General features: G+C 41.5%; 25 protein-coding genes and 1 long non-coding RNA gene across 38 annotated transcripts; 14 read left to right on the top strand and 12 right to left on the bottom strand.

Moving 5' to 3' along the window:
• Window positions 1-3,346: 3,346 nt before the first annotated feature.
• On the bottom strand, window positions 3,347-4,169 carry LOC132257832 (uncharacterized). Its single transcript, XM_059754871.1, has 3 exons — window positions 4,019-4,169; window positions 3,838-3,947; window positions 3,347-3,778 (listed from the first exon to the last, which is right to left on the bottom strand). Exons 1-3 carry the CDS (start codon window positions 4,049-4,051, stop codon window positions 3,607-3,609), a joined length of 315 nt encoding a protein of 104 aa, XP_059610854.1. The 5' UTR covers window positions 4,052-4,169; the 3' UTR covers window positions 3,347-3,606.
• Window positions 4,170-4,871: 702 nt separating this feature from the next.
• On the top strand, window positions 4,872-6,874 carry LOC132257889 (protein FAM161A). The gene is made up of 4 exons (XM_059754934.1): window positions 4,872-5,109; window positions 5,169-6,190; window positions 6,252-6,484; window positions 6,543-6,874. The coding sequence occupies exons 1-4, from the start codon at window positions 4,872-4,874 to the stop codon at window positions 6,859-6,861; spliced, it is 1,812 nt and encodes a 603-aa protein (XP_059610917.1). The 3' UTR covers window positions 6,862-6,874.
• Window positions 6,875-6,891: 17 nt separating this feature from the next.
• LOC132257463 (transmembrane protein 192) lies at window positions 6,892-8,263 on the bottom strand. The gene is made up of 4 exons (XM_059754374.1): window positions 8,105-8,263; window positions 7,872-7,974; window positions 7,680-7,812; window positions 6,892-7,490 (listed from the first exon to the last, which is right to left on the bottom strand). Exons 2-4 carry the CDS (start codon window positions 7,946-7,948, stop codon window positions 6,987-6,989), a joined length of 714 nt encoding a protein of 237 aa, XP_059610357.1. The 5' UTR covers window positions 7,949-7,974; window positions 8,105-8,263; the 3' UTR covers window positions 6,892-6,986.
• A 41-nt stretch (window positions 8,264-8,304) lies between these two features.
• On the top strand, window positions 8,305-9,027 carry LOC132258666 (ADP-ribosylation factor-like protein 2). The gene is made up of 2 exons (XM_059756070.1): window positions 8,305-8,450; window positions 8,524-9,027. The coding sequence occupies exons 1-2, from the start codon at window positions 8,386-8,388 to the stop codon at window positions 9,011-9,013; spliced, it is 555 nt and encodes a 184-aa protein (XP_059612053.1). The 5' UTR covers window positions 8,305-8,385; the 3' UTR covers window positions 9,014-9,027.
• Window positions 9,028-9,183: 156 nt separating this feature from the next.
• On the bottom strand, window positions 9,184-13,055 carry LOC132258663 (serine protease grass-like). Its single transcript, XM_059756066.1, has 4 exons — window positions 12,856-13,055; window positions 12,458-12,618; window positions 10,086-10,877; window positions 9,184-9,348 (listed from the first exon to the last, which is right to left on the bottom strand). The coding sequence occupies exons 1-4, from the start codon at window positions 12,905-12,907 to the stop codon at window positions 9,187-9,189; spliced, it is 1,167 nt and encodes a 388-aa protein (XP_059612049.1). The 5' UTR covers window positions 12,908-13,055; the 3' UTR covers window positions 9,184-9,186.
• A 2,064-nt stretch (window positions 13,056-15,119) lies between these two features.
• On the bottom strand, window positions 15,120-23,323 carry LOC132258661 (equilibrative nucleoside transporter 1). Of its 6 annotated transcripts, none has more exons than XM_059756060.1 (10): window positions 22,921-23,323; window positions 20,528-20,730; window positions 18,271-18,381; window positions 17,956-18,086; window positions 17,746-17,885; window positions 16,455-16,600; window positions 16,153-16,385; window positions 15,768-16,070; window positions 15,507-15,682; window positions 15,120-15,439 (listed from the first exon to the last, which is right to left on the bottom strand). In XM_059756060.1, the coding sequence occupies exons 2-10, from the start codon at window positions 20,604-20,606 to the stop codon at window positions 15,286-15,288; spliced, it is 1,473 nt and encodes a 490-aa protein (XP_059612043.1). In that variant the 5' UTR covers window positions 20,607-20,730; window positions 22,921-23,323; the 3' UTR covers window positions 15,120-15,285. The 6 variants fall into 6 exon arrangements, with proteins under 6 accessions (XP_059612043.1, XP_059612046.1, XP_059612045.1 ...); XM_059756063.1 differs by having other exon boundaries at window positions 20,528-20,756; XM_059756062.1 differs by having other exon boundaries at window positions 22,902-23,323.
• LOC132258664 (THO complex subunit 3) lies at window positions 22,653-24,835 on the top strand. Its single transcript, XM_059756068.1, has 3 exons — window positions 22,653-22,756; window positions 23,752-23,999; window positions 24,056-24,835. Exons 2-3 carry the CDS (start codon window positions 23,820-23,822, stop codon window positions 24,833-24,835), a joined length of 960 nt encoding a protein of 319 aa, XP_059612051.1. The 5' UTR covers window positions 22,653-22,756; window positions 23,752-23,819.
• Window positions 24,836-24,892: 57 nt separating this feature from the next.
• On the bottom strand, window positions 24,893-27,968 carry LOC132258660 (NADPH-dependent diflavin oxidoreductase 1). The gene is made up of 3 exons (XM_059756059.1): window positions 27,068-27,968; window positions 25,151-25,868; window positions 24,893-25,091 (listed from the first exon to the last, which is right to left on the bottom strand). The coding sequence occupies exons 1-3, from the start codon at window positions 27,927-27,929 to the stop codon at window positions 24,893-24,895; spliced, it is 1,779 nt and encodes a 592-aa protein (XP_059612042.1). The 5' UTR covers window positions 27,930-27,968.
• Window positions 25,959-27,023, bottom strand: LOC132258665 (U3 small nucleolar ribonucleoprotein protein IMP4). The gene has a single exon (XM_059756069.1). The coding sequence runs from the start codon at window positions 26,937-26,939 to the stop codon at window positions 25,986-25,988; it is 954 nt and encodes a 317-aa protein (XP_059612052.1). The 5' UTR covers window positions 26,940-27,023; the 3' UTR covers window positions 25,959-25,985.
• A 207-nt stretch (window positions 27,969-28,175) lies between the features above and the next one.
• On the bottom strand, window positions 28,176-37,108 carry LOC132257565 (nucleolysin TIAR). Of its 2 annotated transcripts, none has more exons than XM_059754534.1 (3): window positions 35,721-37,108; window positions 33,137-33,224; window positions 28,176-31,109 (listed from the first exon to the last, which is right to left on the bottom strand). In XM_059754534.1, the coding sequence occupies exons 1-3, from the start codon at window positions 36,666-36,668 to the stop codon at window positions 30,970-30,972; spliced, it is 1,176 nt and encodes a 391-aa protein (XP_059610517.1). In that variant the 5' UTR covers window positions 36,669-37,108; the 3' UTR covers window positions 28,176-30,969. The 2 variants fall into 2 exon arrangements, with proteins under 2 accessions (XP_059610517.1, XP_059610516.1); XM_059754533.1 differs by having other exon boundaries at window positions 28,176-31,121.
• A 326-nt stretch (window positions 37,109-37,434) lies between these two features.
• On the top strand, window positions 37,435-40,749 carry LOC132257544 (DNA polymerase iota). 3 transcript variants are annotated; one of them, XM_059754507.1, is made up of 4 exons: window positions 37,435-37,667; window positions 37,797-39,439; window positions 39,893-40,049; window positions 40,633-40,749. In XM_059754507.1, exons 1-3 carry the CDS (start codon window positions 37,646-37,648, stop codon window positions 40,037-40,039), a joined length of 1,812 nt encoding a protein of 603 aa, XP_059610490.1. In that variant the 5' UTR covers window positions 37,435-37,645; the 3' UTR covers window positions 40,040-40,049; window positions 40,633-40,749. The 3 variants fall into 3 exon arrangements, with proteins under 3 accessions (XP_059610490.1, XP_059610491.1, XP_059610492.1); XM_059754508.1 differs by having other exon boundaries at window positions 40,551-40,654; XM_059754509.1 differs by lacking the exon at window positions 39,893-40,049 and having other exon boundaries at window positions 40,633-40,713.
• Window positions 40,647-42,604, bottom strand: LOC132257561 (WD repeat-containing protein 37). The gene is made up of 3 exons (XM_059754529.1): window positions 42,350-42,604; window positions 41,178-42,286; window positions 40,647-40,778 (listed from the first exon to the last, which is right to left on the bottom strand). Exons 1-3 carry the CDS (start codon window positions 42,522-42,524, stop codon window positions 40,647-40,649), a joined length of 1,416 nt encoding a protein of 471 aa, XP_059610512.1. The 5' UTR covers window positions 42,525-42,604.
• A 41-nt stretch (window positions 42,605-42,645) lies between these two features.
• Window positions 42,646-45,644, top strand: LOC132257559 (transcriptional adapter 2B). Of its 2 annotated transcripts, none has more exons than XM_059754524.1 (5): window positions 42,646-42,920; window positions 42,998-43,095; window positions 43,196-44,062; window positions 44,781-44,845; window positions 44,919-45,644. In XM_059754524.1, exons 1-5 carry the CDS (start codon window positions 42,914-42,916, stop codon window positions 45,316-45,318), a joined length of 1,437 nt encoding a protein of 478 aa, XP_059610507.1. In that variant the 5' UTR covers window positions 42,646-42,913; the 3' UTR covers window positions 45,319-45,644. The 2 variants fall into 2 exon arrangements, with proteins under 2 accessions (XP_059610507.1, XP_059610508.1); XM_059754525.1 differs by having other exon boundaries at window positions 44,717-44,845; window positions 44,919-45,133.
• A 133-nt stretch (window positions 45,645-45,777) lies between these two features.
• LOC132258848 (vesicle transport through interaction with t-SNAREs homolog 1B) lies at window positions 45,778-46,454 on the top strand. Its single transcript, XM_059756355.1, has 2 exons — window positions 45,778-46,018; window positions 46,071-46,454. Exons 1-2 carry the CDS (start codon window positions 45,887-45,889, stop codon window positions 46,281-46,283), a joined length of 345 nt encoding a protein of 114 aa, XP_059612338.1. The 5' UTR covers window positions 45,778-45,886; the 3' UTR covers window positions 46,284-46,454.
• A 65-nt stretch (window positions 46,455-46,519) lies between these two features.
• On the top strand, window positions 46,520-50,101 carry LOC132258845 (zinc finger protein ZFP2). Its single transcript, XM_059756351.1, has 6 exons — window positions 46,520-46,600; window positions 47,011-47,552; window positions 47,613-48,170; window positions 48,235-48,431; window positions 48,660-48,784; window positions 48,930-50,101. The coding sequence occupies exons 2-6, from the start codon at window positions 47,031-47,033 to the stop codon at window positions 49,751-49,753; spliced, it is 2,226 nt and encodes a 741-aa protein (XP_059612334.1). The 5' UTR covers window positions 46,520-46,600; window positions 47,011-47,030; the 3' UTR covers window positions 49,754-50,101.
• A 114-nt stretch (window positions 50,102-50,215) lies between these two features.
• Window positions 50,216-52,768, top strand: LOC132257891 (TRAF3-interacting protein 1). The gene is made up of 3 exons (XM_059754935.1): window positions 50,216-50,811; window positions 51,004-51,121; window positions 51,191-52,768. The coding sequence occupies exons 1-3, from the start codon at window positions 50,680-50,682 to the stop codon at window positions 52,732-52,734; spliced, it is 1,794 nt and encodes a 597-aa protein (XP_059610918.1). The 5' UTR covers window positions 50,216-50,679; the 3' UTR covers window positions 52,735-52,768.
• Window positions 52,769-52,876: 108 nt separating this feature from the next.
• Window positions 52,877-57,695, bottom strand: LOC132258846 (lysM and putative peptidoglycan-binding domain-containing protein 1). The gene is made up of 4 exons (XM_059756352.1): window positions 57,310-57,695; window positions 55,935-56,126; window positions 55,557-55,873; window positions 52,877-54,711 (listed from the first exon to the last, which is right to left on the bottom strand). The coding sequence occupies exons 1-4, from the start codon at window positions 57,361-57,363 to the stop codon at window positions 54,492-54,494; spliced, it is 783 nt and encodes a 260-aa protein (XP_059612335.1). The 5' UTR covers window positions 57,364-57,695; the 3' UTR covers window positions 52,877-54,491.
• A 403-nt stretch (window positions 57,696-58,098) lies between these two features.
• On the top strand, window positions 58,099-59,774 carry LOC132258847 (transcription initiation factor IIA subunit 2). Of its 2 annotated transcripts, none has more exons than XM_059756354.1 (3): window positions 58,099-58,265; window positions 58,864-59,098; window positions 59,164-59,774. In XM_059756354.1, exons 1-3 carry the CDS (start codon window positions 58,194-58,196, stop codon window positions 59,199-59,201), a joined length of 345 nt encoding a protein of 114 aa, XP_059612337.1. In that variant the 5' UTR covers window positions 58,099-58,193; the 3' UTR covers window positions 59,202-59,774. The 2 variants fall into 2 exon arrangements, with proteins under 2 accessions (XP_059612337.1, XP_059612336.1); XM_059756353.1 differs by lacking the exon at window positions 58,099-58,265 and adding an exon at window positions 58,445-58,646.
• A 1,299-nt stretch (window positions 59,775-61,073) lies between these two features.
• LOC132257949 (uncharacterized) lies at window positions 61,074-121,390 on the top strand. 2 transcript variants are annotated; one of them, XM_059755020.1, is made up of 7 exons: window positions 61,074-61,214; window positions 65,260-66,788; window positions 75,963-76,177; window positions 76,479-76,614; window positions 83,900-84,033; window positions 119,137-119,356; window positions 119,476-119,665. In XM_059755020.1, exons 2-7 carry the CDS (start codon window positions 66,704-66,706, stop codon window positions 119,592-119,594), a joined length of 909 nt encoding a protein of 302 aa, XP_059611003.1. In that variant the 5' UTR covers window positions 61,074-61,214; window positions 65,260-66,703; the 3' UTR covers window positions 119,595-119,665. The 2 variants fall into 2 exon arrangements, with proteins under 2 accessions (XP_059611003.1, XP_059611004.1); XM_059755021.1 differs by lacking the exon at window positions 119,476-119,665 and adding an exon at window positions 120,329-121,390 and having other exon boundaries at window positions 61,077-61,214.
• LOC132257947 (nose resistant to fluoxetine protein 6-like) lies at window positions 76,610-79,377 on the bottom strand. 2 transcript variants are annotated; one of them, XM_059755019.1, is made up of 8 exons: window positions 79,096-79,376; window positions 78,594-79,023; window positions 77,963-78,529; window positions 77,838-77,898; window positions 77,596-77,666; window positions 77,437-77,532; window positions 76,928-77,372; window positions 76,610-76,863 (listed from the first exon to the last, which is right to left on the bottom strand). In XM_059755019.1, exons 1-8 carry the CDS (start codon window positions 79,307-79,309, stop codon window positions 76,684-76,686), a joined length of 2,064 nt encoding a protein of 687 aa, XP_059611002.1. In that variant the 5' UTR covers window positions 79,310-79,376; the 3' UTR covers window positions 76,610-76,683. The 2 variants fall into 2 exon arrangements, with proteins under 2 accessions (XP_059611002.1, XP_059611001.1); XM_059755018.1 differs by having other exon boundaries at window positions 77,437-77,666; window positions 79,096-79,377.
• A 27,957-nt stretch (window positions 121,391-149,347) lies between the features above and the next one.
• Window positions 149,348-161,747, top strand: LOC132257904 (serine-rich adhesin for platelets). Its single transcript, XM_059754960.1, has 6 exons — window positions 149,348-149,426; window positions 153,014-153,050; window positions 153,339-153,642; window positions 153,836-154,028; window positions 156,592-160,916; window positions 160,976-161,747. Exons 1-6 carry the CDS (start codon window positions 149,348-149,350, stop codon window positions 161,258-161,260), a joined length of 5,223 nt encoding a protein of 1,740 aa, XP_059610943.1. The 3' UTR covers window positions 161,261-161,747.
• Window positions 161,748-161,867: 120 nt separating this feature from the next.
• LOC132257636 (single-strand selective monofunctional uracil DNA glycosylase) lies at window positions 161,868-163,043 on the top strand. The gene is made up of 3 exons (XM_059754624.1): window positions 161,868-162,389; window positions 162,449-162,712; window positions 162,771-163,043. Exons 1-3 carry the CDS (start codon window positions 162,042-162,044, stop codon window positions 163,041-163,043), a joined length of 885 nt encoding a protein of 294 aa, XP_059610607.1. The 5' UTR covers window positions 161,868-162,041.
• An 18-nt stretch (window positions 163,044-163,061) lies between these two features.
• On the top strand, window positions 163,062-163,899 carry LOC132257635 (tRNA-specific adenosine deaminase 2). Its single transcript, XM_059754623.1, has 2 exons — window positions 163,062-163,260; window positions 163,596-163,899. The coding sequence occupies exons 1-2, from the start codon at window positions 163,062-163,064 to the stop codon at window positions 163,889-163,891; spliced, it is 495 nt and encodes a 164-aa protein (XP_059610606.1). The 3' UTR covers window positions 163,892-163,899.
• Window positions 163,893-166,255, bottom strand: LOC132257634 (protein HEXIM1). The gene is made up of 2 exons (XM_059754621.1): window positions 165,365-166,255; window positions 163,893-164,406 (listed from the first exon to the last, which is right to left on the bottom strand). The coding sequence occupies exons 1-2, from the start codon at window positions 166,077-166,079 to the stop codon at window positions 164,090-164,092; spliced, it is 1,032 nt and encodes a 343-aa protein (XP_059610604.1). The 5' UTR covers window positions 166,080-166,255; the 3' UTR covers window positions 163,893-164,089.
• Window positions 166,256-174,208: 7,953 nt separating this feature from the next.
• On the top strand, window positions 174,209-181,194 carry LOC132258735 (uncharacterized). The gene is made up of 7 exons (XM_059756187.1): window positions 174,209-174,235; window positions 174,460-174,611; window positions 176,012-176,844; window positions 178,017-178,224; window positions 178,290-178,728; window positions 178,892-178,990; window positions 179,314-181,194. The coding sequence occupies exons 2-7, from the start codon at window positions 174,528-174,530 to the stop codon at window positions 179,511-179,513; spliced, it is 1,863 nt and encodes a 620-aa protein (XP_059612170.1). The 5' UTR covers window positions 174,209-174,235; window positions 174,460-174,527; the 3' UTR covers window positions 179,514-181,194.
• A 1,817-nt stretch (window positions 181,195-183,011) lies between these two features.
• Window positions 183,012-188,454, bottom strand: LOC132258736 (uncharacterized). Its single transcript, XR_009468289.1, has 2 exons — window positions 183,207-188,454; window positions 183,012-183,144 (listed from the first exon to the last, which is right to left on the bottom strand). It is a non-coding gene; the product is annotated as an uncharacterized LOC132258736 (long non-coding RNA).
• Between the last annotated feature and the right edge of the window lie 26,590 nt (window positions 188,455-215,044).

Consider the following 215,044-nt stretch of genomic DNA (forward strand, 5'->3'; position numbering starts at 1 on the left):
TGCGAAAAAGAAATATGATTTTACCCTCCAAGTACATTTTCACACCTTCTCAGACACACTGCTGAGTTGTTGCGAAAAGTAAATATTTTCCGTGCGTGCTCCTCAATTTTCCTTCCCTTCGCCTTGTTCTCCCATTGTCATGTCACAGCTTTATTGGCTCGTTTCTCTGTTTCGCTGGAAAAACGCGCCTTTGAGTGGTGCACGAAATAATCATTTTTAATTCATCCCATGACTTCTACCTGAGACGTCGACAATTCAAGGTCTGAAGACGGAAACCTTCAGAGAGATAAAGTGGATTTGTTCGGAGAAATTGAGGCCTCATTTCTTTGGAATGCCGGTGACTTTATTGATTTGCTTTTAATTGAAGTATAAGATATCTCAACTCAATAAATCAAATTCGTCAAGTCGAAAAAAAAACTCGTGTGCGGATTACAATCTTGTTAATGACACCGTGAATATTTGAGAATTCGCACTTTTTGAAAAGAAAATAAACAGAATTAAGATGTTTGTGAACATTATTAGGTACATAACAAGCGAAAGTTTAGGAACACTTCATCGTTAGCGTTCCCTTGGAGTACCTTTAATAGAATTATTAATAAATAACACAATTTTTTCTTACTCTATTTAAATGCGAAACATGAAGGAACAGTTCCTGTTTACGTGAATCACACATGGCCAAGAAGTCTTTGATAAAATAAGAAAAACTTCCAAAAATGTCTACGTAATTGATGGCCTAAACGTTAATCATTCATTGCAAAGTTTCTCAACTAAAATTAGATTTGTTGCCTGTACAAAAAGCTTCGTCTCGTTCGCCTCCCCCCAAAAAGTGGCTTAAGTGAATAACATGCTAATTGTCGGAAGATTGTAGGATTTTGCAAGAGATCTCTGTAACCTGTCTCGCGTGCAGCAATCCGCAATGGGCCCTGAATTGTGCTTTTGTTACTCGATGGACTCTATTAATTTCATTGTCGCATTGTTGCGGAGCACTATCTTGATCGTGGTGTGGCTAAATTAAATCAATTAATCAAAATAACGCGGCTACACAAAAGCACGGCGAATGGCGCGAAACGGAAAAGCCACGCGGTGAGCTGACATGGCTGAGTGTGGCGCTGAAAACGTGACAATGCGACAACCAACCCCATCGAAGGTGCGTGTGGCCCTGCAAGGAGTCGATGGCGCGAAACCTTCGGCAGAATCAACTTTTATGATGACACAACTTTAATATGTGTGAGCGAAAGCAATTTGCGCGCTGCTGTGCCTGCGTTAATTAGTCGTTTCAATTGGCCCTTTTTAATGGAGCCCTTTTGCCACCGATGTGCGCGCCAGTCAATAAAGAAAGTAACGAGTTTTGGAGGTAGTAAAGTAACCCAAAAACTTCACCTCCAGCCAATGGATTGGGGTGTCTAAAGCGCAGCTCAAACGGCCCTTGAGGCCATTCACACGGTTTAATTTATCCGGTGATTAAGTTATTTCGAGATTTAATACTATTTAGCATATATTAGGCTTTATTATTAAAAGCAATTAAGAGCAAGAAGGTAATTACTCTCGCTCATTACATTAGCGCTGATATGGTTCCACCTAGAGTAATAAAATTACACCAAATTGCCAGCCCCAGAACTGGTCCATCCCAAAGTCGAGGGCCAGCATTCGAAAAGCTCTCTGACAAACTGATCATAGACTGCTCTTGAAGTACGTGGATATGACTTGTCACCTCCTCTTCCGGGAGATTGGCAAGATCTCTATCGAGGCATTCTCTAAGGTATGCGCAGCCGCCAAGATCACTGCTGAAAATCGCCTCCGGGTGCGAAGGAATCAAGTGCTTGATCGCGTTGTGAAATCTATTTTCATACACGAATCAATTCATGTTCAGCCGCTCATGTAATTTCTACATAATTAATTACACACTGTTGAATAGTCAAATTTCTCGAGGGAAAGACAATAAAAGAATGGATTGCGGAGCAAAACGGTGTGAGTTATTTGTCTGGAATGTCGAACAAGAATTAGAATCAAGGTTGAAATTCTTCTAGGAGACTTTCAAATTTTTTTTTAATGAGAATTTATTAAGTGTCGTTGTAAAAAATCAACTGAAAAATTACGCATTGCAATCACTCAACAGAATTGTGAAATATTGCAGAATTAGAGCTGATATTTGAATTTGCGAAAAAATAGTGTTATGATTAATTTGCAATAATTGAGAATGAATGAAGCAAATCTCGTTTCCCACTGCGCTTTGCAAAGTTCAAAACATGTATTAGGTGAATTTATGTATATAATAAAAGAGAGGAATAAGCTTTATCAACAGGTTTACCGTATGTTTTTTTTACATACGTATCTTCTTGGAAATTTACTCCCTCTTAAAACACCCCGAGCATAGTAAAATATTTGCTCAAGCAATCAATATCATAATAAAAAGCAGAAGAAATATTAAATTCTACTCCATAACTTCAGTTCGGAAGATTTTATATCAACAATATACAACGAGAGAAATTCGAGGAAAGACTTAATAAATGCTTTTTCCTCTGCATTGTGCAACAATTCAATACACTTTTTTTATGTTCATTGCAAATTGACAAATTTTTCACTAAATTCATCACAAATGACAATTAATAATAATTTGCCAGAGCGTCGATGTGCAATTTGTGCGGGCGAAATTTAATAAAACGAGACACTTTTCCACTCCGTCAATCTACGGATATTTTCGAAATGCACCGTAGGCGCGAAATTGGCCCTTTATTCCTCTGGTTAATTGAAAATTGTTCGACTTAACTCGATTGGGAGTGAATCCATGCAACAATGGGCTGCGGATGCAGCATAGCGCCATAGCAATGCGAGTTAAATGGAAAATTAATGAAATCGATAATTTCAAATGCAATTGTCTCTACTTCACATTAAACAATTTGCGTGAAATTATTCTATTGCTCCAAAATCGACAAGGAATTAAAGTGAATTTTCACAGAATTTTTGGTTGCGTCGGTTGCATGCAATCGTCAGAAGCTTCCTCATTGCACTCGCGCCAAAACAACCTCACAAATAATCTTGACAATCTAGAAAGAACATTGTCCTTGGCCTTTACCCACTTTGCTACCTGTCTTCAGTGGCAACAAGAGACGCGCATAATCGTTGAATCGATGGACGCAAGGAAGAAGAATCACGGCATTGCTCTTGAGCCTCGAACACGAACACAATTTCCCAGGTAGGACAAATGGAGCCTTGAGTGGTGAATCCCATTCCCACGATGGCGACAAGGGGGCTCGCGAGATGACGCGTGCACACAAAATAATTGCCGTCAACCCAGCGGAAAACCCTGTAATTCAGTTGCGGTGGTATTATATTCGATTGCCAAGGGTGCATTTATGCGTGATTTATTAAAAGAGAAATGCCTCCAGAACTATAACACGTAGATATTACAGCAGAATAATCGATTGGCTAACTAATATGCAAATGCGGTAAATGCAACAAGTTGCACTCATTTGCCTTTTAATTTTTAAAGGCCCCACACTTTAGCCAAGACACACTCTGCCAGGAAACCTTACAAATGCAATCGCCTTCACTGGCTTTTATTGAATTGTCATCAAAACATTATCAAAAATCGCTGAAAAAATGCAATTATTCAACACGCTGATGGTCAAAGACACGCTCCTGAGGCTGATCCCACGGCCTATCGATCAACTTGAAGGAGAATTTGGCACTTTGGCTGTTATCATCCTCGAAATCCGCCGTGACGTGATAGAGAATGCCAGCAACAACTTGCTTCGTCGCATGAACAACCTTCTTCAACCTGCAAAAACGCACAATTCAGTACAGAATTCTTCATTTATGACTCAACTGCAATCTCACTTCAAATTCCCTCCAACGAGATTGTTGATATTTTCTCTTTGTTCCTCAATCAAGGCCAAGAATGTTTCATTAGATTCGTGGGCAAAATGCTTATGACCACCAGGGATTCCCTGAAGGAAAAATGCACAATTTTCGTCACTGAAAACATTCACAGGATAGTGTAAATTATGGAAATGCTTACTTGATCACTTGAGGGAGGATTTGCAGACGACATTCTCGAGATTCAAGTTATTCGATACCACAAAAACTTATCACAAAGAGAGACAATCAAACACTGATTCACTCCGTTGTTATTTTCCTCTTCCACTGCATTGCTGGCATGCAAGAAATTACACTGTTAGCAACAGACTGGAAAGATGAGCATTTTGAGGATTTTGAGTGTGATTGGAAGCAAGTTCCAACGATCTTTGGCCAAAAGAATTGGAAATTTTCCCACCCCTTTTTTTCCTTTAAGATTTGTTTCTGGATCCCAATATGTATTGGTAATCAAAGATTTCTGTTTTACCATATCCTGACTGTACAAATAATTTACTCTTATTTAAAGACCTCTTCTATTCCATTCTTCCTGCATGGTAAGCCGCGAAGTCAAGCGCGAAATAGGATAATAACATAAAAAACAGCTTTTACATGTCGCGTGCCTAGAAAAATCGTCATTGTGCGCCCCAATCGCCCTTTTGGCGCTATCGAGCGCGCCAAAGATGTTACAAAAAGTGGCAGTGAGATGAAATCGATTGGGGGAAAACCACAAAAATTAACGAGTTGGTAAATTGGCTGGAAGCGTGAAATCGGCACCCCCTATTGTTCTGCACAAATTGAAAAATACTTTCATAGCCAGCAACACGTTCCCATGCACAGGCCTCGCGTCCTCGCGTCCTCGCGAAGGGGTGAAGGCGCAAACAAAGACTTGGGTGCCCCACGGAGGCGCGATGTTTGGCTTTTCTTATCACCATGACAATGTTCTTAGCAACACTGCCAATAAACGCACAAATATTTTCCTCATCGATGTGAGAAAATCTGATTTGTCGTGACGAAAAATGTCTCACAAGTGTTCCGTGTACAGAAATTCCTGCATTCGCCCGCCCGTGAATCCGGCCAGTCGAAGACCAACGCCACACTATGAGCGATCGTCCAGTGCAGAGACGGCCACTGAGGACAGGAAGATTGAGGAGCTCCATGGCGGTGGCAGGAGTGAAAAGGCTGCGCTGTGTGAGGAGATTATCAAGGAAAACAGTGCCTTTCAGTCCCTCATGGATTTCTACACAAACATTCCAGGTGAGGGCATTTCAAGTGAATTCCAGGGGAAGACATTAAAGTTGTCTTTTTGTTCACAGACTACGGAGACTTGAATCACTTACCCGAAGCGGAATTCTATCGACAAATCGAGAGGCTGAAACTTCGTCAGGATGAACTGAAGAAGAGCTGTGGCGTAGATTCTCTGGTGGAAGAAAAATGTCAAAAGCCCAGCGATCCTCCAGAGGCAGTTTATGAGCAGAACCCAAGGGACTGCGACAGTGACTCCTTCTACTCCTCCATCCAGCGTCCTTCTAGTCAAAACCGCAGCAAAAAGTCCGGGAAATCCGTGAGAATCAACAGCGGCTTGAGCACTTTGCGATCTGACACAACTCACGGAAATCTCTCTGAGGAGGAGAAGAGTGGCAGAAGATCCAAAATGAGGAGCAAATCTGCGAGTCCCTTTCGCAACCAAGTCACTGTGCCGCGACCTTTTAGGATGACCCAGCGCGAGGAGGAAGAGAGAATGCTGGAAGACCTTATGATGTCCACAAAGTGCTTCACTCCGCGTGAAGAGAAGAAATCCGATCCCAAAACCTTCAAGGCCAATCCAGTTCCTCTAACATCACGCATTCCACTGTACAACTCCATCAGAGCCGATCAGGAGCACAAGAGCCAGCTGGCCAAATTGAACTCCTCCATAGAACTGCAATCGCAAATGAAGCCCTTCCATTTCACCGACAAGGAGGAACGCCCAAGGAGTCGATGCCTCAGCAGGAGTGTTTCTTCGACGAATCTAACCACTCCCGACACATCCAAGTCGTCCAAGAACTTCCGCGCCAAGCCCTGTCCCAAGAATCTCTTCAGCAACTACTTCTATAACAAAATGTGGGAGGATGAGTACTTCCGGAATCTCAACAAGAAAATCAGGGCTGAGGAGCTGCTCAAGATTGCCTCTTTGCCGCCTTCGATGGCGCGCAGGGAGTCAAAAACGCGGGGGGATAATCAGAGAAACGGACACACGCGGAGAAGCAGGAGACGGACAAAGAAGAGAGCAGCGAATAGGGAGAAAAGCCAGCCCATCTGTGATCAAGGAAAGGAACCCAAAGGGAATCCCGGGAAAGTAAGACTCAATGTGCTAATTATTTTAGGTGGAAAATTATATTTCGTTTCGTTTCTTCCAGTGCGCTGTATCGCATTCTGGCCATAGTTCAAATAGCTCATCATCATTCAGCTCCCCGATGCCAATCTATCCTATCAATCGCCCCAATCTGGCGGCCACCCTTCGATTCCAGCACTCGCGACAGAAATTGCGAGAGCTCAACAAGCCCGAGAGTCCACCGGAACACTTATCGAGGCAGCGCCACATGGACTGGGGTATTCGAAGGAATCCCGCGTGGAAAGCCATTTACTACGAGTAAGTTATCGGCATAATCAGTGTAAATGCCTCATTAAGCAATTATTTCAAATAACAGTGGCACAAATCTGGAAGATATCGCAGTGCGCGTCGCAACGAGAAGGGCTGAACAGAAGCTCTTGGTGGAGGATCACAAGATCAACATGGAGCTGATGAAGCAGCGTGTCCGAGCGGCTCCGCTGCTTCTCGAAGGCTCTACGTATTGGGGCCCAAAGGTCGGTCAGCTCAGTCACACCTGCGCCATAAAAGAGGATCCAGCGCCGCGACGGCGCCGACCAAACTCCACTGGACCCCAATCGCGCAACACTAGCAAAATGAGCTACTACTCAGACATGCGGAAGCCTTCGCGAAAGTGTCCCCACGAGGACTTGCTGTAGAGCCTTCGGAAGGGCAATAAAACACTCCTCTTGGTCATTTAGGAATCAAATGGTTGTGTGTATGTGTGATTATTACAAAAGATACGAAGTGCGCTTTCGAGGAGTTGAAATGTGTGTTAGATACCTTATGAAGGCGGAAGAGTGATGGTTCTCACTTCGGAGTTCATCTGCATGAGTCGCTGGTTGAGGCGCAGATTGTGATCTTGGAGGAAACTTATGAGATCTGCCTGCTTCTCCAGCAGCTCTGCCACATCAGCGTTTCGTTGTGTCAATCCCACCGAACTGCCACTGTCGAAGGAGCCTCGCATGGCGTCCGGCAGCGGCCTGGCGCGGTTGAAGCGCATCACCCGGGAGATGTAGGTGCCATGGATGACCGCCAGGACGCCAGTCTCCACCGCCGAGAAGATGCTCACGTAGACAATGGGCGAGAAGAGGCTCTGGATGCAGTGCTCGCCGAAATCATCGCCGTAATATTGCTGGATGAGCGTCTGAATCGCCATGATTGCCGTGTTCCACAAGGATACCAAGTAGAAGGGCACGGATTTGTGTACCGCAGTGGCTCTGTGAAAGTCGTGGAAGCCATTCATTCGCAATTTATCGTGATGATACTTTATCATGTGGTCGAAGAGCTGCAAAAGAACAACAAAGAAAGTGATTATGATTGATTCTGAAATGGGAATTTGGGACAAACTAAAATTCGAGCTCAGGAATGAAATTTCGTTGAGAAAGTATGAGTCAATTTTGTTAATTGTGTCAATGAACACCTGGAAAACCGGGAAAATCCAGAATAATCTCAAGCATCTGCAAACATTCCTTACCAAAGTCACAACCCAGAATATTGCTCTTAAGTACAGCATCAAGAAATAGGCTTCGCATCGCTGACTTTCCGGGAAGACAACAGCCATGCCCACGCCAATGAAGGAGATCAACGTAGAGACCAAAAGGTGGAAGCTGAGGAAGGTAAAATACGTGAAAATCTAGGAAAACTCATTCAAATGCTAAGAGCTAACCTAAAAACCGGGATTGTCTTGAGTGGCCTGAAATTATCATTGCCATTCTCCTCCCCAAGCACAGGTTCCAAGTCCATTGCTCTCTCTCTCTCTGTGTTTGTCCCTGAAATAGAGTAATAAAGAAAGTTCTGGTGAGGAAAATTCCCAGAAAATGCTCTGTTTACGTGACACTTCAGCAGCTTCTCTCTTTCGCTTATGTGATTCCCCGAATTTTAAGAGCTAAAGTAACTCACCTAACTTCTGACAACGCCTGATTTGTAGTTTATTGAAGAAAGCAACTCTTTACCACCCAAAATCTCGCCTCTGGGTTGTCTTTTGCGATGCGATAAAAAATTATGAATCACTTTCGTGAGCAAAAATAAAATTCCACTCGTCTCATCGAAGCCCGTCAAAACATTGAATTGGCATGATAGTTGCACTGGAAAGTGCATTTGTTGTGACAGTTTTCCAGCGGTTTTTGGCTGTTCAGCAGCTGCTCGGTTTCTCGGTGAAAACTCAATGATTTCCTGAGAAAATGGGCTTTCTCACGGTACTGAAGAAGATGCGACAGAAGGAGAAGGAGATGCGAATACTTCTGCTGTGAGTTTTGATGTGGAAAGTGGCTAAAGCATGTTGTTCTAACCTTTCTCTCTTGCTTTCCGGTCGCTCACAGAGGACTGGACAATGCCGGAAAGACCACAATTCTCAAGAGATTCAACGGGGAGCCAATCGACACGATATCCCCAACTCTGGGCTTCAACATCAAGACACTGGAGCACAATGGCTACACCCTTAACATGTGGGACGTGGGTGGGCAGAAGAGCCTCCGATCGTATTGGCGGAACTACTTCGAGTGCACGGACGGACTTGTGTGGGTGGTGGACAGCGCCGACCGGATGCGCCTGGAGACGTGTCGTGAGGAATTGAATGTGCTTCTCACTGAGGAGCGTCTCGCAGGCGCCACGTTGTTGGTTCTCGCGAACAAGCAAGATCTTCCCGGAGCTCTCTCTGCGCAGGAAATCAAGGAGATCCTCCAGCTGGACAGCATCGTGACGCATCACTGGAGTGTGGTCGGCGTGAGCGCTGTAACGGGTGATAAACTCCTGGGAGCTGTCGATTGGCTGATCGGAGACATTGCGAAGCGAATATTCACGCTGGAGTAAAATCGCTCTTGCTTCTTTTATCATATTTATTTTTATATAAAAAATAATACATAATACACTCCTAGAGACGAAAGAAATGCACAAAAGCGCAAAAAACTCAGCTTTTGCCGTTTATGTCACTAATTGTAATATCACAAGAGGTAGTTTTGTGAAGATGTAAAAGAAAAGACTGCTTAGACGCGCATTGTGTCCAGAATCCACTTCATGTAATTCGCCACGCGCACGTAAACGGCTGGTCTGCCATTGGAGACTCCACAGCTCTTCAGACCAGCCGACACGATGCCAAATTGGACATAGCGCTGACCACGGACGTTGCCTGGATACACGAGAGGACCCTGCAATTGATAAATGATAATGTCAGTGGACTGCCTTGAATTGCATTGCAAAACACGCGCGTGATTCTCCTTCTTGTCATCCATGAGAATAGAGAGACACACGATAAATTGAGCAAAAAAACACTGCGCAGTGACTGAAAAACAGTTAATTCCTGAGTCTTAAAATCTTTTTCCATGTGATAATTCAATTGACATTTGCTTCACTTAACTACTCTGACTATTTTTACAATTTGCCAACGCGGATGACTTAGTTTAGTTTACAACATTAAGGCCCACATTATCATGTGACTCAGAATACCGCCCATGGTTTATTCTTGCGGTTTGCAGCAGAATTTTTTAATGGTGAATTAATTCACAGTCTGTTTACACGATATCGTTGAGTCACATAAAGTCACCTTTTCAAGAGTGAAAGTGTTTTAGTAAATTTTTGTATTTTTCAATCGATATTGAACCACAAAGAAATCACAAATGAAAAATGTATCTTCAACATGCGGGCATTAATTGAAAATGTGTGATCAAGAAACCTTGTGACTCAATACACAACTTTTGCTGTGAATAAAACATCAATTTTGCATAAATTAAGTCTTGAATTAAGTGCTATTCTCTGATGATACTGGTTACAAGACTTGAAGATAGGTATTAAAACTCAGGGGAACAACCGATGGAATACCACGCCAAGTTGTGAATCACACACATTGCAAAAGTGGGCAAATATTGCGAAATTATAGCCAACTCACCCCAGAATCTCCCTTGCAAGTGTCCACGTTGTTCTCTCCGCCGGCGCAAAACTGATTGGGCGTCCACTGGAGGCTGAGAAAGACACTCTGGCACATGGAGTTGTCCACCACGGGCAGTCTAGCCATCAGCAGTTCACTGGACGTTGTCTGATTCTCCGTGGTGCCCCAGCCCATGGCCACGAGGCGATTCAGCGGCTTCCTCTGCAGCTCTCGCGTGAACGGCAGACACACTGGTTTGATATTCTCCCTGTTCACATCCGCACGATCCTGCAGGCGAATCAGGCCGATGTCATTGGCGAACTTGGGAGTGTTGTACTTGGGATGCGGCAGCAGCAAGTCCTTCAGGATCTCCTGAATTGGCGGTGCGCAGATCTCCTCATCTCCAATAAGCTGGCAATCCGGATCAGAGCGATCGTCGTAGTCTCCCAAGACCACCGAGTACACATCCACTCCGCTGCGCAGACGAGTGATGCAGTGCGCGGCGGTCAGGACGTAGCGATCGTTGATGAGAGAGCCTCCGCACCTGAAGCTCAAGCCACCGGCGTCCTCATACCTGATCCGCGCCATCCAGGGATACTCGAAGAGAGCGGCCTTCTCTCCAAAGGCCAGTTTATCGCCCAAAATCGGGCCGCAAATGGTGTTTTGCAGGAGAGAGAGATTCGGATGACTGGTGACGTCTGGTGGCCCAGTGGGAACCTCATTCGACACCGTATTCTGCGTGGTCGTCACTGTTTGGATTGGAGACGTTGGAGGAGAGGAACTTGTACTGGGACGGCGACAGCAAACCGCAGGCTAAAAGAACCAAAAAAAAAACAACATATAATTGAATGAAAAATTGACCTTTCCCCGATTTTGAATACACGCAGTAATAAATTAAGCGGCACACACGTGTTTTCAATTTTTCAAAACACCGAAAACACCTCAAAGGCAGAGAAAGAGAAACGTGTGGAAACGCATCAATGAAAAAATATAAAAGCTTCTCCCAAAAACACATCTTCTCTGCACGTTTAGTGGAGTGACGAAAAAAAGGTGACGACCGCAGGCGCGAATCCAAGATGTAATAAACATCTTTGTCGTCATCAATGGCCACATGTGGCTCAGAAAAATTACTTGGACAATGCCAAATGGCGTTTTTCGTTTATTTTTCCGCCACGCGAAAGTCAATTTTGGCACGTAGCGCGATAATTTTTGGCTGCAGAGTAAACAAACCCATGGCAAGAGTGGCCAATGCAAGAGATTATCAGAACAATTAAGGTCAAAGAGGAGAATTTGCCAGATTCTTCCTTTCCTCGTGTGATAATTTCTGGAGGCGTTTTTGTGCACGAGTTTGCCAAAAATATTATCAAGCTATTAAAGATACATTAATGTCTTCTCGGAAAAAAGGCCCCAATTTACAGCCCAAAATGAGATACTTTACTAAAACAACTAAAAATGTTCAACGCTTTACATGCCACAGAATATAGTGTAATTACTCACGCAAGAGACAGATTTCCCAAAAACACATACAACTGATCTTGAAAAAAATTTAACTACCCTTTTTAAGTGTTCTTGTATTCTACATTGATGAAAAAAAAAATATCTCTAGGAAGATAGAATTCACAGAAAAGTAGTGAGAAAAATACTTCCTGAGATTTTAGATTGAAATCTCTTGAAAACAAGTGCAAATTGGTTTTATTCTTCAAAGAAAAAATCCCACATATATGAATAAAAATTAATAATGCCCGTTTAGAAAATTACTGCAGCGCATTCTCACTTGGGTGTGCCAAATGCAGAAGTAGTGAGTTGATAAATAAGCAGAATGGAGGATTCATTAGAAAATGCGCTGCATTTTAAAGTCAATTAAAGACCAAAAATTATTATTTTTCTATGTGTGTAGAAGGAAATATTAAGATGCAGATCTCTACAGTTCAAATATTTGACTCTTCAAGCAAAGACAAAACATCTCTTTTTTTTTCGAGATTGTCTCGCAAACAAAGACAGAATGGCATTTCTTGGAATTTCATTAACACATTTCGCAAAGAGGGAAAAAATCTTTAATGCATCGGACAGATAAGTTCATTCACTTTCTATCTCTCCACTTTCTGGGCATTTCTTGATCGTGTGCGTGTAACATTTTCTCACTCTCTCAAGCATGCTCTAAATATAGATACACTGGGAAATCTCCAGCAACGTTCTGGTCTTTCCCAACATGCGCGGATCGAGAGAGAAAAAACTCTGATAAAACTGTCCTATCTCACTAAAGAGGTAATTGTAGGTCTTCACACAACACACATGAGGTCGCGAGGAGGGAGAAAAACGTATTGAGTCGCGCGACGAAATGTGGCCAACCTTGAGCTATCTTCACGCATCGGATCTGCGATGGAGGGACTCACCTGGCCAGTGGAGTGGAAGCACTGGAGTCTCTGCAGGTATGTGACAATGTTGGGCGGCAGCGGACGTGGGGCATTGTTGAAGATGCCCAGGATCGCCGGGCACTCCTTCACGGGCGTGCAAGCGGCCTGATAGCCCTCTGGAGTGGTGCACACGTCGCTTTCTAAAATGAAAAAAAAATTGAATAGAAGAACATGGGGGATTAGATGCGTGTCAATCTCCAGGTCACCATCGCAGAAATCGTCAAATTAGCAATGCGATGGGGGCAAAAAATTTTTGAGAGGAACACAATAAAACCAGTTTGGAAATTGGATGGTCTGAAACATCGCTCGGACAACCAGTTGCTGAGGTCAGGAAAGGTGTGAAAACAGTGTGTGATTGGAGGAAAAAGCGCACTTACGAGAGCGAACAGCAGCGAGAATTGGGAGGATCACGATAAGTTTTAGCAACATTTTCACGCACTTTTATCTATCTCGTCAGGGTGAGCTTCTTGGCAGCGGCAAACGAAGCGATTGAATGTCTCGCGACGATTGAATGTTATAGACTGACTCGGACGCTGGACTGTTGACGAAGTGACTCCATCCCGAAGTGGTGAGCACACTTTTAAGCTGGCTGGCAGTCTCGGTGGGGATCCAGCGGAGTCCACAGCGGAGTGAGACAGAGAGTGTGCCTTCGGTTGCGCCGAGAATCTGGAAGAGATGACACGAGAAGAGATTACAGCAAATGAATATGGTAAAATCTGACCGAGGCATGTGGGTAATCCCCGATTCAATTGAAAGAGCCCAGAGGTGCATATCGATTTCCCTCTCTCTCTCACTCACTCTCTCTCTCTCTCTCTCTCTGTCTGATTGGTGGCGAGGGAAGAACTCCCCATTGACCTGGAAGGAAAAGAATTCGCATTAAGGCACTTACAAGTGGCACATCATTTACACACCTTTTTGCGTTGTGAGGAAAAAACACTAGTAAATTCCCCATTAAAAAAAAAACACTCTGCACAATTAAGTGAGGAGATTCCCAACGAAGAACGACGGGGACAGCAGAAAAAATATCACAAGTCCACTGATTTTACTCCTCATTGTGTATTTTCTCTCATCATATCTTTTAGTAATAAATTATGCTCCTCTGTCGTATTTTTCTCTTCACTTCTCACATGTATAATATAAAACTACAAATGTTAAAAAATTAATCAAAAATCAATATTCTTTCTCCTCTTTCGTCAATCGAAAAGGTGCTCAAAGAGAAATCAACTCTATTGTAATACATAAAGATATTGAAAGAAAAAAACATTCAACTAATCCTACAGTTAATGTTAACTTATACGTACAATTTCCTCTCCACTGCAATTATATTCTATATACTATCAATTTATCTCCGACAAAACACTTTAAGCAACTTTTCACGTGAATATTCTTATATCTTCATCTCATGTTCAGTTAAATTTTGAAGCTAAATCTGATGTGAGTACAAAATTAAACAATTCCTCATCTCTGCCACGCTTCACTTATCTCCATTCTCGAATACAAATATTATTGTTTTACAATTATTGTCGATATACAAATTTCCATGCAATCTTTTCTTCTCACTCTGCATTTTAAATGTTTTCTCTTCTACAGCTTTAAACTTTGCCATCTATCCAATGATTAAATGCAGATTAAAAAGTTCGAGTCGAAAAATTTTGGTAGAAAAATTCAATTGTTCAGCAGTATAAAGGGAGAGGTATTCATTGATATTTCTTGGAATTACACTTTGGATTAACAAGTGACCAACTAGAGTCTACTTTCTGGTATAAAAAGAACGAAAAAACTAGTAAGAGAAGCTAAAAATGTATGTGTGAAAACTCTTATTCACTTCCCCACTCATTATTTCTATCTATCTATCAATATATTTTGAACGCGTGATTCACTCAAAAACCACACGCGTAGTAACAAGATAATAAGTATATTTCTATTTTATTCATAAGAAGAAATGTATTCTTTCCGATATAATATTGAAGCTTTTTGAAATAGTCATCTGTCTATATGCGGACACAGTGAAGGGCTGAAGTTGAAGACTTGGCAGTGCATAAGATTTCGGTTTTTTTTCTCGGATATAAAACTTCGCTAATACTCTTTTTCAAGATGAATGAAGTTGGATAAAAACTGTATTTTATGATTATTTCCTATTTTTTGTTTGCCTATCACTGTATCTCAAGATTATTGTTATTCTTCGAAATTGATCTTATTTACAAGATAAATATGATTGTATAGTTTGCATAAACTCCTTTGTTTTTTTTATGTAGCAACTATTGTTTGATAAATATTGGTCAACTTATGTCCATCTCGTCACAATATTTTCCTTCATTGCTATGTTACTTTATAGAAAATTGTACTGATTTTCGAGCCTTTGTTCTGCACAGTCCGTAAAAAAATCATATTACAATTTTAGAAACCATCATTCTTAAGACAATAAAAAAAACACAATTAATCAAACTCTACAATATTATCTTCTTATAGCATATTGGTAAAATGTGTAAAACAAAACTAAGATCTGGATTATTTCATACAAATTTGTAGATTTTGCGCATGTTTTAGAGATAAAAAATTTGTCTATCTAAAATGTAGTCAAATATTGGATTTGTTTCTTTTCTTTCTTAAGGAGAAAATTTTCTGTACTTCACCATTAAAATTGTTCATCATTGCACAATCTTACTTTCTATATAACTTTAAAATTGTAGCGCAAATGTTCCTCACTTTAGATTTAGCATTCTCGAAACTATGAACAATTTATGTGAAAAAATTTCCTTATCCTCTCCCTCAATTGAAGGACTTTCTCATAGCATGCATTAATATGTTTACCATGTGAATTGCTCTACAAGAATAGGAAATACCATTGAGAAGAGAATCCCCGAGAAAATTCCTGTTATCAACATAGCAGCGGCAAACATTCCAGCTGTTACCGCATATCGTGGCTCTACATATTTGGATGTGTACATCATCGCCAAGGAGCTGAAACACCACCGGCAAGTGTTATCAATTTTGGGTCAAGCGTTTAGCATATTTTATTCACTCTCACCTCAAGTATCCCGAGCTGAAAGACATGACAATGGCAATGCCCCAGTAAACATAGTCGTTTGTAATGTAGACAGGCAGAATTCTGTCAATTTTCAACGGATGATAGTTGCAGAAGAGGAAGAGGGGCAGGAAGACAGCTCGCAAGATCACCGGCAACACGAGATACTTTGGGCTTGGCTGAAAGATAGACAATCACATTTATTTGTACGTCATTTACGGTCAGTTAAAAATCCCGACCTTCACACACTATCAAAAAACTCACCCAATTAATCCAAGAGGTTATCAGACTGCCCAACATGGCGCACACATTAAATGTGAGGAAACATGTCACGCTCACAAAATACTTTTCGGGAAGGATAAATCCATCGTCACTCATCTTGATATCAGAGTGAACAGCCGGAAAGACGGACAGCGTGATGAAGAAGACGAAAAAGACATTGAAGAGCTGTGGGAAGCATTGTCTGAAGATCTTAAAGTACGGCGGTCGTGCATTCACATCCACACCAGACGACTTGCTCTTCTCAAACTCCTTCTCCTTCAGCATCTCGTGATATCTGTAGAATTTCTGCAATAACAATTGTCACACACACACATTAGTTGCATTCTCCGCGCCCACACTCAATGGCATCAGCAAAGAAAAAACTCACATTGAGCGGCAGAGCGAAATACGTGTCGAAGCATATCAAGAGTACAAACATTGCGGCGATAAAGTAATAAATTGCTGCAGTTCGCACGGATGATGCAAAATTTTCACTCAATATTGAGATGATGGCGGTAAAAGTGCCACTGATATTTGATCCGAGAACTACAGCTCCAGTGTACTTTATCGGCAATTTCGCCGCTATGCCATAAATGGTATTCTGATACACACCACCAGCCACTGAAAGAAGGAAAGAAGCAGTGAAATTTTAGCCGCGCATCCACCAAATGCACACCGAAGGAGACTCACTGTTCAGAATAACGACAGACACCATTGTTATCCAGAAGAAGGCACCGGGCCATGCCGATGAGTCAATCATGGCGAGGGCAACAGTTAGAACAAATATGATCACTTCAATGAAGAGACTCCAAACGATGCGACTCGTCAAATTGCCCCTGGAAATAGTAAGGAAAAATCAACATTATTCACAGTAAACAGACAAAACGGACAGAATGTCAGTCAACATCAAAGAAAATCTTGTTCAGCACATTGAAAGTGTCTAAATTAATAAGGTCGTGATAGTAAACAAAGGCTCTTATCAGTGATTAAAGTACAACTATATTTTGCTTGCAGTTTAGAAGCAAAAATTGCAAGATTACATCGTGAAATATATTGCCATATTATGTGAAGTAGAAATTCCCATTGTATTTCCTGACAAAACCAATCATCATCTCATCGCAACGCATCTCGCAGTTTCGTCTCTAACATTTAGCATCGCAAAATAGGTTGAAACAATACGTCTTATACATATTTGCCGACACGCTTCTAAAGATAATCTCCCGTGATGTAACGCAATTTTCAGCCAAGTCATCTGCATTAGACCTATTTTGATAAGCTTTGCGCCTCTTTGGCGATGTTTTTTTTTTAATTCGCAGCATCTCTACAAGACACGCAATGTTCTTGGCATTCTTGCAGATGACAAATCATGGAAATATTCTAGCGAAACCATTTAAGCAACATGTTGAAATGCCTTGGGAAAGCCGTTCGTAGGAATTCCAGAATCTAAAAGCCATTGCGTTAGGAATTTCCCTCGCTTCTCGGATAAAAAAAATTAAGTTTTCTATGTTGTCAACACGTGATAATAAAAGTCTATCATCTGATAAATCCGGAATATTTGGTCAGTTTTTTTTGGTGAGGAAAATTCAAAAATCAGTTGTAAAACTCTCGGGGTTTTTTCACTTCTGAGAAGATCCAAAACCACAAGTTGGATTAAATCGCCGATGTCGGGAGTCTCTTGAACCCATGATTCATGATATTACGATTTATAAACGAACAGGGTATCATTAATATGATATTAATGATTGCTGACTCAATATTTATGAATTATTTACAAATGTCGCAAGTGTTATAATTTGTTCTTTCGTCTGAAGATTTCCCAATTAATTGTTCTCAGAATTAAGATGCAGCTTCTCTCATTTATCTTTCTTGTGTCGATGTTTAGGAATAAATTTCAGATAAACAAGTTCTGAGAAATTCTGATAACGCGAAGTGATACATTTGCAGAAATCATCCACACATTGTGTGTTCTGTTGAAACTCACCCAACTTTTATGAAAATGTTAATCCAGTTGAAGAGCAAATTGGGAATTTGCGCTGCAAATCCTAAATATGCTAAGAAGTTTGAAGCATAGTCTGACTGCATTCCAGTGTAGCTCTCTGACATCTTATAAGACACAAAATACTGCAACGAGAGAGGCGCGTGATTGTTATCATCATTGAAATTGTAGAGCATGTTTGTGGGATCAATTTACCGATTTGGCAGTGATAAACATATTCCAAGGCATTAAGGTACCAATACCATGAAGAACGAGTGTTAGAAATACTAAATAACATCTGTCATTTGGCGGATTTATCTCCATTGTGGCGCGTTCCATAGTCATGCCTGTTTGCAAAATAAATAAATCAAATTGGTCCTAGTTTGATGAACGTCACTCACATTTTAAACCATTTCATCACACATTCTCTCTCTCTCACTCTCGCTCAACAAATTTGATTACACAGCGCAGCTTCTTGTGGCGCACATAAATCAAGTTATTACTTTTTCGGCACTGTCGCCCCTCACTTACCTTTGAAATTCAATTCATCGTTTGGCAAATTGCTCTCCTCCCAGGCGGGCGTTAGACGAACTGGCTCATTATGCGTGATAAATGGTGTTCTCTCGACTTCTGAACTGCCGTCTAGAGGAGACATTTGTTCGCCCCCCAGAAAAGAAATAGAAGGAATGTGATCAGAATTGAGGCAAAAGGCACGTGAATATGGCAGATGATTCACTATTAATTGCAAAGACAAATAAATTTGATCAGCGAAACATGAGGTAAAAAGAGAGTTTCTCTACACTTCTTCTCGTCTCTCCTCTACACACACGTGAGATGGAAGAAAAGAAAAAACATAAGAGAAGAGAGACCATCGAACAGAGAGACATCCACAGTAGAAAAAAAATGTTTACAAAATAATTAAACATTCTTTGTCGATATTTCGTGAAAGTGTTATTTATAGAATTCACTATTATAACGTAATTTTTACGGCTTCCCATCTTCTCTCACTTGTGAGATATACAAAACAATCTCATCTTGATTGATTTTCACTTTCATAATATCGTCAACTTCCCCAAAAAAGTTACAAATCACAGTCTTTTAATTATTCTTTCTTCTCTAAACAATTTACCAATTACGAAAACACAGCTTAAAATCCTACAAAAAAAAATTCCTTCTTTAACTACACTCCACCCGAAGAGGCGCTAGATGAATGGAAAATGGTGCTTCTCGTGCTTCTGCACGTTAGTGTGCATCTGAGAAATTTCCAGGGGAGAAAATCCACACCAATACATCATCTCCTTATACATAATTTCACGTTAATAATCATTTCAATCAAAAACACTCGCAACGGTAATTAATGTCTGAATAATGAATACAGATAATTTTAGTAATAACTACCAACGATTTTCATGTTAGACAGCATCTTACCACCACCATTAGTTCATGTCAGACAGATTGCTATTAATAATAAATAAATCGTCACGTTCAATAAAAATCGTTACAACAAATTGATAACAACTAAGAGCGTGTGCAATAATAGAACGCTTAATTAAGGAGATTACAAAAATATCGCAAATTCATAATTCACCCTTCTTGATAAGGTATTATAATGTGTTTTTTAGTACCACTCGTAAAACATTTTACTTTGATAAGTATTAAATAGACTTATGAAGCTATATTTAGCTCTGTGAAGCTTCTGAGAGCTTAAAAGTGTATTAAGAGCATTAAGAATATGATTTTTATATCAAAATAATGCACATTATCTCTTCAAATCGCGCTATCGAGTGTTTTTATAAATGATTCAATATGTTATAAATTTTTTCAATGTCTGACAGAGTATTTAAATACGAGACGTAGATTTTTTTTCTTCTATTCTCATCACACAAAAACACCAATAAAGAAGTTGAAGCGTTGTATTTCCGCAAAAACATGACGAATTTGACTATAATGGATTTCATGGCGTTGAAATAAGAAGATAATTCTCGTTCGAACTTTTGTTTGCAACTATTTGCACGTTTTGGTAATCATCAATGGAACAATTTATGGTTTCCAAACAAATTTCAATTGAGCATTTTCACCAAAAATACTCACAATTCCCGAGAAACCACATATAAATTTAGAATAATATAAACTGCAAACTACAATGATTCAACAAATGTTCAAGAATAAACATAGAAATAAGAGTTCTTTAGATGAAAACTAAATAATAAACAGTCTAGGAAAAGACATAGAAATTTAAGACAATGTTCCTTACTTAATTCGCGTACAATAAAATATCCAATTTCCCTGACGGTTTGGTCTGCAATCAAAGAAATACGAATAGAGACAAACGGTGTAATGGAAAAGTTCAAATCTGTATTGATGAGTGGCCGTTTTTTTTCTTTTCCTTCTTCTTTCACAAAAATCCAGTGACTTCAGTTGCAATTGCTGGAAGGAATTCGTGAAATGCGTCTAAATGTCTCCGTCTCAAGACCCTAAAAGCTTAAGTCACACTGCTTTCAACACACATTCTTTTCTCCAGTATTCAGCACTTTTCCCGATGCCTAGACATTTTTTCTCCTTGAATGCTTCCAAGCAGTGGCAAATGCTGATACAAATTCTTTCCGCCATGCCCAGCATTTTGCCATTATCACTGAACAAACATTGCTTTCGATAAATGGCTTCTCTCTCTTCAATTTCACTAATGTGCCCTTATGCTTGAATACCATTGTATGCCATAAGATTGACTCGCTGAGAAGAGAGAGGAAGTCCACACAGAGATAGAGAAAAATGCAACTTTTCTACTCACTTGGAACAATTGTTGCGCCTCCATTTGTTCTCTGTCCCGCCAACAGGGACTGCTCCTCTTTTCGCGGCATTTTCTGCATTCTAATGGACTGCTTCTCCCCCCTTCTTGGATAACTCTTATACTTTTGCGTTCCGTTCACGCCAACAACGTCTCCTGATGCTCAGCCTTTCTTCGTGCTTCGAAGATGTGCAATTTGTCTGTCTCTGTGAAGAGAGGAAAGAAATTTCTACTGCAAAATTATATTAGATAGGAAAAACCAGATGAAATTATTCACTTCACGCAATATTACTAAAACTCGTGCAAAGCCATTTATAGTAGGATAATTAATATTTGCGCTTTTTATAGCTTGACACTGTGTGTGTGTGTGAAGAAAATTACTTGTTCGCAGAAGATGCGCGCTGAGTAAATTAACATTTGCCTTTTAATTGAATGAAATTAGAGGAAAAATCCAAACGTCTCTTAGTCACACGGAAAAGCTCTCCTATTGACACTTTCAGTGGCAAGAAGAGACTATTGCAAATTGCGATTTTAACAACATGCCCGAGTTTCTCTCGCAACCTAAAGATAGAGATTCTCCCATACTTTGACACACAATCATTCCAGAGAGGGTGAATTATTGCTCAGCGCACACACAAACTCTTCCCTCGCGACAGAGTGAAGCTCCTTTTGAGAAATTGAGAGCGAAATTCACTCACATTTTCACACAAACACCCGCCAAAATGCCCCACAATTCAGCGGAGTTCAGCAAATCTCTGTTTAGTATCACTACAAATTGATTGATGGCAATTCATACACAACTTGAGACCTTTCATCAATTCACTGACTGTAATTCAATTGATCGCGTCGAGACACTGTTTTGTCAAAAGATCCACGGAGAGAGAGCACTGCCCGACAATTTGCATAAATGCTGTGCCAATTAATTTGCATTTTGTCTCACGCCACACTGTCTGATGTGGTGATATTTTCGTTTGCGCCTTTCTCAGCGTTCAATTCAACACCCTCCCATATATTGTCCCATCGCCTCAGAATACATCTCACCATCAAACAATATTCCCCATCGACAAGACACCAAACGTCACGACACTTCAGGATTGCCCCTGAAAAAAGTGCTTCGAAATAAATCACAGCTTACGTCCAGATAAGATAAACTCTTGGCTGACCAATGGAAAAGTCGCTCCTGAATTAAGCAATGAAGGAAGGTTGCGGTGTAACTGGTTAAATAACCACGCGAATATTATCAAATTGATACTTTATATAGCCAGATAAGATTATCAATATGAACTCTACTCTCCACACAATATTACACAATAAGGCAATTATAAATGAAGCACGTGAAATGCGCCGAAAGATTGTCAATTTCGAGAAATATTATGCTAATTCTGCATAATAAAGTGCTAACAGGGAAATTTTACTCTCAATATTAATAGCACGAAATACACATTAAAAATATATATTGGCTTTAAACACGTTAATTTACTAGTGATTCCATTCAGTTCAACGACAAGGGATGCTTGAATTTCATCTCTACGCACTTAATGTGTTAAATTGAAGCGCAACCAGAAGGTTCAAGAGATTAACTAAAACGTGGATCATAAGATAAATCAACTGCGCAAGAAAAATCCAGCACAGAAACAAGCAAGGTCGTAAAATGTGAGCTATCAAATGTTTTGTGAAGAGCAATTCGAGTATGACTTCAATCAGTTGGGAAATCGGAAAAAATGCCCCACTTGATATCACACTATTTTGCACTGAACGCAGTGAACTCGCTGCGCCGGAATTAAACTTCCAAGGAGGCTCTTGAGAAACACCTCAAATCTTAAACAATCCTGAAGTGATAGCGGAGTCCTGGCACTCTGGAGCACACTGAGAGGGTGGCACAGTGTTGTGCGGCATAACGATGAAAATCCATTAGAGATATTTTCCCCACTTGTCCGGGGCTTATTTAAACAGCTGTCCCAGCACTTTTCCCCACACTTCCGCCAACTGGGAATATCAATAGCATTTGCGGCTCAGGGAAAAAAAAATCCATTGCGTGATTTAAATCACAATAAACGTGGATGCACAATGAAAAGAAAAAGGTCAACGATTGTGGACAATTACTGCTGCTACTCTTTCTGCCACTGCACCATTGCGACTGCGAGTAATTTTCTTGTGAATGGAGCGCCCTTCTGGAGCACCATTTAAGCCAGCCGGAAAGAGGAAAAGGAGGAAAAAATGACTGCTTTTGAGGTTAGAGACCCCTTAAGTAAGACTTTTCTTGCACTTGCAGGAGCATTTTTCACCATTTCACACCACCATCTTCTCTTCTCTTACGTGTTAAGCGCAAATAGAGATTTTTTACGCATTAATTAGGAACTTTTCTCACGGAAATTACCACTTTTTCTCCGCCTCACCTAAGAACGAGCGACGTCGGGAAATCCGGCTCCACTGATAAAACTAAACTGCTTCAACCACGTTTTCTGGCCAAAGCCCGAAGCACATGTTTCAATTCCTCTAATTCGAGTTATTTTGGATCACACATTGAACTCCTCGAACGTCTTTTCGCGACTTTTCATTTCATCATTGTAAAATCTTCCCTACACACACAGAAAGCCAACACAACACACTTTTCTCATTGGCCAATTCACAAGGAAAAACACAAATTTACATGCAATGTAAATAAACCGTAGCAAACTTTGTTCAGGCACACCCACAAACACTTATGAATTGATTTACTATTTACTAGATATTTATCAATAAATTGATAAACTAATGGAGCTGCATTCTGGTGTGTATGTGAATGAAAGTCGACATTTATGCAGTGTCTCTGCGCGTAGCGACGAACTGATATTGTAAGCGAGCGGAAATAGTTTTAAACAAACTACTTTTAATGCGCTTTTACATTAGTTGTTTATTGAAAATTTCCAAAAATAATTACTTTTCTTCTAACTTTAGAAATCTAATTTAGGAATAAAATATGAGTGCATTGAAATCTTCATATTTTTAAGAAAAAAAATTTCTTCTAACAACTGTGAAGAGAATTTTTAATTATGTGTTATCCGATAATCTTCATACAACGTGTACACATTCGAATACCAAAATTTATTTTAATACTCAAATTAAGTGTAAAATTGATAAGATTACATGTAATTTTCATGTGGTTTTCACAAGAATCATAATTCCAAGAAATCTCCAAAAATTATCGCACAATTTTCCCAATTATAACTCCAATCAATTCCCACCAGAGGCGCTCGTGACGGGGAAGAGGTGTCAAAATTTCTGGAAAGCGGCCGGTTTGTTTACATTCGACACGATGGTGACCACAAAACTAGACGAATTGCAGGAATTCTTCAAGACCCACAACAAAGTTCGCGAGCAGAAAGCCCACACGTCAAAAGTTCATTCCGTGGGATGGAATTGCGATGGAAAGAAGCTCGCTTCCGGCTCCTTTGACAAATGCGTGGCGATTTTCAGCCTCGACCGAGATCGTCTGGTAAGCAAGAAAGCAACAAATCCATTGCGAATCCTCATGATTTGTCTCTTTTGCAGAGCAAGGACACCACGTACCGTGGGCACACGGGATCTGTGGATCAGCTGTGTTGGCATGCAGTCCATCCTGAGCTTCTGAGCACCGCGAGTGGAGACAAAACAGTGCGAATCTGGGATGTCCGGGCAAGTAAGTGTGCCACAATAGTGAACACAAAGGGAGAGAACATCAATATCACCTGGTCACCGGATGGGAACACCATTGCCGTGGGAAATAAGGAGGATCTGGTGACCTTCATCGACACACGCACTCACAAAATCCGTGCCGAAGAGCAATTTGGCTTCGAGGTGAATGAAATCGCCTGGAACAATCGCAGTGATCTGTTCTTCCTCACCAACGGCCAGGGATGCGTTCACATACTCAACTATCCCAATCTGGATGTGAAGGACATCCTCAAGGCTCATCCAGGCACCTGCATTTGCATAGAATTCGATCCGACCGGAAAGTATTTTGCCACAGGAAGTGCAGACGCGCTCGTCTCTCTCTGGGACGCTGAGGAATTGTCGTGCATTCGGGTGTTCTCGCGACTCGACTGGCCCGTGCGCACCATCTCGTTCAGTCACGACGGCAGACTCCTGGCCTCCGCCAGTGAGGACCTTCTAATTGACATTGGAGACACGGAAACTGGGGAGAAAGTAGCCGACATCTCCGTGGACGCAGCCACTTTCACAGTAGCTTGGCACCCCAAGCAGTACCTCTTGGCTTTTGCGTGCGACGACAAAGACTCCTGCGACAGGAGACGCGATGCCGGAAGCCTCAAAGTCTGGGGATTTACTGAGTGAGAGGAATTTATCAAATTTCGCTTACCATCTCCTTCTAATAAACTTCCATGAAAGACACTATGACCACGTTTCTTCCTGGTATCGTCCAGACGTCAGCATCTGTTGCACATTGTCTTCCCCAATTACCTCACTCAGGGCTTCCTTGACCGACTGAGGCATGTTTTTGGAGCTTCCAGCCACGAAAAAGTACCCTTGTTGATTAATCAGCAGATTCCTGAGCAGTTCCCCGCTCTCTTTGATCCTGTGCTGGACATATCTGGAAAAACACAGCGTCAAGTCAGTAATTGTGATCATTAGAACATTCTTGAGACTCACATCTTCTCCTCCTGATCCCTGGAGAATGCTGTTATGAGCTTCAGTAGACCAACTCCTTCCATCCTCTTCAGTTCCTCCTCACAATGGAAGTCTCCCTGGCGATTACGGCAACCGAAGAAGAGAACACTCATCGCAGTCAATTCTCTCGCCAACTTTACCTCCTTCTGCAGCAGGACACTTCGGAATGGAGCCAATCCCGTGCCTGGGCCCACCATAACCAGTGGTTTTGAGGCGTCAGCCGGCAATTTCAGTGTGCCCTTCTTCAGCCAGCCCACAATCTTGGTACCAATGGGCAGATTTTTAAGCCATGTTGAGCACAAACCTTGTCTAGGAGTCGCCAGGATGCTCCGATACTCAACCACAGCCACGAGTAACTGCAGTCTTCCCACCTCTGAACAGGAAGCGATGGAAAACGATCGGGGTTTGATGGGCTGGAATACTTCCATGAGAATCTCTAGAGTGAGACGAGAAGTCGCATGAGGAAAATCCTGTAGAACTTCTACAATTGTCCTTCTGGGTCTATTCGCGTAGGAGAAGAGATCCTCCTGGCCCGCTGGAGAGGAAAACTCAAGCAGTCTCTCGCGTTCCAAATCATTGAGGCAGTTTTTGGCCAAAAGAGCGAAGGCACGAGGGCGCGGAATGGCATTTAAATCCCAATACTGTGTGGCCAGAGATCTCAAGGAGATTGGAGCTCGTAAGCAGTCAGGAACTGGCATTTCTGGAAGAAGCAGACAAATTTCCGTTAAGATATTTACTAGGCAGAAACTCTTATTGATTGTCAAGACAAGAAAACTCGCTCTTTCGTAGGAAAATACTTTATTTATTCCCATTCTCTTCACATTCTGTCCTGCAGGATGTCATCGTCATCCTGTTCCCAGCCATCGTCATCCGAGAGGAACCTCCTCTTGGCCGTGGTGTTCATGTATCTGTGCAGCGTCCACTCAGTCTCCGTGGCATCGAGCTCATCCACAGTTCCCAACTGGACTCTGTAGAGACTCAGCTGGAATCTCGGCCCGCACTCTGTCAGCTCAATCTTCCCATTCACGCGCTGGTAGGTGTGATGCCGGAAGCAGATGAAATCGTCGTGATTGGCGAACGTCATGATTCGCCGGGAGTCTTCCTTGGGCACCGGAAAGAGATACTTGAGAATAGACATTGTCCGAAGCCCGAGAGTCGTCTTGAAGTTGTGGAAGATCAGCTGTGGCTTCTGCTCACTCATGGGCCCAATGTCCGGGATGTCGTGGCGCATGACAACTCCTGAGATGTTGAAGAAGGCCGTGGGCCCATGAGGAAGATGACAAACCACCAGATTGTCCGGAACTCCTCTCGTTTCGTGCACCACTATGAAATCCGTCACGTCATTCGCTCTGCAAGCGTGCACCATTTGCTTCATATCGTAATTGCCACGATTCATGCGCTGGGCGTTGGGAAAGACCAACCGGAGCTCCTTCACGAACATCTTCAGCCTCGGCGAAGGATCGCGAGAAGTTGTTATCATTATTTTGGGATCCTCACAGCCGGCATAGCGATATTCGTCATCCTGGGAGTTTGCTGTATTGGCTCCACCACTGACGCCTCCAATTTCAGCCGCGGCTGCTGGTCCAGAGTCACTCCACTTCAGCTTCTCCTGCAGCGAGAGAGCCTCTCTCTGAAGATCACCATGAATTGGGATATTTCCCTCGAGACTACGCTTCAAGCGCTCCTTCTTCTCCTGCAGCGCCTTGTGTTTCCCCTCCACAGACTTCCTGTACAGGTACTCCCGTCTCAATCGAGCCTGTCTCCTCAGCATTTTGAGAAATATCCCACAAAACTTTGTTGTTTTTGATCACAAAACACGTGCAGTCAATTGACAATGAACGATATCAAGAAATCCCGCGAGAGGCGCTGACAATAAATAAAAGGAAATTTCGAACTCACCGAAATCCACTTCCCGAATCTCAATCACAGTTTCTGGATGAAGAGGAAGATTGTGCTCCTGGAAGAGTCCGAAGAGCTGTCTCACACGATCCTCCCCGTTGCAGGGACGCAGAACTAGCACGTCGCCAGGTTGCCAAGCAATGGGATTGATCATTTTGAAGCTGATAAAGCGAACATCTTGGAAATGCTCTTCGTGAGTTATCCTCCTGTTTTCCTCTAGCACCAGTCTCACTGTAGGATTCTGTGAGTTCAGGAGGCTCTGAGAGGTGGCATATATATTGTCAGTCTCCTTCCGGACACTTGAATTGTTCTCCTTGTCTTCATCTATCGGCTCAACATTCCAACGAAATTGCCGTGGACTTTCTTCAAGTGGATTCTGACCTTCCGGGAGCGGCTGAATGGCCAGGATCTTCTCCCACAGCTGCTCCAACCATGGCATGTATGTTGCGCTTGGTCCCAAATCGTGTTGATCATCACAGAGCCCCACTGCCATGAGAGCCATTCCGCCGAGCTGCAACAGCCTCTTGTGCAGCTTCTTCGCCGCAAAATTGTACTTGACGTATCCGGAGTCCCCGAATCCCATAACGGCAAACTTCACTCCTTGCAGGGAGTCGCTGGGTAGTTTCTTTCGCAGCAGAAACCTCCAGAAACTCCGCATATTGTCAGGCTCATCGCCCTGGCCAGTGGTGGAGCAAACGAAGATAACGAGGCTCTCATCAACAAGATTTCTCACGTCGTACGAGTCCATCGGAAGTACTGGTCCATTGAAATAGAATCTCTTAGACTCCCTCCACACTTGCTCGGCGAAATCCTGGGCAGTCCCTGTCTCACTACCGTACAAAATCAGCAATTTCCTGGACATTGTGGAGCCTGACAATTTCAATGGTAAACACTAACCTAACTTTCATGGGCTGACTTTCGAATGTCAAATTTTCGAACTTCTGCATTTGAAAATGAACGGAAATATTGATGAAAATTTTTCTTGGGCTTTTCCAAATTTTATTTATTCTTTCTTATATCAATGTGCTCTTATTACATTTCATATTTGTATCCTATCTAAAATGTAACTATCATTAATATTCTTACAGTTACTTCATCATCTTTCATCTTCTTACAATCTATTTTTCCATCATCTTTTCTCCCCAAACTTCCTTCCCAAACCTCTTAAAAACCTACACAAATCCTCACCAAATATTCCATCTCCTTCGCTCAAACTCAATTCTCTGCTCTCAGAATTCTCAACTTCGCGTCAGCGGCAAATTTCACCCATTCATATTAATTAAGGTTGTATATTGTTTATTATATAAAACATACTCGACTTACTAACCACTTCTCATCAAACTATATTCACTTGCAAAAAGAGGAGTCGCAAATTGAACATTTCATGGTTTTATTCTTCCACTTTTGCTCATCTTTTCTCCTATAAAATAAATATTTCTCTCTACTCTTTTTTTTCACTTTCCGTTGATCGATATTCAATGTTCAGGATGATTTCTTCATAATATTCTTCTCCAAACACTTGAGTGATGATAATTCAAAGGACACATTTTGTCTGGCAAATTAAATTTTTATAATAAAAGTTATCTTCGATATCTCAATTATCCAAATAAACAATCCCAAAAAACCATGTTTCTAATGAGAAACACACGGAAAAACATTTTCAAAAAATATCTTTTCGTTGTCTGCTGCTGATATGCTATTGGAATGTAGAATAATTTGCCTTGAATATTTTCCATGCGTGAAATGAATTTCAATAGCGAAAGTGCGTGCGTGTGTCCTTTCTCTTCGATATTGGCTGGACCCTCGAAAATGATCATCGAGAAAATACAATGCCATCAAAAATCATCAAGTCCAAACCCCTTTTTTTTCGTCACTGCCAATGCAAGAAAAATCCTGCATTTTTCCTCAAAATCTCCCTTCGTTTCAACGGGATCAAAAGCACATATCGTATAAAAATATATCTTCATCCACAACGTATTTTTTTGTCCTTAAATTTCTGCAGTCTGATCTGATCTGCGCGCTAAACTCCGTCAAATCATACTCTCTTCCTCGTCGTAGTAATAAATTATGCAGCGTTTTTTTTTAGTGATAATATTTCTCCCCTTCATCGACTTTCCGCCCACAATTACTCACTCTTCATAGACTTCTTCTTCACTTTGCTCATGTACTTTTGTACAGATTTATATTTCCCCACAACAATCACCCCCAAATAATCCTTTTTCAGCGGCTTATTTTACACATTATAACTCTCTCTCTTGACCGTCCATTTTTAGCTTTGTTATCCTTGTATTTACATATTCCGTGATCTTTTTGGGAAACAGGTAATGCTTTATACTTCTTTTCTCTTCAGTAATGAAATGGATAATAATATTATACTTTGATTTGTTGATCTCCTTTCACACTTATTCACGGTTTTCCTCCGCATCTTTTTCTCACTTCTCAATCCACTCACTTTTATTTACAAAAGATTTTCAGACACAATCTTGTCTGCAGGTTACATTTTCTTTTATTACTTTGTCCTAATCTAATCTCTTCTCATCCTCGTTCGCAAATCTTGTCTTTAACAATATTGTGATTTCCAATATAGTTTTCTTTACTCTTTTTGAGGGGGAAATTACCGAATTTCTTTTTTCTCCATTTCTTATGAATTCTCAGGTCTTTTGTGAAAAAAATTTCGTTTCTCTTTGTTATTCAAAATTTCAGATATGATTAATTTTGGCATGACTGTATTTTCTTCAGCATGTTAAATACGTAACCGAAGACAAAATGACATTGATTTAAGTTATTCCGACCAACCAAAATACTCACACACAAAAAAAATCTAAGAGTTATTTTATAAGAAGCTAAGGGAAAAATAAATTAAAATATTAGCATTGCTGTATTGCCAAAGTTTGTCAATATTATGTATAAATGTTTTTTTTTAGAAATGTTAAAATAGGAAAAATTTTGTTTCTTTGCTTAATTTATAGCAGAAAGTGCGTGAAAATGTTTCAAAAAAGAAAACCACACACAAAAAATATTCGAAAAATATTGATATTTTGACGATAAAAGGAGTCTCGTGTGTATTTTTTCTATTTACCGTACTTTTTTCTTTTATCTTTTTTTTCTTTAACATATATCACACATTTCTCAATACCCATTTTCTCTTAAAAATCAATGCGCATTTCCCCCCGCATCGCAGCTTCTCCTCCTCTTCCTTTTTTTTGTTAAAACCTACAGTTTTGCTCCATTTCACTTCACGTATGCAAAGAAGATATTCCTTAAATTGATTAAATCCAAATTTTCTTACACAATACAAAGGGAATATTTTCAGTTTATTTTACATATACATTTTTTGTCCTTTTTCTCCAACCCTGCAAAATCTAACATTTCGCATTTCTCTTTACCCACGATTTTGGATAATCTTTCCAAAAAAGAAAAGCACAAAAACAATTCACTAAATAGAGAATTTCATAGAGATTATTCTATGGAATTTTCTTTACTTCTCACGAGACAAGAGTGTTTTTCTTCCCTTCTTTACTTTGATATACCGCGATCGTCACAAACAACCCGGAGAAGAGACTTTTCTCGAAAGGAAATGATGTTTTTTTCTTCTCTCTTGTTCTTTCTTCAGAAAATCATGCTTGAAAAACAAAAAAAAATCAAAGAATGTCTTCTCGTAAACTAATTAAAAAAAAATACCCTTGAACTCAAATCATTCTTTCGTCACTTTTGCATGTTTTTCTGGAAGGATTCCTTCGTGAGCGCGTGAGATTTATATATATAAAGGTATGTATAGCAAATTCTTACAAGTTATACAAGTTTCTTCTCATCTTCCCCGCATGTGGACAATGCCTGTCAAATTCCTATCTCTTGATCCTCTTGGTTGTTTGTGCTGCTGTGTCCTCAGTGTTGGGTTCGTCTCATTGTGTCTGATACTGTGGCATCGCCGTATACATAATCTGTGGCTGACTCGCGGTGGCCCCATTCGTGGCCGCCGTAACAGTCTGTACCGTGGGCACTCCCATGTACATCGTATTGGCCGGCTGGACCATGCGATATGCTGAAAACATATCTGCAAGTGTTAGCACATTATCACCATGCAATCTACAAAGGCACATTCCTATATCATTCGCCACTCTGCGCGTCCTCTTTCTCCCCCTATTTCCACCTCAAATATCATCACTTTCCTCCCTCTCTCTCTCTCTCTTTTTCTTTCTTTCTCCACGGCTCAAGAGCCATCGCGGCAGTGATTCTCAAACCTCTCTTCTCCCCACCTCAATGTGGGTCACAAGGTCAAGCACACATCTTTCAGTTTCTACATATCACTTCGCTCTCTTCACTCCAAATTCTATACACACAGCAGCAGCAACATTGGTGTGCCTTCCATCGCAATTTATCGCTCACCACACACACTCCAGCATTATTTATTTGGTCAATAAAATACTAATTCACTTTTATTCGCCTGTGATTTTCACGAAGGAGCACCCAAAAACCTACAAGGGTTCAACGCACAACTCGCATCAAAGTGCTGCATCGACACTACAAAAACTGGGCAAAAGTGATACAAATACAATGTTGCCTCGCTGTAACACAATCCCAAATGTTATTGCTCATATTCACAAAACTCCATTAGAATAGACTAAACATTGATAAATGTGCATAATTGTGATACTTTTTGAAATTGACCCCAATCTAGGCATTGCAATGTCGACACTATTTTGCCACTATTTCTGATGCGAATCACATTTTCACAAGTGTAAATACGATATGAAAAGGTATTTTTTTTTCATTGTACACTCCAGAATATAGTACTTTTCATTGGGTTGTGCGACAGAAGCGAAGTAATTCAATAATAATTTACCAACTGTCGTAAACAAAAATGCCAATTTCGCCAAATTAATCAATATCGATATAGAGAAAAGTAAAAGGGTTCAAAAATATCTGCATTATTGAACTCACTTCTGCACGGCATAATATCAGTCCTTTTCTTTCTTTCTTTTTTTTTAATATGAATATCTGCAGATGCATATAAAATTTGCTATTATACTACATTACGAAATGGCACGAAAGGAGGGAAGAAAATCAATTATTACATTTGAAATGCAATATGCAATGCTGCTAAAAATAATGAAGACTTGCGAAGTGAATGCAAATGACTTCCTCAGTCTGACAATGAGCTATGAGAGAGAATAAGAAGAGAGGTGTGAGAATCCCAGATGCGACTCCTACATACATTTTCTATAAATACATAGGCATAATAATATTTTAATTTTACTTTTTTTTTCTCGTTCACCGCCAAAACTTTTCCTCTCTATTGAAACGGCGCGTTTTGTCTAAGTTCAATTTTCTCCACTCAAATGAAGAATTTCATTATGAGCCAGTGTGTGAAAGTATTTTCGTGGAATTTTCCTTCTTTGTGTCTCGCTAAAATTATCTCAACCTTGGCACAAGGGGTTCACCAATCAACTCACAAAGTGTATCAAATATTAATCACAAATTCAAAATTCAATTAACAAGCTGAAATTGAAAGCAAAAGTATAAAAATGATGGGAAAAATGATGAAAAATATGAGTGTGAGAGCAAAAATTCACTTTTCTGACAAACCCCTCGGCTCATATTATTAACTATCTATACATCTTGACCTGCCGAGCCAACTCAACAATGTTACACTGCACAAATTGCAATTAAATATGAATTTCTCGGCTTTTCCATCAAATTTCTGCTATTCAACTCGCATGTTTGATCGACAAGCTACCAATGTTTTTTTCTTCTTCTTTCTCTTCTTCCACCTTTTCGCTCAAATTGATAAATTTTCTGTAAATTCTTCACCATAAGTTCATCATGCAAATATAATAAAAAAAAAGAAGAAATAAAACAACTCAAAACATTGTTAGGAACATGCAAAAGTGTGAAGAATTTCTCATAGTAACATCACTGAAAATTCACATTTTCCATACGCATTCTTCACTTTGCCTCTTCTCGTCTTCTCCTCTGAGCAAACTACCAAAAAGATCTACGAAATCAGGGACAAATTCTGAGCAAAACTTGACAAAGTAAGACACTACTGAGGTGGATAGTAATATGTACCTCCGGCTCCTTGCTGCGGACTCGTGTAGGCGTAGGGATAGTAGCCCTGTTGCATGTACTGCGCCGGCATCTGTGCCGCTGGATATCCCTGAAAAAGCAGTGAGAAGAAAGCATTAAAATCAATGTGTTTGTGTTTTTTACCAATTTTACGACCATCTTAAAAGCCTCATTTATCAATTAGTCCAAATTAGAAGGAAAAAGTTGATCATATCTCTTCTGTTTGCCACAAAGTTTCCTTCACCAGTTATTTATCAAGCAGAACAAGAAAGTTTCCCTCCGAGAGATGAGAAACAGAAACCAGCAAACTTTATAATATTTTTCCTATGCTTCCTCTCTCTCTCTCTACTCCAAAACATCTTTCAAGATGCTTTCTCCCCCCTTTCTCTCTCTCTCTCTCTCTGTGTCTCTGAGGGTAGTTTTGCTCCACTTTATCTCTCAAACATTAAACGTGCAATTATCATTTAATTAGAAAATATCGCATCTTCAGCACAGCCTCAATTATCTGCCATCTCATTCTCCGAAAGAAAGTAAATCCGGCACTCTTCGTATTAAACTATGCGATTCCAAAGAAGTAACTCGATAGACGAGAAAATTACAACAAGTGACGCTTACACTTCTCCTTATACGACATAATTGTGGTGAAGACAGCGAAAGACCCTTAATAAGAAGTCTTATCAGCTGTGGCCATTCAAACACACACACACACACACACACAGTCTTGATCACACTCATACACACACACATTCATTGACCAGAGACGCAGTGCGACTTGCTATTCCGCCATCAAACGGCAAATTAATCTAAAACATGGCTAATCGCATTCTCATGAACGTTCAGCGATGGAGAAAACGTCTCCAACTGAATTACTGTATTTTCGGCATAACAACATTCTAAGGTCATTCGCGTGCATGAATAAATTCCCTGTCACCGTATGATTTTACCAAAAAGATATCGACCAGCGGATGAGAAGTCATTCCGCGGACGAGTTTCTGCCCAAATGCCCTCTTCTCTCCCTCCGCCCCCTCAAACTCTCTCCCTCCCTCTCTCCCTCTCTCTCTCTCTCTCTCTCTCTCTCTCTATGTGGAGCAAAATACAAGTTCTGTGAATTGATTTATATCCGACAGGTAGAAGAAGAGGAGAAAAAGATATAAACACGCAATTATACATAATTAAAGAATATATGTTTCAAAATTCTCACTGAGTAGCAAGCAAACCCACAAATTTATCTCTTTTCCCTCATATGTACCTCTTCTCTTGCTCACTTGACCTCTTCAATGCGACCATCAACTGAACACACACACACGAAGTGATAAATTTTTCCATTGTGACACTTTCCCCCCAAAAAGGAATAATTTTCAAATTTCTCACATCGCCACAACTATGTAGCAAAAATGTCTGCAACACACAAGTGCTAATTCGCAATGAACTTGATGCGTTTCGCAAGAAGAGACCATCTCTTCAGCGTGATTTGCACTTTGCAGTGATTAGGTTTTCAAATTTCCTTGTTTTCACACCCATTCAGCATGAGTCAGTGGGATGGAAAGTAACAACAAATTAAACGGCAAGATTATTTGTAGATACAAATCTGCCATAAAGACTGTCTGATAAAGTGTTTAAAAAGAATACAGTCATTATAAAGACTATGAAGAGATTTCAATTAGTATTTTGTGCATTTTTCAAATGCCAAATTACAACAAGTGCCTAAAGTGCGAATTGCATTTCAAAATCATGTGGTTCAATCGCACAGGGAAATAGAAAAAGAACCAACACAGCTTAAAGTCTTAAGGAGTAGTCAAGATAAGACCACCATGTAAACATTCCGCGTTTCACAAGAGCACACAGTTTATTGTTGGAAATTTCGATATGAAATGAGAAAAAGCAATAAAAGTGGAGGAATTATTAAGTACTCTTCTCGCAACTCTTTCACAGCATTAGAATCGTGAATTTCATGATTCACACAGATCGCCAAACATCGTTTTTTTCTTTCTTTCTTATGAATCATCTTTCAATAATATTTCGTGAAAATTTAAAAATTTCCATTCCACTCACGTCATCAACAAAACATTTTTATTGGTCTTTAAGAGAATCTAAAAAGCGAAGTCATTTAGTTTTTTTTCCACAGAAAACACAATTTTAGTGTCATCGCGGAAAACCGTATGTTTTGAAACTTTATCTGAAACTTTCGATCACACCCTGGGAAAGTTTCAATGCTTCACATTCACTGTTTATCGCGATGGTCTTCATCTGCAGAAATAAAATCATGAGCAATGGGATAAACAATAAGCAAGGCATCGGATGGTGTCCGAGAGGCCCGAATAAACACAATCATGCATCAAAAGTGGGGTTCTTAATCATCGACGCGCGAGCTTTTTTTTCGGCAAAAAAGAAAACACACCATTACTGGACCATTGGCGGTCCGAGAGCGCGCTCGAGAGAGCGGGAGGAGAGCAAGAGTTGGAGTTCGATGACACCTTTTCCTCTAATATACACAGCATAATGTGTGTATATATTTATTGGGGATATTCAGGCAACGGTAAATTGGTCCAATTTGGACGCTCTCGCGCCGAGTCGGGATGCAACTTACCGGCTGGTACCAGTAGCCCATTTGCTGATACGAGTAGGGGTACTGGGCGCCCTGCGGTTGCACCGGCTGCGCCTGACTGGATGGCTGGGCGTTGCTGGTGGCGTCGCCGCCGTTCTCCTTGCCCCAGAAGCACTTCACCGCCTGTCCGTTGATCTCGGTGTTGTGGGTCGCCTCGATGGCATGCGTGGCAGCTTCCTTGCTGGTGAACTTGATGAAGGCGTAGCCCTTGTCCTTGAACACCCGCACATCCTGTATGGCGCCGAACTGACCGAAGTGCTTGTGCACCAGATCCTCCGTGATCATGTTCGCCGCAAAGCCGCCACAGTACACGGTGGTGTTCGTGGGGCTCGTCTGATTGTAAATCTCCTCGTACGAGGGCTTCCCACCCTTCACGCCCTTGCTGTTCTCGCGCGGCGGCGGCGGCTTGCGGGTGCTCCAGTTGGTGCGAATGGACCTGGACCCCAGCCACTGTCCATTCATCGACTGTATGGCATTCTCCGCCTCAGCCTTCTTCACGAACGACACGAATGCGTAGCCCTTGGACTTGAGCGTTTGTGGGTCACGCACGATGCGACAGTTGGAAATTTCACCGAACGGCGCGAACGCCTCCCTCAGCGTCTCCGTCTCAATCTCCGGGCTCAGGTCGCCCACGAAGATGTGGTGGTGCGAACTGGTGTCCGCCTTGGGCTGATTACCCGGACTCGTGGCCCAATTCACCTTCATCTCCTTGTCCAGGAAGTGGCGCTTATTCATCGCTGTCAGCGCCGTGCTGGCCGACTGGTGATTAATGAACTCAATGAAGGCATAAGGATCGTTGCCCGGCTCACGGATGATCTTGCAGTTCTTCACGGGACCAATCTGACCGAAGAGCGACCACAGCAGGTCCTCAGAGACCGAATTGTCCAGGTTGCCCACGTACAGGGTCTTGGGCTGCGACTCGTCGCCCATCTTTGTCAACCTGAATGTCTCCGCCCCGCCAAGCTCAGGACTCTATCGCAAGTCTACCGCAGCTCCTGGCGCACTGCACACGACTGGGATGACACGGGTGGGCGGTTGGGGGGTGGGTGGTGTGCAAATGTGGAACAAAAATGCGTGAAAAAAGGTCCGTACGCCCCTGCTTTCGCCGACCCAACACTCCCGACTCCACTGGAGAAGCGCACCCAAAGTGTCCGGAAAGATCCTCTCTCAGCGCACTGGGATTCGTCTCTACCATACAAATACCTACACCACGCACTTTGTCGACACCTTTGCCACGCGTTTCAGCACTTTTCTTCACCTATTTTCACTTATTTTGCAGGAAAATCACGAATAAAGTCACTAGGCGTCTATGACATGACATCTGACATTGCCAATATGGCGGACACAGGAGTCATCCTCTCTTTCCCGATGCCAGCGACGCCATCGACCGGAGACATTTTCAGCGCGTCACCCGGCAGACCGCGCCCTCCATTCAGCACTTTCCAGTCCGAGGCGCGAACTCAAATTGCTACCCAAAGATGATTTCATCTTTTGCCAATTTATTGCCGATTTCAGATAAATTCCGAGGGAAACACCAAAGAAAATGTAGAGCATCAAGTGAGAAAACGGAAAATGTTCAAATGCAACAGAGATTTATTGTCAAATAGCCTTTTGGGGAGGATAAATTTCCCGGCACATCATCAGATACCATTTGCGTACTGCTTATGAGTGGGCTAACGGTTTCCGCCTAGGCTGACTCAACCGGGTTGTTATTCAGCGCGTCACTCCAAATGGCTGTGGGCGCCAGAGCGAGAGAGAGCAAGCAGTTTGTGTGTCATCAGAAAGAGAGCCAGAGGGCAGTTCTGCCGTAATTTCATCATAGCCGAAATATCTTCCCCTCTTGCGTGCACTTTTCCTCGCCAGTTGGCAAGTGGAAAGCCAGTCATGTTGATCTTCTTGGCGTCCCAATGGTGATATCCCACTCTCGAGGTAAGGTAAGATGTGTCGTCATGTGGGAATTTCCTCCACACATACGCACACACACTCGCGTGGTGAACAAAAGAAAGTTTCGCCGTGCACTTCCTGCACTCCATCTCTGATGTATTATTGTGTGTTCAGCCATGGACAGGATGGAAGTGAGCGAGACGCACGCCAGAGTCATCATTCACATCGACATCGACTGCTTCTACGCCCAGGTGGAGGAGCTGCGGGATCCGGAGCTGCGTGGGAAGCCTCTTGGCATCCAGCAGAAGAACTTAGTGGTGACGTGCAATTACCCGGCCCGCGAGCGCGGCGTGGACAAGCTGATGCCCATGCAGGAAGCGCTGCGACGCTGTCCTGAGCTGGTGTTGGTGCGCGGCGAGGATCTCACGCCGTACAGACAGATGAGCGCCCGCATCTTTGAAGTGCTGCAGAAGTTCACGCCCTGCGTGGAGAAATTGGGCATGGACGAGAACTGGATGGACGTGACACGCCAGGTGGAGTACCGCCTCGGCACCCTGACCATGACAGACGACCCGGAGGTGGTGGGCTGTGTGTGCCCCGAGGGCGAGTCGCTCTCGTGTGCCTGTGGCTGTGATAGACGCCTGGCGGCGGGCAGTGCGCTAGCGCGCGAGATCCGCGACGCGCTGCACTCGGAGTTGGGCATCACCAGCTGCGCCGGGGTGGCGCACAACAAACTCCTGGCCAAGTTGGTGGGCAGTGTGAACAAGCCCAACAACCAGACAGTATTGGTGCCTCACTGCGCCGCCACGTTCCTCGCGGATCTCGAGAAGGTGCGCCGCGTGACTGGCGTAGGTCAGAAGACAGAAGCCCTACTGGCTGACATTGGCATCCGGACGGTCAGGGAGCTGCAAGACGTGGATCTGGAGCGGTTGCAGCGAAAGTTTGGCCACGAGACGGCGACAAAGCTGAAAGATTTGAGTCTCGGGCGGGACAACATGCCCGTGAGACCGTCCGGGCGGCCCAAGACCATTGGCTTGGAGGACTCCTGCCGCACGATTTCGGTGAAGCAGGACGTCGAGGAGAAGTTCAATGTGTTGCTGGTGCGACTAGTGAATCAGGTGGTTGACGACGGACGGATTCCCATTGCGATCAAGATGACACTGAGAAAGTTCGATCCAACCAAGAAGACTAGCCACCGCGAGACGAAGCAGGCCAACATTTTGCCGTCGCTCTTCAGATTGCGCCCGGAAGGGAAGGTGAATCTCGTGCAGGGTGGACACGAGAAGCTCCTTAAGATCGTCATGCGCCTGTTCGAGCGCATCATTGACCTCAAGCAGCCTTTCAACATCACCCTTCTGGGGCTGGCCTTCTCCAAGTTCCAAGAGCGCAAGTTCGGCTCCTGCTCCATTGCCAACTTCCTCATCAAGAAGTCCGACCTCGAGGTGCAGTCCATCACGAGTCTGACCAGCGACGGACTCACCATTCCGGCGGCGCCAAGTCGCGAAACATTCCGACGCTACGTCAACGCATCGCCCGTGGCGATGGAGAATGACACATTCTCAGACGCCTCCGTGGCGTCGGATGTGTCATCGGAGCCCGAGCTGGAGCCCTCGCCCAAGAAGACGCGCATCGGGCTGTTGATACCCAAGAGGCCCTGCCACCCGCGCCACGAGTCCATGGACACGTCCTCGCCCAGCAAGCTGAGAGTGGCCGACCTGAGGCTGAACTCCCTCGACTCACCGCCGGCCAGCTCACTCGCGGACGCTCCGCCGGCCAGCCAGAGCGCCGAGTCGCTGCCCAACTGCGTGGATCCACAGGTAATCTCTCACGCGATGCGCCATTTGAAGGGATTAATCATTTAGCAGGTCGTGTTCTGCAGTAACTGTCGCGCGTTCGTCCCCAAGAAGGGACTAATTAGTCCATGTTATCTATTTATTAAACCACGTGAATTGTCTTACTCCAAATTACTCTGTAGATTAACATTTTTTGTATAATTCGACTAAACCAAGAAATTCCCTAGAATTTATCGGTTGTACAAACGAAGAATAAAACAAAAAAAACGTTATTTTACGTGTTTCCTCGACTTAAAAATCGGGAATGTAAAATCGTAACACCTTGAAATTGAATTTATTAGTATTATTTTACGGGGGATCCTGTGTGAAAGGATAAACTGTGAATATTGATGGGAGAATTCCTTTGAGTCTCACAGAGTGTGCGAAAATTGCTAATTCTCACATGAATTCCACTCACGCACTTTCCTGCCACTGTAGGTCTTCAAAGCACTGCCGCCAGACGTTCAGGGTGAACTGATAGCGACATGGACGAATCCTGCCCACGCTCCAGCCACGTCCTCCTCCACCAAGAGCACCTGCACCACCGGAAACACCCTCCACAGATACTTCATCACCAACAAATAGAGTCTCGCACGTAGGACAAATTGCTCTTATTCTATAGACCACATTTCTATGTATTTCATTCGAGCATCTCTCTACACATCTTGCGCCCCTCCTTGCACTGACCCTTGTCAATCACATCGAGGTCCTACTTTCACACTACTTCTCATTCTTCTGTTTTATACTTTAGACATTAATTTCTTGGTGTGTTTTATTTTTTCTTTCATGTTTTGTAGAATACTTCAAATTTTTTTTTTGTAAAGAGGATTTTTTCAACAGTAATTTATACATTTAAATATATCCATAAAGGAGTTAACAACAATAAAAACAAAAAAAAAACCACTTCTTTTAGAAAGGCTATAAAGGTAGAAAAGGAAGGAAAAAAAACAAAAATTTACATTGAAAACATCCCCTTTCTCTACTCTCCACCCGTTCACCAACCCCCCTCATCAATCGCCCTCTTACGCTACATTTGACCCTCTTCTTTCACGTTTCTTCACTAAAATTTACGCTACACTGTGTGTTCAATATTTAGTTTGTTGAGACGAGAAAAGGACATGAAGGCAGAAAAAGTGAGATTTCTCTTGTTCTGTTCACCCTGGGCTATTTTTCTATAGAGCTGGAGCTGAGCCTACGCACTCTCCTTGGGCAGACTGATGGCCCAGCCGAGGACGCGCCGGTCGAAGCCACAGGAGTAGAGATTGCAGCTCGTATTTGGTTCCTCAGGCGCCCAGCAAACGGACGACACCATCCGCCGGTGACCCTGTGCAGAGAGAGAGGAGACAGAAGCACACGCATTTTTAATGTCTTTCGCATCCCTTTTTCCTCCATTGTTACAAAATCTTTTTTGATATTTGATTTTTCCACGAGTTTTTTTTTACATTGTAGAACAAAATGAAACGAATTGTAATTTAATAAAGGCAAAAGGTATTGGTTTTCGAAGCATTATGTCTCTGTGATTTCTCAACTCGCTCTTCTCTTTCTCTCTCTCTTCAATAAAACACACGCGACCTGAGATGCTCAGCAATCAATCACCAAATTCCGCAAAGGTCATCACAGAAAATCGATTGCACGAGCGAGTTCGTGAAGGTCAGCGCACTATCAATTTCACTGGCAATTCCTGAGAATCAAGTTTAGCAAAGGATTTATCAGTTAAACTCACCTGTCGACTAGTTCTTGGCAATCTGGCCACGCGCTGTCCATTGAGATCGAAGAGGCGAATGTGACGATTGTCATGCGGGATGGCGATGACTCCGTTGGGCGAAACGGCCAGTCTGTTCACCGCCGAGTCCGTCCGGATGGTGGTCAAGGCGGATCGCATGTTGCGCAATTCCCACACCTTCACTGTGCGATCATCAGAGCCGGACACCACCTTGTCATCGCGCGTGAACACCGTGGACGTGACACTCTCCGTGTGGCCCTGGAACACAGACACTGCCGGGATTTGCTCCCTGAAGTCCCACAGGCGGAATGTGCTGTCCCTGGACGCCGTGACCACGAGTCGCTGTGTCTGATGAGCACACGCGTGCGTCAGCTCGTGATCGTGCCCCGTGAGCGGCTGCAGCGGCTCCTTCGTCTCCACATCCCAGAGAATGGCGCTCCTGTCCCAGCTCGCCGTGATGATCTGATCGCCGCCGGGCAGCCAGTCAGCCGCCACGATAACTGAAGTGTGACCGCCGGGCCCGGAGAACTCACACACGGGCGTTCTAAGTACATCAACACGATCCCTCTCCTCCACGGGCTCCTCGTCCTCATCCAACTCCTCCTCGGACGAGTGACCCTTGCGCGTGGGCACCTCCCAGTTCACGGCCGCCTGCCAGATGTGCGCTGTGCCGTCGCCGCTGCCCGTGAGCACGAGATCGCGGCTCTGGTGGAACTTCAGGCTGTTCACTGAGCCGCCATGGCCCTGATACTGCAGCAGACAGCGTCCGCTGTCCACGCCCCAGATGCACGCCGTGTGGTCAGCGGAGGCTGTGCCGATGATGGGCTGTCCACCTTTGGCCGCCACCTGCCACACCCCATCCTTGTGACCACAGTAATCCCTCACTATGCTGCACACAACGCTCTGCGCCTTGAAGCTGGACACGATCTTGCTGGTCTGCGCCCTCAGCTTGTGACTCGCCTTCACCTTGCTCCCCGCCACGGCGCCGAACTTCGCCTTCAAGCTCTTCCCCGTGGCCAGATCGCTGTCCAGCAACTCTCCGCCTGGACTCCTCTCAGCACCTGCGCCTTCGCCTCCTCTCGCCCCCATAGCGTCCAGCTTTTCCTGCACTGCAAAGCAATCGACAAAATTAATCTCGTCCTTCACATAGCGCCCAAGGACGCGCGACTCACGGCTCAGGTTCTCCAGGTAGAGCGCCTCGAACTCCTTCTCAATCTGCGAGAAGAGCTGGTGAAGGCGCGCCCGAAACGGTGCATCGTCCGTGGGTAGAATGTCCTCCGCGAGACTGGACAGCCGAGGGCTCCGCTTTGACTTCACGCCCGTCTTACTTGAGTTCTCAAAGGGCATTTTCCACAAATTTTCTCATTTGCCAGAAAATCCCTGTCTTCGCTGTTTTCTTGCTCGCACTGACAACTGACGGCGGCGCCACAGGCGAGAGGTACCAGAAACTTCAATGCAGCATATGCTTCTCTGCCTTCTCCCCAGCGAAGCGTCAGCTGGCGGCGGTGTGTTTGTTTGTGGTGTCAATTTTGCAAAATTTAGCCAAAAAGAAAGTCTAGAAATGATCTAAGATGATGGAACAACATAACTAGAAGTGAAATACCGTGGAAATTCATCACTCATTGTGCGTAGAGAGTGGATTTAGGGACGGAAGCCATTCGTAGAGTGCATCCACCCTGTGACGTGTGCTTTCCAGTGACGTGATTGGAAGGGCACACGCACGTTCCAGTAGCAAGATGGCGGGTGAGTCACGCAATCGCTGCTGAAAATCACGGAAAATCCCCTTAAAAGCCCCCAATTTCCACATTTTGTCTTTACAGAGTTGTTCGACAAGTATGTCTGCACAAATTGCCAGGAGGATATTCAGGGAATTCGTGTCCACTGCTCAGAGTGCACAGACTTCGAGCTCTGTCTGCAGGTAAGCACCCAGCTGGCGTTGCTCACCGATCAATAACCCACACATTGGTACTGGATTTCCAGGGTTTGCATGGGACTAATTTGAATTTATTGATTTGCAGTGCTTCGCCGCAGGAGCAGAAATTGGACCCCACAGAAATGATCACAACTACCAATTCATGGACACGGGAGCGCTTTCAATTTACAGGGGAAAGGGTGGATGGTCGGCGCGCGAGGAAGTGCATTTGCTGAATGCCATCGAGCAGTTTGGCTATGGAAATTGGGAGGACATAAGCAAGCACATAGAAACTAGGAGTCCGGAGGAGGCGAAGGAAGAGTATGTCAGTCACTTTTTGATTGGCACGATTGGGCGACACACTTGGCAGTATGCGCTGGATAATCAGAGGCCCCACCTGATGGACCACACGTCTTCGGAAGACAACGGACCACTCAGTCAGCTGGTGACTCAACGTCTTCCGCCGATCGACGTTCAGCCGGACGAATCGGCACAGCTGGGCTACATGCCCAATCGCGATGACTTCGAGCGGGAGTACGACACGGCGGCGGAACAGCTTGTGTCCTCCCTCTCGCTGAGCGTCGACGACGAAGAGACTGACATTGTCCTGAAGCTGGCACAGGTGGACATTTACACCCGACGACTGAGAGAGCGCGCTCGTCGGAAGCGCCTCGTGCGAGATTACCAACTCGTGGCGAACTTCTTCAGAGGTACGCTGCGAAGGACACGATATTCACGGGAACAGCGAGAAATGCGCGATCGCTTTCGTGTCTTTGCCCAATTCTACACTGCCCATGAATTCGAGCGCCTCTTGAGTTCTCTGGATCGCGAGAAGGCGCTCAGGATTCGACTGAGTGAGCTGCACAGGTATCGATGGAATGGACTGACGAACATGGACGAGTGTGTTCACTTTGAGCAGCACGCAGCTGTGGCGCCCCACAGAAACACCGGTCCGTATGGCCACGGACGCACGGTAAGGCTGCTCTGCATCACACCAACTCTTCCCCCTTTTAGTAGCAATGTTCTGGAAGTATTCTCAATTTTGGCCCATTTATGTGGGGTGAAATTGAGAGTTTTTCGGATGAAAAGTTTAATTCACGTGATTTTTTTTGTGTGTTTGGAAAATGCGTGAATTGATCATGTTATTGGTCACTTTTCTGTTCAACTTTTCGTGTCACCAGTAAACCTTCTCATCGTTACAAATACTATTTGCAACTCACGGACACACTTTCATCCTCCACTCTAAGTAGTTTATTTATTTTTTTTCTATTTTCCTTGATGTCTGTTGTAGATCCACATAAGAACAAAAGCTATCAAATATGTACTGAGAAACCCAATCATTTGTCTCACTAATCCCATATTTTTATGAACATGTTTAGGACCCAATAATCTATGTTGTGTTTCTCATTTCTTTGGTGTTCAATGGAACATTTTAGTTCTCTGATGTTCAGGGATTTTTCGTGCTGGAAAATGAACTAAATTTCAACTAATATTCACAATTTGGGAGAAAATATCAACAATGCCGAACCTTATTATTAATCACGAAAAGTTGAATAGCGAATTGAAAGGAGATTAGATTTAGTTGCTATCTAATATTGTGATTTTTTCTCCCGAATGTGATTTATAGTTGGCGTGCATAATTGGACCGAATGGTCAGAGAATTCCCGGTTGTATAAGGCAATGTCTTACAGGACAACCGGTCAGCTTCCGAGCGTCAACAGGCATTGTCGTTACACTTGCCGCAAATAAGAAAAGGGTGAGTTGGATCTCTTGGGCGCACTATTTGGCGTCTGAATTTGACCATTTGTGGGCTTTTTCTTCTTCTGCAGAGAAAGCGCCGCAGTCGCAAGCTCAAGTTCCACCGTCCCAAAGTCCATGCACCACATCGGCGACCCGGCCTCCTCCGACGCCTCATCGCTCAACAGAAGCTCCTTGGATAGCTGTCGGGGAGCGGCGGTGTCCGTCGCCGGCGGAAGCCGCCAGGGTCAGCCGGCGGGAGCGCCAGCAACGGCGCCGGAGCCACTGAGCTCGCAACCGGGAGGCAATCTTCTGTCGTCGAATGAGCTGAAGCTGTGCGCCACTCTCAACCTGCCACCCACGCGATACATAACACTCAAGACTGTTTTACTGAGTGGAGCGTCTCGTGCCATCGACGCAAAGGTCTCACCGCTGGAGAACTGCGTCCGGGAGTATCTCATGAAGGCAGGATGGCTCTCCAGTGGACAGTAGGATGGGCGCGGATACGTTATTCGCTCATTTCCATCGTAAGCTAGTTTTATACGTGTACCTATATTGCGAAATTCTCACGTAAAATCCCGTAAATCTAACTAAATTCGTGGTGAAGATGAAGATGATGTTGTGACGATGTGTATTTTGATGAGAGGACTGATGGGAGATTTAGATAGGTGGCATGTGAGCTTAGTGGATAGGTGAATTATGAAGCCCTATCCCACGGAAAGCTCTATAATATGTCTATGTAATTTATTCTCAACGTAGAACGTCTTATAGGTGTAACCTCGATGAGAAAAATAAAGTGATTTATTGAAATGGAAAAATATGAAAATCTTTCTTCTTTTGCAAGGGAGAAAAGGATTTCTTAGACGCACAAGAGAATTTTTTGAACACCTTGCGGTAAGCATTATGCGTATGTGGTTTGCTAATGCATTCGATAAGGCAGGAGCTCGTCAGTCGGGTCTTGAGTCAGCTGTTGTCAGTGCAAACAAAAAGGGTGTTTTGCTCGCGAAAAATCTAAAAATATGCTGTTTTAGCGTGGTTTTTGCGTGAATTCTCAATAAAAATGGCTAGCTATGATTGGGAGGATCACAACAGACGCACCGTCCTGGAGGGACGCGCTGCCCTAGAACGAACATCCGCGAGTTTGGCCAGATCCAATCAGATCGCCATCGAGACTGAACATATTGGCACTGAAGTGAGAATCATCCACATTATCTATTTCCTTATCTACAGCTCTTCCATTGCAGATTGTGTCCGAGCTGGGGGAGCAGCGAGAGAGTCTGCTGAGGAGTCAGCGAGGTCTCCATAACGCCAATGACGGCCTTTCCAAGTCCCGGACAATTTTGCGTGCGATGCACCGAAATGTGTTGTACAACAAACTCACACTTGTCCTGATAATATTGCTGGAGGTCTTCATTCTCGGCGGACTGGTATATATTAAATTCATTCATCGTTCCTGATTGGAAAATTGTCAGAATATCAGTGGAATTTTACGGCAAGGAATCGCCCAAAAGTATGTTTTTGTTATGCTATCAATTCCATCGTAAACCATAGCATTAATTTTTACAACCCTTTGTTCTGTGAGTTTGTGGCGGAGTTTCAAAATAAAAGAGCTTTTTAAGAAACAAAAATTTTCCTTGGGTCATTTTTCTTTGGGGGAAATTATCATGCGCGCCTTTCGGTGGATTATTTGTGTGATTGACCGTCACGAGGCGCTGTCAGTCTGTCGGGGAAAGTGGATCGTGCATTTAGGGGCGCAATTTTATCGTGAAAAACGGTAAGAAAATCCCATTTCCTGCCAATTATACCACTTGCTTCCCTTCCTGAAATCACTGTAAAGCTTTAGCCAGTACTATTTTCCCGCGTGGTGCACTTTCCGATGCGGAAATCGCGCGGAACATGCAACAAGTTGATCATGACATTTTGATGTGGAGGAACGCCATGATTGTTGGTGCCGCGTTTACACTGAAGCGTCAGATCGCCCGCAGATCCGGATGAATTTGGGCTGAATTTCTAAAGAAGCCGGGCTGCAGATGCTACAGTGTGAACACACCCCGATAAATTACTCCTAAATTCCACGTCAGAGAAATTGTGATAAATTTTGACCTCAAGCGAGGCTTTTTGCCCCTGAATTTGGATGAATCCGGGAAAGTGGTTTCCCTGAATGATTGCTAAATGTCCTTTCAGGCCGAACTTGGAGCATCGGGATGAGTGCGAGGGGGCGCAAGAGAGGCCGCAAGGCCGTGATCAATGTGCAGATTAACGAGAATAATGAGATTGAGTGCATGGAGATGGATGAGAATTCGCAGGACACTCAGGATTCCCAGTATCTGGACATTTCTGAGCCACCCAGTCCAGCTGTGCCGGATTCCAAGCATCTCACGATCAACGTCCAGGAGGAGACAGTTGTGGAACATGTGTGTGGCAAGTGCGGGAAGGTTTATCGGTCTCTGGGAGCGCTCAAGAGACACTTGGAGCTCTGCAGATCCGTTGAGTACTCAGAGTATAGTCAGGAGGAGAGTATTCTGCCTGAGGACCAGCAGGATATCGAAGTGGTGTCGGTGAAGAACGAGGAAGAAGCTGAAACCAGCGTGAAGTATGAAATTGAAGAGGGCTTCAAGAAGCCACTGCCGAAGAAGAAGCCTGCAAAGAAATCGCCGAAGAAGGACAGCAAGAAGTCACCGAAGAAACTCTGCTACTGCTGTGACGAAGATCTGGCCTCAGCTCACGTGAGTCTCCTTGAATTGCTCGCCAATCACACACTCTAATAAAGACATTTTGCCTTCCAGATGGGCCACATCAAGTGCAAGCAGTGCCCGAAATCCTTCAAGAGTCACAAGAATCTATCCAAGCACATCTCAATGCTTCACTCGCCCATCACGTACTTTCCTTGCACCCTGTGCAAGGCCACGTGTCCCAGCCAGGAGATTCTGGATCTACACGTTGACGCGCATAAGACGGGAAAGCCGTACTCCTGCCAGAAGTGTGGCAAGGATTTCACGAGGAAATACCATCTGGAGCGCCACTTGACGCACACCGGATGCGATCGCGAGCGCCCCAAAGTTGAGCTGCCCTGCGAGGTGTGCGGCAAGGTGTTCTCGCGCATTGACAATCTCCGTGAGCACTTGCGAGGCCACATGGGTCAGACGCTGAGGAAGAAGGACTATCAGTGTCCGCACTGCGAGAAGGCGTTCTACGGTCTCTCGCTGCTCAACATTCACATTCGCACGCACACGGGAGAGCGTCCCTTCTCCTGTGACCTCTGCCCCAAGGCATTTCCCTCGAATGGGGCGCTCAGGAAGCACAGGAGGATGCATACCGGCGAAAAGCCGTACGAGTGCAAGACTGTGAGTAATTTTTCTCACTCAATTAAGCCAATTATGCCTGAAATTATTATTGTGTCTTTTGCAGTGCTCGGCGCGCTTCTCGGCAAAAGAGACGCTCAATCGTCATGTGAAGATTCACACGGGTGATCGACCTCATAAGTGCAATATTTGCGGAAACAGCTTCATCCAAGCCACACAATTGCGTGCTCACATGTTCCATCACACGGGCGAGCATGGCTTTGAGTGTAAATACTGCAAGAAGTCCTTCAACAGGAAGGCACGGTGAGCTCATAACATTTTTACAATGTCTATTGATTAAAGAGGGGTTAAAGAGCAACTCTGCCAATTGGGTGAACAGTTTAAGGCTTTCCGAAGGCATTAGACGTGAAATTGATTTCCCAATTAAGCGATATCTTGACAAGAAATCGTGTGTAAACCATTAAGAATTTTTCGTCTAGTGTTTTTCCATGACTATAATAAATTCTTTCTCCACCTTCACTTTTTTTTTAGACTTGTGTCGCACATCAAGTACACGCACGAGGGTGAGAAGCCACTCGAGTGTGCCGAATGTGGCAGGACTTATTTGAGGAAGGAGGAGCTCATTCGTCACATGGAGATGCACAATGGGATTAAGAGTGAGTTGATAAAATTGGTCAATAATTCAGTCCTTGTGTCCGGCGGTGACCTTCAAAAAGCGCCTTGCTGAGTCATTTGAAAGTTTTCCACTGAAATTGATGTGGGGTTTTTTTGTGTGTGTGTTTTTTTCTTTTTCTTCTCTAGACTATATTTGCGAGACATGCAACAAGAAGTTCTCCACGAGGACAGCTCTCAATTCACACTTGCACATTCATCAGCCGGTCGATCCGTCTGCCTGCAGTGAGTGCGGAAAGGTGTTCATCCGCGTGGATTGTCTGTTGCGCCACATGAAGTCGAAGCACAGGAGTGCCGTTGAGGAGATTCTCATAAATGCGGAGAAGAAGAAGATCAACGATCGCATTCGCGAACTTGGAGTGGTGATTGAGAATGCGCCGATTGTCTTTGCCGATGATGATGGTGTCTTCGAAGGGACGACGTACATTATCGAGGAGTTTGATGGAGAGCCACAGAATATTGAGTTCACGGAAGTGATTCCGTACAATGAGGAGGATGATATGATTGTGGAGGACAGTGAGAAGGTGGCAAAAGTCAAGGAGGAGCCGAAGGAGAAGAAGAAAGCCACACCACAGAAGAAGCAGAGGGTGAAGAAGGTGCCTGTCGTGGAGGAGAGTGTCAAGGAGGAGCAGGACGAGAGTATCTTCATGAGTGATGAAGAATTGAAGGAGAGCATCACGAGATTGCTCAACACTCTCATCGATGATGACACTCTGACGGGTCTGGGATGGCCTGAAGAGCCGGTGGAGAATGTTCTCAGCGCGCTGATCAAGCAATGCGGACACACGCCGTCAGACTACACGGATTGCGTGGATTACACGTCAAAGATGAGGGAGAATGCCAAGATTCTCTTCACTGTTGTGATTGAGAATGATGTCATCAAGTCAATGCTGAACAATCACACGGTAGATGAGGTTATAAAGAAAGTGCTGAAGATGGCCAAGAGCTCGTAGATTCAGCAAAATCAAGCATATTTCAGTATGATATTTAAGGGCTTCGCTGTGGTGAGTCTGTATTTGGAAAAAAATGTCTTTTTATATTTTTAAACTAACTTTTAAAATAATCTTTCAAGTCAGATTTATGTAAAAGTTATGAGAAGTTTCAGGAAAGTTTATTCTTTTATTGATTTTATTATATGAAATATTGGATTTGATTTTTTTCCTTTTGAACGCGATGCAGGAACTTTTAAGAATCAAGAGTAGTTTTTAGAAAAAAATATTATAGTTTGATCTTTGGATTTGCTATCAATTTTATGATGTATTGACGAGAAAAGGAGTTTTATGTAAGCAATAAATATTTTTTGATTTAAGAATTGCGGAAAACTTTTCTGTGTCAATTTTCAGGAATCTCTAGAAAATCGGTATTTAATCGTAAGCTCTGTGATATTAGCTGTATAATTAGTCTCTCCATTGGACAATGTGAATATGCCATAACTCTTAATTATGTCGATTCTAATTGATACAAGTCATGAAGCAGCCTTTATTGCTCATGGACATCCAATGGATGTTTTCTTCTCCCGAAGACTCACTGTCCAGAGCGGTCAAAATATGCCCCAATACTCACGAGTGTGTCCTTCTGTGGGTCAATGGGCGTCTTCCAGCGCGGTGTGATGTAATTTTTGGTGTCAATGTTAATCGAATATGAAGTATTTAGAGGTGTCCTGCGCTGAGTTGGGCACACTATTGTGGTAGAATGGCCCAAATTGACCGTGTTTTTTGTCCGCGTCGCCAGGACGACCGTTGATATCAACAAAGCCGCGCACAATTTGAGCCGAGAGAGGCGAGCTATCCGTCCAAGTGAGGCGTGAGCAGTGCTCGGGAGACTTGCTGGGGTGTAACATGTGTGATTGGTGTGCACGTGAGACTGAGATTGTGCAGCCATGAGTGGTGTGAATGAAGCTGTGATCAAGAGGACCCAGGAGACGCTGGGGAAGTTCGTGAAGAGACCGCCGCTGACGGAGAAACTGCTGCTGAAGCCACCGTTTCGATTCCTCCATGATGTCATAAATGTGGTACGTAACACCCCCGCGAAAATGGCTATCGCACTGACCATCGCGCTCTCTCTCTGACGGGGTCTGGTGGTGGATGAGGAGTGGGCCAATCGACCCATTTGCGTCTCATTCGCCACCCACACTGTGCACTTATGTGGGAACTTTGTGTGACCCAATTCCGTCGGTCACAGCTGAATTTGCGCCCAATTACAGGTGATCAAGGAGACGGGGTTCCTGAAAGGATTGTACACGGCGGAGGAGCTGAATTCGGAGAATATCAAAGATCGAGATGCCAAAATTAAATTTCTAGAGAAATTAATCAATATTGTCGGTAGGAAAGAGTTTTATCGATTCCCCGGGAGTCCCGAATGAATTATTCACCTGTCCTTCTCTCCCGCAGCGGTGGTTACCAAGGCGGAGCTGAAGGTGCGACCGTCGAAGATTGTGGCCGGGCAGGAGCCCGAGAGGACCAATGAGTTGCTGCAGGCCATTGGGATGGCCATTGAGCGGAAGCTGGACAGCAGGCAGGCCATAGAGGCGGCGAAGGCGGGAAATGCGCCCGCCAAAAAGACTTCAAAAACTCCCGCGGCGACCCAGAAAACAAAGCCATCACCCACGACAACGGTGGCGACAAAGGGTTCGAAATCTGTGGGGAAAGTTGAGAAGGCAACAGAGAAGAGAGCAAAACCCGCTGACACTGAGAAGAAGCCCAAAGCGGAGGCAAAAGTGGCAAAGCCCGTGACGAAGAAGGAGAACCTGATAGTGAAGAATGAGAAGAACAAAAAGGATCAGGATAAGAAGAGAATAGACAGTGGAATCAAATTGGAGGATTCACCCAATGAGCAGGAAACGAATCGTGAGGATTCTCCGAAGGGAATTCAACTGACTCTCGAAGCGACGCCGCAGATTGATCAAGTTCCTACTGAGAAAGTCGTAGAAGAGCCGGTTAAGGTTGTTGAGGAGAAACCCGAAGTCAAGCCTGAGAATCCTGTTCAGGAAGTGCGGAAAGAGCGCGATGAACTCGTGGACGTCATTGATGAGGAGGCAGAGCGTCGTCGGAATGAGAAACGCCCACCGAAATCCGCTGAGGAGGTCGAAGTGCCTCAGCCTGAGGAGCCAGAATCGCGTTCTGAGAGTCATCAGAGGAAGAGAACGAAGTCTTCGGAGAAGAAAGTGAAGAAGGTGAAGGAGGAGCGAAAGCCCTTGACTAAGCAGGCGAGCGTGGATGGAAGTGGAAAGATACAGAATGTTCCGCGCCCGAGAACTTCCTTGCGACCACCGAGTGTTCGACCGGCTTCGGCGCGTCCGGGAGCGCCTCGGAGGCGCGACAAGAACGTCGAGATTGTTCTGCAGCCTGAGGAGATGGTGAAGATGGGAGATATCAGTGTGAAGATGGAGAATTTCTCGGTGGATCTCGAGGACGATGGGGAGAATCTGATAATCATTGAGGATTCTACGCAGCGCGATGATCCAATGCCATCTCCCGCTGCCCTGGAGGGTGTGGACGCAGGTCAGGAGCATGGGCATCTGGTGCAGCAGATTCTGGAGACGCAGAAAGGACTGACTGGGGGAAAGGGCGCATCAGAGGAGGAGAAGAAGGACGAGTGGAGTGATCGTCGCACGAGGCAGACTTCGACGCAGCAAATGGACGCTCTCAGAGACTCCATCCAGAAGCTGACCAGAGCCGTGAATCCTCTGGGGAAGCTGATGAATTTCCTGCAGGAGGACATCGATTCCATGCAGAGGGAGTTCAATATGTGGCGCGAGATGCACCAGATGGCTCTCAATGAGCTGAATCGCGAGCGATCTCACTCTCAGCCCGCCACGGAAGCCCTGAAGTCGCTGGAGGCGTCAATACAGGAACACATCGAGCTTATTGACATCAGTCGTGGCAATATTCTGCACAATGAGCAGAAAATTGCCAAGCTTCTCACTGATACCTAATGACAACGTCACGATCTCTCACGAGCACACAAATTCATCGTCACTGGGAAAGCCCATCTTCACTTCCTGCCTCCGCAATTTGCACACGACGGCAAATTGGAGCGCGCCCCCACACACACCCCACCTTCAGACACTGTGCAACTCATTCTCTCTCTCATCATCTATTTATCAGGTATTTTTTATACAATACGTTCTCTTATCATTCCTCTTATCAGCTCATAGACGTAAACACAACATTAAATATTTTTGGTTAAATTTCCACAATCATTTCCTCAATATAGAATTTTATTCTTATACAGTTGCTAATTTTCATCTCAACTCTTTTTTTTGTGTTGTTTACGTACTCTTCGTCATTTTATGTACAAATTGCATATGTACAATATTGTGTGTGTGTGTGTGTGTTCAATGATTCATTTGCAATAAACTTGAAGAAGAATTAAATGTGATTATATTAAATTGAATTAATTATTATTGAATTGCGTGACTTTACAGTGGCGGCATCGCTGTTTTTTTGGGAACTTCCATTCATTATTATTATTGTTATTATTTGTGAGTTTGTCGCTTGGTTGACTGACAACATGACCCACTTTCATCTCAATGTTTGTGTTGATACTAAACTCCTTTCAAACACAAAATTCCCAGAGTCCAAAGGTAGCTTCTCAAGTGCGCCCAGCAATCTTTCCACCACTGTACATTGAAATCAAATGGGAGGCACGAAGAAAATACTTGATGTAAAGTTCTCTCTTTCTCTCTCTATCATTGCATTATTTACAAGTAGTAATATCATGTGATTTATTCATGTCTTCTCTTATATCTTTTTTTTCTTCTTCTTCTTTTCTTCTCCTCACTAACTTATAACAATATTTCTTTTCATAAAATATTTAGAGTCTAATATTACAGAACAATTGTGTGGAAATGGAATAAACCAAAGGAAAGTCTCTTAATTTTCACAAATTCTCTCTCGCTCCTTAATTACAAGAATCTTTTTCACCCATTTTCCGAGATGTGCTCAAAACACTTTATTTCCAATTCAACACGCACTCTTCACATCTCTCGCTATCAATTCAATAATTACTGAATTATACTCAATAAGGCAATTGATATCATGTTCATATTGAGAAGAAAAAAAAATCTCTCGTTGAGAGAGCAAAAATCCAGCGAATTTAGACAAAGAAAATCTAATGTATACATGGCGCCTAGAAAGCACTAGAGAAAGAGTTTGCCCGCAAATATTTCTCTTTGCCCTTTTTTGCATTTCTCCATGACAAAAAATGCGGAATTTATTTATATTGGGGGCGAAAGGCGAGGGTGCGCTTCAAAAAGTGGGATCGCGTATGAAAATAAATCGATATTTCTTGGTGCTGCCGTGTAAAAGACGGAGGAAAAAAGAGCGCCCGTGATTAAATATATTGATCTGTTTTAATTAACATTTATGCTTTGGAGGGTTAACTTGTCGTTCTCTCTTATCGACATTTGTCGCCTCTTTTCTCTCTCTCGCTCTTGCTCTCCTTATTATTTCTCAGACTTGAGAATTTGTCATTGGGAGACACCAAAGGATATGTTTTCTTCCCATCAATAAGTACCTCTCGACTTGCTGCCATTCCACGCGCTGCTGCGCCTCAAAATTGTGCTCTCTTCACCAGACACTTGCTCTCGTCGCTCCCATTCCGCAGCATCCGACTCATGTGGCCACGCAAATTGGGCAAATTGATGCAGTAGAGCTTGTAGTAGAACTTGGGCAGGGCATTCACCGAATGCTACAACTCGAACAGCTCATCCTGCTGTCTCTCGAGTCGCTGCAACGAGTTCTGCACGTGGCGCCCCTGCGTCATCATGATCAGGTGACTGGAGTCGCTGCCCGATGAGCTGTTCCGGTGGTGCGACGACGAGCCTGGGTGGCTGTAAGACGCCGAGTTCGACCGCTTGCTCGTGGGCGAGAACATGCCGTCGCCATCCACACAGTCCGGAGACAGGAAACTGCATTAGAGAGAAAATTAATATCCATTAGTGATGTGAAGCTTTTACAGAAATCCGTCTACAAAAGCTGAATTGATTAAAAAGGCTTCTTTGCCGAAGAACCTTGTCGAAAGAGATTAAGTTCAGCTAGTCGAATACTTAACAAAAGACATTATGTGTCCATAAAATCATTACATAGTACATAATGAACATGTCTCTAGTCTGTAGTCATTACTTTCAAGATTTTTAACCTTCTTTTGGCACAATTCACCCGTGCAACTTTAAACGTCTCTTGCAAAAAGCAAAAATCGTGAATTGACTTCTTAAAAAAAAAGTGATATTCACACGAATAACGCATTAAAACCGGTGACACAGAAATCAGATTCTTTCAAATAGTCTCACGAAACCTTACACGAATGATTTTAGCTACGATTTTGTCTACACCTAATGCTTTCCCAGTTACTGTTTTTATCCCTCGTCTATTAAGTGTGCAAAACTATTTTTATCAGAGACATACATTTGTTGCTACGCAACATTGCAATCCTCATGAAGACAGAAGATGAAGCAAAAAAAAATTCACTTTGCAACAAGAAAGCAAAAGCGTGACCCAACACTTTCACAACTCAAACACGGCCAACGAAAGCGCCAAAAGAGGCAATATTTGCTTCAGAAATTACACCAAAAGCATGAAAATTGGCCACTGATCTCGATCTTTCTCTTGAGAAAATGTCTCAATTCAATTTCCCGGAGTGCGCTTCTTATCACCGGATGTCAGGCTGCAAACCGCCTCTAATCTAATCTCCCTGGCAATAAACTGCGCACTGTCTAGCATTGTCTGGCAATATGGAAGCGCTGAGAAAACTCACTCAATACTATTCTGGGACTTCTTCACGTATTTCCGGGACTCGGCGATGGTGCTGTCGATCTTCCCCAGGAACTCATCCACGCTCCGTCTGTTCTCCTCGTCCGGCGACATGGCCATGTGGTCCAGGGAGCGACTGTTTGCGTTGGTGTCCGTGGAACAGCTGCCGGCGAAGGTGTTGGCTCGCTGCGGCGGCAGCGAGTGGGGGCGCTCATCCTTGGGCGCGTACGGCGAGTTCCGATCCACGGGCACCATTAAGTACTGTCGCAGGAAGAGACTGTCCGAGGCGTACAGGCGATTGGCGCGCCGGATTTGCTCCGTCTGCAAGGAGAAAGGCAATGAGAAAATCCGTCTGGCAGCGAGAAAACGAGGAATATCTCACCGAGCAGCCGTATTTCAGGGCGATTCCCTGCAGCGTGTCCGTCTTTTCCACCTCATGGCGAACGAGCACGTCGGTATTTCTCACGTGATTGCATGTGCTGCCGTATTTCTTGAGAGATCTGCCAGATTCTCTAATTGATTGCTTCTCCGTGAAGAACGAATCTTCCTCCATTTGTGTCACTATTTCTGTGAACTGGTACAGCGCAAAATTATCATTAATTCACCACCCCAAGCGCACCAATTGATTGGTCAATGCAATGAGGAGGAAATGAGCGAGCTTCTTCGCAGGATTATCGGGAAAATTGCCTTATTCTCGCACTTATTTGCAACCGAGAAAACACACAAAAATTTCCACTTCTTTTGACACACTGCCACAGTGCATTCGGGTTGCCAGGCGCGAAAGCAGGGCGGACAACAGCAAGGCATTAATGCCCACTCTTTATCAGGATGGAAATCTCTTAAGAAATTCCCTCCAAAATGTTGCATTTCATGAAATTGTGATTTCAAGACATTTCGAGCTCACGCGTGAAAGTTTCTCCGTACAGAAATTATCCCCATTTCAGACAATTTACATATCGCTTCAATTTCGGGATGGTAGCAAATGCTCTAATTGTGAGAATTGTGAGAATTACAGTCAATTTGATTTTCTCGCCATCAGACTCTTCTCACAAGAAGCTTTGTTGGAGTTGTTGACAAATTTTGGAGTGCTAATGGAACGCCTTATGATCCAGATATATCATCAAAGTAAACTACATTAACCGCTCAATTTTGGAGCATATAAACAATCTTGAACATTGACGTCCAAACAGACAAAGTTCATTCTCACAGAGATAATTTCTATATACATGACTAGAGATTTCCTCCCTGAATTATCACCTCCAAATCACAAATCATAAGTTCAAACTTCCGATACATTTGAGTGTTTGGCAATGGAGCATCGAACATTTCATAAAAACGTTACTGATAACATGTGTTCCGAAGGCCGATAAAATTAATTGCTCTTTGCCAAATAGATGTCTTAATTGCGAGGCAAATTAATTAAATCCCAAATGATTGTCTATATTGACTGCTGTGGAGAGATAGGGAAATTGCTAAAAGTTCTGCGCCAAAGAAACGCAATTGAAGTGATCAAAACTGGTTCAGCGACAAGTTTTTTTTTCTACACTTCAAATCAAACAATGTATCGACCACATTTTCCTCTATTCTCACACATACAAATCGATTTTTCGCCAGCTCAGAAGGTTCACTGTGGAATATATGACTAATATGTAGATTTGCACGTAGGAGAGCAATTAGAAAAAAATAACACGTGATGGAAGATGAATATTTTAACGAGATTAAGTAGAGATTCTTGGAGAATATCGTGGTAATCTTACGCCAGAATGCATTCGCCAGATTTTGACTGCTCCCACGATGAGGTCCATGGCCATGGATATGAAGAGCCCTCACAATTTAATCTCCGGATGAACACTTGAGGTCACTCAAAGGTAAGATTTGCAAGGCATTTAAAAGCAATAAATCACACGGAAGGTATTCGATCGCGATGTAAATCAATAACTGAGAATTCTTTGATAAGAAATAATGAGCACTCACTCACAATCTCGGGTAATTGAAACGCGATTTTGGCCACTGTTCATGTCTCACTGGCTAGTCTATAAATCACACTCGAGATTAGACGAACGACTGAGCGAATTTCGCCAGTGCTGTAAAAAGTCTTATCAATCTCTGACCCGATACTGTGTGCGTTTCTCCCTGAACAACAGCCTATTTGATACTGTTATCTAAACACATTCGTCACTGCGTTGCTCCGGAGAATCGAGTTGAGATTTGCTGGTGAGAGGGAGAAGCAATATGGGTGATTTACACATGCAAATAAGACGGAAACAGCACAAAAGATCAGTTTTTGGGTTCAATTGACTCATTGTTGGGAGGTCTGGAAATTTTTTTCCTCCGTGCTCTCGCTTTTCCATCGCTCCGAAGTTTATCATTTTCCTGTATCCAAGCGAAAAATTGGCATGGGCTTTTCGCTTCTTATTATTTGTTTGTGATTGTTGCACTGCGGCGCTGTGTTTTGTGCAGAACGAGCGCTCGTGTATTTTCACATCACCTTTTTCACTTTTCCTTGGAAATTGGACTATTGTGGGAGCATTTTTTCACACAGAACCACACTATACTGTCGTAAATTTCGCGATACCGTGTTTATTTGTCAGCTCTTTGAAGAGAAATTTAGAGTAATCTTGGTTGTAAAGTGACAAACTCGATGTCTTATCAGTTGTACCGGCAGACAACGGTAGGAATTGCTCTGCAAGAGTCTCTGGATGAACTGTTCAAGGTAAGGAGCTTTTTATGTTTCATCCGAGAGGGTTAATTGCAAATTTTTAGAAAAGAAAAATGATTTTTTCGGTATTTTCTGATAAACTTTTAACCTTCAAGAAGTGTAAGAGATTTGTGGGCATTTATTTTGAATTAACCGCTCGAGCGAGTGGGAAATTTTCCACTGTCTCGTGGTCAACTTCAAGCGACACGAGAAAACGTCAAAGCGCGTCAAAATATAAGTTCCTGAAGATGATTTTTTTCTGAAATTCATCAAGAAAATCAGTGCGTTTCTTCATTTATTGTCCGTATAAGTTGACTTGACAAAATGTCCTATCAGTTGTACAGAAATACAACTCTGGGAAACACATTGCAAGAGAGTTTGGATGAATTGATTCAGGTATGAAAGAACTTGTTGCACTGTTTACCTATTTTCTCTCATTTCTGCCTCATTTCCACTGATATTCCTACAAAATCTGATGAATAGACACGTCAACTATTCAATTAACATGATACCAATGTGTTTGATTAGTTTCGCTGTGTTTTTCTCTGGGGAATTGCAAAGAAAAATCCGCCATAACCTCATAAAACTTGATGGTTTCCTTCCTCTGTTGCAGTATGGACAAATCACGCCACAACTGGCTCTGAAGGTGATTCTGCAGTTCGACAAGTCCATCAATGCTGCCCTCTCGAACCGCGTGAAAGCCCGCGTGACATTCAAGGCGGCGAAACTCAACACTTACCGCTTCTGCGACAACGTCTGGACGCTGATGTTGAACGATGTTGAGTTCCGGGAAGTGCATGAATTTGCCAAAGTGGACAAGGTGAAGATTGTGGCGTGCGACGGAAAGAGTGAGTCATATCACAGACCTCATTGCCATCTCTAAGAAGTCCCACTAATTGTGCTTCCCTTGCAGATGCGATTATATCAGAAATGGAAAACGACAAGCGATAATTGGGACTCTCCGGACGGGATCACATTCCAATGCGAGAGTAATATAATTGCACAGTAATCCATGTTGTCTCACCTCCTGTGACGCTTTCACTGTGCACAGGAGTCATCGAATTTTATCGTGTGAATTGCGCTACATTTATTCGGTAAGTGGAAGAGGGTTTAATCACAAGTTTTCTCAGCCGTGGATGGAGAATTCATTTGGCACCGGAGGAGCTCCTTTGGCCCTTGAATATTATATAGAATGATGTGGAATTGTCTCAAAGGAAATACATCATAATATGCAGTAGTTTATCTCTTGACTTATTACTGTAAACCTCGATTTTCCTATTCCTTTGCCAGAGCACAGCCGCTATAAGAAGCTTCCCAGCAGTGAATTCAAAGCATTCAGACATGAAAATATTGATGAAGGATTGAAAAATCGGCAAAATCCATATAATAAATTCTCATTCGCATAAAATGCTTTCAACATTTTCTGTTCTACGTCTGAAATCTATAAATATGAAAAGTATTTAGTCCAGAGAAAATCGAGTTGTTTAAGAAAACATTAAAATTCCATAATTAATAGTAGGGCAAAGGAGGAGATATGAAGAGTAAAATGTTCATAAATTAATGGCTCGTTGTGATATTAAATTACTCGAGGCGTCTCTACAAGCCAATTAACAGCTGAGCCAGGGAATCCTCTAAAGATATTAATGTCTTTCCAACAAGGTAAGAAAAATAAACACGTGGAATCTCTTGCTATTTTCTACGGAATGAGTTCTTGGGCGGGGCGGGATTTTTGGTGAAAAATAAACGAAGAATTCGGCTCCCGACGCTCGTGGAGCTCGAGAAAATAAACAATGACAAAAAATTGTGGCGCTCCATCGAGGGAAAATTATGTATTTGATATTTTCTAGTCGCACCTGTTGTTTTCCCATCTGAGAGACGCTGGAGATTCCTTGAATTCCTGCATTTTATCATCTATAAACGAAGTTGACAATACGGACGTGATTCGGTGGTTCGACACGGGTTTATTGACGACCCATTGTGGGGTACTTTAGAAATACTTTGAATTGCCAAAACAGTCTGGCTGAGAATTTACTTCCTTGTCGTTCTCGTCTGAGTGTGGTTTTTTTTCGAGTAGGTGTGCGAAAAGATGTTTATTTTTCAATGGTTTGTTCCAGGCTTTTCTTAGGATCTCCAACCAGAGAGACGTTTGTTGACATTTTCAGAAACATTCAGAGGTTTTCTTCTATTTTTATTTCAAAAAATATGTTTTAATAATTTATTTTCTATAAATTTCTACGAAAGATATTAAACATGGTGTCTTTTCAATCATCAAGTAAATTTTTTATATTGTTTGTAGAACAGAAAAAGAGTGAATTTAGCACAGAAGACAATCAAAATCAATGTTAAGTGAAACTAAATTCTTTGAATCTGTTTAATGGTTTTAAAATGTGATAGAGATTATTAATTGGATTTCACAAAATTGGCTGACCGCTTGTCTCACAAAGGTTTTTTTTGTTCTTTCATATCCACAGGAATCACAAAGTGAAAATAGAGCTGCAAAAGTACAGGCTAAATATGCATTTTCCCCATATATATTTAACTGCTACTGACAGAAGTGAAATTATTAATAATATCGGCAAAGAGAGAAAGAAGCGTCGTTTTCCAATTCCTGCGCTTTCGATTTGTCTCCTGGCGCGGGACGTTGGATTTGAATGTGGTGGGAAAGCGCGAGGGGGTGGTTGGGCGCTGGAGGGACTCGCTCCGCAGACGCACTCAGTGTGGGAAAATTGAAAAGGATGGCAATTGGCAGTGCGTCGCGACGTTTGAACAGAGTGAGTGGCGTCGTTGGCTCCACATGATTTAGGTTGATGCTGGAGTTGAGCACATCAGAAGCGTTCGGAACGCCGGCAACTCCAGTCGCATCGAGACTGTCGTGCGAGACTGTCGAAGCGCGCGCGAGACTTTCCCGCCCAGCAAGAGTTGAAGTGATTTTCCGTGAACGCTGTGAAGAGCATCCTCTCGAATGTAACAGTCCTTTTCATCTATTTTTTCTCTGCAATGGTCCTTCGTGAATTTGGCACGAGAGCGAGCGCGTGTGGGTTGGGGATAATCACGATGAATAATTTTCTCATCATCTCGAGTGATGATTTTTTTGAGCTTGAGGTGCTTCGAGAGTGTGAATAAATAATGTGTGAGAGGAAATTAAGAGATGATTAACATGGGATTACACTTTTTGCGCGCGCGGGTGCGAGGAAAAAAAAGCGAGGAGTTTTTCAGCTCGGAAAAGTGATTGCAAGGGAGATGAAAGCTTGTATGTTGAGGCGAAATCACACTAAAATGCCACTATTTTCTCGGCAATTTTCTCACTCGTCCTTAAATGACGCTTTCCCACGGATCAGCAGAAACACCCAGGGAGAAAATGAGTAAATGAAAGTCAATGACGTGGCTGATTTTCTCCTCCAGGATCCCTTCCTACATTTTTTTTTGCCACACACAACGAGAATTCGCAATGCTCGAGGGAAAGTTGTGCGAGGGGATTTTCAGTGATAATTCGTCCTCCTTCCGTATGTGGGTGATGCGTAAAATCTCTGGGTATCGCTCCGCCCGCAGCTTGATGGGTGGAGAGGAGGAAAAAGAATAAAAACTCTCTTTGATATTCCATTTTTATTCTTTTCCCAGCAATAAATTCAATTTCGCCCTGTGAGACGATTCCTCGAGACGTTTGGCGGGCTGGGGGAGTTAATAAAATTTGCTAAACTGAAATTCGACGTCGATGCAAAAGTTCCGTCTTTATGCTCGGGTGCCAGAGAAAAGGAGCTCCAAATGCTCAATCATCAATCATTGAGTGAGAGTTTTATTGTCATCATTCCCCAATTACTGGGCTGGGATCAGCTTTCTTCCACCCCACATGTTTATGATTTTCCACCGACAGGACTTCCAAACCACTGAGGATTTTCTTTGCCTGATCTTTCCGCCAGACTTTTAATTGATTGATTTGCCTCCGAGTCTTTTGGTGTCTATTTTGGGGAATATTTTTTTCCATTCTCTGACTCGACCTTTTGGAGTTTCCCAGGAAACTCGTTTACACTTCCTCTCCCTCAATTGAACTTAGTTTGAGACTGTCAGGATTTATGACGTCCAAAATTTCCATGGATACTGCACTGAAACCTCACTTTTATTAGTGAAATTGTCTGCCTCGAAACTGATTTACACGTAAGTTGTCATCAAAAAGTCCCAGAGGTTTTTATTGTAATTGTTATGATTTTCCTTTATTAAGTGCAACACTAATTAATATTCAAAATTAATTTGTTGCATACATTTGCTCGAACATTTAGCAAACAATGGCAAAATGGTGATATTGAAATGATTCTATTGCATACTAATAATTAATTAAAAAAATATCGCTCTTGTAATCATCTCTTGTTTTTTTTTCAAAAGCTACGCTGCGAGTGATGTGAAATAAATGCGTAGCATAATAATTATATATGGAATTTTTGTGAAAGATAACAGAAAAAACAACTATAAATGAAACTGATTCGTGTTATTATAATGGGAATTGACAAGCTTTTTGTCAGAGTTTTTACTCTTGTATAAATATGTGAATTAATCGAATATCAACTCTCATGAAGCACAAATTTTTAATCTTTTATTTTAAATTGGATGTTTGGCAAAAAATATCATGGAAAAAATGATGTGAATCTGATTTATTTTTAACGATTTTTTCTTTGAAATTCCTTTGATGGTCCAGTTTGCGTAGATCGGATTTGCATTTCGCCCATTTGCTCATGTCGCGTGATGTATTTTTGTGTGCAAATTGCAGCTGTAACAGATGTTCCAACTAACAAGCGCGCCATAATTGAGCGGAAAGATGTCTCGAATGGTGGAAAAAGAAGTCTCTAAATTTAAATTAAAAACGATAACAAGATTCGGATGTTCCACCAAAGTCATCTGAAACATTGTCTGTGGTATATCTCGAGCACTTTTTTGTTCTCCATCTCCCATTTCAGTTTTCTCTTCCTTTCTCCGTCTTTCTTGTGCAAAAATCTAATTTTGCTGCACAAAAGACTAGAAATGAAAAGATTCAAGTGCATGTCAGAGTGGGAGGTTTGGGATTCGCGAGAAAAGGCGAGACGAATTAATTAAAGTTCAAACAAAGAATCTCATTCACATTTTTTTCACTCAGTTGGAAAAGTTAACCAGAAGAACTCTGTTGTATGCCTTTTCTGGCCAACATTAATGGACACATGCGGGAATTTTTCAAGACAGTTTGTTGTGAGAGAAAACACTCCTACGCTTAAAACGTCCTTGCAATGTTTTCAGTGAAAACATCTTGTCAAAATATGTGATAATTTTATTATTTGTAATGTTTTTGTAAGAGTAAGAAAAGATAACTGGGTCAGTTTGGTTGAAAATAGACCAATTTTTCTCTGATAATTTCTTCACATTTAACCTGTACATTTTTTTCTTCATTGGAAATTGTAGAGTTTCTGATCTAATAGGGCGTAATTTGTGTGAAAGCAATCTTTTACAGATAAAAAAGAAAACATCTTAATAAATTGTATAAATAAACAACCACTCAGACGAATTAATTTCCACGAAAAACGACCATTTAATGTTGCGATTAGGAAATGATCCAAACATCGCGTGGAAAAAGTTTTTTGGTCCACGGTGGTGGAGAATTTTCGGTGGAAAACAAAGACATTTTGTTGATTTATTTAAAGAATTTTTTCACCGCTCGTGTCAATTGAGGGGAAAAGGGGTGAGGAAAATGATGAAATTGCCATTTGTCTCAGAATTTTGCCTTTTGGAGCTAACAAACACTCAATTTTACTCCCTCCTCGTTTGTGTATCTTTTTTTCCTCACTCATTTCTATCTCATCTCTCTGCCTGCACCCATTCCACCGTCGCCACTTCAGATGGAGCTTCTTTTTTTCCGCTTCACCATCTTCGCATGGAGAGTTGAGGAGTGCGAGGCACTCCAAGTGCACATAAAACTTCAAAGATTTCCCATTATTTTGATTTAAATCACCAATTGTGACTCTATCTTCCCGCACAACGCTTTAATGTATGGAACTCTCGGAGTGGAAGATGCACACACACATCATTGAATAAATCCTGACGACAAGAAAATTTCAATGACTGGGTGAATTTGCACATTTTCCAACACTTTCCAACCATCTTCCACACTTTTTGTGCTTAATCTTGCGCGCTGATATGAAGTGAAAATTCCTATTGAAACATGTGTCTTCATTCTGATGCATTTTTGAGTATATCCATTTATCTCACATCCACTTTCAATTCATCGCCGCACTGCAATTATTCAGCTCCTGCTGCTGAGTTTCATGTCCTTTCGGAGGACACTTGGTGACACCGATGGTGCGGTGGGTGGAAAGTCAATTTAATATTCATAGAAGATGGTTTTCATATTTTATCATGCTTTTTTTCTTATCAAATTTAACACACGGACGACATTTAAATGCGGAGACAGACACGTGCCAAATATGACGTCGCATATGACAATATTATGCAATAGAGTACGCCACATGTGACCACATTCTAACTCGACATCTCTGAAACAAAATTATTTTTTTACTTTTCGACTAAATCCAATTTTGCGCTTTGAAAGTCACTTTTGGTTTAATTTTTTCGCAAAATAATACCATTTAACATGATGAGATTGAGAATTTACAAGCAATCATTGGAGATTTTCAGAATTAATGTTCTGCGGTCTGTCATAAATTTGAGACAAATAATATTTTCAACAGAAAACATTCTACAGAAACGGAAATACCAATTAGCATTTCTGTGATTGATGATAGTTCAACTGAAATGGCATCTTTCTGTCATGCATTTGGTCCTCAAACTACCACAATTTTGCAAAAACTAGCACCCTTTTTTAAGGTGATTAATAGCATTTTCGTGCAACGATCCGTGAAAATGATCCTCTCACTCATTCTCGAACGTGCCAAATTTGCGACAATTATGCACTTGAACCACATATGAGACTCATGAAATGCGGTCTCATATGGATTTTACTGAGAGAAATATTGTTGAAATTATCTATTTCCAGTGTTTGTCCTCTCTTGTGGGTGGATTCACACTGGCAGTGCTTCTTGTACAGTGTCTGGAGGACGTCGACTCGACGAGCAAAAAGTCGCTGGAGCATTTATGCCTTTTCACAAACTATAACACCCTGACATTAATGATGAGTGAAAGTGTACTAAAACTTATAATTGTCTTCTCGGAGAGGGAATAATTCCGCCATCATCGTGTCTGGGTTGAGGAAAATCAACAGTGTGCTTTCTCGTGGGCAAAAGAAGTATTTCAACTGTGGGTTTTTAATGGCATATTTTCGCATCATCAGAGCTTTGATGTGATGGACTGCGAAGTGGTCTTGAACGCAAAATCTCAGTGTTGTCGAATCCGGGTGTGATTGGTAATTGAGACAATTGTGAGTGAAATCTTGTGAAAGCACTGAATCATCTCAATTCTGTTGCCCTTCTCCTCCCTTGCTGTTCTCGTCTTACCACGAATTTATTGGATAAACAAGAAAATAAGGATCCTCCAGTCTATACAATTTATGTGATGTGCATTCAGTGGTTCGACTGACCAAAAATAGACGTTCACCATTTGTGCACATACGTTATTCAACATAAACAAGACAAATACAGAAGAGTATAGAATAGGAAGGAGTGAAGAATCCAAGACGACGCCAGAAGGGAATCCTCTGGGGAATATTTCGCAGCTGAGGTGTAAGTGGGCGAGAGGACTGAAAATCCGTGTTTTGTGTCCGTCGCAACAAAAGACTTTTGCCCGTGTGGTGAAGAAGAAGGTGAAATTTCGCCTGCGGGTTGAATTTCCTGGCAGAAAAGGCCACAACTTTGAATTCTTCCGCGGGGAAACGGAACTCCCTTCAACTGCACCGAAGGGAGAAAGAGTGACAAAAACTACACCTATAAAATTGTGTTGAGATTGAGAAAAAGGAGTAAAAATTTGAGTTTTTTTATTCATACGAACCACCAACACGAATTACACTGCTTTTTTGTGCTCAAGAGAGTTTTAAAGTCACACTAAATCGTGTCATCCACTGAATAGAAGGGCGAAAGAGAGAGGGAGTGAACAAAAGGGAAAAAAATAGAGAGAGAGAGTGTGGAATTGAAAAAGAATAATAAAACGTGAATTGTTCGAGTATCTCTTGTTTAAACAACAATAATATCCCTCGAAAAAATTTTCATATTATTTCCCAACAGTTGAGGAGGCGCACAAAAAAAGACCTAAAAGATAAATATTTACATAACTTTTCAACCCCAAGGGTGCTCCTCAGTGAATATGTGTGTATTTTTTTATCTCCTCTAACTATACACCCAGTGCTCCACCCTCGAGACAAATGAAAAACAATTAAAGCACCGGAACAATCTCATCAGCATCATCCCACATTGTTCGTGGTGGTCGCCTGGAAATTCTGTGCTGCATGTTTGTAGCCCTCCACATCCACTCTTGAATCATTCATTAAAATGTGGCACAACACTAAAATCAGTGCTCCAGCGTGGAGGCGCTTCATTGGCTTTGGGGTGCTTCTGCAGATTATTGCTAATTGTGGTGAGTACTTTATGTAACATTGCTAATTCACTGATGCTCCTTCATTGCCACATCCTGCAAAATACCAAATCTCGTCTATTGAATGCACAAGCAATCCTTGAGGTCTATCCATTAACTCCAAGTTACTCTGTGAAATAATTACAGAATACATGAGGTTATATCATATTTGAAAGGATTTCTTCTATGTATGAAAGCGATAGAATAGTCGGTCAAGTTATCCACATATGTATTCTCTATAGTATTAGTTTTATATGTTTGAAATATTTCATAAAGGTAGAAAATGCACAATTTCCCGTAAGAATTATTTTTGCAGTTTGAAGCAGTAAGAAGATTTCACATTTCGGCAAAAAGAAATTCATCGAAAGATCTTTGATTTTGTTATATTTTTAGAGCGCACAATTCTTTTTCCTATGAACTTACTCAACCTCAATTGAAAGCTGAAACATGCTTCAATTGCATGCACAATTCCGGTTAATATATCTCATAGTGAATTCATCACCGATGTAAATTCCGAACGAACATCTTCAGCATCCAATCCAAGTGTTCCAATGGCAAGCCCATGAAAAATTTACAGAAGCCTACACTTCTCCTGCACTCGAGCCTCGCTCCAATACATTAAATAAACTTGCACAAGACAGAGAGACGATAGGAACGGATTCCAAATGTTTCTATATCTGAAGGTGAACGTGACTCGATTATGGTTTGTTGATTTATGTCAACAGCTTCTTTCACTTGGTTTTTTTTCGTGGATATCAGATAGGAAATAAAATTTCCAATAAACAATCTGTGGCATGAAATGGTATCAATTGTAACGAGAAGTGTGCTTTTGCCTTTAATAAACCCCTTTTTGTGAGTCCAATACAATTTCTTCCTTTGCTTTCTTCATTCATTCAGTGATATTTTCAGGAAACGTCCATTGTTGTGTTCAAATTGAAGGAAATCTTCTTCCAAACGTACTAAACCTTTGACGAGCGGCAAAACGTGGGGTGATGGATAAAAAATTCCCGTCCTAATTGATAGCAATTAAATTGCTGTGTTAGTATTTGAGACACGAAATTAAGCACATCCAATAAGCCATGCTGTATTGCCGAAATTATTGTCTCACATTGTCGTTAAGTAGCATCGCAGTGTCTCAAGTCGCAGAACACACATTAAACGCCGAGAGGAGAGTAATCTCCGTCTCGTAGTGTTCCCAGGACTCTCTGGGTTTGGGTTCTACCTTTCTGCCGGTGTCGGGGCGAATGGGTGAGAATCAGAGGCGACAGTGTGCAAATAACTTGGGGATTCTCTGGACTGTGACTCCCCAAAGTGTCATATTTTTGAGGAGATCCCCTCACACTCTTTGGCCATCGTAAATTCTCCTTGTACAGTGAATGCGTGTGATGGGAAAATTGCTTCATTTGTAATTCATTGGCATTTTCCATGTGTTTTTACAGCTTTGCGGGCGGAAAAGAGACTGGGGATGGCAATGTTTGGCACAAAGACGTGTAAAACATGTCTGCAGGTGTGTCCCTACTTTGTTCACCTCTCGCGCGTGTTTTCCTGAATTACAAACAAAGTGTGGAGTTCTCTGTAGAGTAAATTTGCCTTCTGCATCATGCACATCCTTTTGAATTTGAGATGATTTTCCTCAAATTTTAATCTCATAACTCACTGTGTTGTATTATAATGCTCTCTGATGCGAATGTCCTTCTTGGCTTTTCAAAGAAAATCAACTGCTCAGGATGCATTTTAAAATCTCTCTTATACCATGTTGCATCCTATTTTATTAAACATTGTCGTCCAAGTGATGGTGACACAAATTTTCACATAGTATCCCTACCATTAATAAAGTGTCAGACTTTGCACAGAGGAAAGAAAAGACAGCAAAGAAAGTCGATTCTTTAAAGATCCGTTCATTGAATGTTTTCAGTTCTCTTATGCATTTTATACTAATTTTATTTCACTCTAAACGTGCTATTAAAAATGTAAACCATACACCCAATCCTCGACTTTATCCTTTTTTCGAAATTGACAGCGAATTTGAGTCCGAAATTGCTTCGGTTAAGCATCATTCGACACACATTCATATCGAGCCATTATCCATATTTATGAGAAATGAAGAGTCGTTGAATATTACATTTTCTGAGATTTTGCAGGCTCCTACGTATATTTCATTCCATAAACTGCTTGAAAAAACCCCTCTGAAACTTGCCTCCCGCACAAGTTTCCCGCTTTTCCGGCATGTCATGACGGAGAAGTGACTAAACATGGCATACCCTCGTGTAAACATCAATTCCGTGTCCCAACTTTTATATACAATATCTTTAAATGAATGTGCGTATAATTTTGAGTTGTGGCGGGAAAATTCTCTGGCTGTTCGCTTGTCCAATAAAAAGACATCTAATCATCGTCAACGCGAAAGAGCATAAAAATTCATTCACGCGACAACGATTTACGAGGTACACGAGGAAAAATTTCCTTATTGTCGCTACCTATTACCGAAATTAACAAATTTACCAATTAATTGGTTCAAAAATAGACTCCCAATTGGAATATCTTTCCCCTAAGCGACGCGTCACTTTCTCATGGGCACGAGCCATATGAAATTAATTTCAGCCACGAGTGACTTTCTTCATCTCCAATTTCATTGCCGAAGAGGTCTCGTTTGCAGCATATTTTCATTGTCACTTTTCATTTTTCCCCTTCTCAATACTCTCCCAAATCCATCTTGTGGCTCGTGGCATTTTCACTACATGGGCAAACAATTTGTCTGCTCAGTTTCTGGCTTTGGGATCGAATGGGGGCTAAATATGAGTTGATGATTGGTGGAATCATGTGAAAATTGACAAGTGAAAAATTGATTTTCACAACATAAATCGTTTCAGTGGGAGAGATCAAAATATTTACTCATGCGAGTTTTCGGATGAGGACCATTCGATTGTGTTGATTTATAGTGCCGCTATTTCAGATTAAAGGCAAGATTAAATTCTGAAGGATATTGCAAAATAGCATGATTTTACATTGAAGCTGAAGCGTGAAAGTATTTTTGGTGAAATGGACTTAAACATGGAAATTGCAGTGTATTCGATATTCTGCTAGATCTGAATTATTTTGCTTTAACTTTTATTCCACATTTTTAGTATAAAGATTTTCTTGAAGTGCCCAGTCAGATCAAGATGATTGTCTTTCTGATCGAACGCACGCACAATATTTTATATTGACACACGAAATCATGCACACAGGAGAAGAGAAACCTAACAACGAAAAGGGTGTTTGTACATCAATAAAGGTTAATTAAGACATCATTTCACGGTAAACAAGAGAGGTAACAACAACTGAAGTCAGAGTAGAAAATCCTCAATTCTTTCATTTATCCACATCAATTCATCTCGTTTTTGCCGCTTCATCGAAGCATTTGGGTTGGAGTGTTTGAATAGCAGGGCCAAATTGATAGTCAAATAATGGCAAATGACTTTCCACTATTTGCCCAAATATGATTCCATCTTGAACGTGGCGAAATGATAGAAGAGAAAGTGCTTCAATTTAATGGATACGACGCCCTTATTTCCGCCGCGGAAAAAAACGTCTGCGATGGGGGAAATTGTTATGAGAAAATTGAATCTCGTCGCTGCGATAAATATTGTATGAGTACATTGTGTATTGCTTGTGCCCAATTGAAAATTAATTTAATTGGTATAAGGTGAGTAAAATGTAAACATTTTTCCAGACGAGAACCGAAGCAATGAAATTTGTATTCGAACATTGAAGAGTTAGAGTTGGAAAAAGCACACAATTCTCTGGCCTTTAATTTTGAAGGTGAAATGAAATTCAATTAATGTAATGAAACCACCTTCAGATGATTTTTTCCGTGCGCCCTCTTCTGCGGTACAATGTGGTAAACCATAAACCTTTGTCCAGAAGTGAAACTCTGTGGATTTCGTGGGGTTGTTATTCAAGACGGGGAAATTTTTATAAATTACGTGAATGCATTGGTGGTTTTTCACCACACTTGGCGTCAGAGGCGAACAAATCCCGGCAGAAGGGGCGGATTTTCCAGAGTAGTTTGAAAAGTGACAGAAACATGAAATATGTGGGATCCTTTGTCGGCTATCGAGAGCAAAGTGGCGTGCAGAAGAAAGGAATTTCTGTTCAGTGTGGTTATATTCTTAAGGCGTGGTGAACGTGTGGGTTAATGAAAATGGCGACACTAAACGCAATCCCGGGAGAATTTTCACATTTTCCAACAATGATCCATTGTTGAGGGTAAATAATTTCCTTTCTAGCTTATTTTCCTTCCCTTTTCCACACACACACACACACACACACACACACACACACACACACACACATTTCGCCAATCCTTATTAGCTGCAAACAAAAATATGGGTAGAAGAATGCTAGAATAATAAAAGTCTTTTTCGATACATTTGCTGGCGAAGACGCACCCAAAGTTGCGCCTCAGTGTGAGGTTCATTCCACTCTGGGTCATTCATTTGGGGTGGCTTCGTTGCTGGCACTCATGTGAGAATAGGGTGGAAAATATGAAAAGGAAATCCTCCCAAGGGAATGGAGCTTAATTGTGGCATATAGAATTTATTGAATATACATTTCGATAGCGCTCCTTTTGCCCCAGCAATCAAGCAGCGTGCGTGTGCCAGAGGAAGAATTCATCCTAATTAAGCTATTTGTATCATCGCACTTCATGAGAAATCTTCCCGAAAATTCTTATCCATAATTCATCAACAAGATATAAAATTGATCTTTTCTTCTGCTTGAAGGAGAATTTATTCATTGATTGATTATTTCTGGAGAGATTTTTAGAGATAATTACGCTATTGCATAACTTTTCACCCTCATTACACTCTCATGAAATGTGCACATTTCCACATAACTTGATTTTCTATTAAAATCATTATTGGAAAAGTTACAAAAGCAAGTAATTTTCATGTGAGTTTTAAAGCAAGTAATTTATCTTCGACTCTAAAGTTTACGAACAATCCGTTATCTATACATTATCTATGTAACATTTGCAAATATTTACTTTTCTCAGTGTATCAGAATTCGTGGTAAATCTGCAAGATTAATAGGGAGCTTTAATTTATATCATCTATAGCCGGGGATGATGGAGAAAGTTTTCCGAACGGAAATAAATAAAAGTTTTAGCCTCCAGCAAGTGTGAGCTGAAAGCAGAGTGTAATGCGAAAGCTCTTATTTTTGGAATCAAAGTGAAATTTTACTTCATTCTCCACGAGACACGGCATTGCCAATGAAGCGATGTGGAGCTCCAAATATCTCTCATGGAGTTCACATAATTCCCCAATTAACAGCCAAATAATGAACTTTTGAACTTTTAATGGGTTTCTGCATTAATTTTGGACATTTTAAATCTGCCGATGATTCCACTGTTAATGAAGTAGAGAATCGCAATGGATACTGAAAATATTCGAAACGCGTCTCATTAGTTAATCTTGGGAAAATTTACACTATTATTAAATTCTCGAAATTTTCACTATCATCAGATATTGTGGGTCTTGCAAAATACTCCACTTACTTAACTGTAAATTTTATAACATCATGAGAGACGAAATTTGCAAATATTGAAATAGTTTAATGGTTGAGTTGGGAAAATGTGAATATTCCATCAAAGTCAGAATTTGTATTATATCATCCGTATACCATTGATATTTAATAGCGAAATTGTTGATCCCTTCAACAGTTCGTCAATTCAATTGGAAAGGGAATTTCTTTCGAATCGCGAGTTCATTGATTTAAGAGCAAATGTATAAAATGCAGAAGCTCTCCCATTTTTCATGCACTCTTACGCATCAGTGAGCAAGAAGTGTGACTGCAAAGATTGAGTTTTCTCCGTTTTCCGTTCAGACGTGCACCATGTTCTTTCTCACGTTGTATTTCTCACATTTGCCCTGGAGGAAGTGAAAAGTCGTGATATATTTCAGTCCGCCCGGAGTATATAAGAACACAATAAATCGCTAAAATGTCAACTTCTTATTCATCAAAGTATACAAACAACCTTCGAATGTTGAATTTTGCTGGGGAAACATCCACCAGTCACACCGGGGATAAATCATTGTAACCTGAAGGAGGATTAAGTGAGCTTTTGCACAAGAGACAATTTCATTCATGCCATGATATGGATCCTTGTGAGTATTTCTTTGGCTTACTTAATCGTTAACTTAATGGTGGAATATTTGATGACACATTATTGTTATGGAAATTTCTCTATTTTCCCTGTGCGATGGTTTTCATCCACAACGTCACCTGTAAAAGTGTCGTGCAAGTGTAGAGAGATTACTATCAAGAATTTTATTGCCAGGAAAAAACTGGCAATTAAATTTTACATAAATTTGTGTGTTGGGAACACCTTTCACGTTGGAATTTCCACGTATATTTCATTTCCTTTTATTGTTATTGTCGCTATCAGTGGCGGAATTGGGTCAAATGTTTCCTTCAGCCATTCACCTCATTTACGATAGCATATGTCACTTGCAAAGTGGTTCTGCATCATCAGCAGAAAGTGCTTCAAGATTTCTCTCTCTCTCTCTCTCACTATTATGGAAGGATTTCGCACTTGGATTACAAGTTATAAATTTTGATGTATATGCAGAGATAATTCACAATATAGGATTTAAGATGTGAATTATGTTGAGAAACTTTCTGATGTTCTATTCCAATTCGCTTCTGGAGATCATTTTAGGACGGACAATAAGGCAATTTGCTTCACAAAATTGTATGCTTTATTTTTGACTATAAAAATATTCACAGAACAATGAGCCTCTTTATGCCGTGTCGGCTTTAATATAAATGCAGCAATTATATTAAAGCTAGTCCGACATGGACTTAAAAGTCGGCTCAAACTGCGCGGTGGCGCATGCGTGTGGGCTGTCAAATTCTCACACACATCTTCACTGAACGTCATTCGTGACTGCGCGTCGCGTTGCAACATGATTCGATTTCAGTTTAAGCGCGTGTGTCCCGGTATCAACGCCATGGACTAAAATAAAGCCGAATATTGTTAAATGCTACATTAATGATAAATGCAGCATTTAACTTGGCCGGCATAAAGAGGCTCAATGTTTTCCCCAGCAAATCCTTGTACACAGTCGAAGTGGGGAGGAGAAAAAACGCGACTGGGTGTGACCATTAGACGGCGCTCAAGATAATAACTGGGGGGCTAATAGGAAAAGTAGCAGAATTAATAGGCGACACACAGAGTTATTGTCTGTGAAATGTTGCGAAATAGAGTATAGAGATACCTCAGAGGGCAGGGATGAATTATGTAGGAAAGGTGAGTCGAATTTGTTTGTGTGACTCCACGAATGGGAATTTGTGACCCAAACGCCGCGCCCGCAATAATCGCACATGATATATTGTGATGAAGAGATAGGTGTGCAGGAGCCAAGGTGAAATGATGTACACTTTCGGGTATGTTTTCTCATTAATGAGAACCATCACGCAAATTGAGCTTGTTGCAAAATTTCCACCGAAAACCGCCACTGTCCCAGTGGCTATTATGACCTCGGCTCACCTTTGCTCTCCGCATCATGATGGATATTTGGTGGATCACTGAGGAATGGTGTAAACATTTCCTGGTCTACTCCCTTTGCGCGATTTTTGCGCAACTTCGCCCACATGGACATGTAATATGATGGAAAATTCGTTTTTCATAGCCCGTGGCACGCCTCATGGGAAATTGATAATGATTTATTTCAACGCGAGAACCAACTAGCATTCATCACAACCACACACACACACACATTTCGAAGAATCCCACTTTTTATCATCCCATATGTATTTTATTCAAATCAATCTTCAGCCCTCGCTTATTTCGCATTTGCTCACCGCCATCAATTAGGCAAATTGCCACAGGATAGAGATCAAGGGGATAATTATTGTCAAATAAATGTGCCCCACCGCGGTGTTATTTATCGTGTGCTATTTTTCAAGGTTTCCACAAACCACAGGGGAAACCTTTTCATTTGGACAAAGTAAAAGCATTGCGATGCACATGTTTGAGTAACGAGAGAATGCATGGAAAATCAGCAACATGTTACAGCTTGAAGGAAGGGTCCAAAATGATAAATGATGAGAGATTTTTGAGAATCAATAAGCTTTACCTTACTTGCTCCGTGCATCAGTGGTTTTTGTGCTAAGTTAGCTCTCAAAGGGAAAATTTGCTAATGAAAATACTCTAATTTCGCTGAATTTCCGGATAGAAAATTGTTTCATTCGTTCTAAAATGGGAATTTTCACAAATTGAGTTAAATGTTAGCGATTGCAAGCCCTTCATTTTTAGAATATTCCCTGATGATATTAGCATATTGTGTGGCGTGTGGGGAAAAATCTGATGAAAATGTCCCCCCATGGATGGTCATTTGAGTGACACATGAGCGATTTGTGATTGAATTCTGCGTTGGGTGGAAGAAAGTTAATTTGCAAGCGGCGGAAACCGTTGGCAAATTAATTGATTTATCGGTTCAGGTTCACACTTTGATGACACCGATCCTACGCCGATAGACAAATTGGGTTGTTTCGCAAAAATCTCACCCACTCTCAAATCTGAGTTTAACTGAATATCCAATGACTTTTTTCCTCATCAACTCAGCTACGCTGGATGGAATTTCATGTGTGGCATTTGAATTTGATTTGTCAGGACATTTTTCCGATTTTTTTTTCATGCTGAACTTGCCAAATTTGTGTACATGCAATGGACTCCGAAGGCATGTTATATCAATGTGACTCTGATGACATCTTTTCGGGTGTTGTGCGAAATGTGCGTCTCCACGTGGCAATTCTTCAGGATTTTATCGCTTTCTGATCTCCTAATGACAGTTTTACGATAATCCACGGTCGTAGTGAAGCACCCGAAGACACATAAGAGTCATTTAAAAATTTATCACATTCCCAGTGGTGACTCTTCGTGTCGCAATGTCCGTGCCATCCCATAAAGTCACGGAGTTTTGCTCCGTGGACCTGCAATAAACTCTTGTGGTCTTCGCAGTACAAGCTAGTCGAGTCATAAATGATATTTTTATTGACACATTCACACTCCCACCTCTCTGTGGCATTCCGCCCTAAAACTGGGCCACTGATCTGGACAAAGCTGTCGGAAAATGTTTCAAGTGAAAATCAAACTGTTTTACGACACACTCTCCGTCTTTTTTCTCGTTGCAGGTCTGGGCACACTTGCACTCCGCAATGTGACGCTAATTGTTGATCCACCGGCTGTTCGACGCTCCCACAATGCCAAGTTGCTATGTCTCTACGATCTCGAAGGTGCTCCTCTCTACTCAGTCAAATTCTACAGAGGCTTAAGGGAGTTCTATCGATATCTGCCCAGCGAGACGCCAAAGAACAAGATCTTTCCTTTCCCAGGAATACATGTTGATGTGAGTATGACTTCAACGAAATCAAAAAGTAAAAATTCTCAACAGCAATTCAAAAGCTCAACGTAAAGAATGCTCGGAATGTCCAAATGCCAAATATTGTGACCAAAAATTGAGAGGGTTTGTGCGGTCTATCCTGCAGAGCAATTAAGGGTAAATCAGACCTTTTGAGAGTTACACCCTTTTTAATAGAGACTCTAATTATTACATACAAATCCCGAGACTATAATTGATATGGCGCCAAATGTGTATATTCCTTGCTACGCACAATTTATGCAGAAGCCCTCTTTGTGTCTCTTTGCAGTACTCCCTCTCCAATGCCAGTCAAGTGGTTATTCGGAATGTAGGCTTCGGATTGTCTGGCAATTTTTCGTGTGAAGTATCAGCTGACGCACCATCCTTCTCCACGGCGATGGCTCACATTCAGATGCAAGTTGTGGGTAAGTATTTTGTGTTCTTCCAGGAAGAGTTTTGCCTTATCACGATGTCAGCTCGTTTTGGGGGTTGATTTAGTGAACTTTCTCACTCATCACTTTCACACTATTCTTGTGGGATTCGGCGCTATCGTAGCGAGATCGGCGCTTCAAGATAAATTCATCCGACAGTCTTATGTAGGGGAGTTCAAAGAGAATTGTTATCGCATGTGATAGATAGTAGGAAACAATTGCAATCCCCAGAGAGTCGAAAAGCTGGATGGGTGAAGAGAAGAGGTTGATAATGTGGAGATTTATTTATGTTGTGGGCCATACTTACTGTTTTAATGAAAGAAATATTGGCGACGTGCGCATCTGTCCCATATACCTTCATACCAATTGCTGGGTGAAGCAGGTAGATGGTGTAAGAGAGCTTCGAGAATTGCTGTATAAATCTCCTTGTGGATAACCACTCAAACCACCTGCCATAGCCCCAATGACAAATCACAATAATTCCACCCATGATAAGGCCATAGAGGATTCTTCCGCCGGACATGAATAACTGCATGAGGATTTTCGGCTGATCGGGATCCATTGCCACGGTGACAGTGAAAAATCCGAGAATAGCACTCCAAATGATTGCCGTGTGGCGTGGCGATAGATAAATCCGTCGGCCGCGTGTCACGTGGAGAATAAATCCCAGCATCATGCCTGATTGGTAGGAGGATATTCTCGTCCATGGCTTTATATACACCATGTCAGCGTCGCGGAAGGCGTCCAAGAACCTGCGGATGATTCATAGAGTCAGACTATTTCACGCCAAGTCACGACGTGCTAAAGCACTGTTACTTCATCGAGGTGTTGCAGCGATACATGATGATGAATGACGCAGTCACGGTGGCTGCCGTCGAGACCACGAATGTGACAATTCCCCACCTGCGCGACCTGGAAAGGTGTAAAAATGACACTCTTAGGAGAATGTTGTGAAATGTGGTGAAGAATACAAACTTTGAGTAGATGAAGAGCAGCACGAGACTGTAGATGTAGAATTGCATCTCACATGCCAAGGACCATGTCCACTTGAAGAGATAAGTGTGAATGAATTTAATAAATGTACACTTGAAAAATTGCTACGGCGATAAGACATCTGAACACTTATTTATTCTGTTTAACATTGCATTTTTGACCTTTTTATCAATAATAACTACTGAAATAGTTTATAATTTATCAAATATACATTAAAAACTCACCACAAATGAAATCTCTGCGTGTGGGATGAAATTTTGGATGTAGAGAAGATTGTAGTGCCAACTGAGGAAGATAAATAATAGTTTTTAGCGGAGGGAGAAGAATAGAAAATTCATTGTTCACTCACTTAATATTATTAAAACCGAAGCTCTCTCGATAGTCCCGGAAGACGGTGTCATTGTTGGAGAGATAGGTAAGACGAGAAATAAGCATGGCAATAAAGGCAATTGGAGTCAATCGAATATACCGATGAGAGAGATACCTCAGGAAGACGCCACAATTCCTCCGGAATCCATTCGATCTAATTTCCTCTCCGAGTTGCTCGTTCTTCAGGAAGTTGAAGGTAGAGAGGAAGCCACCAATTATGAAGAAGACATCCACGGACAACATTCCTCGCCACAAGAAGAGAAAGCGGGGCTTCAGGAGGGACACTGAAGACACCGTGAGGCTGTCCGAGAGCCACAGCTGCAGGAACATTACATGCACCACAATCACCCAAACTGATGACACAGTTCTCAGGAGATTGAGTGACACAATGGTGTTGGCACTCACTTCATTATTCATAAGACATCTAAAGTTTTGCCGAATAGAAAAACATGATATCATTCTGCTGAGGATATTCATGTGCTCGCGTGGCTTTGATTCCAGTCGATGGGCGAAGAAGCATAGCGATAGTGTGGCGAAGAGAAGAGTGCTGCAAAGTTTGGTTCAATGTTAAATATTCCTTCTGTGTGAACTCTGCGAGGAATTTTGCTCACCCGGCAATTAGAAACGTGAAATCTCCAGTAAAGTCCCCATGAGGCTTTATCTCTATGACTCTCTCTACGGTCACATTGGTCTTGATAATTCCAAATGTGGGATTTTGCCCGAAATAGTCCTGCGTGACTCTCATTAGAAATTCGTTTGAGCAGGATTTCGGAATGCAGAGACCGACGTGAAGGAGTGGCGAAAAGAGCAATTTCAGTGCAATCCGAAGATCCCCTTCAATTTTCCCCATCACAATACGATAATTAACTTCAACAGGTGAAATTGCATTCAATACTCTCCAGTGTCTCGAGCCTAGTTCCGGATCATCGGTTGTGGCGATATGCAAGGGTGAATTTGCTCCTCGGCAGGCAATTTCCGATCCCAACCAGAAGTTGGATCCCAACATGAATGCCGGATTCCTTCTCCCGGAAGCATCCAAAACTGTTAGCATAAGTAATTTGATTACGTCATTATTAAGGTTCGTGATTTAATGAACTATACACACTCCCTTACTCTTGAGAGCCCAGATTTCTCTGTCGAAGACTCCTGTCAAAATTGTGGAAATATCTCTGTGGCAACTTGATGTGGAATCCTCAGTGAGACTTTGGTTAAAGATGCCCAGAAGTAGCGGAATTTCTCGCATGAAGTTCAAATCCGGGGCCACTGGAACTTCCCTCGAGGCATTTAATGGTGAAATTAGCACGAACCACAAGAACCATGCTTTCATCGTGCGCGAACTTACGGAAAACTTTCAAACGCATCGATTCAAGGAGGAGGCAATAATCACAACGCGCGAGATGTGAACAGAGACTAAACTTCATGTCTGGCATGTTAATAAAATCCACTTCGGGCAGTCACTTGATGATAGTGGGGAATAATTGTGAGACGCAAGAGGCAAGGTCAGGCACTTGTGTTCGGAAAAATAACTTAATATCTACTCGTAAACTGAGAATCTCTTGATTCTTCACTATGATTAATTTTGCGAAAATCCTGAGCATTTTCCAGATTAATTTTACATGCTTTCGTAAAAGGAATCTCGTGAATATATATATTTCTCTACGACGGATAATCCAATTGAGATGCAGCAAAAAGATGAACTTTTCCGACATTTCATATAAAAGCAGAGAAATTCTTGAGATGCATTAAGTGATTGAAAATCAGCTAAATGAACGTCGCATTGTGTTGCTTTCCCTTTCCAACGTCAATGCATTGTTTTTTGCAAAATTGCTTGACCTGTGAGACACTCTTCTTAAGAGATTTGCAAGTGATTTCTCAGGTCGTAAATACATGTTATTTGCATAGTGTTCAAGGGAATGATTTAATTGCTATAGCGCCATGTATTGAATTTATCTTTTAATCCCAGTGTGAAAAGAGTGATTTCTATTACCCTGTCTGCATAAGACGACAAAAATTGCATACAATCTAAACAATAGTCGAAATACTCTAAAAATCATTGAACACCATTAAGTGAAAGAGACACGAGAAGGACATTTTTGTGAAATATCGTCCAATCCTTGGCAATCATAAGCTATATAGGGGCATTTTCCAGCCATTTCCAGTCCATTTTGATGGTATTATATATATATATTTGAATTTGTTGATAGAATGGCACCATTTCCTCTTTTCTCCATGCATTGAAATGTGTGTATATTTATGAGCAACTCAGAAGTCCATCAGAAATCAGCACCATATAAACATTAAATGCAATAATCGCATGATTACATTCGTCAGTGGTCGCATTTTGGCACTCTATACCTACATTCGCTGGAGAGCTTTCAGCATATTGATTCCATCTGGCAGCGAGCAATCTCGCACAGTCGCCCTCCAAAAGCACACACTCGTCCGCACTAAGGTCCCGCCATTCGTAATGTGGGGACAATTTAGATGGGAAAATTGGAAAACGTGATCGCGTTGACTGATGACGATAATGATAACGTTATATTCTGTATTTTAAATGGCGTTGTTTGATTGTCAATCGTGCTGTCGATATTTGCGAAATCATCCCACCCACTTTCGATGCTCATCTTACGCAACCTCTTTTATCATCTGACGAGCACATCCCTCGCGCCGGGCTCCAGATGGGGTGTATAGAGAGTGAGAGAGAGAGAGAGGAAATTATTCTAATTTGCCCATTTGACTCCCCGAAAAGACAACCACGCAACTTCCTCAAATATTTGCATGGGCCACAACAGGATGAGGTGAATTTAATTTGTCTACCAACAATTGAATAAAATAATTATGTGAGCTTTTCTTCTGGCTCCCCGTCTGACTCTTTAATGAGCCCCATAACATCTGAAGCGAGAATTCCATGACACTTTCGTGTAATTTGAGGGAGGTGAATGTGGATAAAAACTCGGCACATGACATAAAATTCGACCAGGGCGTTTAGAGAAGCTCTCTCGCTGTTTCTGGCTGATTTACCAACTATCTCCAAATTGCTATTTGTCCTCTTGTATCGACTCAGTGAATTCGGTGTTCGTGGAGCACCAATTGATTTTCAATCCCCTGCAGATCAAATGAACACACCACTGGATATGGCAAAGAGAATTCCAACGTGATCTGCTTTTTGTGTCATCAACCCATATCCCGCGCTGACATAATCCCCGGCCAAAACGACTCACTTTGAACATGAATATTTTCTGAGAGAGGGTGGAAAAATAATTGGATGAAACACAAACATTTCCATTTAATTAGGAGGTGGATGTCTTTCAATTTCCCAACATTTGCATGGATAACCCAACATGAAAGAGCCACGCAAGACTATTAGTAACAATAAAATAAAAACACTCTAATGAACATGCTAAAATTCCCATAATTGTGTATTTCTGACATCTTTTCCAATGCACATATTGTGATGTGTGTCTCCTTCTGATTGTATTGCCAAATGTACAACCTGTTTTTATCCTTCTTAGTTGTCAAAAGCAAAAGAACAAAACTTAGAGAGCGGCACGTAAGTGTCTCTAAGCACTACTGCTACGTGCTTTCATGTATGGATTTGTGTGGTATTATTCATGTTCTCCCTGCTTAATAATGCAATTTCAGAGCAACATCCTTTAAAGCCTCCTTTAGATGATTCTGGGGCACATATAATAAACGGAGTATCAGGCAATTGGATGTCAGATTACGACGCTGAGATTATTGGGTCAAGTTTTGGCCTTTAATTACTCCTTGTCCGGAGATTGGTGAACAATTTTATGGACTTGTGAGGCGTCTTTAATGAAATTCCCAACTCAATAAAATCTCCCATCCGACAGCAGAAGAGGTGTAAATCTGCAATTCCATTAGAAATCTCTGTATGTCTCCTCGAGAGGATCTGAGGATATAAACACTCATTGGCGAAATCACACAGGGTGATACAAATCACATTCCATCTGGTGGCAGTTGTTTTCAATTATGTGCATATTTATCTCCAGCTCCGTCGCACTATCTGGAGTGGATTCAGCGGGACGTCAAGTGAGTGGGAAGAAATGGAGCGACAGAGTGATTTAGATGGTCTATCTCTACGGCATTTTGTGTTGTCATTAAAGCCTCCCAAAAAGACAGTGTGGGACGAATAAATGGGTTTGAGTTGGAAACACATTGAAAAATTTATGTGAAGCACCTTTGTCGTATGCCTAATGCTTCCCTGCATCCTGACACTGTCCCAGCACATGTGCGAGAGCGAGAGCTTTAAGCTCCCGAGCCATCCACTTGGAGGAATTGCTGTGTTTCGTGCAGGGGAAGAATTGAGTATTCTGTGTGAAATATGGCCCAGAGTGTGACCCACCGTGGCCTCGTGTTCACATCGTTGTCACACATTGTGGTGACACATCTTAGGAGTTTTGGTGTAAACCACGACTGAAGCGGCAGCTTCAGAGCTTTTCCGAGTGGCACCAGGCGTCAACTATTCCACATCCACCACCCACTGGGGCTTCTGGGCGGGGGTGGAATTTGTTTAAGCGACACAAAGTGCCCAAATCCCTCCAGCACACGCCACAATGGAGAGAGAGAGCGCTTTTGCCGAGAGTGAGACATGCGAGAGATCGGGCTGTAGTTGGTGACTTTGGCAGAGATGTTACAGCCAGGGGAGCAACATCAATTCCCCACAGATGCCCAGAAAAATAGATTATTTTGCGCGTACGGAAATTACTGTCACGTGTGCTGGCAGGAAGCAAAGAGTTTTCTGTGTTATTATAAAGGCGAATGCTTGGAACAATAAATGGTCACATTTGGAATGTATATTGATGTTCATATGAAAGCATTAGCTTTCGGATGAAAACACAATTTTATTTAAAGTTTTGAGAAGTCTAAGTTTTAATCACATACACAAGTGTGTAAACATAATCATAATTGTGTGAAACAGAGCGGAAATTTTTTAATTTTTATTTCACTCAACAGTTTATTATTAAAAAAAAAGTTAATTTATGGCAATTATCTTTGTCGCTTTTATGAACACTGGAGAACTTAAGCAGCATATAATTGCAAATATTTTCTTTGAGGATTGCTAAGGTAAAACTTTCTGTTTGCACATTATTTGTGAGTTTATGATGGATTTAAAGAAGACAATTCATTTGCAAAAACTTTGTGTTTCTTCCTTGAAAGTTTAACGAAAGTTTTCTTTTGGTACTTATTGAATTTTATAAAGTCTAGCAAATATTTCATTGCAGTAAAATGTTATGGATGAAGGAGACTTAATGCATAACTCGTTTCATGCAATCTTCGTTTGTTTAAATCTCTTTGTCCAAATGTACTGAAATTGACTTTAAATTTCTTTATCCCACTCCTCTGGAGGCTCATTTTAGTATGTGATATGTAAATTTCTCCACAAAGTGAATGAAGTTTGGCTTGATAAAATTGCATTGTGCCACATGAAAGGACAAGCATGGAGGAGTAACACCTTCTTAGGTTATGCTGCTGTGATGTATGCTCAAGTAACCGCAAAGATGGGCTGAATCTTGTATGTGAGAAACGCCTGAGGGATGCCTTCTATTGAACTTTGTGTGCACTGTTGTGTGGTATATTTCTTATTATGAAATTCAAACCAAATTTTCCTGGCAACTCTCCGCACAATATTTAATGTATTCGGGAAATTTCTTGCAAAATCCAATATAAGCTAATGAAATAGCACATGGAGTTTGAAAGCTCTATTTACCTATGCAGCAGCATTGTTTACCACATGAGTGAACCCACCGCAAAGTTTTCACCAACAATCAACGACAAAAATCTCCACCATTCCTAAATTTACATTGAATATACACATAAGTTATTGCAATTTGCCAAAAGTTTGAACTACTGAAATGTTGCCACTTCTAATATGTGTGAAATTTTGCATTTGCAGAACTCCCAGAGAAGCAGCCCTCACTTTGGACTGAGCACGACAGGTATGAGCCAGGTGATGTACTCAGAGCCAATTGCACCTGTCCACCGTCACGACCGAAAGCTGATTTAACTTTAACTCTCAATAATATTGTGGTAAGTGAAAATTTGCATTTAAATTCAATTTTCGACAGACATCAGCTCTTGTTTTTGCAATCGAGCCCATCCCTAAATGCCCCCCTGAAAGAAATTTCAATTAATTTTGAGATTTGGAGTTTTCGAATTTTTTGAAAGAGAACTCATTGCGAATGTTTGCGCGTGACATTAATATGTGAGCACGTTTTCATGAATTTTAACATGTTTGACACAGAGATTTTTCCTTTTTTAAATTGACTTTTCATTTATCGACATCATGTTGAGCCAAATAAATGGCATTGTTTGAAAAATCATTATTTTGATTTTGAATTCTCTGTCATAAGTGATTTGCAATTATTTTATAAATTGATCTAGGTGAAATATCAGAGAAGATATGCAATTATTTCATACACTCTCTCAAATGACTTGTGTGCGAGTAAATTAATATACGATTTTAATTAGTATCAGCCTATTTGAAATTCACAGAAGCAAATTCAGCGTGAGCAATTTTCCGAATATTCTCACGTTTCCTCTGTAGTGAATCACTAATTTCCACATTCATGTTAATTTGGTAAATTGATATTTTCCATCTTAACATAAATATAATTTGCAATGAAGACGCTATATTTGACCAGTAATATGAATTTTAGTGAGAAACTCTATGCAAAACTATTAATGAAACCAATTTAATTCATTTTATGAAACTAAACCTATGAGCACTAATAAATGCAACGACTTTATTTGCATTATATCGTGAAATGCATCATATTTCATATGAGTCTAATTGTCTATGAATGCAACAATTTAGGCTATATTTAAATCAATTATGAGAGTATCATTTGATTATTATTTTGCTCTGGGTATTAATGGAATTTACGATGCAAAGTGAATGTTTTCAAATTATCTATCATTTATCGGTTTTAAGCGTTTTAAAACACCCAAAATATCCAACATTTACTAAACACTATCAAGGATATTTATTGTCAAATGTTGTGTTGGTGCCTGACTTTCACATGGTTTAAACTTTTACAGTGAGAAGGAGACAAGAGAGTGCCAAAACAGCTATAATCCCAGTATAAATAGTCTAATAGAAAAAAAGCGTCTCCATAATTACTGTTAAATCTTTCATGGAAGATACATTGTGGCAATTTAGCGAGCGACCCGAGGAAATGGGAAAATGTAGAAACGCAAGCAATGTCTAAAATTCCTCTAATTACACAAGGAAGTTGCTTGAAAATGCTAATACGGTTGAAAGACTTGGAGTGAGTACACAAAAGGTCATGTGCTTTACAGCAGAATGGTCACCCCTGGAATAAGGTGAAATGGTAGTCTTTCATTTGGATCCATTAGAGCCACCCACTCGGCCAATTTAGCCCACAGTAAAAGGGGGTCATTGTCTGGCAGTGGAGAGAAAAAATGTTACTGTGCCAAAAGTGACAATTTTCTTTATGTTTTTCTATCTCATGATTTTTTTTTCCATTTCCTCCTAAATGGAATTCTTCCGCATTCTAATGCCGCACACTGGGGAAGGAAAGATTGCTCCTGGGACAGTGGAAATTTGTACCTCAGCAGAGCGCAAAGTGGTTAATTGCAAGCGCGCAGGAGCATAAAGGAAAGAGGATATCAAAGAACTTGTGCAAGAATTGGAAATAACACCATCATTTCTTTTGATTTCGCCTTTCCTGCGGCCTTATATTTTTCGTCTTCTGTGGCGAAACACCTCCCTATTCATCTTGTCCCCTTTGTCAGGTGTATGGTAAGCGAAGAGGATTTTCCCATCTGATTCCTTTGGTCGCTTTTGTGTCATATCTCAATTGTCATTGTTGGAATTCTTGAAAAATTCTTCATCATTGAATTACAACATATTGTGCTGTTCTGTGGAAATATATACACATTTCACGTAGGTATCGTATCGATTCAAGATTTACAATGATTTAACGTGAAGCATCCGTCTTGAACGATGATAAAGCACTGAAGGAATCGAACCTGCATTACACGCTCTATAAAAGGATATATTTTGGCGGATTTCCCGAGGCAATTGTAAAGATGGCAATGAATAATAATTCAAAATTTCACAGTATGTATTTTTCTGAAGCTACACTTCTAACAAAGTAAGTAGTCTTGATAGTTGTTTCACAAACTTCTTCCCTTCTTTGTCCAATACATTCGTCTGTCCTTTCGACCAAGGTGACGGTCTTCGTGGAATTTCAATGGTCATGGAAATGTGTCATGAGATGAAATTTACAGGCGAAACTTCGTCTACACAATTTATTCAGCAATTTTGTTATGTAATGGTCACATATGGAAACTTTACCCTTTGACACAATAACGACCAAGTTCTATTGAATCTCTTCTAAATCTTGATGTGTTTATTTGCAGCTTTTTAACTACCACTCTGCTTATAATGTCATTTTTGCAATGTCCATCTACATTTATTAACTTAATAGTTTAATGTTGAAATTTAATTGCTATCGCCAATTAAATTTCATCAAATGAAATTAACGATTCAAAATTCAGAGCAGTAATTTTTCCATGTCATTAATTTGAAAATATTGTTTTACACTTCCTGGGCAATTTTAATGTTTAATTGTCTGTACAATGAACGCTAAATCCTCTATATCCTGCATGTAATTAGATCCATGATTTTTTTTTCTAACCTCTGTTTAGCCATTTGTGAGAACAAATTGACAGATCTGTAGAGCCTAGCAGAGTCGAAGAAGTTTTTTTTTCTATCGCGAAATCCATCTCTCGGAATCCCTGAAGAAAGTGATAAAGTGGGGAAATCCAGTTTGTACATGTTTTGGTGGAAAAATCCCAAATCGTTTGTCTTTCGATCACCCTCACTCTGAGGCATGTACTTAATCTTCTTCCCTCTTTGGACCTGTCACACGCGTCGAATTTAAACCTAATTCGACTGTGGCCACGCTTCTATTTTTAATCCCACTGCCAGAGAGCATCTTGACGCCGTCATATCAATCGTGAATGATGGATAGAATTTTTGGAGGGATTTTTTCACGGGCGCATTTTACCCCGCCTCATTATGCCGCAATGCTCAATTGTAGCTGCGGTTGACGTGAATGAGTTCCATGAATTAACGTGAAATTAGCCTGGGATTTCGGCGGAGTGCTTAATTCTTTTCAATTTTTGCGTGTGCTCTAAAGGTCATTGCGGGGGCACCTTTGCGTGCCTGTGAACAGGTTGTGTTAAGTGAAAAATGTGTGTGCTTGAGGAAATTTAAAAATTTCCAAATACTGCATTTGATGGATATTTTTCTGGGATGTGGAGTACTTTAAATATGTATGAGAAAATGTAGCATTTTGTGTGAGGAATATGAAAAGGAGGAAGCAGAATCTAATGCAGACTTTGGATGAGTTCCAGGAATTGGCTTATGCTCTGTGCCATTGGCAATTGGTACCGGATACAAATTTGGCATTAAATGGGTGCCAAATGAATGGGTGTTGGGAACGAATGTATCTTCTTGTTTTTCCCAGCAATTCCTTCAGCTTTTCCACCCAACAACCCAGAAAGCTTGCACCAGTCAAGTGCGATGAGAGTGTTTTCGCGGAAGAAGTGAGGGCAGAAAACTTTTCCACCCTCGTGGCGAAAATAAAATTTCCTCAGATGCAACTATATACAGTGCACATATTCAATTGCCACTGAGCATTTGATTTATTCTGCCATACGATGGAGAATAAGGATGGAATAAATTTCAGATTATTAATTCTCCTCCACTTCCTCTGTTATCGTCAACTTGCGAACTATTTCTTTGTAATCAACTCACCACAAGGGGCATACATATTTGGCATCCCACACAAAATGGAAATATCTTCAACAAAAAGCACCCCCAAGTTCTCCAGAAAAAAAAACTTTTTCGCAAGATCTCCGTCAATTTTTCTTCTGTCTGATTTCTCTCGAGGTGTTCTTTGTGTTTGTTCTCCACTCACAATCCAATTAGTTCATATTTTCAGTGCTCTTTTGATGGTAGAAGTTGTCGTAAATAAATTCTCCTGAATCCCTGTTGTGAGTGAAAATGAATAATCACTGTTCTGCAGAATGTAAGGAAAAACTGTTTGAAGGTGATTTCTTTCCATTTTTGCCTCTCCAGAGAGAGTGCGAGACGAAATCTGGGCCTAATTTGTAAAGTTGGGATTTATGACTTTTCCTAATCGAATCAAATTGGTTTCCTTGTCGTCTATCTTCATGCCATGTTCCACCCACTACGCCGAATTTTTACATTTCCACTTTGTCGCCATTAATCTGATTTAACTGCTCGCTCAGGAAATATCGAACTCAATATTGAAGTCAGCTGTTAAGATCTAGTCAAGATTCGGAAGATCCAGCAAAGTAAAAATAATTTACAAATGAGATAAATTAATCACTGACATATCGCAAGTTCGAGCTCACGCTGTTTTTGCCACTCACGGACGTTGTCTTTTGTTACGTGATTGAAAAAGACTGGAGTCCTGGGTGTAAAAGCAAAACAGGGAGAAAGTAGGGAAGAGACATGCATTAATAAAGGTGTGGCACTTTCTATTCCATTAAAAATCACTGAAGTGGTGTAACAAATTGGGATATTATTCTTTTGCACCCTTCAATTTATGGCTGGAAACCATTCATTCTTCTCGGTTTTCACGTGGCAAAGATTGGACAAACAGAGCATTGAAATTGATATTTTTCACTGTAATTAACAAACAGATATTGGCAAGTAGACAAACATGGGCAAAATCGTGAAACGCATATTAAGAATCTTTGGTAAATATTCCTTTTAAGGCAAAAACGAAAAGCAACCCTTCGAGGATTGAGTTTCATTCAACGATTTCTCTATATACATTTTGAGAAGGGGTAAAACGACCATGTCAGAAAATCAGCAAATACTTCTTCTTTCTGCCCAAAATATGGGGTGACAATGAAATGAACTTGTCTAGTCTTTCATCACGAGAAACACGAGATATTTTCCAAGTAAGCAATTTTTGTTCCCACTTCCAGAAATAGATTTTCAGAGACTATACACTTTTGTCCATTGCGTAATGTGCTTGCTTTATCTATAGCGACTGTAGGAGAAAATCTGGGCAACATTTTGCCAAGATATTATTGAAATGCTGAAAGAAGGGCTTTGTATTTTCATGGAAAATTTGTAGCCAAACAAATTTGCAGAATTGCAATAATTACAGTCTTTTGACAATTTTCCAGAGATGCTGTGGACAAAAGGAAACATTCTTCTTTGTTATTCACTCGACTTCTTGTTGTTGCAAATTCCCTCTTTTGCTCTTGTTGGCCAAGTTTTACACGAGCCAGAACGGGAATATGGTGGGATGGTTGGCATATTCAATTGAGCGTTGGTCGTTACTCCGCTGTTGTAATTCGTGGGTTTACCAAAAGTGTTAGTAAACCCATAATTTTACCGAAATCGCATAGCAATTATCTGTTAGTAATTCTTTGAATTATTTGGAGAGATTAAAATATATACAGTAAGATTCACTTGTGATTTATTTGTTTAATTTTTGTCATGAATCTACTCTGAAGCCTATCGAGAGAACTTAGTTTAGTTATATTTTTTTCAGAGGAAACATGAAAGAGTTTCACTCTTTCCTTTATGAACTGGGAAAGCTCTACATAAAATCCCACACATAATGATGGAAAAGGAAGAGGATTTTGAGGTGTGTTTGTGGGAATGCTCAAAAGCTATAATTTAGCATTTCTCTGCCTCCTCGTCGAGTGCACTGTGGGTGGATTAATGGATTTAAACAATGACAGTGAATTGATGGCAGAGTCGCGGAAAGCTTCTTCACAGGCGCTCTATTGGTAATTCAAGCATGACGCTCAACTGATGACTATTTAAGTTTGCTGCATCGCTAAAAGCACCGCGACGTTTTCCTCTGCCATATTTTTAGTTGGAGCACTTCGCGGTGTATAAACCTCAAGAGTCACCCCCATTGAGCGCCTTGCAGGAGCCCTCACAAAAGTACCTCGTTCACAGTTGCACAATAGGAGTCAGATGCACATCAATTCACCGCATTATTGTATAATCACAAGTCGTTACACTAAGATGGGAGTTTTCGTGCAAAGAAATGGCTGAATACATTTTGTAAGGCATAATATGAGGGCAGAATTTTCGTATTGAGTGCAAAACGTGTCTTCACTCAAATACTTTATAGAATAACGACAGGAAAAAATATATATTTTTAGAGAGTGCTTTTTCTCAAATTATTCCATTGCAACGTTCTCTATGAAACTATTCATTTATATGTGTATAAAGATTTGAATTCTCAATCAAATTTGCTCGAATAACAAACTTTATACTTTCCTCACAAAACTATGTTGGCTCTCAATATGCTTTTAATTCGATTACGTTTTCATTTTCTGAATCAACTTTGCACCCTGTGCGAATCGATGAAATTCTCTTCCTCATCACTTTGAGGGTTTTTCACAAAGTTTTCCCACGAGCCTCATTAGATGTGCTACAATAAAGTTGTATGATCACTCGTGGCTCCCAATGTTACCTCATCCAGATGTACAACTTGACCATGAGGCGCGAAAGTTCGCCCTTCTGTTTTCAACAAAGCTCTGTATGTTGCCCTAAACGGACTCTGGTTTGCACCGTGGTTTGAGATCAAACACACATTTTCCATCAAGCTCCAGTGCCACCAAAATGTGGAGTCATAACATTTGATGGGTTGCGCGCTGTTGATGGAGCAAATAAACTGAGAATCGTTCATTTCTATCTTGTTATATGTAACTCACACCAATGCAATGCATGGAAACTTTGGTTTGCTGGTGCGAGAACTCCCGAAAAGGCAAATTTTATTAGTTTACTCTCAACACAAATCTCCGGGCACTTGCAGACCGACGAAATGAAAACCTTTGCGCTATATACTATAGTCATAAATTGGTGAATATAATTTAGCTCATTTTCCTGCGCTCCAGAGGAAATACAGAAACTTTTCGGCGCGGAGAAGGATTTTATAGATTTTCGCAGTGTCGCATAAATTTTGGTTTTATTATGTGAAATCCCTCCCCAATCATTCTGCTATTAATTACACTGCACCGAATACATGATGGTTATTTATTTGCATGTTATCGGAGAAACTGATTATGCCACAGTAACTGTGAGGCCTAAATGATAATTATCGCTGCAAAATTAAATATCATCCCATAATTGCGTTTGAATAATTGAAAATCCTGTTCATGGATTTATAGATTTTACCTCCAGCAGATGAATTCATTAATTTCACTTTTGCAATTTGCACTGAAAATTGCATTACATGAGTTGCATTGACTAATGAATATAGTGTATTGTTGTGGAGGGTTTTGTGTGAACTTTCTGCAACAATTCGCTCAGATATTATTTGTCATGCAACCAAATTTCTAGGTCATATCTCTTGAAAAATGCCCTCGAGTGGAGGTTACACTCCATTTCTGGGCAAAGTGTTTCGGCGTGTCTTGGCAGTGTTCCAAATGACACAACAGGACGATATGAAGACGACGCTAACTTGTGTTAAATTAGCACTTTATTCCTCCACTACACTCTACATAGCCCAAACCAAATAGCAAAAATTCACCCCTAACACAGTATTCAGAAAAACTTTCAAGTTAAACTTCTGTTGAGATATGTTATTTCTCAATTTTTGTTATTCATTTTCTGAATTTTACCATTACTTGTTAAAACTTCAATCACATTTGGAATCCTGCTTAAATCTTCCTTCTTCCCAATTACGCTTCTTCCTTCGACCAAGATTTCAATCAATCTCAATGATTATTTCTCTTTTCGCACCGGTAAAAGGCACGGAGAGGAGATTTTACGTGAAAATTGCCAGAAGCAATCAACAAGTACGCGAATGAACAATGAGTGATTTCTTCTGCATAAAATTATATTTGTGCAAATTGAATTTCACCGTGTAAAATGTGTTGTTCATTTTCTGGTGAAATAAAAAGACGAAAAGCTCGCGTGGAAATAATTTGCGATGAAGCGATGAGCTCTTGAGGGGTGAAATCCCACTCCATCGCATAGATTTTCCTTGCCTTTCACAGACGGAAATCGTATTTGGCGCGAGGAAAGGTGTCAAAACATTTCCATAAGCAGATGAAATTCTTTACACGATGCGCTAAGGGTGAGGCTTTTGAATGGATAAATTATTAAATAATTCACAGAAGATGTTGCGGGGTTTGAGTAATATTTTGCCACCCCATCTCTTTTTCATTGAACTGAAAATGTGACGAGAAAAAGTTGAACATAGTTTCACAATTTGTTTTTTCTTCATCTTCAAAATATTTTTAGCGTGCAGAGAGATCGATTTATTTGCCATTCACATAGACTTCCATAAACTTGTTCATGTTAGCTAAACTTTCAACGACTCTGCCTTTGCATTCACTTAAAAATTTACTCCTGGGTGAAAGTCTAACTTTTCCCAAGTGGAGGACACTTTTGCTCCAGTATCCTCAAACAACGGGTATGTTTAATTGAAAACAAGCATTTGTGTGAAAGTTTACATTATAAATGACGGAATCTCGAATGAATTGCCACTTGGAAAACTTTGCATATACAGGAGGAAGTCAAAAGTGCTCGAAGACGGAGAAAAGCATGGTTATTTTTCGTATTAATACAATTCTCACCCTTCAAGTGAGGCCAAGTTTGAGATAAGAGCCGATGAAACTGTAGCAGGCTAAGATAAATACGAATTGCAGCAAAGTTATAACTATATTTCTTGTGGAATTTTATTTCAAAAACTTTCAAATTTATTTTGCTGTTCGTGTATTTGTAAACTTTTATTTTCGAATCAGTCACAGCAAAAATATTTTGCTATAAATAAAAGATTGACTGACTATCATTTTCTTCCTTGGGAGCCGCTATGACTCGCATCTCCTTAAGGAAATCTACACGAAAAGGAATTTCAACAAAAGAGTCTTAGGTATTTACTTAAAATTTAAATAACAATGAGGGTTCAAGTGAATATTTTCACATTTTCTCTGTCTTATCATATTTACTCTACTCGTTTCAATTAAGCAGAGGCAGAATTATTCATTTTATGATTAATTCAAATTAACCCAATACAGAGACACGAACTCACTCGAGCCCGTATTATTTAACAGAGTAGAAAATTTTCAAAATGCCAGTGGAGGAATATTATTAAAATTTCAGAAAGAAAATGCCTTTGAAATGGAGGCAAAAGCCCAAGGAAATTTATTGATCTTTTTTCATTGAATACCTAAGAGGGTGTACTTAGCAAAAAAAAACTTTATTGGGCGAGAGATAAAAAGAATTTTGTAATGAATTCTGCAAATTGGAGTGATTTTTTTCTGCAATTTATCGCGAGGCTATGTTATGAGGGAGAAAGAGCGAAAATCAATTTGCAGAATTATTAATTGTGATTCGTGCGCTACGTAATTTATTACGGAGGGTTGTTAGATTCGAGGGGAGACGAAAGCTCCTTAGAAAACCTCCCCAAGTGTAGTGGAATAAGCAGTAACATTAAATTCCAATGCACACGACTTGATAATTAAATTAATGACTCCTCAACTGTCACACAGGGCACTTTCTATTCCACCTTCCAGGGAATTGTGTATCCTGGCCTTTGTGAGGAGTGGAGCGCTGGTTTTATGTCCAGTCAAAGCAAATGTCTAAGAAAAGACGATAGTGAATGAGAAATTGTTTCATCTCTTCTCATTAATATTGTTTTCCCTTCGCAACATTATGGGGGATGAAATGGTGGGGGTGTGAGGAACGCCTTTTTTGCCACATCGTGTAAGTGTCTCCGAGAAAGGAGTTTTGTATTTCGTCATTTATTTATCACGAGACTTTTCGGGGAACACAAAAAGAACCCATTACTACGGCTACGCCCCATCCACGATATTCCGTGCTGTATATTTTGATGGACTACGCCAGATGAGAATTTACGCGAGATGGATAAATATTCGCCGCTTTGTAGCAACGCCGCATCCCCACAGAGTGGCCTATAAAAGCCACCACTGACTGGCTATGCTCTTCCCACCCTCGTCATTTCGGATGGATGAAACAAGGAGATGTCATTTTGTCGGATGATTAAAGATACAAGGGTGGTATAAAAAAATATGAAAACACATCTAACAAACCTTCATTATTTGTATCATATTGCGCAGAACAAGACCACGCGAATGAACTAAAATGCAGAGGAGAGATAATCATAAAGAGGGTTGTTTTGAAACCGCCATCGTTCCATCATTTATCATGATTGTACCACTTTTTCTAGTTTTTAAACTTCCCCATGAGCAATTAATATCAACGATGCATAACATTTTTTCCTAACAACGCTCGACTTTTACGATATAAACTCAGAGAGGGTTGCAACTTTATGATTTCCAGGTTTGAATTAATTATGAAAAAAACTTTTTGCAAAGAAAGATAGCAACAAATAGAATATCAAGAAAATAAGCGCATATTCACGAAAAATCTTTTAGCTTGAAAATCTCTTTGATGAAGAAATGAAAAGCTCGCAAATATAACTTTCCGTCACATGATTATTGCTCTCATGAAGCTTTTTTGGAGTGATTGCGTTTTAAGAAAAATCATTTCATATGTACTGAAAACACTTTACGTGTATGAGTAATGAAGTAGCAAATTTTACTGCAATTCTAGTTAAAATATTCATATTAGCTTTGACTGTACCTTTGCCTTTTTCTGACTGTCGATTCGGAGCTTACATGTGAAAAAGAACTGATTGTATGAAAATGTAATTCTTCGGAGAAAAAATGCAACACATATTCCTTTCATACGAAGCAGACTTTTGAGTTTCATCATCATGATGGCACATCCACTGCATTGATCTGTCATCGATGCATTTCAATTCATTGAACTCGAGAGTCTCTTCAGCATGCTTTTCGCTATAAAAATTTTCCGGCTAAACGAGACATGTTCATTTTTAACCATGAAAGCTGTCTGACAATATTTTGGGTGGGAAAATGACTTGTGTGAATGGAAATCAATGAAATGGTTTTCAAGAACAAATTGTCGTGGTGTATAGAAGTGTGGAAAATGGCAAAGGATGAAAAATTGTTTTCTTTGAATCTCCAAAAGAGCTTCCATACATAAGCCTGGAGGAGAACTTTAGAAATTCCACCACAATGACTTCTCTTTGGGAAGTTGTTTAATTTCGAAATACAATTCTGACCATGCAAGTGGAGTGAAATTGCTTTTCCGACATACATATACATATATAATACATTCACGAGCGCCTCACACGAATATCCACCTCATTCCCCCGGAGCATCGGTGCACATTTCACTGATGACAATCTCAGTGCGAAAGCTCGGCGAAGGGGAGAAAGCGTCTTCTGCACTGTCATATAAATTGATATTTCTCAGTAGATTTACCGTCTCCGCCTCTCACCCTCGTTTTCTTTCAATTGTATCTGGCATTTTATATAAACATCACAGGGACCAATTGAGGCAACACTCCCGTGAAACGAGGTAAAATCTATTTATTAGGGTATGAAGTCAGGGGGAAAATATATTGGTGAAAAGTATGACTGCAACTTGGTTAAAGTTTACTTACAAATCCACTTCGCAATTACTATTGAGTGGTGAAATGTGGCAAGAACTTCAGTGGAATTTGCCAATCATGCTTCTCTTCTTCTCATTTGTTTTTCTCGTTTACTCCCACTTTCTGCTTTCTCTCCTAATTGAAAATGAAAAGTGGAAAATCCGCAATAGTTGTGGGAAATGGTAAATTGAGCAATTCCATATAATGTATAAAAATAATAGATTTCCCTCAATTATGTTACTATATAACTCTATATTTCTGCATACTATTTATTATCGATTGAATCGCGTATTATAATATTCACAAATCGGTATTGTAGTTTTTTTCAAATCTACTGAGAGAAAATAATCTGGCATGTAAGGAAAATATCTTTTTCTAAAAGTTACCCACATTTTTACTAATAACTACGCAAGAGATTTTATTAAAATATTTTTACCCAATTTTTGACTAAATTTGCAACCTAATCTTAGTATTTGCACTGGAATAATTGCTTGCAGGGGCAAAAGATATTGTTGCAGTGTAGACAAGTTAAAGATAATTGCAATTAACCCACTTTTCACTGAAGATTGTCTGTCATCAGGGACTGAATAACTTTTGACGTGTAAAATTTTCCAGAAAGCATACTTGTTATCTGCACACGTAATCTCAGTTTCATTCAAAATATTTCCCATCGTCATCTTGCTGCTCCATTTATACATTTTGTGTATTGACTTTTAATTAACCTACTCAAAAATTTTAAATTCACTGAACGTGAAAGTCTTCGTGTGCAAGTTTTCCCACAGTTATAGAAATCTAGCATAAAAGAAAAAAGCACATCTCTGGAGATAAAGTCGAGGAAAGAATTTTAGTCAATTCACTGAATAAAATAGAGACTGACTACTTATTTTAGTCAGTGGAGTGGGTGATGAAAGTCATGAGAAAATGTGAAACATGAGGAGAAAATACACATAGAATAATTTCATCATGAAGAAAAGTTTATGCAAATTGGATTCCATTTTGATAATAAGTGAGTTAAACTTTCGATTATTTATACGTTTCGTCGACATCGGTTTATCTCCCTCAAATATACCCACGAACACTGTGCTGGAAAATGTTAATTCTACACCTCCCGGAGCAATTTGGGGTTGGCACACTTTGCCTCGTAAGCAAAGAGCCCGGCAAAGGAGCTTTTCCCCAGCTCTGGTTCTTACGATATCTGGCAGTGGGTGAGACAGTTCTTTTATTCTGCACCAAAGTGTCGGTATCGGGCAGGAAAAGTGACGACAGCGGGTGTATGATTAAACTAAAAAGGGCTGAATTCGTGCCATTTTGCTAAAATACACTGGCGGGCGAGCCATCGAAAAAGGGGCGCCTCGGGCGGGAATGTTGAAAGACCAGAGACGGTGGAGTAAATAATTAAATATAAAGTTAATTAAATTCTGGTGCTGGAAAAGAGGATTAAATCCTCCAGCATCTCCTGGCCAGTTCGCAACATCATAGCGACGCTGCACTGGGGAAATTGTCACACCATTAATGCTCTCGAGCCCAGGCAAAGTGATTGCAAATTACTTGGCAATTTTTTTTCTTACTCAAAACCCACTTAAGCCGAGAAGAAAATGACACATTAAGAGAAATATGGTAATTTCAGTGCAGGCAAATGAGTAACAGAGAGTTTGCAAGATATCAAACGTATACAAGATAATACTAAGACTGCATATTGGATACTTGTCGGTGTTCATTGTTCACAGAGGCATTCATTATAATTCCGTACGATGAGAATTAATTTATAGATGTGCAACATAGAAGCAGTTGCAAGTTTCCACATGTATTGATTCACTCATTTTATGTTGTGCTGCCATTCAGGATAGAGTGTAGTATTTCATCAAGATTTATGATGAAGACAGCTCCTTAGGCACAACATACAACTGCTTTATCAATTTCCTTCAAATATACTCCATTATTTAAATATATCACTTCATTGAAATAATTAATAATGTGGACATGCTGAAGAAGTACACTCTTTAAGTTATTTATTCAAACTGCTTGATTGACGGGATTTTTGAAGTGAAAATCACATTTTCTCCGGAAATTCAGTATGGAACAATTTGAAACTGTTAAAATCGGTAGCATTCAGTTTGCTCCTTTTTCCTGTACACGCGGCAACACTGTGATGGAAGTAGATACTCTCTGTATAGTTTACAAATTCAAACGGATGGAAGTACACAGTTGACGTTAGAAAATTGAAAATTCCCTCTAACAATGGATATATCGTGTTATTTCTCCCTCATCCCTTAACGGTGCGCACAAAAAGCTTCATTCAGCCGGTATTCCTATGTTGATATGGAACCTAATGGAAATTGACCTGCACTCGTAAGCATATTAGTCCCATCGCGATCACAATTCATTCTGTACAAATAGAAACATTGACCCAAATTGATATGGAAATGCTATTTGTCAGCATGTGTCACACGCTAAACAGAATCAATTTGACGAAAAGTACTTATCACACGGTATCCTGAGGAGGTTAAGGGATGCTGTAATCAATAAAGTGCATGTAATTAAGTTCATTTTTGCTAAAGCAGAGTTGTTGGAGTTTGAGGACAAGCGTGGTTTTCCCGGTTTGCGAACAAGTTGCTCGCATTCAATTCCTACTCACTTATTATTTTTCACTATCAAAAACTACATTAAAAAGTTGAGTGAAATTCAATTGAAAATTCGAGCCGCATAAAACGGACAAAGGATAATAGTATCATGAAACTTTTATCCTTCGTATTGCTGCGACATCAGTTGAGGTGGTGAAGGCAGAATGACCTCGACATCGGGTGACACAGGGACTGAATATGCTTCATGGGGGTTGAAAGTTCTTTCTCCTGAGTCGTGACATAAAAAAAAAGAATGGAATACCAGACAGAGAATGCATCACTAAATTGGTCGTTGGTATATAGTAATGACGGTTTTCATGATGCAGCGACGGAACATGCGTTGCAATTGAAGAAAATTTCATTCATTCATATCTTGTTATATCGCAATCCAAGCCAAAAACTGTCATATGTTGGATCTATCTCCCTTTTCAGTGTCGAGGTAAACTTTTCAATCATATTAAGCTCAGCGAAAGCCTCCGTTGACGAAACTTTCTCTGGTGGAGATTTTTCCTCTTGTATACTTTACACATTTTGCACATTCTCCACGCCAGACACTTTTATCAACAGACATACACACTTGTGAGGAATGAAATTCGAAGGGATACACAAATTTGTCACAATAAAGGGTTAAATTGGATTATTAAGAAAGTGTGTTTCGCACATGAAATGATTCTTCCACACTCTCACCACCGAACCATAAGATGAGGGATTCCTTCTCAGACGTGGTGTTTTCGCTCGATCTTGACAAGAGAGCGGGCGAAAGTGTTGCGATAGACATAAATAATTCATCATTTCGCAGCAGTTGAAATGAATACAGAGACTGGTAAAATAGCAGATGTAACGTAGCACTACGTCATCATGATTCTGACTCCGTTTTCTGAATCATGCCCGAGAAAAACGTGGAGAACTCAAAATGGGGGTTGAGTCCACCAAAATTCCATATATGGTTACATATGCTTTTCAATCCCTTTTCGCAAAGGTTTTTCCTCTTATTGTATTTCCTCCTCGTGGGGTGTGCCTGTGTGTGTGTGTGTGTGTGTCTAAAAAGTGTGCGGGGAGAAAATTCACTTTCGGCAGGGGAAGAAAAATGGCACGAGGATGGAAAGTTTGAAAAGGTGAAGGAAAGACTTGAAGTGAATACCAAAGAGCGGAAGAGAAAATTTTTATTGTTATTCCCCCCAATCCTCATATTTCTGCCAAACAACACTCAACGACAATCCAATGGCATCATTTTAGAGGTACACACTCTGGCAAGGTAATAACCTCCCCAGACCAGAGTCTGTGGGGAATTATAAATCTCACAAAGAGAACATTTAAGCGGAAATTGAAACAATTGATTTGGGGGCAGAGTTTGATGCTTTCTAAAATTAGGACTTTATTCTGATATATTGCCGAATCGGGAAATTGTGTGTTTTGAGAAGAATGAGATTTTAAATGAGTTCTCAAAGCGTGAGAAAGATTGCAAGAAAGATTAATGGATTTATAGCACTAAACATTGAAATTGCATATCGAATACACAATTGTATTAGTGAATAAACAGAATCAATTAAGTGCTGAAAATTATATCTTGTTTCATTTACAATGTTCAAAATTTCAAAATTTCCCTTTTTTTCACCGAATCGTGTAGACTTTATATAAATTTGTATTCCTCCAATAAAGCGACTTTAATAGAAAAATCACCCTCTCTTATGTCGCTAACAATAATGTGCCCATTTTGTGGCTTTGAAGCGCCATAAAGAGCTCATAAAATAAAAGTTTGCGTGAAACTCACTTGGAGAAAATTCTCGTTTTACCAATTATTCTGTCACAAACAATTTTGATACAATTCAATTTGAGAAATGATTGGATTTCTACAGTGGCAAGTAAAGAGTTTCATGCGATGTGCGAGGAAGAGTGCCATCCACGAGCACGCTTGTGTTTATTTAGTCTGTGGCGCCAATAAAACTCGCTATATTTGATTTTATTCCATGGTGAATGCCGAGAGGAACACGGGTGTCACGCATTACGAGTATTTTATTGAAACTCCATGTGTTTATTCAGCTCGCACTTTCATTAAAATCGCATTTAAGCACCCATCCAGTGAGGTTTACACGAATTTACATGGTGAGGCTAAAGGCTCAAGATTGCCGAGGAGGATCGCGCTGTCGCTTGTGATGTTGCAGTGGAAAAGGGGCGTTCTTTTTCCCATCGCCACTCATCTCGGCTCGGCAAACAATCACAATATTTTGGTACTTTATTTTGTTATCTCTTCGCGGCTTCCGCTAAAGGGGATCGTCTTTCCAATTCTGGGGCTTTGACAGTTTATTTTCAACACTCTTCCAAAATTAAGAATGTGGTTGTTTCTAATTGAAATGTCTCTTCATTCCCAATGTTGAGATTCTCACATTTTCTGCTCATTTCCCCGACATGATGTGTATGTGTGCCGAATCCGCCCGAGGGAGAGACGAGTTTACACAGCTAAATGCTCTTTTCCGTCCCGACAAGGATGACGAAAAGGAAGTGTTTTGTGTGTTCTTCCGCTTTTGCCTTCTGCCTCATATTCGTTTCGACGTTTTGCCTTCACGGGCTATAGACACTAAAGTCGCACGCACATTTGTTGGCGGACAGAAATGGGGAGGATTTGAGGATATCGCTTAACAGTGATGGTCGATAAAAGTGTCCTGATATGGCGACACATGTTAGACACTTGCCCTCATTCAAGGCCTTTGTCTCCCGAGGAGTGATCCTAAATAAACAGAAAAATCAGTTTTTAAATGGCTGCCTTGAAATTAATTCAGTTCAGTAAATTGTTTGGTTAATTGTTGACCTCTGTTCCTGAAATTAATGTCCTCATATAAAAGTAAAAATACATTTTGCAACATCATGGGTCAGTTTTGGCACAGTTGGTTTATATTAAATTGTGAATGTTTTTATGGTAGAGCATAATGAGTTTCAAATAGAAGAAAAAGAGAAATTTATTATGCAAGGGAAATGTTGATAAAGCCTACAACGTATGCAAGTGAAGAATACCTTTTGTTAAATGCTCTTGGAAGCCAGACAGAAAATCTTCTCTGCTTTGCACTATCAAAACGCTATTGCAAATGAGATATACAATGTTATAATAACAATTGTTATGGTACACCAAATGTGTTTATATCATTTGTTTAGCATTCAAAACAGTGAAATAATAGTTATTTATGCACATTATCCTTATTGAACGTGAATAAAACGTATTTTGAGATCATTCATCAAAATACTTCACTTCTTTTTTGGCGAAATATCTGTCTGGTATAAATGAGTTATGAATATTGAAATATTTGGCTAAAAATGATTTATAGACCAGAATCATATTGCTAACGTTATTTCTTGTTCATGGAGCAACAATTTACTATATTAGAGTATATTCAATTTAGATGTAGAGCACTTTTATCACTAGCAAGCAGCCTTAAATCAAATTCTGACGCTTAAATTTGTGCATCCAATTAAATTATGTGAACTATTGCTCAATATTCATTTTCAATCTCAATGCCTGAATTCCGTGTTACCCGCGAAGTCGTCTGTAATTCAGCGAGAGCATAGAGGTGTTGAGTATTTTGTTCAGACATTATTTATTATGCAAATCACTCGCAATGCTGGCGAACACGAGGGAGCTGAGTATTTGTAATTCTTGAAAATACAATAAAATTACGTTGCCGTAGAGATTAATCAAGTTGAATTGAGGAATATTCTCAATTCCCTTGGAAAATTTCAAGCTTATGGTGATGATTGTTGGTGATGTTTAGCACGATTTTTCTTTCTTCCCCTTAACCATTTTGTGTGCAAAGTATAATGTAATTTAAGCACATTTTCGGAGGAAAAATTCATGTTTGTTCACTCATTTTGACGGTGAATGAACTGACGAAGTGTTGGTTTAGGGTATGCTTTCAACAGAATTTTCTCTATACCCAGTTAATGAATTTACTTTCTTTGGCTTCTTTTCTCCAGAAAGTTAAGTTTTGACTTTAAGGCATGTGGTTTCCACCCGTTTTCCAGAAAGAGAGACAAACAAGTTTCTTTGCTGATTCACATCAATTTTCTGTAGTGAGATTTCTTTTTTGGTGTAAAGAGCCAGAGAATTGCCTTTCATGAAAGGATTTTTTTCTGCTCCCCCAAATTACCTCTCACATTGAATATGTACCTTCCCACGAGTTTCTTCTCTGTAAAAGGAGAGAGAAAAAAACTCCTGACCATGACAAAGAAATTGTACTGCAGAACTCAATATGGGGTCGATTAACCCCTTTTTTCATCTCCCGGAATTGTGTCAGCGAAAATTTCCATCATTCTCCTTCTCATTTTCTGGCTATCCCGTTCACTTTCCTTTCAATGAGCATTCATTCACTACATATATACTTTCTTCTCCTAGAATTTCTGATTTTTTCCCGGGAAAATCGCTTAAATGAGATCGTGTGCTTCACAGCAATTCAAATTAAAACAAGATTGTTTAAGCGCTTCCATAACATTATTGATTTCTGTTGATTTGCAAAAAGTCTCTCAGTGTGGAGATGAGCTCTTGATGCCTTCGTTGTGTTGGAGGAACTTTCAAAGCTCACCCTTTGGCGTGTGGGGGGGCTGTGCTGCCATTGAATGGGATGATGAGTGAGAGTCGAAAAATGCGCTTCTGCAAATGACTTTCTCAGACAGAAGTGGAACGTGGGAAAATGAATGGAGGGGAAAATGATTATGTTGGCTCGTCGTTATCCTATTGAAGTGGCATATAGGAGGACAGAGATGTTGGAATCCCCATTATGTTGATCCTCTTCTTCTGCAACCCCTTGGCTCAATGGACAATTGAGTGATTGACTGAATGACTCAACCGAAAGGAAATCCCTCCCCTTCGCCCAATGCCTCCGTTTTGTCATTTCGGCGGACACTGTGAGGTCAGGATTTTTTCATCAGATGTCATCTCCACATTCTCCTTCGACACCCCCGCAAATCGCCACCCTTTGAGGCATCAAAATCTCCTCCGTCGCAGTTCCGCTCTCTTCATGTCATGGGTCCAAGGCTTCGTTACTCCTCGTTAAGCGATGCGATACATGATGTAATAAATCCCATCAGCTTTCAGGCCCGGCACCACCCCACAAGACGCTGAGGCGACGACGCTAGGATGTGAAATATGGAAAATGTCCCAGTGACTCTCGTCCTTATATGCATATCACATTCGAACGACAGTCAATTCAGGAAATCGCTCTTGTTTTGCATATTTCAGGAGGGGTATTTCACTTTGGATACCACGGCAGAGGCGAACACGCTCATAAAATTTATAACGTATAACATTTATATCGTGGAGACAGAGAAGGGTGTTCCAACATCCATCGGAAAAAACCCCTCAAGTTTTTTTCCGCTAGTCAGCCTAGAAACTCGATGTTGTCATAGCTTCACTTTTCCCGGAAGGATAAAGGGGCAATTTAAGGATTTGTCAGATTTAAAATGAATGTAAAAAGAAAACGAAGGTTACGAGTCTGTTTTTGCATGTAATTTTATTTATTTTTCCTATGCACAACTTCAACAAATTTCTTTTTTGGGTTATTTGCATTTTACCTAAAAAAAAATATTTGAAAAATTTCTGATGCGTCAGTAATTGAGGTACAGATTTTCATGGGAGGAAACGAGCACACTGAAAAGCGAATCACTCTAAATGTTCGGCTTGTTTTCGTGCATGAGAATCTCTCCAACGTGAACAAAAAACCGAAGTCTTCCGCCAGACTTTTCCATGGAACGTCTTTTCGTGGTTGTCGAAGAATATTTATTCATTCTGAGCATCGTATTTTCATTGATTTATATTGCAGGATGATATTTTTATGGTAATACCTTCCCTGTCGCGCCCACCCACGTCAACGCACTGAATCAAACACTCCCGCGGGAAAAGTCTCGTGCGAGTGTTTGGGAAATGGGGCTCCCCTTGTCGACAATTTAATATGTGTCCTCTTCGTGGGAGAGTTTTATGGGTTGTGCCAAAAATGTTATGTGTAGCAAATTCCAATTGAGGAGTTGCTTGACAGATAAATTCTGCCTTTTCCTCAGAGAAAGAGACGAAATTGAGAATCTATGTGAGTTTGTGTGTAGTGCGAGCTAAAGTATTTCTCCTTCGGTACGGTTTTTAGAATTGAAATTGTGGTCAATGTATTGAAAGAATCACCTTTCCGAAGAATGTGCCGGTCTTTTAACCTTCAATCATGGTTTTCTAGGAACACCGCAATCTCTGTCAATGTTCAATGGAAAGCCTTTTTCTCCGCTGTTTTCTCTCAGTTTTTTTTCCCAGAAAATGTATCAGACGTAAATCAAACTAAACGCCGCGATATTAATAAAACTATTAATATTCCCAACAGGGGATCAAATTGTAAACTCAACAGCGAACGGAGCCCATTGAGCGTAGTTGTCATCAATCTCGGCGCATTTTCTCCCATTTCGTGACGATGAGACAATACTGAGAGAAGGCATTCACATTTACTAACTCCCTCTTGTCACAATTCACAGAATTATTAGTTTGTTATTTTGGGTGTAAACTTTCTCGCAGCGACGGTGGAGGTCACAAATTATCGCAAGAGATGGGAAGATTACCATCTCTTGACGCTGTCAATTGCTACTTTACATGCTAAAATTAGACATTTTTTCCCTGAAAATATGTTGCATATTTGCACATAAATTCCAATTTCATTTTATTTCAAAAAAACACCTACTCTCTCTCAATTTCGCCTTTTCCGTTCATCTTTTCAATCCGAAAATTCTTTGGCTACCGTAATGAAAAAGTCTACCCACACAAAGGGGCACAACTCATGCGTGAGGATGCGATGTTATAACGTTACGGTGTTCAGCTCGCTTTTCTCTATTTTGATTTTTCCAAGCATATAAATTTTCAGTTTTCTCAGCTGTAATTTCGTCACAGTACTTTTTGAAGTGATTTCCTGTGTAGAAAACTTACTATCTGTAAAATAGGATTATCATTTTGGAGATTTTCATGCTTTACGGAGACACATTTTTCCCTCAATGAAATTTTCCGTCATGCCAGAGTGAATGTTTGAGGGGGGAATTGTGGAGAGACACAGTGGACCACAGTTGGAACCTGGCAAACAGAGGATCAAATGCTGGTCTTCGCACTCATTTCTCTTCTCAAGTTCATGCCTTTCGATGTTGCCGAGGAAATTTAGCGGTTCGGAGAGAATAATGGGGAGGAAAATAGATATGAAATGAGATTTAACTTGAGAGATCAAATTTTAAGCCATGAACGCCACAATTTGCTACCATCTACCCTCGGGGATTTCCCTAATGGAGTCCACGTGTATTGTTATTGCCGATGAGAGTGGAACTTGATGAATAAAACCACACGAGGAAAATGACACGGTCTAGAGGAGATGTTCACTAAATATTAAACGTTTTCATGTATATTTGCTATCCAGAAGATTGTACGTAAGTCTGAGTGGAAGGAATTGGGCATGATAGCTTTGATTGACACCTATATGAATTCTGAAGCATACATAATTGTAGAGAAGTACTGAATTCGTCTATTGGGAGAATGAATATTTCGTGGAAATTATTGCGTTTGCAATTTTATTTCAACTTTTAAAACAATCTGTTCCTTTTTAATATGCAGCAATATTATTTTTGTGTTTTTCAATTCTTACCACACTGATATATGAATTTGGTGATGCAAATTTAGATTTATTGACTTGTTGTTGATGAATTTATTTCTCTTTGATCAAGTTTCTTGATCAAATTAGACATTTGCAACGTGCAGACTGCAACACAGAGTTTGTGCCAAATTCAATTAGTTTGCGTATTTGAGTTGCAACAAACTGTTGGATGGAAGCAATTCGTAAACTGAGTTATTCATCTTCCCCAAATATTCACCCACAAACATCACAGCTCCAAAGAAATTTCCGTCTATTGACGGAGTCGCTCTCTGAATCAATGTTGCGATAGAAAGAAATGCCAATTTCTCCGAAATTCGATCGACAGTCATTCGTATGCAAATACTCGTATGAATGAATTCAGAGCTGATTATGGGAGAAGGCGGCAATTTGTGTGCGGAAAAGTGGATTTAGAGATTCCTTTCACGCCAACCTTGCTCTTGCTTACCAAGTCTCGGTAAACTTTGTCTCTCTCTCTCCTTTTTTACACCCAGTCAAACAAAACGATATCCTCTCTCTTTGATAGTCAACGATTGATCGAAAGTGAGTTCTAGACAAATAACACCTCATACCACACTTCTAACACTTTAAAGTGTCCGTTGTCTCTTCGTCACATTTGATTGAATCCCAGAAATTATATCCACACAATGTAAATTGCGTAGGGAAAGTCTGTTCACGCATTTCCCTCACGATTATGGCTGTGTGTTTGGTTCTTCTTGTTTTTCACCATTTGAGTTTTCCTCTCTTGCCACAACCGCAAAATCTCATGCCAAATAAAAGGATGTGCGAGAATATCTTCCGAAGAGGAATTTCGAGCATGTGGCGGTGTTAAAAGTTACAATGTGAAAAGTGACTGACAACATTTGAAAGGACTGTCGCGTGTGAAGGAAATTGAGAATGTGTTGACAATTTAGTAAAGAAATTCGTCTCTTCAATTGTGGCCAATTGCAAATAACAATCATGTGCGTTGTGTTATATTAAATTTGTCAAAATATCTATATCAAACCGCGTTGATTCACTTGTCAATAAATGTGTAATAATTTTAAGCCCCAGAATTTAATTTAAGGTTATAATGTTGATATGTGCAGTGGCTTGAAATTGTAATACTTCGTGGTTTGTTTTTCAACAATAATATAATATTAATTACATGTTTAGCCTGTTTTGCTGTTTAACGTGTGTGGCATTGAAAGTGTGATGTAAGCTGTATATGAGAGTAAACGCAAGGAAGAAGGGAAAATTTAATTCTTTGGCAAATATTTCACATTTCACTTTACTCTCCCTTTAATCATTTTGATTTATTTACTCAACACACCCCAACACCTCCGTCCGCACACACTTTGGCATGAGGTGGAAGTGTTTTTATCTCTCCGGGGATGATTTTTACACTCAAACATCACTTTCCTTCCACCCTTCCATAAAGAAGAACACGGGAAAAAATCATTGAAGCTGCGTCAGTCTATGTTTAATCGTATGCAATAAATTCTTGGCGAGATACTGTGGAATGAGCTTTAGTGAATTCCTCCCGGTAGTCATTCGGGATTTCCCCGCGTCTTACAGGAAGAGAGCGAGAGAAAGAGGAAAAATGAGTGGAGGAAGGAGACAAATGAAAAGGAGGAAGTAAAAAAATTTTCTTGGCTTTCCTCACACTCAATCTCATTGTTATTTAACTGTGTGAACTCTGAGAAATCAATTGATGGCTGAATGTACTTCGCTATAGGACAATATAATTTAATCAAAGTTGTTATTTACGATAACGAAGAGGTGTATTGAATGGCGGAAAGTGTGGTGAAGTGAGCGGAATACCTACACGTCGCCCTATTTTATGGTAAAAGAGCATAAACGGAGCATTGTCGTGACATTTATTATCTCTCGCACTCGCTCTTTTTACAATTTCAACTTTCTTGGAATTTGTCATATTAAAATTTTTTAGTGTTCTTTTCCAGTCATTTTTCCTGCTATTCTCATAGTCATGTCGGTTGTTTTCCTCCTCGTGGCGGCAAAACCAACAGCGTGCGGGTTTGCTTGTGGGGCCAATGTTTGGGTCCTTTTCGGGGTGGCGCAAAGTTATTCGCATAAAAAGCACACATTTTGACATGTGTGTGCTTTTATCCTGCGTCCCTCATGGACGTGATGTAATAAAAATGTTTTCCAATGTTGGCACTGACTGATGTGTATCACATTCGCATTATATTATTATATTCTCACCGTCGTGCCACGGAGGGCACAATCAATTGGGAGGATGTTCACTTTTTTCAGCTCATGCAAGACTTGCCCCCGATGAAAGGCTCCCGAAGGTGTTCGCCGCCCCCAAGTTGTTCTCCAGGTCGTCACACGGACCGGGAGAGAAAGGAGCGACCGACCCCCAAACTCCGGGCCCCGAGTCAATTGAAGGGATCTCCGGTTGCTTTTTCTGGGGCGCCTCTCTTGTTCTCCCCAGACGAGGGTCGAATTTCGTCGGAGGGTTGCGATGAAAGAGAGTCCTCTCCTCTGTGGCCAGGCAATCATTTATCAAGATGACTAGTCTGGGGCACATCCTTAGCCCCACAACATGTTATGATTGATTTTTTGCACTCAATGCGAATGGAAATCAATTTCCATCCCAACCTGACTTTTTGCCTCCCGACATATACACGTGAATGATGTCGAAAATATTGAGCCTAAATGGGATACATTATATCGAAATTGGGTTTTCAAGAATCCACCCTCTCTCCATCCATTACCTGAGAAGATGCTTCGCACATATCGAAGCTTGCGGCATTTCTGAATTTCCCATGAAATTTTGAGGATGTAATGCGGATAATCTGTGTTGGAATATTGCGGAAGAACTCTCATGATTCCATAAATGTTCGATTAAATATTCAGACAGCAATTCCTGGTTGAGATATTTGAGAAAACCACTGAATTCTGTCGCTCAGCTTCATAGAATCTGCATGAACAAATGACATCAGAATAATAGCGCAACAGCAATAAGGAGTAAAAGCTCAAATTATTTTTTAGCCTACATCATGACAAGTTTACAACACTTTTTCCTATTGACGTCATTATATGAATAAAAAATTATTGCTTTTCCTTCGGCAACCACTGTAAATGAATAAGCTTTCCTGGTGAAAGTTAACTTTGGGTAATTTTGAGGTAATTTTTGAATTGTCTTCACAATTAAAATGTAATTAAGTGAAACGAGCCTAAATTACAATCATTTAATTTCGTCCTTATCCTAATTTTTATTACACAACTGAATTAGTTATGAAAATTATGAAACAAGCAACATTGAAATTTTCATTTACTTTTTCATGTTCCATCAAAACCTTTGAAATTATCATTTCGTGTGGAATTCTGCGTGAAATTACAAGGAATTCTTTAGTTAATAGCACGTGTTCTACTCAAAATCACATATGTATCGATTAAATTTTCAATTATTGTGAGAATTTTGAAAATTTCTCCCTCAGCAGGTGTTTTATTCAGACATTAACATGACTTCCCAACAATGCGGTATTACCCGTGAAGATTTATCCTAAATTTCCTGTGCGAGACTTCCTCTCAACATACCTTCTATGCAGATTATTTTCAAGAGGGGAATTGCGCCCATGCTCGAAAACCACTTGATCTCATATGACGCTCTAATACAAAATGGATCACATTTAATTAACTCATTGCGCGCCGCTCCGGTACAAAAAAGCCACGCCTGGGGTTGGGGTTACATCACCTGACAAATGGCGCCTTTTGTCGAACGTCACCGCGAAATGACTTTCATGCGCTTCACAAGTCTTATATGGGTGTAATAAAAACGGTTTAATTTCCATTTTATTGTAATAGTGCCGGAGGGTGTGGGGGGAGGGTATGCAAAATTTTCCGTGTTACATATTCACGTGTGTGTGTGTGTGTGTGCTGTTAATGGGTTAGGCGCACATTGGGAAAATCCCACCGTGAGCCCTCCTTTTCGCTGTTTCACACTCAGGGGTGACTCATTTAATTCCACTGTCTATTTCATCCATTTTGCCGAACCTCCCGGTGGAAAGTCTCAATGTGGGATTGTATCTAAATTCGCTCCGAGCCCCTTCTTAATGATGTCACATTCATCAGCCACGCTGGGGTGACTTTGCGGCACAGTGTGAACCGATTGCTTTGTACACTATCTGACCATATATATGACTATTTGGTGATTCCTTGGCCCCAAAAGAGTCCTTCCAATTGACTCACATTGTACACTATTGCCTAGCTATTTCGCTTGTGACACGTTTCAGCCCAGAATAGTGACTTCTTGCACACAGCAAGGAAATTCCCTATCACGAACTCCTGAATATTTATTCAGTGTGACATGATCTTTTTCTTTTACCCACAAAAGAACTCACTCTCATTCACCCCAAACTGCCAAAATATACATGGCAGAGTGAATGGATAGCGTCAATGTGTCTTCCCCGGGCTTTTTCGGGGAATGGTGAATTTGCATTTCACCTGTGCAGAAACACCAATCACCGTCCTATCAAATTCAATACAATTCATTCATGTCGAAAAAAATAATTCTTGCTATTTTTTACCTTTTGACATGAAAGGCAAACAAGGGAAGGCCTCACACATATGGGAGAAGGGAAAATGGATCACGAGAGAATGGCAATAATGATATAAATATGGAGCTTTTCGTATTCACCCTCTTCGCGGATATTTTTCAAGTCGCGATGGGGTGGGTGATGATGAGGTGGGTGACAGTGATGTGTTGGTGTGCTGCGAAGTGAGCCACTTTCGCGAGATGGGGCAATAAACTTCGGCACAAGGGACTGAAGATCAAAGGGAAAAGCACCGGGAGTGTATGGAGTGGTGTGAAAAATTATACCCAGAATTCCTCCTGGCTCTATCCTGTTTCCATGACGATCAGCCTCTGTGGCAGATCCTTTGTGCCATAAGGCCACCTATATACAAGCTTATATGTTTAGTTTTTTAGATGAAACAGAACTATTATTACTCTTCGTGTATTTGTTTTTCTCCTGATGCTCAACATTATTATACTACTGCAGTTGCTGCGATGTGCAAATACTGCAAAGGTGAAAATTTCACCTGACTCACTATCCAGATACTCAAAGATAAACAGATTGACGCAAATGTTGCTGTGTGTAAATAGTGATGAATGAAAGTATCATGTAAAAGTTGTGTATTAGTTGAAAAATAAACAAGCGCAGTGGAAGAGAATTTTTAGAGAGCACAAAAATCATCTTCAATGGAAAGCGCACAAAAAGCAGCAGGAGTTCTCTGCGGTGTAATTTCCATGTATTTAAAGCAAACATCAATGGATTTGCATCAATTGTGGCATTTTGCAGCACAATCGACATTGGGAGCGTTGCACACATAAGAGGGACAATGGCATATTTAATGATGGTGCAATTAAACAAATGGGAAAACATGCTTTTTAATTTGAATTAACAGACACACAGTTACTGAGCGTTGCAGAAGCTTTTTGTCCACTTTCTCATATAGGTCAATTCCAAGGGATTTCACATTAACATGCACGTTTAGAGTACTCGTTTTAATTATAATGGGGAAGAGAATTGTCCAAATAAATCTGTCATTTTGCTCCGTCATAGCTGGTGTGTCTGTGCCTTTTTGTTTTGGGGTTGCGCATGTGGAGTCAGCCTCAAAAATAATGTTTTCATAAATTGAATTAAGTTTGGCGGCCATTCGAAATACACAAACCTCGTGAAAAACACTTTGAGCCAGCAGATAAGAAGGTTCGTGGTGAAGTTTTCCGCATTGGAGTGGAGAATTGCCACTGTTTGTCGCCAAATTACTTCAGCAAATTAGCTCCTTTCTGGATCCATTCCAATTACAGCAGAGAATGCAATTTCTCTTGTTAATTCTATCACTAATATGTCGCTATCAATTTCCCGATAAATATATCCTCCCCTTGTGTCTCTTCTTTGCTGCTCTTTGCCTCTCTCTAAATCATGCTCAATTGATTTCAGAGCTGTGTTTTTTGCTCCACAACCATTTGAATATAATCAATATTTTGAAAGAATATTCCATTTCATTGAATTTTCGAGCCACCAATTTGTCTTCCCTCGACATTTACGGGAGAAAGCGCAGAAACCCTAACACGAAGCTGCTGATAGGGATGCTGAAATATACGTGAAAATCCCACTGGTATGGGAAAAACTTTCTGCTCTCGTGATATTAAGCTGGAAAGTTTCTTGAGGAGTGAGTCTGATTATTGGAAAACCACCAAGTTGTTTTCAACGCACAACACCATATAATTAGAGTGGATTTCAGCTCACAGTGTGGCTGTTTCCCACATTATTTCCTCCGAGACATCCAATCTTCCTACACTCGTGCTCCTCACCCAGTCACGATGAAATTGATGAGGACACAGTGTGAGTTGATGGAAAATTCAGGAAATTGTGCTAAAATAATACAAAATCTACCAAATAGTTCAAATGACGACTATGGTGGAAATTGCAATGGTCTCTCGGTGAACCATCATCACAATTGTGGATGTTTGTTAATTGTCGACTGGGAGGGAAACATTTTCAATGCTGGATAAACTTTCCGACACGCATTTGAACTTCCATCATGACCATAGTTCGAGGGAACAAGGGACATTGTTGGGTCACACTGAGAGAAATTTTATCGCAACTTAATTAAATTGGCCATTGTTAATTTTGCGTTGTAAGACAAACATTAAAAAAAATCTTAGATGTGCAATTCAAAGGATATCAAAGAAAATATGGACTTTATGAGCTACGTGAAACAATATGGTTCCGTAGCAAAACTTTTATTTCCCAGTATTCTTCAGAAATTTTCATCGTGTGACCAAAGGACGAGGAAGAAAATTGCGGTGGGTAAAAGTTCTGTCTGCCTCACAATTGGTGTGTATCTCAACTTGTCGCCTGACCAATTTTCACATCTCAAAGTGGAACTCAATTTAAGAAATTCAATTAAAATTTGGCGCCACTCACCCTGTTACACACCCTCCTGACCGTCCTCATGTGGCGCAGCACGGTCCCTTTCGTGTGTGGCTTCGCCACGTCTACACCCACGCTTTTGAGTTCTTATACCAGTGCGGGAATCTCTTGCGCAAATCTCACATTGAATTTTCAAGTTTATATCGCGATGCGGGAGTTATTTTCACCCCCAACCCATGCAAGTCTTATTGGGTGTTGAATGGTGGTAAATTATTGGCTTTTTTCCTCACACATGACATTCGCCATTCAACAGCTCGATCCCTTTTCTCACCCCTCCACCCGCGAAGAGCGGGAATTTTCCATTCATTGACTTTATCATTGCTGCGCGTCGCGAAGTTGGGCCAGGAGGGAAAATTGAGAGACAAAGCCCGAAGATTTTTCTTGTCAATGCTGGGTGGGACGGCAGAAACAATGAAAATCATTACACTGTGTTTTTCAGTCACGGTTTTTCGCACCCTCTTCACGATCCGCCACGGCATCATCCATCGTGTGCTGCTGTGGAAGGAGACTCAATGATAAGGAATTCATGAGGGATGAGTGGAAAAAAGACAAAAGGATTGCCCTTTTCGCTTCCTTCTCCTCACACCAAACTGAGATATATTAGCTGAATGTTGCTTTATCTTCAACTATTAGGAACGTGATGAAGTGAATATTGCGATAAATAAATTCATAAATATGCAAATATGAGAACTCATATAAATACTTTTGGGAACGACAAGAAAAAAGGACAACAGAATCCTCCATCCAAGAGTGGGGATACATTTTTAATTAAAAGAAAAAAAAACGAGGGTAAAAATCCTCTCAGAATGAAACTCGTTAGTCGAGAAGTTTGAGAAATAAATTAGAAATATTATCTGCTGTTCTTCGAAAATGATGTCTTGCACAGTGTTCAACTTAAAAAAAAATTAATTGAGCGAGATGAAAAAGTCAATAAATTGTGTTCTTCATCTCAGTTGATCCTCTCGCCATGCTGTGATGAGGAGTGTTTTCAGAGATGCTATGAAAATAATCCATCATCATGCAAAATTAACCGACTTCTTCACGAGTCATTGAGAAATCATGAACTTTCCACTAAACGAACTTTCACACATCATTTGCACTCTCGTAAGAATAGAAGAGAATTTCGCAGAGGATTGAGAAGTGTTATCAAAATTTCAGTGAGTTGCTTAAAGAGTTCGTGGAATTTTTGTACAATTTGGCGTACAAAATTTCCATTAAGCATAAGTACATTTTTACAATATTGCCTCCTAACATTGGCCTACCTAAAGGTTTTCCAAATGAGCACTTTCTCTCAATTTTAATGAACTTCTTAACCCCTGAGTTGAGAGTAAATTTGAAGACAACGATAATGAAAATTGAAAAGTCGTCACAAATTATGAACCAGTCTAGCAGCCTGAGAAAATTTTCCATTTCCCTGAGAATCCCTATCAAAATATATCCCTCAAATTTATGCAAAGATGACTGTAGATGTTCGGGAGATCACCCATGGGTGTTAAGAATCATCCAATCAAGGAAGAATAATATTGCAACATGGGAAATTGGAATTTGCTCCTTTCACACACACACACAAACCCTTAAACCCATTTCCCATGTTCATTTGTGTATAATGTTCATGTATCAAATTTGAAAATTGCCATTCCGGCGACATCCTTAATTGCTGGAATAAATTCAACCGAGAGACCCTCTCTCTGGATCGCTTTTTCGCCCGCAAATCCTCTCTTGGAGTGAGAGGAGAGATAGAGACCCGTCAGGAAGGGCAAGAGTGTAAGAAGGGGATAATTAACAGATTTTATATTATACGGCAGACTTCGGAGACACAAAACTGTCAAAACTTTGTGTGCACACTCTGGGTGGGTGGATGATGTTCTCATGGGTGTGGTGGTCGTCTCGATATCAATGGTCTATGACATCACACCCGAATTTCCTCAGTGGAAGTGGCTAATGAACGATTCGAGCAATTAATTACAGTGTCAATGCTTTAAACTTTGTATATACAGCCATGAGGAAAGGGGGCGTGTGAGCTTTTTTCGGGCGCTCACAGAAAAAAGCTCCCTAACTTTCCCGTTGAAGGCGTTAACGAAGATTATCCCAAGTGAGTTTACCGACTCACACTTCTATATATAAATTCAATAAGAACAGCACGTGGAAGACAGAAGAGAGAAATAATTTCCCAATTTTATCCCCAAAGTATTTTCTCGTGCTTGATGAATTAAAAAAAAATCTCTCCTGCAATAAATTCATTGTGCAGCAATAATTCTCGACAAATAGCCAAGTTCGTGGATTGGGCAGAAATTGGGCACATTCGGACGATAAATCAAGTTCTTTGCCACTTTTCCTTTGTCAGGCTTCCTCTTTTCTTATTCCGCGTGGCCTCATTCTCGTACACACACACACACACTCACACGCATCCAAATCCTTTGGACAACTCGGCTGAGCTTTCAGGATGGGCAGGAGGGCAGTGGGTGTCAAGGGATGGAAGCTTGCACAAAAAGACGTACACCGTCTTTTCGCATTTGCATAAGAGTTTCTTGATGTATCCAAAACATCATCAATTACCATACCGATAGCGCTGTACAGAACTTCGCAAAAACTTTTCCGAGTTTTGCTCCATGCTAATTATGCTTTGCAACAATTTTTTTTTTTGCGTTCTTTAATGTTTGTGGAAAGTAAATGATATCCTTGGCAACTTTAAGAAAAGTTGTACATTGTAACACTGAATTAGCACATTAAATGACACAGTGTCAATTATAATAACTGTTTAAACAACAGACACACTTGTGTCGGCGAATGTCTCAACCTTGGGCAGAGCAAGGGTGAGCTTTTGCCGGTCAACGGACGGGACTAAATAAACAAAATATCTCTCCAATTGTCACGATGGGCTTTTTGTGGCGTCCGATGAAATTGGCAATATTGGGTGGAGTCTCTAAAAGTAAGATATGTTGTTGGGTTATAAGCAAGAAAAGGTTAGATTTCATGCAATATAAATTATCCCTCGGGTCCATAAAAAGATTGTCACAATTTATCCACTCACGTCGTGGGCAAAATGTGTGGAGAAGAGAGGGTTGATTTTAAAGAACAAACCCCATTTGTCAGTCAATGAACTATATCTTATGTTCAACTTTTTCCGCACTCGTTGAGCTTTTTATCTGGTCGATACTCTGGCGAAGAGTTATGACGCTTTTTTTCTCTCAGGCGCGACTCTCAATGATAATGCAAAATTGCGAGAATATATGTTGTGCGAATGTGTTCAGCATTAGCTATCGCTTCCATCGCGGTTTGTCTTTTCGGTGGAGGGAAAATGAAAAATAAATTCTCCTCTGGGGAGCAGTTACCCACAAATGGTCGCACAAGGAGTGGCGACAAACTTTTGGCCAAGAATTTAAAGTGCTTTCACATTTTACATGAGCAATCAAATCCGATTTCACTTAAATCATTTATCCGGGCATGTGCCAAAAGTAGCATTTCTCACACTTTCCTTCAAATGCTCACATTGTTTGGTGGTGAAATTCCCATCCATGACTGTGTCTCCAACTGAAGATTTGTGCTCAAAACTGGACTTTTTCTTTTTCTCGCACAGCAAAAGTTCACCGTCAAATTTTCATGTTCCTGGCTGCACATTCTCCAGGACCAATTTATGCTCTCTCTCTCTCTTTCTGCTCTGCCGGAATAACATAAAATTCCGCCCAGTGCAAACTCTTGACCCAATGTCTCATTACTTGTGCCGTGTGCTGCAACTAACTGCTCTTGTGTTTATTCATTTAAGCTCGTGTGTGCCTTTTTCGGAACGACGGAGCTTTCACTTCCGCCCGGAAACTGCACACGTACAGTATAAAACTTTCATCTGACAGTCAACGGAAATGGTTGAAAAAATGAAATTTCGTTTTTCACATGGAACGTCGGAGAAAACTATTATTCATCGTGGGAGTGAGAATGTTCCATAACTGCTTTATAATTGCATTCTGCAGATGCCTTTTCTTATCATCCAGAGCTCTTCTTTCGCCACTTCCTATCCCCCTTTTTGTCACCGAAGGCGATGGAACAAAAGGATATACGGAAACACTTCCAAATAAAACATTTTTCTCGTTATTATATGCATGTTTTATGCGGTTTTGATATGGGTAACTCGCAAATGATAGTGCAACACAATAATTTTTTTTTAGTCATAAACATTATCCGGAAATTGAATTGTCTGGTTATACATATTAAGGTGCTTTTTCTCTCTTGCTTGCGCACGTAATTTATGATATACGCAATGTTTGAACATGAAAATGTCCATGCATTAATTAAATGCAATAAAACACTGATTTTATAATGACTCTTAATGCACGAGTTGCCAGTAAATAAGTGAATATAACATCGAAAAGTTGCGAATTAATAATACTCGCCGTATAGTCAAGTCCCTAGCAGTTTAATTCGAAAATGGCTGTGGAAGCGAGCAAGAAGTAATCCAGTAAGAATCTATTTTAATTGTGCGTGCAGAAATGGAGGAAACTTTCAAGTGATTCTTCACATTTTCATGTGGCTTAATTTTCTTAATGAAGCAGCAAGACGACAAAATTGGAGTCGAGTGTCAAATTAATCTTCATTGCATCGGCATCAGGGAGCAGCAAATAAGTGGAACTCCGTCCCAACCACCCCGAGAGATGAGTGTGAGGGCAAAAGGCTGCAGAAGCGCACTATAAATTAGCAATTATAACTTTGTTCTTTCGCAATCTGGTGGAGAAACATCTTCCGGCACGAGGGATTCACCCCTCCCAGTGTCATCAAGTCACGGATTTCTCACTTTGGGGAGCGAGGGTGAGGCAGCCCGGGAACTTTGGCACTTAAAAGTGTGTGACTGGTATCTGGAGATACCCACTTTTCTGCCCATTTACACCCTCCTCCTGACTTGTTGTTCCGCTCACACAAGATTTATACTCAGCTTTTTTCTCAATCCTCAACGACCCAGTCCTGGTAATGCCTTTTGTATTGTGACAATCGCCGAGGCAGCGAAAATCTCCGCACGGGAATGCAGAACACTTTACTTAAATGTCTCGTAATTTATTGAATTCTCCACTCATTAGAGAGGAAGAAAATTCTTAAGTTTTCCTCGTTCATGGGAGCTTTTGTTACAATCTTTTGCCTTTTTTATCTCAATCTCTTCAGTGCTTTTCCCGAGCATTTTCACGAATGGGCATTCTCTCTTCCTCACTCTGCATTCCCGCGAAATGTGGAATCGTCGAGCCGAAAAGAGGGCATATCTACATACAACCACTGTACTTCCAGATTTATTTCAATTTTTTCCTACCTACAGAGATCAAGGAAATTCCTTAACCCTTTTGTAAAGCTGTGCTGTAAAGATAAAATTTCGCTTGGTGTAATCAATGTGATTACATTTCTTCAGTATTCCTTCAAGATGATAATCTTTATCCAATTTCAAATGTATATTTGTAAGAAAATTGTACACAGTTGCACAAATAGCAGACATTATGATAATTTAGATGAAGAAGGCGCAACTCAGTGAATAAAAGGAAGTCAGGAATGAAAGCAAGAAAAGGAGATATGAGAGAAATGTAAGAGCTTAATATTTTCAACTTTATGAAATGAAAAATATATGTGAATCTCTTAACATAGTCTCAAGACTGGTAAATGGAACATAAAGAGCTTATTTTATTTTATTCATAAAAAATATAACTTGCATTCTCTCTGCCGCCCCGAAAAAAAGAAAGGGAAACTTTTCGCCCGTAGACTCATTTTGCAAAGTGGATGGATGACTTTTGAAGTGGAACATTCGTATTAATGCCGCTTTTTTCGCTGACTTTCACCCGCTTGCGTTGAGTCTTGCGGTGGGCGAATAATTTTTAAGTAAATAAATAAACTCTCCTCTCTAGAGTTGTGTGTTCTCGGCAACAATTAAATAGGCTAATTTCTTCGTATTCCCTGTTCTGGGTCAACAATGTAATTTTCAAGGGATGTTTTTTTTTCTCTTCATAAATCTCTGAGAGTATTTTCAAATTTTCCACCTCTTTGTGTTCTGCCAATGTGAAAAGAGCAACTTTATAAGCTCATTTCGAACAATGAGACGAACTTTTTTCTCTCCAAATAAATAGCCATAGTCAGTGAAGAATGGGAAAACAGGGAGCAGAAGAATGGCTGGTTGGAAATTGAGGCTAAACGTGGCGAAGATGGCCCCAATAGATTGGCTTGACAAAACGGGATATTCATGTATGATTCTGTCCTAATATTCCTCCTTTCTCATTTTTCTTTGCAACTCCAATATCTTGGGGATGAGAAATATTTGCTGATTCACCCACTGACAAATACATATTAATGTCACGACAGAAGCCCAGATGGGGAGTGTCCTTTTGTCCTCAATGGGAGATGTCCTCTAAAGAATTCACACTCTTTCTTCTCGCCAACAGATAAATCACGGGGAGACGCAGTACTTCTACACCACTGACAACCTCATCATGGCGCACGCAAGCCTCCGCCTGCAACTCCAAAGCAGCCACTTTGGCGGCCCGGTTCCCAGTGTGGGCACAGGCCTGGTAATGCGGTGTACCGCCGAAATCGGGAACCTCTATCAAGAGTACACGGAAGTCGAGCTTGGAGTGCCGCAGCGGGATCCAATTCCAGCGCGAGGTTTGTGGATGTTCTCATTACCATTTGCACTGCATGATTTTCATTTTCACACCCTGAAGACCTTCCACAGCAAGTCTGCAGCGAGATGACGAGATTTCATGCTTTCGACTTTTAATTAGTGTTTTCAGATTGCTGGAAACTCTGCGAGTGTTTGAGAATCACTGCGCAAATGGGAACTTGTACCTATTATTTACTCATTACGTACAGCGAATCAGGATGCGAAGAGGATAATCAGTGAAATTCATTTGCAATAGTTATTCTCAAATGTTATCGTAAACTTCAACATGAACAGACAGACAGTTTTCCTGAAATACGAAAAATCATGTCAATTTATTACACTCATTTCCACGCAAAGAACAGTAATAACACGATTTTTTTTTAACCCACAAAATGTGTGAAAGTAAGCGGTTGTAGGTGGATAAATTGTGGTAAAAATCGTGAAAAGCTTAGTGAATAAAATTGCTCAGAGCCAAACTCCAATAAAACAAATATTTTCCAATATTATTGCGTTTCCATCGAGGAGCTTTTTGTCGGCAATGAGCCCATTTACCAACAGTAGTTAGTGTCGAGGGATTTTTCCCGGGCATCGCTGGTCTATGGTTGAAAATGGAAATGAATTGATGTAACTTTTGCTAAAAATTCATATTTATGATACTGTACAGGCACTGTTTCACACATTGACTGCGTTTTTCCTCCCATATCACACTTTTCGCGTCTCCACAAGTGTTTTCCTCTGTGGAATGGTAATCAAATTATTTGATAAAACATGACAATTACAGATGCATTTTGACTGAGGTTCTCTGAATTTTCCACTGTCGCGCGGTCGAAAGCTCATCGGAATTGCATATCTCCCGGCGATATTCAGTGAATTAGGCGACCGTTGGCCATTGTTCAAAATTGCTATGATTCTCCTCTGGTTTTTTTTTTGTGCAAATTTGATTTACTCTGCTCTTTTTTCCCTTACTATTTCAGTGACATCATCTCGATCTCATTGTCATCACGCAGATCTCCGGCACTTGCTGTTTACTTGGATTGCATCATTTGTGATGGTGCGTTGCGTCAATGTGAGATAGTTACTCTACTATTAAGTACACTTCTTAAGATTTAGCAGCAGGAAGATGAGAAAAAAAATTGTGAGACAATGACACAATGGAATACTCCACTTAGAAGCTTCTTGATGAATTTATAGGACAAAGAGAGGCGATGACGTGTGAGGAAATTATTAGTGAAGAGTTTGTATGCGACATTGAGAAATTTTTAGTTAAAGAAAAATATACGCATTTTAATAGACAATTAATGGTGTTGCATAAGGATGAAAGACATGATTTCCATTACATCTAAGGTAAGGCAGCAGCGCAGTAATCAATAAAATATGTGTAGGTAGAGGAATAAAAAAGAGATCAAAAGAAAGAATGTAAATATTCAAGTTCTATCTCACAAAATGATTAATTCCTTCTGAAGAACTATTTTTCCCCCATACTAAAGATTAATTGAAAGTGTTATATTTGTATAATCATATCTTATGGTAAGACTCAATGCAGATGGTAAAAATAGAGATACTTTAATGTAAATGGCTGTCCGTCCTCGAAAGAGCGATTACTTCATCGAAAGCATCTTCTATATAAGATTAAGTGTCTCCCGCTGTAAGAATTCATGCGCGACAGTACATAAATATTTCACATCAATGGAATTGTCAAATAAAATGAAATAATTGACATAGAAACTATCCATATAAAATGATTCCTTTATTTAAACAAAGAGCTCCATGCAATGTTAAAATGTTTAATAATTTCGTAAATGGCGAGGAAAAACATACAACTAATATCCGGAAAAATGTCGAAAATTAATTGAATTTTAATGTTTATACAATAAAATGTAATAAAGGACGAAAAGGGCAAAAAGTAAACAATGGAAGGAATTATTAAAATTACTGATATGAAAATCGAATAAGCCTAAAGGGAATTAATGTATAAATATTACTATTGTAAAATATCTATAATATAAATGAATGGAAATAAATTTCAAACATGAATACTCAATAAATCAAAAGCCAGCATTTTTTTTTGTTCAAAATCCCACAACATTCAATATCTTCAATACGCTTTTGTTGGCAGTTTCTGACGAGCGTCAAATTGAAAAGATACCTCAAAAGTTCTCTGGGGTGAGCAAAAAGCGCGAGAAACTAGTTTTCCTCTCTTGGATACTAATTCATTTCGCATTGACATTGTTTTTACCCATGCACTTAGCACGAGAGGAACAAGTGAAGCACTTGAGTGGTATTTCTGAAAAACATTGAACTTGGCCCATAACTAGCATAGAGATATTAATAAATACATGAGGTCGGTTGGGACAAAGGAGGAACAAGCAGAAGCGTACACAGTTGCAGATTCAACACGATCATAAATCATTCTTTTTCGCCAACATCTTGATTTGTCCAAAACTCCAGTGTGGAAACAATGAAAAAGTGAACATACAAACGCTTGATGTGCATAAATAAAATCGATGAGATAATTTATTGTGGCGATTTTGCAATATTTTTAACAAACAATTAAAATCATTCAGTTAAGTATTCGCGCACGAGTAATGCATTTACAGCAGGGGGTGATCAATGGGCGGAATTTGTGGAGCACAAGAGAAGAGAGAAAATTGCGGCAAAACCTAGAAAAAAGCAAAAAAAAAACCGAACGAATTTAAAATTTCATCAATAATAAAGTGTGGATTATTAATTTACATGAATTGATATGTTTATTGCATGAAACATTTCGATTCATTTTTCTTTTGCATAAAAAACTATAATTCCATTAAACTAGTTTTGCACAAAACCATGAATTTTAAATTCACAGGTTTGTGACTTTTCAGTAATAACACCCAGAGAAAAAAGAACATTTTTTCATGTAGTTTTCCGCCTTTGGAAACCATCACGACCTCCTCTCTCACATTTCACCACATCGATGGAATAATAATTCATTCAATCAGCATGTTAATCCAATAAATAAAATATGAATTCAACAAATCAAGCGAAAAATTTTATTTATTGCAAATTCTATGGACATTTACCGCCACTTATTGGGGTTAGGAAGTGGGATTTTGGGCGGAACACTCAAACGCTGTTTCAATATTGGTGGTGAAAAAGCAACGTAGAGCGTGTTTACCGTCATCGCAATTGATGAATTAATTCCATCTAATGCTGATTTATAATGCAAAAAGTGATAATGTTTGCGGTGGCGGACACGAAAAGCGATCTGTTGGACTTTTGCCGCAAACTTTTCCCGCGCGTGGAGTAATTTTCAGGCATGATGGGGATGGATTTGGTGCTTGCTGTCCGCCGTTTTGAAGTAAAATTCGCATTTTTAATTGCGCCCCGGGGTGGGTACGCGATATGGGGCTGGGCGTAATTCAATTCCAATGAGATCGTCAGCCCGTGGCGGTGGGAAAAGGGCGCCCACAGCCGAAACTTTCCGTGTGGGACTGAAGCGAAAGGGAGCGGATTGTGGTCTGAGGGCTGTTGTGTCGGTTTATTTGGTTGTTGTGCGGCGAACGCTGAAGTTTTCGCTGTGCGGGAAAACGATAAAGTTTTCCAGTGGAGTGCCAATGAGTCTGGTGTGGTCGAGATGTTTGCACTCTGGTAAGTGGCTCCCTGACTCCTCACACGACACCCAACCAGCAACTCTCCTTGGCGCCGCTTCCTCACACGGAACGAGTGGCTTCCACCCAGCCACCGTCGCCCACCGAGAGCTCAAAAGTGCTGCGAAGACATTGGGCCAAGCACCACGAATGCCCAATTCGTAATTTATAGTCTGACAAAAGTATACACAACAAATGGCACGGCTATTTCTCACAATCCACCCTCATCGAGAGTCTCGATGGAAAAAAAACACGACTTCTTGGAGAGTTGAAACAAATTTTGATATATTGTGGTGACTTTTTGTTAATTTTCTGATATGAGAGATGTGACAAAGGACTTCTGGAAATAGTGCCTTGAAATGGATTCAAAGATGCTCCAAGATTCTGTCCTGAATAATTTTTCCACGAATTGTATCTCAGAAAAAAGAACAACAGTTACTCAACATTTTTGAATAAGGAATGTACGTACTTTTGCGATGCATGTAAACTCCGGGTTAAATCTTGCATTTTCTAATGGGAAATTGTGTCAAAGAGTACTGAAGCGCTATATTAAATCATTTGCTTGAGAAGTAACTTGAGAGAGTGCTGCAAAGCTTGATGATAAAAGAGCAGAACTTGGCATTTCTGCGTTGTCCTTTCTTTGTCCTTTGACTTCCTTTGAGCGCTCATTCAAATTTATATGCATGAAAAATTAAATTTTTCCTGTTCATATGGAATGTCCCGGCATGAAATGAAATATTTTAAAGATGCTTTAATTTGTCGGTAATTCAAACACTCAAGAGTTCAGTGAATACTTGCTATCCATTGATTTCTATAAACTCCCTTCGGATTTTCACAAACTACCCGTGTTGAGTGAATAACTTTCGTCCCGACACACCTCATGTGTGGCAGGAAGAGGAATTCACATCTATTCAATTCACTATTTGGTCTCAAACCCATATTTGAAAGTGCATTGCAAAGTAGCTTTGATCCTCTCCTAATGGATATTCACTTTCCATTCCGTTTATTGGCAGAGTGTTTATCACCTTGACTGGTGAGTTCACACTGCGCCAAGTTATTTGTGCACCATCGTGTGCGATGTTGATCGGTGCTTGGGAGAAAATTGATGTGACATGCCTATGAAAACACCTTCGCTTAAACCTACAAATGATCGTTAACAGTGTAATTGGTGATGGTGGTTCACTGGCAATTACCACACTTACGCCATTTATACGCACTCTATCCCCCATTAAGAAGGCTTCTTTTGTTGCCTCACTCCAGCGGCAAATTGACGTGCGGCGGCTCTTCTTCATACTCAAGGCCGCCGCAACAAGTACAATGGCACTTGACTTGGGCTCAAAAATGGTTCGACAGGTTGGATAAATTCCACATGCATAGTAAAACAATAAGAAAAAGAGCGCACAGACCATCGATGATGATGTTTCATCTACAATCTCATAGGCATGCGAACGCACTTAAATTAGACTTGCACAGTTTCCAATGCTCTGCGGCAAATTTCACTTGACAATGTCAACGGCACACGATTTGCAATTTTGACCACTATATGGTTAATAATGAGATAATGAAATTGCAGCAAATTAATATTTCACAAGGTATTGAGTGGGAAATTGCAGTGAATAATTTAATAACATCACCACTTAATTACCACTCAAATTGTGCTTTTTACTGGGTTTTTTATTATTAAATAATTGCCATTACATTTTGGCAATGTTGCGAGAAAATTCGAGATAAAGCGATTAAAAATTGAAGTTCAGAGAGCTTAAGCTGCTTATTTCACTTTCCGGGCACGTTCGTGGGGAAAGAGAAAATTATGAAATTAATTGGGCTTGATTTAGAACACAGTTTGCAGTAAAAACTAGAGTGCATTACAAGTGAATTTTATTGTGTGAAATAATTGAAATTTCTGCATAAACACAATCCTAGGAGGAAATGGATATAAGAAGCATGTGAGAAATTATTTTAGTTTCCAACACTTTACAATAATTGCCATGCAAAGTTTTAACGCCTGCAATGAACGCCCGAAAGCAACAATTTAGCCACAATTTTATCATTTAAAACCTAATAATGGGTGAACACATGAATTAAATTTTCGCCTGAATTGCACTACGGGGAAAATTAATGGATAAAACATGCGTAGAGCGAAAGAATACTCGCGAACACCCAATTTTTGGAATTGTCAGTGGGTAATTGTGCAGTGAACTCCGCGGAGTTCTGCGTAGCATTTTCGCATAGAGTACTTGCGCGAATGGGATTTAATTAATTGACACATTATAAGTGGGTGTGGTGTGAGCGAATAATTAGCCCTAATACGATACCATGTAATCGTCATTGCGAGGTAATAAATTATAATCAGCTTAAACGTGCTCACCGTGAATTGCATGCATAAATAAATGGACACAAAGGGTCTCCGAATGGCCACTATCACTTTGCCCCTCTGCATCCCCCTCTGGAAATGCAGCAACCACGCCGCAGGAGAAAATTTGCTGGCTTCCGCGTGATGTGACTCCAAATCCAATCCCGGAATAGGCAATTTTATTCAATGCTATACAGTCATCTGGACAAGTTGGCAATTGCACAGTGCCTATAGCGCTCAGATTTAGAAACAAAACAGAGATGTGAAGCCCCATGCAAGGCCTAAAATGGTGAATGAGCAATCACACACGGTGGCTTCTGCCGGGGAGGATGAGGAAAAGCGGATTAAATGATATAATGCGACACAAATCCACATGTTAAAGTAAACAGAACCACTGTCGCATTGTTTAATTATTTCACTTTATCTTCTACCTCGCGTTTTGCGTGACAAATCAACGAGAATATTCTGTGGATGTTGCTCTTGGATAAAATAGCGCAGCATCAACTTCCAATCGGAAGTTTCCCTATTCGACTCCTTGACCTCATTGTCCTTTCACTTCTGCTGTTCTCTCAGGCAAATGAGTGGGACGTGAGCATGGCGAAGGAATTCAACGCCTTTGTCAAGTGTCATTTATTAATAGCTTCATATTGAAGTTTGGTATTGAAACTAAATGCTGAGACTCATCGATAAACCCACTCAGCTTAGATTTCAAATTGATGCATTCGCAAAGAACAACTTTTTATGTTTCTTTTATTCAATTGATCCTCCGTGAATGGTTTTGCCACAATTTTTTTGCAATATTCTCCTGACAAAGTCAAATAATAATTAATCAAAACGATAATTGCTTTGGAACACAAATATACACAGATCACATCGAGGAATCCCACAAAAGATTCTTCTGTATAAATACAAACATATTTACCGCAAATCTCAAACTCACTCTGATAAGAATCCACATAACAATATTCATAAATCTTTCGTACAAAATCGATGCCATTAGTTTGTCTTCTGTCGCATCTCTTAATATACTATATTGTTTCTATTAGCGAAACAAATTTAAATTTATTCACTAAAATACAATTATGATAGAATTTGAATAATCGTCAATTACTTAGACCAGTGCTAAAGTCAATGAGCTGAGCGAATTTCTGCAGTATCCGAACGAGCTGATCTCGCGAATGGCTGCGATTTGGATTTTATTTTGAGCCAAGGAATGTTTTCATTATGCAATTAGCTCAATTTCTAATCTTTGCCGGTTCTCCCATGGTTCATTTGCCATGATTAAGATATGCAAATAACGCGAGAAAAATATTTGGCTCCAACAGCACTTCGGTTCTCATGGAAATCCGCATGTGAAGCACTTCTCTTTGGGCTGCCAGCTCGTGGGTTGACGGGGGGGGGGGGTGTCGGGGCGTAGAGACTAATTAAGTGGTGGTGAATATTATATCTCTGATGCTGGGCTGAGAGCTTCTGAAAGCTTGTCTGTTGGGGAGAAAATTGACACTTTCGCAGTGGATGTTGAGCAAAGCTCATCATCATACCCGTTATATTTGAATTAAAATACACTCAACATGTGATAAAATCGGCAAATATTTCGCTGTGTTTTTCATGGCAATAAAAATTGAATTATTTAATACAGGCGGTGAATAGCTGAGTGTGTCTTCCCTGTGTGTTCTCCTTTGTGTTATTCACAGTGAATTGATAATGATTTCATCGTAACATTTCTATATCGCAAAGTGGGCTTCAGACGCCCAAAACCAGACGTGTGCTGAGAGAAAGATTTTATATTACACCTTCGCGAATTGAGGTCAAATCTGGTGGAATTATTTGCATGTCGCCTTTTCTCACCTTCTTCCCGAGGCATATCCATATCATATGGCGAATTTTTCATCAACAGACACCATCTGATGACTTCTGATTGAGTTGCTGGACAAATTAATATTTCTTGGTTAAAAAATTGCCCGCCATTAAGCAACTCCACCCTGTGCAGTTAACGGAAGAGGCGGACTTTCAAAGAAGATGATTGACTGGAGAGTTGATCAACTCCTGGGTGTTCTCGTGTGGCGGCGGAGTGAGGAGGGAAAGCACCGGGAGCGAATTCGCGGACTTACTTAACACCTCGGTGACCCATTGAATGACATGCAGTTGGGTGAAACTTTGCTCCGCAACCTGGCAGAATGCAAAAGTAACACGTAGAAGTGTGGTAATACTGACGCTGATGAGTCCGACGGCGAAGCGAATCGACAGAACATACCTGCAATGTCGAGGTCATTCTCTGACCTTGTTCCTTCTCTGCTCTGCTTGTCCGCTTTGTGCCATCATTTCGCGGATGCACGCGCCTTTTTTGCCGTCGATGCGGAGGAGAGATGCCACAATTGCCACCCAATGGAGAGTCATCTATTGAATTGCATCGACCACACTGGGGCGCAAGTAATGTGGAATCCCAGAGGGAGATTCTCGCTATTAAACCATTGATTTGCTCTATTAATAAAGTGTGATGCTCCCGCCATGAGTTTCTGTACTTAATAATTTGTGCATTCAGGAAGGCTTCCGCGCCCCAAAGCTCACGTACTCGCGTTGTTTTCCACCGAGGAGCGCGCACAAAAGTATCTGGGAATGCTGCAGAGCTCCTCAAATGATCCGCTGATTGTGTACTTCCATGGAAGAATTTCTACATCAATTGGCTGGTACACAGACGGTGAATGGCAAATTGAGAACTCCCATCAAACTGATATAAATCCTCCAGACATCAAAAACCTCCCACCATCAAATTGCAGCATCCTTCCGATCCTTCGTAAGAGAATGAATACCTTGGCAAAATATGGTCGCTCAATTTATAGGCAATAATTTGATTTTAATTGGCAACAAATATTGATGAAATACCAACGAAACGCACGCTTTGTACAGAGTAGAAGCAAATAAGACGAAATTTCCGTATATACTTTGGATGGCTTAATGAAGGCTTTCAATGCCTGATATTCAAAGACAAATTCTTGGCATCCACTTAGATTTTCCTTTGAACGGGATTCTAATTAGTGAATCGCGGAAATCTGCGACAATTTTAAAGCGACCCCCAAGATTTATTGCAAACTAATTAGAAGTGATTGAAATTTTGTAAATTCCCTATAAAAATAAATTAATTCCAGGATTAGAATCGCTTTGTTTCATCCTTTCTACAACCTTGGATTTTATGACATCGCTTCTGTATAACTCATGCAGAATTATTCACGCTAAAAGTACAGAGCTGCTACATTACTCGAATATCATGACTGCAGGGCAATAAAAAAAATCAAAGACAAGAGATTTTCCATTACGTGAGGTATACATAAAGCACATTATGACTCTAATTAACCTCATGCGCTTGCGGCGGTGCTCTTGATATAAAGGAACAGATAAGGGTTCTGAATAAAATATCAGGCAAACTTCTAAAATTATGCAAATGTACGAGTGTCTGAGTGGAAATGCACTGAAGGTGTGGATTCCGTCCGCCCTTCCTGTGTTCCCCGCCGAAAAATGTCATGAAAATGTTTCAGAGAGTGCAGTGACATCGTCCGTTCCGCAGAATGATGTCACTCACCGCAAAGTAAACACCTTGTAGCATCAGTGGTCACATTTAACAATGCATAATTCATATAATCACTTTATTAATGACCAATTTGCTGGTTACAAATGCGCGCAAATAATTTTGAAATACTGAAAAGAGCTTCTTGGGAACTCGGAATTTATCATCTTTGTGGAAAGAAGGTCCATCGCTGAGCATCCTCTTATTTATTCTTTCACTTAATACACATTGACGTGCGTGGTCACAGTGCTCCTTTGTGTGTGCCACTGATCTGCTGTATATTAAGTCCCCGGCCTGGCAGTGGTCATCAATTTCTGTGCGTCTGTCGAACACGGTGCCGCGAATGATGAGAGATGCTTAATAATATAAAAGTCTAATTGCTAGTCGTCTGTCTTGAGGGGTGTTCTCCTGAAAATTCATATAAAATTGGCTATCCGCCCCAATCGTTTTCTCTACACCCGTAATTGTGCGCACTTCAATTACAGATTGAGAGTGACTTTGCCACTATTTTTAATGATGAATCCGCAGCCTGTTTGCAATCGTCGACGAGTAATCAGCATGAAATCTGTATTCGATGCATGTAAACAATCCGCTCTTGGGAATGTCATCATCGAGAAAAAAGACATAAAGAATACATTTTCCACACTTGAACGATGAGCATCACTTCCGTTGCAGAAATGCAAGAAGAGACGCCGAAAGAGTGTCCAGAATGTCTCTTTGCTGATAGCGCAGAGTTGAGATAAAAGTTCAGTCACAATTGAGTAAAATCATAAGGAAAGAAAGTAGAGGAAATACGATCACACATCAAATGATAACAATTGGATAGTTTGTGCGCGAAAAATCTAACGCCTCAGCGTTGAACTTGTTGCAGAACCTAAGGGTTAACTACGCGCATTCAACGCCACGATTCAATGGAATTTTACCGGTTGGTCATTGCTTTTATTTGCTCCTTATGCGACTCACAATGTATCGCCGAATGGGCACTTGAAGTGAGATGCAGCATGAGTGAAGCCCAGTAATTGGGAAGACGATGCAATGTGATCCTCGCGAAGCATGAAATGATATCTTGAGTTTGGCAATGTGGGAAATTGGACTCTGGAGAATATAGTGAGAAGCACTCATGATGAGTGTCTCTGGGAGTGTTGCCGAAATCTCCGGAATACTAATCAAGACAGTGGGTATCACCTCAAGTGCGGCCACGGCACGTTCACTCGGATATATTGACACAGTTTTCATTCCTTTTCCCAGCGCCGTGAGAGAAAGAGCAAAAAAAGTGGAGATAATTTCTTCATATCGGAGTGGATTTTTGGGTTTTTGGTGTGTGCCACAAACTGGGCCATCGAGAGCCTGTTGTTCCAGAATTGAGATTGAGCCCTTTGGTGCATTCTCGCGGCTCTTTTTGCTCACTGGTGCTCTTCAATTGGTTGCCAATTACTGCGATATTTCACCAAACGGTCTCATCTCGAGGGCTTAATGGACCGCGCTTGTTTTTTCACCACCACCACGCGGAGATTGTTCGCGATCTTGTTCAATTGAACAGTGAGTCAGGAACATGTAATGCAAAGTAATAATAACAATTAACCTGAAAACTCTTGAGAATACACAAATTCTCCGGTGACTCCTAAAGTGGCAAAAGCCACTCTACAGTAAAGTCCCAGCTCAATGGCCAGACACTTTTTTTTGCCTCTATGCAAACTGCAGAGATTGTGGTCAATGGAGTGTCATCCGACACTGCAGAGATGACAAAAGCCTCACCTACACGTAATTGCGGTGTCTCGTGAAGTATTTCACGCGAAACGAGGCTTATCTGTTTGGGGAAGCCTCAAGTGCGACTTTCTGCAGCGTGCAAAATGAATGGACGTGCGGGAAACGTCGATGACCGATTGCTGATTACGAGGTACATTGCAAAAGTCTGCGAGCACCAACGATGCTATCAATTTTGGCTCCATGCAAAATGGGGAAATTCCCAACGGAACTCACGGCCAATGTCTTCAGTATTGGCCACTTCTTCCGCATTCAAATTGTCTAAGGTACAGGTTCATGCCAAATTCAGACTCCATATATCTCGAAAGCTCAACTGTATTTGGGAAGAAGCCAAGTATCTTATTGTTGTTTTGTGAGATTGTTGATAGGGTATTTGTTAAAATTGACCAGAAGATTGGGTCTTTAGATTCTGATCACTTCCTCAGAACGTATTCATGAGATTTCATTTGAGACAAAAATTCTAAATAGAATTTTAAATAGGATTGATAGAGAACAGTGGACTCATTTAGTACAGTGCGTATTTTCTGATCCATTTTACATGTTTTCTGTTGAACTGTATTTCGTAAATAAAGATGTCAAAGGTTCAGTTGCGTGCACATCTTTAACGGAAACGTCAAGATACATTTCTTTCAAATTTGCCTGCAGCAATTGAAAGTGAGAGATCAAAAAACTTTGAGGAATCTGCCAAATACCATCATAACAGGGGTCGAATTGTCTTGTTTAACTTTCCATGCGCGCGATCAGGTTTCTCCTGCTCAATGTTTGATGATAAGAAATTGTGTAATTACCATGTTGAGCAAATGTATGTAAATGAACTCAGGTGTCATCCTTAAATATTAATCTTTATGTGGTTCTTGACACAATCGAAAGATGACACAATCGATATATTTTACTACGTCTTAACTTTAAATTGTAAGCAATAAAAAACACTTTTCCTGAAATTTCATTAAAAAAAACCCTCTCACTTTGTCGGAATGTTTATATAGATATTGCAGAGCGCTAAAATATGCACATAAACTTTCCATAAACGAAAGCATTGGCGCTATATTGTATCGTTGTGGGACAATGTGCAGCATATGCTGTAAAGTGACCGGGCAGAACGGCTCTGCGGTGCCTTCCGCCTTAGGAAAGCACATAGAGCGATATGATGAATGAGTTTTGCTGTGAGTTAAAATGGGTGAAGCATCATCAGTAGATTATTGTGGGCGAACGGTTTGAGATTCTCACTGCAATGATTATCACAATATTCAGACTTTTGTGCTGGGGCATTTATAGCCCTCCTCATGCCACTTGCGTGACATATGAATTCCTATGCGGACGGGTGAGTAATGACCCGCCCGGATGGAGCACTAAACTCCGACCGTTGGCCACTTCCAGGACACCCGGGAGGGATGCCACTTCCCCTCGCAGAACGATCGCGCGACGAGGATGACTTTCGGAGGAAGTGTGATGCTCTGAGTAATTTATGCCTCATGGCGAAGACACCTTCAACTCCATTTGTATTATTCTTTCCACTCATATATTTTCCTTACGTTCTCGCGAAATGCGGGAATTTCACCAGAAAAAAAGATCCCAGCCAAATATAACAGTTTTTTCCTCAGCGCGACACTTTGTCAGTCGTCTCGATGGGTTTTCTTGTTCGTGAAATACAGCCTCAGATGTAATAAATTGATTTTGCATGATGTAATTGTCGCCGTGACCTGAAAAAGATAAAAAGAAGCTCTCAGGCAATGATCTTCCGGCCGAAATGACTGAGCGTGCAGGAGATAAAGTATAATATTGTGTGTGCAGAAATATGATATTTAATGAATTCTGCAGAATTCTTATAATAAACGAGAGATGATAATTTCTTCCATTAACCCTAATAAAACCTAATCAATCTCAGGATTTATTGATGTTGTGTCGATGTAAAGTTTCAATAATAAACGCAATTTTTTTATGATTAAAAATACTATGAGCTGAAGCGGTCTGAGTTTTTAAAGAGAAAAATGTAATTGAAGAATTTATTGAACTTCTTTGGCAGCAGCGCTGCATAATCCTATGTAATCAGACAGCAAACGTTTTCTTAATTGGAAACTTCTTGCTCAGTTTCCCGAAACTCCTGAAGACTGATCAATATTGTCGAGGGGACAATATTCTAATAAAATTACCTTTTTCAATCAGCATAAAAACGCTAATCTTATCTTCTTGAAAAAGTATTTTCATACCACCATGGCAGTCATGAATTGTTTAGTGTCGAGAGATTTGAGGAAAAAAACTGCCCCTCGGGAAGTAAATGGGCCAGAAAGATACGGACAATGCTGGTAAGGCAAAGAACCGCGGAATGACGACACCAGAACCCCGTTATAATGGACAAGGAATTGGCAAAAGAATTGAATTTAAAGCTGTTGATATGTCGTCGAATTTCTCGATTTGGCTCTCTTCCCTGTCTCTTTCTCTCTCTCTGCAATGATAATCTCGCTAACAGCATCTGCCATGGACGCCAGCGGAGGAGGAAATTATGGAAATACTGGAATTTCCCAAAAAATGAATTGACACAAATTTAATCACCGTCGAATATCTTACTTCTGTAGTTATGTATGGTGATAAGTACAATTCTCCACTCAATTTTCTTGCCAAAATGGTTAAAAAGCTGCGACGGCAGAAGAAGTGCATCAGCAAAAGTGGAAGATGTTGAACTTGATTATGCAACTTTTTGTGCTCTCTTGTTGGCACCTCATTAAACACCGGCACACTAACATCCATCAGCATCTTAAGGTGCTCACCTCTTCAGCTGGGCACGTCCGTGGTCGCGGAGCACGCGAAAGTTGCGCGGAGAGTGAATTTTTGTGGGCTTTTTTCTGCTCAGTCAAACTTTAAATTCGTAATTTAATTACATAAAAGATGATGGATAAAAACTACATGTTTTCCTTCACAGTGAAATTGCTGTCTGCGATGGTAAAGCGTGGTGGTGGAGGTCAAAGTCATGGATATTCGCATAGTTTTGCCATAAACACGCATTAATGAGGGTCTTTTTTGCTGCGAGAAGTTTGCTTTCGCTTTGTGTGAGTCTCTATTGAATTTTTATATGTGCACATAAAATTGACAAAAAGACGTAAAAACGTTGTGAATTTTACTTTGAGATTAGGAGTGAGAAATTTCTCTTATTTTTCTGACCATGGCGAGGAAGCGCGACACCACAGGAATGCAGGTCAACGATCTTTTCGCAGTACCTATGACGTTTTCCGATAATAATTTATCTTTTCTCACGCACACAACTAGGCGAATGAAACTTCTATCAGCAGATTTGGCAAAACTGGCTTCAGATTATCGATAGTGCGGCGTCAGGCATGGCGTAGTGGCCAAGAATGGGCCACGAGCGAGGCCAAGATCCCCACAATGAAATCCAACACAGATTCCAGTTTGAATAATAAACACATTAAAATACTTTCTTGGGATAAATTTGACCTGCAAATTCGCTTGTTTACCACCGAATCAATAACTTCACAATAGTGTTTTTCCACCCGAAACACTTCATAATTTATTGGTCGTGTCTCATCGATGGTGTGTGAATTTTTTGGATATAAGAATACAACATGCCATATAATCTTCCTACAATCTTTCACTCGTCCACAGAACTTCATTGAGTATTCATAATCTCTCTCGTGTCCACTGAATAGAATTTCAACAAATCAAACCCAAATTTGCAGAAGCTCGCAAACCCACCCTTGTATAAATCGTCCCCGTAAGGCCTCACTTTGCATGTGGAAAAATCCCCAGAATTCCAAATGTCTACTCTGATCCAAATTTATGGTCATCAGTGACACACAAGTTGGACAATTTGTGCAGGAGAAAAAGAGTCTCAGCCACCAAGAATGAATCCCTGGCTTGCCACCAAGCACAGCGAACAACTGGCCGAATATCGCGAAGAAAGAGTGAACGTGATGAAAAAATGTGGGCCACGCCGGTCAAACATGAAGAGGATGTTAAGAAGATCATTTAACCATTGGCCGAAAAAACATCGCAAGCCTCTCAAAGCATTGAATTGGATTAAAGTCAGATTCTGTGTGAAGATGCGCGGAATCAACACGAATTGTGTCTATTGATTTGCGCCACAACTTCTAATTAAGTGTTCACATTCTTTTTTACGATACTGCCTAAATGTAACTTCTAAAACAGTCTAAATGCAAAGTAATTGGCAGATTTACATATTTTTGCTATAATCTCCGGGTGACTGACGCAAATAGCTTGCTTCTCTTATTTTGACAGCTGTTAAATTTGTAAATAGCAAATCAACTCAGTCGATCCACTCCTACATTGCATCGAAAAGTTAATGTAAAGGAAATCAATTACCGGATTTCTGAATAAAAACTTTACTTTACCGGGTAAAAATGCAAATATCGACAGTTCTTTAATTTAAAAGTTTTCTCGAAAGCAATAAATTTGAATCCGAAGATAAAAGTATTTTACATTCATTTTTTATATTTTATATGCGAATAAGTCGTAAATATTTAAGTATTTACATAATTTTTACAATAACCTCACTTTAAAGTACAAATGTTTAATTGAAAATAATGATTTAAAAAATCTCTTTTTAAGGTATCATAAAATTTTTAATGTCCAAATCGTATAGACTATAAATGATCAATAGCTTAATAACAATGAACTGCTCAATGAACTAAAGGTGCTTTTGCTGACAAACTTTAATGAATGAAAATACTACCAGGGAAAATCTTAATCTGACTTATGAGATTTGCTTTATGTAAATATAATTCCTGAATAGCATGAAGCTCAAAATTGTGCCATTTTCCGAGATAATGAACCATTCAAGATTATTGCAATGCTCATATTCAGTCGTTGAGACATTTGACATCTACATAGATATAAAATCTAAGTGAAAAGCTGCGAAATTGTGAAGCTCAACGTCGTGCCCCACAAACTCTCAAATTCCCTGCGAAATCAAAAGTTTACGATACGTCTGCATTCCTTGGGCCATTTGATTTCTGTATGAGAATCTAGACATGATGGTCTTAAACATTTTCATTAGGAGAGAAGCTTCTTCGGTCTGGTATCTTAATTGCGCACACGCTATATCGCAATTCATGTCACGATCTATTTAATTTTTCATGCCATAATCCCCGCAGTATGTAAATTAGACAAAATATTCAACAAGCTCTAATGTGATTTCTATTACAAGATGATTCTCTCAGCTACGCCTGTATTGCATCGCAACATAAAGCGACTGTGCGCGACTGTTTTCATGATGGGGCGCACGTGAATAAATTGAAATTGCTCAGTGATGTCAGACTTTAATGGGGGAGCATTAAAGAGCAATACTTTATGATTCGGTGACCCGTGACAGGTGTCATAGTGATATGATTTCAGGTGCGGATTCGTCTGGTCACTCTTCGGACTGCTGATCTAGCGTAGGCCCGTGAGATTGGTCAGAAAGTCAACAAAACAGCGTGTCAATGGCCTCTCGGCATTGCCAAAAGTCAACTTGGCAAGAAACTCGAGCATCAGTCACTTGGGCGGGAAGATTCACTTAATCATCGAAATACCTGAGAGAATTGCGACAGGAAAATCCAGTGAATGTATTCAGTGAATTAAGATGAAGGAGTCATGAGATTAGGTAAGCGACCACTTTCCGGGAATTCGGTGGTCGCCTCTCGCTCGCATGAGATAGTATTTGAAACCATGCGAAAATCACCAACTTATGCTAATTGGATGTCGTTCAATTTATTATTTGACATCATCTTTGCGTTTCCTTCTTACTCTCTCTCGTTGTGTCTTTCGCTCTCGCCGCAGCCAATATTTATGCTATATTAAATATTTTTCTTTCTCAACATCTCTCTTTTTTCTGGCCTCTCCATGGCCAAACACACAAATAAGATGAAGAACGGTACTTGAAGACCTGAGCATGGGGTCTTTCGCGAAAAATACTCTCATCTCCTCTCTCTCTCCAGGTGCGTTTTGCATGAACAAGAGAATCACGGCTGCTGTTCACAGTTAAATTTGAGGTCGAATGGAGGAAGAAAGAAGGAATTTGTAACACTTTTGATTTAGGGCCTCTTCGACCATCTCCGCACTTCCATCCTCATTCGCCCGCCCAAAAACATTATACCTTCCACACCTTCGCGCGAAGACATCCCCAATCCGAAGCACTGTTGCACTGGCTTTCGATTTTTTTATTCCCTGCACTTTTGCATGTCGAAGAGCCATTAAAAAATGTTTAATATTGTCATAATACGATAAAATTACTCCACTGCACTGGCTTAAATCATCCTCCGACATCGTTCATGCAAATTGCCTCACCAAGAAAATAATACCTTAATAATAGTCTCATTTCACTCATCAATCATTCGCTGTGGTGGTCAATCATTGCCTATTTTTTGCATCATCAATAATCACGACATTTAATTCACTTTACATGAAAATATAATTCCACGATGACAACTTATATTAATTGGACTCGGATAGGCATGAGCTTTGAGATAAAAAAAAAAGAATGAGGTGAGCAAAAACATTCTTTGCGTGTAAGTTTTCGCGACAAGATACCTACAAAGAGGTGAGATTTATCACTCCTACAATTTTACAGTTTCCCTATTGGCAATGCGTGAAAAATTGTCCAAGAATTTTACAGGTTAGCGGTATTGAGTATTGAGGTGTGAAGGCAATTTTTGGATCACTACTCGTCACATCAAAACATCATTAAGCGTGGTGGTCATATTTACATGCGCGTGTTTCTTGCTCAAATTTTAAATACCTTTATATAATTAAGAATAATCCCTCTTTCTATGATACTTCGGGAAAAAAAAACAACCTTATTTCCCCATCAAGAAAGTTTGTTTCAAAAGCAAGCAAATGACGAGGAAAAAACCACGAAAGGGCGGAAGTGGAGAAACCCTCCAAGAAAACTCAATTACCATGAGAGATGCTTTTAATTAGAAGAAATGATGAGTGTCGCTTTTGCTGCATTCCATCAGGAACTTCCATAAGGCATCCGCCATTTGGGGTGAACTCATTCATCTGTTTACAATCTCACCTCCTCACATTGTGTTGCTCCTGTGGGTGGAGAAAGGTGGCGCAGCGACATAAAAAGTCGGGCGGAAAAATCTTGGACGTAAGAGATACCAGAAGCCATGGATGGAGACACTAATGGCTCCTGCCTTCGTGTTCAGCATTGTTGGAAAAAGGTCCGTGTACACAGCTTTAGTAGCACCTAAAGTATTAATTTCATGTCTTCACCAGTTTCTATGACTCAGTCGTAAAATGCCACAATTACACTCTCCGCCGCGTCACTTGAGGCTCCTTCGCGCATCCAGACTAAATATGATGTAAGTCATCTCCTGCTTTATGTACCTTTTTGCCCTCCGCTCGACAAAAGTATCAAATGACTCTATGGCAGCAATATTATTAGCCATTTGTTTGCATCTGCTGCAGTGATCAATCTTGTCGATGATGATTCGCTGTGAAGATGTAATAAATTGACTTCGGAAAATGCAATTAATAGTCTATAAACACATTAACGATAGTGTTGCCAATTTGTGCAAAAAAATCAGAAACAATCACGGATGTCGAGAACTCTTGTTCTGCTGATTCTTGAGATTCCAGAGAAGATAAAAATGCCAAAGTGTACTAATAAATGCAGTTCAATTACATTTAATTACTCAACGTTTTTATTTTGTGGAAAATGGAACACAAAACTCCTCTCTTGTTCGCATTAAAAAGGGAATCAATTTGCAAAGCTAATTGGGTATTGCCACAAGATTAAAACCGGATTATTTTTTGTCCAATTTCTGCAACCTCAATGAGCTGACTAATCGATATTTCGATTAATTTGAGAATGATTCTCTGGCAGAAAGATTTGAATAAATTCTGCCTTGATGAGTAATTCCAGATTCAGATTTGTCATTGGAAAATTGAAGGTAAATCTCACTACAATGAGAATCTTTTTTCTATTTAAATATAGGGTTATATCATCTGCGCAGATTTTAACATACAGGAAGAGATGGTCAGCGTGGAGAACTTCCCGATAAAAAAACCAACACTTTATTTGCAAGAGTATTCAATTAATCTACATAGTGAAGAACTTCGAGTATCGTCATCATCATCTATTAACGCAGCTAGACAAGTGAAAACAGATTAATTGAAATATTCCCAGCGAATATGAAGAGGAGCAAGAAATTCCCAGAATACTCGTGAATGGATTGTTCTGTGCGGCTCCCTTTTTGCGCCAAATTCACATCTCCGCGCCGGTGTCTAGGCCATTGAAAGTGATCCACGATTGTACTGGAGTTTGGCATGGAAGACAATGAGGTAACATGGAGAATGACAAGCACTGAGGAGTTCCATTTGGTTTGTAATTTGACAATTCGTGTGAGATATTTAATGGGAGATAAGGCGGTATTAAATCATAAAAGCTTACATAATAACACATCGGAGCCTGTGATTAGATGTAAAAGAGGGAAAAACTGCTCAAGATTAATTGTACTTCACACCGATGGGTGTTTGTCTTAGCGCAGAATCACCTGTGAAGTCATGCCTTTGCACTGAGGCGAGCGTGGTTTTTTGCCGCGCGACTCATCTCTTGTTGAGTTCTTGATCATCATTCTATAATGGGATTAGAAGATCACAGATTCAATGGCGCCCGGGCCTTGATACATCGAATTTGACGGCCGGCAATTATCACACGAGTATGAATTACGAGTGGAATTTGCAGATGTTTGCCACTTTAGACAAACTCCGGCTTATCTGCTAATCAATTGGTTTCTTTCTTACGTGCGTGCCATTGTGATCTCAAGAGGATAATTTAGCGTGTACAGTCTTTCATATGGGATTACTTCTTGAAATCACTTAATCTCTCCTCGCATGCTAGACTGCCAGCGAAGATGTATGTATAAAAGTGATTTTAAGGCAATTTTTCATGCGTCGAGGAGAGCTTTTTTGTCTCTTCCGCACGAGAAAACTGACCTATCCACCAGAATTCTCAGATGATGAAGATGCCTCCTGCGGCATGTACCAGGGTCACTTGAGCAAGTGTCAGTATTTTTTCTTGCCTCCATCTCCTTCCCTTCGCAATACCACAGCTCGCCATCGCCGTGGAGTGAGACAAAGGGGCAAAGAACGCATCATTTTCATTAAATTCTCTTCCCTTCCACCACACACAACATATAATGTGAGGGTGCTCAGAAAAGTTGGTGCACTCTCGTGACAATCCAATTAGTTATAATGTCAGTATTTTATTTATACTCTCTGATATGGACAATTCTGTGTTCACGCCGCAAACACAATAAACTCTAGATTGAGAATTTTTCTCCTTGGATATGTAAACATGAATATTTTCGGAAATCCCGAGCAATGCGTGTGATTATCAGTTGGAATATTTTATGCATACAATTGCACTTCAAGCTAGAGTACTTTCTGGAATTCTCCGCTGAACCTTTAGGCTTTTCCACTGAAGAATGACGCACTCTTGTCTAGGCCACTGACTTCTAAAGCAACCCACGTTATGTCCACTGACGAGCTCCTCGGCAACAATCCTCAGTCGTGTCGCCAATAAAATTGATCAAGTTATTTGAATTGGTCATAAATGGTGGAAAAGGCAATTTTTGGACATAAAAGACTTATGCTGAAATATGCTGAGGGGATCATAGGCAAAATATGATGGGGCTGGCGGGAGTGCTGCGCTGGGTGGCTGAGGAGACGATAGGTAAATTGTCGTGGCGATCGCCATAATGTGAATAAGGTTAAAAATCCGAGAGAGACACTTAATCACCATTGCCGCGATGGACAAGAGAATCCAGTGTGCTGGTGGTGGGGAGCTTTGAGACTTTGCGACTTCTTGGCAAAATTCTTCCACTTCCAAGCCGCGGCCAAGAGCATCGTCGCTCCTGCCGATGATGATGGGCTCTGGCGCGAGAATACAAACACAAACTGCCGTGTTCTGATGCTCTCGCTCCCCCAAAGGAGAAGGTATATAAGAACCCACCGTGAGGCGCGATTGAGCAATACTCTGCGGCGGACGGAGACGCGATGCGGTAGTTTCTCGATCATTGGATCAAAAGCCCACAGACAGTTGATCCACCCCCAAGTACCCCCGATAGTGCTCCACGGCCGAGGGCCAAAGTGCGCGTGAGCATCACGAACAGTTGAACGAGAGAGACTCTGTGGAAAACTCACCCCCTGTGTGCATCATGGAAATCAATTGATTTCCCACCGCCGAGAAACTTTTCATCCGATTTGGACTTGGAGTGAAAGAGTGATTTCGGGATTTGTGCCGGACGGAAGAATTGTATTTGTTAGCAAATATCTCACCGGGGAGAGACAGTGAATTACCAAGAGATATCGTTGATAGGAGGTACGTGATTTTTATTCACAACACAATAATTCCCAGTAGAATATTGCTCGGAAATTACTTTTCCATTGACACGACAATATTGCAAGATGAGCCTTGAGCCAGAACAACATCGTAAAGCACATTCAGTTGAAGTTTGAGCCCAGGCAGAATTGATTAATCGGCTCTTTTGTTCTTCTTTTAATCAGACGCTCTTTTTTCTCCACCGCGCATGAAAATCAGGAAGAATCATCTGTGTGAAAAATTATGTGTAATTTCTCACCCTCAATTAGTCGTTGCTCGTTGCGCAGAAAAAAAAATCTACAAAATCATCACTTTATGTTATCGCATAAAAAAGTGCTGGTGGACAGTATTGTTCGTGAATGCTCAAATCCTGGTTGACACGCAGAAAAAGTGCTAAAAAATTAGTTATAATTGCAGAACCATGAAGTCGGACAATTTTCCATTTAGTGTAAACATAATTAGCAATTGAGCAATCAAAAGTGCTTCCCAAAATCAACTCTCAAGCTCAGTCTTTTTTACCATTCGCCACCTTATTGACCATCTAATACGATTAAAAAGTCATTAAAAGTCTTGTCTCACGTTTTATTTACCTAAGCTCTCGGCTCAATTTCTTCAACGAGCTCCCGAAATGATTAATGGCTCATCTTCGGTAGCGAATTCCCATTGTTGAAGAGTAACAAGCAATCCGGAAATTGTCACAATAAATCACTTTTGAGGGGGTGTTTATTGAGTGGTGGGCGAAGAAAAAAAAGGTGAAACAACGAAATTATGCCATCGAGAGTCCGCAAGACACACATAATTTTGCATTGCACAACACTTATGCTGGAGGCTTTCACCTTGACAGTGAATGTGCTAATCGTAGGCCAGACGAGAAAACTTGCGTAACTTTCTCATTGCAGCACTTCTCGGTGTCTCGTGCCGCGATCCATTGAGGATTTTATGTTATTCTCGTGCTAAAACACTGAGATAAATCGCTAGGAGAGCGACTCTCTAATCCCCAATTATGCTATCGTGCTCAAGAATGCGAATCCGAGAGTCAATGGCCGATAAAGTGAGAGGATATACGGCCAAAGTAAAGTTTCGGGCTTATTGAAGAGCCACACGAAGTGATTTTTGAAAGTCATTCAGTTCACCTCTTTCTCAGTTTGGTTCATTTTTTTTCGCCCGAAATGCAATCATTAGCGTGCAAAAACTGTGCCAAGTTTGTCCATCATTTATTCTTACATTAATTTTATCGGTGGAAGCATCTCTTGGGATAATTTTCGTAACTCTGTCAGCGCATTAACGCGGACATTAATTTTTTACAACTGATTCTCCAGGTTAAGGAATTCTTTATGAGATCCCCAAAGCAATGTTTTCGTCTTCAGGAAGACTTTAAAGTCTTGATTAAATTGTGAATTTCACGCAAACAACAGATGGAAAACATTTTAGACCTTTAGAAAATATTTCACACCTTTTGCAGACGGAAATTGTAATCGTCAATTTTTCAATCATGACAATTATTATGACTTAGCTAAAGAATTTCAATATAGAAAATTCCTCACCTTGTTAGATATAATTGTGCGTGAATCAAAACAGAGGAATGGAATGTCAAAGAGAGGCATTATTTTTCAGAAGTCGAAAGAGATCTTAAATTCCCAGTAAGTATATTAATATGACATAAATAGTTACGATCAATTTTCCTTTCAGTGTCGCTTCATTGTGTTTGCAAGGCAATTTGTTTGCAAGTCAATATTGGGATTATTGTTACAAATATTATTCAGTTCAAGTGAAGAAAGTTACTTTACATGCGAAAAACATATTGTCTATGTGACATTGGCAATTGAGAAATTTGTAGTAAAGTGAGAATGAGCAGTTGTAGAGAATGGTTGAGTTTATATTTGCTCGGTGCCCATTGAATGTATGTAAGAGATTACAGTTCGTGTGGCTCCAAACAATATTCCTCTCTGTATCAATATTTGCATAAATGGATATTGTGGGCCGAAGGAGGGGGAAGAGAGCATGCTTCTTCGCTCTTTAAGGTTTCCTCCTTGCAGAAATTGTATTTGCATGGCTGGAAATATTGTTGATCCAGCAGCCGAGAGAGCACATAAAAAAGCTCGATGACAGTTGATAGACCACAAAAGGCCAGGACGAGTGTGTTGTGAAGTTCTCCACCACCATTATCCCCACACGGAATATTGTTTACGCGCGCAAGATATCTCCGGAACTGTTTGGCATGAAAAAAGCACGTCAGAGGAGAGATTGCAGTACTGTGATAGAGTTTTAACAAATAGCTAAAGCCATGAGATTGGAAAAATGCATAAATGGCGAGTCCAACCCACCGATAGGTGCTTGAACCCTTGGCACTGCAGATTGTTCACACAACAATAATAATATTGGAATATTATTTAGAATGCAAATTTATTTATGACAAACTTCTTCATACACGGTGAAAACCGGTTGAGCATTGCATAAAAGTATATCTGCTCAATTGTCGGTGGAAAGTCACTCTGGCTCTCACCCTTCCCCCACGCTTTCCGATGGAGTGGATAAACTTGACACAGTCGATAAATAAATAGGCAAAAAGAATGCTGAGAAGGAGGAGATTCTCTGGTCGGCTGTTTAGGGAGCGCAAGTGGAGGCGCCGGGTGAGATGACGTCTGGTGGGAGTGTCGAAAAAGGTCAAAGAAATGCATAAATTTGCAATTCATCAATTACACATGTATTTCACATGATGTTTCCGCTATTGCCCATTTAAAGCGTGCACAAACAATCATTGTTAATTCTGTTTGTACCAGTATTTAATATTTGTATTTATCGTTGACCTTTTTTGGGGTCGGACCAAACATGACTATTTGCCTGCGTGCATGCAAAATATTTGGGCGCATGTAGAATGTGCCTAAAAATCATTTTAGCACCACAATTATGTTGCAAAATTGTCAAAATAGCGAGCGAAAAATTTCGCCCTGATATAAATTAATTTGACCACTCTTTTCCACCCGCTTGCAGCCACAATGAATGTACTCTGGGTACCATGCAGGTTGGGAGAGGAAAAAACACGGCAATTTCCATGCAAAATGAGAGCAACAACACAAATTTATACCCATAATCATTTTGATGGGAATAAATGCGGAAATAAATTTTTGTGCATCTGCTTAACACAATTGCGGGTCTTGAATGACAATTATTGACAATTTGCAGCACACCCTCGCATCCATATAGTAAATATTCTCGCGCGGACCTTTTTTTCCCACAATGTGTCAATTTGGCACAGTTCTTGTGGCCGGGTCACTCGCCGTTGCGGAATTAAATAGGCATATTTATATTACAAACATCAACTCTATCGACTCACTCAAATCTCCACAACTGGACAAGATGTGTAATCCAATGTCATGTGATGAACTTGTTGTGCCGTGAACGAAGATGGAGATTTTATAGTTTTGTTGACGCACACACACACTATTTCGAGCGCGCGATCGTTGACTTATTGCCTTAAATTTTATTGCAAATTTCACACTCAACACCTCCTCAGTCGGAGGCTTTTATCAGCTGAATTAGCGTGTTAATTGAGACATTTCACGCGAGGACTGTTACTTGATTGAGTGATATAAAGTCATAAACAAGTCAATTTAGGGTTGTAGTATATAGCGATGATCAGTAATTTTCCATAAATTGCCATAGATTCTTTTTTAACGAGCTACCTGTCTTTTTTATCCGAAAAATGTAGATTATTTCGCCTTATTTTCGCGATCATTGCACCTATCATTGTCTCAATTTGACAGGAGATTAATGATCGACCTTTTCAAAAGTCTCCCACCACATGCTAAGTTGACATAAGTGTTGTTAATCCTCACCGAAAGGCGATCATCCCACCAAAAGTCTCGTTCATCCTCATGCAACAATTGCTCTGAGAATCTTGATAAATCGCCTTGCGAGATGTAATTCATTTTTTAAAAAGCGCTTTGGCACAAGTTATTCAAATGTGCGAAGAAAATGCATGAGCTCTGGTGATTGATGGATGGTCGAAAGTGATGATAAGATCGGTTAAAATTGAATATTGTGTCACACACGCAAATAAATATGCAAATTGCGAATAAATTTGAGTGCAGCACAAGATGGGGAAGAATGACCCATTTGTCAGTCACTTTTTGTCCATATTCTGGGTGAGTTATAAATTTTCATGGCTGGTGAATTTGCATGTGAAAAGAGTGGCAAGTGCGCCTACCTCGAGGGCGGAGCGGCACTCAACTGCTTCATGCTTCTGTATTTAGGATATTCATTTAACTGATGGGCTTCAAGTCACCACGCCGCCAATTTAGCATCTTCTGCACTCTGTGGGACTCCTCGCTGGGTGAAGATGTTCGAGGCGTGCGATCATGGTTAGAAATTAATGTCGTCCCATTGTGCTATCGCAGTCCCTTTTTAATGGGCGACACGGAGTAGATAAACATAGAGCTTAAAGCTCTCTCATTTTTCATCAGCACCGTAAATCTATTCCAGCGTCTTTATTTTTCACTCAACGCCTCAATAGATAGAAATAAAACCGCGAAGGGAGAGTTCAGGGACGTCCGATTTGCTGCCTACATTGGGTGTTTGTTTGTTGGCCAGCACAGCATTAAATGGATATTTATTAAAAGCATTCTCGTATTCAATTTGACAACTTAACGACTCTCTTGGTGCTGGTAACGGTTCTGCGGTCAATCCATGGATGTTTCTTTTTTCAGCGACAATCTTTTTTTCGCGCTCTCAATACCCCAAGAGAAGGCGCGCGATGGTTTGGCGCTAAAGGGAGGGGATTTTGCGTCTTTTGCCTCCGCAGCCGAGAATGAGAAATAATCTCGACGCAATGACAAAACACGAGGCGGATAATCTCCACTCGGGTATTTTCACATTAAAATGTTCCTTTTGAAATTTACATAAATATTCTGTTGAATGTGATTAGTCACTAAATCGCTCCTTTTACTTAGCTATCGCATTCTCTTTAAACATGGTAATTGGATTAGGCGATAGAGTAATCCGAGTGTCTCTTCTGCGCCTCTTTTCTCTCGCTGTCCACTTGCAAATTAATAGCACTTTGCGTGGAGCAGAGGTGAATGATAGGAAGACTATTGAATCATTTTTTTTAGCATATTCCATCAATTCTTGCTTGCCCATCCGCGGGAATTTGGTGAAATGGCTCAATTTAGATGTCGCGACACTTATCGAGAAATTGAATTAGCAAAACAGTGATTGAATATGTATAGAAATCCGTTGTCCAAATAGTATCCATTTTGCATGTTTTATCGACTACATATTAGCAAAAGAAATGTTGAAAGCACAGCACTTAGTGACAATTTAACCTGTAGTTTATGAGATTATTGAGATTTAGAAAACCTTCAGAAACGTCTTGAATTTGAATTTCAACTGGCAAACTGTTCATGCACGCGATAAATCATACTATTTTAGCATGCACAAATGTATGTTTTATTTTAAAATCCCTACCGCAAAAATCCTGCGGTGTTCGAATGATGAAAATCAGTTTAAACGGTTGTAAAATACAAGTGCAAATGTCCAATTGAAATAGGTACCTCTGTATGTATATAATTAACTGCTGCCGACCAGAATAACCACAACCAAAATAGTCATTAGAGTAGTGCATTGCATGCTATCACACCTGATAGCCCTTTGGCACTGCATCGGCGTCATATATGAAGTGGATTACTGTTCGGAGAGATAATTCCGAAAGATAAATATGACTTGGAAATTGTCTGCCATTTGTCAGACCGTGAGCTTTGCTGATCGTCTATTTGCGCTCTCGCATGCATTCCGGTGGACTTGGCAATCCAGGGAATATTTCCCTGATAAACTCAACCAAAACGGAAAGTTCCCAGAAGTATTCAAGAGTTGCGAAGAAGGAAGCCCATAAATTAATCTTAGCAAATATCTATGTGCGGGGAATAATTAATGGCACAAATTGTGATGAGTCGTGACTGAAATGAAAACGAAAACTATTTTCTCAATTTAAAGTTTCTCGCCACACCGAAGGCCTTGACCCTTCACAGTGCGGCGAGATAGCCTCATTAATTTCCAAGTGTTGGAGATTTGCAATTAAAAAATTCCGCCGGCTTGTTCATCTTCTTCAGGTCTAGCAAGCATCCGCCGCAACGGGAGGATGAGGGAATAAATGTGCTGTGACACACTCTTGACATGTGTTTGTCCCAATATCAACACTTCAATCAAGTGCACAATCTGGAATTGCCTGGGATTCTTCTGCCCAGGCACGAAAAGAATGTCCCACACGATTCCTCCCTCCCGTAGAGACTCTCACGTGGTATTTTTTTTCCTCTGGCAGAAAACTCTGCACTCCCCACGAAGATGAGATTGGCATTTGAGTGGAGAGACCGTGGTTGTGGCGAATCATGTAAATGGATACAAAAGCGACAGTTTACAGGCATATAATAGTACAATGGTGGGTACTTGTCGCTGTGGTGCAAAGAACGCACCAATTGGACGGTAACATCGTTCTGTTGTCCAAAGAAAATCCTCTCAATTCCACATTGCAATAGTGCGTAAAGAGATTACAGGAGTAGATAGATGTTTGATGTCATCGTGAGTCATCGGTTTTTGCACAAGTACCGATTGTGACCTTCCTAGATGCGCCAAAGAGGTTCCACATTGTTACTTCGTGGTATCTCTTCATTAATACCTCGCTTGCGAATGATCATTGTGGAGAGAATAAGTCGAGACGCACTGATTTATCACATGATTAATCACTGGTTCTATAAGTAACATTAAAAATCCATTTCAAGAATCAATTTATTATTTATCTACTCACTTTAATTGCAATTGAGGCTCATATTGACAGGGTGTAATCCAATTGCGTAGGATTAGCAGCATAATGAAGGGATTAACTTAGCATAGAATTCGCTAGGCAAACTTATCATATTAAAATGAGCAACTCTATCCCCTTTGGAGAAACAAACAAAAATAATAAAATGCATTCTTTAGCACTCTGCCTATGCCATCAACTGCCACATAACAGCGCCGGAGATTGGATTAATGTAGGGCAGTGTGAAATCCAATTTTCCATACCTAAAAATGTTTTAATAAAATTTAAATAAAATGGCAAATAGAGAAAATTGCACATGACTTCATTGTCAGTCACGCGTTAATTTGATTCTCTTTGTTTGGTCAGTTTTGCCTAGCAATGCAAATAACTTTTATGACAAGTCAATTATAAAACGTATGGATAAAAAGGTGGAGGATCAGAAATAAGAATACTCCTCATGATGTGCCCTCTAATGTGCAGACAATGTAAAGCCCCCACGAAAGAAATCCAATTCGTAATCGCCAAGACAATCTACAATACATCTCTCATGGGTTTCACTTTTCTCACTCCATGACTGATGATGTTTTGAGATGAGACGACACTCTCTCAGAGATTGAAAGCTCCAATCCACCCATGGAAAACAAATAAACCACCCTCTCCCGCACGCCACATCTCCTCGGCATCACATGAAAATGACCCGAAAAAATTGAATCAATGAATCAACTGTGATACTTTGGCAACATGCAATAAATTAAACATTTGCCGTGGAATTTGGCTGTATCGTGTCGTGGCTGCCACTTCATGGACCGCGACATTAATTCATCTAATCAAAATGATTTTTCATCAAAAATCACCAGAGCGAATCGACACTCATTCCATCAATAAATTGCCTCTCATGGGATGCAATTCATTCATGTTTTATGCCATCAAGTTTGGCATTTTGCTGCCCTGAGCATGTGGTTTGATAGCTTGATGAAAATCTGACTTTTTCACCCAAAAATTTTTTCAATACCACAACACAGCGTTTATGCAACTTTCAGAGCTAATTTGCTTACAAATCACGATGTTGTTGTGGCAGGAAGATCACAACATTCCCATTAAGCTTTTCACGTCAACAAAGGAATTCACAAATATGCAAAAAGACAGCTCAACTAGCTGAACACACAAAAATTGAATAATTTAATCATCATAATTATTTATGACAGTCTTTGTTGCACCATTTTAATTTTTTTTATCATCTCTCCTTGTGCGTCAAATTTCGTTTGAATGAAACTGAAGCGATGGATAATTGCATAAAATATATGTGTGCGTTCTGCATGCTGTCCAAATGTGGCAGATTTCAGCAAACAATTCACATGAAAAATACACAAACAATGACTAAAAAACGTCAGCAAATCTCATTGAAATGGCCAGTAATTTGCAAAACATACCTTTTTTCTCTTATAATTTATTTGTAGAGCACACCAAATTGGCCTGAAAGCACACAAACAAGGACCTCCCGTCCGCCTAAGGACACCTTTTGCCTCCTCCCAGGGTAATTGTGACGGAACTGCGAAGACATGGCGCCTCCACTGCCGCTCAAATTTGCCTTCTGTGCCATCCTCACTCTGGCTCTCTTGAGAACGACCTCAGCACAAGGTGAGTCTCGGTTTGGGTACTTTATCGTGTTTTCCAATTTATTTTCTCACTGCAGACTCTCACGTGAAAACACACGAGAAAACTTTTGTTTTCATCATCATCGCGTCCCTTAGAAAACTATTCGCCATTGATGGCAATCGTTTTCAAAAGTGACAAGGCATTTAACACCTTTTCTATTATCGAACTTTCTCCATGCAATAGAAATTCAATTAAGTCATAAAAGCGCCTTTCGCTCGCCTTATTACTATCGATTGATTTTATGCAACATCGCGTAAAATTTTCATCGCTCAATCAAGGGTGAGTTATTTCAAGTGAAAGTTTCAGACGTATAGAATCTTGAAGAGGAGTTTTCCCATTGTAGTCGAGCTGAAAGCAATTATAGGGTAATGTTGAACATAAAGTTAAGAACCCAATAAAATTCTCGCACTTTTTTTTTTACACTTTTGTAATATTTATGAGATGAACTTTCTCAGAATATCTCGAAAAATAGCACTAAATCGATTAATAGTGCTTGGAAATATCTGAATTAAGTTTGTGACTTTTCAGCCATGATCTCAAGCGAATTCTTTTATTGTGCCTCGTATTTTATGACGCTCCGTGAATCACAATATTGATGCTTAATGATTGCTATATACTTCCATTGGACTCTTTACTGCTGTGTGGGATTTTTTTTACTATGAATTAAGGTGATCTGACTATGATTATATAGGATTTTTGACCGTCAATAAATTATCTCGCCTGAGAGAGGAAATGCCCACGACTATTTTGGCCAAATTACTAAATTATTGCTGAATTCTAAACTCGTTTCTACATTCAGGCTGAAGTGGTTTCTCTCTCGACTTTGAAAGAGAAATTATTCTCCAAGTAAAATGTCTGTTTTTCCCTTAGATAGTAAATTTGTTCTTCTCGCAATCCTCTTTGCCTGCAAGATTCTCAAACGAGACTGGCGTTCTTGTGTGAAAACTTCCACTAGCCATTCATCTTATTTTGAAAATTAAAACACCGAGATATTGCAGAGCAAAACACGCTCTCTATATATAGGAGAGCCGGTGTTAATTTATGTTGTCGATAGAGGCGAATTGGAAGATATTTTCTCCTCTCGAGAGCCGGCGAGTGTGGATGTAGAATAAAAAGTAGAGCTTGGGAAGAACACGAAAGGTGAGTTTCTCCCCACGATGAAGCATATGCATCAGTGAAAAATGTACTTGCAAATGTGCGTCTGGTAAAAAGTGAATTGAACTCACTGGTCAACCGGATTCCTTGTGCTCATCTCCCCGTGAGAGGGCTACTGACCACTTTATGAGGTGGTCAAGACAAGACAAGATATTCTTTATATGCCTCGCATCTGAGCATTATCAATTCGCTGTGGCTGCAGATGAGTGGAATACATTATAAATTATCCTGGAGCATCGAGATTATGACTTTGGTGTAATATTTTTTTGCTCGACGCGGTCGCGTTTTTTCCCCCTTTTTGCCGGGGAAAACATTGTGATTAAATCAGACAATTTATAAAAGCCCAGGCATAATCACTTTTTGTAATCTTTCTCCTCTCTGGAGCTGTGCGACGTTTTTTCCACGGGAACTCCCTTGTAGCCAATTCCCGGGTCTTTTCTCTTTATCGCGCCAAACACCTCTGGGATCTCCTCTAATGGCGACAGTGTGGTGGTCTTTTTTTCTTCTTTCGGGGAAGAGTTGGCACATCAATTGAACCCATATGTTATCGCACCTTCTTCCTCCTTTGCACTATCTCCATGAGATTACAATAAATAATAATTTTTCCTACCTTCTCCATCGTCCCTTCGCACACACAAACACACACTCATGATGCCAACAATACGAGGATGGAAGTGAAGAAAACAGATTGCCTCATTAAATGCAAAAATTCCTCGAAACCATTTATCAAAGCGCGAAATGGCCAGAGCACATTCCACCGGATCTCCATCTCTCTCATGGCATCCCAAATGGAGGCTGCCAAGGATGGTGCAGACCTCCTTGAGTGCCTCCTTGTCGTGCAATGTGTCGCGCTCAAAATGCATCTCACATGCAATGGCACTTTTACGTTAAATGCGGCATCTATAACTCTATGCGACAATCATCGATAAATATACAAGCCATACTCTCTGATGGGCGCAGAGAAACTGGAAGATCAGGAGCTGACACATCACACATGAAACAATATAGACGATTTGACCTGACATGAGACATCAAAGCTGAGAAAGATCCATCCATCCACCCCAGTTTATCTCACTTGATAGCTCAGCCGAGAGTCGATTGTCAATCGAGATGATCGCTCTTGGCTTGCAATTGTCCCATGAATCAAGCGATTGCAGTCAATGGGGCGTGCAATTTCTCTGTCTTCTTCCACATACAGAGAAAACTGAAACGGCCAGTGATTGAAACTAATTCTTAGAGTTTAGAGATAATTGCTAACGTTGAAATTTCACACAAAATTTCAAACCACAAAGCGCTGAAAATACAGAGGCAAAGCTGAATTTCACTCTCCATCGCCATGCCAAGTTCCAGAAGCGAACAATTACACTGTTTTCACAGCATCAAATCCACTGATTTATTAGCCTTTTAATGTAATCACTATGCATCAGCAATGTTGAACTGATGGACGAGAAGAAGTGGCAAAAAATGTGAGCAAACAGTAGCTGCAAATACGAGAAAAATTCCAATTGATCGTTTTAGAACACTTGGCAGACACGCATGGTGAAAAGTCAGTGCAAGAAAGGTAATAAATTGCGATGATTCCAACCTATTGGATAATTGGGACAAATTGTATGTAATCCCAATAATCGATTCTCCTTCTGGGGATGTTTTTTTTTCATCCACGATAAACGATTGTCAAGGTCGCGAAGCAGCCTTTTAATGTGAATTCACTTAGCATGGTGCTATCATTACAGCATTATGTCGGACAATGTGGCAGGATGTTTTCTTTTCGCCACACTCAAGCATACAATTATCCTGTCTGATTTCTTTTCTGCGGGACATCGGGAAAATTGTGGGGGAATGAGAAAAAGGAGAAGACACAATTATCATATTCTCCCCCCCCCATTCGAGAATATCATTATTCCCGTCGACGCATTTAGTGATATGGACTGGAAGATAAATTACAGTGACGTCCTGAAAATGGATGAGCAGTTGCCGCGCTATCTGAGCAATCTTCTCCCTCACCATCAATTCCGGCATTGAACTGTAAATTAAAAAGCAATTTGAGACCCTTTTTTCTGTCCTCTCCTATCGCTTCGAAATCGGCAGAGCTTCTTCGCAAGACTGCAAGTCAATTGACTTCAATTTCCAATGAACTCTATTGTTCTCCTATTTCACCTTTCCTGGATGCTTGCTGCTGACCAACGCGCAGACCGAGAGGGATTGGGAAGTGATTAAGAAATAACAATGTCGAGGAGAAACTCCACCTGACAGGGTGCAATATTTATAGTTTTTGATTCTTCTTTTCGCCATCAGATAACACAGGAAAGAGAGCTTTTCCCATTCTCAGTTTTACCTTCACAGAACAATCAACCCAGAGAATTTCAACACAACTAAAGCAGTGAGACTCTCTTTTTTGCCATTGCTCCAAATAGATTTGATTGTATTCGGTGATTCCCACAGTCGCACACGGTTTGGATTAGTGGACGGGAGAGGTGATTTCATTAAAATTCCGATAAGTTCCTCGCCTTCTTCCGCGCCCACAACCAGAAGTCGGCAAACAGGAAAGAGATATAGGCAAAATTTGCAAGGTGTTTGACCCGCGCAATATCCTCATAAATAACACACTTCTCATGGCATTAGAGATTAAGTTACTCACACACCAGTGCTTTGGCTACACAAACAGTGACCACTAAAAATTCAAGACGTTGCGATTTCTCCACTCATTCCCTCTTTGAAGCAATCGTCTGTCTTGATCAGGAATGCGAAAAAGAAAGAAATACTTGAGGAAAAACAAGGAGTTTCAGTAAAAGTCCTGTCTCGGTGTATTGGTGTCAGTGGTGAGAAGGTGCCTGGCTCCTCGGCAGAAGATTCAGAAGAGGAACGAGCAGATAAATCGGCGATTGAACTGCCCACTTTGGCGAGGCTGCGATCCAGCGTCAGCGCCGCGAATGGCAAAACAGCGCCAGTGTATTGTTGCGACTCACCTCGTCCACGCACACAGATTTTCGTCCAACTGGCCACTCAGCTCAAACCGGCCCCAACGCACTTGACATTGCGACTGGTCAGTACTGATGCTATTTCAGGGTCTTCTCAGCGTTTCGCTGTCCAGCCTCTAGCGCTCAAATCTCTCTCTCTCTCGCATTTCATGTGGCAGGTTTAAATGGGAAAAGTGACAATGTCATCAGGATTATGGCCCGAGACAAATGGCATTCGAGATCTAGATTGGAACACCTTCGCAATGTCTGTTTTGATAGACTCCACCACCAGATGGTTCGGCCACTTTTCACACTGCAACTGTGAATGAGGCTAAATTCTCGCCCAGTCAATCAAAAGTAATTAGTTTCACCCCATTTCTCGCCCGCAGCTCCTTTAATCTCCAGAGGCGCTACACTTCCATCATCCCACCAACTAGTTTTCCCATAACAGGACTTTATTTATATCCGCCAAGTATTTAGGTCGAAAAGATGTCTATTCTTTTCTGCTATTCAGCAATGATTTGCATAATTTATTCTGCCTCTCGATAAAGGTGATTTATGTCTACTTAATTTTCACCCATAACGTTTCCTTAAATGTTTTCACGGTTCTTTTACGGTTCCATTCATTTAGAAGATTTCACAAAACTCAAAAACCCGAAATAAACCGGAATGAAAGGAAAAATATGCCCAAAAATTGAGTGGAAAGTGTGACAAACCCCTAAAAATATAAATTATTTATCTCTGCAGCATTAATTCACGTATAAATTCCAATGGTTTTTCACACTGCAAGACATGGTAATTACTTCCAAATAGCCCAGAGTGACATTCTCCGTGGCTATCCCTCTGGACAAATTGTGTCCGTGATATTCCCATACTTGTCTTGCCAGCAAATTCTTTCGCGTAGAAGTAGTAAAATAAAATTTGCTAGATATGCAAATATGTCGAATTATTTTATGTCACTTTACGACAAATTCCACCATTTCAGTCACTTTATGATGCGCCCCAATTTCACATGTCCAACTTTCCTCTTACTCATTTTCCAGCCTAATTTATCCCGCAAAAATTCACCATTCTCACTCTTTACCATTTCATTATTAGTTCCAAATTCGAATTTTAATTAAGCTCCAAAGTGAACCATTGCATTACGCCTGCTGTCTATGTGTTGAACAAGCAAATAATGTCCACAGAGTGTTTAATTAGCTTGCAGTGACTTATCAAGCCATGAAATCAATTTATTGTACAATGCAATTTGAGAATACAATGTTGCATGTCGATCAATGAGTCAATTAAAGGCTATGACTCGGCTTGTTAATTTTTCACACTCATAAGAGTCTCCGCATCTATGATCTTCTCATCTAAGAAGGTGCAAAACATTTGCATCTACAAGTATGATCTTAAAGGGAGAACACAAAAAAAAAATTACCATTTTATCTGCATCAAAAGTGCGTGCAAACCGTTGGAAAACAACGATGGGATGGGTTTAAAAGGGAATCAGTTGAAAATGCAAGCGATGCCTTCAATTAAATATTTCCTGTAAAATGCCAATTAAAGAAGATTTAGAGTTGCATAGCAGCACCAAGGGAGTGCAAATTCAAGTGAGATTTGCATGAATTGCAATTGAATACCACTGCTGAATCGTGGCGGTGCTTTGCCATTTCAGACTTTACTATCAATAAATAAAGAAGAGCAAGATACGATTTGTTTGTCACATAAGATGAATAAATTCATTAGGTAGAGGTGCACAATTTGCTACAATTAAATTTTAATTAGAAACTATTTGATGAGGTGTTGAAGATATCAAAGGAATTGTGAAGAAAGATTGCCTTCTCTGATCAAGAACTGTTGCATAAATAAAAGTTGCGAGTTAGAGGAAATAATAGGTGGAAGTGTTGTACTGAGAAAAGGGTGCACTTTTATTGCTTCTTATGCCAAATCAGTTTTTATGGTTGCGTGCAAAGCTCTAGTCTCTCTAATTGTAACAATTCAAAATTGCTTTTGGATCTGTGAACTAAACTGCAGAACAGTCTGGTGTTTGAGACAGTCAGAAGATGTGAGGGGCAATTTATCAAATTGCACACGACATTAGCAATCTCCTGTTATATTGTGCCTTTGATGTTCGCTGGCAAACCCACCTGGAGTGGCGGTTGATTTGCATGGGGACTGCACTGAGTCTCACCAGGAATATTGTGGCTGGTTGGGAGGAAGAAAATGATTATGGCATGAATGTGAGGATAAGAAGTTGTCTCAATTAAGATAAGTCCTCGAGGCATCGTCTAGCGCTCCCACTTGGTCCATAAAACACCCATCACTCCACGCTTAAGCTCGCATTCGAAGAGGGTGGAAGAACTAAAGCCATATTCCCAAAGCGCCGCCACTGTCAATTGTTTACGACTAATCATCTCCCCGTGTCACCAGAGACTCATCCACGAGGCACTGCTGACTCCACCACCGGCGATGGGAAGTGAATAAAAAGCTCAGCTCAAGGTGTGGCTGAAGTGCAAGTTTTGCCAACTCTGTCCATGCTCCATAAATTCCTTTCACAATTGCTTATTAATTCAAAATGTCTCTTCTCTCCATCCTCATCTGTATCTCCCTCTCGTCTGTGCTGTGAAGGCAAGAGCGAGTGTTTAGGTGGCCAGGTGAAAAATCTTCCACCCACCAACCATCTCTTGGGAATATCAAATACCTTCCGTCCTGCGAGAAGAATATGCCGAGCTCAGGAGTGTGCTTGGCACCAACTTAGAAGCATTTTAGATTATTATGGGTGAAGTTGAGAAAATATCATGATTACTGTCGTAAAATCTGACCATTTGCATATTTCCATTTGTTGAGTGTCCACACCACCTCCGTACATCCACTCCATGCCTGCACGGAGTCCCAGAGGATGATTCCACAAAATATCACCAAATGTTGACTTTCACGTTTAATCCCACTATTTTATTGACTTCACTCTCGCCATAGACAGACAATAAAGTCAATAGACTATCGCCACAAGTATTTTCAACCACTTTTCTCTTTCTTTCGCATTCTTCCAGAGTCATTCAAGTGCGAGGGTGAGGGATTCCACCCAGACCCCGACGACTGTGCCGTCTTCCATCGCTGCGTCGACAATGGCAATGGAGGACTAACAGACTACTCCTTCCTCTGTGGCCCGGGAACCGTCTTCTCGTCGACCAACAATGTGTGTGTCCATCCCAGCGATGCTGACAACGAGAAATGTGGTCCGGCGTCGAACTCCGTTGACCCGGAATCCGAGCAACAGGACGCCCCATCCTCATCGACGACTACAACCACCACCACCACTACCACCACAACGACCTCCACCACTCCAAAGCCCAGCCACTCCCAGGAACCGACAGCTGAGCCAGAGCCAGACGCTGAGCCTGTCCCGGACACCAACGACAACGAGGGTCTCTGCAAGAGTGATGGCTACATCGAGCATCCGACGGATTGCCACAAATTCTACCAGTGTGTATCCAACGAGGATGGAACTTACAGACGCTACGAATTCACGTGTGGCGCAGGCACTGCATGGGATCAAAACATTCAAGGATGCAACCATGAGTATCTGGTGGAGAGTTGCGGCGGACGTGCTTCTACCACCATGAGTGACGAATATTACAGTACTTCGTCCTCCAGCATGACGTCATCTTCCTCACAAAATACCAGCAGCACTTCAAGTAGCTCATCTAGCAGCTCCTCTAGCAGCTCTTCGAGTAGCTCTTCTAGCAGTTCCTCAAGCAGTTCCTCCAGCAGTTCCTCTAGCAGTTCTTCTAGCAGCAGCTCTTCCTCGTCTACTAGCCAATCTTCTACTGAGCAAAGCAACTCTACCTCGTCATCTTCTACTTCTGAGAGTAGTCAATCTGGATCAGAATCGTCAAGTAGCAGTTCATCATCAGGATCAGAACAAACCAGCAGCCAGACTTCATCAGGATCAGAGAGCGAACAGAGTCAATCCTCCACAAGTTCAGGATCTGAAAGTAGCAGTTCTACGAGTGAATCTCAACAATCTGGTAGTGAATCTTCATCCGGATCTGAGAGCTCATCTAGTAGTTCATCAGGATCTGAGAGCTCTTCTAGTAGTTCATCTACGGATCAAAGTAACAGTGAGACATCGTCAAGCTCCGGCTCGGAGAGCAGTTCTTCGAATCAAACTAGCAGTGAAACCTCGTCCGGATCGAGCAATCAAAGTTCTTCAACATCAGAAGAAACAAGCAGTCAATCGTCTTCGGGATCAGAAAGTTCAAGTAGCTCTTCAACGGACAGCAGTCAGTCATCTTCTGGATCTACTTCAGAAAGTGGTTCTTCCAGTTCTAGTAATACTACATCTACTGGCAGTGGCCAAGAAAGCTCAGGATCCGATGGATCAAGTTCATCGGGACAGTGTGAAAGAGACGGATTTATGGGCGATCCTGAGGATTGTCGCAAGTTCTACCGCTGTGTAGACAATGGCAAAGGCGGATACGATAGATATAATTTCACTTGCGCTGAAGGAACTGTGTGGGATAGCACGCAAGACACTTGCAACCACGCGTGGGCGGTCAAGGATCCCAAGTGTGGAACAGGATCTAATACAGATTCAGGATCAGGGGGAGAAACAAGCACATCGGCACCAGCTTCCACTTCCTCTCAGGCGCCTTCGTCAACAACTACCGCAGCTTCCTCATCATCAACCACCACTGCAAGTACCACCACTGCAAGCACTACCACTGCAAGTACTACCACAGCAAGTACTACCACTACTGCATCAACTACATCATCTCAAGCAACACAGTCTACAACGTCCAAACCACCATCATCCGATGGACAATGCCACGAAGAAGGATTCTACCCTGATGAGAGTAACTGCAGAAACTTCTACAGATGTGTAGATGATGGAAATGGAGGTTACACTCGATACAACTTTACGTGCGCTGAAGGAACTGTGTGGGATACAGCAACAACAACCTGCAATTACCCATCTGATAGTGCTCCGCCTTGCGGCACAGGATCATCTTCTGGAAGTTCATCAACACCACAGCCCGAAGGATCTTCATCAAGTTCACAGCCTACTGAGAGTCAAACTAGTTCCACGACACCATCTACCACCACCACAACTGGTACATCTGAGGCAACAAAGGAGCCTGGATCTTCATCTGCTGCCACTGAATCAACCACGCCTCCCTGTAAAACGGAGTCAACTACAGCCACCAGCTCACAACCGGCCGGTACGGAATGTAAAGGCGAAGGCTTTATGGCTGATCCAAAAGATTGTCACAAATTCTATAGATGCGTAAGTGATGGCCAAGGTGGATACACGAGATACGACTTCACATGTGGTCAGGGAACAGCATGGGACGAGACAGCACAGACTTGTAACCACGAAGATTCCGTTGAACGATGCAATGGAGGAACATCAAGTCCTCCATCTTCATCTTCGTCAGCTCCACCATCAAGCACGACCACATCTAGTAGTTCTGCGGCACCGTCTGAAAGTACTACATCGGCCCCACCAAGTTCCACTACGACAACACAGTCGTCCTCCAGTGCTCCACCTCAGACCACAAGCACACAGCAACAAACAACAACCAGCAGTAGCACAACGAGTGCACCACCTTCTTCATCCTCTACAACATCCTCTCCTTCGACTGGAACATGCGAAAGGGAAGGATTCTTCGGAGATCCTAATGATTGCCACAAGTTCTACCGATGCGTTGATGACGGAAATGGTGGATATACAAAACATGACTTTGTGTGTGGAGAAGGAACTGCATGGGACGATCAACTGCAAACATGTAATCATGAGAAAGATGTCCCAACCTGTCAAAATCAATCAGGATCATCGTCAGCTCCACCAAGCACAACTACATCATCATCTTCCAGTACGGAATCCACACCAACCAGCAGTTCGTCGTCATCAGCACCTCCAGAAAGTACTACAACAACAGCCTCAACCACATCTAGTACCACAACAGCCTCAACTACATCTAGTACCACAACAACACAGTCATCAACAACTACTTCCTCGACTACAACAAGTTCTTCATCAAGTACTGAATCAACAACACAATCTTCATCGGAACCACCATGTGGAAATGCAACAAGCGAGATTAAGTGCGAAACAGCCGGTTTCTTCCCGAATCCTGATGACTGTAAGAAATTCTATCGATGCGTTGATTGGGAGAACAACGGAGAGAAATTCTCGTTATATCACTTTGAGTGTGGAGAAGGCACTATTTGGGATCCGGCCTTACAGACTTGCAATTATCCAGAGAGTGTTCAACCGCCGAGAAACTGCAAAACACCACCGCCTGCAGAAAATCAAGTCACCGATAGTACGACTGAATCCACTACGACATCTTCTTCCGAGCAAACTACAACGGAACAGTCAACTACGACAGAACAGTCAACTACAACGGAGGAATCGACAACAACAGAACAATCCACTACAACAGAACAATCCACCACAACTGAAGAATCAACAACTACAGAGCAATCAACAACCACAGAACAATCCACTACGACTGAAGAATCAACAACTACAGAGCAAACTACTACAACCGAGCAGTCAACAACAACCGAAGCAACGACTGATGAAACAACAACGACAGAACAATCAACAACCACAGAGCAATCGACAACTACAGAGGAATCAACCACAACAGAACAATCTACAACAACTGAAGAATCAACGACTACTGAGCAATCCACCACAACGGAACAATCAACCACAACTGAAGAATCAACGACTACAGAGCAATCTACAACAACCGAGCAATCCACCACTACTGAAGAAACAACGACTACAGAGCAATCAACCACAACAGACGAAACAACAACAACTGAGCAATCCACCACAACTGAAGAATCAACGACAACTGAGCAATCAACGACAACAGATGAAACAACTACAACGGAGCAATCCACAACAACTGATGAATCAACGACTACAGAGCAATCAACGACAACCGATGAAACAACTACAACGGAGCAATCCACAACAACTGATGAATCAACGACTACAGAGCAATCAACTACAACCGATGAAACAACTACAGAGCAATCCACTACGACAGATGAAACAACAACTGAAAGTACCACAGAGTCACCACAGGATTCATCATGCCCACCATTGGAAAGTGGACAGGCGTACTTTGTATGCCCCACAGGATTCAGGCGTCACCCAGAGAACTGTAACGATTTCTATCAATGCACTCAACAAGAGGGAAGCAAGGACTACAACATAGCAGTGTTTAGTTGTCCAAATGGAACTGTATACGATGAAGAGGAGACTCAGTGCTTGCCTCCAGATCAGACAACTCCATGCCAATCGTCACCGTCAGAGAGATCTTTGCGTGGACTCGCCACGAAGCGATCATCGGTAGATTGATTGTGATTTCAGCTGTGATTATTCCACTAAATGTGTAATTCTTCTTACAGATTCAGCTCAAGCGAGCAAAGAAACTGTGCCCCAACGAAGGCTTCTTTGCCTTTGAGGATGCCGCATGCAGTAACTACTTCGTTAAGTGTGGTCGAATGGGGAGGGACACGAAGCTCGAGGGAACGCTGTACAGGTGCCCGAAGGGATACGCCTATTGGCACGTGAGCAGACGTTGTGAGAAGCCCGCCAGGATTCCCAATTGTCGAATCAACACATTCGATGACCGCAACAGAATTCCTGTGGAGTGGATCAACCTTGGACGAGGTCGAAGCCTGCGAATATAGATAAGAGAAGATTTCCTAGCGAGATAGGCCATTAGGTAGTTTCGTCAATTTCAAGTCAGGACGTTGTGGCTAGAGCCACGCGAATTAATTGTTAAGTATCAACGACCACTTTGAACTGATTTACTATTATCAACTATATCTGCTAAAATGAAAATGAAAAGCTCTTGTTCCGTTCGAGATCACCTCGTTCGTGGAAGCTCTCGAGCGCTGAACTTGGCCTTTTTTGGGACAACTTCCGGTGTTGGGGTATTTATAATGTGTATTTACGTGCTCATCGACTTTCATTTTATTGAGACTCTTTCTGATCCATTCGATCCCGAGTATTTTTCACAAGAATTCAGCGAAAGTCGTGCTGCAATTTTAAGGTACTCACTAGGTTAGTTAATCAAACGAAAGTCGCCATAATGAGAAAATAAAATCGATCAATTGACAGTGTAATGTAAATAGTGTGAATGTGCATTTATAAGAAAAGAAATGCAAATAAAAATCTATTTGAGATGAAATTTATAAATTTATTGGAGATGTGCCAGTGTTATTTTCTAGTTTAGGGGAATCCCTCAAAGTCAACATGAGATTCGAAGAATTCGATTCTCGGTCACATTCCGCACGAGGTCGCTTCGAAATAGTGTTTGGGTGTGAGTCTGTGATAAGGGAAATTTTCAAAATATCCCACATTCCGGAGGAAAAAGGCGCATTTCCGAAAGTTCCACTCTGTCAGTGTGCTTTTGTGTTTTGGGTCTGGCATCGCGATAATCCTCATTTCCAGGTAATTTTCCGCAAAATGCTGCGCAGGAAACTCAAGAGAAATCGCTCAGGTATCGATGAAGTCGACGGGGCATCGGCGCCAAAGGAAACTGCAGTGACAGAGCCGGAAATCAAAGAAGCGAAGGTTGACGGTGACATAACCTCAAACAACATTCCGCTGTGGAAGAAATTGTACGATATTGAGATTCGCATGAATGCCCAGCTGAGGGGGTTGAAATTTGGTGGGCCTGTGGCCGCTGTGTACAATCCAGTGGAGTACGCTTCTGAGCTGCACTGCGCCTACATGAGGAAGTTCCTGACAGGACAGAAGCACGTGCTTTTTGTGGGCATGAATCCGGGACCGTGGGGAATGTGCCAGACTGGGGTAAATTGCCCTTTCCTGAGTCTGTCTGACTGATTATTCATGTTGTTTCTCATCCACAGGTGCCCTTCGGATACATCCCAGCCATCAGGGATTGGATGAAACTGGAGGGAAACGTGCAAAAGCCCGAAGGAGAACTTGCTGTGCGTCCTGTGGACGGTTTGAAGTGCACCCGAGCTGAACAGAGCGGCCAGAGATTCTGGGGTTTGCTGGAGTCTCTCTGTGGGCCACCTGAGAACTTCTTCGAGAATTGCTTCGTCTACAATCTCTGCCCTCTGGCATTCTTCAAGTCGTCCGGAGCAAATGTAACGCCAGCAGAGCTCAAAGTGAGTCATTTTTCCAGTTTTGGGTGCTCCAAAATCTGACCTTTTGTGCTTGTTCTAGGGCGAGGAGAAGAGAAAGCTTCAGGAAATCTGTAACAATCGCCTTGCCGAGGCCATAAATCTGCTCGAGCCTCGCGTGATCGTGTCAATTGGACGTTATGTGGAGGATCGCGTGAAGGAACTGTTCAAGCAGAACGCCATAGATCACTCAATAGGCCACAAATGTCTCCCACATCCCAGCCCGAGGAGTGTCAACAACACAAATTGGGGCGAAAAGGCAAGAAAGTGGCTGATTGAGAACGACGTCGACAGATTCTTGAAGAAATCCCAGTGATTTCGCATCCAATAGAAGATGGAGGAGTTTATGGAGGAGGCGCTCAAGCAGGCCAGAGAAGCCCTAGTGAGAGGAGAAGTACCCGTCGGATGTCTGTTCATTCGCAATGGCGAGATAGTAGCGACGGGTGGAAATGAAGTTAATGACACGAAAAATGCTACGAGACACGCTGAAATGATTTGCATTGATAAAGTCCTGCAAATGGCAGAGGAAAAAGGTGAATTAATCTTTCTGTTGAACTCATAAATGTACCTCAATTGCCAGTCTTTGAGAGATGTTGTTACAGTGTTATCCAGGAGAAGAGCGCCTTGCGCAGAATGTTTAACTATTCATGAAGCGGAAACAATCACATAAACATACACAAAAGATGTTTTATATCCAAACATTCCAATCAAGTATTTAGAATTTCAGCTGAAAAACGACTTTTCAGTCTTTTTGAATTTATTTGTATTTTTTTTTTTAAGTTGTGGATAAAATGTGAAACACTCTTGAATTACCGATGTAATAAACTTACCTGTAATTACGATTAACGCATGTGCTTTTCCGTCTCAGGCGAAGATTTCCGCTGTGTCTTCCGCGAAGTCTCAGTTGTGGTCACTGTGGAGCCTTGCATTATGTGTCTGGCCGCCCTGAGTGAGCTCCACGTGCGGGAGATTCTCTTCGGCTGCGTGAACGATCGCTTCGGTGGTCAGACCGTGCTGAACGTGGCCGCAACCCTTCCGGCTGACAAGCGGCCGTCGTGCGTCGGAGGCGTGCGTGCAGCCGAAGCGATGGATCTGCTGAAGACCTTCTACAGTGGCGAGAATCCGTCAGCGCCAGAGCCGAAGGTGCGCAAGAAGAAGCAGTAAATTCTTTAGAAAATTTAAGCAATTTTATTATCAATTGTTTCACATTTCTCTTGGGCATTTCGAGGGATGTGGGATGTGATGGGGCAGCAATTCAACAGAGATCCCGGAGATCACAGAGTGTTCCGCGATGTGTTTGAGGAGAGAAACTTAAAGCAAGCCGTGTCCAGGAGTTGCCAGGTCATCGTCGGGGGACTCTCTTCAGCCGCGCGGCGACAGGGAATTGTACTGCGACGGCGAATGCGGATTGGGCGACACGTGGTGGCCATTGAGGAGCTCCCCATTGTGCTGCGGCGGCGAGAGGGAATGTGAGTAGCCGTTGCAAAGGGGCGCCACCTTCGGGGCTCCCACCTCCTCCTCATCACAGTGCATCGTGGCTTCGCCGTCACTGCTGCTGCTGCTGGAGCTGCTCGAGCTACTGGAGGAGGAGCTGTCGCTCTCGCTGTCTTCACTGCTGGAGCACGCCATCCTGGCCAAGGGTGCCTTACTTCGGTAGAACTCCAGCTGCCTGCTGAGATCTGCAAGGAGTCACAACATTCGCTGTTTACCAGCCATTCTAGGCAACAAACACACCTCATCGGGATGGAGTGGGAAAGCCAGAGAGTGTGGGACATTACAAAGTCAAATACCGTTGCAATGAGTGGCAAGAAAGCCGATTCACTGCAGCCGAGACTCTCAATTGCGACCTAACACTCTGCCATTTGCACTCAGAACAACTTCCCCAAATAGGAAGTCTGCTTTGTGTCGCTCAAAAGCTCAGCGTATCGATTGGGATTGGCTGGAAGTTTCACTTGGGATTTGTGCTTTAATATTGCGAGAAAATTTGTTCTGGCTCTTCAAATAAAAAGCCAACAAATGGCTCAAACTTTCGCGATACGCTCGAAATTATAGACAGAAAATTTTCTTCTCAAAAATTTTATAGTGCAAAACTACCCTTGAATCTCTTGAATATTCAGTTACATTTGATTTGTTCGATTTTAACATAAGCAAAATCGAAGAAATACTAGTTAATGACGCTCTAAACGATAGAGTGAAATGTAAACAAGTGTGTGCCAATCAGATCATAGAGACATCGTGATAAGGAACTGGAGAATTACATAATGCAGGGAAATCCCTTATCAATGACGCACTGCTCAAATCAAGAACAGCTCAAAGTGAGGAAAAACGGAGAACAACTCGCACGACCGACTGATTACAATACAGCTCTTGCGTGATTGAGTGAAGAGAGCGAGCGCGATGATGTTGTTTCACGTGTGCTTTTTTGCATATTAATTACAATAAAGTACTTGCACTCAAATTTATGGCTGTTTTAATAATTTCTAAATCCCTATTTTACTGCTGTTATTATTATCACCATTTCAATTTTATCGCGCTTTATCTTCGTTATCAAGCGGACGCGCGAAATCGCCAATGCAAAACTGGATCAGGCCATTGAACACGCGAACCTGCGAGTGGCAGAGAAAGAGTTAAACTCACCCATGTTGTCCTCGGTGAGCTTGTGGATTTGCTCCTCGAGGTTGCGGATTCTGTCCTGAAACTCGTAGTTGTGCATCCGTTCTTTGGCATCGGCGTGTGTCTGCGTGGTCTCGGCGGCGAGCCGCGTGCTGACCACCTCGAAGTTGGCCTCCAGCTGCAGGTACTCCTGGATGAGCTGGCTCTTGGTCAGGCCGTCCAGGCGCTCGCACTTGGCGTTCTCGTACACGCTGCTGAACTCCTTGGTGAGGAACTCCTCCTCGTCCTCGGGCAGGCTGCAGAAGTAGTTCTCGTCCGAGTCCACGGAGAAGCTGGAGTCCCGCTGGCGCCCCTTCGTCTGCATCTCCGGCATGTGGTCCTCCATGAGGAACCTGTTGGTGTTGTATGGCACGATGGAGCTGCGGACGTGACTGGCGGCGGAGCGCCTGTTCGCCACGGGCACCTTCCACGCGTACGGCTTCACGTGGCTCTGGTTCCTCTTCGCCTTGGCGCGCCCCCGCCGACACTTTCGCTTGCCCCTCGGGCGCTCCGCCTGGCCAGCGCGCGAACCCTCCGCTGATGGCGCGCCAACTTGTTGTTGTTGCTCACCAGTTCCATTGGTGGCCGCCGATGGCTCCTCAGTCGCCTTCATTGTTCTCGAGCAGGGAGGTTCGACGTCATTTTCCGTCCCCGAAAAATGCCCCGTTTCGATGTTCTCCACCACCCCAATGTCCGTCATTTCTGCACAGGTGCACTCCTAAATGCCTCACGCACGTGCTGGCACGCAATTCGTCACACTTGTCACACGAAAAATCGCACTTTATCGCTCACGAAGAAACACTCAACCTTCTTCGCACTCGCAGCCTTACGCCATGTTTGACGGTGGTTCGAGCAATGGGCACTGGAGCGCTGCGCGCGGTGACTCCCCCTCCGCTCTGCTCGCTCTCCCGCGTTTGAGCATTGAAAAATGGAAAATAGAGGCCCGAACTCAGGCATTAGGCAGCCCAGAGAGGGTCTGAGGGCAGAATCAGTGGTTCTTGGCCAGCTAGGAGAGCAATAAGGGAAATTGAAGGCTGCAGGGCGCAATTTGAGTGAAGATAACACTGTTGCTCGACCTTGTTGAAGCCAAGTAGGCAGCGACACTACAATCTATCGCGTACAATCAAGTGTGCAGGAAGGGCAAGGCAAATAGCAATTTGTAGAACCTTCTTCGCCCTTATAAAAGCGCTTGCCTTTCTGATATTTATTTATCAAGTGTAGCGAGATGCAATTCAAAATGAATTTTGGGCCCTCAAAGTGTTCCCGAACAATCCAACAAATGGCGCACTTGTCTCTCCGAATGTCGTAAAAGGGGCTCCCATAAAGTGTCATGCCCATAAATCTCATCCTAAAGAAAATATCGATACAAATTGCTCTCTCTTGGACGCTTTTCTCCCAGTGTCGCTCCGGGGAAAGCTCCCCAGAGAGCGCCTCTGGTGTCATTTCAATACCTTTCTTTGCTCACACACGCATCGTCACTCAACTTGTTTGCTGCCTTGCACGATAATGTGTGCTGAGAGGCATTTCATATGGAAGGCACATCCAGTGCCTTCTAAATTGGTCAACTTTTCCATGCACAAATTTCCACTGTCGCCCATTTTCCTGGCCAATTTTTCATTGACAATTGACTACAAATTGAGCATAAGTTGAAATTCGATTACAATTCAGCATGAATACACACATACTCGGGCAGAAAGAGTGCCTCTAAATAGTTGAACATCGCGTACACACTCATGCGGGAGAGCAGTGCAATATGATGGCACAGTGGGTGAGTGGGAGTGAGATGGGGAGCGCTAGAAGAACGGTTTACAACTAATTTTGTTTATTATTTAACTCCTGTTTATATTTCTCTCTCGGTTACACGCATGGCACACGCCGATTTTGCGTCGCACGCAGCGCGGCTCGTATTCAATCAAAGTGTGCTGTTTTGGGAATTATATGGTGTAAAAATGAGGCTGGGGGAGCATCTCTTGCTCCCTGCTTAAGCTCCATGATCGAGAGAGAGAGTGAGAGTTTTATGGGAGCGGATGAATGGAGAAAATTGGAATTTCCTGACACGAGGAGACAAAATGACATTTTCCGCGCAAATTGTCACCATCGAGCTGAGATATCCGATTGCCATGGCTGGTATATAGAGAAAAAAGTGGGGGCTCGAGCCAAATGAATCTCCATCAATTGATGGGCGAGATTCAAATGCGCAGAAAATCAAACAATTGAATATCGCGAATGATGAAGAGAATGCCTTTAATTGAGATCTATGCCACTCTTCATGCTCGACTTATTCCCGAGATATTATTTCCGACAAACATCTATAGGCTGCCTGTTTGTTTTCTCCCGTTCACACCTCCACACGATTACGCAAAGCGAGATACTATCGAGGAAAACATTGATATATTTGCAATGAATTGCCTTTGATACACGATGAATGCGATGAATAGTCAACAGAGATGGATTTTTGTGAAGCGCATAAGATGACATATAGAGTTTGGGCTGATTCGTTGCGATATACAGTCATCCACAGCTCAGCAAAAATAGTCTGGCAAGTTCATCAAATTCAATTACCATAAATTGTTTGAAACCGTGTGCTCATGCTCAACGAAATTACTGCAGCCATTGTTTTGCAACGCGACAAGTGAAATTTTTTAAAGGGAGCTTCTAAGCATGTCTTCTATTTTTCACTTGGCAAGTTTAGCGTGTTCTAACCACATGAAATTGTGTGGAAAATTAGAACAAAAAGGCCAAAGGGGTCATGTTAAAACATGTTAAGGACGAAATTTTAGGCATAAAAGTTTGAAAGAGGACATTTCTCTCTACAAATAGCCGTAGCATAGTTTTACTTTCACGGTAAGCAACGAACTATCGAAGAAGAAAACAGGGAAGGTGATAAGATATTCAAATGATTGCGGAGTTTCCACAGTGGGATAACATTTCAGTGTATTGTCATTGATTTATTATTCACAAGAGGTGTTTCAGCTATCCTATAAATACCGCATACCGTTTATCAAGTATTTTTCGCACATTCTGCTGTTTGTTGTGAAAATATTTTTAAAGATTATATAATTTTTATATACTGTCAATAAGTGTATTTCTGCAGCCTTATCTCGTGATGCCGGCACTTTTACACTGGGCAACGTCAGCAAAATCCAATGAGTTTTCCCATGAAAGTTTTCCTAATTTTCACTTTTAAGCAAAAACAGACCAACAGCGAGACATGCAAAACTACATTAACAGAAGTTTAACCATATCAAGGCAAGTTTTCTCGTTTCCTTTCTCTCTCCTCATATCGCTATTCTCTTTTTTTTTTTAGGGAAAAAACTCACATCCATAATTCTTCACTTTGGCATTTATGGACAGCCCAGCTCTTTGCAATTCACTCGTATCGCATAAGCTGTTCGTTTATTACACTTGCGCTGAAACCGTAGGTAGGCTAGATAATGGCCTATCGTGATAATTGTACAAGTTTTCCTGCAATGTAATTTTGACGACCATCAGAGGTGAAGAACAAGTAGAATTGTATTATTATGTAGATAGAATGCATGAAAGTACAAAAGTCAGTATTTATATGCGATGCGGCATCGCAATCTTATCTTGTGATTGGAGTAAAAGTGTGAAGAGAGCAAAATACTGTGCGTATCTTATATATGTTAGTGATAAAAATACCGAGTCATTGATCTCATGCGCCAGAATGGGTGCGAGGAAAAGATGATTTTCCGCACATCAACTCCTGTAACATCACTGCAAGTGTGCGAATTTTCTTATCAAACTTTCAGCGTCAGCCGAATCAGCCAACTTTAATGGATGTTGTTTGTTTTTATTTCACTCAGCGCGAAGTTGTTTTATTTCGAGAACAGGCATTTCGCTCAACACTGAAAAGTAGCATTTCGAGCTCTTATATTGCTTAATGTCGCTGTATTACTTCATGACAAGGTTTGGAATCTAAACTGCGGGTTGAGGATTTCACATCTCATAAACTTTCTTGAGATTGAAGAAAATTAAATTATAGGCTAATCACGAACATCGTCCTTGCGAAAGCCAAAAGCCATGCGATTCCATTCTCCGTCCAACATGTTTGACCGTTCGTTCGTGATACCAAATTTTATGACGATAAACACAATCAAAATTAAATATCATTCTACTTTGAGTGTTTCATCATACTTATTACATTAAAAACTGAATATGGCCAGCAAATTATCATATTCTGAGTCCATTTGTGTCGGACGAGGAGCATTTAGCGAAATCTTTCACCTTCAACATACTACTTTTGTGTGTTACTTCTTCAAGGTCACAGTTAAAAGGGATTATGCAGGAGGACAAGTAGTAAATTGAATATTTTCCTTCCATTTTGATGGTCTTCAGAAACTCCTCGCCAGTTGTGGAGACGCATTTATTCGTGAGAAACCTGTCCGTTTGCCATTTTCCCCCCAAAACAAATAATTGCGATGTTTCTCTATTGTTGCTGAGGAGCGCCGTGGTGTCGAAGAGAGGTTCCCCTCTTTGGGCTTTAGTGTGCAATCTCGAGTTGAATTTCCAGTTTGCAGTGCCTCTAAAAAGAAACTGATCCCATCGACTGGAGCACGGGGGGCGAGAAGAGTGGCATTGGCTGTGCAGTTTCATCGTCAAACACTCCTCGAAAGCTTCTTTGCATTCTCATCGCAAATTGATGGCCCTTCATCGGGGCGCTCTCATGCCGACAGGCTTCTTTGTCTACTTGGCCTGAGAGAGTGAAAGGGAGAGAGCGGCGATGTAGGTCACACATCGCAAGAGAGGGAGCGTCACTGCAGCGTCTCTCTCCCTTTAATCGCGCGGATTAGAGACGTCATAATTCGAGGCCGCGGAGAGCGAGAAGTGAGTTTGTCGAGTTTATGAAGAGAGGGGAACTCTTCCCCACCCTCCCACTTCGCGTGGCTTTTCTCTCCAATCGCTCTCTCGCGTGCTGCAATTTGAGAGGAAATTACACGTTTCGCCCTTTCTTCCTCTCCCGAAAGTGATCTCATCACGAGACCTTCGCCCTCTCCCGCTCGCACTCACTGCCATGACATCTCTGCGTCTCTTTCTCTCTCTCAGAGTGCCTGAGATGAGCTATTAGAGGCAATTGAGAGCGTAATTTGATCTCTTTCTCCACAATGGACTGCTAAGTACATTTTGGGTCGCGTCCAAACTTACAAATTTATGCAAATCGTGAAAATAGTCACCTTAATTCGAGACTCACACGCGAATTGTTGCCTCTGGGAAAAAGTTATCGCTCACAATTTCCCGTACAATTACGTCAGGTGGGTAATTGATATGCTGAATGCTGAACATTTTCCGCTCTTTCACAACAGAGCTTTTCGCGCAGTGGAAGAGAAATGAAGAGTATTTTGGCGCGAAGAGATTGCGATTTTTGGATTTTTCACATTACTTGCGAGAAAATGGACAAATTGTGAAGAGAAAAAATGATCTTCAGTGATTATAAACATGTTGAATTGCTCAGAATGTTTGAATGAAATCATATATACGTAATTTACAGCATTGTTTACATTATTTAATCTCCAAACAGCAATATCTCCACTTGAGATGTTGGGCTATTTTTAGCCAGAGATTTTTCTCTTGCACTCACTTTTTGTATCATTAAAAAGTTATGATTCGGAATGAAAATTCAGAAGATTACGTTTTCCACCAATTTTGTCGATAGATTTATATTAATTAACGGAATATTAAAAATTTTGGTTTTTTTTTCGGAAGAGAAACTTGCGAGAATTTGAAAAGGTGAAACGCACAAATTTCCCTTTGAAACACGGTTGAAACAGTCAACAAACACTAAAACATGATTCATTATCTTGTTAAGAGATGGCGACTCGAATTCCACCCAGTTGACCGTAACTCGATTCTTCTGGGTTTTCATATTCCAATTCCTTCGGCACAACTTCAGTTTACCGAACACTCTCAAAACGCACTTTTTTTTTTTTTGCTTGAAAGCTGATGACGTCACGAACATTTTACCGTTATAAAATCGAGTCGGACTCTAACGGTTCTCCCGCTAAAAATCGGTAAAGTTTGTAACCGAATACAAAAAAATTGTATTTTTAGCGGAGCCGAAGGCCCCGCCTCCCGCCCCATACCCCCACTACATACCTTACCCCAACCCCCACCACCCCTCCCAAAACCAACCCCTCCCCCCCACCCCTTCCGTATATATTAACAAATTTTCAAAAATCAAATTCAGAGTGTCTTGCGGGGTCGAAGGCCTCGGCCCCCCACCCTCCCCACCACCCACCCTAGCCAGCCCCTTCCACCCTCCCCACCACCCGTTATGCTGACAGAGTGTTTTGCGGGGCCGAAGGCCCCGCAAAACACTTTGTCAAGCTTATTTTCAAGCAAATAAGCTTGAAAACAGTGGCAAAGGGAAAAAACTCGCGAATTTTTCCCCGTTTTAGCGTCTTCCCATCCACTTTTCACCAAAATAAGCTTGAAAACAGTGGCAAAGGGAAAAAACTCGCGAATTTTTCCCGTTTTAGCGTCTTCCCATCCACTTTTCACCAAAATAAGCTTGAAAACAGTGGCAAAGGGAAAAAACTCGCGAATTTTTCCCGTTTTAGCGTCTTCCCATCCACTTTTCACCAAAATAAGCTTGAAAACAGTGGCAAAGGGAAAAAACTCGCGAATTTTTCCCGTTTTAGCGTCTTCCCATCCACTTTTCACCAAAATAAGCTTGAAAACAGTGGCAAAGGGAAAAAACTCGCGAATTTTTCCCGTTTTAGCGTCTTCCCATCCACTTTTCACCAAAATAAGCTTGAAAACAGTGGCAAAGGGAAAAAACTCGCGAATTTTTCCCGTTTTAGCGTCTTCCCATCCACTTTTCACCAAAATAAGCTTGAAAACAGTGGCAAAGGGAAAAAACTCGCGAATTTTTCCCGTTTAGCGTCTCCCATCACTTTTCACCAAAATAAGCTTGAAAACAGTGGCAAAGGGAAAAAACTCCGAATTTTCCCCGTTTTAGCGTCTTCCCATCCACTTTCACCAAAAAAGCTGAAAAAGTGGCAAAGGGAAAAAACTCGCGAATTTTTCCGTTTAGCGTCTTCCCATCCACTTTTCACCAAAATAAGCTTGAAAACAGTGGCAAAGGGAAAAACTCGCGAATTTTTCCCGTTTTAGCGTCTTCCCATCCACTTTTCACCAAAATAAGCTTGAAAACAGTGGCAAAGGGAAAAAACTCGCGAATTTTTCCCGTTTTAGCGTCTTCCCATCCACTTTTCACCAAAATAAGCTTGAAAACAGTGGCAAAGGGAAAAAACTCGCGAATTCTTCCCCGTTTTAGCGTCTTGCGGGGCCTTCGGCCCCGCAAGACCCTCTATCAGCACAATGGATGGTTGAGGTGGGAGGGGTAGGGGGTGGATAGGGTGGGGGTGGGAGATGGAAGCGGGGCCTTCGGCCCCGCAAGACACTCAGTTAGCATAACGGGTGGTGGGGTGGGTGGGGGGTGGGTAGGGTGGGTGGTGGGGAGGACGGGGGTGGGTGGTGAGAGGGTGGGGGGTGGGTAGGGTAGGTGGTGGGGAGGGTGGGGAGGGTGGGGGGCGGGGCCTTCGGCCCGCAAGACACTCTGAATTTGATTTTTGAAAATTTGTTAATATATACGGAAGGGGTGGGGGGGAGGGGTTGGTTTTGGGAGGGGTGGTGGGGGTTGAGGTAAGGTATGCAGTGGGGGTATGGGTGGGGGATGGGGGCGGGGCCTTCGGCCCCGCAAGACACTCTGAATTGATTTTTGAAAATTAGTTAATATATACGGAAGGGGTGGGGGGGAGGGGTTGGTTTTGGAAGGGGTGGTGGGGGTTGGGGTAAGTAGTATTGGGTATTGGGCGGGAGGCGGGGCCTTCGGCCCCGCTAAAAATACAATTTTTTTGTATTCGGTTACAAACTTTACCGATTTTTAGCGGGAGAACCGTTAGAGTCCGACTCGATTTTATAACGGGAAAATGTTTGTGACATCAACACCTTTCAAACAAAAAAAAGATGGGGGTGATCCGAGAGTGTTCGGTAAACTGAAGATATGCCCTCGATTTAATTTGTGCCATGCGTTTCCTCAATTACATCATTTCCCCTCTCGCGCGGATCACTTATTCGTACTGAGTTGGGGGTTTTTCAGCCGGGATTTTCCGGAAAAAGCAACTGTCAGACCGCGCTGCCATTTCGCTGCGTATTTTTGTCTAGAATAGTGTGTGCGGAAAAAGAGCAAAATTCCCGCAAAAATCCCACAAATTGGGCATTTATTCCATCAGTGGGGCGTTCCTTGGTGTCCGGGGTGTTGCTTTAGTGCATGTGTTGGCCGGAAAAGTGGGTGATTGTGGGGAAAATCGTGTTGGCGTCTCGTAGCGGTGATTGTGTAACTGTGGTAGTGCTACCCCGTTTTTTCCTACTGTCGTTTTCGTGAAAATCTCAGGCAGCACTTTTCCTCCGCTGGAATATGCGTAGCTGATTATCAATCAACATCGCCCAGACCATCACCCTTCGATTGCCACAGCGAATATTCGACCTCTGTCAATGACAAAGGCATAAATTTGGGCTTTTTGCGTGGCGGATGGGGCACAAAGATTAATTGGCAGCTGTCAAAAGTATTCTCATCCAGCCTTCTGACAGCTCGTCTCAGCGCTTTCCGCACGAAAACACACCAATTTTCCAGGGCAGTTTCCGCGCAGGGGACGCGGATTGACCAGCCGGAGCCGCGAGGACGGTGAACAGAAGGTGCAGCTGGGCATTTGCAGCGCATCCGCCACGGCCAGGGCGCCTCCGGAAAGCCGGAAAATTGAGCACACGGCTCCGCCCCGAACAGAAGGCGTCCGCCGAGAATGAATTGCTAGCTGCGATTCCTCGGGAGGCAAAGAGGTAATTGCGAGTTATTGATTTCCCCAGGCAGCCCTCATACGTTGCGCTCTGTGGCCGGAGAATGAAATGAGGAAATAACAATGGGCCTGTGGAAAAACTCGAAACAATCGAGTGCGCTCGAGTTCCCTTTCACCGCGGCCACAGAGCGCAAATGGAGTTATAGAATGTGGGATTCTGCGGGGGCGCGCTGTGTGGCGGTGACTGACTTTTCCTCTCTTCTGCAGATTTCTCAGCGTGAACAGCTCAGCAGCAACTCTCATCCGGCAGAGAAGCAGAAAAGGCCGGAGTGGTCATGTCATGTCAGCAAGCGGCAGAGCTTCCCGATGATCCGTACACCTTCACGGAACCGCCGGCCACGGCGATCTTCACCACTCCGGTGAGTGTTCAGGCCAGGTAGCTCGGCGGCAAAGAAAGCGGGTCAGGTTTCGGTCACGTGCCCAGAATTCTCAGAAGAAATTGATTGTGTTTCACAGGAGAGAAAGGGATTTCTCATCCTGAAGGCTCAACATTCCATTCTCTTGAATGTTGTTGATCAACTTAAGTCATTTAGTTGACACGTGATTTTATGCTTTGAGGTATTCAGCAAATTGAATAATAATTCCATAAAATTGTCTACTTTGCAAAAAGCGTAATTGCGCAATTTAATGCTTACAATTGGACTTGTTCTAAAAAATCCAGCAGTAGTCTTGAGAAAACCCAGTAAATTGACAGTCTTTGAGGTGAATTTCCTTCGATGAAGAACAATTTTTCCATTGAATTATTGATAAACAAGATTTTTGAGCAGTGACGTAATTTGTTTAGTAAATAAACACACTTTTAAAGTGATTGTGAAGAATTGTTTTTCTTCACCTTCTCTCGAACCTTGATTGAAGTTTTGATGATAAATTCTGCTGATAAATTTATTGGCATGAAAAAGTGATTGAAATTCTAAATTTAAAAAAAAACCTTAAAAAATTCATCAGCAAGTTCATCAGGCATCTTCGATTCCTAGCCTTGAGGGCACAATAAAAAGGTTTCAATGCTTTTAACTTGGGGTTGAAATGTCGATAAAAGTGGTAACGAGAGAAAATGCTATTATTTATTTTACTGCTTTTTCTATCATGCAGTGGCCAATGGAATTTGCAGAGCCAAAACTGTGCAAAAGTGTAAATATTTGTTTGTTTCACTTTGATCCTTTATTTTTGGTAGATGACGGATAAAAGTATGCTAATTTCTCTGTGAAAGAACACAAAAGCACAATCAGAATTGCAAATCAAGTCCAATAAAAATGCAGTCGATATAATTAATTCTGAATATATTGACATTTATTTACCAGTGGAAAGCTTTAGGTGTGAAAAAGCTCAATATTTTCCGATACTGTTTAATTCTTTTACACCACAATTTACTGAGGAGTGAATTTTTGCTCGAGGGTCTTCGTGAAATTGTGATATAATAGGTGACAAAGTGTAATCTACGTGATTCACTGAAATCGAGTTTTACAATAGGCAAGAATCATTAATGATACATCGTGAGTCATCGCAATTTTATGCAAACGATAATTTGCGTCACGATTATTTGCAGTTTTTAATAATATTTAGGGTAGAAATTGATGAAATGATATCAAATATTTTGAACTGTTTGCGATCTAGCTAGACTTGTGATGTTAATGGGGAAAATTGAGGTGAAATTGATGAGTAATTTGTGTGATCCCCGCGAAGGTGTTTGTTATTCTCCCTGGAGTTTGGTGTGAAATTTTCTAAAATGTGCTTCTTTTCCCATCGTCTCGCTCTTTTCCAGCTGACGGGCAAATTCAGCAAATTGGCTTCAATCAAGCACCAGCAGATTCGCGCAAATGGAACAAATGTGAGCTACATGAATGGCGTCAATCATGGCTCCGCGAACAGCCACGTCCAGAAGCTGCCGGTGGCGTACGCGAAGGCGGGCGTCGCGGTTGTCAATCAGGGCAAGAAGATGACATCGAAGAGTGTGTCGCCGACGGTTGTGGTGAAGACGCGTCCGCTGCAGCCGATTAATCATTCCAGTGGCGGCGCAAAGGGTGTTCTGCAGCCGGGACGCACGTTCCAGTCGCTCTTCCAGCAGGAGGTGCTGAGTTCCATTCGCAAGAAGACGTCGCCACAGCACGAGAGCACTGCATCGACATTCAGGGAGCCAAAGGCCACACACTTTCCCGCCACGAAGAAAGCCACCGTGAAGCAGCCGAGCGCGTCGGCACGCGTGAAGCGCAGCTTCAGCCAATCGGCCCACCATGAGGCGCTGCAGAGGATACCGGTTGTCGATGCGAAGCCCCTGGAGACTGCCGAGACGGTCTGGCATGCGCCGGACTCATTCATCTTTGACTATGACGCGGCGGGAGTGTGTCCGACGCCGCGGAGGATTGATCAGGAGTTGACAATGTGCGCCCAGAAGCACTGGTTCGTGGAGTTCATGCCGCCCTCGATGGCGCTGATGACGCGCGAGCAGCAGCTGGAGCAGAAGGCGGGACACCTGAGGCGCAAGGCCATCCAGTATGCCAGAGCGCTGGAGCAGAGGAGTCTCGTGGTGGCGAAGAAGAGGCTCGTGTGCGTGTCACAGGCGCTGGAAAAGTCCCGCGGCAATCAGACCGAGACCCAGTGAGTAAACACACACACTGTTGCACAATTAGAGTCAAGCGAGGGGTTGTCCCCTCTTCTCCTGCTCATAATAGGGACAATTTCCTGGGGAGCAATTGGGATTCCACGAAACATACTGAATTATGCCACGTTTCATGAATAAAGCATATGAAAATGTTTCTCTCTGTGGTAAGAAAAAGCGCAATGAAGCAAAATTCCGCGAAATTTACTGATAATTATTTAATGTCAATTTGTGATAATTTGCAGCAATATAAAATGATTATTGTAATAATTGTGGTGCTTATTTTAGAGCAAAAGAGAGTTGTCAATGTTAAATATCATTCCATGTGTGAATGCTTGATGAATTCCTTATGCAAATTGGGACATTTGGATTGAATTTGGGGTTAAAATTAGGAAATTGGTATTAACCTTTCACCTTTATCTGTGTTTGACAGTCAGAGAACATTTAAAAATCTGCTAAACTCACGAAATATAGAAAATATTTAATTCAGTAGAGAAACTTTTTCATCTGAAAAGTAATCAAATGATCTTGCAGATCTTAATAATTAATAACAATATGAACTAGATTTGCAGATAGTTTGTAATTAAGCTACAAGAAGGCTAGTCTGACTTCCCTTATTATTATGAGGTTTCAAATTGTTTTCCATGATTTCAAGTAATTTATTAAACATATCAGCCATATTTTTCTTAATTTGTAGTTTGTAAATGAAACTCATGGGAAAACTTCCTATTCAATAAATACATAATGTGTACATACGATATTGAATAACACAATGAAATGCAATAGCGAGGGAGAGAGAGAGAGAGGAAATTATTGCTCAAGAAGTGCAAAGTCTCAAGTTCTGAGTAACTTGTGGTGTAGCTTGAGTCTTTGTTAAAATGGGTTAATTGTTTTCTTTAAAAATTTCACCAAATATATTTTTCTGGCCAAAGTGCTTGCCTGAAAGCATTTTCGCTGTGATTGTTTTCGCACGAGTTTCACTCTGATGCACAATTTGTGCATAATGGCGCATTTTGCAGAAGCTTTCAATGGTGAGGCGGTTTTGCAAATATGCCGATTTAATGAGCTGAGAAAATATTTTGATAATGACTTCTCGGTCAATAAAATTTTCGATGCATTTCTGTGTTTGGGAAAATAATGTACATTTTTGTGTGTGTGTGTTTGATTTCAGGGAGGAGCGGAAGAAGTGCTGTCTTTCTGGCTGCGATAATGATTCCTTGGCTCTCACGGCGTATTGCTATCTGCACATCACGCAGAATACGGAGCAGAAGCTCTTCTTTCCGTGCACGGCCAAGTTTGCCGACAACTCTCAGTGTCGTGTTCCCGTGTTTGACATCTGCCACGAGTTGCCGCTGTGCAGAGAACACGCATGGAAGAGGGTAAAGTGTCGCTGATAAGTGGCGTGACGTATGAAGGATTGACGTGAGCTTTTCTGTGTTAACAGGACAACTACAAGCGCATGCTGGAGGTGCAGAAGCCGAAGAAGATGGCACGAAAGAAGCCAAGACCGTGTGCAATGACGCGACCACTGAAGCGGAACAAGAAGAAAAAGCGATCATCGTCGGTTGTGGTGAAGAATCATGCGTCTGTCGAGGTGTCGGCGTACAATCATCATCATCATCATCAGGCTGCTGTTCAGTTGCAAGGACAAGCGACTATCGCGCAATTACCACAGATGCTGCAACAGCAACAGCAGCAGCAGCCAACTAAGCAGTTCATCATTGCAAATCCTAATGCGCAGATGAGTCAAATTGCAAACACACAGATTACAACTCAGGAATTGCTGAACATTTGCGAGAACAGTTCGGCGTACGAGAGCTCCGAGGACACGGGAGTTGGTGGACTGTCGGAGTCGGAATTGATTGGGGCCAACGATGTCATAGGTGTGTACATATGAGATTCTCTCTCTAGCTCAATGCTTCTCGAATCTCCTCCCACACGACGTGGCTGATGAGATGTCTTACAGACAGCGGCGTCATTGAGAATGTCGTGTTTTTTTCTCATATGTGTGTTTTTCTCTCTCCTTTCTCTCCCTTCGCCATTCAGAGGAAATTGCGCTGGGCGACACGAGATTGCTGGAGGAGAGCGAATTGAACAATGTGCTCAATCAATTTCCGGAGGACGCCTTCAATGAATTATTTTCAGGTGGGTGACTTCAATTTTCTCTCTGTCTTTCTTCCCAACACTTTATAGGCATCTTTGGGCTGTGGTCGATGGGCCAAGACACTTGCTTAAGAGGAGATGCTTTGATGGAATGATTGATGGAGAGAGGTGGTCGATGACTCACACTTGATGGGCAGGGTGACCTTAGCGTTTAGAGAGATTTATGTCTTCAGAAGATATTTCCAGAAGCTCTTCAGGCACTTTGGAGGGATTTGTAAATTTAGTGAAGAGTTTTGCAGCAGTAAAAGATTAAATCCGTTGCAAGTGTGTTAATAGACAAATAATTGTGTAAATTGTTCTTGCAGTTCAACATCCCGATCAAGAAGTCTTCGATCGCGTGCTCGAAGCTGTGGATGAACAGGTGAAGACACTGGAAATGACCGGAGATTCCAATTTCCTCGGGGATTTCCTCGATGTTGACGATCAAATGCTGGAGGAGTCAGAAATGTCGGACGGATTGCAAGCGTCTGGCGGATCAGATATTCGTGGTTTGGTTCATACATGAATTCATCATTGCAATTCTTTTGCATGTGTCCAAAAGACTTTGGCAAACATTTCAATGTGGATTTGTGAAATTTTGAGCACTTTATTCTTTTTGGGTGTGAGAAAGACACTCTGAGGAGAGATTTTTCTCGTAAATTATAGCATCATTAGAGGAAGGAGAAAAAGAGCATTTCTTCTGGACTTTCATATAAAGCAAAATGTATGAGAAAAGAGGGTGTGATGATGTGTAATTTATTTATTGTACTGTAAGTCTTTTGCAAAACACTTTTTTTTATCATTATGTTATTTCAAGAGTTAAGGAAGTCCGAAAAGGATAAATCTGAGAAGAATATCGCGCGAGAATTTAGTGAGTGAATTATGAAAAGAGAGAGAAAAACTATAGTGAAGTAGCATCTGTGAATATTAAAAAAAAAAAGTGAATTTTCTTGGAATGCGATGAAAAATGGAGATAATGAATGGTATATTGTTCAATGTGTGTGTGTGAATTCGAGTCAAGGAGACTTTTGAGTGGCTGAGAAAGTGTGGAAGAGGGAGAAAATGGTGAGAAAAATAGATGAGATTGCATGTGTCCAACAATTAGTCGATACAATTCTCCTTTTTATTGAAGGGACGAAGCTTATATATAAATGAAAAACGAAAGAGTGTGAAGATGAAAATAGATATGTAGAAACTAAAGGAAGAGTACTGCAAAAAAAATTTTATTTACTCCTGCATTTGTGATCTTTTTATTAACTATATACAATAATGTACTGAATGTCAACTTTTTATTTAGCGCTATATAATGATAATGTAATGAAGTTTGGTGGTGAAGATGAAACAAATAAGAAGGTAGATAAATTTGAGAAAACGATAGGTAAAATAATTGATGATATAAATCATTTACAATGTAAAAGTGTATAACGTTAAGAAAAAGAGAGTATCGGAGAAATAGTAGATCTTTTCTCGTCTCAATACTTTGAACAAAAACAAAAAAAAAATATCATGAGTGTGGAAAATTCCAAGAAATCCAGTAAAACAAGAAAGAGAGAGAGAGAGAGAGAAAAATGTAGCGAAAATTGCCGTTTTGTTTGGTTTTGCGTCGTGTACGCGCAATTGTGGAGAGAAAGAGAAAAATTGGATTAAAGATTACATTGCAAATTAATGAAAAATTAGGTGAAAATACGCAATTATCAATTAGGGTACAATCTCCGCAGGCGAGATTGCATTTGAAATTGCTGAACGCTAGAGAGTTTCACATTGGTAACTCACCTGAGAAAAGGCCCACCAAATCGATAACACAAAAATTTGATTTATTTATTGAGCAAAAGGCGACATGAGGAGGAGAAAAAAATTGTACTAATTGGATAAATGTTTCATCCCTTAATCGATAAATCGAAAAGTATAAACACAAATGTATATCCTAAAATTAATTACTCTAATCGGATTAAAGTGGACAAAACAAATTGAGTCAAGTGTTAAAGAATAATTCCTAGTGAAAGAGAAAAAAAAAATACAAATACGTGTAATACAGTGAATAGAATTTTTTCCTTTTGGAGAAAAAAAATCAATGTTATTTCAGCGTTTTGAGAAGGCATTCAAGGACGGGGGATAGAAAATGCCAACATATTTTGGCAAAGGAAGTTGTGAAAGATTAAAAAAATTGACAAATGGGGAATGAAATTTAATGTGAAACCAAATATTAAGTAAAAAGTTTAGGAAAAAATCGTTAGTAAGGCAATTTGAGGGCGAGAATTTAATTTATTTGCATATTGATTTTTTCTACTTGGTATTTATTTATGCTTTTAATAACATTCATATTTCACTTTCATGAAGATGTACGCTTTTGCTTGCACTTCACACAGATCTTGGACGCGAGGAGTTTATAGGGTTCAGTCACTGTGGAAAAAGAAATTGGGAAGAATTCATTCATCAGTGTTGATTAAAACAATTTAATCAGGTTTTAGCATTCTAAAAAAAAAGTCTAAAGCAATTCATCAATTCACCATTATTCTGTCTTTTAGGATAGTTGTAAATTTACGGAAAAAACGGGTAAAATTTACTGTAGGATTAAAATCATAGTTGTAACTTACCAAAATCAGCAGTGATTGCGCGCGAGTAACTTCTTGCCCAAGATTCGTAGTCCAAGTGGTTTTTCCTCACTGTCTCTCTCTATACACTCTGAATGCTTGCAATATAGAGCCAATCTCTGTTGCAGTTCTGAATGATTGCTCAGGAGTGTTTGCGAGAAGACTTTTTAGCAATTCTGCAGACTGGTTGAGCAAAGACAATGGCAATTTAATTGCTAATTGCATCACAATTAGAGACAGAAATAAGACACAATTGCAGCAAGTCATACCAATGAGGCGCGCACAGAGTTTAGTGCGAGACAGCGAGGAAAGAATGTGCACTCATAAGTTCCTTCTCCAATTTTTTTTTGTCATTGAAGAAATCCACAAAGCAGTGATAAGTATCTCTCAGAATGGTTTTTTTTAAGAGGAGGAAGAAAAAGGCATGTAAAAGGGGATTATTCTGTAATGAATGTAAAGATGCAGAATTTGGCTATCGATTTATTATTTTGTACAATGTGTGGAGGAGAAGAAGAGAGGTTATTTATTTTGTCTCATCTCTTTCTCAACTTGATGGGGAGGAAGAAGTATGTAAATAATCTATTATAATTGACATTCATGAAAGGAAATTAAATACTAGAGATGACAAACGGGGGACTTTTGTCACGCTGAGAGGAGCTTTTCGCCGCGGCAGTGGAGATAGTGGCTGTGGTAGTAATGACACAACCAGCTAACCACACTGCCAAAGCGCACAGCCAAGAGAATATATATGTTTTTCAGGTTGGAAAGTGTGGCTTTTGGGCCGCTTTTCGCGCCCTAACCTACCTGTGCTTCGGGCCTCTGCTGCGCGCAGCATATGCTCCATCGCCGGTAATGAGCGGCCGAAGAAGGGCAGCGACTAGAAAAATATGCGTAACAAATTGCTCATGATGGTTTAATGTGAATTTTCAGTCTTGCATCTCTGTCGTGAGGGGCGTGAGGGGGGTAGAGAGCTCTCTGTTTCACTGAGGGCCGCAGATAAAAAGCCGACACGCATGAGTAAGACTTGCTTCACGCACAAGGTGAGGCATTTCTCGCGCGATCTCTTTTGCAGTTTGAAAATAACATCATTTTTATTGCTTGTCTAGTTTTACATAAGTTTTTTTTCCCCATCTCGCCGCTTTTTACTTTACATCCATTGGAGATCTCTCTGGCCGTTTTGTGAATGCTTGTCGTTGGACGATCACCTCGCGTCGTCACGCCGTTAAGTCTCTTCTATTTTTAGGAGCATCTCTGCCAAATTGCGCCGAGATCACTCTCTCTCGATTCAATGGAATGACATTCTGTGATCGCATCTATTTCCTCCTCACTTGATCATGATTCATGATGGATGTATGTACATAGCATTTGCGACTCGAACTCAGTGGTGATGAGAGGACAGTAATAAAAAGACGCATTTTCAGGGAAAAGACATATGCGAAAGATCATTTATTTGCACGACAAGTATTTTGATATACAGAAATTAAAGTGTGACAAATATCCTCAGTGATGCGTTGCGTGGGCGATGCGCCGGTGATCTCGTGGCTTATTCCAAGGCGACTGTTTATTCTGGAATGTCGTACCAGATAGTGCATTTACAGAGATCACAAATTTTTGATGTAAATGCACACCTGACACGCACTCCAAAACTGATAATATCTCCACTTCAGGGCCTCGACCGCACACTCATATTTTACTCTTTATCATCACTCTGTTTTATCCCGCCGCACAGCGCATAATGAGCTGCATTAATGATCACCACCTTCGATGATATTGGATTAACATATGAGGCAGCGAACGCCTGCGCATGTTGCACAATTTTTCTGCGTGCGAGAATCACAGAATTTGCAATCGATGCCAATTGCCGTGTGCCACTAATAAATATTCTAGTCTGCACGTCAATTCTCCTTGTGAGAAGGCGGAAGGATCACCTTGATCACAAACAAATGGGTGTCAATTCAATTGCGCCACATCCCAAAGCTATTTCTCTCTTCTTTTTTCGGGGAGGGAGATTCGAATTCAGGGTTATATTGAAAAGAACAAAGGGTTGACTTTGGACGTTGGAATGCAGGTGATTGCGATTTCACGATCAAAGTTTGGCAAGAGTTTGGCAAAGAATATAAGAAGGTATTTTGTCGCGTAGAACTTGATCACACCGCGATCAAATTCAATTTAGGTGCGATCTTAGCGTGTGTCTTCTCAATAGATATGCATGAGATATTGATGCCAACACAGCACAATTGAGGGCAATCGCAAAGGGAGAAACCCGTGCCAGAGGTGAAGTGATCGTAATTTGATTGAATCAAATGAACTGGGTGAGAGAATGTGGTTGGCCAATGATGAGGTTATTGGGTCTGAAACTGCTGTGCGGTTTATTTTTGGTCACCGGGCGTGATGAGGACGCCTAAATGTGCATTTTGGCCACGCCAATATCATCACTCACAGCCCAGGTCAAAATGGGATCTCTCTCGTGAGACTTGTCACTGATCGTGAGTGCATTCTCGGGAAGGCTATTATGCAATTTTCCCACCATTTGTTGGCCCGCTCGGAAAATTGACCAGGGCTGTGACGGAGAGACTTTTCATGTGAGAAATCCCAGGAATAAAGGCCAAAATTATTCCTCAATGCACGACACAAACTGCAAATGTGTGTTTTTGTACATGTGAATGACACAGAATTGAGTGGAATTTTCATTAAAATTGACCGTCACAATGCACTTTTTGCCCGTGTGACATTTCAAAAAGCATCCCGAAAGAGAAACAAAGAGAGAAAAGAGTGCTTTTTGGCATCATGTCGTGAGCTTTGAATCTTCGCGGTGAGACAAATCTGTAATTTTGACACATTTATTTGGTGTGTTCAATTGAATATGTAATTTGTTTGTTTATTATTTATTAGCTGCGCTATTTAGTTTTCACCTCACACCACATCTGACCAAGTAGAGTGGAAAAATTTCACTTGATTCGGACATTTAACATCTTTTTATAACATTGGACGTTGCCAACATCTCTTTCTCTCTCTCCCTCTTTCTCTCTCAATTGATGTTTTTCTTGCAACTCTGGCACGCCAGCGAGAGATTGGAGGTTTTTTTTCTTTTCTTTTGATTTTGAGACCATTCCCACCTCCAGAGATGGTGTATTTCTGGTCAAGCTTACGAAAATAGACAAAAATGAATTCTTGCGCGCAATCGTGCAATTCTCAGCTGCTGAAAGCACAGCTGAAAGCTCCCGTTGAGTCAATCAAGAGTGTATCATAGAGATTCTTTTGAGTTGTGCAGCGGAATTTGAGGGTGGGAGAGAGAGCTATTCCATCTATTTTTCTAACAAAATGCTGAGATGTGTCTCTATCATTAAGTGAATCGGCATTCGGAACGTTTTTCGCGCGGGCGATCGCGTCGAGAAACTCCAATGGAATTTTCACACTAATGCTCACTTGCAATCACGCTGCAATCTGAGCAGAGGCGCAGAATTATGACCGGGCATTTGTCATATGGATTTTGCCAATTTCACTGAGGAGTGTCGCAAAGAAATTTTTGAAAAAAAAATCCCACAGCAGAAGCTCATGAATACGGACAATGAGTGATTTGCCTACATTAAGCTTCAGGATTTCTTTTGTCATACAAATCAGAATAAGAAAGCACTAATAGATCACAGTTAACTGAGATTTCAGGCTTGATAGCTTTTTTCCGCCCGAAAAGAAAATTAAAAGCCATAAACCTTGTTATTTTTCCACTGATTTTCTGATTTTCTATCGACTTGATTAAATTTTGCGGTTTTTAATTTAATAAATCATGGCAAAACCTCTGAAATGAGTAAATTTTAAGCCACTTCTCAGCGCTCAATTCTATTGCAGTAAAACGTAAGCTATATTCAGGTCAGCCGCCTAATTAAAATCGAGAGATTTATAACCCACGGTTGTCTCTTTCCTCATTTAATGCCTCAAATCGATCTGCCTGCGAGGATTTTAGCCGGGAAATTCCACCAATTGTGACTACCACGAGAAGTGGGTCAGCGCAATGTAGGGCGTCGAGGGTGAAAAATCAAGGAAAAAGTGTGAGAGAGAAAAAAGCCGTGAAGGTGGAAAAACACCATAAACAAGTGCATAAGTTCAAATGCAATTTGCAATTGTATTCAAACTTTGATGCCAATTGCATAACATGATTTTTCCTCTGCTTTTTCATCTCCTTTCCCTCTCTTATGCACTCGAGAGATCGCGCCGAAGGAAAAAAAAGGCAGCATTGTAATGTGTGTAAAATGTGTGAATGAAACAGGGGGAAAAATAATGTATCTCTCATACTGTATTGTGTACACAGCTTAATAGGCTAGACCTTGGGCGTCGTGTGCCTAATAATGTACATTTTTTCAATGGTCGGAAAAATCATACAATCTTTTTTCTCTCTCCTCGGGCTGTTTTCTCAAAAAGTCTCTTTTCGCGTGCAACATGTGATCGCGAACGCAGTCTTGGGAGGGCCGTTTTATATTCTCCTACAGCTTTTCAGAGAAGCGGAAAAAGATTCTCTCTGAGTTTCGCGCTCTCTCAAAATTTCCAGCACGCAAAAGCTCCACGATGACACACTCAAAACACTCGACGCAGCGACGAGTCAGTAAATTCAATTAGAGTCGCTATATAGCTAATTATCACCAATTATGAGCTAACTGTCACTACAACGATATGCTCTTGAGTTTCATAACCCAAATTCTGTGGCATGTAAATGCCTTTTTTCACCATTTTGAGCAACATATCAAATCACATGGCAATTTCAACCACTTTTCTTTTGGGCCTCTTTTCCTCTCTCGCGCCGCACAATTGTCCAATGTTGCCACATTCGGAATGACGACCACGACAGTCCCAATTTGTCTGGTGATTTGGCGGATGAAAAGTGATGAGTTTCCACCTCCCAATCACTCACAAGAGTCGTGACTGTGTGGGAAATTGCTAATCGCGCGCAGCAAAAAGTCGCCTCTCACATGTTAATCCAATAAATGGTGGTTGCTTTTCTCAAAGTACAATTTTCGGGCTCAGTCCACGAGCTCCAAATTCGCGTTCTGATACTAACTCTCTACACACTTGCAACGACTAACGATCACCGTGGTCAGCACCATCACTGGCCCAGTGTGCTCGATGATTAAGCCAGCACTGAAGTGGCCACCGCGAATTGCATCGAAAAAGTGCGGTGTCTCTTCCCATCGGCAATTTCAATGAAATCATGGCGCAGTCTCTCGGCGATTGAAGAGGCGCGCTATTTTATTAATACTTTCGCACAAGTGTGCGCACACAGTGACACGCGGTGGGAGTGAAAGCTCGCGAAAGCTCACGCACAATCCGCCCGGCGCTCAGGACTGATCGGTGTGTGAGCGAATACACGACTGGCGAGAGGAGAACCGCCAGCAGCTCGCACGATTCTATTTGAAATTAATCTCCAACGCGATCGGATTGTGCATTGCCGATGTGCGAGTGAGGCGGAGATAGTGTGCGAGCGGGACCGACGATACGCAAGAGGGAGCTTCGGAAAAGTGAGATACATTCGGCCAGAGGAAAAGGTGTGAGCATCGAGAATCACTTATAGGAGCTGTGATTCATCTCTGGGCACACACCAGATGGGCTTAGAGCAGGGCTTAATGTCTTAGAAATTAGAATATTAAGCAAACATGACATTTTATTTACTCCGAGTGGATTACGGTGGGCTTTCTGACTCAGAATAGACAATATTTTTGCAAAATCTTCTCTCCTATGTCATCCGAAGCATCGCATAGTTTGCATGATTTGACGGCTCAAAGATTGACCAATAGTTTTCCAATTTGGTTCCATTAGCTGTGATTCCCTCACGAGTGGCGCTGAGAAAGTTTGGAAAACACTTTTATTACCTGCTTCGACGCCTTCAATTGCTCGTGATTAGCTATCGAAATATTGACAGGAATTCTTCAAAATGTGTGACACTCTTAGCGCACTTTTATCACTTGCTCGGAGGCCACGAGGGAAAGACGCGTTTCCCCCAACTTCACTATCACACCTTCACATCAATTGGACGTTTTTTTTTTCCACTCAAGTCCACACAAAATACAACCGTGAAGCCGCGTAGAAGCTAGAAGTTTTTCACGAGACTCTACAATTGAGTGTTGGCTAAATTGCTTCGTGGAAATTGCGGAATTTCTCGCTGTGTATTGAAAAGTACATAAAACACACACAAATCCAACACACAAATTCTCTCTCTCTTGGTTACCAATAAAGTTTGATTTTCTGATTAGATAGCAAGACGTGATGTTTTCATTTTTCTCCCTCTCGCTCATCTCAATTTGAGTTAAAAAAGGAATCTCATGTGAAATGATCGTGTTTGTTGGCTACTGCAAAAAGCATTGAAATACAATTGGAGATACACATGATCAATTTCCAGTGTTCGTGTAAGATTTTACTAGTTTTTTTTTCACTCCATCTCACCATTGATGGGTATTTTGCTCAGTTTGAGAGCAGTATAATTTTTTTTATTACATATTTCATTTGTAATATTTAATCTACCATCATCGATATATTTCTTCTGCTTGATGTGTGCTCGTGGCTTATCATGCGCGAAACGTGAAAGAGTTTTCGAGTGTTTGATGATTGTATAAGAGCCCCAATCCAATTTCACACATTCACCCAAAATGTTATCTATTTTGAGATGTTTTTAATATAATTCACCGCTATTCATTTTAATGCTCTCTCACGAGTGAAAACTCCACCAGGAATCTATGCTGTCGTCCCAAGAATTTTCTCATTTTCACACACATTGTAGGAAAAATTTCACTGAAGATGAGATGAGAAAATATTATTGCACGAAAACGTGACTTGACAAACGTCTTTCTATTGTCATGGCAGGAAAAACAACTTTCCTGAAGTGTATTCTATGCATCATATTGAATTTTAACCTCTCAGAAAGAAATATTTTCTCTCACGACACTTCGATTCATGGAAATTAATTGTGAAATAAATTTACAGGCAATTTTCAAATCCTCTTGGCAGCATAACTGCCTCATATGCTTGACATGTTTGTCTTTCTTCCCCAGATGAGAATCATGATGAAATTCTATAATTTTATTCAGAGTCTCTCTCTCTCTCGTTCTCTTGAAATTTTCTCTGTTCCACACAGACACAAAAGAAGCAGGGTGTTTCCTGTCCTCAAAAAGCGCCGTGTGTGCCTATTTAGTGCGTCCTTTGTCGTGCAAAAAAAACGGGGCATGAGATAAAAAGACTTCCACACCTGAATTTAGACAATATCCGTGCTAGATCTCTCGCTGTGTCTCTTTTCCTCTCCCATTTTCATCGCCACATTGAGCAAATATTGCAGTGTATTTAAAATGTGATGAATTAGTAATGTGTGTCTGTTACGCAACGGCCACAAAACAGGGCGGCACAGAGGAGATTCCCACACACAACATTGCTGCTGCTGCACAAGTCAACAACTATTATGTGAGCTTGTGGCTATGACATTGCTCAAATGGTGTACAAGGTGATTTCTAGCATGTTACACACGCTATTTATGTAGATTTTGTGCCATCAGCCAACACACACCGTCGCACAGCCATGGAAGCCCCGCGCAACACATGCATCCCAGGTGAATTGTCGCGAATTCAGGTGAGCCGGAGCCTAATTGGGGATCAGCAGGGGTCCAGTTGCAGGACAAATTGTGCCACACCAAGTGTGCACCATCTGGCAGCGCTGGGAACAGAGATCACTCAATATACTGATGTGGCAGAAGCGTATAATTAGATAGATACATTTATGGATTCTGAACGTGTTGGCAGCTTAATTGGCACAATTTAGAACGTTTCACTCTCGCAATGACCATTGTTGCGCGACCATTGAGCGATTAAAATGCGCCCAAGTTCCTCGTACTCGATCTCACGACCAGGCGTCTCCACAGTTCGATTGTTTTCCTCTCGTCCAATTTTGCGATTGGCTCAGATCTTCCACACCATTTTCACAGTCGCCAGAGGCACACACAGTGCCTGGAAAATATCATCGTGAGAGCGAGAGAGAGACTGCGTGAAGAGCCTTCAGTTGATGTGTTAATTGATAGTGTGTACGAGATACCAGGCGTCTCCATTGCGATCCAACACATTCACAGTCATTTTTATGCATTTTGGCAGCAAAACTATCGAAATTCCTTCAACCGGAAGTGTTTAGAGAGTGATTATGTGGCTTTATAATTGCCCAATAACACCAACACTCAAATTCTGCAGGGCAATTCGATGAGACACTCCACAAATAACCAGGCGCCTCCATTGGTGGGTGTGAAAAAATTGATTGACAAGAAGAAAATGACACAGAAAATGACCTTGCTGAGACCTTATCGCTGTTGGCTCTTCTAATCTTTCCACTGCACTGGAATAGACCAGGGAAACCCCTTCAGTGCGCCGATTTTACACCCATGCATTGATTATTTTTTCCCTCTTTGTGTGTGAGAGCGAAGGATGCAATTTAGGATTACGTAAATGATCTATTTGCATAATTAGATTTGGGAAAATGTAGAACTTTGGGTAAAATCAGCTAAAGAACCCTTTTAATCAAATTTCTCGCTTGACTCACTTATTTATAGGTCTCTCTCTCTCTGCTATTCAGATTTACCATTCTTTGTATCTGTTTGGGTAAGTCCGCGCGTGCAGCTGTTGAAAGTGACCCCGTGTCGATATAGCCGCCGAAACGAGAGAATCAATTCGCGTGATGACCTCGTGAGTGATTGAGGAAGAGCTCCAACGGAAGGAGGGACGCGAGTGCATTTTGGGCAATTGGCCCATGCAAAATTTGTGCCACCAGAGATTCGGCTATTCTGCACTTCACGTGCATTTTGGGGCACAGCGTGCGCGACTGTGTGCAGCGCAGATGTCAACCCAAATATTTGCAAGAGATTAACTTTCGGCGGGGAGCATGGCTGCAGGGGCCCACGAGGCCCCCAAAAATGCGCGAGTATCTGACGAAAATAGACACTGTCGGGAGATTTTATCATTAAGATCGCTATAATTCAAATTGAATACATCGGTGGCCAATTTTATTGCACCCAAATTATAATTTCACACTCACATTTTTACCTCTGCAATTGTCGCACAGCATTGAATTTGATCCAATTCCAAATTTACCTACGACATGGAGAGAGAAAGAGCTCTCCTTGGCGCGTGAAGGAGCTCCTCTTTTTTGGGTGTAAGAAGAAGTATATTACACGGAGCAAAATCACTTCACTCACTTTGATGGAGATTGAAAATGAGTCAGCTGTAACGTGGGATTCACAAGTCACAACTGAATCGCAAGTTTTTATATTATTTATTTCTCTCGGTGATTTTTTTTCATCGACTTTTTTTTACATAACAATCCAGACTTGATCATTCCGCTTTGTTTCTATGCAAATTCAATTTCAAGAGTTGAGATTTTTCTACACAAAACCTCTCATGCTTCCTATTGCAGGTTTTGTTAGTTTATAAATAAACTGCATTTCATTTAGTATTTTTTATATACATATATTTAGATAAATTTCTCAATTTAATTGACTCGCGCACACTGTTCTGTTCTTAAACACTAGTTTTACCCTCTTCCACCATCACAAATAGTCACTGACAAAGCGACAGAAGGAGGTTGAAAAAATCCTCACAAGTGTATTTCGACATCACAGCGTGTAAAATTGCTATAATTTATTGAATGACAATGGTGCTTAAACTAATTATTTCGTGACGTACGGTATTGTGGTGTAATAGGAAAAAAAGGCCATTTAGAATTCTTCATTAATTATTCAGCCAAGATAATTTTTTTTTCTCTAACAACTCCAACGAGCGAGAGGGAGTCTAGCTTTTCGCAATGCTTCCGAGAGATTCATCTCTGGCTCACAGAAGGTATAACATATAAAATGGGCGTTTATCTCTAGGAGCGATAATATATCATTAAAGCTCATATTATAATTAATAATTGCACATTCATGTGATAAATAGCAGCACAAGGTGGACATTAATGTGTGTGTGTGTGTGTGTTTGCTGACAGGGCTGATGCTGAGCCAAGAGCCCCGAAACAGTTGCGTAAGAAGTGCATCAATTAATAGGCAGGACAGCGTTGCTCATTCACCTTCCCAAAATCTCTTTCTTTCTTTCTGGCTGACGCTGAGTGTCATGACAAGAGCTTTTCAAATCGGGAATCCCCTTCGGCGAAGAAGACAAACATTGCGGAAGTCATTCGCAAAACCAAACAGAAATTGACACGGCAATTTTCAATTATGCTTAAACATTTCACTCGAAAGCAAACGTCTTAGCCAATTGTCTGGGCAACTGACAGAAGCTTTAGCAAGTGTTCTGTTCACTTTTTTCAATGCTACATGACTGATTTTTCTTCTAATTGCCTCTTGGAAGCGTCGCGTAAGCTTCAAGTTCATCATTGATTGAGCAATCGATACTGTATCTCTAGTGATAGGATAAATATAAATTGAATTTCTTGCCATGCGTGACAAATGCCACCTCGATGGCAATCATCACCCAAATAAATCCACTTCTTCAGCGTCGTGGAACCCTTCTCTCAGTTGGGATTACCCCAGAGTTGCGTTCTCGTGGGCAAAATGCGTGTGAATATTTCATGTGAATATGGCCAAATATATATATCCTTGTGATCCCTCAGGGGGTGGCTCTGGGAGCTTTCGCACCCACCCAATTATAGATTCATTAGAGCTGTCTCTCGCCCACGCCCAGTCACTGAGATACCACCAGCTGTGTTCACTACTCAAGTACAGAGTGATCACAGAGGGTATCCCGGCAACGAGGGGGCGCATGATTGGGGATGTGTGCTAATTGGGGGGCCGCCGCACCGTGTGTGAGAGGGTTCAATAGTTGGAAAATCTGCCCGAATGTGTCTCCGGTGAAAGCTCTCGTGCGCTTAGCAGAGACACACTCGTGAGGGGTTTTCACACCGCGAAAGTCATGTACATGAAGCGGACATTGCAATTGCTTCTCGAATCGATTTATGCCATTTTCACACACATTTCATGCAATTTCACCGTCACAGAGTATTTATGGGGGTCAGAAAGGACGAAAAGTCGTTGCCAAGACTCGTTCCTGCGGACTTTCGGGAGGATGTTTCGGGGAAATGTGAGAAAAATCGTGCTTCGCCATCGACTGAGTTGGCAAAATTACTGCATGGTAGAATGTGGTTCTCCTCACTCAACACATGATTTCACTGTTTTTTTTCTTACTCTTCTCACATTCGCTCCCGCCGTGGTGTTCGTGAGAGGAAACAGAGAGTTCTCTATCGATTGACTTGGCACACACACACACACACGCACACTGTGATCTTGACTCACCCGAGGATTTTCAAGTTCAAGTTGAGCAAGTTCCATGGGACTTGGCATGAGAGAATGGATTGGAAGCGCGCGCGACGAATGCATTCTCAAATCGATGTCTTCAGAGTTGCTGCACTGGGACAATCTGAAAGAGATGGAAAGAGAGCACAGCATGAGCACAATCGATAAATTGACTGAATTCTGTCCAACACACTATTCAAAATTTATCTTGTGCAAGTGATAAGGTGGAGTTTTTTCCACCATATATAAAGACCGGAGAAATGTCAGCGAGGCACACGCAGGCGAGAGAGAGAGAGAGAGGGAGATGGCCAGTGTTGGCCGCACATTTCGTAATTTATTTACCCAAAGCAAGAAGAAAAATCCAACTTATACGACGCGCGCGAGAACGAAGCTCTTTCTCCCTGCCCCACTACATAATGTATTGGAATGGAAAATATATTTCACAATTGGAAGAATACAGTGGAGCAGCGCTACAGAACACATGCGCACCAACTTTTCTATTATATATTTAGAGCAGCATTGACATTGAAATTTAATTTCTGGTCGCGCACCAACACCACCAGAAGCTCGATCATCACGAGATACATGAGAATAAAACGTGTACTATATACAACTCCGCGGCCAGAGTGGGACGGGACGAGGTGAATCGGGGCTCCGCGAGAGATGTGAAAAGAATACAATTGCTCTTGTTCCGTCCGCCAGATTGTGGCACGGCACAATTGAGCGCGCGAGGAGCCTCTTTCAGCCACAGCCCCAGTGGGTGGGTGGACTGCGGGCCCCCGGGGGAGCCTCTCGCCGTCTCGCTCCCGCTCTGTGTATATTTTCAGAAAAAAAAGAACTACATAAGCACCGCCGAGCTATAGAGAAAATGATGAATGCCAGTGACGTCACGCGCGATCAGCTGCTAAAAATTGCTGCCTGCCTGTTTTTTTCTCTGCTGCCCGCCTTGTGCCACACAGACACACTCGGGCGTCTTTTCGCGGGCTGGGGAAAAAATCGCGAGAAGCCACCATTGAAAGCGTGTGGGAAGAGAGGCACTCTTACATAAGCGATGCATCTCGAGAGGCTGCGATAGAGATATTTTCACGAGGGAAATTTTCCCATTGCCTTATGTGCGATCGAGATGGGAAAATAATGGATGGAATTCAAGGCTCTCTCCAATCCGTTTTTGGTGTTTGTCTTAAACATGTGATGTGATGTAGTCTGTAATTTCCACGAGGCAATAGATGATTGAGTGGCAGAGGAAAACTAGAAACACGGCGGAGGCTCATAATCTGAGAGCTTTCTTGTCTATTATGCACATCGTCCTGAGTGTCTCTCAATTACGTGGAGGCGCCTGGTAAAAGCTCAGCTATAAATATGGCAGAAATACTGGAGAATATTGTACATATATACAAAACCACAGGAAATACAATCTTAAATCAATGACTAAAAATAGTAAATCGAGTTTTAATATACAGTCTCTTTCTGCTAATATTAGTCTTCTTTACAGAAAGCTTATCTTGGGTTGCCTCTCTTGTTTGCCTTTGGTTATGTTTAGCCTCCCAGAAAGTCACTTTTGTGTCTTCCTTTGCTTGGATGGAAACGCTTTATTATTCCAGTGCCTTTCTGGCACCACTGCAGACGCTTTAGAGTTTATTTAATTACACCGCTAATCAACGATAATTCTGCAAATTTAACGCGAAACAATTAGCTTCAATACCACCGAAAGCCACTCTCTCGCATTCACCGACCCAATCGTGCAGAGTTCGAGGACACTTGGCGAATGTACAAGATTTGGCGGAATAAATGTCCCCTTTTGGTGTTCCTCTCTCTCTCTCTCTGTGTTTCTCTCTCTCTTGCTACATACATACATGTCTCCATCCAAGGCCACCGGCCGGATATTTATTATTTGGCGAAAAGTACTGTGTCCATTTTTTTGGCCTTTTCTTCGGAAGCAAAAAAATATACATACGGAGAGTATCGTATTTAATTAGAATTGAATTAGTGTCAAATTGCTGTGGCGAATAAAGTGAAGGGAAGAAGATGATGGTTTTGCGAGCCCCAAAGACCTTCTTTATATGCCGACTCTTTGATGGCACTCATCCTCAATTTTGATCTCTCTTTATCTGTTCACGAAGCACTTTTTAGGCACATTTCGCCAAGCCCTGTCACGAAGATGTCAAGAAAAATGCGTGACAGTGGGGGAAAAAAATGTTTATTATGCCTCAAAGATGGATTCCCATGCTGAATTCATGTAGATGAATTCGAAGAGGTTTCAGATTAAGAATTGCCAAAGGGGCTTAAGGTGTTTCATTCGTCAGGGAGGCTCTTTTTGGGCCTGTTCTCGTCATGTTCGGGACCCGTTCTGCCAAGAAGCGGCGGCGGCGGCGGGAAGATCGCGGAGGGAAGTCAAGAATGATTCTTTGTGATGAGAAAAAGTCTCAATATACCTCAAGAAGTGCGTATATGTGAGATGCTGAATATGTACAGGAATTCATAAGTGGATGCTGTCTACAATTATTCTCAATAGCAAATTGTGAATCAGGTTTCTCGATAGAGTGTCTCTCTGATGTATGGCGCGTGAAGTGTAAAAAAGAATATAAGATTCCTACAACAAAAAGACTCTGGATGGGAATGAGACAGTGAATTTGCGGGTAAAAACGAGCGAAAAAGGACGCGACCACACTTTGATTATCTCATGAAGAAACTCGTTCTCTTCATTATATTTTTCAATTCTTATATAACTTCTTTTTTCTCCTCCTTATTACTTGTGCTTTATATTATGTAACAGCGTAATGGAACAAGACATGATTGATTCTTCCCGTCCACAAGGCACAGTGAGATTCACTCTGAAAAGTGGTCAGAACATGACAATCCCAAGAGGAGCGAAATTGTTTGCTGGAGTGGAGAAGGAGTCCTATACAAACCATGAGAGAAAATGTTAATACGCCGCCCACACTCATCTTCTGCCATCTCCGCAAGCACACAAGATTATGATGATGGCATTTAACTTTATATCAATATTTTTTCTCCATATCATCTCGCCTTTCATGCGAGAACTCGAGCCACTCGAGCTGTTTAAACAAAATCCAAGCATATCGAGAGCTTTCAGGGCGCTCATGGTGATATTTTCCAGGTTGATGGGCTCAATTAATAAAGTATAAACTTTGAAAATTGATTAAAAAGTTTTTGACATGTGATTGAGCAGGAATACGACATTAATTTACCGTAATATATTTATGTAATCACACCGGCATTCAACTTAACCCCAAAAGGTCATCTTCCTCACACTGAGAATTGCTTAATTATGAATGCCGGCCGGTTAAGTTATTTCCATAATATCGTCATTTTTTATTATATTGATCTTCGAAGACTCATATTAGAAAATCAAATTAAATATTATATGGTGACATATATTTCACATTTTTAAGCAGTTCAAGATTAACTATCCATAATTTGTATAGAATTATTTGCATTTTGAGAACGATTTTAATGGAAAATTACAGAACTTAAACCGCACATAAAATGTCCACTTTGTCTTTTAGTGCAAATGAATTCTTCGAAGACAATTTATGTAAAGTCACATAGCGAGTGAATGCAATTTTTGTTTTTATTAAATTACGTGTAAAAAACACGCATAATGATGGTAAGCTGCAAAAATCTGCATATCTTGACGAAATTAAATGTAAATAGAGGGAAAAATATGTGTCAGAAGCCAGTAGGACATGGTTAATTGTTCGTTCGCTCGCTGCATGCAAAATGTTTGGGAGCGTCCGAAAAAAAGGGGAAGAAATTCCTCGAAACTGCCATGCGAACCACAATCAAGTGAGGAGTGGTTGATGAAAAACAAATAATATTACATCAAGCACAATGACGCATTGGGAATTCTCCGATAAGTTTTTTTTTATCGTTCCCCATTCTCAGTGGAATCCAAACAGAGTGCGAGAGTCGCAAAATAAACTTTCAATCCAGAATATATTTTAATTGTGCGCTTCGGGAGAAATATATTTACGACTCTGCAGAATTCCTCGTCATCGCGTTTTTATTTTCAAGAGACTTTTCGTGAATCGAAGTGTGATCTTTGTGTACAAAAAGAGCTCCACACTTGCTGGCGTAATAATTAAATTACCATTTGGAAGAGCTGATAAGAGTGGCAAATCTGATAACGCTGCTGCAACGTTTTAATTAGTGGTAATCGATTGCAAAATATGCCACGGGGTACAGAAACGGGTGAATGTGTGCTGCGTTGGGAAAACTCATTTTTCCTCCAACTCTCTAAACATCCCATTGACACTAATTGAATTCTTACCCGGGGAGCTCAACCCCCAGCTGGGCAGCCCAGCAGAAATTGACTTCGTGTTCTCTTGCGCTCATGGCAAAGTTGCTCGAGTTTAGAAAAAAAAGCGGCACAATTATATTATGTATATTTAAATCCGCCCGCCATTTTATCTCTCTCGAACACTTTTCCTGCTCAATGCCCATTTTCCTCCTCACACTCTCGTCACTTTGCCTCCATTTGGAGCTCTGTGGCAGTCAAGGAAATTGTATTGAGAGGGAGAAAGTGAGAGAGCCACATGGAAGTGGAATTTTCCAGTTGGATTTTCCAAAAAACTTCCGCTTTTCGACACAAAAATTGCTCTCTCCGCAATTTGGGACAGTTTAGAATTGCTTTTTGATAGCTTCACGTTTTCCGACGATGCCCATTTGGCGGAAGTAAACGTGCCAAAAATCACGGATGTCAATTGAATGCTAATGTAAAAAAAATACAAGTGCGGATAAAACACGAATGTTTTGAAATTGATAACATGTTTTCACTGAATATTGTTTTATGGCACGAAATTCTTCACCGCAATTTCTTTCCATTCGGTAACTTTGAATGGAATTTCTACTATTTTCCTCAATTAAATTCTTTCATACATAATATCGCACTGGATTTGTTTTTCTATACATATGTTACAGGATTTTACGCGTAAAATTCTTTCTAAGAAAATGTCGAACACAAAATTCTTCATCGTGGCGTCAATTGTAGGTCATTTTTCACGGAAATTTTCATCATAGGCGGAAACTCAGTGGCTATTTTTGGCGAAAAAATACACCAATCTGCCCGCGATGAAGAGGAGAAGCGTCATTTTTCGTTTAAGTGTACATTTTTTTTTGTCTGTATACGATGGGAGAAAAAAAAACTTTCCCAATTACGTGTGAGATTTTTCCGCTCAACTTCTCAAGAGATATAATTACCTGCCGAAAGCTCTCCCATGAGCTTTTTCCACCACCCGTGCTCATTAATTCACTTTCGATGACTTGTTTTTCTTCACTTTCACACACTTTGTTCTCTTTTGGTGTTGGTTTTATGGTCTCCATGGCAGGTACAATCGCAAAATATATCTTTCACATCCATAATTTCAAGGAATGTTACTTCAGACAGAAGATTATACTGAGATACTGAGTCTTTTTGGAGGACAAACTTTTTCAGGAAACACTGTTCATCTCGTGAAAGCCTCGCGTTTTTCTTATGTACAATATCTAGTTGGTGTAATTATTCGTGATGTTACAAAATTACGCAACGATGCCGGACAGGTTGAGTTATCTCACTAATTTCTTCGCTAGGGCGCCTCCTTTCGGGACGAACACATCTCAACTATGGTGGAATTTGGAATGGAGCTTTTGGGAGCCCCCCTTTCAATGAATCACACACGCACACACACTTTTTTTTGCACATCTCTTGCCTCTCGATTCTGCACAAACCCAATTTGCGTGTTCACGTTCTCGCTGTAGCAAAAGCACCCGCGAAGTGGCTCTGTCGTTCAGTGATACACTCATATGTTTGTGTTTTGTCTCCCATTCTTGATTTCAGCATGTGTTGGTGCGCAAAGGATGGAAAATAGACGGAACGCACACAGAGTAGAACCAGAGGAAGATAAGTTTCTGAATTGTGGACACACTTCAATACCAATTTGCACGAATAGAATCAAGGGCATCGAATAAAATGACAAAATTGCGGCAAAAATAAAGCTCTAAAAAAAATTATAAATCTTCAGATATTAGAAAAGTTTTATTTATTCCACATTTTATTTCTGAACCCTTTAGAATAATGCATTATTTTAAGCACTTGTTCACCCCTTCTTGGGAAGAGGAATCTTCCTTTCGAAGAATTGTATTCTGCACGAAAGGGGGGAATTTTCAAGAGTTTGTCCGAGCAAGATGGCTAAGTGTGCTGTCACTAGGAGTGAATGAGTCCGTTTCTACAGTGTGTGCGCAAGGAAAAACGCACAACAAAAGATCCGATGAAATTGCGTATGAGCTGAGACATGAAATATGGGTGAACATGCCGATAATTACATGCCTTGCCTAATAAATTTCACATCTGCCCAGGGCTAGCTGTAGGGACAGGACCCTGGAGTGTCCTGGGAATGTCCCCGATTGACCGTTTTCCCACCGAAAAGTGTGCCATTTTTGCTGTGCGTCAAAATATTTCCATTCACACATAGCCGTGCGGACGCAAACATGTGAGAAATTGGGAAAAATCGCACTGTGTGCGTGTGCGAAGAGACTGGGCATATAGTCAGAGTGATGGGAGCAACCAGTATCGCGCCCATTCGCACTCATCCGCAGATCCACCATGAATTTTTGCAACAGTGGATCTGTGTGGATGTCTCCCTTCGTGATTTGTGCTCAATTGACGGTCTGCAATGCAGACTGCGCATGCGAAACACTCAGCGACCTTGACAGTGAACTTGAATTCTGCTCACATCACTCGTGCGCTGGTTCGTGGTCCACCCCTTGAGCGCCTCCGTGTCTTGCCCATACAACTACCTCCGCCCGTTCAGCGCCAAAATAGCACGCGGGGGGAATTTCATATGCGCATTCGAAAAATATAGCCACATCTGAATTTTCGTCCAATGTTTACTTTCAAACACACGCACACACACGCGCGCACACAGCCCTCAATTCCCAACTATCGCGACGCAGTTCCGCCGTGGAGTGTGGGTGAGGAATTTTCTCGGGCCGGCGAGAGAACAAAGAAACATCCCTTCTGAGAAAGTGTGGGCAAAAATACACCCAGTCGGAACCTGTGATCAGAGACGCATCGCTGGAGTCGCTTGCCCCAGGCTCGCGTTCAGGGATAAGTCCCCCTACAATGGCCGCGGCATTTTCACAACATCCCTCTCGTCACACCCGGAAAAAGGGCGGGAGGCTGAAATGCATCATGGAGGTCACACATTTCCCCATCATTTCCAAGGTGCACCGCGCTGTCCTCTTCTCACATACGCTACAGAATGGGGATTGCTTCTGGAGCTTTCTCCCTGGCGAGCGTATTTGTGCATTCTAGGGCGTGGCCTATTTGATATCCTCTCGAGGACGAGTTGAGGTACATATTTTACATATCTCTACTTTTATTATTACTGTGTGTAATGTATTAAACCGATCTGCAGATGAGGTGTGAATATTTTATGTGATGATGAGCCTATGAAAATTCTAAAGGACATTCTGCAGAGCAATCCAAAGGTCAAATGTCATCAATATTAGACAATTCTTATCGTGTCTCAGGACTATGGAATATTTCGTCTCCCTGAGAAACTTGGAGTTTTTAAATTATGCAATGGAGAAAGTAATTGATGGATGTAAAAGTTTTCAGTCAGTTTGCTTTGTGTTTTCTTATTTAGCTTAAATTATTTTTGTCTGGATTTTTACATGTTTAGAACAGAGGTTTATTTTAGGAAAACATGAATGTCTCATCTTTATTAACACTTTGCATTATTTTGCCTTCTATTTATGGCAATATAGCGTGGTATTAAAGTAGTTTTCCACTCGTAGGAACGGAAAAGCCTTACAAATTGAGGGGAACCTTGAGAGCCGCGCATCCGGGATGCAAAGGAGATGAAGCCTCTGACATTTATGTTACATATAATTAAAATTGTGTTGGTGAGGAAATTGAAGACTTACATTATCAGTTGAATTTTGCCTCAGCTGGCGTTTCGGAAATGCATTTTCCAGGAAATGCCTGGATATCTGGGCTGAAAGGGCACTGCGGGTAACTGATGTGAAAGTTTGCCACTTGAGAGGCTACAGAGTCGAAGGTGATGGTAAAGTTGCAAATCAATATCAGTGTGACGGCATCATGTGAGGGCGTGAAATTAGGCCAAATTAGAGAAGGAGAAAACTTTGAAAGTCAGCCTGAGATTGAGAGTCGCTTCGATGGCGAAAAATCGAGAATAAACCCTTTTCCTCTCAAAACATATCGATTCGAGGCAACAAAGTATATATTTTGAAAAGGTGTGTGTAAAATATTATTCTGAGAATATATGACCGAGGGCAGTTCAAAAATGTTTCCATCAAATTAAAATAAGTATCGATAGAAGAGAGTTTGTTGGATAAAATAACGAGGAAAAGGCTCGATATTAATGATTTAAACCACACTGGATGAAGCCACTGAAATGTGTTGCTATTTATGGCAATAACGTAGTGGCTCAGCCACGAAAGCACTGTGGAAAGTGGCTGGGAAAACACGAAACTCTCTCAAGTATTTTTCCGCAATTCTTGGTCATTTTACAGCGCAATCACATATTTTACAGTATCATATTTTGCAGCAGTAAAATTCGTCTTTCGGACTGAATATTCAGGCTCTGGTGAATTTTATGTCATCAAGATTGATGTTCTACGGAGTAAACAAGTCAATAGAGCGATAAAAAATCAACTGAGAGCCACTATAAATGCAATTTAGCGCTCTAAATTGCACCAATATTCGAACAATTGAATAAGTTACGTAATACAATGGCAGAATGTATAAATGGCTCTTTTTTGCCGTCACTAAAGCTGAACTTTGTATAGCGCTTTTGTGTGTATTTCTGCTGATCACATTCGTTTTGAGGTGTTTGAAATATCAATTGAGAAGACATTTGGAAAAAAATTAGAAGCTCATATCATTTGCATTATATTCTAATAAAAAGTAATTTCTGAGCGAGAAATGTATCTTCGATAATGACATCATTTTACTGTAAATGTTAGCATTGTCTATGAAGTCAAGTATTTAGTCTACAGTTTCATCTTTGCAGCACTTTAGAAAAAAAAGGTTTGGCCTTCATTTTGAACTTTTTTCCCAAAGAGCTTTTTCTTCGTGTAAAAACCAAAATAATTGACGAATGTTTTGGGGGAGAACAACTGACAATGTTGGCTTCTTTCTGGCAATAACTCGAAGATTTAAATGAGTGTGACAAGTTCACGTAGCATTTCCTTCACACACCCCGTGAGCAGAAGCGAATCTATATCGCGAAAGTCAAACTTCATGCCACACGAGAACCATTAAAATATCATCTGAATAACTTGGCATTTTATCATTTGCTTTTTTCATGCTTATTTTCATCTCTTTTTCACACTCAGTCGACTCACGAAGCGGATTTTCATTCTCTATTCCTCATTTTTCTGTCACTCAGTGGCAATTTTTCCGACGATGTGAAAATTGCTGTAAATTTTGTGGGGAATTTTAAACATTCCAGAACGCGTCGCGTGTTATATAGAAATTCTTCGCCCACGGTTTGGTCAAGATGGTTTAATTTTACATCCGCATTTAATGGGGCCCGATGTGATGGATATTTTTAGGCACAATTCCACATCTTCATTCTGACCGAATGAAAATTTCTCATTGTGCATAAACAGGCCAGCGGAGGGAGAGCGAGAGAGAGAGAGAGAGGCGAAAATTGTATGTATTGTGGGTGGATTTCGAGCGATGGGAAAATGTGTAAGTTTTCACCTTTATCGCATTCGCCATCACGCTTTTTTCAGTGTGAGTTAATGGGTGGAGAGAGCTTTCTAATTGAATGGCCAAACTACGCAGGTGCAAGCTTTTGAATACCCCGTTCTGTTCCAACTCATATCTCCCAGTCGCATTTCATACAATCAAAAAGTGTTCTATTTTCATCTTAATGCAACTTTTTGTTGAGCATTTTTTCCCCTCGTCAGCTAGAATAAAATTTCACACAAAGAACCCAGCGAGTGGTGAATATTTAATTGGAGAATATGGAGAGAGCTTTCTTTGCCCGCCATAGCGAGTGCATTTGAAGATGACATACACGTCAGAGATGGCAATTAAATATAAATTTGTATACATTTGTATGTGCCAATGAGAATTAATGATTGAATGACTCAACGATTCTACAGAATTATCACCCACACAGCACTCTTACATAAGCGATAATCTCTAGCATCATCCAGAAGCCACACGTTCCATGCAGAACACCTCCCCTCCAGAGAAAACCTATTCAGCCACCCACGAGCAGCGCCACAGTATCAAGGACTGAATCAATTTTCTCCCATTTTGTCATGGCCCATTGAAAAATGCCATCTGACAGAATTGCCGAGTTGTAATTTAATGATTTATTGAGCTACAGAGAAATAATATAATGTCCACTATGTGTGTCACCTTTACAGTGATTGACTATTATTCTCTCTTTTTTTCCATTAAACATAGGGAATGAATGTCCTTTTGTGTCCCTTCGATTTTCCACAAGCCGCATTTTATGTGCTTTTCACCTTTCACGTTTTCTCTCATTTTATTTCCATAATGCATTGCTGCATGTCATGTTACTTGCACAGTAACTGCAAAAGTTGTTCTGCTGTTTCTACTTATTGCATAATATGGAAAAGCTCTTCTCATGTTTTTTTTGTACTTTACAGTGTTTGCAGCTCTCTTCAATCACGATAAATTCAATTTGCAGTGACAATGTGCATTCCAGAAGACGCGGAAGTGGATCGAAAGAATACATCTTCGGGAAGTCCTTGACTGTTTCCCAATGGGGTGTGCATAATCTCGCACAGTTGGGACTCGATGCACTCATATTTTTCCCAGGACGGCGAAGGGAGCGTGTATGGGCGGCGAGAGGGGACGCGATGCTGCCGTATCGATCGTCCGGGCTGCTGATGCTGACGCAGGCTCTGGAAGGAGAGCAAGGTCAGGGCTATTCCGTTGTCAGTGGCAGCAAAACATGGGCTGCGCGGGTTTCCGGCGCGGAGGCGACCGGAAATGATTTGCCATCGGAGTCCAAGAGCATGGGGAGGGAGGTGTCTCCAAGGGGATACCTCTCCTTGCACATTGGCCTTCGGATGCATGGCGGCTGTTGCCAGGCCGGAGAATGTCAGTTGCCACAACCCTTGAGATATTTTTTGCTCGCTCATTCACGCCCCACCCCATGCCTGTGGACTCAGAGACTGTGCATTCCCACTCACATTCCCGGACGAGTCCCAATTTTCAAGCACACACCATTGATGTAGGTCAAGATCGAAATTGGCCGTGATGAGAGGGTGATGTTTGGGGCTTTGGGCACGTTCTGTGAAAATTTTGCCAAAAATTCCTCAGGCAATGGCTAATGAATGCTTTTCTATCCATCGTTTTTCGTCATGAATCCCTGGTGATTCCGTCCAAGCGTCGCATGTTCGCCCGTGATTGTTTTCTATTTTTGCCATTACACTTCGCCCTTTGTGACCTCTCTTGAGGGTGAAGGGTGACTGTGAGTGGGGGAATTTTCCTTCTTTTCCTCCGTCCACCGCGTGACGCTCTGCTCCTCTTGGGCATGTGTTAATTGATGACGCTTGATTTATCAGTAATTTACCATTATCCTGTTTATCGCTATGGGATAAGTCTTGAGCATCTCTCAAATTGTCTCCTCATCTATTTCACATCCTCTCATCATCACGTCTCGTTAATTACAGTAATTGGAAGGATGGAGTCTTCCGGAGAACGCGGGGGATTTGCATTTTCACGGGTTGCGTAGTCACAGAGGGAGAGAGAAAGACTGTCGCGCTTTTTGCAAGGTTGCTCAATCGATAATTACTTCGTGAGCTATGAAAATCAGTGAAGATAATTCTCAAAATCTTATGCCTGTTTTTCAATATGCATAATGTGAAAAATATTGATCTCGTTGAAGCTATATGGTAATTGTAGTAAATTGTGGACAGCAATGGAATACATAACAATTGTGCTACAAAATACATTTTATATAAAATCAAGTATAGAATAGAGTGCAGCCGTATTTTTCTTTCAGTGTACTTGCAAGTGCTTGTCAAGTATGTAAAATTTTCGCCTTTTTGAACCCTCATGACGCGGTGGCGAAAAAAAAATCACTCTCGCGAGGGGAAATTTTTCAATTTCTTTGTTCTCACCGCACTTTTATTCCTCCTCGCCGTGTTGCGCCTGTGTGTGTGTTTATATTTCACCACATTAATATTTGAACAATTGATCACACCATTGTGAGGCCACATCAAAATTTTCCAACCACCAGTGACATGAGCAGAGGAGGCTCTCAGGAATCCCAGGGATGCGACACCGCCTGAACAGAGAGAGGCTGAGGAATTTCACAATAGCGGGAAATCGAGGGGACATGGCATTCAATAATTGCAGCACTGGCGAGGTGGCAGAACCAGAAACTGCGCATTTAGAAAATCCACTGGCTTGTATGTGTTTAATTTTAGTGTTGAGCAGGGAGCATCGCGTCTCGCGTAGAGACATGACTTTTTGCATGTATCCCGTGAAAGGGGATGTCAAGGGTAAAAGTGCAATTACGGGGGTGGGTGAAAAAAGCTTTGCAAACTTACCTCTTTGGATGGAGTCATCGCGGGAACTTCACCTCCTCGATGGCGGTGTCAATGTCACTCGGGGAAATTGCATAATATTTTGTCACTTTATCAAAATACAGACTCTACATAAACACTGCTTGTTATTTTACTAATATTTTTTTTTGTGGGCAAATAGACTCTGATAAATTAACACTGTACTGCTGAGAAATTGAGAAGTGGGAAAAACAAATGCAAAATCGTGGAGAAAATAATCTTTGGCGGATGGACGGTGGCTGGGAATGGACAGAGGAGTGTCACTGGGCAGAGGAAGCAGTTGAGTTGAGAGAGTCGAAAGCTCTGCGATGTGTCTTGTTGAAATTTTCACTGGGATATGAATTGATGCGACATTGAATTTTCCAACGTCATTTCGGAAACTAGCAGCTCACACACACACTCGCAGCCCCCGCGAAAAATGATTGGAACACACACACACAGCCCAGTGAAAAGCACTGGAAAATCGATGTGCGCCTGCGCTCAGCAGTGAACTTGTGAGCTGGGGCTGAAAACACAGTGAAATTCCAACCCAGAGATCCGACACAGAGACACGTTTTGGGCTGATGTTGGAGGTCGCGAGATGTGAGTCACACTGTGTGAGTTTCTGCACTTTGCTCGATGCCAGATGGACTTTCTCGGATGCACTCCATGCCCAAGGTCTCGCCCGGATCACCCCATCTCGGATGCAGAGTCCTTGGGCCAGTAAATTGCCTGCCCCGGGCGGGTGGTGTGATTGGAGGTGGGCAGGAAAAATCGCCGTGTCCCCAGGAAGTTTCCGCACCTCTCTCATTCCCAATTGCGACCCTGAATTTAATCTAATCATTTTTCACAGTCCAACACAGATGCACGAGACCGCCGAGTGTGCACGGCGGTGTGCGGATGATGGGCGTGTGTGTGCGTGAAAAGTGATGACCTTGGCCTCTAGAATAGAATAGAATCTTCTATTGGAGAGCGAGGGAGAGGGACAGAGCATCGAAACACCCAAGAGAGGATTTCAACTTGTTTTGGCTCGTGTGCGAGTCGACAATGGCTCGGGAGGTGAGGAAATTGATGGGTATATTGAAATGACATAGAAAATGTTCTTGTATACATATGTATTTTCTGCCAATGTCAGAAGAATGGAAAAATTCTGTCCATCTCCACAGATTTTCTCGCAATTGCCAGGGTTTTTCGCAATCTCCATTCTTCTCCCCAATCAATGTTTTTTTTTTGCGAGTAGGCGCGATGGGGGAAAAATTCCCGGAAGTGGCATTTTACTTGGGATTTTTTTCCTCCTGTGCACTCCCAATCGCCGCGAGTCTCTCGCGAGAGCTGAAAGGTGTTATTTTTATTGTTTCTGTAAGCCTGCATGGTGAGGTTTGTGGGGAGTGGAGAGAATGGCACAGAATTGTATGTAAAAATTGAGGTTCAAGGCTACATTTAGCACAAAATTCACCGGGGCTCTTCCAGGCATGAGAACAAATTGTGAAATAATGAGAGGAACGCGCAAGATGAAGTGATCTGACAATTCTCGATACGCCTTACGTGCCGCTGGGCAGGAAAAACAAGCCGAGCTAGCACTGAGGCTAGGAAAATTAATCATTAATACAGATGATATGTGAGAATTCTATTACATGGGCGAGTCATATTACCTTTCCTGTGTGGCTGTGCTCCAGATGCTCCACGGAGTTGCTCAGTGGGAGAGGAGACACTCGATGTGGGATCGCGCGGGCCACAGTATTGTCAACCATGAGTTTTTGCCATTAAATCAACACATCGCGTCTGACTCATATTTCACAACATACATAGTCACGTGTCAGAGATGATTTGCGACTGCCGTGCAAAAGTACGTATAATTGTTGCGAATCTTGTTTTCTCATCAAAATCATTCGCCAAGAATATTCCGCGACACAGTGGTGAAAAGCTCCACGGACGCCTCCTCAGACACACACGACACTGTCTCGCAGTGAAGACACTCTCTTTATCGCACTGATCCGAGCTTCTGGCATTCATAGTGTCTTTGCTCACAATTTAAGCTTGTGCACATCTGAAAATCTGTTTTTCCGCCAAGAGCAGAATATTTCCACCCAAATACAAAGGCGGGAAAGCAATTTCCCGACCCATTCCACTTGCGCCACATGCGCTGAAATTCAATATTGGTCATTTTACTTTTGAACCTGTCAATCATTTTCCTTGCCCGCATTTTAAGGCTCGTCCGGAGGAAAATTGAGACAATGTAGTTCCGCGAATAATGACCACAGATTTGGGGATGGGAAATGTGGAAAATCTTCGCCGGAAATTTCAACTGTCAGAGACAAACAAACAAATTATCTTTTATTCATGATCCTCAAAGTACTTTCTCTCCCTTTCCAATGACAATTGCTTGCTGTGGACAATGTCGACAAATCAGAATAGAAACTAGTATGACTTCCCGTGTGAAAATTCAGGTGCTCGCAGAAGAATTGCAGAAAGTTGTGCGATATTAATGAGAGTAGCATAGTAATTTGAAAAGTTTTGCGATCAATTGATGGTTTGGTCACTCTGTATTTCAATGGAACTCTGCTAATCACCCTCGGAGACATGCTAAGGTGTTGGGTAGGAATTATGCATATTATTGGGTAGGAGTGTCTCCAACCAATGTCATTGTTTCGCGAAATGATGCAGAAAGTGTATTGCGGTTTACTCAATTGGGGAATTTACTTCACGCACAAGAATAGTAAATGAACAAAGGAAATATCTATAAATTCTTGACCAAATACATTTTGACAAAGACTGCGTAATTACAAAATTATACCAGCAAGAGGATAATATTATTTTCAATATTTTTATTCTGAGTCATTAGCAAACTGACCCAGAAATAATTCAAGAATTTTTCACGCCAGGTGAAAAGTGTTTAAAATATTATCAGCACATGCCCAAACAGAAACGTTCACGCGCAATTTTTTCCCAACAATTAACAATCAAACAAGACACTTTTGGAAAGTTGATTGAAATATCGCCGAAATGGAATATTGAGAGAAAGAATCTTATCAGTTCAGTATAAACTTTCAGAGGAAGATGAAGTTGTTCGTGTGTCTTTTTGCTTTCAGTTTGGCGTTGTGTCTTGGTAAAATATTCAACGTTTTTGAGATAAAATAAAAAATATAATTACAAATTTTGTTTGCATTAGGACACGCCGAAACCTTGATTAATCCCGATATTATACCAACATCGCCTATATGTTATCAACAATGCACTCTGCAACCTTTTTTGGCAAGTCCGATTTGTTGCACTTTCGCTGATGGACAGCAGAAGACTTTCTTGAGCAACTGTGATTTAATAAAATACTGCTGCCAGAATAATATTGGTATTTTTTTTGTAAGAATAAGTTGATTCGGTGATTAATATTTCTATGTTTTCTAATATTTCAGCTCCTGTGGCGATTAGCTTAGGCTCATGCTTTACTATACAGCCTGTTGATCCGCTGCCAGAGCCTCCAGTCATGCCTCCAATCTCGTTTCCGGCAGAGACTCCGGAAGCTGCTTAATCAATATGAGAATTGATTACCGAATGCAATGTTTTTTCCTATTATATTTTCTTGAATAAAGAGCAAATTACAAGGAATTTAATCTTTGAGAACTTCCAAATAATTTGAAAATCAATATAAGAAAATCCCTCGAATTTCTTTTGGAGTTTATTGTATATTTAAAAGTCTATGTCCAATGACATTTATCTAGAATTAGTGTGCCTTGAAGTAATGAACTCTTGAAGGTCAACAAATATATTATTTAAAATACGCAAAAAGGATTGAAATACATATTTCGTTTGGTTATATAGCTTTTACGCCTTCTTTTTAAATAAAAGACACGAGTTTAAACAGAAAGCCTTTACGCTATGGTTTTTCATGGAAACCAAAAACAAATATTTTTCATTAAATATAAATATGTAAATTCTATGTATCTTACCTTGCGCTCTATGGCGTCTGGCTTGTTCAAATTTTTGTGAACTACTGTTCGTCTTTCGCTCTTCACACCACCACACTCATACATTGTCTCTCATCCACACCACCACCTCTTCAACCCTCTACACGGCCCTTCCTGCACTGGCCATTGTCCGCCTGGCTGGCCACAACACTACACACTTTCACTATCTCACTTCCTCCGGGCCATCTCTTCATGAGATCCGAAGCGGTTGAAGTCACTTCGGGTCCTTCACCATCACTCACTCGTTTCACTACGTAACGATCATTACTCTTCACTTCCTGGACACGATATGGTCCCAGAAACTTTGGTCGTAGCTTCAGTCCTCCTCCAAACTGAGTCCTCTTGATCGCCACTAGATCTCCTACTGCATATCCGGGCGCGTCCTTCCGGCGCAAGTTGTACACTCGCCGATTCTGCGATTGGATCTTCTCAATCTGCCTCCTGGCTGACTCTCTCAAATTGTAGCGTTGCTCTTGCAGCTCATCCTGATGATCCTTCTCGAGAATCTCCACTAGACTTCGATCTTCAGCTGTTCTCATCTTGACTCCCGTCATCAGCTGGAATGGCGTTGAGCCAATGCTGCTCTGCAGGGAAGAATTGATGCATCTCTGCGTCCGTCCAACATATTTAAACCATTCGTCTGGTTTATCAATCGCCAACTTCGTCAACATGGGCACGATGATTCGATGAATCCGCTCCACTTGACCATTTCCTCTCGGCACTCCTGTGGTTATGTGGTGAAGATCGATTCCTCTCTTGGCACAGAAATCCTTGAACTGCCCCGCTGTAAAAGCAGTTCCTCGATCAGCGATGATTCGTCTTGGATCTCCCCACTCATCGGTCAACACAGTCAACTTCTTGATTGTCTCGTCGCTCGTTGTTCCCTTTACTGGGAATATCCACACAAACTTGGAGAATGCGTCCACAATCGTGAGAATATAGTTGTACATCTTCCTCGTGGATGGAAGGGGCCCCAAGTGATCCATGTGCCACGTATCAAATGGAACTTCTCCTTTGGGAATCGGCTTCAACTGCCCTTCCAATTTTCCCGTCTTTTTCTCCGCCAGAATACACGGAATGCAATTCATCACGCACCTTTTGAGTTCATCGTCAAGTTTTGGGATGAAATATTCCACAGCCAACTTTGCTCTCATCTTCTTCTCGCTGATGTGCCCGGCAGAATGGCATTGTCGCACAATCTCACTTTTCATGTCCTCGGGCACCACCAAAAGCTTTCTCTCACCATCAGTTTTGTAGAGAATATCACCTTCCATCGAGAAATCTTGATGTGGTCCATTCTTCAGCGCTGCAGCTATCGCCTGAATGTATGGATCTCGTCCTTGGGCTGCCTGTAACTTACTTCGAGCCTCTGAAGTAATCAGCATCACATGACCTCGCGATAGGGCGTCCACATGCTGCATCCTCACACCTGGCCTGTGCTCTGCGGTGTATTCGTACTCATTTAAATCCAATAGCCATCGCGCGATCCTTGGATTTATCTCCTTCTTCGTCATCGCCAACTTGATTGCGATACAGTCCGTAACCAACTTAAATTGTATCCCCAACAGATAAGGTCGCAATGTCGTCACAGTGTCCCACGCAGCAAGGAATTCCAATTCGTATGAATGGTATCTCGTCTCAGGCCCTTTCGTGGATCGACTATGGAAGTGACAAGGATGCATCTTTCCATCTTCCGCACATCTCTGGAAGAGAATTCCTCCAATGCCATCCTTGCTAGCGTCCGTATGCACTTCCGTCTCCGCCGCTGGATTGAATATCCTGACAACTGGCTCCTCTGAGATCAGTTTCTTCAACATCTCGAATGCCCGCACTTGTGCGTCGCCAAATACGAACACTGCTTCACTGTGCATCACCTGTGTCAATGGACGTGCAACTCTACCAAAACTCTCAATGAATTTCCGGAAGAAATTCACCATCCCATGGAATCTCTGCAACTGCTTGGCTGTCTTGGGCTGAGGAAAATTCAACACAGCATCCACTTTCGTCCTACTCGGTGTGATTTTTCCTCCCGCTATCTCATACCCAAGATATTCCACGGACTTCTTCAGGAAGTGGCACTTCTTCCAGTTAAATTCCAATCCTGCCTTCTCAGCAACGTTCATCACAATCTTCATGGCCTCTAATCCACCCGTCTCATCTCTGGAGGGAATTATAAGATCGTCCACAAAAGCTAGCACAATTCCCTGGTGGATTAAGTCACGCAAAACGGCACTTATAAAGCGTCCAAAACTCGCTGGGCTGAGGCAAAGCCCAAATGGCGTCTTAAGGAACTCATACTGTCCTTCATGGGTCACGAACGCGGTGTACTTTCGACTCTCCTCCTGCACCGGCACGTGAAAGTATGAATTCTTGAGATCGAGTGTAGTAAATACTCTCGCGTCAACCAGTCTGTCCAATTGGTCATCAATCAGGGGCATCGGATATCTGTCGCGTTCAACTTTGAGATTTAGCTCGCGGTAATCAATGCACAATCGATAGGAACCGTCTTTCTTCTTCGCGAGCGTCACGGGGCTGGCATAATCACTGCTAGTCTGACGAACGATTCCCTGATCTTCCCATTCACGCACCTGCTCCTCGATACATCGCTTCTCCAAAGGTGCAAATCGCCTGGGACGATGAACCACTGGTGTGTCATCTTTCAACTTAATCACTGTCTTCACGCCGACATCTTGCGGCTCTCGTGGATTGTATGAGGAAATCATGGCTTTTATCTCCGTCCTGAATTGAGAGGGACAATCAATTTCATCTGGATCTGACTCAACTCTCAAAAGCCAATCAGCAGCGTCAGTCGGGGATTCCTCGACACAATCGACTTCATCATCAAAGCCCTCAACGTCATGATTATCAGCAGGTTTAATATTGGGTTTAATACTCACGATACCTCCACTAATGCTGTGCGTCACCGTCATCAGGAAGTCAGTTCCCAACAGCATCAATTTCCTCAAAGCTCTCTTCGAGGCGATGTGAAATACCCAATTGAACTCATTGCCGTCGATGGAGAAGTCAAGTCTGACTTTTCCCTTTGGCCTCTCTACATTTCCGCCAAAGCCGCGAAGTCCCCTGAGCGGCTGCTCAACCACGGCATCAGCAGGGCGGATCTCATTCCACAAATCCTCACGGATCACGCAAATATCACTGCCTGTATCGACGAGTGCTGACACAGACTTCTCGTTGATCATCACATTCACTTCGAAATTCATCTTGTCGTCCTCGTGAATCACATTTACTGTGGCATCCTTCTTCTTGGCGGATTTGGCATCGCCCTTCGTCTTCTTGTCGTCCTTCTTCGTGCATCCTGTCGACTTATGCCCAAATTCACCACAATTAAAGCACTTCTGCCCACGCTCCTTGTGGGGACAGGAATCACTCTTATGCCCCTTTTCGCCACAGTTAAAACACCTTGGGAGATTTTCCTCTTTGTTGGCACGCTCCTTTTTGCCCTCCTTACGATCAGTAGGCTTCGTCTTAGCCTTTTTCGCCTTCTCCTGCTGCCGCTCATACCTCTCTAGCTTCTCCTTCAGTTCTCGCAGCGTCAAAGACTCATAGAGATTCATTTTTTCCATCGGCTCACCTGGAATGCCATCGCAGATGTACTCGCAAATGGTGATTTCGTCAAAATCAGCCAACAAGCCAATCCTCTGCATCTCATACACGTATTCCAGATAGCTTTCGTCCTTCTTCTTGGTTCGCTCCGCCAGCTGGCGATGCACATCAGTGGGCTTCACCTTCCTGCCGAACTCCTGGATCAACATTCGCTTGAGTCCGAGCCACGAAGAGACACACTTCTGGGCGAACAGGAATTTCCTCGCCGTACCGTCCAGCAACTTTCGGCAAATGAGGATTTTTTGCTGTGGAGTCCATCCAGCCAACTCCGCAACGTCCTCAAATTCGTCAAGCCACGTGTGAATACTCTGCGTCTTGCTGCCTGAAAACTTCTCCAGGCTGTCCTCGCCGTCCCTGCAACTCACAATCCTCACCTGAGTTGCATCAACTTGGACTTTGGGCTTCTTCGGAGTCGATGTCTTCAGATATTGCCACTTATTTGCCGTCACAAATTTCTCGTCGTCGTCGTCTTCAGCATCACTATTCGTATCGTCGTCAATTTCGTCGTCTTTGTCCGTGAACAAGTCAGCGAACTTCACAAAAGCTTGCTTCTTCTTGATGGCACCGAGTGATGATGACTTCGTCGTCTTTGGATTGGACTTCTTGGATTTGTCAACTTTGAGAGAACACCCGTCATTTGGTTTCACTCCTGCGTTGTTCCCATTCGTCTCGGGAAAACCCTCGAATTCCTCAGCCATGCTTGTCGAATCACCACCCCATGCACCGTCGTTGCGCTCCTGAACGTCATAAGAGCGTTTGTTGGCGTAATCCTTGCGAAGTTCGTCCTTCTTCGCGTTGGATTCCGCACCGTCTTTCGTCATTGCTGTTTTCACAGCCTCCGTCACGAGAATCTTCACCAGAGCCGACTTGTCGCCTGTCGGCGAGATGCCAAGTCGTGCACACTCTTTCTCCAGTCCCAATTCGGTGAAATTGGCCACCAAATCTTGGAACGTCGTCATCTCTCACTGATTGTCAACAATACACCTCCAATTGTCGACCAAATCACACTTAAAATCGTTTATTTCAATCACTTTTTAGGCTTTTGCCCATCGTCCATCTTCATTGTTTTGATTTTCACAACCACTGCGCGATCACTGCGCCACTCGCGTCGAACACTTGTACAGTTTTTTCGCGCACTCTTCGGCGTTCCGCCATACGCCCGCGACGCCTCTAGTGGTCGCTGGCCGCAGCCACTCCACTCTTGTGGTAGCGCCCCACAGAGACTCCGCCGGCGTAAATCGTCTTTTCCACTTAAATCGCACACTTCACAACTTCGCGATTATACTTCGCACTCGTTAAACTTCACTGAATTCTATTCTGGGTTGAGCCCCCATGTAAATTCTATGTATCTTACCTTGCGCTCTATGGCGTCTGGCTTGTTCAAATTTTTGTGAACTACTGTTCGTCTTTCGCTCTTCACACCACCACACTCATACATTGTCTCTCATCCACACCACCACCTCTTCAACCCTCTACAAATACAAGGGTATGAACACGCACGTGTACATACTGATCGCAAATTGCGGAAGAAAAACAATTTTTTCCATTATAAAATGAGACTTACTCTTAAGAAACAGATCAGTAGTTCAGAATCTTCAAAGAAAAATGAAGCTTTTCACCTGTATTTTTGCTCTGTGCTTCGTTGTTTGTCTCGGTGAGATTAGATTTGCTGCATTTTGTCTTTGTTACTAATCCGAATTTTTCAGGACAAACGGAGGAAGCCATTACGAAACCAATATTGCTGCCACCTTGCCTTGATATGTGTTATGCGCTCTACGCCCCGATCTGCTGCTATTATCCCGATGGCCAAGTTTTAACTTTCAGCAACGCCTGTTCTGCCGGAATCTATAACTGTCAGCATAACACAAGTAATAATTTTGAAATTCAATTTTTTCGGAGGTTTTCTTCATTTCTTGTCTTTCAGGTCCCGTTTTTACAACGAAAGGCCATTGCATCTGTGATGGCAATATTATTGGACCCTACGATCCAATTGGACCAATTGAAGTGTACCCAATAGACCCCA

This window comes from Phlebotomus argentipes, unplaced genomic scaffold (assembly GCF_947086385.1).
Source record: "Phlebotomus argentipes unplaced genomic scaffold, Phlebotomus argentipes genome assembly scaffold_4, whole genome shotgun sequence".
In the NCBI taxonomy this organism is placed as follows: domain Eukaryota; kingdom Metazoa; phylum Arthropoda; class Insecta; order Diptera; family Psychodidae; genus Phlebotomus; species Phlebotomus argentipes.

What these genes read in the sequence shown, in the direction of transcription:
- LOC132257947 (XM_059755018.1), bottom strand. Translation starts at nt 79,309, where the DNA reads ATGAAAGCATGGTTCTTGTGGTTCGTGCTAATTTCACCATTAAATGCC. An exon ending in TTCACGTTTCTAATTGCCGG is followed by an intron (nt 78,530 to 78,593) that starts GTGAGCAAAATT and finishes CAAACTTTGCAG; the next exon opens with CACTCTTCTCTTCGCCACAC. An exon ending in ACGCAGAGATTTCATTTGTG is followed by an intron (nt 77,667 to 77,837) that starts GTGAGTTTTTAA and finishes TATCTCTTCAAG; the next exon opens with TGGACATGGTCCTTGGCATG.
- LOC132257949 (XM_059755020.1), top strand. Translation starts at nt 66,704, where the DNA reads ATGTGGCACAACACTAAAATCAGTGCTCCAGCGTGGAGGCGCTTCATT. An exon ending in CATTCAGATGCAAGTTGTGG is followed by an intron (nt 76,615 to 83,899) that starts GTAAGTATTTTG and finishes TTGCATTTGCAG; the next exon opens with AACTCCCAGAGAAGCAGCCC. An exon ending in GGATCCAATTCCAGCGCGAG is followed by an intron (nt 119,357 to 119,475) that starts GTTTGTGGATGT and finishes ACTTTTAATTAG; the next exon opens with TGTTTTCAGATTGCTGGAAA.
- LOC132258735 (XM_059756187.1), top strand. Translation starts at nt 174,528, where the DNA reads ATGTCATGTCAGCAAGCGGCAGAGCTTCCCGATGATCCGTACACCTTC. An exon ending in GAGAACACGCATGGAAGAGG is followed by an intron (nt 178,225 to 178,289) that starts GTAAAGTGTCGC and finishes CTGTGTTAACAG; the next exon opens with GACAACTACAAGCGCATGCT. An exon ending in TGGGGCCAACGATGTCATAG is followed by an intron (nt 178,729 to 178,891) that starts GTGTGTACATAT and finishes TTCGCCATTCAG; the next exon opens with AGGAAATTGCGCTGGGCGAC.
- LOC132257635 (XM_059754623.1), top strand. Translation starts at nt 163,062, where the DNA reads ATGGAGGAGTTTATGGAGGAGGCGCTCAAGCAGGCCAGAGAAGCCCTA. An exon ending in GCAAATGGCAGAGGAAAAAG is followed by an intron (nt 163,261 to 163,595) that starts GTGAATTAATCT and finishes TTTCCGTCTCAG; the next exon opens with GCGAAGATTTCCGCTGTGTC.
- LOC132258846 (XM_059756352.1), bottom strand. Translation starts at nt 57,363, where the DNA reads ATGGCCATGGACCTCATCGTGGGAGCAGTCAAAATCTGGCGAATGCAT. An exon ending in TCTGGCGAATGCATTCTGGC is followed by an intron (nt 56,127 to 57,309) that starts GTAAGATTACCA and finishes GCGCTGTACCAG; the next exon opens with TTCACAGAAATAGTGACACA. An exon ending in CCCTGAAATACGGCTGCTCG is followed by an intron (nt 55,874 to 55,934) that starts GTGAGATATTCC and finishes TTCTCCTTGCAG; the next exon opens with ACGGAGCAAATCCGGCGCGC.
- LOC132258665 (XM_059756069.1), bottom strand. Translation starts at nt 26,939, where the DNA reads ATGCTGAGGAGACAGGCTCGATTGAGACGGGAGTACCTGTACAGGAAG.
- LOC132257544 (XM_059754507.1), top strand. Translation starts at nt 37,646, where the DNA reads ATGGTGATATCCCACTCTCGAG. An exon ending in GGTGATATCCCACTCTCGAG is followed by an intron (nt 37,668 to 37,796) that starts GTAAGGTAAGAT and finishes TTGTGTGTTCAG; the next exon opens with CCATGGACAGGATGGAAGTG. An exon ending in CCAACTGCGTGGATCCACAG is followed by an intron (nt 39,440 to 39,892) that starts GTAATCTCTCAC and finishes CTGCCACTGTAG; the next exon opens with GTCTTCAAAGCACTGCCGCC.
- LOC132257559 (XM_059754524.1), top strand. An exon ending in CGTATGGCCACGGACGCACG is followed by an intron (nt 44,063 to 44,780) that starts GTAAGGCTGCTC and finishes AATGTCTTACAG; the next exon opens with GACAACCGGTCAGCTTCCGA. An exon ending in TTGCCGCAAATAAGAAAAGG is followed by an intron (nt 44,846 to 44,918) that starts GTGAGTTGGATC and finishes CTTCTTCTGCAG; the next exon opens with AGAAAGCGCCGCAGTCGCAA.
- LOC132257634 (XM_059754621.1), bottom strand. Translation starts at nt 166,079, where the DNA reads ATGACGGACATTGGGGTGGTGGAGAACATCGAAACGGGGCATTTTTCG. An exon ending in GCTCACCGAGGACAACATGG is followed by an intron (nt 164,407 to 165,364) that starts GTGAGTTTAACT and finishes GACTCCTTGCAG; the next exon opens with ATCTCAGCAGGCAGCTGGAG.
- LOC132258663 (XM_059756066.1), bottom strand. Translation starts at nt 12,907, where the DNA reads ATGTTGCTAAAACTTATCGTGATCCTCCCAATTCTCGCTGCTGTTCGC. An exon ending in GCTTCCACTCCACTGGCCAG is followed by an intron (nt 10,878 to 12,457) that starts GTGAGTCCCTCC and finishes TGGTTCTTTTAG; the next exon opens with CCTGCGGTTTGCTGTCGCCG. An exon ending in CTTGCAAGGGAGATTCTGGG is followed by an intron (nt 9,349 to 10,085) that starts GTGAGTTGGCTA and finishes TATCAATTGCAG; the next exon opens with GGTCCTCTCGTGTATCCAGG.
- LOC132258666 (XM_059756070.1), top strand. Translation starts at nt 8,386, where the DNA reads ATGGGCTTTCTCACGGTACTGAAGAAGATGCGACAGAAGGAGAAGGAG. An exon ending in GAGATGCGAATACTTCTGCT is followed by an intron (nt 8,451 to 8,523) that starts GTGAGTTTTGAT and finishes GGTCGCTCACAG; the next exon opens with AGGACTGGACAATGCCGGAA.
- LOC132257463 (XM_059754374.1), bottom strand. Translation starts at nt 7,948, where the DNA reads ATGGACTTGGAACCTGTGCTTGGGGAGGAGAATGGCAATGATAATTTC. An exon ending in AAGACAATCCCGGTTTTTAG is followed by an intron (nt 7,813 to 7,871) that starts GTTAGCTCTTAG and finishes TACCTTCCTCAG; the next exon opens with CTTCCACCTTTTGGTCTCTA. An exon ending in TATTCTGGGTTGTGACTTTG is followed by an intron (nt 7,491 to 7,679) that starts GTAAGGAATGTT and finishes GTTCTTTTGCAG; the next exon opens with CTCTTCGACCACATGATAAA.
- LOC132257561 (XM_059754529.1), bottom strand. Translation starts at nt 42,524, where the DNA reads ATGCCCTTTGAGAACTCAAGTAAGACGGGCGTGAAGTCAAAGCGGAGC. An exon ending in CTACCTGGAGAACCTGAGCC is followed by an intron (nt 42,287 to 42,349) that starts GTGAGTCGCGCG and finishes ATTGCTTTGCAG; the next exon opens with TGCAGGAAAAGCTGGACGCT. An exon ending in TGCCAAGAACTAGTCGACAG is followed by an intron (nt 40,779 to 41,177) that starts GTGAGTTTAACT and finishes CTCTCTGCACAG; the next exon opens with GGTCACCGGCGGATGGTGTC.
- LOC132258847 (XM_059756354.1), top strand. Translation starts at nt 58,194, where the DNA reads ATGTCTTATCAGTTGTACCGGCAGACAACGGTAGGAATTGCTCTGCAA. An exon ending in CTCTGGATGAACTGTTCAAG is followed by an intron (nt 58,266 to 58,863) that starts GTAAGGAGCTTT and finishes CCTCTGTTGCAG; the next exon opens with TATGGACAAATCACGCCACA. An exon ending in TGTGGCGTGCGACGGAAAGA is followed by an intron (nt 59,099 to 59,163) that starts GTGAGTCATATC and finishes CTTCCCTTGCAG; the next exon opens with ATGCGATTATATCAGAAATG.
- LOC132258664 (XM_059756068.1), top strand. Translation starts at nt 23,820, where the DNA reads ATGGTGACCACAAAACTAGACGAATTGCAGGAATTCTTCAAGACCCAC. An exon ending in GCCTCGACCGAGATCGTCTG is followed by an intron (nt 24,000 to 24,055) that starts GTAAGCAAGAAA and finishes TCTCTTTTGCAG; the next exon opens with AGCAAGGACACCACGTACCG.
- LOC132257891 (XM_059754935.1), top strand. Translation starts at nt 50,680, where the DNA reads ATGAGTGGTGTGAATGAAGCTGTGATCAAGAGGACCCAGGAGACGCTG. An exon ending in TCCATGATGTCATAAATGTG is followed by an intron (nt 50,812 to 51,003) that starts GTACGTAACACC and finishes GCCCAATTACAG; the next exon opens with GTGATCAAGGAGACGGGGTT. An exon ending in GAAATTAATCAATATTGTCG is followed by an intron (nt 51,122 to 51,190) that starts GTAGGAAAGAGT and finishes TCTCTCCCGCAG; the next exon opens with CGGTGGTTACCAAGGCGGAG.
- LOC132257565 (XM_059754533.1), bottom strand. Translation starts at nt 36,668, where the DNA reads ATGGGCGACGAGTCGCAGCCCAAGACCCTGTACGTGGGCAACCTGGAC. An exon ending in TGGGCTACTGGTACCAGCCG is followed by an intron (nt 33,225 to 35,720) that starts GTAAGTTGCATC and finishes CTGCTTTTTCAG; the next exon opens with GGATATCCAGCGGCACAGAT. An exon ending in TCCGCAGCAAGGAGCCGGAG is followed by an intron (nt 31,122 to 33,136) that starts GTACATATTACT and finishes TAACACTTGCAG; the next exon opens with ATATGTTTTCAGCATATCGC.
- LOC132258660 (XM_059756059.1), bottom strand. Translation starts at nt 27,929, where the DNA reads ATGTCCAGGAAATTGCTGATTTTGTACGGTAGTGAGACAGGGACTGCC. An exon ending in GATTCGGGAAGTGGATTTCG is followed by an intron (nt 25,869 to 27,067) that starts GTGAGTTCGAAA and finishes TGCTTCTTCCAG; the next exon opens with AAATGCCAGTTCCTGACTGC. An exon ending in AGGGATCAGGAGGAGAAGAT is followed by an intron (nt 25,092 to 25,150) that starts GTGAGTCTCAAG and finishes GTGTTTTTCCAG; the next exon opens with ATATGTCCAGCACAGGATCA.
- LOC132258848 (XM_059756355.1), top strand. Translation starts at nt 45,887, where the DNA reads ATGGCTAGCTATGATTGGGAGGATCACAACAGACGCACCGTCCTGGAG. An exon ending in CTGAACATATTGGCACTGAA is followed by an intron (nt 46,019 to 46,070) that starts GTGAGAATCATC and finishes CTTCCATTGCAG; the next exon opens with ATTGTGTCCGAGCTGGGGGA.
- LOC132257636 (XM_059754624.1), top strand. Translation starts at nt 162,042, where the DNA reads ATGCTGCGCAGGAAACTCAAGAGAAATCGCTCAGGTATCGATGAAGTC. An exon ending in GGGGAATGTGCCAGACTGGG is followed by an intron (nt 162,390 to 162,448) that starts GTAAATTGCCCT and finishes TCTCATCCACAG; the next exon opens with GTGCCCTTCGGATACATCCC. An exon ending in TAACGCCAGCAGAGCTCAAA is followed by an intron (nt 162,713 to 162,770) that starts GTGAGTCATTTT and finishes TGCTTGTTCTAG; the next exon opens with GGCGAGGAGAAGAGAAAGCT.
- LOC132258661 (XM_059756060.1), bottom strand. Translation starts at nt 20,606, where the DNA reads ATGCAGAAAATGCCGCGAAAAGAGGAGCAGTCCCTGTTGGCGGGACAG. An exon ending in TGTTTATCACTGCCAAATCG is followed by an intron (nt 17,886 to 17,955) that starts GTAAATTGATCC and finishes CTCTCGTTGCAG; the next exon opens with TATTTTGTGTCTTATAAGAT. An exon ending in ATTTCGCTCTGCCGCTCAAT is followed by an intron (nt 16,071 to 16,152) that starts GTGAGTTTTTTC and finishes TTGTTATTGCAG; the next exon opens with AAATTCTACAGATATCACGA.
- LOC132257832 (XM_059754871.1), bottom strand. Translation starts at nt 4,051, where the DNA reads ATGTCGTCTGCAAATCCTCCCTCAAGTGATCAA. An exon ending in ATCCTCCCTCAAGTGATCAA is followed by an intron (nt 3,948 to 4,018) that starts GTAAGCATTTCC and finishes TTTTTCCTTCAG; the next exon opens with GGAATCCCTGGTGGTCATAA. An exon ending in CTCGTTGGAGGGAATTTGAA is followed by an intron (nt 3,779 to 3,837) that starts GTGAGATTGCAG and finishes GCGTTTTTGCAG; the next exon opens with GTTGAAGAAGGTTGTTCATG.
- LOC132258845 (XM_059756351.1), top strand. Translation starts at nt 47,031, where the DNA reads ATGAGTGCGAGGGGGCGCAAGAGAGGCCGCAAGGCCGTGATCAATGTG. An exon ending in AGCCGTACGAGTGCAAGACT is followed by an intron (nt 48,171 to 48,234) that starts GTGAGTAATTTT and finishes TGTCTTTTGCAG; the next exon opens with TGCTCGGCGCGCTTCTCGGC. An exon ending in GATGCACAATGGGATTAAGA is followed by an intron (nt 48,785 to 48,929) that starts GTGAGTTGATAA and finishes TTTCTTCTCTAG; the next exon opens with ACTATATTTGCGAGACATGC.
- LOC132257889 (XM_059754934.1), top strand. Translation starts at nt 4,872, where the DNA reads ATGTCTCACAAGTGTTCCGTGTACAGAAATTCCTGCATTCGCCCGCCC. An exon ending in TTTCTACACAAACATTCCAG is followed by an intron (nt 5,110 to 5,168) that starts GTGAGGGCATTT and finishes TTTTGTTCACAG; the next exon opens with ACTACGGAGACTTGAATCAC. An exon ending in CCAAAGGGAATCCCGGGAAA is followed by an intron (nt 6,191 to 6,251) that starts GTAAGACTCAAT and finishes CGTTTCTTCCAG; the next exon opens with TGCGCTGTATCGCATTCTGG.
- LOC132257904 (XM_059754960.1), top strand. Translation starts at nt 149,348, where the DNA reads ATGGCGCCTCCACTGCCGCTCAAATTTGCCTTCTGTGCCATCCTCACT. An exon ending in GATTCCCACAGTCGCACACG is followed by an intron (nt 153,051 to 153,338) that starts GTTTGGATTAGT and finishes TGTCTTGATCAG; the next exon opens with GAATGCGAAAAAGAAAGAAA. An exon ending in ACTTTATTTATATCCGCCAA is followed by an intron (nt 154,029 to 156,591) that starts GTATTTAGGTCG and finishes GCATTCTTCCAG; the next exon opens with AGTCATTCAAGTGCGAGGGT.